Here is a 288358-nt window from a genome sequence, read left to right on the forward strand (position 1 = left end):
GCCCTGGGGATGCTGCTGCGCCAGGTAAGGAAGTCATCTACTGAGGCATCTGCTGCGACCAGATGCAGAAAAATCCAGAACCAGGTTTCCAAGGTGAGCCCTGAATGCAGAGTCAGAGAAGGCAGCCCCCTCTGAAGGGCTCTTATTTAATTCCTTCTGCCCACCTCCGGTCCTCCAGACAAACCAAACAGGCAGAGGCTAATGTTTGATGGAAAAGAGTTCAAGGGAAAAAAGTTTTTAGTATAACCTGCCCTTTCACTTAGAGAGATTCCCTCTGAGCAATCTCATCCCACCCACATGTGCCCAACTGGCTCCTAGATTGTTCCTATGGAACAAACTCTCCACCTGCCCCAAGGCCAGTTCCTTTACTCCTTTGTGAGCTCCCAAATGCTTTTAGGGCGAAGGCATCTGTTTGATTGAAGGGTTGGTCTTACTGGAGGTGCATCCTCCCAGTCTCTACTTCTCTCCACAAAACCCAGTTTTCTAAAATTTGCCTGACATACATATATATCAACTGGCAGCAGAATTGGATGAAATAACGTAAACCGGAGCGTGACTATTACAGTTTTATCTTTAAAAAAGTAATTTCCTACCAGTAAGTGCTCTTAAACAATTGGATTTAGACCAAAAAAAAGATCGCAGAAGCTCTTTGCTCCTTGGAATTTATCAAAAGTACAATGGACTCCTACCTGTTTCACAGAAGTTTTAAAAAAGCTTGTCAATATAGAGCCTGGTAGCAGAATGCCAAGGTTTTCTATGTGACCACAGTCATCCTTGTTATTTGGGGGTAGAAAATAAAGGACATCTGTAGTTCACTTTCTACAATATGGACAATGGCCATGTTATAAAAGCTCAATGAGTGGCTATTTTTATTTAGATTCAGAAAACCAAAATTAATTGATCCCAGAGTTATTGACCCCGTAATTACTGACCCCAGCTAATTGGGGTTAATTAAGTGATCCCAGAGTTATTTACCCCAAAATTATTGACCCCAGAGTTAAGAGTTATTTCCCAAGAGTGTGATTCTTGTGCTCTAAAAATCATTTCTGTGGGGGTGTCTTATTTCATTTTGCGTTGCTATAAAGGAATACCTGAAGCTGGATAATTCATAAAGAGGTTTATTTGGTTTTGCAGAGTATACAAGAAGCATGGAACCTGCATCTGCATGTGAGGCCCTTAGGCTGCTTCTACTCACTGCAGAAGGCAAAGGGAAGCTGGTGTATGTAGAGATCACACGGCAAGGGAGGAAGCAAGAGACAGAGAGTACGGAGGTGCCAGGCTCTTTATAACAACCAGCTCTTACAAGAACCAACAGAGTAAGAATTCATTCATGTCCCCCACCATGGGAGGGTTTTAATCTATTCATGTATCCAGCCCCATGACACGAACACCTGCCATTAGGTCTCACCTCTAACACTGGAATCAAATTTCAACATGTGATTTGGGGAGACAAACATCCAAACTATAGCATTCCTCCTCTGGCCCCCCAAAACTCATGTCTTCCTCATGTTGCAAAATATAATCATCCCTTCTCAACAGTTCCAAAACTCTTAACTTGTTCCAGCATCAACTTGAAAATCCAAAGACCCATCTGAGACTCAAGGGAAATTCCTTCCAAGTATGAAACTCTAAAATCAAAAACAAGTTGTTTCTTTCTAAGATGTAATGTTGGTACATGTATTGGATAAACAGTCCCATCCCAAAAGGAAGAAATTATCCATAAAAAAGGAGCAATAGTACCCATGCAAGTCCAAAACCCAGGAGGACAGATATTAAATCTTAAAGCTCCAAAATAATCCTTGACTCCACGTCCTGCATCCTGGGTACACTGGTATGAGGAGTGGGCTCCCACGATCTCAAGGAGCCCTACTCCCAAAGCCACTGGCTGCTCTCACAGGTTCGAGTTGATGTCTATAGCTTTTTCAGACTGAGGCTGCACACTGCTGATGACTATACTTCTTGGGTCCTTGTAGCATCAGCCCCAATCCCATGGCTCCACTAGGCATTGCCCCAGGGGGACTCTCTGTGGTGGCTCTGCCCCTGCAGCAGACTTCCACCTGAGCATCCAGGATTTCCTATACATCCTCCGAAATCTAGGTGGAAGCTGCCAAGCCTCCATGACTTTTGCATTTTGGGCACCTGCAGACTTAATACCATGTAGACACCAGCAAGGCTTATGGCTTATGCCCTCCAGAGCTGCGACATGAGTCCTACATGGGGCCACCGAGGTCATGTGAGCCATGGCTGTGCCATCTGGAGTGGTGGAGATATGGGGAGCAGCAGACTGGTCACAGGGCAGCAGTCTCCAGGCCTGTTCTCCCCCCAAACCATTCTGTCATCCTAGGATTCTGGGCCTGTGATGGGAGGGTCAGCCTCAAAGGCATTTGAGAAAAAGGCATTCTGAAATGCCTTCAGGGCCTTTTTCTCATTTTCTTAACTAGGAACACCTGGCTCTGGTTTAGTCACAATAATCTCTTTAGCAATGGTTGCTCTGTAGCACCCTCAGATTCCTCACACCCTTGGATCCTTGCCTAAAAATGCTCTTTCCTTCTCTATCACATGGCTAGTCCATGACATTTCCAAATTTGTGTATTTTGCTTCCCTTTTAATTACAAATTATACTTTTCAGTCATTCCTTAGCTCCCACAATTTAGCATAGGCTTTTAAAAGTAGCCACACCACTTCTTGAGTACTCTGCTACTGAAATTTCTTCTGCCAGATACCCTAGGTCATTATTCTTAAGTTTAGCCTTCTACAAAGTCATAGGGCCTGAACACAATGCAGCCAAATTCTTTATTACCGTTTAACAAGGTGACCTTTGCTCCAGTTTTCGGTAAGTTCCTCCATTTCCATCTGAGACTTCGTCAACATGACCTTTAGATTTCTATCAGCATTTTGGCCACAACCACTCAATCAATCTCTAAGAAGTTCCAAACTTCTTCTGAGTCCTCCAAACTCTTCCAAACCTCTGCCTGTTACTCAGTTTCAAGCCACTTTCACATTCACAAGTATCTTTATCACAACCTCCCGTCCTAAGTGCCAATTTTCTGTCTTAGTCTGTGCTGTGTTGCTCAAAAGGAATATTCGAGGCTTGGTAATTTATAAACAATAGAGCTTTATTTTGCTCATGGTTCTGCAGACTACAAGAAGCATGACACTGGTGCCTGCATCTGATGAAGGCTTTAGGCTGCTTCGGGTTATGGAGGAAGGGGAAGGGAACCTGGAATATGCAGAGATCACATGGTGAGAGAGGAAGCAAGAGGGAGTGGGGAAGGCATCTGACTTTCTTTAGCAACTAGCACTGTCAGAAACTAACAGAGTAAGTAAGAACTTACCTTTCCCACATCCAGAGGGTGCTAATCTTAATTCATGAGAGATCTGCCTCCATGACCCAAACACCCCACATTAGGTCCCACCTCCAAAATTGGGATCAAATTTCAACCTGAGCTTTGAGGAAACAAACATCCAAACCATAGCAGAGGGCAATGAGGTTTTGTCAGGGGAGTCCTGGGGAGATCTGTTTAGTTAAAGATAAGGTGTGCTACATGAGCAGGAGATGCAATAGGAAGGGAATTTGGACCATGTTTGACCAAATTCTACCCCAGAATATTTTTTTCTGCCTACTGTGACTTAGTCAATTCAGGCTGCTATAACAAAGTACCATAGACTGGGTGGCTTATAAAAAAACAGATTATTTCTCACAGTTCTCAGGGCTGGGAGTCTAAAATCAGGGTGTCAGTCTGGTCTAGTTCTATTGAGAGCCCTCTTCCAGGTTGCAGACTGTGAATTTCTCATTGTATCACAGGATAGAAAGAAAGCTAGAGAGCTCTCCGAAGTCTCTTAGAAGGGCACTAATCCAATTCTTGAGGCTCAGCCTCATGATCTAATCACCTCCCCAAAGCTCCACCTCCTACTACCATCACTCTGGGGACTAGCAATTCAACATACAAATTTTCAGAGGGGAACACACACACACAACATTCAGTCGGTAACAAACTAGTGGCAAATAATCAGTATTTAATGAAATTGAAACAAAACATAGATTTAGTTTCACTTCTCCTTTCACCCATCCCAGATCAATCACAGATATACATTTTGCTAATGACTTTTCAAATTTAAAAAATCACTTTAACCAATTGTACTATCAATGCCTTCATCTGTAATAAATGCTGAAAGAAGGCCAATGAATTTCATCAAAAACTAAGGTAGCAAGAACCCTACCCCACCAAAGCATCATAAAAAATGAATATACCTCTGGCAAATTCAAAGGACTTTTCTTTACCGCCACAGTTTGGGAAGCCCATGCAACTCCCCACAGTAAAAGAAAAAGAATTAAAGGTCAAGCCATCTGAATACTCTGCTCTAGCAGTAGAGAGAGAGCCCACACATAGCATTTGGCCTCCGTGTGCACATGTGCCAATATCTGACACGGAGTAAAGGTATCTTTTTTTCCAAATTGAACTGGAACATCTATTGATTTTATTGATGTACTTTTGAGCCTGCGGCCTTGGGCAGTTGAGAACCAAGCGCTCACCAACTGAGCTAACTGGCCGCCCGACTATTGATGTACTTTTGAAAGTCTGGCTTATTGACATATAATTTACATACAGTAAAATACACCATTTTGTGTGTATCAGCCTATGAATTCTGACAAACTCATATAGTTATGTAACCACCACTATAAAGACAGAAGATTTCTACCAGAGTACTCACGAAGGGGATGCCATAAAAACATGGGGAAGGACATTCTCTGTTTCCTTACAGCAAAGAAACAATTTTATGTAGCTTCATGTGTACACAGAGGGCTCTACTAAAATTGGATAATTTCACTCCCTAATTAAAATTTTTGAATGGTTCACAATGCTCTGCATTAGCAGTTCTTGTCTGCGGCGTGTGGACAGAATTCAAGGGGCTCGTGAATTTAGATGGCAAAGTCATGGTTTTATTTCCACTAACTTCTAACTACAGTTAATTTCCTTCAGTTATAAGGGCAGCAACCATAACTCATACCACATTTATAGCACAATTATTAAAGTTATCTCAAAATATTGTTTATGCTAAGCACAATTTTGAAATTGCATTAATTGGACCCACTGCTAGATCCTATTATTTAATGTCATTAGTAAATAAGCACTTGGCCAGGTGAAGTGGCTCACGCCTGTAATTCCAACATTGTAGGAGACTGAGATGGGAGGATCACTTGAGCCTCAGAGTTCAAGACCAGTCTGGGCAACACAGTGAGACCCCATCTCTACTCAAAATATTTTCTTTTTTAAATTAGCCAGGTGTGGTGGTATGCACCTATGGTCCCAGCTACTCTGGAGGCTAAATGGGAAGTCCACCCAGGAGGTCGAGGCTGCAGTGAACCGTGCTGCCACTTCATTCCAACCTGGGTGACAGAGTGAGACCCTGTCTCAAAAAAAGAGAAAAAAAACTCATTTACTATATCACAAATTTGGTTTTAATATATCACAAAGTTGGCTTGATACCAGCATCTCAATATAATTGGTTTTCTTTTGAATCTTATGCATCTTATCTATTCAACTAAAAACATTATTTTTTGAAAAACGTGTGGGTTTCATTGGACTGCTAAAGGGGTCCGTGGCACAAAAACTAGGTTAAGAATCCCAGGCTTGGATAAAGACCACAATTCTCAACAGATCTTTCCAAAGTCATGTATTATTTAGTCTCCTCTTAGTCTTCAGCGCGTCTCTCATCACTCCTCCCCAACAGCTTCTTATCCACCCAAACATCTGCACACAAGACTGACTGAACTACTTTCAGTTTCTATGATAATGTTCTCTCCACTTCGCCTGCCGCATCCTCTCAATTCTCCAACCCCATCCCATCTACCCCTGCACCTGGATAATGTTCATGCATTCTTCAGGCTCTGGAAAGCCTTTCTGCCAGACACACACACACACACACACACGTATGTGCATGCCTCAGGTCATGCCATGCTTCCTCCATAGCAGCCTCTAGATCCCCAGCACAGTACACCTTTGGTGTAAATGATATCATCTATTTTCCTCAATAGACTCCAAGCAAGCTCTGTTAGGCTTGAGACCAAGACAGCCCTTCTCACAGTTATATTCCTGGAATCTAGTACAATCTGGCCCTGAATAATTATTTATTAATGATTTGGTGTTTGAACACATTTGAGGATGGTGATTCATTCCTTCCTTTCCTTTGCTCCTTGGGCTGCCTGCAGAACTAAGCTAGAACTCTCTTCAGCTCCAAACTCTAAAATCATGAAACAGTTCTGTGTTATGCTTCATCCTGATTAACCAAAACACACTTGCCTTTGATCACACAGAGGGGACTTCCTCTCTATCTCACCCTTAACCTCCAAAGAATTACACTGTTTATCAGCTCACTATAACTTCCCTTTGATTTAGGTATTATCTCAGGCATGCCTAACATCCTAGACATCTACCTACTCACAGATGAACCAAGTGTTCCTGAAATCTCCCCTAAACTCTCCATTAAACTCAAGGCCATTACTATTTCTGCCCCCAGTAAAAGTCCTCCGCAACACTCTTAGGTTAGGCTTGACAGTCATCCTCTTAGATGTCTCACAGACTGCTGCAGATGGAAAGAACAATGCCATCCAGAGAGGGCAGAGAGAGGGGAGAGGCTGGAAGGGGTGTAGAGGAGTAGAGTTCTCATTAAAAATCCTTTAGGGAAGTTTTTTTTGGACTATGCCTGCTCATTATTCTCTCCCCTGCTCAACTGTGGCTCGATAGGTCTTAGAGCCAGTGCTGAGATCTGAATGTCTGAATTAACCTGTGATTCCTGATCCCAGTGCTGGTCAGTGATGTTCATTTATTCATTGGTTCAAAAAATATTTTTGAAATATTTAAAAATGACTATATCAGGCCTTGCCTTGCTTAACCAGGGTTTCTGAACCACAACACACAAAAAGCAATTTGCTTGACGATTTTCTCAGTTCTCCCAGGGATGGTATACAGTGCCATTCTAGATATACAGGAGAGCAGGGAATTCATTACGCACATAGATGCCCTGGGATATTAGACTGAATTGTCTCATGAACTCCTGGATAGAAAAGGCTGTAACACAGAACAAAGTCCCTTCTGTTGTGAACTTATACATTGGCAAGGAGAGATGAAAATAGACAAATAATAAACAGGGACAGATTTTACAAGTGTTAAGAGGATTGCAAATGTGACGCAGTCACTGGAAGAAGCAATCAATGAGGGTGTCTTTTAGGAGATGATGACTGAGCTGAGACCTAGAGAATAGGAAGGAGGCAGTCCATGAACACAGCCAGGAAAAGAGCATCCCAAAAGAGCAGTGTATGTATGCACAGGACTCAGGCAGGTAAAAACCTGGGGCATCTGAGGAACAGAAAGAGGCCAAGGGAATGAAGGAGAGCCCAGTGAAGTATGGGGAGAGTGAAATAAGATGAGTGAGAGGGGTAGGGGAGACTAAATTGTCAGGTCCTATAGGGAACACTAAGGGTCGTGGCTTTTATTGCAAATGCAACAGGAAGCCAGCAGAGGCTTTTACACAGGTGAGTGGTGTTACAAAATTTGTTTCTTCATTGAAGTGATCATCAAACCAGGTTCCTATAGAAGAAATACCCCCCAATTCCCCACCTAGGTCTGGCTTGCACAGGGCAGGCCACTAAGAAGGGCTCCATGCTTGGCTTCATGCTCTCCTGTTGCTTTCTCGAAATTCTTAATTCGTTTTGAATAAAGGATCCCACATTTTCATTTTGCAACAGGCCCTGCAAATTATCTAGCTGGTCCTGTGTTCTAACGGGAAAATAAACGTCTATTTGCATAGCAGAACTCTGGACCTTAGGGTCTTGTTTGTGTGCAGCCAAGGGGGCTGGTCCTCACTCTCACAAAAGGCTGGAAGTTGGGAGCCAATGCAGTCGTCCCTTTCACACACTGGAGGTTCTAGGTGGGTGCCGGGTTCACCCTAAGAAGGCAGAGCCCCTTAAGAGTAGGCGAACAGAGCCCAAAGAAATCCAGTCTCATGCCTCCTAGAAGCATTGGGTAAGTCACAGACATTACACAAAAGTATGTTTCCTGGGCCAGTCGAACTTTCGAAATCATTGCCCAGTAACTAAGCATTCTCCATTATACTTCTCCCACTTTCTTTTTGGTATAGTCACCACAACTGAGAAGGCACGGGGTCGAGAAGACCCTAGAAGAAAGAGGCAAGCCCCACGCAGACCGGGCCTAAGGACGCCTATATAAACTGCCAGCCTACCACCTCTTGTTCAAGGGCAGACACACAGGCTAGCTTGAGGGTAAGAGCTTACCAGACAGGAAAAGATCTGAGTTAGTGCGAGTGCAAACTGTGTAGATAGCGAAGTGAAGCGGGTAAAAAGACCTTTTCAGGACAAGGAAAGAAATAAACGTTAGAAGTGGATGAGTAAGGTTTCCAGCACCTTAGGTGCGGAAATCAGCAGACGTTCTCCTCCCTCTCTAAGGTGAAATGGCAGCCACCCGCGCCTCTGCCTTCCGTCGTGTGCAGGGCTAACACCCGCGCGTGCGGGTCCGCGTGGACCGGCCTCTCTGGGACCCCGTCCCGCAAGCCAAGATGCAGCCCCAGGGCTAGCGTGCGGGCAAGAAGCCCGCCGCCCGGGGGGAAACCACTGTGAGGAAGTGGGGCGGGCTGCCGGAAAGCCCCGCAGCGCCTGCGTACTGCTCCCTCCGGCTCTGACTTTCGCTTTTCGGTTTCCTCTCAATCCCTCTCCTTCTCGCTCCCGGGCAGTTTCCCCGAAAGCACGTGGGGCGGCTCTTCCGAACAGTGGCGTCCCTCCCTCCGCACGGGCCCGGCCAGCTGTTTCCTAAAACCATTCAAACTGCCCCACGCAAAGCCAGCAGCCGGGCCTGGGCGGGCTTGGGCTGCTTTCCCTGGGTTCTGAAAGCAAAGGCTCTTCCTGAGCGGGTTTTAACCACGTATGTAATAGTGCTCATGGTAAACATTAAAAATAAATTATATAGAAGTAATATACTACCCAGAAACATTAGCATTTTAGACTATTTTTCCTCCCTCTTTCTGTTTCCATTTATTTACATTTCTATATATTATTACAATAATAGGATAATACTATGTTTTCTTTCCATCATTTTCATTTAATTTTATACGTGGATATTTTCCAGTGTGAAATTAAACAGTCTTTGAAAAGCCTATCTTTGATATTCTACTATATGAATGTGCTTAACTATCAGTTGGAAAATTAGGTTGTTTCTGATTTTTCACTATTATAAATGAAGCTGCTATGAACACCATTCTGCATAAATCTTTCATCTATATCTGATCACTTCCTTATAGCAGATTTCTGTAAGTTCAAGAATATTATAAAAACTTCTAAAAAAATGATTATGTTCCCTACATTAAAATCGTTAATAGAATTCTGGTCCATGTGTTATTTTTCCTTAATGTGAAGAACACAGCTTGCTTGCATATGGCCATTTTCCTAAAAGTAGTCATAGCTTTCCTCTATGTTGGGATGAAATATGTTATGTACATACTGCGATTTTGTTGAAACCATAATATGCATCCCTGCATTTTAATCAGCTGCTACGTAGGAGGTCTCCTGTACTTATTAACTGGGAAAAAAATACACACAGCAAGACAAGTAAGTGATGGTACAAAACCCAAATCCAGAGAACTACAAGGAATGATAGAAATCCTTTATTTCAATTCTATTATATTACAGATGAAGAAATACAGTTTACACTGATGAAGTGACATTCACAGTATAATAGCAAGCCTTACAAAAGGAGGAGAGGTGAAGTGGCATTGACTGGAAGTTTTAGAAATTCCTACTATCAAATACTTAGCTTATAACATGATTACAAACATTGGGAAAATATAGATGAAATGCTAAATAGTAGCTGGAAGGAAAATCTTAACATTACTGTAGATTGGTTCATCAGATTTGTAGCTGTCATTTTGCAATAGATCAAGGCTATAAAGAATGAGCACAGAGCCAGTAGTTTTTTATTTTTTTGTTTTTTAAATAGGAATATGGTAAGGACACAGATAAAGTATTCCTTGACGATGAGAGATTCCAGGGGAAATTCCCATGGTTGAGAAGAACAATGGACCTGTCCCACTTGTAAGTTCCACTTACTTGTTTTAGAATTCAGTTGTAAGGTGTTTTGCTTCATCTCATAAATTATAAGTGATCTATTGCTATATAACAGATGAAACTACTCCCCAACTTCGGTAAAACATCAACCATTTATCAATGCTTGTGAGTCTAGGGTATGCCGGGGAGTTCAGTTCATCTGGGTCAGGCCCACTTGATCTTGCTTGGGTTCTCTCACAAATCTGAGGTCTAAACTTGAAAAACTGCTCTGACTCAACTGTGATATGTGCAGTCTCTCATGCTCCTGCAGGCCAGCTGGACTTCTCATGGAGGCTGGGCAGAGTTCTGAGAGTGGAGTATATAGGGTGTCTTGAGGCCTAGACTCCAAATGTCACAAAGTCACATCTGCTGCAGGGTGAGTAAATAACAGAGCAGGGAATAATGTGGTCATTATTGAAAATAATTTATCAGGAGAGCCTTCTTTCTTTCAATTTCATTTAATGAGAACTACATAACTGATATCTTTTTGCCTTGGTTTGCAGGCTCCACTGTATTCTTTATTTATCTAGTTAGTGTAGATATTTCTGTCATAAGTTGCTTTAAATGCTTTGTGCCCCAAGGCAGGTATAACTAAGTAAATACAACTGGATGATTTGGGAATGAAAGAAACTGTGAGTGAAGAATAGGAATGGTACTGTCTTTTCTCCAAGCAAAAATAAATTTCCTCCTAATGGGAAGTGTGGAGTAGTTCTTAAGTCTTTCTATTGTAACATCATGTGAATTAAGAGTTGCTCCAGTGACTTCAGTTACTCATCATATGATATAGTTTCTGGATTCCTCACTGTCCTTGATTCTTCTTTGTCTGTACACCTGTTCAGGGGTGGCAAATAGTAAATTTCACCTTACCTGTTGTTTCTGATTGATTGTTGGTGACAAAGTGTACCCTGTCATTTGTTGCTCTTTTAAATCCAATACAAGTCATTGCATTTATTGTTTTAATGTTATCCAGTTGATGGGGGGCTGAGACAGGAGAATCCTTTGAATCCAGGAGAGGGAGGTTGCAGTGAGCCAAGGTCTCGCCACTGCACTTAAGCTTGGGCAACAGAAGGAGACTTGGTCTCAAAAAAAATAAAAGTTATCCAGTTGAGAGTGGGCACAGTGGTCCACACCAGTAATCCCAGCGCTTTGGGAGGTTGAGGCAGACGGATCACTGGATGCCAGGAGTGTGCGACCAGCCTGGCCAACATGGCAAAATTCTGTCTGTACTAAAAACAAAAAATTAGCTGGGCTTGGTTCCGTAGGTCTGTAATCCCAGCTGCTTGGGAGGCTAAGGGACGAGAATTGCTTGAACTCACGAGGTGGTAGTTGCAGTGAGCCTAGATTGCACCAATGCACAGCCAGGGTGACAGAGCAACACTCTGTCATAAATAAATAAATAATATCCAGTTGGTTTCGGACTAGCAGCAGCAGCCTGTTATAATATTTAGGTAATTTAGAGTTTTGATTTAGCGTGGGTACCCGAGGTATGCTGTCTCCTAGCACAGGGAAGGAGAATAGAAGAACAAGTTATCACAAAGAACATGCAGTTTCAGGTCAGATGGTGTATACATCACATGTCCATATTCCTTTATCCCGAACAAGTCACATGGCCAGTGTCAGAGTTACAGCATACAGAGAGGTATACTCTACCCTTAGTGAACCATCCATGGCAAGGGGTGGGAAGGGACAGAAGAGATTCAAAAAAATTACAATCTACAGACATAGTGTTAGCTGTTTTTTCAAGTTTTGTGTCTTTTGCAAGTTTGGCATTGACAGAGATATAGCTTCCCAAGTTGACTGTTAGAAGGTGACTGTCACGTATTTGTATCTGTCCAATTCTGGATTTCTAGGTTTTTGTTTGGTTTTAGTTTGATTGCTTTTTGAAGCAGTCAATATGTTATGTAGTAACAAATAAAATATAAATAGTTTATCCTCCAGGAAGTTTCAATCTTGGAGGCATAAGGATTGGACACTTCAAAAACTGTAATGTTAGGGAGTGTATAGTTATTGTCAAAATAAATAGAGACACATGTATTATTTTGTCATTCAGAGACTCCAGATTGATTGCTACAGGTTGAGGTGGTTCTAGAAAGAGAATATAGTATTTGGGCTGGGCTTTAAACGGTGGTAAGAATTTGGTAAGCAAAGAGAGTAAGGGTCAAGATTTGCCATTTAGTATGTGCAAAGAGGCAGAAGTCAGGAAATTAAAAGCATAGGTGGAGGGTTGGAGATAGACAAGGTTAGTTGGGAAATGGGAAAATGACAGAAAAGTCTGGAAAGAAGAAAGGGACATTTTGTGGAGGATCCAGACTAGCAGACATTTGTGTTTATCATACATGCAAGGAGAGTTGTTAAGGCTTTTGAGCAGGGAATGACTATATCAAGGCAGTATTTTAAGGAATTTAATTTGGCAAATATAGTGAAGGAGAAAGAGATGAGAAAAAAGTAATATACCTAGAGGTTAGCATACCATTCCAATTCTCAACTAATGAAGGCCTACGGTAGGATATTGTCAGGAATGCTAAAATAAAGGGGGTTAAGAAAGGAAGCATCCATAGATCTTGACGATCCAAATAGGGATTTGGAGTGCCTAATGATCCTATTTGCAGATGTTAAGATTATTTAATTCCTTCATCAATATTGAAGCTAGTATCTGTGCAAGTTTTATAGTAAAATAAAAAAATATTTTTAACATGTAATCTACCCTTTCTAGAGTTAGCTTTTGATATGGGTTGGTTGTGTCCCCACCCAAATCTCATCTTGAATTGTAACTCCCACAGTTCCCACCTGTTATGGGAAGAAACTGGTAGGAGGTGATTACATTATGGGGGAGCGTCTTTCCTGTGCTGTTTTTGTGATAGTGAATGAGTCTCACGGATCTGATCATTTTAAAAATGGGAGTTTCCCTGCACAGGCTTTCTCTTTGCTTGCCACCATCCATGTAAGATGTGACTTGTTCCTCCTTGCCTTCTGCCATGATTGTGAGGCCTCTCCAGCCATGTGGAACTATAAGTCCATTAACCCTCTTTCTTTTGTAAATTGCCCAGTCTCGGGTATGTCTTTGTTAGCATCGTTTAGACGATTAATATAGCTTTTTTCAGAGAAGAATAAGTCATTGTCTTGGTCCTTAGGTGAGTAAGAGGAGAGGGGACCCTTTTGGTGCCCTGGCATCTCTTTGCAGAGAAGGCTGGTTTCACTGCTAACTTGCTTTGTGAGGATGTATGTGTGACAAGAAGAGCAAATAGATGTGCAGAGAATAAAAAACTGTAATACACAACACATATAGGCATATCCATGGGAAATTATTCAGAGCCTTCTCCTACCCCAAAGTCCCTAATTATTTAAGGCTTGACTCAAATCCCATCTACTTGAACGAACCAACTGATTTCTTTTTCAAGACAGAGTCTGGCTCTGTGGAGTGCAGTGGCATGATCTTGGCTCACTGCAACCTCCACTTCGTGGCTTCAAGCAATTCTCCTGCCTCAGCCACCCAAGTAGCTGGGACTACAGGTGCACGCCACCATGCCCAGCTAATTTTTTTGTATTTTTAGTAGAGACAGGGTTTCACCAAGTTGGCCAGGATGGTTTCGATTTTCTGACCTCATGATCCACCCACCGCGGCCTCCCAAAGTGCTGGGATTACAGGTGTAAGCAACCATGTGCAGCCAGAACCAATTGAGTCTATGAGCATATATTTGAAGAAGGTTTAATTTGTCTGGCTTCAGCAATGCCTACCTGGGGAAGTGACATTTAAGCTGAGATTTTAAACTAAGATCTCAGAGATGAATTAGCCAGCAAAGAAGTTGGGTAAAGCAGATGTTGACTCAAGGGGTTTTCCAAATAGAGAGCCGCTGGTAAGAAGGCCCTGAATTTGGGGAGTTTGGTTTATTTGAAGAACTAAATGCTGAAGTAAGCAAAAGAGTGGTACATTATGGGGTTAGAGAAAGAGATCAAGAAACCAGGGCTTTATAATATGTATTAAGAAACTAAATTTTATAAGAGCCAAGAAAAGCCATGGTAGGATTTTCAGGTTGGCAAATAACATGACCTGCTTTTCAATTAAAAAAAAAAAACCAAACAGCTGTATGGAGAATGGATTAAAAGGGAGCTAAGGGCTGAAGTGAGGCAGCCATTTGGGAATCTACTGCAGTAATGGGAATGAAAGAAAAGGGAGGCGGCCAAAGAGATGGAGCAGAGTAAATGAGACTTGGGAACTAGGAGGAAGAATCAACAAGGTTTAGGATCAGGTGTGGCAAGGTGAGGGTGAAGGCAATGTCAACCATGAATCCTAGGTATCTGACATCTGCCATTTCTAGAAAAAAAGCATGTTTCAAGAGAAAGGTGAGCTTGGTTCTGAACATAGTTTGTAGAGCTCACTGCACATACAAGTGGCGAGGCAAGTGGGGGGTGTAGGTGTGAAGCTCAGAGGAGAGGTGTGGACAGGATAAGCATGTAGGAGCCCTCCATCTAGAAGGAAATTGAAGCTGTGGGTGAGGTCTTCACAACACAATGTTGAGGAGAAGCCTAGGTGAGGAAGCTGACCAAGGTCTGGACCCTGACAACCCTTACCATATAGTTTGGTAGTGGAGGTGGAGGTAGAAAGAATGCCAGAGAGGCAGGAAGAAGCAAGGACGATGTGTTGTCATCATGACCAAGGAAGAAACGTGTTTCAAGAATAAAGGCGTCAACTGTACCCAATGCTTACGAGCGGTCAAGTAAAGTGAGGACAACGGAAAAGCCTCCCCTGGGTTTAGCAACATGGAGGTCAGTTGCTAAAGGGAGCTTCTAGAATGATGACGTCGCCAAATCTGTTCTCTGCCTGGATTCTCGGTGATGAAGCTCAATACAGAGACCTCCAAGTTTGGGCTTCTGCAAACATAGCACGTCCTTTTAGTCGTTCTCTAAGATATGTAAACAGAACTCCAGTCCCCTGCGTGGCAATGCCAGACTGGGTTGCAGCGCGCCCACGCAACGGCCCCGCCCAAAACCGGAGGAAACTCGAGGCGCGCTGGAGGAGCAGCGGCCTGCAGAGGGGGGCGGTAGCGCCCGCGGAACAGCCGCGTCCAATTGGCTGAGCGCGGATCCGCGTGGTGATTGGTGCGGGCGGAAGGGGGCCGGGTGCCGGCGCTGCCTTTTCTCTTGCAGCGTTGTTTCGCTTTCCAGCGCAAAGTCTGCGGAGGGGCTTGGCTGCACCGGGGGACTGCGCCTGGCCTTCCCCAGACCCAGCAGAGGCGACCCGGCGCGCCCGGAGAGGCTGCACCGCCGCGTCCCCGCCTAGCCCTTCCGGATCCTGCGCGCAAAGTGAGTGGCCGTGAGGTTCCGGGTGCCGGGGTGGGACGCGCCGGGACCGAGTCCTCGGGCCGTGCATTTAGACGCCGGGCGAGGACGGGCTGTCTGTGCTGAGCGGCGAATCCGTGATCCCAGAGAAAGAACACGTCCCAGTATTCCAAGTGCGAGCAGTGCCATCTCTTTTCGGAGATGGCACTGCTCAGCACGATTGTCCTTGCTAGTCGTGCTCTGGCAGTAAAGAGGACTTGTGAAATAGAATTTTCCTCTAGAAGTCACCGTACATTCCCGTTTACCCTCACTTTCTCCCGTTTCCGCCCCTTTCCGTCAGTCACATTTTCTTTTCGCAGGAAGTATCATTTGCTGTATGCCATCCTCGAGAGCTGTCTAGGTTAACGCTCGCACTCTGTGCATGCAACCTCAACAGTCTTGGCACCTAACGTGCTGTACGTAGCTGATCCTTTGGTTGAATCCCCAGGCCCTTGTTGGGGCACAAGGTGGCAGGTCAGTGAATGTTCATGGGATCCAATGAATGAGTACATGACTTCGGAATCTTAATTATGTATCTATGTTTAAAGATGAAGGAGCTTAATGTCTTCCTGTAGTTTAAAAGTTATGTTTAGTTTTTGCAGACCCCACCCCCACTCCAAATAATATAATTACTCTTAAAGAATATTCTGACCAGTACTGAAGAGTTCTGGGATAGGCATGCAGATGTGTGATCAATTGTGCTTTGAATGTTGTTGTATAGATAGGGCGTTGTTTTTATAGAACAGAAATAGGACTTGAGCCTCCAGCACAATCCATTGTGCAACTGTTGCTTAATGAGGATGTTGGACTCACACTTGCGAGATCAAAATATGGTTTGCTTTTTACTTTCTTATTCCATCTGAAATATACAAGATTTCAATTCAACAAACTGTTTTGAGCGTATAGTATATGCAGGGCACCGTCCAAGGTCCAGAAGAGGTTAAAAGGAAAATACCCCCACTACTCCACCCCCACTCCACGCCACCCACCTTCCCCGCCGCAGGCTCTGGAGGCATCATAGAACTTTGCAAGAAAAACTGGAACCAATGCTCTAATAGAGGTACAGAATTCAGTGAGGCACAAGTCAAAGAAAGCTTAATTGTGAGTAAGTCTCAGACAATTTTATGAAAGAAGGGGCTTTTGTACACAGCTTTGAATGCTGTAGGATTTAGAGATACAACAATTTGTAGAAAGGAAGTTTGCAAGGACGAGTAGCAGCTGGAGAAAAGCAGAAATGTTGGGCACACTTGAAAAACAGTAAATGATTTGGTGACTGGGTTGCTTTGTTGATGGATGAAGATGGGTTGGGGTGGAAATTAGCCAGGAATGGACAAATCATAGGATTTTTGCACAGGAGAGTGATGTGGTCCAATCTGTATGCAGCACAGGCTGGATTGGGAAGGTAGAGTGTTGGAGACAGGGAGGCAGCAGGTTTTGGAACTGGAGAGGAAAGAATCACCCCTTAATTTTGGATTTGAACTAGGTGTTTGGGAGTTGGCTATGCACCTCCCTGATTTGGTAACAGGTTTTGTGAGAAGGTGAGATTGACTCCAGATTTGTGAACATGAGCTTATAAATTCACCTGTTCTGTGCCAGGTGCTCCATATGTACTAGCTCATCCAGCCTTAACAACCAACTGCGGCAGGGTGCAGTGGCTCACACCTGTAATCCCAGCACTTCGGGAGGCTGAGGTGGAAAGATTGCCTGAGGTCAGGTGTTTGAAATCAGGCTCAGAAACAGACTCTATAGAGAATGTGTCTCCACAGAAAATTTAAAAATTAGGGAGACTGGGCACAGTGGCTCACGCCTGTAATCCCAGCACTTTGGGAGGCCAGGGTGGGTGGATCACCTGAGGTCAGGAGTTCTAGACCAACCTGATCAACATGGAGAAATCCCGTTTTTTTTTGTTTTTTTTTTTTTTTTTTTAAGCCGGGTGCGGTGGCGTATGCCTATAATCCCAGCTACTTAGGAGGCTGAGGCAGGAGAATCTTTTGAACCTGGGAGGCAGAGGTTGCAGTGAGCCAAGATCACACTATTGCACTCCAGCCTGGGCAACAAGAGTGAAACTCCATCTCAAAAAAAAAGTTATCCAAGCATCTTGTTTATTGTATGTCTCTTCTTATCCTGCTACAAAAAACTGCCCAACCCTGGGTAATTTATAAAGAAAAGAAGTTTCATTGACTCACAGTTCTGCGTGGCAGAAGGAACCTCTTCATGGGGCAGGAGGAGAGAGAATGAATGCAAGCAGGGGAAATGCAGACACTTATAAGTCCATTGGATGTCATGAGACTCACTCATTATCATGAGAACTGCATGGGGGAAACTACCCCCGTGATTCGGTTACCTCCACTGGTCCTGCCCTTGACATGTGGGAATTATATTACAATTCGAGATTTGAGTGGGGGCATAGAGACAAGCCATATCACTTATAGTCTGAGCTCCTTGGGAGGCTGAGGTGGAAGGATTGCTCAAGTCCAGGGATTAGAGGCTGCAGTGAACTATAATCATGTCACTGCACTCCAGCCTGGATGACAGAGCAAGGTCCCATCTACTAAACACACACACACACACACACACGCACGTGACCACCTTGTTTATAGGGGACTAAGTTACCTGGGTTCACTTGGCTAATAGGAGGTGTTGCAGCTCCCCTTGGCTGACAGTCCAGCATATATACTTTATGCATATCCTTATTAGTTACCAAGCAGGGAGGGAAAGAGCCACAAATTTTTCCACTCAGGTAAAATAAAATTGAAGTGAAAAATCAGATTGCTACAGCTGGAGTGCCAAGGGGCTGGGCTTGGGTCTATATCTTCTGGCACACATGATGATAAGTAGCTTTATAGTCCAGACATTTCCTCACACTCCTTTGGAAGGACATTTGTGGAACAGGCATGACTTCATGCCTCCATACGTGTGCTTGGCTACAAGTATGTGCACACACTCTTCCATGCCCTACTCGAAAATCCAGACCCCCTTCCCCAGAGGTCTGGCAGGACAAGATTTACTTGTGTCTACTCTGCATATTGCCAGCTGTGTGCTGACATAAATCCTGTTACATGATGGTCATGGAGACTCTTCGTTTTCCTAATGAATTTTAGGACTTCCTTATATCAAGTTTTTATTGTGATTTTTAATCACAATATAAAAATGTGATTTGATCACTATATAAAAAAAATTTGATCACTATATAAAAATGGACTTAACAGTTACTCAAAGAGATGTGTTACTTTATCCTTTTAAAATACGTTTAGTGATGTTTTAATGTTTAAAAATCATTACTGCTTTATGCCAGATTTATTGTTTGTAGTGGGCAAAGAAGAAAATACATCTTTTTAAATGTGTGTAACAAAAATAATGAATTTTACCGCATGCATCATAAATATAAAATAGTTTAAAAATACTTAAATTAGAAATGTACTGTTATTTGTAGGAGAGCAATTTTGGGAGAGTCTTATGATTTAAAGCAAATCTAATTAAAATAATGTTTTTCATGTATTTATTTGATAAAATAGCAAATTCATTTTAAAAGTGTATTTATTGGATACCTACTACGTGCTTAACATTGTTCTGGGGATACACCAGTGCACAAAATCCTCCAACATCCATCCTTCAGGTGGTGAAAATAGACAATGATCAAAATTTAAAATGTGGTAGGTCAGATGGTGGTGTAAGTACTATGATGAAAAATAAAAATACACCAGGGAAGGGAGATAGCATGTTTAAGAGTAGGTATTGCAATTTAAATAAGGAGGCCAGAGAAGGCTGCCCTGATATATTGACAACAAGCAAAGGCCTGAAGATGTGTTTCATGGAAGAGAAAAAAGGTTGATCCCCAAACTCAATTAAAAACAGGCTTTAGACTATAAATGCCATTTAAATAAAATATTCCTAGAACAAACTATTTTGTTCTAGGATTTTTGTTTTGGATTAAGCAAGATATTTAAGAGTACAACCTGATGCTAGGAAGGCTTTCTTTGAAGCTAGGGTCTTCCATATACATACAAAGAATGTATATTCTTTTTCTCTGTAGGATGTCTCAGTGGTATGAACTTCAGCAGCTTGACTCAAAATTCCTGGAGCAGGTTCACCAGCTTTATGATGACAGCTTTCCCATGGAAATCCGACAATACTTGGCACAGTGGTTAGAAAAGCAAGACTGGTAAGGAACTAAACCTTGTTGATTAAAGTGACTTGGAAACATGTTTACTGGAAGGTGAATTTCATCGATGGCCACTGGGATTATTTGTTGTAGAAAAGTTTGTTGATTTAAAAAATGACATGTGTCTCAACAAAGCTAAGTATATAAGTCATTAAGCACTTTTATGTAGTTTTGTCAAATTTAATTTATGATAGGTATTCCTAAATGCTTTGAACAAGTTAGATAATACTGACACCAATTATTTTCCAACTTAGGATCCAGACTATAGACAGAAGTAATTTAAAAGAAATAAAGCCAAATTAATGGTTAAATATTGATTAGAAATATGAAGAAGGTAGTACAATTAAGGGGATTTTTTTTTAACTGATAGGTGTCCTACTTTAAAGTGTATTATTTGCTAATTGCAAATATTTTAAACAGCCTGAAAGTATTTGACATAGAAAGTGAAGGGTCTCCTGTTGATTTTTCCCCGACGAGAGATAGTCACCATGAACAGTGTCATGTACAATCTCTTAGCATTCTAGAATTTTTCATGCTAATTGCGTATAAGAGAAATACCACATATACTGCTGCTAAAAGCAATATCAGTTTCAAAAGAAGAAAATAAACCTAAGAAAATGCTTAAATTATTTTGAATAATTTCAATAAGGAAAGCAACGTTTGTTTTGTCTGTTTCGTGTAGACATTTATTTCGAGAATGAAATGTGTAAATGTTAAATCTCCTAGGGAGCATGCTGCCAATGATGTTTCATTTGCCACCGTTTGTTTTCATGACCTCCTGTCGCAGCTGGATGACCAATATAGTCGCTTTTCTTTGGAGAATAACTTTTTGTTACAGCATAACATAAGGAAAAGCAAGCGTAATCTTCAGGTATGACCTGGTTTTTGTATTTTAGTTGAGAAGTTCTCATGTTTATGTAAGGCAGTTTTCTTCTTTCAGCATATACAATTAATCACACGCTTACTGGTATTTAGAGAAGTAACAGAGACTGTAAGTAACTCCCTTTGTTATTTACAGCATCAGTATGTATTTATAGCATAAGTAAAATAAGATACTAATTTATTTCATAAACACCGAAGGAATTTTCAGGGTTAAATGTATCACCTCTTAGGTGTCAGTAATTCTGAGAAAAATGTGATGCTATAATCTTGTTTTACTAAAAATTGTCAATATTTAAACCAATGAAAAGGAGCTACAGTTTAGGAGCAGTGATCTATAGCAATACATTAAAGCTGCAAGGAACGTTAGTGGTTAGGTTCAGGTCCTTGCCATACAAATGAGGAATAAGTCCGGAAAGGTTTGACCTTCACCTGAGGAAGTCAGGTGACTTCAGGAACTAGACTCCATCTTGCCTTGCCTCTGGTGGAGTTGCCCTCTCCTGGAAGTGGAAGTCAAAGATCCAGACATGAGAGGACATGCTATGAAGTTTTAGGGGTTCTTCAGATGTGCTTCCAGCATGCCCTTAGCCTGGCTACCATATTTGCGTCCTGTAATAACAGAACTTTTCTGCTTTAGTGGAGGTAAAAGCTATCATTTTCTTCTTTTATACAATACAACTGAACTTTTCAGCTTATGTAATTGGAAGTTTTTTTTCCTTTGTGAATGTATTTATGATTTTATATACCAGTGAGTGGGGAAATCAAATTAATTTTACAGAAATTTGCTGTCGTACAGACCTTGCTTGAATGTACCTGTAGAAAGAGCCATTATTGCCAGTGTTTTGCAAACTAGCTTTGACCATGGCAACGGAAAACCCTAGATGAATATCTTTGGTGTAGTTCAAAGCTTAGACCAACAGATGCATTCATTGAGGAATGTCATGTATAGTTTATATATCATTTGCATTGTCTCGGAATCCTAACAAAAGATAATTGGCCTCAAGAAATATGGAAAGATATTAAAGTAAAAATATTTTATGAACCATACGTGAAAATACTTGTTTGTTTGTTTGTTTGTTTTGAAACGGAGTTTCGCTCTTGTTACCCAGGCTGGAGTGCAATGGCGCGATCTCGGCTCACCGCAACCTCCGCCTCCTGGGTTCAGGCAATTCTCCTGTCTCAGCCTCCTGGGTAGCTGGGATTACAGGCATGCGCCACCATGCCCAGCTAATTTTTTGTATTTTTAGTAGAGACGGGGTTTTCACCATGTTGACCAGGATGATCTCGATCTCTTGACCTCGTGATCCACCCGCCTCGGCCTCCCAAAGTGCTGGGATTACAGGCTTGAGCCACCATGCCTGGCCCGAAAATACTTGTTTTTTAATCAAAAAGTACTTTAGGTACCTGCCCCTTATTAGAAAGTTAAAGCAATTTTTATCATAATTTGTGAAAGAAATGTTTTGATTTTAACAAATATAGCTTATATAGAATTTAATAGATGAGAGATGAGGTTTCTCAGAGAATATAAACAAATTCATATCAACTTATAACAAAATAATTTAAACATTCTGAATTTTAATTTATTTTTGTTCTAACCACTTAAATCTAGGATAATTTTCAGGAAGACCCAATCCAGATGTCTATGATCATTTGTAACTGTCTGAAGGAGGAAAGGAAAATTTTGGAAAATGCCCAGAGATTTAATCAGGTACTTTTTTCTCATTGAACACTAAAAATTGTAATAAAATAAAAATATATTCATTCACCAAATATTACTGGGGTCCATATCACAGCAATGGTGAATATCTCTCTAATTTTCTAGCCCCAAGAAGTGGGGAGAATCAGATTTAGAGATTTTATAGAACCAGGCTTTAAGAAAGATCCTGATTTAATGGAATTCAGTTATAACAAGGAGAGAGACAAATAAGCAAGATACTTCCAGGTAGCATAAAGTGCTGAGAAGATACCATGCTGAGTTCATGGAGTGGCTGGGAGTGGGATTGTTCCTTTAGACTAGGGCCAGGAAAGGCCTCTGAGTTGCTGGAACAGGAATGAAAAGTCAGATAGAGGGTTCTTGGAGCTGTCCAAGGAAGAGGCAGTGGAATCTCGCACTCAGTAGAACCAGTGGAGGTAGGAAGGAATGGGTAGATTCAGGTTGTGCTTTGGATGCGGTGCCAATATAGAAGGATCCTTATATTAAAGAATTAGATGTGGGAGTGAGAGAAAGCAAAAAGCCAGGGATGGCTCTATAGCGGCTATTAGAGGCCCTCGAAAACTGGAATGCTGTTCACGGAGCTGGGAAGGCAAGGAGGGGGCAGGGCCAGGAGTTTTGCAGGACACCATAGATTTGTAGAGAGAAGAGGAGGCTGATGGGGAAATCAAGGGCTTTGTTTTGAGCAAGATCATACCTATTAAATATTCAAGACATTAAACAGTAAATGAGTCAGAGTTGTACTAGTATCAAGATTTTTGGGCCGGGCGCGGTGGCTCAAGCCTGTAATCCCAGCACTTTGGGAGGCCGAGGCGGGTGGATCACGAGGTCAAGAGATCGAGACCATCCTGGTCAACATGGTGAAACCCCGTCTCTACTAACACAAAAAATTAGCTGGGCACGGTGGCGCGTGCCTGTAATCCCAGCTACTCAGGAGGCTGAGGCAGGAGAATTGCCTGAACCCAGGAGGCGGAGGTTGCGGTGAGCCGAGATCGCGCCATTGCACTCCAGCCCGGGTAACGAGCAAAACTCCGTCTCAAAAAAAAAAAAAAAAAAAAAGATTTTTGATCATTGTATTATTAATCCTAATAAAAACCTTCCTAGCTGTCAGGTTCTGCAGTGTTTTGAAGTTGCTATGGCATTTACTATTCCTTTCTTGAGCAGTGGGGTGGTGGCAACAAGTCAGCAGGCAGTCAGTGTGAAGCCATCATGTTATGGGTTGTTCTGGAGGAGCCCATTCCAATATGGATGCCAGAAGACACAGTATGTGTCCCGTGTGCGTTTCACCAACAAATAACTACCAAAGTGAATTGTGGGACAGTGAAGAGGGAGAGAATTGAAATGTAGTGGAGGATGCTGTTCTCCACACACTGCCTGAGCATTTGTCCCAGTCCTTGTGATCCTGTCACTTCCTTAGGCGTGTAGTTCCCATATTCCTGTCATACTGACAGCACCTTGCTGAACTGAGCATGTAAAGATACATATTGCTTATGCTAAATTCAAGATGGCTAGCTCATCTGGTACCTAGCCTAGGGACAAAGGTGGAGGAGAAGCAGTGTTGGAGAAGAAGCTGGCCAGGTGGTCTCCTCTGAAAGAGGTGTGCCTATCTCTAACCTGGCACATAACTGGGAGATTTTCAGCAGGCAGTTTTGATTATATGGGGCTTCCATCCTAAAAGCAGTATGCATAGGCCTCCTCTGTATTTCTAATAGCCTTGAAAGGACAGACAGCCAGGAGAAAAGATGGGCAGAAGGACAACCTGTTTCCCCCAGGTGCAAGTGTGTCCTCCTCACATTTGGCCCCTTGGCCCAGAGTTGGCACTGGCAGCAGAGTAAGTGGCCTCTGCTCTCCCACATGAACCTTGTCCCCTGACTTTGGATCTTGAAGGTTAACCAGCTTTTGAGTTCCCTCCCCATTAAAAATGTAGGTAACCTGGGGATTGTTTGAGCCTCTCAGAGGACACCTGACTCCGTGAACACCTTTGCAAGGCCTTCTTAGCATATGAGGGAAGTTTCTGGGTGTCTGGGGATGTCAGGGAAAGGGAAGAGGCACAATAGGTGCCAATTTTCCAGTTATCCAGCCAACTCTTGGCTAGGTAAGTCAGAAACATTTCTTTGCCATTTCCTCCCTTGTTAAAGTAACTGCATTTTATTGATACAGTCATACATCACTTAATGATGCAGATACATTCTGAGAAATGCATCGCTAGGTGATTGCATTTTTTGCGAGAACATTATAGAGTGCACTTACACAAACCTAGGCAGTATAACCTACTACACACCTACGCTGTATGGTAAAGCCTGTTGCTTCTAGGCTACAAACCTGTACACTATGAAGTTGTACTGAACACTATGAGCAATTGTAACATAATGTTATACAAATAACATTATCTCAACATAGAAAAGGTACAGTAAAAATAGTGTATAAAAGATAAAATTGGGTACCCCCACATGGGGCAGCTCCATTCTAATCTTATGGGGCCACTGTCATATATGCAGTCTATTATTGACTGAACCATTATTATGTGGAACATGACTGTGTATGTTCTGTTCATGCTTAAGTATCCGTGTATGGAATGATTTCATGTCTGGTATTTGCTTCAAATAATCCAGTTTGGGGACTAGAAGAGTAGGGAGAATATGGATGAAACAAGGGTGTCCATGAATGCTAATTGTTGAAACTGTGTGATAGGTACATGGGGATTCAACAGATTCAACAAGTTAAAAACGTGCAAAATTCCAAGTCAGTTCAGAGCATTTAGAGAGCACAGAATTCTGCAGACATGCCAAGATGGGAAATTATTGTTCCCATTATTTTTTGTTTTAATATAAGAGGTTTTTAGAAAACACATTTAAGAGAATATTATGTAATACACACTCTAGTAGACTATAAATGTTTTCTGGGCTATCTTATAGCACACTAAATTTTTCTCTTTTTTTTCTTTGTGGTGAAAAAGCTAATTCCATGTCTGGACAAAATTTAGGTCCATAGGGTCTGCAGGGATGGGAGAATTTCTTTCAGGTGGGAGGAGAAGACGTGAGGTGGATTCTAAGCTTCCCTTTGCTGTTCCATCTTTGTGCTCTTAAGGACTAATAGTTACCATATGCTGAGTGCTTATCATGTTTCAGTCCCTGTGCTAAGCACTTTATAAACATTATTTCATTTAAGTAAATACTTTAAAAACTAACATGAAGGTAGGTATTTTTATCCCCATTTTAAAGATCAGAAAACTAAGGTTTAGAAGTTAGGTACTTTGCTCAAGACCACAGAGCTAATAAGAAGTGGGTTTGGAATTTAAACCCAGTGTTGTCCAACTCTAAAACTAGTTCACTGGAGAAGTCACTCTTCAGTTTTCTAATCTGTGGAATGGGATGTGAGGGTATTCTGGCTGGAACTTCTCACACCCATGGAGTGCCTATTCCCTTACTTGGACAACTGCTCATTCCATTGAAAAGGACCTCCTTTCTGAGCAGAAGACTTTTCTGTGGTCTGGGGTCTGTGAGTAACCAAATTCCCATCCAAACAAGGTCTCTAGAAGTACAGTAGTGAAATGAGAAAGTAAGAGTCAGTGACGGCTAAAGTCCCTTCCAACTTCAGTGTTTGACGTTCTTGTGGTTTCAGTGCTCCTGGTTTCTTAAAAAGTTAAGGACTCACTGTGAAAGTCGTATCAGTACTAGAGTGTACTGGAGCAGCCAAGGCAGCTACTTAGCAGGAGGTGGGGCAGGGTGCAGGGAAGCAGGGAGGGATGAAAGGAAGGGGTAAGAGAACACCAAGGGTTTGAGTGACTTGGAGCGACTACTGCCCAAGTTGGAAGCAGAAGGTTTTTTAGGCTCTGCCACAGTCACCAGGTATTTCCACCAAGCCTCTCCCAGCAAGTCAGTAGAAAGCAGATATAGAAGCTGGGGATGTAGTTGCACTCTTACAGCCATTGTTTATATCCCTGTTCTCTAAACCAAGCCTTGGTCATTTGGGAGGAGGCCTGGGAAGTTAGAATTCTCCATCGACCTGGTCCCTCTCTCTAGGTCTAGTGTCCTAGCTGTTACAAAGCCCACAGGACGCAGTGCCCACATCCTGCTGGCTTAGAAGTTGTATTAGTCGGTTCCTGGCTGGCTATAAAGAAATATCTGAGACTGGGAAATTTATAAGAAAAGAGGTTTCATTAGCTTGTGGTTCTGCAGGCTGTACAGGAAGGATGGTGCTGCATCTGCTCAGTTTCTGGAGAGGCCTCAGGAAACTTAAAAGTCATAGCAGAAGGTGAAGGGTTAGCACACACATCACATGGCCAGAGCAGGAGGAAGCTGGGCAGAGGTGCTCCACACTTAACCAGATCTCGTGAGAACTCATGATCATGAGGACAGTACCAAGAGGATGGTGCTAAACTATTCATGAGAAACCATCCCCATGACCCAATTGCCTTCCACCAGGCCCCACCTCCAACGTTGGGGATTACAATTCACGAGATTTGGGTGGGGACACAGATCAAACCATATCAGAATTAGACAACAGCAAAGATTTCCCTGCACAGGCATAAAGCTATATGGAACTGCTCAAAGTGACAGCTCATTCCGACTGCCCAGAGAAACCCCTTTTGTCAGTTAGTGATATGTGGCACCTTGGACTTCCAGAGGATACCAATAACATTCATGTATTTCTAATACACACTTTACAGCTGATACAATTCACATGCTTTGAACTTCTGCTATTGGAGGATATATAAAATGAAGGAAAACTTCCTATGAAGAGAGAATAACTTTGATGGCATATACCTGATAAACATAGAACAAAAAAATTGTGGACCAATTGTATTTATGAGTATCAATTTAAAAGTCCTCAATAAGATATTAAAGATCAGATTTTTACTATATCAAGAAAGTCATATACCATGACCAAATAGGATTTATTCTAGATTACAAGGGTAGACCATGACTGGGCAATCCATTAATGCAATTCACTGGATTAATAGCTACAAGGAGAAAAAAGCATTTACTTCCCTCTGCAGACGCTGAAAGGGTCTGACAGAATTTAATATTCATTCCTGATAAAAACATTCAATAAGGTAGGAATTGATGGATACCTCTTTAACATACAAATAGATATCTCTCCATTCTAGAGACGGTACCTTTCTTAACTGGGAAAACTCCAGCAAGTCAGAAACAGCAAGGATGCTCACTGTGCTGCCACTGCTCTTTAACATCACATTCGTGGTATTGGCCAGTGCAGTAGGAGAAAACCATTAGAAGCATAAGAATTAAAAACAACAACATAAAGATATTAGCTCTCCCCGAGTTAATTTGTAGTTTTAATGTGATCCTAATAAAAATACTAAGTTGTTTTCTGGAGCTATGCAAATTGATTCTGAAATTTATAAAAATAAACATGCAAAAATAGAAAGGAAACTTGTAAAAACGTAGAGCAATGAAATGGGACTGGCCCTATTAGATAGACTATAAATCCTCTGTAATCAAACATCCTTCAAGGGTTCAGGCTTATGAATAAACAGGCCAATGGGAAAGAAGAGAAAAATCTAGGAGGAAACTCAGATGTGCATATGGAAATTTATTTGATAAAGTTGGCAGCTCAGAGCACTGGGGAAAATAATGAACTTTACACTGAATGTTGTTAAGACAAATGGAAAGCGAATTGGAAAAAAGTGAAAGCCAAAAGTGGACCCGCACTTCACACTGATCATAGGAATGAGCAACAAATATATCAGCGATCTAAAAGTTAAAAAGAAAAGAAGGAAACCTTGCAAGTGCTAGGGAAAAAAATGAGTGAATGCCATAATGTCAATAGGGAAAGGCTTTCTAATATAAGGAAAAGCCTAGACATAAAGAAGAAAAGATTGATACAATTAAATATGTAAAAAACACCCCTGTAGAATCTGTGTTGTATAGGGCACTATATAAGCAGGGTTGACAAGCACAGTTTTTGCTGTGTGGGGGATTTAACTCTAAAAACTCTAAAAAAAAAATCATAGCTTCTAGAATTTATGAGAACAGGAACCATCGGTTACCACTCTAATACCTGGGCCTAGAACATTGTCTCGCATTTACTTAGTACCTAGTAGGTATGTGCAGGGCACATCTGGTGTTCTGTCACATCTGAGTGTTCTGATTATCAGAAATAGGACTGAATACTCCCAGGCAAGTCTGGGGTTATATTCATTATTGACTTTATAGTAGCAGATTTTCATTAATGCCCTTAATGGAATGCGTTTATATTTCAGTACACCTCTGAATCACCCGAGATTGCGTTAAAGTAGGGTTTTCTGATTCCATAATCGAATTAGTCCTTCAGATTTTGCATTTCCAACAAGATCTTAGGTAGTGAGATGCTGCTGGTATGAGGACACACTTTGAATCAGAAAGCTTTAAGATAAATAAGGACAGGGTTAATAAGAGTAATCTTGTGTACAGTATTTGAGAAACTCTGAACTAAATTCTAGTGTGATACTGTGCAATTGTGTGAATTAATGGAAACTCCCAGAAATAATTATAGACGTGAATTGAGCCTAGTTATTTTGCAGCCTTGTTAATGGTTTGCCAGCATTTTCCAGGACCTTGGGAAAAAGTTCTTATTGACACATAAATGGGAAGCCTGTAGTATGTGTCAGAAGATCTGGGAGGCAGGTGGGGACTTTGGAGTGTAACCAGCAAGTACACACCCTGGAGAAAATGATGTCTGTCATCATGCCCTTCCCATTACAGGCTCAGTTGGGGAGTATTCAGAGCACAGTGATGTTAGACAAACAGAAAGAGCTTGACAGCAAAGTCAGAAACGTGAAGGACAAGGTTATGGTAAGTACGGAGTAAACACGTGCGTTTCTTCTGAAACTTTCTGTAGGGAAAAAAAGGTTTCAGTCCCTTTGGGTGTAAACCTAGTAACTGAGTTCAGTCTTTTAAGTGGTCGGGAAGAAAAATGTTGCAGAAGTCTCAAGCTATAAGTAAACAAATTGGTAGAATCAATGACCAGATAGACTTTAAATGCCCCCTTATTATAACTGCCAAACATTGAGCTTATCTTTTTCTTCCCTGAAAGATCATGCAGTAAATGTTGACTTTGCCCCGGTACCCAGTAAATGAGATGTTGCTGCTATAAATAGACCTTTAAGTCCACACCTTTCAAATCACAGTGCCCAGGGTAAACATGGCCCATCTTTCTCAATCACCTGTTTTATCCTAAGACTTGGAAGAGGAACAAAAATACATTTTATTGAAATAAATTTGGATGCATTTCTGATTAAGACATCCACAGCAATTTTAGGATAAAACTTCCAAGTCAATTTATGGAAGCAAAGGGCTGCTCTGGCGCCCTCGGTGGTGCACATTTATTCCTTTCCACTGTTAAGGCTGGTGCGGGGAGAGGTTGAGGAGTTCTTCACAAAAGCGTGTATTTGTGGAAAAGGCCTTCCAACTAAGGGGTATGGTCCTCTGCGGATCTCTGGGTAACACCAGTATGGCCTTGACTTACATGTTTCAGACAGCATCTTTCCAAACTCCACATTCTTTGGAGCAACTTTATCCATTCTTTGGAGCATATTCTCCTAGGGAAACATTTCATTAAAGTAAAAACTAAGAGAGCCCAGTCCAGAAATAGCCATGGAAATCCAGAGAAGAATATATGGAAATGTGACCAAATCACAAACAAATGAGGCTTATTTGTAGAGTGAACATACAGTTCATTGTCCAGATGGAGATGCATTTGAGCCACCAGGAGGCCACTGTTTATAGCAAGTATGAAACTGGGTCTGTCCCCGTAAAGCAGGGATGTATGGTCACTTTCCTTGTTTGAAAGGAATGAGAAGATTTTCCATGAGCTTTTTACCCCTGTTCTGTGCTTCACAGTGGAGTTCTTAAATCGTGTCTCAGAGGTACTTAAATCGAGTTACTTAAGTATTTAAGTAACTCAGTTTACTGAGTTAAGTACTCAGAGGTACTTAACTCAGAGTTCTTAAATCATATCTCTCAAAAATGATGAGGAAGAATCAAAATTTAGACCCTGGAACCAGGTTAAGGACATACAAATCAATTTGAGAATTATTATACATTTGCTTTTTTAAAAATGTTATTACATACTTGTTAATGAAATAGAAGTTATTTCATATATGTGATTAGACTTCTCCAAGTCAGATCTCTTTGTGAGGGAACTGGAACTGTTTTCACATTTCTCTGGGTTCCATAGGAGCAAAACTCTGTTCTCTAAAGTCTTTGGAAGTTGCTGATCAGTAGAAAACATGTTTACGTCTTTATTTGTAGTGTATAGAACATGAAATCAAGAACCTGGAAGATTTACAAGATGAATATGACTTTAAATGCAAAACCTTACAGAACAGAGGTAAGGGTTCACAACTGAAGTGGTGCCCATTGGTTGTAATTTTTTCTGTTCACACCAGATAACGAATATGATTACTGCTTTTTATTTGCCAAGTATTTTATGACTCTGAATTGTTCCTTGATAACCCAAGCCAAGGTTCCTTAACATCCAGTACTATTGATGTTTTAGGCTAGATAATTTGTTGTGGGGGCTGTCCTGGCATTGTAGAGTGTTCAACAGCATTCCTGACTTCTACCCACCAGATGCCAGTGGCACTACCCAGGAACCCTCACTAGTGACAACCAAAACTGTCTTCAGACAATGCCAGAAGTCCCCTAGGGGTCAGTGACCCATACCTGATAACCACTGGTTATGTGTTACTCACCTTATGAATTGCGCTTAGCCCACTGATTGATACAGAGTGATAGAATGTGGAGTTCCCCTGCCCTAATATCTGAAGTTTCTTCAAACATTGCAGGTCCATTGTATACACGGCAGATAAGCTCAGTATTTTTCTCACGTTTTAAAGCAGTATTACTCTGTTTTGTTACTGTTGCTTGTTTTTAATGAGAGTAGCAACCAAAAATAGCTCAAGATTGTGTATTGTACAGAATATGTAGGGTACTGCTGTTACTGTATTCATCATCTGGCATATACCATGGTTCATAGGCAGAGATTATCGGTATGATTTGGGTAAAAAGTATGAGAGACAGCGACTTCAACTACCACTTTATAATCATCTACTTCTCTTCAAAAGCTATAGATATGGTTTGCATACATTTTTTTAACTGAAGTTTTGAATTTTGTTATGTATGTTTATTTAGGAAATTATCTGCCAGTGACTTCAGTGGCAGATGTCTGATTTAATGGGTCACTGAAAACAAGTGTTTTGTTTCAGTGTGTCTAGTTGTTATCCTTAGGATTTTTTTTCATGTTTAATAATGATGGAAGAAAGCCAAACTTTGACCTGTCGCTAGGTGGCGTTTGTATCTATTTATCCTAAGTTTATATTAATCTTGGCTTTTGTTGGTTTTGTCTTGTTTATGTAAATATATTTACTGGCTGTCTCTCAATTTATAGAACACGAGACCAATGGTGTGGCAAAGAGTGATCAGAAACAAGAACAGCTGTTACTCAAGAAGATGTATTTAATGCTTGACAATAAAAGAAAGGTAGTTATTTACTTTCCAGAATAGCATGCTCCTTTTGTTATAGACTGTGAATAATGGACTCAATGTTCAGAAGAGAGGAAACATTATTTTTATAACCCCCTTGCTTAGAGCCCCAGTTGAGAATGAAATGATACTTGCTTTTCTTTTAAAAATGTTTTAAGATTCGATGATTAAAAATGAATTTATTTCACTTTATTTCTTCTTTTATAACCACCTGGCTTAGAGCCCCAGTTGAGAATGAAATGATACTTGCTTTTCTTTTAAAAAATATTTTAAAATTCAGTGATTAAAAATGAATTTATTTCACTGTTTCTTCCACTGCCTTTAGGAAGTAGTTCACAAAATAATAGAGTTGTTGAATGTCACTGAACTTACCCAGAATGCCCTGATTAACGATGAACTAGTGGAGTGGAAGCAGAGACAGCAGAGCGCCTGTATTGGGGGGCCACCCAATGCCTGCCTGGATCAACTGCAGAACTGGTAAGATTCTCCAAAGTGGAAAACCAGCAGCTGACTGGCTAACCACATAAGCTCATCAGTGCACCTTTGAGCTGTGTTGAATGGACCTTGTCAAAATGTTGGTATAGAGTTTGATGTAGTCCATCTTCTGCTTACCCTGGAAACAGTCCCTTGGAAAGCACAGTGTTGTTCATGACTCTTGCCACATTCAGCCACATCTGCTTGGTTTGGAGCATCCTGTGCCATGGGATGTGTCGTTTGACTGTACAACACATCAGTGACATGGTCGTTATAGAACACACTTAGCAACTTGACTCCTAATGTTTCATTCAAAACAAGATAGCTTGAGGCATTTTTATAGGCTTACGTGAATAGACTGTCGGGAGCCATTCATTCAGTCATCCATCCAGTAATACTTACTGAATGCCTACTATGTGCCAGGCACTGTACTAGGACCTGGCCACACAAGGATGAATGATTCTTGGCCCTTGGCAACAAGGACTTGTCAGTGTGGAGGAGGGATGTAGACGTGGTAATAATTCTGTGCAGTAGAAGTTTCCAGGTGCTCTAACAAAAGGACATCCAAGTTCTGAGGAGAACAAAGAAAAGCATCTCCAGGGAAGGTTTCATAGAGGAAATGGCCTTGCACTGACTCAAGAGTGACTAGGCTTATTCCACATAGAGGAGAAGTGCTTTCTGGCACAGAGAACAGCATGTGCAAAGTCACACATGTGGGAGCCTGAAGGGGTTGTCTGTATTGGGTGGCTGGAGAGTGATGTCAGGTGAGACGGAAAGGAAAGTGGACCTGGCAGGAGATGCTGGAACCTAATGATGGAGGTTCTCACACCATGCTAGGAACGGAACGGGGGCCGCGTGTACCCATACTGCTGAGCAAAGATGGCTTTTTTCTTAAGCAGGAGGTATATTTCTCTGATCTTTGATTTAGAAAGGGCACTCTAGCCACAGCCTGTAGGATAGGACAGAGACAGAAAGAGCAGTTGGAATACTATTCGCATATTAGTGTGGTCCAGGTAAGAGGCAACAGCAGTTGCACTTGGGATAACAGAGTGAATATGAGGGAATGGTGGCCTGGGACCATTGCAAAGGGTCCAAGGATCAGAGACCTCACGAGGTTATTTTCTGTATTGTTGATTTTTTTAAAAAAATCACAATTAATATTCAGCAATTTATTTTTATTCTGTGAATTGCCTGTAGGTGCCCCAGATTTCTTGTGGGTTAGAGCAGAGCTTCTGAGCCCAGTGCACCCCATGTGTCTTGAGGAATGCTGACACCCCTAAGCCTTCCAGGTGACCAGAGAGGCCCTGGGGTGTGTAGAGCCCCCTAGTGGTCCTCTTAGACCACAGGAGCCTCTTCTAGGGGACACACATGCCCTCTAGTTTTCCCACTGTGCTGTGTAAGGATTGTTGTTTTCTCTGTGTGCAGAGTTGGGGACACTGGTTTAGCATTTCCTCTGGAACTCAGGCAACCGTTATCCTTCCTTCTCCTTTCCTGACGAATGGCTGCTGTCCCAGGGCTTTGAACTGGAATCGAGTAAAACCAGAAAGTGAAGTAGATACTTTTCCCAGCGAAGAAGACACTTGTAAAAAGTTTTCTTCTGTCATTACTGCAAGCGAATAAAACCGTGTTTCCCCTGCCTGTTTTACTGTTAACAGTTGACTGAAAGGAAGGAAGACTAAGAGCAATCACTAGGTGTACTCACTGGCTTTATATTTTTAGGGTCGAGGCTGAGCATATTGCCTTCTCCTTCAGTCGAGTGAAACCAGAATCGTTGTTCCTTGCTCTCCTCCTGTCCTCGGCCTTGCCTCCCCTCTCTCCCACTCTGTTCCGCATCTCTGACTGGTCCTGCCGAGACACTGCTTGCCGCTGCTAGTCTCTTGACAGAACCTGCAGTGGCTCCTCGCTGCCTCTTGCATCACCTGGAAGCATCTGCTTTGCTGTTTTCCCTGCCTCTGGCTTCTTCTTTCCCCTGCCTCAGTCACACGTCACCCAGAAGCCCAGCCCACACTCATCTCTCCTTACTTAGACCTCAGTGGTGTGCAGAAGTTTTTGATCTAGGCTGTAGTCATTCAATCATGTTAGTTTTTCTCCTCAAATAACAAAGCTTCTAGCACTGGCACAAGCCTCGTTCCCCTTGTTTCTCCCTAGAGCACAGAGCACAGAGCACAATATCCTGGTAACATTTTGTGTTGCACATAACAACTTGTTGGTTTCAAGGGGATATGGTTTGGCCGTGTCCCCACCCAAATCTCACCTTAAATTGTAATAATCCCCATGTGTCAAGGGCAGGGCCAGGTAGAGATAATTGAATCGAGGGGGGTGGTTTCCTTCATACTGTTCTCGTGGGAGTGAGTAAGCCTCATGATGGTTTTATAAAAGGGAGTTTTCCTGCACAAGCCCTCTTGTCTGCCTCCATATAAGATGTGACTTTGCTCCTTATTTGCCTTCCGACATGATTTGGGGGCCTCCCCAGCCATGTGGAACTATGCGTCAGTTACACCGCTTCCTTATAAATGTCCCAGTCTCGGGCATGTCTTTATTAGCAGCGTAAGAACAGACTAATACACCATGATTCTCTTTAATCCAGGCTGCTTCTGGACTGTTTCTCATAAAGACATCTGTGTCTTGTACCTTCCCAGGTTCACCATAGTTGCGGAGAGTCTGCAGCAAGTTCGGCAGCAGCTTAAAAAGCTGGAGGAATTGGAACAGAAATACACCTATGAACATGACCCTATCACAAAAAACAAACAAGTGTTATGGGACCGCACCTTCAGTCTTTTCCAGCAACTCATTCAGAGGTAACTCGAGGGATATTTATTTGTACCTTCTTTAATCACTTTATACAGAGGAACATTTTACTGTAATTCGGATGATTTAGAAAGGTTTAGTAGGTTATATAAAATTTTTTTAATGACAGTGACTCTTCCTGAATTCTTTGGTTATGCCAGTGATCCTTCATTCTTGTGGCCACCTAGGCGGGAATCTGTAGACATCTTTCACTCCTCCTTCCCCTGTGACCAGGTCTCTGCCATAACCCTAGCATGCCTCACCTCCTCCCCTCCCCTCCTCGTGTCTCAGGCTCTTAAATCCTCTTTTCTGGACTCTTCCCCAGCCTCCCTACCAGTCCCCCATCCCTGTGACCAGTGCTGTCCCTGAGCAGAGTTCCATTCTGGTTCCTCATCACCCTCTGATCCAAGTGAAGCCCCTCAGCTGGGCATTCATGGCCCCCCTTCTGCCGCGTGGACCTGGCTGACCACTCCAACGTTCATGTCCACACACGCCCCTTTCTAGGCAAAGTTGACCTCTTGCTAATTCCTATAGGGACCATGCTGCACACTTGCTTCTCAGTGCCTCTCCTGAGGATATATCATCCTCCTCAGAGCCTTCTTTTCTTGTACCTACTTCCAAATTTGTATCATCCTGCAAGCTTCCACTTGTATCTCATCATGAAATCTTTCCAAATTTCCCAAACAGATGTTATCTCACTTCCTGGCCTACAGTCATCCTTCATTCCTCTCCTACTCTGCATTTTGTTATATAGTTGTTATATATTTCTTTATATTTGTTGAATATCATAAGGTTCTGGATGGCAGAGACATGCCTTTGTCAACCTTTCCCCCCTGCAGGACCTAGTACAGTGCCTTGTGAACAGTAGATGCTCTAGACACGCTTAGTACAATTTGTCACTGAGTGGAAAAGAAGGCTTCATATTGCAAACTTGACATAATAAAAATGTAATTTTTTTTAATGCAAACTTGAAGTAATAAAAATGTACTTGATTTTGGGTGGAAGCGATAGCTGAGTGACGGCGGCTGTTGATTGTATTCTAGGGGACGGAGTTGGGGAAGACGTTTGCTGTCCTGGAACAGCCTATCTCATTCCTTTCCTTCAATTGCCCGTGGTGTAGAGAGTCAGGGCAGCTGTAGCAGCAAGGTGGCTGTGGCAGTGGCAGTGGTGGCAGCTACAGTGACATGTCCACCATGAATCCCGAATGTGATTATTTATTCAGGTTACTTCTGCTTGGCAACTCTGGGGCTGGAAAGCCTTGCCTCCTTCTTAGGTTTGCGGTTGATACATATACAGAAAGCTACATCAGCACAATTGGTATGGATTTCAAAATAAGAACTATAGAGTTTCACGGAAATCAATCTTCAAATATGGGAGACAGCAGCCCAGGGAAGATTTTGAACAGTCATCTCCAGTTATTACAAAGGAGCCAGTGGCATCCTAGTTGTGTGTAATGTGACAGATCAGGAGTCCTTCAATAATGTTAAACAGTGGCTGCAGAAAATAGATTGTTATGCCAGTGAAAACGTCTACAAATTGTTAGTAGAGAACAAGTGTGACCTGCCCTCAAAGAAAGTAGTAGACTACACAACAGCAAAGGAATTTGCTGATTCCCTTGGAATTTCGTTTTTGGAAACCAGTGCTAAGAATGTAACGAATATAGAACAGTCTTTCATGACGATTGCAGCTGAGATTGAAAAGCTAATGAGCCCTGGAAAAGCAGCTGGTGGTGCTGTGACCAGTGTTAAAATTCAGAGCCCTCTGGTCAAGCAGTCAGGTGGAGGTTGCTGCTAAAATTTGCCTCCATCCTTTTCTCACAGCAATGAATTTGCAATCTGAACCCCAGTGAAAAAACAAAATTGCCTGAATTGTACTGTATGTAGCTGCACTACAACAGACTCTTACCATCTCCACAAAGGTCAGAGATTGTAAATGGTCAATACTGACTTTTTCTTTTTACTCCCTTGACTCAAGACAGCTAACTTCATTTTCAAAACTGTTTTAAACCTTTGTGTGCTGGTTTATAAAATAATGTATTTTCCTGATACCAGACTGTTTCTCATGGTTGGTTAGAGTATATTTTGTTTTGATGTTTATATTGACGTGTTTAGAAGTCAGGTTTAGTCTTCTGAAGGTGAAGTTCAGCCGTTTTGTGTGAAACAGCACAAGCAGTGTCTGTCACTTTCCATGCATAAAGTTTAGTAAGATGTTATATGTAAGATCTGATTTGTTAATTCTTCCTTATAGAGTTATAAATGGAAAGATTACACTATTTTATCAATAGTTTCTTCGTACTCTGCGTGTAATTTGTGGCTGCAGAACATTGTAATTTGTTACACACTATGTAACAAAACTGAAGATATGTTTAATAAATATCGTACTTATCGGAAGTAATATTCAAAAACAACGTGGCTAGTGTTCAAACAAGAAGACCTGTATGTTGGGTTTTTTAAAAATTAAAAACATTACTTATACTTTGAGTGCACATTTTATTCTTAATGCTGACTTGTAAATGAACATAATTAAATACAGGGTTTTTATTTATTTATTTTTGAGACAGGGCCTCACTCTGTCATCCAGGCTGGAGTGCAGCTGTGTGATCATGGCTCACATCAGCCTCTATCTCCTGGGCACAAGTGATCTTCCTGCTTCAGCCCTCCAGTAGCTGGGACTAATTAGCCATGCCTGGCTAATTTTTTTGAGACGGAGTTTTTTGCTCTTGTTGCCCTGGCTGGAGTGCAATGGCATGATCTCGGCTTACCGCAACCTCCACCTCCTGGGTTCAAGTGATTCTCCTGCCTCAGCCTCCTGAGTAACTGAGATTACAGGCATGCGCCACGATGCCTGGCTAATTTTGTACTTTTAGTAGAGACGGGGTTTCTCCATGTTGGTCAGGCTGGTCTCGAACTCCCAACCTCAGGTGATCCACCCGCCTCAGCCTCCCAAAGTGCTGGGATTACAGGTGTGAGCCACCATGCCTGTACCTGGCTAATTAAAAAAAAAAAAATTTGTAAAGATAGGGTCTCACTATGTTGCCTAGGCTGGTCTTGAAGTCCTGGGCTCAAGCAGTCCTCCTGCCTCAGCTTCTTAAAGTGATAGGCTTACAGACATGAGCCACTGTGCCTAGCCTTCATTGTTGAATGGTTTCACAGATCATTACAATTATTCTGTTTCTGTTAAGTGCCTATTAGGTTTTGGGATTTCTTTACTGATTAGAAAATATCACTTTATTCATCCAACTTGTCAGACTCTTTCAAACTATTTTTTACGTTGTACTCTCTAACTCCCTTTTTTCTTTAGGGAAAGTCATTGTGACTGCCTCAGCCTTAATGGAAATGCTAACGTATCTATCTTTTGTGGGTATTTGCAGCTCGTTTGTGGTGGAAAGACAGCCCTGCATGCCTACGCACCCTCAGAGGCCGCTGGTCTTGAAGACTGGGGTCCAGTTCACTGTGAAGTTGAGGTAACCAGGGAAACGTCATCCCATACCTCGCCTGTCACGTAGTTTGTGGTTTGTCCCCCTAGCTTTCTTTTATAAAAACTGTTATATAGGGTGGTTTTGAAGAAATAATTTTTCAGGGTGCATTCTAATATGAACTCTTACTAAGAATATCTGAGAGTCTTTTGTTAATATATTCATAGTAGAAATGTAACTGATACACATATATGTACACACTCCTGATTTTTTTCCAATCATAGATGTAATGCATGTTCACAGTAAAACAGAATTCCAAATTGCAGAAATGTGTGTAATAGAGAGTAAAAGTTCCTGGCTCCCTCACTTCTCTTGGGCATAGGCTTATGACCTGAGCCTTATGGACAGAAACTATGTGAATGTGGATTTATAACGTGTACATTTTTCTGATGAATGAATGGTTTTATACTTTTCATCAGATTCTCAGTGTAGTTCATGATATAAATATCTGTGGACTGCCACAGTAAACAGCCTAGTGTCTGTCCTCCCAGGATTCTGTCCATGTCTACTCAAAAATATATTTCATACAGAAACACACACAAATATGACATATTGGCTTTTTAAAAACTAGGATTCCATGTCTACACAAATAGGTATTTCATGCAGAAACACACACACACACACACATAAGATGTATTTCCTTTTTAAAAAACTAGGATTATGCTACATATATTGTTTTGTAGGCTTTCTCCTCAATAATAATTGTAGAAGTGTTTCCAGGAACATGTGGCTCTTCTGTTGAATGACCACATTGCTTTAAGTGTTCTTATGATGAGTAGCTAGACTCTGAAGAACTGGACTGGCCTTTGGAGTTGGCCCTGGTTCTTTTTCTTGGATGCTGCTGAGTTAAGTCTGGGTATCCCTCCCTGGCTGGTAGTGTACAATGCCACACTCAAGCCCTCGTGGAATTCTGGAACTCACAGCTGGAAGGGACAGTAGAAATCTGATCCCATCTACCTGCTCCACTGAATGGAGTAGACAGAGCCCTGGGGTCTCCTTCCCAAGGCCTCCGGCTCTGTGGAGCAGAGGCACACACCCTCTCACCTGCCTTCCATCTTTCCACGCTACCCTGGTGTGACTAATATATGTGACACTAATTTTTCTGATTATAGGCAGTAGTTTTTATTGTCTCCCAACAGGACAAAGATTAGATACAAGTTTTAGTAGAAAGTAATGTTTACTATTTTTCACCCATATACATTGGCCAAAGGTAGAAATTTTGATGAAACCCAATATTGGCAAGGTTATAGAGGAAAACAGCTACCCTCATTAACTTTTGGTAGGAATGAAAATCCGGGCTGCATCCTGTCAGAATTTAGTGTTAGAATTTTGCCTAAGCAATTCTATAGCTAGGAGTTTATTCTTCCAAATACACTTAAAAAAACTGAAGTACATCTACAAAACTGCCAGTTTTGTTGTTGGTAACACTCTAAAACTGGAGGGGGAGTGGTTTATCTAAACGTTAATAGGGAATTGGCATAATAAATAAATTGTAACAGGTAATTTTTTTAAGTAATGGCTTTTATTTTTCTTTCCAGACTGTTGGTGAAATTGCAAGAGCTGAATTATAATTTGAAAGTCAAAGTCTTATTTGATAAGTAAGATATCTTTAATATTATGTAACATACATGTACTATTGAAATGTTGATTTTGTTACTCAAGTACAGACTCCTCCACTGAATAAGCAGATTCACCAGCTGTGGAAGGGTCTACACTGGGTGGAAATTTCCCTCCCTGGGGCCAGGGCTGAACCCAGAGTCCTGATGATGCTGCGCATGAGCAGAGGCTCCTAGGTAGACCTACCAGATTTAAATGATCCCAGCAGATTTAAATCAGGAGCTCCCTTGCTCGATGTTGGGAGCTTCCCCTAGAGCTGATATCAACATTCCTGTGCCTTTTTAGACTATAAATGAACAAGAAAGTGAGTGTCTCTTTATGCATATGAGATTGTAATCAGCAAGTCTAAAGTGGCTGGACTTGGCATGCCACCCCTTCCTTCAAGGTCAGCCCCAGAGGAGAGGCCCCTGATCAAACCCAAGGCTGAACATTCAGACTGCCCTGATTCCGTGGTCATTTGGGGGTTGTTTGTAGAGTGAGGTCAGCAGCATCTTGAAGAGACTGTGTGGAGCCTGTGGGATTCACCCTTGTCTTTTCTGGGTAGTGGGGACTCAGGAATGGGCATCTCTCATGGGGGTCCAAGTGGAGCAGCCACATTCTGTTTTGTCCTGAGACCCTAGACCTAGACTGGCACTGACCTGGCCACTCACATTTAGGAACAAGATGGCTCCTCCCCCCTGCCATATTTAATGTTTTTGTTAGCTTGTGTCACATACTGGTATGGCAAGTTTCAAAAACAATTTATGATCATTCAAATCGTTTTCCTCTGGCTTTTTGCTTCTTCCCACTCCTATAAGTACATTCTTCCTTATAGCCTGGTCTGTGCCTTGTCTTCCCTGCCATCATCTTTGGTGTATCAGTTAGCTTTTGCTCCCTAACAAACCATTCCCAAACCTTAGTGGCTAGGCCAGACGCAGTGGCTCACACCTGTAATCCCAGCACTTTGGGAGGCCGAGGCAGGCAGATCACGTGAAGCTGGGAGTTTGAAAACAGCCTGGCCAACATGGCAAAACCCTGTCTCTACAAAAAATACAAAAAAATGAGCTGGGCATGGTGGTGCACACCTGTAATCCCAGCTATTTGGGAGACTAAAGCATGAGAATCACTTGAACTCGGGAGGTGGAGGTTGCAGTGAGCTGAGATCATGCCACTGCACTCCAGCCTGGGTGACGGAGTGAGACTTTGTCTTAAAAAAAAGTAGTGGCTAAAAACCCAAAAACATTATTTCTCACATTCTGCGAGCTGTAGGTCGTCCTGGTCTGGGCTGGCATGGTTGGAGCCAGGTGGTCTAGCAAGACCTCATCACGTCTGGGACTCAGCTGGGATAACCAGGACCTAGTATGGGTAGATGGAGGCAGGGAGTGAATGGAAGGCCACAAACCCACAGGGGTAGTTCATTTTTTATTTATCATTCACTTACGCTCTTATATTCTTATACTCTTATAATTTTGTTAAAGCTTATTTCAAATTTTAAATATACATATGTAATTATATATATTTCTCTTTTGCAGAGATGTGAATGAGAGAAATACAGTAAAAGGGTACGTGATGTACTTTGCACTATACTGTACTGTAGTTTTGCTTATTTGTTTAGTAGTTGGAAGCCTTTTCAGTATTTCTTTCCTGTATCGTATAGATTTAGGAAGTTCAACATTTTGGGCACACACACAAAAGTGATGAACATGGAGGAGTCCACCAACGGCAGTCTGGCAGCTGAATTTCGGCACCTGGTAGGGACATCAGTTTCCTCTCTTTATGTTGTCTCTGTTTTATTTAGGGCTTTTGACAACAGAGTGGCCCTTTTTGGCACTTTGCCGTGTGGATGACCCCCACCCCCCCGCACCCAGGCTTTTCAGACTTTGTGGCTGGTGACTTCCTGTCACCAGCACTTGAGGCATTTTGGTTTCTCCTCCTTATCCAAGGACTGTTCACCTTGTTTCTTGGGCTGTATCATTCTCAGTAAAAATATTTGATAAGCCCGTGTTCACGTGAATGATTTGCACTTGCTGCCTGCATGATCCTCACGGTCACTCACCATAGATGCTTGCAGTTTTCTCAAACGTTATGACTCCTGCGTCCTGACTCTGACTTCTCCCGCCCTCCAGGTGTGGTTCTGTACTCCAGGGTTCACTCCTTAGGCCCTGTATTCTCCTTCCTGGTGGCCTTGCCCACAGTCCCTGCCTCCATGGGAAGCTGACTCTACCACCTTCTCTCCAGAGCAGTAGTGCTCATTCCCCAGGCAGTAGAGACCCAGCAGGGTGCTCTGTGTGGGCTGTCCCTTCTTTCCTCCTCTGTGATCACAGGGGCTGCCAATGGGAGGCTCTGTGGGTGCTGAGTCCAAAGCTCTCTCTGGGCCCAGAACCTGTAGGAGGTGAAAGCCATCCTTTTTCGCTAGAGACCACTTTGCGATCCAGCAAGCCTCATAGCTAGGAGGCGCTACATGACTCAGAAGCCCAGCCCAACTCGGGTGCCTGAGGGTATTCAGATCCCCCACTGTCAGGGCCCCAGCCTGCTCCCTTGACAGCTTCGGGATTGATGTCCACTTGAGGGCCATTGGGCCTGGAGTCACTGGGCCCAGCCTGGGGGACTCTGCTGAGGGAAGGGGAAGGGAGAAGCTGTCCTCTGAGCCTTGGGACATGAAACAGCTAATGAAGGTGCGTAGGGAATCATTCAGGGAAAGTTTGAACGCAGGAGAGGAGCCGGTCGTGATTCTAAGAGATCCCTCCAGACTGGTGTCCGCACCATCAGGCTGCTGGGGACATGTGCTTCTGCTCATGGAGCCAGAACGAGGGCCATTTTGTCTCTCGTTCCGCATTCTAAAGATAATGTCATGTCTGCCATTCTTCTTAGTCCTAACTTTATTCTAATTTGTAAATGAAGATAGCAACTTTGACCATTACCATGGTGTTTACTAAGATGATTATTTGTTTTATAGCAATTGAAAGAACAGAAAAATGCTGGCACCAGAACGAATGAGGTAAGAGTCTCTTTATGTGTTGAATGGGCCCAAATCAGGCAGGTCCATCCAGCAAGGGTGGGTCAGTTGGTGTCTGGGGACACCTGACAGAGGAGTTCAGACCCAGCAGGGAAGAGTAGCAAAGGAGCTGGGTCTATCTGTGACAACAGCGAAAACACCGTGTTTGTGCTTTACTGTTGTCAAACGATTTTTTACATAAATTCATTAGACACTCATGGACAACTCAGTCAAGCAGATATGTTGGGTTTTTGTATTCTGCGCATCTGACAGGTTAAGAAATTGAGTCATAGGAAGTTTGCAGGATTTAGCTAAGAGTGCACAGAGTACTGTCACAGTTGGAATGAGAGGCCGCTTTTATGACTGCTTTGCTGTGTGCCAAGAGGGCTTTTCGGCTATGGCATCCCCTACTGGAAGCATTGGCTTTGCATCTGTTTCCTTCTTACAACGTGATCCTTAGGAGTTGGGTTTGTGATATATTCAGAGATGAACTACTGACAAAGGATAAAATATCTGGAGTTGTTTCGGTTTCGAACATTTTCATTCTTTATGCACACACAGCATGCATTCCTTCCACACCAGGACAGTGGAGGTCACGTGGAGCAGTGGGACAAACATAGGCCTAGGTGGTGCAAAGACGCCTTCTAGCCCTGGTTTGCGCCTGAACTGTTTTGACCTCCCTGGGTCTAGCAGTTGCACCTCAAGTTGTGAGGTTCACATGAGGTAACGTCTATGAAGGCACTTTGAAATCTATACATTTCCACCAAAAACAAGACACTTTGTGACCTGCCAAGTTTATGCGAGTCAGCCCTTCCTGTAGGCAGTAGACAATCACAAGTGTGCACTTACTCCCGGTGCTCTCACCTCCTCCCCACCCACCTTCACTGAGATGTGCAGCCACACTGGGCAGGCAGGCAGAGCTGAGGATCGAGAAACCTTAGGTCACAAAGCCATTAGTCGCTATTTTCCCATTGACATTTATTGCTCTGAATCTATAACCCTTGCCGTAACTTCAGACACTTATCTTTCAGAGCACAGTGAGATATTCAGAATCATTAAATCTGGGAGAGATTGAATATTGAGTCTTTGGACTTGCCGCTGGTTGCGTCCAGGATCTCTGTGGCCTGTTGCAATGTTAATTGGGCTTTGGAAAGTTTCAGGATCTGTGAATAAGTGGTTATATTCTTTTCTTCTTTCCTTTTCTCTTCCAAGGGTCCTCTCATCGTTACTGAAGAGCTTCACTCCCTTAGTTTTGAAACCCAATTGTGCCAACCTGGTTTGGTGATTGACCTCGAGGTAAGACTTTTATGGTCCCGAGTTGGAAAACTTCATTATTTTTACTTTTAATTGTTACATGTATTTTTATTTCTCAGCTTTTGTTTTAGAGGTATTTACCTAATTGTTTTGAAAATGATCTTTTTCAGCTGATACTATCTTAAACTTAATTTATGGTCCAGAGAGTTAGAGAATTGAATTAACCTTCAGATTCTGTAACTTAAACATTCCAGTTGAGATAGCTGATTTTAATTTTATAACATTAAGCACTGGGACTTATTTATTTACTCTGCCCTCCCCTTACATTTTGTGTTTTCAATATGACAACTTTTATCTTCTTATATTGCATATCCCTTAAGGAATTATTATAGCTATTATTATTTTGGGGGATTTATTTCTTAACTGAAAGGTACATCAAAGGCAAATTAAACTAGACAAAAAAACAGAACTTAACATTTCTCATTTTCAAGTATTAAATATGTGCAAATTTACAAATAATCCGCTGCTTTTAGTTGAGGCTAAGCAGTTACCTGAAGGTAGTCTTTCTGTGATTCGGATGATTTCAAGGTCTCTGTCATCCTTTAGACGACCTCGCTGCCTGTTGTGGTGATCTCCAACGTCAGCCAGCTCCCGAGCGGTTGGGCCTCCATCCTTTGGTACAACATGCTGGTGACGGAACCCAGGGTATGGAAAACACATTTGCTTTGGTCCTAGGGTTAAGCAGAGATCCCCGTGCTCTCACTGCTGCATCTTTGAAATGGCCCCAATGGCCAGATGTTGAAAGAAGTGTCAAAGCTCCTGTGGTGTTTCTAAGGCTCTCGAGTAAAGCATGGGAATGTGTTTGAAATGAGAATTAGGATTTTTCTCCCATGTGAGTAAGCTAGGGCAGTCAGGGATTCCATATCACTTTATTGTGGTTCTTTAAAAATGTATACATCTACTAAACAAGAATGCTCCATTCTTAGAGTGTGGGTACTCACTGTTAATTAGTTATAGTCAATTATCATTATTCGAAGTACTTACATTTTTTAAGGTCACCAGGAACACTCAATCAGCAAGTAATGAATTGTTGCTCCAAAGGGAACTACAAGGCTAGGTTCCTTCAAGCCTCTGGTCACAATATTTATGTCAACCCGTCAGTACATAACCTTGTTTATGTGTGTCTCTGTTTAAAGGCACCTTATCTAATATACTTGCTGATGCATTAATATTACACCTATAGTCAGATCACTATAACTCATGCCTGAGTGAAGCTTACCTCACACATGTATTTTCTCCATAAGGTACAACCCAGCCTTCCCATGCTTAGGAACAGCAGACCACCCTGGGACACTATGCTTGGGCACCATTTTAAACAGTGATCACCAACAGCAGTCACAAAGTGCAAAGAACATGGCACTAAATAGACTTCAAAAAGGACACATTTTTGTATGAGAGCTGACAGAGGAAGCCAGCATGTCATTTTGTTTGACTTCAGTTGGAAACATAAGTGTCAAAACACTTGAATTCTTTGCTGCTGTGTGCATGGGTGTGTCTTCACATGACCGCAAAGACACCATGTGTTTAGATTTTGGAGTTACAAGTGAATTTTAGTGAGTAAACAAGTTCACAAATGTGCATCTGTGAATAATGAAAATTGACTGTATTTCTCTTCCCCTACTGTGAAAGCATCTATGTGTCATATAAACTAGAACTGAACGTTAGGATGGACATATGTTTTAGTGTCTCACTTGTGACTGGTGTCTCTGTAGTAACCCTTAGATTTTGGATGTTTTCTCTCTAGAATCTATCCTTCTTCCTGAATCCACCATGTGCACGATGGGCTCAGCTTTCAGAGGTGCTGAGTTGGCAGTTTTCTTCTGTCACCAAAAGAGGTCTCAATGTGGACCAGCTGAACATGTTGGGAGAGAAGCTTCTTGGTATATGCATATTAACTTGTTATTAACATTTTTAAAAATTGAAATTCAAAAAAATCTCTAATTGCTGTTTTCTCCTTTTTGCTGTCACTTTTGTTCAAGGTAAAAAAGTATTAAAATCTGTCAGCTTTTCAAGCTACAGTTTATTGTAGCTAAGTGAGAATCATATATCACCTTAGAAGGAAATACAGACCTGATAACATTTAAATGAATCCTTTCCTCATTGTCTCATACTAAGATTTCTGAGATGGATTCCTAAGGGAAAGGTTTTTTGTTTTTGTTGTTATTGTTGTTGTTTGAGATGGAGTCTCCTTCTGTCACACAGGCTGGAGTGCAGTAGCATGATCTTGGCTCATTGCAACCTCCGCCTCCCGGGTTTAAGCAATTCTCCACCTCAGCCTCCCGAGTAGCTGGGATTACAGGCATGTGCCACCATATCTGGCTAATTTTTTGTATTTTTAGTAGAGATGGGGTTTCGCCATCTTGACCAGGCTTGTCTTGAACTCCTGACCTTGTGATCCACCCACCTCGGCCTCCCAAAGTGCTGGAATTATAGGCATGAGCCAGTGTGCCCGGCCCCTACGGGAAAGTTGTATGAATTATGTAAAATAGATGATTTGTGGCTGAAATAATTTCCTGGATGAGAAAGATGAAGGCCTATTAACCTTGGGGAGCAAAAAAGGAAGTCCCTGACATGATAAGAATAAAGTTTTGGGGCCTGCCCACTGCAGCATAAATCCAGGGCACTTGCCTCAGGTGGGCCCAGGTGGCAGGGGATGCCGTCCCCACAAGAGGATGCCTCTTTTGATCTGCAGTTTTGCCTGACTGGGCAGAGTCTAGACGGTGGTAGATAATTTCCTTTTGGTGGTTAATGTCAGTGCATTTATTAGTCTTCCTTACTAAGCAAATCAAAGATCCACTAGTCTCAAGGTCAGATCTTTCGGTGAATGGGGCTATCTGAACCATTTCTTTAAAAATCCGTGGACAACTTGTTTCCAGATTTGCTTTCTGTAGAGCAGCACTGCATTTACTACAAACAGCAGTAGGCTCTTCCTAACCCGGTGGCTTTCAACAATGTCTCCCCTTGGCCATGCAGCTGTCACAATGGTGGTCTTGTACTGTTTAATAAAAAGTATAAAATCACCTTATTCCATTTTCTTATTTGGTGAGCGTTAAGAAGGATATCTTTCCTGCCTGTAGTGGCTTATTTGTAGTTCTCTTTGAAGACAGATAATGGGCTTATCACCTCTTCTCACCCGGGCTGCTTTAATTTGTGTAGCTAATAAGCTCTGGGCTTCTTTCATTTCTCTCACTTGGCTTTTGATTCGCATCAAACTCTGAGCCCACGTCCTCTTTGGAGGAGAGCTGAGGGAAATGCATAAATAATGTCTAAAATAAACTTGTAAAGTCAAGTATCAGTTACACTGAAGATCTAAGAGTGATCTTGGGCACAGGCTGAACTTTGAAAAAAATTCTTTAGGGTCCTTGGAAGAGGGGGCTCTGCTGAACAGTAGGGGAAGGCAGTGGGGAGAGGCATTGGATAGGGAGGCTTCTCTAGGAGGCCCAGCAGAGCACCTTTAGTTTCGTGCAAGAGACAAAGTCAGCTGATGGTCTTGGAAGGAAGTATAACATGAACAGGGCATTAAACGGACTCTCCTCTCAGAGAAGAAGGAGGGGAAAGGGGCTGCTAGGAGGGAGAGAGCAGATGGTAAGGCTTTTCGATGTTTCTGCTTTCCCTAAAAACTCTCATATCATAGTGCCCAGGAATCTGGCATGGATTCCTCCCTGCCATTAAACTCAAACCAATATACACATATTTTAGACTATTTAAATTCTGTCCTTTTCCAGCACATGCGATAATTGCTCAGTTAATTTGGCGTTAAGGTCTCCAAAAATGCCAACTGTGTACATAGAATCTTTGTTGCGTGTTTGGCTCTGTTCGTTGAGAGCAAATACAAGAGCCATCGTCCAACCAAAGCTTCAGAATCAGTTTCTGTTTGCTGAAAAATCTGGTTTTTATTTGTTTAGGTCCTAACGCCAGCCCCGACGGTCTCATTCCGTGGACGAGGTTTTGTAAGGTGAGGACCGTCTGGGTTTTGTGCTCTCTGAGTCCTTTTTGCTGTCGGTTGAGGTTCTCATGTTTCTTACTGTGATAGTTACCTGTTTGCTTATTTTGGCGTGTTCTTCTCTGACCAAGGAGGCTCTCGGGCAAGTTGTTTACTTTTCTTCAGTGCAAGAGGTTGGTCTCTGAGTGGGAGTCTGACAGGAAGCACCTGCCTGAGTGATAACATTCTTTTATATCTGAAATGAGTCTTCTCACACTGGCTGGACCCCTGCCCGGTGGCGTTTCAGCCATTTCTGTGTGAAATGTATGTTCTACGCCAGGTGGCACAGCCTGATCAGCCAGACGAGCTTCATGGCCTGCTCGAGCAGAGAGGCCCACTGCGAAGAACGTTTAGACCCTGCCAGGGTCACCAGATAGTGCAGACCAGCTTGCACTGCTGGATTTTGTTAGTGTGGGGCAGCTGTGTTTCCGTGATTCACACTGGAGGTCATCCCCGGGCTGGCTTGCTACTGTTTGGAAAGGGAAGCAGAGCCCGGCCCAGGGAAATGGAAAGCTCCTGGTCTGAACGGTGATAAGAGGAGGGAGGGATCTTGATATTCCCCACCAAGGAAGGGATCCCACTGCTGCGCTGATTGGGACAGTTCCATCCTAGCACCTGGGGAGTCTTTACAAATTAAAACCTGATGGCGGGAGGGGCCGTGGTAAGTCACTTTTAGATTTTTGTTCATAATGTCTGCATTTGTATACTTTCAGGAGAATATAAATGATAAAAACTTTCCCTTCTGGCTTTGGATTGAAAGCATCCTAGAACTCATTAAAAAACACCTGCTCCCTCTCTGGAATGATGGGTAAGGGCCACCGATGGATGTATTTTGAAACATATTTTTAGTGCTTCAAGATTGAGACAAGGCCTGAGTCCAGCTGCAGTATTTGACTAGGTGTGTGTGAATCTCACAGAGGTGCACATTTGCAGGAGAGCGGAGCCTCATAACATTAATAACCTTACACTTTCTTAGTACATGTATAAGTATTGGCAAAGCTAAATAAAAAACAAAAGCCAACAAAAAACAAAAAACTCTGAGTGCCATGCATGCATTCATTCACTCAACAAAAATTTTTTGAGCACCTACTATGTGGCCCCTAGGAAGGAAGAAAAACCCTTTAAACTGGGCAGATCATTTCTATCTGACTTATTGCCAGGATCAGCTGATATTTCAACAAAAGCTTTAACTCGATCAGAAGGGCTAGAATATGAACATATTCCTCTCCAGTAAAAAAGGTGTAAATTCAGACATTTTCATGGCCTTTAAAATAATCAAGGAACAATAAAAGGCTCATTAATCTAACACATATTTATTGAGCATCTGTAGCATCCTACTGACACCATGTTCATATTGGTTTTTTTTAAACCTTAGTGTGTACATGTAGAAGTGAAAAGCTTCCCTAAGTGTCAATTGAATAGATTTTAAAATGATGTACGTTTTTTACCGTAGGTTCTTTTGTCATATTCCAGCCATTTTCTTGGTTTGTAAGTTAGCATGAAAATGGAAATCACGATTGAACTAAAAGCCCCTCTGTCCATCTCTTCAATATCCAGGTGCATCATGGGCTTCATCAGCAAGGAACGAGAGCGCGCCCTGCTGAAGGACCAGCAGCCGGGGACCTTCCTGCTGCGGTTCAGTGAGAGCTCCCGGGAAGGGGCCATCACATTCACATGGGTGGAGCGGTCCCAGAACGGAGGTGGTGAGTGGGAGATTGAACACACGTTCACACCATTCCAGCGGTGTGAAGTCCCTCTTCATCACCGCCAGTGAGCTCACACAGATGATGTTTTTGGGACGTGAAATTGCAGATCTCATACTTACCCTGAATGAGCCCCCGATAGGGATTTCATAAAGCACCATAAATGTTTGTGATTCACTTTCTGGAACATATTGTGGAAATGGTGATTTTTGAAAAGACAAGGCCAGATTCTTTTCCTTTGCGTCAGGTTCGTTATCTGCAGATCAAGGATGTGAGTCAGTATAATCTGCAACCCATTCTTGGAAGGAATCACATTTCCCACAGGTGTAAGCGTCCAGACTCTCTTAGGGTAATCCCAGAGTAGAATGTGTGGATGGGGACAGGCTTTGGGAGAAGACTTCATACACATCGTTAGCCAGGGAGTGGGTGCAGGGCCTGTTGGGACAAGTGGCAGCCTCTACATTGCCTTCAAACAGAGCAACTGCAAGTTTATCTTTGTCATATATTGGGTTTCTATTTAATCAAATGAGTCCATGGCTGAAAGACTCTGGAAACCTTGGCGTTATGAAGCAGGTTTCTGAGGATGAAGCTCAACAGCATACATGAAAAAATCATAAAGACAAACATTACTTTTTGCTGTTGTTTAGAGTTTGGTCTATATGAAGGGCAGGAGGAAAAACTGATTTGTTTTAGTAATTTTTACACTTTCTGTGGGTAGACACAAAGTGGAATACTCTTCTTGTTCTGTTTATTTTTCTGGAATACTCTTGTGCTATTTTTCTGGATTCCTCTTATTCTGTTTTTCTGGCATACTCTTCTTGTTTCATTTTTCTAGAATACTGTTCTTGTTCTATTTATTTTTCTGGAATACTTTTGTTCTATTTTTCTGGAATGTTCTTGTTTATTTTTCTGGAATACGCTTGTTCTATTTTTCTGGAATAGTCTTCTATTTATTTTTCTGGAATAGTCTTTCTTGTTCTATTTATTTTTTCTGGAATACTCTTGTTCTATTTGCTTTTCTGGAATACTCTTTTTCTATTTTTCTTCTGAAGAAAACGCAGCAGGGCTGAGATGAGAGTCTGGCGTGGGCAGTAGTCACTGGAACCTGCCCTTTTCCTCATCCCTTTCCCTTCCTGACCCAGCTGAGGGACAGAGCTACCAGACCAAGCAGAGATGAAGAAAACCCTTGGCAATCAGGAAAGGTCAAGCAGGGCAGTACCAGCCAAGAAGGGTTACAATGGCAGCATAGTCTCATGTTCCAGAGCAGGCTCCCCGCAGCACCTGAACCATGGCCTCTGGAAAGCGGACACCGGAAGATTCTGTATCAGCTAGGAAAGAGGATCTGAATTCAGTCTGGGAATAAGAACAGGAGTGAATTAAACCATGGTTTATTGCATTAAGGGTTAGAGGGAAATGTAGCAAGTAGGATCTTTTTTTATTTCAAAAGTTGTTTTCTATATATCATCATCGTCATTTATTTTAATACAAAATTAGATTTTTCAATATGAAAAGAAAAACAAATAGAAAGTGAATTTAGCTTTAGTACTTTAAATCTATGGCTTGAGCCAAGATGACCCACTTAGTAGTGAGTTATTTATCTGCCTCTTGGCAGCATATAATTAAAGACGCAAGCTTTTAGAGGTTTTTAATAAATCTTTTTTGGCCAGATTTATAAATCTAAGCAAATAATGTCAAATGCAGTGTTACTGAGAATAATGCCTCCTTTTATTTTTCTTAAGACAGGATTATAATTTACTTAGAAATAAAGCAGTCTACTACGTATGTTATAACTCTTAGATTGTGGTTAGTTCTTATGAGGTTCACTCAAATCTGTCAACTCTGCAGTGTTTTATTTCTCTGTCCTCTTTCATTTTGGGATATCCCTTGTGATTCACTTTTCTTTTCTTTTTTTTAGAACCTTACTTCCATGCGGTTGAACCCTACACAAAGAAAGAACTTTCTGCTGTTACTTTCCCTGACATCATTCGCAATTACAAAGTCATGGCTGCTGAGAATATTCCTGAGAATCCCCTGAAGTATCTGTATCCAAATATTGACAAAGACCATGCCTTTGGAAAGTATTACTCCAGGCCAAAGGAAGGTAAGTAGGGTGAGCAGGTGGTAATCACATGGCACGGTCCTTCCTGTTGAGGGGGTGATTGTTCTCAAACTCTCCACCTATGCAGTGTCATTAACCCACCACTTGCTTTTGAATTGGTAAGAGCAGGCTTTCAAAAGATGGTATAAACTCAGCGCAGTTGAAACATAATGCATTATTTGACCTGATATAGCTATAAAAAATGAATGGATAATTTCCTATTTTAGGAGAGTGTTGAAAAATCCATTGCTGGTCTTCTGTATTTGTTACTATCACTGTTTCCACATGAAAAGGGGTAAAGAATAAGGAACTGTGGCCAACCAACAGAAGGCATCTTGCTCATGTTAAAGTTGAGGAAACTGAGGCGTGGAAGCAGTCAAGTGGTTCATTTAGGGTGGCCCAATTACTTTCTAGATCCTATTTTTATTAGATAATTATTAAGAGGAGGCCTCATCTGAGAACACAGGTCTCTTGCTTCTCAGTTGTCAATGAATTGCATTTGAGAAAGTTCAAATTAGACCTGTTTTGTTTGGAACACAACAACAAAGCTGTTTTTCATAATCAGAAATCTCAATATTAGGAAAATTACTTTGGAATGAAAATGCCTCCAGCTTACCCTGAGAGCTGTGAATATTTATTTAGCCAGGCTTATGCCAATAAACCAGATAGAACTTCACATATTTTGGGTTCCAACTTCCTGTAAGATTTCAAATTGTGTAAAGAGAAAGCTCCTAGCTAGAGTCCTGCCGAAATCTCCTCCTCCTTCTAGTTGCTTCTGCATTCCCATTAGAATTTTAGGTAACTCAGGGAGGGAGGTTATGGCCCCTTAAAGTTTTAGGACACTAAGCTGTCTAGAAACACAGTATAACTTTAATCCCCCCGAAAAGTTGATGTTCTATTCTTAAGTAATTTCTGTTGATTGAAAGTGTGCATGATGTGTTTATTTCTAGCACCAGAACCAATGGAACTTGATGGCCCTAAAGGAACTGGATATATCAAGACTGAATTGATTTCTGTGTCTGAAGTGTAAGTGAACACAGAAGAGTGACATGTTTGCAAACCTCAGGCCAGCCTTGTTCCTGGCTGGGACCTGTTGAAGATGCTTCTATCTTACTTTTCCATTGTAATTGCTATCGCCATCACAGTTGAACTTGTTGAGATCCCGTGTTACCCCCATCAGTATTTCACTACTTTAAAAAAAAAAAAAAAAAAGCCAAAAACCAAATTTGTATTTAAAGTATATACATTTTCCCAAAACTGATACTTTGAAAAAGTATAAATAAAATGAGCAAAAATTGATCAGAGTGGGAAAGTAGTTCTTTTCAATCTAGAAAAGGCCAAAGTAATGATTGAGATACATTGTCTCCACTTGCTTTGATTTTGTTGTTTCATTTTATAAAAGGTAGAAAAAATTTTGGAAATGTCTTTGTCAGTTATTTGGCCTGCAGCACTGTCTTGGGGTGAATGGATGTAGCCTTCATGTAAAAACACTCTGTGGAGCAGCTTTATCTGCATTCAAACCTCAAGGTAGGGATGAGGGACTCCCCAGACTTTTCTCTGGTGCTTTTCTGTCCAGGGTAAGCCATGAGGCATCGTCATCTCAGGTAGTGCACTGCACACGCTCACATCTAGGCTTACCCAGACAGAAGCGGCGCAGATTCCAGTCTGGCTATTGCTCATCACATCCCTGGAGTGTGAAACGTTTCGCAAGGGGCTGGGCAGGGGACATGAGCCTCCCATGAGCTGTACTTTTGCAAATGTATTTTACAAGTGTATGCGCTTACCCAAAATAAAAATATAATATGATTATTGATACAGACAAAAGATAAAGTGTGTAAGTATGCACCAGTGCTTTCATCACTCAGATGTTGACTTCCCTTTTCTTTTTCCCCATTTTAGTCACCCTTCTAGACTTCAGTCCACAGACAACCTGCTCCCTATGTCTCCTGAGGAGTTCGATGAGGTGTCACGGATAGTGGGCTCCGTAGAATTCGACAGTATGGTAAGTACCACGGCTGGCACATGTGTAGCTCTCAGTAAATACGTGTGCTCAGAGACAGGGAGGGCACCATGGCAGATCCTGGGCCTGTCTGCAGGAGAGAACCCTGGCAGAGCCAAGGGGAGTGCAGTGCTCAGATGAGCCGTGATATATTGGAGCTGCTGTATTTAAACCACCTACATCATCAGCGGGATTTTTATTCCTGGTATTCAGCACCTTCCAAAAAACAAGTGACATTTCAAATATTCAAGTTTCCTCCTCTGCCCTTTGAAGTTGTCCATGTAGAAATTTCATATATTAAGGAACTAAGATTTCTTTGATAAGCAAATGTTTTTCTTCGGTATGCTGTTCCGTCACTGTGTCTAGGGGAGGGAGTGTTATTTTTAGAAAGGGAGGGACTAATGCTTGGTAGTTACAATAGTTAGAATTATACTTTAGCTAGCAGCAATGAAATTACTTCATCTGCTTTATATTTGAGAGCTAATTTGTAAACTAGCTCCTGGGGCTGTGAAGGGCTTGCCAAGAGTAAAAGGTTCAAGGAATGAAATAGTTAATGAGATTCGTGGTAGAAATAGGAAGATGATTGTCCACAAAAGAGAGCATCCTTTGGGAGGGTGTTTTTTAGTGTATCAACTAGTATTGTTTGCCTTTCAGCCTGAAATCTTTCCTCTTAAAGATTGTGCTTGCTTGGCTGGATTTTTGCTGATGCTGTTTAATTTTAAGCTCTTTTCCACATGGAGCTATTCCACCTCATTCTTAAAAATTTGTTTAATGCTTCTAAAAAAGATCCTCAGTCATTACTGACCTTTCTTCCTTACTGTGTACCTGGTGCCTGGCAAAAAGTATGTGCTCAACAAAGAGAAGAAGGCAGGGAGGGGAAAGGTGAGCGAGAATGAGAGGGCATCACTCTTCAGACCTTTGGGGAATGCGTTGATAAGGCCTCAGTAAGATCTTCCTGGATTCAAGTTTCTCATGCCTAACTTTTTGACTTTTTTCCCTCACCTTACGCACAGGCTGCAATCATTAGAGATTGTACCTTCTTACACCTTCCTGATCTTCAATGATGAAATAGGCCATTTAGAAAAAAACTTAGCTAGTGTGGCAGCAAAATAGCTCCATTCCTATTGGCAAGTGTAAAATGAGCCTTTTCTGGGTGTAAGGGAGATCCTGTTAGAATGTAGCTCCCAACACTGCTATAAAGATATAAAGGGCTTCATAGGCCTGGGACAAGAATGGAACAGATATAAACCCCTATTCAGAAAATATGTTATATCACAGGAACTGTAAAATGGGGGGATCTTCTTTTATATACCTCCTTTGTCGTTCCTGAGCAAATTACAACATCATCACCACCACCATTAATAGGTGACATTAAGCACCTACTGTATACCATGTACTTCACAGGTAGTAACTCATTCAGTTCTCACAGCCACCTTCTGAGTTAGGTATTATTGTTACTGCTCTTTTGACAGATGTGAGAACAGAGCCCCTCATCCCCCTGCAGCCCCTTTTATGTAACTTGACTAAGATCAAGCAGTTAGTAAATGGTAGAAAGAATATTTGAATCTACCTAGTGAGTCCCTAGTTCATGCTTTTGTCCAGTATCCTGGAAAGCCTTCCACAAAAAGCTAATCTTTGCCCCGTTCAAAACATGCACCCTGAAGAAACTGTTTGTACAGGATTGGGTTTATTCTGTTATTAAGACAAAGGCAGCATGGCCTTTGGGTGAGAGGCCTGTGTGTGTTTGGGATTTGGCAATCAGTATTCCGTCTCTGTCGTCACCGTTATTTCCCGTGACATTGAGAAAATAGATGGATTGGTTCCCTCTCTGCAGTCCTGTGCAAGCAGTTGGACTGCTTTCTCTGTGATCTCAGGAGGATACTGTGAGAGCAATTTAAATATGCTAAACACATGTCAGGAAACAGTTTTGTGGTCTTTGGATGCCTACTGTAGCCATTCCATTCCATTTCAGATGATTTCATTCATTTCATTTGTAGAATAAAATAAATCCATTTTACACACACACACCCTCTACACACCACTGAAGTCTCTCATTAAACCCATAGAAGACATAAAGAGCTAAAGAGTCTATAATTAAAAAAAGAAAAAAGAGAAAAAGAGGCTATAATATAGGCAGTGGCTAGACAAAAGTTGAATCAGTCTCTAAATTGGGTTGACTCCACAATGGTTTGCTATTCTGCCCCTTGGCCATGACTTCCATCCAGCATCCACTCTTAGAATCAGGGTGTACACTCTGAAACAGAAGCAGCTCTCCGCAAGCTGGCTGTCTTCTGCCAAGTCTGGAGGTTGCAGTTCTGGAAGAGGGTGGCACCAGGGACCTACGCCTGGTGTAGCCTCAGGAGCAACAGGACCATAGGCTCCAGAGGAAATTGTCCAAGAGAGCCAGAGCTCCAGTGTTTTCTGCAGCGTGACTTGGGTATTTGTTTAGTCTGGATTTCCTATGTAATCAGTGTTTTCCTCCGGGACTATAATAGAACCAGTCTACTCTGCTAGAGGCCTTTAGCCAAAGTTCATAATGATAGGACTGTCAATAGACAGTCTACTACTTTTCATGTACTATAGTGAACACTTTACATATGCCATCTACTTTAACAAGCCTATCTGCTAGGTACTATTAATCCTCTTTTGATAGATAAAGACTTTGAGGTTTAGAGAGGTTAAGTCATATGCCTTGGTCACACAGTGACAGGATCTGAATCCAGGCTTTCTCTCTTCCTCTATCTATCTTTCCCTCCCTCCCTCTCTTTACCCCCATAGTCCACCATATTAACCACACATTTGAAACATCAGCCAGACTGAAACATAGGGGCAACACTTTCACTGTGCTTTGCAATCCAGAATAATTTTCCCAAGAGCCCACTATTTACCACACACTATTGAGCACTTGGGATTTAAAAAATGTTCTCATGAGGCTTTCCAGTCTAGTGCTGTGTGTCTCAGTCTCGGTGCTACTGGTATTTGGGGCTGCAGAATTATTTTTTGGGGATGGAGGGTCTTTACTGTGCTTCATGGGAGGTTCAGCAGCACCTCTGGCCTCTACCAAATAGATGCTAGAAAGCACATGCACCCTCACAGCCAGATGAGACAATCAGAAATGTCTTCAGACGTTGCCAGGGGACAGAATCATCCTCGATTAAAAGTATCTGGTCTAAGGGGAAAGACCAGTGTGGAAGTCAGACAGGAAGTGACTGACAGGCTAGTATTCTTTGGATGAACAATTTACTTACTATAAGTTATCCTGGTCAAGGCAGCTGGGCAGAAGGTACTGATGGGCAGGGTGAAAGGGTCCTTGGTAATTCTGCTTCTATAGCCTGTACCTGAAACAGTCATTGATTTTACCCACTGAGTGGCCTTTAGGGGAAATGTATCATTTCCCTATCCTTCCTCTCTCCCTCTGGCATATGGCTCAGCATTTCCTCACTCTTGTTTCACATGAGCAGATCTGCCACGTTGCTCTGTCCCCAGACCTGCATAACGGCAAAAAGCTTTATGTAGTCTGGATGGATTCACAAAATTAAGCCAGTGGGCTGCAGAGTAATAATCCATCAGCTTAGGTAATATAAAAGGTCTTGGTTAGCCCAGGATAATAGACAGTACATGCTGAAGGCCCTCTCATTCCATGGTAGTTATTTCCCATTGGAAGTATCTTCCTACTACTACATTCTAGAATAGACAAGTAATGTTTAATGTATGAATCTGCATTTCACAACATCAGTGTAATAAACTTAACCACATTTTGTCTTTTTACAGATGAACGCAGTATAGAACACGAATTTTTTTCGTCTTCTCTGGCGACAGTTTTCCTTCTCGTCTGTGATTCCCTCCTGCTACTCTGTTCCTTCCCATCCTGTGTTTCTAGGGAAATGAAAGAAAGGCCAACAAATTTGCTGCAACCTGTTGATAGCAAGCAAATTTTTCTCTAACTCAGAAACATCAGTTACTCTGAAGGGCATCATGCATCTTACTGAAGGTAAAATTGAAAGGCATTTTCTGAAGAGTGGGTCTCACAAACGAAAAACATCCAGATACATCCAAAGTATCGGACTAGAATGAGGGTCCTCTGGGAAAGGAGAAGTTTAGCAACGTCTGGCAAATGCTGTGCATAACGTTAGTGCCCAACTGTTATAGGTTGTTGGGTAAATCAATGGTTATTTAGAAAACTGCTTGATATAGGAATGGCAAATTTCTATTGGAGAATTCTTAGGTGTTCTCTCTGCTTTAAGTATGGCTGGCAGTTTTCCTTTGCTTTACCTGTGAGATAGTTCAAAGCCAAGTTTATATACAATTATATAAGTCCTCTTTCAAAGGTACCCATCATGCATCTGGTGGGGGAAAGATGTATATTTTATTACATCTTTCACATTGGCCATTTAAAGACAAAGATAAATTCAAATTCTATCTCTTGAGAGAATATTAGCTTTACTGTTTGTTATGGCTTAAGGATACTGGCTAATATCAATAGAAGGATGTACATTTTCCAAATTCACAAGTAGTATTCTGTGTTTAATATCCAAAGCCGAAGACATTCTGCTTTCATCTTGGTCACATACAGTTATTTTTGCAGTTCTACCAAGGGAGTTAGGCTACGCACAGCCGTTCATTTGAGGCAAGTCATCTTATTTTTTTTCAAGTTGAAATTAATCATAGATGTACATAAACTCAGAAACTGAATTCATGTTTCTTAAATGGGCTACTTTGTCTTTTTTGTTATTAGGGGATATTTAGTCTATTAGCCACAAAATTGGGAAAGGAGTAGAAAAAGTAGTAACTGACAACTTGAATCATTAACCAGAGATAATATGAAAATCAGATCATTTCAAAATTCATTTCCTATGTAACTGCATTGAGAACTGCGTATGTTTCGTTGATATATGTGTTTTTCTGACAATTACATTTGTGAATGGTTCTGTTCTCTCTCTTGTGCGTTTTCTAGACACTTTTTTGAGTGGATGATGTTTCATGAAGTATACTGTATTTTTGTACTTTTTTCCTTCCTTAGCACTGACACAAAAGTAGATGAGGAGATGGGTTTGACAAGGTTCTTCCCTTTCACATACTGCTGTCTATGTGGCTGTATCTTGTTTTTTCACTATTGCTACCACAACTATATTATCGTGCAAATGCTGTATTTTTCTTTGGTGGAGATAAAGTTGTCTCGAGTTTTGTTTTAAAATTAAAGCGAACTTACGTGTATTGCATTAAATATAATATGCACTCAGTGCTTTCCGTGGCACTACACACAATCCAAGGCCTCCTCTCTCAGTTTTTATATAGATGGTGAGAACCTAAGCTTCAGTTGACTTTTCCAACTGAAATGACCAAAAGACAAAGAAGACAACATTAAAAAAAATATGGTTTTTAATTGCTGAGGTTTAGCTATCAGTTACCTTTTTGCCCTTTGGGGATCTGGCATGGTTTCATTTTACTGCACTAGACAAGAAACTTTACTTTTAAGAAGTATTAAAATTCTAACTTTCTTATTAATAGTATTTAATATAAAGATTTTTTAAATTACTGACATTATGAATTGGTTTGATGCTTTTCTCATGTACATCAATCCTTATTTTAAAATAAGATCAGTAACGCTACTTTCCTAAGTGTTGTCCTTACCTGCCCTACTCGTACTCAAAATTGCTATGGCAGATTAAGATGTGTCAATAGAAGAGGTCAGAGGACTAATATTATTGGAAAGAGCTAGAGTAGGTACCATAAAAAGCAAACAAGAAGTACTTTGGTTCTTTGCAACCACAGCTGTCTCCAAATATACAAATAATTCAGCACTTATTTTAAAATGAATCTGGGTATTGCTAATACCCCAAATTAGCAGTTTTTAATTTTAAAATATATGAAAAATGGGACTTTGTCTTGTCCCCAAAGCAGTCATCTAAAATCCACACCCCCATGATTAGATGAGTTATTACTGAGAAGTTATTGCACCCACATAAAAAGCTGCCATTTTTTTCCAAAGATGTCTAAGGCTAGAAAGCCAGGCCTTCTCAAAGTAAAATATACTGTGTACTGGGGAAAAAAAAGTATGAGAAGAGGCATAATCACCAAATTAAACATAGTCTGGCAAGTTGTATTTAACTATTATCGTGGAATAGTGTTATTCCCTGATAACGAACGCTGGCATCAGAACCAGAAGGATTATTCTCATCTCCATATCTGTCGTATTTGCACCTAGGAAATATAAAGTTTATTTATAATGAACACTGAGAGTGATATCATCTCTCCAGGGAGTAAAGTAAATATGCCCTGGCTAATAGTGTAAGTTTGTATTCTTACATAATTAACCATTGTAAGAAGTCAATGAGTAGATCCTAACTTAAGGGGTATTTGTGTGTGTTTGAGTATTTCTAGTATGGTGTTAGTAAGTTTGAAAAGTGTTGTATAAGCATAGAGCTTATGGGTGTTACTGGGGACAAATGTCTCATTTTAAAGGAAAGAGGGTTTTCTTTTCTGAGATGGCATTTCATGAGTAAAATCTATTTATTGCCTAAAGCTAAAGTGGAATATGAAGGCAAGTCTTACGGAACAAAGCGGTTCTCTGTCACATCTGACTAACCCAGGGGAAGGACAGGGAAAAGCTAGAGAGTGTTTTGAAAACTCTTCTGCCTACCTTTTGAATTCGGACATTAACAAAGTAAGGACGATTTATGTGAATGGCTTCCTTTGGTTAGTTATAATTCATTCATTCATCAGATTTATACAGAGCACCTGTCATGAGCCAGACATTATTCTAGATGTTAGGGAAACACTGGTAAACAAAAGCTAAGATCCCTGCTTTTACAGAACTTAAGATGTTCTGAGACACTAGATCATACATTCTAGCGCAGTCACCTTATTAAAACTTAAGATTTTGTGATGTAAACAGCCAGAAGCTACAGATAATGTAAATGTTGTATTTAAAAAATACAATTTCAAATAAATGACATTTAAACCAGTTTTAGGAAAGCTGAAGAGAAATTTGTTTTTAGTTGTTTTGATTGTTTTTAGTGCTTTTAAAGATGAGCTTATATTGCTCTTAAATGATACTGACTCAATAATCCTCAGCTTCCCAGTTTTTGTGAACTCACTTTGGGTTATGCATTTGCTATACTAACTGAGGAATTAAGCACCTTGCTTGATTTATTGTAAAAAGGAAAAAACAACAACAAAGCCATATTTAAGCAGTCTTAAACTTGTTTATTAATGTTATCTTGAGTCTACAGAGAACATAAAGCTATCTAAGAGGTAGAAAGCTGTCAAATACCTAATATGAAACTCTGAACTCTCCTGTATCTCACAAAGCTATTATAACACTTCAATACCTTACTGTCAGTGTCTGTTTGCAGCCTTTCCACATTTCTTGTACATAACTGAAACAGTCTTGATATTCTGTTGCCATTGGGACTGCTTGTCTGACACACTTCATAGCCGTCTTTCTATTGGCTATTTGGAGAGGAAGCGAGGGGGTACAGCAGGGGCGCACACAGTCCTGGAGTCTGGTTCATTCTCCAGAATAGAAATAAAACCCCCCAGTCTCCACCTTTAACACATTCCATCCAGTTGTTGTACAATATCTCACACCTCCTTTTTAAAAAAACTGCCTTAATTTTCTAATCTTTCCCACCCCCAAACACATATAATCTAGTGAATCACATCCTTTCCTTGCATAACTATAAAATTATCCTTTCACAAAAAGCCTTTTTATAAGTGCCATCTAACACATTCATGGGCTGCTTCCCTGGGCCATCTGGTATATGATTTATGAATTTACTCATTTTTACTATGAGGATTAGCAAGTAAAATTAGGAAGGTTCCTCCGACTCCTAAAAAAAGTCCTATAAAAATAAAATGATCTTGTATCAAGATCAAAAATAGCTATTCACTATTGAGGATTATTCATACATTTGTTGCACCTGCACTGATGTCCTGCTCCTATCTATGGATGTATATATGTATAGCTGAAGTTGACTATATGTTGCAGGACTTACTATTGTAGGTAGCACTTCAGCCTCCCTAAAACTCAGCAGAGAGAGAGGCCTTAGCTAATAGGAGATAGTGCATATGAATAAGCTAATATGCATATTCTTTTTTTCCCACCCTTACCCCCCCAATATGCATATTCTATCAATACTGGGCATAATCAGTGTTGAAGGTCGTAGACAACAGCACAAGGCTAAGAGTTCTGTATCATAGCCCACTCTTGGGTCTCAGCTTCATCTATGAGTGAGTTAGATTAGAGAATTTCTGATATCTCTTCTAATCACTGTGGTAACCCCCCTTGACACCATGCATAGTACCTGGCTCATTGCAGGTCTAAAATGCCAGTAATGCAGTGACTCATCTAGCAAAAACTTAATTTATGACAGATAACTTTGATAAATGAAAATATAACAATCATGGTGTTGATGCCATGTACTTTCTCTGTGGTTGGAAAACTGTACACTAACCCCCAGCCTGAAGGGAAAGAGTGCTCTAAAGACCTGGGATTTCTGGCATTGGAAGCGAATGCTGTTCCCACACCACAGAGTAAATTAGGAGCTGAGGTTTGCTGGCTGGTCACACTCAGATTCTAGTGTGGCAGTACTAGGTTCAACTCTCTAAATAAATTTCAAGGCTTTGTGAAAATAACCTCTCCTCTCATTCAAGGGTATGTTTAATGGTTCCATTCAACAGATATTTACTGAGCACTTTCTAACTGTGAAAGGATAGTGTTTGCTTCTAGGGGACTAGAGACATGTCTACACGTCCCTCATCTTCAAAGATGAACTCTATCCAGGATTCTTGTCCTAATCATTGTGGTAACGCCATCTGACACCTTGCATAGTACTTAGCTTTACAGCAGGCATTAGAAATGGATTGGAACCAAACCAGACACGGTCTGTATGCTCAATAGTGTTCCTGGCTCTTGTTTTAAGAAAGTTCATTTTTCACACAGTTTTTTTTTTTTTGATACATATATTTATTATGCTGTAAAAAGCAACACTACCTGATTGCATTTAAAATAAATGTTTCCCAATTTCAGAATACTTACAACTTGTAGTTTTAAGATTAGATTCACTTTGGGAGGTTTTAGAAGCAAATACATTCATAGCTGTGTAATCCCCAGGAAGAATCTAAATCTGACATCAGGTCATTCAGTCCCTGCCAGACAGACAACAGCATCAAATGGTCAATAGCTATAGCTAATCCAGCTCTGCAGCTAAAGGGCAGTGTCGGGCAGCAGTGGGGTATAGCATATTACCAAAGATGAGACCAGCAAAAACAACAATGTATATAAAGCTTTAAATTAACATGACCATATAGAGCTCTCATGATACAGAAAAAGCACATATGATACTAAAGCCAAAACAAAAAGATCTTTGGAGTTTACTGACGGCAGCAGTTAATAGCACAGTCAACAGCATTTAAAACAAATGTATTATTACCAGCCAACAGCAAACAGCCCAAGCAGGAATTGGCACATAGTCATAAATAACATCAGGAGTAAATAAGGGCACATTTAATTAAACAACAAAGATTTTACAGACAGTTTTGATCTGAAAAAGGATGAAAACTCTCTTTGTTCCCAAATAATGGTTAGAACCTCTTTTTATTATAGAAAAACCTCAAAATCATTGGTAATCTTCAAGTCACACAATTGAACTGTCTTAATGTTTCATTTTAATCACACAAAGCAGGCTCCTATTGGAGCAAAGTTATCTCAGTTGATTTCAATTAAAACATGTCTACCCTGTAATATCTTTGGGGATAATGCTGCTCCTGTGCAGCATCTTACAAATGCTACCTGTCTTCACGGCTTGCTAGATCCATGGGGTAGGCAACTGCTTACCCACCATCCTCCCCACGAAAGCTCAAGCATGAGAACAGCTTCGTGCCTGGTGCAGCTAAGGAACGCTGGCCGTGGTTTCACCCAACGAGGTGCCATCTAGGTAATGGGAGGGCAGTGGCTATAGCCACTGGCTTAGACTGGAATTAAAATGAAGGCACCTGGAGGCTGCTGGAGTAAGGTGCCATCAATCTTGGTAAAGCTTGGAAGCAGCAGTGTGTGCTCACAGAAAAAAAAAAAAAAAGCAAAGTGCTGTATGTGGTAACGACTAGCATTCACTAGCATTCATGTACTTGAGAATTTTGCTCATTGCACTAAACACAGCTTCAAAGAAGTCCATTTGTGTGCACGTGTGTGTGCTTAATATCAGAAGTCCTCACTAACATGCCACTTTATCATCTCCTTGAAGTATGACAGGATAAAATGTATGTGCAATTCCTAGAAAATCCTGTTCTTTCAGTTTTCTGAAGCCCATTTTACTTACTTTCTAAATGAATCCTGAATTACCAACCCAAGACAAAGAAACTGTAGGTCACAATTTAAAAGGAAATGGCCCTTTTTCTTATTAAACTACAGAGCCCACCAAGAATTACACAATAGAGAATCACAAGAAATCTGGAATGATCCAGTAGTCCCCCAAGGAGGACAAATCTCTTGATGCAGACTCTTAATAGGCTTGGAAACAAACATTAGTTGTAGCAGTTCCCATACTATCAGAATAACTTTGGTAGCTTAGAATATTTCTGAATTTATATTTACCCTAGAAGCTAAAAAAAAAAAAAAAAAAAAACCTAAAGATCTGCAGTTGCACATCCCTTCATTTTTTAAACTGATAAATTTGACTAATTTATACTTAGTAATTTTGTCTCTGGTTCATCTTTTGTAGACAAATGGCAAAGTTCTGATGCCAGAAATAGGAGGCATTTTCTGATTACTATGGAAAACATGAAAACTGCATAGTATGCCAGCACTCACTTTCCCAGCTAAAGGAAAGAGGCATATAGCTAAATGTCTGAGAAGAGAGGCTGGACTAAGGGGATATAGAAAAAGGAAATTTTTTTTAAAGTATTATAACTACATTCACACATATGTTTTGGTCACCAAACATCTTAAACAGATTCCCTGATAAAGTCTAATCAGAATTGGTATCTTACTAACAGTTGTTAACTATTATAGTTTTTAAGAGTCACATTGTGAAGCTAGGGTGAGAGAGAGACACTTTAAACACACAACCATAAGTGCATATAGTTGTTCAAACACTCAAACTAAATCTGTATTTGAAGTCTTGAAAATCACACTATTTGCTTCTAAAGGCAACCTTGACCCATTTGAACGACTGTACAACAGAGCTTAATTTATAAATGCATATCAGCAGATCATCACCATAAACTGAAAATTCACAAAACACAAATAAATCATGGAAGACCACACAATTAAGCTAGCATTGGTAACTATTTCTTTTACATCAAATACAATGCACGAGGTAATATTGCTCACATTATGGAGGGAGATTGTTTTATTTCTGTTTTTTCCCAAAGAGATCAGATTTGTCCTGTGCGCACAATGAAGAAAACTCCAGTAACACTGAAATGACAAATGTAAAATATACATCACTACCAGATAGAAATACACACGTTCTTCATAATCATTTTCCACAATTAAATAGGTAAGTGATTTAAATCTTGGGATTTAAGACCATTACAACAATCCATCAAGATTCTTATGGACGGTTTGATTCTCCTTCCCGTTGTCAGAATCTCCTTGAGGTGTGTACTGGACTTGGTATTCTTGGAGAATTTTAAATACATCATGGTGTCCAAAGTGCAGTGCTTCATCCATGGGAGTGTTGTTCCACCTAAGCAAGTAGCACAGCATGGGCAGGGTCATTAGGTAACTTCTGTACAAAAATGACCACCCCACATTGCTAGATTTTAAATGCGGGTTAAATAGCCAATCAAATTTAGCCATTTTAGCAATTTTACAAATAAAAATTAAAAATTAAAATGCAGAAAGGGACTTATAATTCAAAAAGCAGTCTCCAAGACAAGCTGGGCTACGGAGAGGAAGAGAAGATCTGTGAAAGGATGTTGGCACATTCAAGTGCTTACGGACGGAGCTTTTTAAGGAAAGTCCTTGTGTTAAAAGATACAATAGCTCTAGGGTTCCAGAATTTTAGCTTCATGAAAGCCGAAGATACCTCTTTTTAAATAAAATGCTCAAAGAAAATTCAGGTATATAACATCCATCACTCTAGCCTTTGACCGAAGATTTGTGTTTGTGTCAATTCAAAGCCACAGTAAGTCTCCGAAGTCTAGAAATAACCATGACCTTATTAGGGCTAAAACACACATTGGCAGAGCAAGGTTGGCCCCAGAGGAAGTGGCATTTTCATCACCTCTGGTAAGGATGGGAAGCCATGGACTCAGTTGGACCACTACACCACCTCTCCATGAGAGAATAACTCCTCTCTCCATGCTTCTGGGGCTGTACTATTTAGAGTGATGGAGATGAAGATTTAAGGACAAGAAGAAATGAAGAGTTGCCAGAAGTGGTTAATCACTTGTCAGAAGGGGTAAATCTTTTGCAAGAGGAGACAGAACTACATAACCCACAGCCCTAGTCAATGACAGGACCTGATAGGTAGTTCACCTGACAAACTGTGAAGCCTGTCTTCCTACCCCATCTCTCTACTTATGTTACAAAATTCTCCATGGCTGCTGATCTTTCTTTCTCCCTCTATCCATGTGCCACTGTCACCACCTTCCTAGTTTCACTTCCTGTTTCCTTCTTTCCTTTCCATCTCTGTCCTGAACCTTCTGCCCTCTTAATCGGGTCACAATATGGAAACAAAAGGTTTTTATAACAGTCTCGTTTTTAAAATATTTTTTGGTAAATTTTGGTAGCCTGTTTTTAAAATCAGGTAAGTAAAACTTTACATGCATCTTTGTGTTTCTCAAACAGCTGAATCAGTGACTTTGAATAGGACTTCATTAGTTTAGGGAGTCAGCAGTTTCAAACAGACTTTTGAGTCATCCTCTACAGTATGTAATTATTTGTCTTTTTAGAAAAATGGAACTTCAACTGTGTGTTACCCTTTTTACAACTCTTCTTCCATGAATTAATGAAAAATATAAACTTAAAAGAATACACTAATCCCAGCACTTTGGGAGGCCAAGGCGGGAGGATCACCTGAGGCCAGGAGTTCAAGACCAGAATGGCCAACATGGTGAAACCCCTCTCTACTAAAAATACAAAAATTAGCATAGCATGGTGGCACATGCCTATAGTCCAGGTACTCAGGTGGCCGAGGCAGAAGAAGTGCTTGAACCTAGGAGGTGGAGGGGTTACCATGAGTGAGCTCAAGCCACTGCACTCCAGAGCAAGACTGCCTCAAAAAAAAAAAAAAAAAATACAAATTTTGCTCAAACCAATTTTATAATTTAAGGCAACACTGTTTCTATGAAATAGAGAAGACTTGTTGAATATCTAGTTATCAAGTTAGTTACTTAGCTCACTTTTTCTTATCAGGTACATCTACTTCTACATTTCTAGATGCCAATTTAGGGCAAAAAAAAATTAACACATATACAAAGCACAGTAATATTTCCAACATGTATACATAGTGTTACAGTATTTTAGTTGGGATTATAAACGCAGAAAGAAAACACTCTTCAATTTCATACTCTAGAAAGCTGGGATGGGTATTAAAATTGGGAGGAAGGGAGGACTGTCATCCTACATGAGGTTTTAGAATACTGCCAATAAAGGTCGTTTTAATCATGGTTGGTTTTTTTTTTTTTACTATAGAAATAAAGTTAGGTAATCAAAGTGTTAGCACACTTACAAAACTGCTAACATTTGTCAGACATTGACATAACTTTTCTGCATTTCTTGCAAGCTGAGAGCTTAACCAACAAAACCTAAGCCCTAATTTTAAAAAAGATAGTTGGCCAGGCTCAATGGCTCACACCTGTAATCCCTACCTCTTTGGAGACTGAGGTGGGAGGACTGTTTGAGCCCAGGATTTGGAGGCCAGCCTGGGCAACATAGTAAGACTCTATCTCTACAAAAAATTAAAAAATTAGCCAGGTGTGGTGTGTGCCTGTGATTGCAGCCACTCAGGAGGTTGAGGTGGGAGAATCTCTTGAACCTGGGAAGTTAAGGCTGCAGTGATCTGTGATCATGCCACTTGCACTTCAGCCTGAGTGGCAAGGCAAGACCCAGTCTCAAAAAACAAAAAAAACAAAAAGCTTAATAAACAGAAAGACAACATAGCTAAAGAGTAATCAACTTGCTCCAAACTGGATTATGGCTCCGGGTTCTCAAATGAATCCAAACTCCTTATACATATCAAACCACCATCAAGTATGTTTTCCCCATTCTTCTAAACTTTTCTTCTCATTGCTCATCGATTTATCCACTCTACTCCAGTACATAATGTCCAAGGATATGAATATAGAGTTTACTGTACCATGTATGTGCGTAAGCTGTGTTCTTATTTCCCTGACCACTTTGTTGAAGCATTTGCTGAAGGATGAGTAGCAGTCTGCTATGTAGACCAGGAGAGAGAGGAGAAGAGCAGAATATATTCTAGGCATATTTCTCCCACTATAGATAGAGTGGCCCTTCTTTTCATTCTGTGCCTTCAATGTCATCTCTTCCCTAAGCACTGATTAAAATTTAACTTCCATGAAGCCTTCTAAAACTGATCCCAACCAAATCCAGAAATTTCAACACATTATTTCACATTATTATTTCACATTATTATTAAAAACTAAATCATGCTATATAAATGTTGAGTGTCTGCCAACAATCACTGGCTTCTTTGCAAATTTTGAGAGAGAACATTCAGTGTTAATTATCATCTTAAAATTTATGCTTCTCTAAAGGTTTATCTTGTCTACGCTGTGTAATTAAAAACCCCATGAGGACAAAATTCCAATTTTCATTTCCAAAATGCCAAAAAAAAATTGTTTTCTTCATACAGTGTATTGACTGATAGTCAAACTAACCTGAAAATTTCTAAAAATTCTTAGATAAGAAACAGGATATGGGAGACAGAATTACCCATCTAGCAGTAACAAGGTGTATTGACTTTATAAGCTATCACAGCAGGTTCAAGAATGTCTTCATGGGTTTAAATATTATAATCACTTGACTATTATAGTCCTACATAATAAAATACTGACATATTTAGAAGGTAACATAAGTGCTCACCTGTCCTTGGGGAAAGGGTTTACTTTGCAGGCTTCCAGCAAAAATTTAACAACTTCAACATGACCTATACCATCCCACCCCAGAAAAAGAAAAGCAGATTTTAGTACAAAGTAGAAATTAAATCTGGAAAGAAAATAGATAGGAGTAGTTTCTGTGTTACCCTCTGCAGCAGCTACATGGAGTGCTGTTCTGGAATCATAGTCCCGCTGTTCCATGTCCATAGCCGACAGAGCAAATCTGAAAATTGTAAAAACAGCTATTCATTGTATATAAAACAAATTTCATTCACACTGGATTTATAAAACAAATTAATTTAAACATTCACTGCATCAGTTCATCTAAGGCCCTGTCAGACAGGTGCCCCATCTTTCATCAGGCTCATTGATAGGAACTACAGACCTTACGACCAGTACGCAGGTGTTTTGGGTAAATGCCACTTCACCTCTCTGCCTCAGCTTTGCTTTTTTTAGGTAAGATTAAATGTTAACCACCTCTCACAGAATTGAGCTTTATTACGTTATTGTTCAAAAATCAAGAATTATGCCACAACTGGACCAAGGTTTATATCTCAGAATGGCAAGAAACTAATTACTATAATAAAGTTGTATGTTTTTACTAAGACTCCCATTCTTGAACATTTCACAGTCTACAAGTATAATATTAGTCAGACTTTAAAACAAGGAGGGGATGCATAGACAGTTTTCCACTTTGAAAATCAGCTGTTTGAGGCCTTAATGGGAGCAAAAAGAAAAGGAAAGAGAAAATCAGTTACAGCTCTACACAAAAGGCCTTAAGTATACAGCAGTATATGGCCTTGCTAATCCTGGTGATCTGCAGGACACCAAACGCCCCAGTTGCTTCCCCCCGCACACACACACACACACACACACATCAAAGATGAGGAATGCAGGGTAGACAGGGAGAAGGCATCCTCCAATTCCAGTAAGCCACTGACACTAATTAGCCAGATTAGCTGAACAGTCACTACTTGAGGAAACAGAGATACTGTCTTTTTTTCAGGAGGCAGAAAAGGACAAGATTGGACAGCAGGCCTGAGGCACTGGAAGTCCTGATTTAATAAAAATTTTGTTGGGGTCATTTTTATTAAAGGGAAAAAGAAGTGAGGCTTTAACCTTAAAATGGCTGCTGGCCGGGAAGCAACTTCATAAAATATCTGGAAAGTGCATGCTAATCCATCCTGTAAACATACCTTCGAAGTGCAGACACATCTCCAGTATACGCAGCAAACAAAAGATTTATCACTGACTTTACCTGTGAAGAAAAGAAAGTTTAGGTGTCCATAGGGCAAAACACATACAACGTCCACCTGTCACTGGTAAGTGATTTTCATGTGCTTTGAACACTTCAGCTGAGTCATGTGCAAAAAGTTATCATCTCAAGTACACTTCTATAGCCAAAGAACGCACATGTGTTGTATTTTCTTCTTTCAACAGTGGATTGCGAGGGAAAATTCAATAATAAAGATACACGAGGGAAGGAATGGAATATTAATTGGCACAAAAGTGGAATTTTGTGAAACATATCATTGGAGCAACTGAAAACTGTTTAGAAGCCTTCCCGTTCTGTATATCTCAATATTGTGAGCAAGTTTGTATGCTGATAAAATTCACATTATTAAAAACTAAATCATGCTGTATAAATGTCTAATCCCTGCCAACAATCTCTGTCCTCACCAATTACTGGCTTCTTTGCAAATCTTAAGAGAGAACATTCAGTGTTAATTATCATCTTAAACTTTACTTCACTGGAAAGATAGCCTTTAGTTCAATGCCCAGGTGGTACAAATTGGGTTATTCACAGAACTTACGACACTGATCTATTTAAAAGGTTTCTAAACTCCGAAAATATTAAGTCACCTCTATTACCTGCTCCAAGATTTCAAAGTGTATCTACTTTTGATAGTTATCAACTTTCCTTTTCTTATAGGTAAGAGGAAAAGGCTAATTATCTGAAAAACCATTGGATTTTGGTCTGCTTTCATAAAGACTTTATCCATCCCTATCTATGAGAAATTAAACTATTGGTCATAGAATATTTGTAAATACTTCATAAATTCCCCATTTTCTCTTATACTTTGCAACTTTGACATTCATATTGATGACTCAGCTGATACTGGACTCAATGGTAGAAAACAGAAGTTTAACTAGAGGAATGGAAAGTAATCCAGCTCTCCATCAACAAAACCACAGCCCTGAACTGCGCTTCATTAGCCTGGACGCTCTCCCTTTCCACCATGGCCTCCCTCTTCCACAACCCATGAACTTTCCAAATTAACTGGAACTGACCATTGCTGCAGTTCTCTCATTCAGCATTTTCAAAGTGTAATCTGCAGAAACTAGTCCACAAAATAGTCCACAAAAATAAGGGTCCTGTGGTTGGATATGATCTTAAAATGTTAAATCCCTCTCTTGGAGATTCATGAGCATATGAAAGGCTCTGTCAAGGTCTACAGTAAAGGAACCTAACTAGCTGAGCATAGCCCCAAAATACTACTATTACTATTTGTGTTGATATCAAAAAACCTTAACCCCTTACTCCTTCAGTCCTTCTGCTTCCCTCCCAGCCATCCTTTCCTACTCCTGCCCAGCCTGTACCTATAGTTAGTCCCTACAGTCCAGAACAGTTTTCTCAATGGGGAATAGGGGTGGAGCAAAGAACTAAAAAGCATCACCCAGAATGTTCTAAAAGCATACATAAACATCTCTCCCATTTCTTGTTGTCCTACTCCTATACCTCAATTTGATACATTTTAGGGAAAGGGAGTAAATGCATAGAGTTTCTTTTTTATAGAGATGGGGTCTCACTCTGTTGGCCAGGCTGGTCTTGAACTCCTGGCCTTAAGCAGTCCTTCTGCCTTGGCCTCCCAAAGTGTTGGGATTATAGGCGTGATAATGCCCAGCCAAAATTTTGTTTAAAGTCTCCTGGTGACTTTGATATGCACACTTTTCTGGGTTATGACCCATTGTTTCCCTTAATATCTTTCTTTTTTAATGGGGTCAACTCTGAATTCTCAATTCCCTTTTTTCTCTTGGGTCACAGAATACTGACTGGCTATTAGAGATTATCCTCCATATTTCCACCTGGTCTCTCATTGCTGTTTGACAATTTTTCTTCTTGGTTCCCGCCATACTTTCTTCAGTCCTTTAATATCAGTGGAGACCCCTAAAAACAGAAGATCCTAACTACATCTTTGCTGAAAAGATAAAAAGCTGTTTTCATCTCTCAAAGCAAAAAGCTTCCTCATTTCTGAGACCATTTTTTATCTATTCCTTCAAACACTTACTCTCTAGATCCCCTGCTCTCGTTCCCTTACCGATCCCCTTTGTTGCTAGCAGCTTTAACTTTTCCTCTTCACTGATTCCCTTAGTTTACCTTAAAACAGACACAACTTCATCTTATTTTGAAAAACCAACACTTGACCTTACTGTTCTCCCTTCAGTGCATATTTCCTGAAAGTATATTTTTAATTCCCTGAAAATTACCTACACACTCATTGTTACCTCTAAATAGTGCTCTCCGAAGCTCCAGCAGCTTCCTAAGCCCCGATTCCTTCAGATCTCCCCAGCACCCTCCACCCTTTCACGACTTGCCTTCCATGCTGCTGCATCAACCTGATCTTCCTCCTGTTTGCTGCTTTGCAGATTCATTACCCACTTTCCACTGTCTAATAATACTCCTAAGCCAGTTCCAATCTTCTTGTTTTTCAATATAATGTCCCTCAAAGGATTTCTATTCCTCTGGACAGATTGACTTCCCCACTTTAATCTAAATCTTTGCTCCTAAGCTCCAGTCCTACAGCTCCACTTAATAGTCATTTCAAACTCAAAAACAGCAACAGCCCTGCTGGCTTCCCACCTGGCTCCAGTTCAGAACTGTCTGCCTACTTGCCATTGCTTCCAGGACTTCTAACGGGCATCTCAGACTTATACTCAAAATAGAATTTGCTTTGTTCTGTCACCACTCACAGTCAGTAACTCTTCTACTCTCCCCAGTTTGGGGATGACACTACAATTCATCCACTTGCTCAGGCCACAAACTCAGGGGTCATCTAGTACTACTGCATTTGCTTGTACAGGTTGAGCCCTTCACAGAGATGACTGGCCACAGAGCCAACATAGGTTACCACCCATGCTCTTTCCTCCAAGGTGTCCTAGCACCCAGGTACATCTGCTAGGAGGAAGAGTTTCTTTACCCAGTCGTACCGAGAAGTGCTTCTGCCTAGAGACAAGAGTTAGCTTTTTCTAATTCACACAAATTCACCATACAGACCCTGGGGGTATTCCTTGATTCTGTTCTTTCTTTCACAACCCACATCTAGTTCATCAATAAATCCTCTTTGCTTTACCTGCAAAATATGTTTGGAATCATATCACTACCTCTATCACTACTGCCTTAGGCCTCATCTGAGCCACCACCTCTGCTGCCACAGGGATCTTTTAAAAACATCAAGGAACTCCCGTGCCTTTCCATTGTACCTAAAGTAAAATCAAACTCTACCATGGCTTTCGGGACCCTAAAGGCTCTACTCCTGGTTACATTGCACATATCATTTCTACCCCTGTTCCCTTTCCAGCTCTACTCCAGCTAGAATGTCTGGCTGGTCTCAGGCACTCAAGGCCTTCAGCTGGCTGCTAGAGATGCTCTTTCCCCAGGTAGTCAGGAGGCTCCCTCTCTCCCTCCCTTTGGGTAGGTCTCCACTCAAATGTTCTCTCAAGACTCTAAAATACTCCCCTCTTTTCATCACTCCTTATCCCTCACCTTGCTTTTCCTCTACACACACACACACACAAACTATATAATTTTTAACCACATTTATATATAGTCGTATATAAATACATATAACATATAATAAAGTATATGTTTTTATATATACTTTTTTTGTCTCTCTCATTAAATGTAGGCTTCATGTGGGCAGAGACCACTTGTCTTTTTGTTCCCCACCATAACCTCAGTGTCTATCACACATAATAGGTGCTCATTAAATATCTATTGACTAAGTGAATATTCTCCCCAAAGCATCAAATATTTAACTTTGGATATTAAATTGTAAAATTAATTCCTCTATCTGCCCCCCCCTTTCTTTTGTGACAGGGTCTCACTCTGTCTCCCAGGCTGGAGTGCAGTGGCAGGATCTTGGCTCACTGCAACCTTCACCTCTGGGTTCAAGCCCACACTGGCTTCTAGACTAGCTGGGATTACAGGCACGTGCTACCACACCTGTCTAATTTTTGTAGTTTTTGGTAGAGATGGGGTTTCACCAGGTTGTCCAGGCTGGTCCAGAACTCCTGACCTTAAGCAATCCGCCTACCTTGGCCTCTCAAAGTGTTGGGATTACAGGTGTGAGCCCCTGTGCCCAGCCCATCTCTCTTAACTTTTACATATTTGAAAATCATTACAAGATTTATTCAATTGTTACTGGTGCCTCTGCTTCTGGTCCTTCTTCCACCCTCCAAAACCTCTCCACATACTTCTAATCATATTCTCAAAACATTGCTCTGATCACTAAAGGCTTTTAACCAGGGGAGTATCAAGAAACTCAAAATCATTCCTGTTAACATTTAAGTTCTTTAGCCTTGTATTCAAGGTTCTTCAGTCCAGCTAACTTAATTTTTGTCTCAACCTCGATAGAGCAAAATTGGTCTGCCTTACTGCCCTTGTTTTTGTCTTGGTATCTATGCTCTTCTAAGAACACCCAGATTCCTAATCAAATCTTTCCCTTCCTTCAAAGACTAATAGCTTCCCCAGGCCATCCCAGCCCAGCATTCATTATCTATGTAGCTTACTGCCAGCTGCCCACACAGTGCCCTGTGACAGCATGTGCCAGGGACAGAGTCAATCAGATACCTCCACTCCCACCACAACCCTGGATTTACCTCCTGCTCCCTCTAAGCCACCATGCATACTATTCTCCTGAAATCATTTTCCCCACCCATTTCTCACTGAAATGTTATTCTTAACCCATTCCTGTGAACTCTGCTCCAATCTCTTAATAGTAATCTCTGTCTACATTTGCTTCACTATGGCACTATGTCACATGACCACATGGAGCATTTGTGTGTCTTCCCCCACCACTGAGGAAAAATCCAGATTCCCTGAACATACCATTAATATATTAATTACCCATGGTTCTTATTTTTAAAAATATGTTAGTCCTTCTAAGCAATAAAGCCTCATCTGTTTCAGTGACTGAATATATGGTCTACACATTTCCTTTTAAAATTCTGAATTTAGACCATACTAGTTTGAAGAGAGTCTATTATAGTATGTGTGTAGCACTCAGGCAAGTATTCAATATTTCAAAAGTTCTTAAAGTCAATTTCTTACTAATAAAGCCCAAAAAATGCAGATTTAGAATATACTTGGTTTATTCGTAGTATACTGTTATTCACAAGCATGAGAAAAAAATCAGGAAACTTTAATGTATAAAGGCTTTGTAACTAATCAGATGGGAAAAACATTAGCTTGCCTTAAAAATTATTAAAGCCTAACATGGAAGTCTGGTCTTCTTCCCATAAAAACAAAAGGCTAGCTGTGGAGCTGAATTTGGTCCAAACCAGAAGATAAGTATTTGAACACAAAGTGACTGTAATTCTCTCCAAGACAGAAAAGCACTAGGAGATAGCCCATGCATGGGCACTGTTTAAAGCAAAACCACAAATACCTCTTCTTTACAGCATAAACAGCCCCCTATACTTTTAAGTTTGCTTAAGTTATGAAATGAGCAAATGAAACTAGTTTAACACTTTTGTGACAACAGATGGAGCATTTCATTTAGGGACAGTCTACTTCCTGCTCTGTTAAAAGAGTTCCACAGGTGTTTCCAATTAAGCTATCACACCCTCTGGAATGCCTATCACGGCAAACTGAAGGAGAGGGGCTCTCTAGAAGATCACTCATCCACCTCCACACCAATTTTTGCAAAGGACGTAGGTGTGCTAACCATTGATCGAAGCTCATTCCCCTATTCCCCTACTGGATGCTTGAGTTACACTGATTTTAATAATACCTGTCCAGAAAATAATGGGTTAACAGTAAACGCCAGAGGCATGGAAGCTGTATTTTGATAAATAATTCCTTAATATGAGGAAACAGACTGTATACAGAAGCAACAGTAGCTATTAAATGAAGGGCTCTGATGTTGAATGTATGCCTCCTCATAACAAAGAGACACTGCACCTGGGTAGATAGCCATTCAAATTTATAAATTAAATTTTAACAGTTTCCCCTTCATCTTGTAGATTTTCCAGCACTACTGCACTTTCCTTATCAAACCTCTTTGTCAGAACCTGCTTGAACCAGACAATCTTATCTTAGTTTATTTATACAAAGTCATGACAACAGTGGGAAAAAATGTTACAGTTCACATGAGTTCATTTAACACTGGCATGTTTGGCATAGCAAATCTCACTTTTTTCCAAAACATCTAGAAGTAGGTGAGGAGTGAATCAATTTTAAATATCTGAAACAGGGCATTCCTAAATCTTTAATCCTATCATTCTCCTATTCAATTTGAGCTTGTTTAAAGGTTATGGGACTTTTGCAAATGCCCTGATAATTCTGTACTTAGGAGTAAATAGCAATTATTAGAATTATATACTCCCATTACTCTGTGTTTATATAGTGGATGACCCTAAAACATTCAACATTTGAAACAGTTATAGTTGTTTTTTAAAATCGCTGACAGGCTGATTATAAAATATGTTGATATATTTTTATTTATTACTACCACTGAGATGAAGGGCCTTGGTTCAAGGTAACATAACACATGAATTAGTGATGGAGCTCGAGTAGAACTCAGGTATCTGGATTCCCGATTCTGTACAACTAGACCATAATGATGTGAGTCCTTAATAGATCTCTGATTGTTATCCAAAGCACAGAAGGAAACCAAGAGATTAAATATCAGTTTAGCTCTAATCCATAAAGATTCTTTACTAAATATTGGAAGGAAGCCTGGATGGGACCAAAGCAGGAGGGGAGAAAAAGGAAGAAAGGGAAAAGATGGAGGGAGGGAGAGAGGGAAGAAAGATTGACTCACTGGTTTTACACTTTACTCCAACTATTTAATTTCCAACTCTATTACCAACTGCCAAACCAAAATTTCCTTTGTTTTTTTTTTTTTATCTTTAGTTTCTGTCTTCACACAAACAGTAATTCAGCCTATTTGGAACTGCTTTAATGAAAAAAAAAAAAAAAAAGATAACTGAAAAAATATCCTTCCGTTTCTACTACCTCTAGTTTGACAGAAGCTGCTCTCATTTCCAGCTCACTGCAGTATCTGTTGTCATGGAATAGATACTTTTCTTCATCTGTTAAATAAACCATCATGACTCCAGATCCAATTCTGTTTTAAAGGTTTCACTCCAAGTTGGCTGTTTATAGTCTTTACGTGAAAATAAGCTTTCAGCCTGCTTTTATAAATATTTTTCTTAAGGTCAAATTGAAACATACTACCTATTATCCTGTAGCTAAATAAAAATTTTAAGTTGCCATCATATGTAAATTAATCACCTTGCCCAAGGGTAAAAATAAACCTGTGGAATGTGTCTGAGATCAAAGATATTTCCTTTCCTTTACTACTGAGCTTATTTAATTTTGTAAGGATGTGTAAAATAAAATTTTATAGTACTTTTATAATTAGACAGTCTGAGTATGAGCCACATACTCCTAAGCTTTCCAATGATTTATTGAGGCACAGTTATTAATATACTACATATAGACAAAACTAATCCAAACTGATATGATTCAGAGGATTGAGGAAAAAAATACTTTATAGGAACAGCAATTTAATAAATCATGCCCATATTTCCAAACTTACACAAATGTAGGAGGTTCTCATATAGTAATTTCAAGAGAAGAATAAATCAAATAGTAAATTTTATTGTAAAGGAGGGAAGCTCTGTTTTACAGAAATTTCACTTTAAAAATACAACCTCAAAATGGTAGTTCCAAGAACTAAGAACTGCATTCTGCTCTCGACTTTGCTAATAAAAGTCCCTTAAGCATACAATTCTCAAATTTTTTTTTCTTTTTCTTTTCTTTCCTTTGTTTTTTGAGACAGGCTCTCACTCTGTTGCCTATGCTAGAGTGCAGTGGCACAATCATGGCTCACTGCAGCCTTTACCTCCCAAGCTCAAGTGATCCTCCCAACTCGGCCTCCCAAATAGCCGGGACCACAAGCACGTGTCACTAAACCCATATGATTTCTTTGTTATTTTTTTGTAGAGACAGGGTCTCACTATGTTGTCCAGGCTGGTTTCAAACTACTGGACTCAAGTGATCCTCCTGAGTCAGCCTCCCAAAGTGCTGGGATTACATGTGTAAGCCACCATGACTTGCCTCAAAATTTTTCAATGACTAGTTTAATCTGAAATAATTTCATTTATTTGTAAACTAAAAAGTCATAATCATGTCAAAAAATCTGACAACCTATGAAGACAAAAAAATTAAAGATTATATATTGCTTACAACAAAATAGTTAATATCAAGCACCTACTCTCTCTTGACTCAACTAAGTGCTCCAAATATTATTATTTCTGTTATTAAAGGATAGGAAACATTTAAATAACTTAAGCAAGGTATCAGAGCTGGTAAGTGGAAGAACGAGGGCTCAAACCCAGTCTGCCAGATGCCAGGGCCAGTGCTTGCAATCACTACCTATCTACTGGGCCAAGCAATTTCCTAACAAAACCTGGGACTTCCTCAATAATAAAATAAAAAGACAGAAATATGTTGTGATAGCAAATCAGAAAATAGCAACAAAGAAACAATTTATAGAAAATCAGAGATAATAATTTTATATGGAGGTGCTACCCAAAGGTGTTTTTTCAAATGAAGAGAAAATAAAATAACAAAATAATTCAATTTGATATGTCAATATCACAAATGACAAATAGAAAACGTTAAGATATTACCTTTATTCTTTGCATTTAAATTTCTAAAAATGAAATGTGAGTTTTGAGTGAATGTGAATAAAAGGAAATATGACTGCTATGCCACTGGCAGCAAATAAATAACTTCTTATCTTAGTGGCATATTATTCCAGTAAACAAACACCAATGAATGGTCTAAATAGACACCGATGAGGTCATAAGCATCCCTCTTTATATATCCAATTATAACAGTAGCTAACAACATATCTTTGTGTGGTATGAAAAACAGCACTCAATCAATAAGCAAGAAAGCAGAATAGAAGAAAAACAGCAATGAGCAAAGACAAAGACAGCTAGCTATTCCTCTACAGAACAAAACTGCAGACCTTAAGCATATTTGCATTGTACAGACAACTATCAAAAAGTTTCTCATTCACTATCTTTCTGGTCTTCTCCTACTATTATACAAGCAAGTATTTGTAAAACTTCATGAATACTAGAGAATATTACATTAGTGTGTTAGGATAGAGGAGAAAGTGCTATATTTCTGGAATGATAAAAGTGCACATTTAAAAAACAAGTACATAAAACCCAATAGCCAAAGAACCTAAAAGTGAAGATAAGACAGGAAGAGAAATTGGTCACCAAATATTTACACATATTAAAAAAAAAACAGGGCCATTGGATTAAAAATATTCTTACAAAGACACCATCTTGTGCAAATTAAAAATAAATAAATACAAACAAGTTCCCTGAAAAGAGATGGGGTTCTCTTCCTGCTGTGAAACAAAGTTTAACAGTCATATAGGAAGAATTATGGCTTCAAATCAGTTTAAGGTCCTATTTCTCTTAGTGTGCCTCAAATCCTGCTACTATAACAAAGCCAGGCACATTGACTTGAGTTTTCTAGTTGTTCCAACCCACAATACTAACATAATCTTTACTAATTGCGTTAATGTTAGAAGAGAAATCCCTCATTTTCATTGGTCTCCAGAGAGCCTTACTTAACTTTCTGTATTCTTCAACGTTTACTTCACAGTTCTATCGTGAAACATTCAACATGTGTGCTTTACGGACCATACACACAGAAAAGGTGTATTGACAGTATTCTTCTCTAATGCTGTAACTTTCAAAGCACTTTCATAGCCATTTAAATTTGATTATTATTCAAGTTACATAGCAAGCTCCTCCAACATATAAGACACAAAATTGCTGGAGAAAAGGATATTTTTAAGACATTAAAAAATAAAGCAATTGTTCTAAAAAAATTTTAGTAAAAACATCATGTAAATGGAAAGCCCTCATCTTACTAAATTCTCTATACTTTCATACAGTTCAATGCTCCAAACTCCTTAAGATACGCTTTCCTTGACTCCTGATATTGCACTATGCTGTATTTTCTCTTCTCTGGCCACCTTTCCCTAGTGGAAGCCTCTTCTACTCTATCCTACTTTTAAAATGAGGGTTTCTTGGGGTTCTGTCTTCGATCCACTTTCTTTATCACTTTATACTATCGCCTTAAGCAGTCTCACACACCACTCCAACTTTAAATACTACTTTTCATACTGACCACTCACAAAATTATAGCTCCAACTTACACTGCCCTCCTAAGTTTTAGGCCTAAATCTGACTGCTTACTCAACATCACTACTTAGATAACTTACAAATATCTCAAACACTACCTAGCCTCTGCACACTGATAGTTGGCTATCCATTATCCACTACCCACCCCTTCCATACTAACAGAATCTCTATTTGTTAAAAGGTAGCAATGTGTCCAATTAAAAGCACTTTCCCAGAGTCCCTTGCAGTTAGTCTGGTCAATGAGTGTTAGCTGAGTTTCTTGTAAAGTTTCTTTCTTCAGATTTAGTTATCACTCTTTTCTCTTTTCTTCTCCCACTTTGCGCATACAGGTGAGGCTAAAGATGGAGCAGCCACCTTGCAACTGTAAGTTGACAGGCATGACTTCTAGACCAACACACTAAGGCTTGTGTAACAGAAGTTTACCTTACTGATGGCACTAGTCCTGGTTGGTTTTCCCTGAGACTTCTTGTTATATTAGAAAAATGACCCCCATATGTTCAAAGCACTGTTAATAAACCTCCTGACACTCACAATCAAACAGATCCTTGTTACAATAGCCAAAATTAAACTAATTTCTTCCCATACTCTCAAGGTTTGCTTTTCTAATGTTCTCCATCTTAGTTAATGCAGCAGCTTTGGCCCTGTTTATACTAAAAACCTTGTAATCAATAAGGTATCTCATTCTTTTTCACCCACCAAAAACTATCACCAATCCTTTCTCTTAAACACATCTTTTATCCACCTACTTTTCTAGTCCAAGCCACCACACATCTCGAGTCCACAACCTCAACTTTGTCTCTCTCTAATCCATTCTCCACAGAGCAGTATTTAAAAACCAAATCATTCTCTTACCTTCTTAAAAGCCTTCAAAGTTTCACATTGAACTTTTAATAAAGTCCAAAATTCTTACTATGATATATAAGATCTTTCACACATATCTCCCAAACTGCGTCCTGAGGACAACCTATAGCAGAAGCACCTGGGGTGTACATTGAAAATTTGGATTTTTGAATCAAACTGTAGGATCAGGCCCCAGGAAGTTAGCTGCATTTTAAAATTAAGACACTAACAATTCTGATGTACACTGAAATATGAGAAAGCCCAGTCTACCTAATATGGTCCCATCTGTAAGAGTCATCCGTGGCCAGTCTCCATCCACCTCACCTCACTCTTCTTTCAGCGCATTTGCCACCTTTCCCCTTCTCAAATGTGATGAACTCCTTTCTGTTCTGAAGTCTTCAAGTCAGATTAGCCTATCAACCCTATTCCATACTCCCCCTGACTCCTTTGAAACTTACATACTGTATTACCTTCCAGTGAAAACCAACCATATTTAACCACCCGGACAAAATAAGATCTTCTTATTGTACCCTCTCCTAGCATTCTTTACTTTTCTACCATTTGTTATCCTTATATTTGCTTAAATATTTGTTAAAGAAATGAAACATTAAAGATACAGCTAGCCATGCTCTCTGCATCCATTCCCTTCCCTCCCAGCAGTAAGCTTTATCTAAAGACTGGTGTTCATGTTCTTAAAGTTTTATTAGTAACTACATTGTGTATTTGTGTCTCATAACGTCTGTTATAGATGTACAAAAATGGCAGCATATGGCATATACCATTTTGCAACTCATTTTATAACATTTAAAATGAATTAGATCTACATGCATCAGTATTAACAAATCACTTATTACCATTTTAATTTTTAGTATTTATTCAGTATTTTTATCCCCTTTTAATTGCAAACACAAGTTGGTTCATACTTGTCTCATTAACCACTGCATATCCTAAACACTTCACAGTTTCTGTCACATATTAGGCAAGAAATAAACATTAGTTGAATAAGAACCTATCAGTGAATAATAAAGCACAGGAATAATGCTAAGGTTAATTTATATAGATCTGAACTGCTCGATCAAATTTAATTAGCTAAATAACTTGAACTAATTCTGTTTGTGTGCTGTTTGAACAAAAACTAGTGAAATGCCCTTTTTGGTTCTTACTTGGTAGAGAAAAAGACCTAAAGAAAAGAATTTTAAAGGTTGTACACTTTCATTTATATAGTGGCATCTCATCTTGGACATTGGTTGGGTACCAGAAATGAAGAGAAGAAAATAACACAAGAAGAGAACAAAATTCCTGCTATATAGAAGGTATTAAAAAAAAGTTTACTAAGTAAAACAAGGATTGAAAATATTGAGATGAAAACCTGGAAACCAGGAAGCCAGAAGAGTCCTGGACTCAGCCACTTTCTTACAGTCACACAAATGGGAAAGCAACTTCATAGAAGGAATGAGTTATCTGGTTACAATTTTACACTTACTACAAAAGCAATTCTAGAAGAAAAGAAGAGCAACTTAATTAAATGTAAAGTGGGTACGTTTACAATAAAACTGCTAACTTGCCAGAATAAGGGCGTTCAGATAGGTGGAAGTAATTTTTTTGGTTATCCTTTAACCGCTGAATTGTTTCTTCATAGTCCAGTAAAAAGAGACATTAAGGCAGAAATATTTTATTGGTATGATTAAAGAGGATTAATAGTATTCATCACCATGGAATGTTAACAAAATCACTTGTCCTGTAATTTCATCAGATGTCAATGAAGTTTCACTGTGCAGAAGATGCAACATTTATTCATCTCAATTCGAATACTTAAACAGTATTATTTAGTTCATTCTTTATTTACATTATAAATCTTGTGCATAGGCCTGGATCAAAGATGCATATAATACTTCAAGGATCTATGTAAAATAATAAATAAAGAATAAGCTATATTATACTGAAGAAGAAAAGTTTGGACTTTTACATTTCATATGTGATTTTCTTTTTAACTTTTTTAAAAAAATAAAACTACAGTGGCAAATGTCAACATCAAAAGATTTGGAAATGAACATATCAAGCAATATAAAGATGCAGAATTGGAAACCCATTTCCTGAGTAACTTTGATATAATTTTTTTAATTACCTCATTTTGGCCCAAAATAAATTATATGAAAGGATAAAAAATAGAATAGTTGAAATTTAGATAATGTATTCTAAGTTTTCCAACTAAAATTTAATTTGGAATGTCTGTGAGAATGAACAAAACAACAGAACTTGGGTGGAATTCAATTAATAATTTATGCCATGTTTTAATATCATTAATCTCATTTAATAGAAGAAAGTCAAGCCTTAAGGATTAAGTTTGAAGCTGTCCCCTCAAAAGAATCTTTATAAATTGCCCCTTTGTGATGATTTGCAAAAGGCACACATAAAATAATGAAAATTATAACTCTAATCTAGATCTAAAAAAAGTTCAACAGACTATCATAATTAAAATTTGAATTTTACAATGAAGTGGTTCAAATGTGAGTAGTTGTATTTGCATAATTGACACTAATATTTAATCATCATTTTTATTTTGGAATACATAATACGAAAGCAAGCAGACTTTATATTGAATGGGTTTATATTGAAACTGTGGGGAAAAGAGCTACTCAGGCAGTTTAAATTTTCAAAATTAAGAAACCAATACTATAATATTTTGAGAGCAACAATATCTAAGTTTTAACATTTTGTAAGTCAACAGTCTTTTAAAAAATCAACTTATTTTAAGAACTCAATATACATAGTCTTTCATAAATATTAAAACTCCAGAACTATGAAATGGAGATTGACACTGAAGACCATATGTACTATAGACAAAGTAAATAAACAGACAAACTTAGGAACCTTGTTTGGGGCCCACTCACAGATCCAAATGTCTAAAAGAAACAAGGGAAGTAGCTAGATATTTTGAATGTGTTTCAAAAAACACATGCAAAGAAACTTTTTCTTAAGAAACAATTTGTTTGGAACTTGAATAGTTTATTTATTTAAAATCTTTTTACTTATATATTTAATCTAACCTCAAAGGAATTTATTTTAAAAAGCCAGTGGTGTAACATTTATTTTTAGAGTTACATTTCTGCTACACTTTCTTTCAAAGGTTTCAGGGTAATGTTTTATTTTTAGAACTACTATATAATTTAAACATTCACTTCTAACTTTACTAGTTTTTAAATAACTGGGACATAAGACTGCTTACTAGAAAAACACAATTAGTAAATAACTGGGACATAAGACTGCTTACTAGAAAAACACAATTAGTTTTAATCAATGCTGATGGTATCATCTGCTAAATAACTTATAGTCACATTAACTACTACCAATTACGCTTCTCTCATTAAAATAACCACAGACAGAAAGTCCATCCAAACAAAACACACAACAGACCAACCCTATCAAAAGAGAAAAAAAATCTAAACATGCTAATAGAGAAAGCGAAGGGCTAGGAAACCCGGAAAAGGGGCTGAATGGAGTGAGTCTGTATCCGATAACCTTTAAGATTACTTTCAAATTCAAATCTGTGATTCTAAAAAATATATAAGATTATGGTAAATAAAAGTACATCAAAAATCTAGAAAGTTTGAACTATGTTTTAAAAATAAAAGAAAGCCTTCAACTGTTTACAAAATATAAATTTAATTATAGCTCAGGATTCCAAATATGGGCAGAGGAGATTTTCATTATATAAACAAAAATCACCAGAAATGTAGTATGACAACAGAAATTTTAAAACTATTTCAGATAAGAATGTTTTCTTTCAGAGGAGATCGGGCGCGTTCAGGGTGGTATGGCCATAGATAAGAATTTTTTCTTTCAAAAGCTAAGCCTTCCAATAGATAATTTTAATCATCTGTGGTTTTAAGGATTGGAAGTATTTCAGCAAGGTAAATACCTAATGAAAAAAAATACCATTATTTTTCATCATACTATGTATAAAAAAATCATATCCTCACATATTGAAATATGGCTTAAAAATAAATAAAATAAATTGTTCTTTGCCATTGAGATGTGGTCAATAATTTTTCTAAAAAATTTCATAATTGGTAAATGGGATTTAGAGTTAAAAGTATAGTAACAATGTTACAAATTAACTGACAGAAGCAGTTAGCACCAGCTTACCTGTTCTAATAACTTGTCTTTTGAGGACAAGATCATAACTTTTTTTTTAAGCAATGCATGATGGTTTTCAGTAAGTTTTTTGTAATTTATTGTTGAATGAAATTCACAAAAAATACCACAGATTCTGCCAAAAAAGTAATGCAATGCAAGTGCTAATTAGTATCCTATTCATTTTGATTAAGGATTAATGGATCAAGAAGCCATTATAAAAGTTTTTATAAAAATAGGTTTTAAATACATGGCATATTTTTAAAATCTCTATTAGCTACAATTTACAAAAATTACTAAAGTAGATGTACAATCTATAAAATGGAAATGGTAAACAAAGTCAACTTAAATTATCTTCCTTTCCTATGTTAAAAAAATAGAAATAGAAAACATTTTAAGACCACAGTAACAGAATTACTTTGTTAAATAAGTATTTATGATCAGTCTACTTAATATAGTATTTTTAAAAATGTACTTTTTCTATTACTATTTAAAAAGTTAACAATGCTAAGAAACATCACGTTTTCCCCACTCTGTTTCATGTTGGATAAATTTTGCCTCAGACATTCTTATAGTAGTTTTCTAAATTTCTCAAAGTCATATGCATTTTATGGTATTCAGATTAATAAACTACTGGCTGGAGTTTGGGGTGTGACATAAAAGAACTTCCCCTAACCCAATTAAATTCCTTCCATTTCTAAGTAAATTCCTTCCATTTCTAAGCAATGTAAAAAACAAAGGTTTTCACTTAATTACAATTTGAAAAAAAGAAAAATAGTTGAACTTGGATATACTTGAGTGTATATTCATATATAATTTTGCCCTTGAACTACATGTCAGAGAAAAGACTGATGAAGGTAAAGTCCATTCTTAATCAATCTATGTGAAAGTCTGAGTGTATGATACATGGTAAGAATTTTCCATTTATGCTGCATCTCCAAATCTGGTTTTGGTTTTATTACAGAATGCAAATATAACATTTAATATAAAATGGTAAAGAAGGAATAGAGAAGAAATCACACGTTAAGTACACTGATCACATATCTTTAAAAAATGCTTTGTAGCATTTTCAAGACCATCTAGGAGATAAACCAAAATTTTTACAAATGAATAGTAAATTGTACACAGTGAACTAAATAAAACTATTCCGTAAACTGCTCAATATGAGAAGTGCATTACTTCTTTTAAGTCAAATACAATTTTAAAAATATAATTCGTCTTTATAATAAATTTTGGAAAGTGCTTTAAAGTCAAATTCCACATAAAACCTAATATTCTTGGTTTCACTTTTCCAGAGTTCCCCCAATACTGTTAGTCACTCTCTTACCCTGGTAGTGCTGGTAGTGAATGGGAGTGGTAACAGAAACCACAAATCTTTAAAGTCAAACTGAAGAAGTATGTTATTCTTTTCAAATTCCAGGGAAGCAAAAATTTCAGGAGTTCTTTTGTGTCAAAACTTGGAATAGGAATAGATCAATGAATAATTTATACATAATACACAATGTGAAAACAACTGCTCATCATTTTCAGAATATGAATGGGTAGATTAAGATACATAGATAAGAAAATGATATATATATGTGTGTGCAAACATTCATATGCAACACATTATATATAAGTAATCAGGATATAGGCTGACATATCAGTATATTTCAGCAGTTCTTTCCACATAAATATAGCCTATTAAATAAATATATACTGTCAGATCAAGATCACCAGGCGTTTTAAGTCTCCTCTCTAAGTCTCCTCTCTCTTTGCTTCAAATGCAATTTAAAAAAAATCTTTAAAAGCAACTGATCACAAACTGTTACATCTATTGAATATGTCATTATACTGACCTTATTAACTAATTCTGAAAGAAATTCATTTAAAAATCCCATAGATTAATACAAAGCAACATAAATAACAGTATTTTTCCTTTCAAATAATTTTAAAACTTCTACAATATATTCAGGAAATCTCCAGAATATGAATGGCAGATTTAATTAAACAGAAAAATTTTAAGTACTATATTTGACTTACAATACATGGAGTCTCTATAATTTGTACTATAATTTGGACCATGACGTGGAAATATACAAAATTCCTTCTCAAAATGTAATGCCCTCAGAAAGCAGTTAAGGTGAATTTATGTATCACTGTCATTCTGTTTAATATAAATTCTGCTGAGATTAAGTTTTATTCTAAAGCAATATTATGATACTCTTCACTGGTTTAGCAATGTTTTTCCTATTCTTTAGGCAACAACAGACAAAATGAGAGTTTCATGGTGAATAACAATATTCCTCCTCAGAAAGTAGAAATAACCTACAAATAGGGTTGCATTTTTTTTAAGTTGGAAAAACAACCAAAAAAATTGAGGGAAAGTTTTCATTCAAATACTTCTAGTATAACCAATAGGAAAAGTCCTCCTCCCACAAAAACCACTAATGCTACATTGCACTAAAAAAAAAAAAATCAAATAAAGCCCTTTTGAGTATTTCTAGTTTACACTGAGGCAGCTTCAGAATAGCAAACACCTTAATAGTATCTTCATAAAGGATATTTTTTTTCTAAGTTAAAATCCCAACTGTTTTTGTACTTAAAATGTAGAAGTTGCTTTTATAAAACAAAACAAAAAAAAAAACAATAAAATCAGCTTAAAATAAATTTATTGTACAATACAAAATGCAGGCATACTGGAAAATAAAGGTACATTATTAAATATACAAAGCAAATGAAAGAAAGCTAAACAACACAAATGTTTTAATCCAAACACTAAGATAAAATGCACAACATTTATGCTAAAAACAAAGTACTTCAGGAATAATATGCATTTCAAATGAAATGTTAACGATGCCAAAAAATAAAAAGTAAGAAAAAAGAAAATCAAATATGCTATATTGTAAATGCTTGAATATCAAGAATCAATAATGGCATAAAACATTAAACCCAATAATACTGGGTACTTTTAAGAACTTTGTTTCAAAAGGTGTTAAGAATACTGAAAGAATCAAAATATGTCCTTAAAACTGGCAGTTTTTTTCTTTTTTAAGTTTGAGGGCCTATTCACAATATCTTATCTCTTCTTCCACTTATAATTTTCTATAAAAATTTCTGGATGCTCATTCTTAACATTTTCTAGACAGTGTAGCTTAGATAACAGTACTTCATTTTTAAGTATGCATTTAAACATTACCAACACAATAATAGTAAGTGCCACAAATTAACCTAATTTTGAAATCTATACAAATACGTACATGATATGAAAACTAAATCTTCATTTTATAAAATAAAACCAACTTCTAAACGGAATGGTAAAATGTAACAATTCAGAACATAGGGGAAACCATAATGCCTTTTTTCCAATTAAAGCATTCGATTGCCTAAACTACAAATGACCCTGGTGCAACTAACACAAATATACAACACAAATATGCAGTAAGGCCTTGAGAAGCATCCAGTTAGGATATGCATCTGAACATTCAAAGAACATTTAAGTAAGCATAAAACCCTCGGGAAAATTCTCTACAACTAATAATATAATTATTTAAATATATAAATTTAATACTTAAGTTAGCCCAAAAGGCTTTTGGCCAGCACCTCTGGGAGGGAACTTCTTTTCTTAATATCATAGTTCCCAAATTCAAGACATTATGATCAAGATTTTCTATATTTGCACTAGTATCTAAAATACCCAGTGAAATCTTTTTTGCTACACTATATTCACTTTTACAGACTTTCTGTTACCACATACATACACCATCATGCTAAGAAACCACCAAGTTTTTCTTCTAATCCCCCACAAAAAAAGTTTAAAAATGAATTGAAAAAATAAACAGGTTTTAACAAACTTGAAACTGTAGGCGAACTGTGGGGAAAACCAGAGAGGTATTCCCCTACGGAAGAAGGAAGAAGTGTGAATAGGTCCTACACAATTTTACAATCACTTTGCCAAGACAACTTTAAACATGATGAATAATTATTTGAAATCAGGTTGTATAAAATCTATAGTTCTCTTAAAAACAAGTTTTGATTCTCAATATTGCATTTTTATTACCAAACAAAAGGATTCAGATCTAACATATTTTAGTAGCATACTTACTACCTGCAGACTAAACTCATTTCCCAAGTACTCTAAGAGTTCAAATAGAACAAACTTCATGAGATGCTATAATTTATCACAAAAGAAATATTAGCAATTATAAAATTATTAGGATAATAAAATTTTTAAAGCTAAAAAACAAAATTTGCCGTTCATATTTAAATATAACATAGAAAATGTTATGTGGATAATATGAAAATAAAATTGTTTAGGTGAACAATTCACTTGAAGACACTCACTGTTTCTCCTTCTGAGTAACTAACCATTATAGCTTTTTATCATTATCTCACATCTGAAATTCTTTGGCTGGAATGTTTTAGTAACATAAGACACTCCTGTATATAACAATTCTGACAGAAACAGAGGAGTTGCAAAATAAAAAAGGTAGGAGACATATTTTAAAGCATTTGATAAAATTTTAAATAAATTTTTAAAAATGTAAAACCAATCTATCACTAAAAGTAGCATAAATGTAAATGTAAGCTAATTTTATAATCCACTGCTATTTTAAATAAAGTAATTTGGGGTTCATTATTTTGTCTTTTTAGTTTTGCATTTAGCATGGAAGTACTTTCTATCGCCACTATAGAAATCATGTCAAAGTTTCAAAAATGGAAAAGAAAAAACAAAATGCAACAAAACTTATGAGTTTAATGTGTGAATTTTAGAACTAAGTATTACAATTTTCTGTTACTATTGTAAAATGGGATTATCTGACTACATAGTTAAAATTTTAATTACATCAAGAAAAATTTAAGAGAATTTTTCCTTTTTGTATTTTTAAAATTAAAGCAAATTTATTTACTTGTAAATACTTTTTTAAAGACCAACAAATTCACTTTTTAATGTATTATCTTTATACAAAGATTAAAAGGAAAAAAAAGCTTTATGGCTCCAGCACCGAAGGTTGAGAACAAAAAATACCTCGAATAAATATTTATAATTTGCAAAAAAAAAAAAAAAAAAAAAGCTAAAGATGTTTGAAAGATTGAATGAAGAAACATTCTGAAACTAGAACCCATTTCTTTAGCTTTTCTCTCCCAGACTTTCCATTCTATATACTACAGTTGTAGAGATGTCCTCATTTGACTCAGGTGACACTTTTTTCCATACTGTCTCTTTTAAAGCAAGTTCTTGTTGGAGACTTTCATAGTCCAATGGTCCAAAGGAATGCTAGTTGTTCAAGCAACATACATAATTTATTAGTGCACTTGAGTGAAGAAAGGTCCAAGCTATAAAATGGTATTTTTCAATGAACATTATTAAAATCTGTTAACATTTTAAACCACCACCTCTGACATTTTGCTCCATCTTACTCAGGTCGACTCATAGTATTCTGTTGGTTTTGCATAATTCTTACATAGTAACAGAAGTTAATTTAGTTTAGCGCTACAGAAAATGTACTTAAGAGGTATTAAAAATATTTTCTATTTACAAGTGCTTCATATTATCTTGAAGTCTAATTAGGTAATTTTGCTACAAACATTTTCAATATGGTACGCAAAGAAACTGAATCAAAATTCTCAACACAAGTCCCTTGGTACAGTGAAAAACTATATAGACCAAAAAAGTTAAGTTCTGTCTCTTAGTAATACTTCTAAAAAAGTAATATATCTGTAGAACAGTATGAAGCCAAATACACTGGCAACAAAACAGGACTGTAAGATTATTAGGAATATTGCATTAAACACTCTGGAAAAAAAATTTAATCTCAGTGGCTTATAAAACTTATTATGAGGCTTCACATGGTCTCTCACTAATATGATCATCCTTTTACATATCCATCTACACAGTAAGCAAGAAGTTAAAATGAACTTCAGTTTAGAACTCTGACAAATACTAAGAGTAAAGCAATGCTTTCTTTTAAATTAGATTTATAGCATGTTCCAATGTCCTTTTTTTTTTTTTTTTTTTTTTTTTAGCAGAATCAATTTTAAAAATCTTGCTTAAGATAGTGAAAAACAGGAGGGGAAAACCCTGACACTAGGCTAACCAGTTTTGATTTAAATAATGAAACAGCAATATTTAAATATCTATATCTATTAAGCAATATTTAAGTATTTAATACTGGTGATTAAATACTGGATTAAAATGTCAACAATTTGATTTCACTCATTTATGATTAGCAAAGACCTGAAGTCACTAACAAACTAAGATTTCACTTATACAAGCAAATCTCACTTTTTCTCTCTTAAAAATCTTACTTAATCATCTAAATAAAAATTTTGCTTACCCTTTGATCACCACCTTCTCTTCGAGGATCAAGTTTTTTTGCAAAGTGTCTCAAATTATCATAGTTATGGAAATTACACAGAGAAACAAGGTCCTGTAAACAGTTACACATAACAGGTATAAGCAACTGGCTATTCACTGGTTATGTATATTCATATTTTAACAAACTGTGCTTATATCATCCAGCTTAGAAATCATCACTGCATGCTAATAAAGCAATATAATGCATCAAGATGATAACTAAAATCAGAGTAAGATATGGATACAAGCTTTAAAAACATTATTTACTAACATGATCCTAGGGCTCAGACAATCAAATTGTCTAACTTTCATCTTCTACAAAATAGGGTTTATAGTCAGCCACATGAAAGAATTCTTCTATCAAATAAGTGTAAAGCAACATTAAAATATAAATAAGTACTCTGGTACAATCTACTATACTTTATATATAATCCAATGTCATACTCCAGTTTTTGTAAAAGACTGGAAAATAAAACAATTTTAATTGAGTATGGTACTTAATATGAACTCTAGCCAGAAGTTGAAACATTAGCAGGAACTGGGTAACAACAAAATACAGAACTATCAAGAGCAGTAACACTTTAAAAATTTTTAAATTTTTTTTAAATTTTCAGTGTTTATTTCCTCAAAAAAATGTTTAAAGGTAGTCAATGGATAAAGGGATAAAGATATTCAACCATGCAGATTAAAGATACAATAAAACAAAACAATTCTTAAGATACATTGTCTTTTAAATTACTTCTCTAAGTTTAACATCTTTTGTTGAGCTTTTAAAAATTGATACTAATTATAACCAGGAAAATTAAAATATTACCATCAAACAAATATAATTTTCTGTAGGAATAATTAAATGGTAGCTGTCTGACAGAGGCAACTTGAAGCTCCTCTGTATTTCCATGGCTACCTAGTAACTGGCACTCTATATGTAGGCAGAGGGCCAAGAGTTAATGACTATGGAAAATGGGTTAAAAAAAGAATCAGTGGATGGCTCAACTTATATCATTATTTTCATCAAGAAAATATGCTTACGTGACAAAAGTGAATTCCCTTAACACTGTTGCCCATCTTATCCAGAGGAGGAGACCAGCACATCATACCCATAACATTGGGGACAACTAAAAGAATGCCCCCAGCAACTCCAGATTTTGCAGGAAGACCGACCTAAAAATAATTCAGTAAAATAAGTATTCAGGTAAACATTTTAAAATAAGAAATGTTTTGTTCAACAACAGGGAAATTGGGGCTGAGTATCATGGCTCACTCCTGTAATTTCAGCACTTTGGGAGGCCAAGGCAGGCAGATCACAATTCCAACTCCAGGAGTTAGAGACTAGGCCAAGTAACATGGGGAGATCTCATCTCTACAAAAATACAAAAAATAACTAGACATGGAGGTGCACACCAGTAGTCACAGCTACTCTGGAGGCTGAGGTGGAAGGATCACATAACCTCAGGAGGTCAAGGCTACAGTGAGCCATGACTGCACCACTACACTCCAGTCTGGGTGACAGAGTAAGATCCTGTCTCAAAAACAAAACAAAAAACAAACTGGGAAAATTGGTTTAAAAATTAAAATTTTAAATATATATCCATACAGTAGACATTAAAAATATAGATACATTTTTATCAACATGTTTATAAATAAAGTTATAAGTCTGGGCCTGATGGTGCACACCTGTAATCCCAGCACTTTGGAAGGCTGAGGTGGGCAGATTACCCAAGGTTAGGAGTTTGAGATCACCCTGGTTAACATGGCGAAACTTCGTCTCCACAAAAAATACAAAAATTAGCCAAGTGTGGTGGCAGGTGCCTGTAATCTCAGCTACTTGGAAGGCTGAGGCAGGAGAATCACCTGAACCCAGGAGGTAGAGGTTGCAGTGAGCCAAAATCGCACTACTGCACTCCAGGCTGGGCAACAGAGTGAGACTCACCTCAATTAAAAAAAAAAAAAAGTTATAAAACAGTGTGGGATAGATTTGAATATAGAAAACTTGTTTAAAGATACACTCTAAGGAATTATAGCAGTTACATCTAAATTGTGGGGCTATGGATGCTTTTACTCTTCCTGATTATATTTTCTAATTGTTCTAAAATAAACATATTGTTTTTAAATATAACCAATTATTTTTAAAAAGTACTTTACAAATAGAAAATAAAAAGTTATATATTCTTAAAAGATTTTCTAAAATGGTAATTTAAATTAATTCTCCTCAAAAAATTTAAGTTACATTAGCAAAACTTGACAAATGATAAAAAACAAAATTAATGTCATTAGGGCAGTGTTCATTAATTGCTTACTAACATTCAGTCAGTAAGCACCTCTAGATAGAAATATACCAATAAAGTACTCTTATATAAAACTAAACAAAACAAGCAGACAAAAAAACACCCGAATTGGATCTTCAAATTTATAGGAAATACAAGAGACAATGGAACAAAGGTAATCAGCAACGTACAGACTGTGGAAAACTGTATAGACTAAATGACCCAGTTTTTTCAACCAAAAATAAGAAAAAAAAGAGACAGGAGAAAAGAAGACCAATAGATTTAAAAAAAAAAAAAAAAGGGAGACACAACCCAATCACAATGTATGCTTATTTGTATCCCAAGTCAAACAAATTATAAAATAATATCATAATTTACAAGGATATATAATATATAATATAATAATTTACAAGGATATATAATAATATAATAATTTACAATCCAGGAAATCTGAACAGACTAAATATTTTGATGATATTAAATTTAATGGTGATGGTAATAATAATATTAAAGTTTTCATATGTAATATTTAAGTTTTTTTATATGTAAAGATGGTATTATGTTTTGTTAAGGGTCCTTATTTAGAATTATATACTGAACTATGACAAGGATAGGGGAAACATGCACATTCAGATGAAACAAGATTGGTAATGTTTTCATAGTTACTGAAGCTGAGTGATGGATAACATTAAATGTATCTCTCTCTCTCTCTCTCTCTCATTTTACATGTTTGAAAATTTCCAAAATAAAAAAAAAAAACTTTTAGAAGGCTATTATGACTTGACATGAGCATAATTAAATAAGAAAAGTCTATACACTTTACAAGTGGCAAATGCACAACAGAACTTAAAGCAGTATGCTTTTGTTAAGTTTTAACTTTAGTATACTTTTAGTCCTTAAGACATCTATGGCTAGGCCAGGTGCGGTGGCTCAGGCCCGTAATCCCAGCACTTTGGGAGGCTGCGGTAGGAGGATCACGAGGTCAGGAGTTCAAGACAAACCTGGCCAACATGGTGAAACCCCACCTCTACTAAAAATACAAAAATTATCCGGGCACAGTGGTGAGTGCTTATAATGCCAGCTACTTAGGAGGCTGAGGCAAGAGAATTGCTTGAACCAGGACCTGGGAAGCAGAGGTTGCAGTGAGCTGAGATTGCGCCACTGCACTCCAGCCTGGGCTACAGAGCGAGACTCCATCTCAGAAAACAGAAAAAAAAAAAAAAAAAAGTCTCAAAACATAGAAAAAAAAAAAAAAAACTACAGCTGTAACCAAAGATGTGAAACATCACATCTTTGCAATCTTTCTGAACTTAAAGCATTCTTAAGATATATACTCATCATAATGCTAGACATTAACAACTAAAAGTAAAGAAAGACTATACTAACCTTGTACACTGGAATGCCTTAAAAGCAGAAGGGATGAGGTTCTATAAATTAAACTTCCAAGTTCTTAAAAACATTTGGTAGACTTTAGCTCTTAGTCCTTACTAACCTTGTAACAAATTAACCTTGAAAACAATCCTCTCTCTCAAAAATTAATATATAGCTTTAGAAGCAAAGTTCAAACTGCATTTTTAAAAGAACCAGTTCACACTAGTTTCTTGCCAGAGAAAATTAAGATTAAACAATTACTTACATGGAAAGCAAACTGCCCTGAGAAGTCATACATGCCACAAGAATGCATCAAACTCAATGTATTTCGAACTGCTTCAGGGCTCAGTACTCTTTCACCAGTAATTGGGCAGAAACCACCATTAGCCAGTGTTGCAGCCATCACACTGGCTGATTCACAAGTCACTTCAATGGAGCACAGCTAACAAAAAGAAAAAGCAGAATTCTAAAAAATTAAGGTTCATATTTTTAATACTACTGTTTGCTTCTAAGATATTCTATTTTATTTGGTATTTCATATAGATCTGAAATATTTCTTCCAAAGAGATTATTTTAATATAAACTTGATGACATTGTAAAGATTTTAATTGACCAAAGTTCTACCTCCTTTTAAAGTTTACCCTGATTTGGCCAAAGATATTCAGTCTTTTAATGGCAGAACTAGGCTAGGAATAGCCAGACCCTAAACACTAAGATTTGTTATTATTCCATGTGATAATCAAATTTGCTTAAATATTAATACTTTCTGTGGAATACACAAGCATAATTATTTTTAACACAACAGAAAAAAAGAGCCATGAAATATTTTTAAGACAAAGCACCATACATGATGATTATGATAGTGTCTACATGAGAAATCACCATTTTAGAAGAAAATGCTAAAGTGCCTGACATTTCACCCATAACAAAGCTCAGCATCGCCATTTATATGGTAACAGGCAAAGGACAAAGGAGAAGAAAAATATAAAGCGGATCTGTCTCAGATGCTCTGTAAGCCTAAACCAAAATGTTATCTTTTGGACCACTTATTAATATTTATATGATATTTACTATGGGTGCTAAATATACCCTTTAGAATAAAATGTGTGTATTTAAATACAATCAAAATAATGGAAATAGTTCCCCATACCAAACCCAAATTTCCCATAAAATGAAAATAACAAATTTTTCCAAATGGGATGAGATGGGGTCAAAAAAGAAAAGTGGAAAGGAGAAGAATGGGTTTTCAACTTGTAAATTTTCCTCAGCCATACTCCAAGATCTACAAGAGGCACAGGGGTTTGGAAATAGCAAGGAGGAAAACTATAGTGAATTAGAACACTGTGTGTTTAACTTGACTAGATTGCTTATTTATACAAAAAATCTCTTCCCTATTTCTCAAAAATAACATAATAGACTTAGAATACTGCCCCAGATATCAAAGACTTATGATAAGGTCGATTTAATCATGCAAGGCTTTCTGAATTCCAATAATCATTTTCTAATTTATACTTAATATTAATTGGAATTGTGTTTGTCATAGGGCAGCACACTCTTAATCTGCCAAAATATCGACTTGAGTACTCTGCTGCTAACCTCAATGGCGGTTCAATTTGATGCAGTTCTTCTCCAAAACAGTCAGTACCACTTCTACAGCTGTCTCTTGATTTTTGCCATCAAGTATAGAAATCTTACGATACAGTAGATTAGCAGCATCTAAGCTATAACAGCCAAATTTAAATATGTATTCTAAAGAAAAAGAAACTTATGGAAAAAATTCATACAAACTAGGGAAAAAATAAAGGCTATTGGAGTTAAATGATATGACATAGTTTCAAAGGAATTTCACATGTCATCTCATGTTATCTTCAACATAATACAGCAAGGTAGGTTAGGCATATGCTACAGATTAGGAAACTAGGGATCAGTAGCTAAAATTAGGTCACATAGCTAATAAGTGGCTGGGCTAGAACTTACATTTTATATTGATGATCGGATTCCCAATTTACAGTTTTTCACACTGGACAGATGACTAGCTGCAACCTGGATATCTATTAAAATCTAACTTATTATCAACCTCCCTTGTATATTCTCTAAGATTACTGAAAGGTTAAAATTAAAGAACCTTTAAAAGTAAAAACAGGGAAATGTAATGTGAACTATAAATTGGCAATAATGTAGCCTACTATGTAGCTTCACGTTACAGTCCCATCAATAGCACCAACTGTGTTAAGTATGTAAGAATAAATTGAACTGAAAGTGTGGGTGAGAGAAGAGATCTCCAGGAAGGCTAGTCTAAATTGAGTTCTATAGCACAGCCCATTGTGTGCAGCCTGTTCCCTCTTGCCCAACCTCACCCCCTGAATATTGAGGGCTACTCTAACTTAGAAGAAAGCCCAACATCAGACACTGCAGAAATGAACTGGGACCAGATAAGCCAGAATAGAGTAGTAACAAAGAAATTACAAAAGATACCAAGGCAGCTGAGACATTCACACTTTTAAATGCTGATTAAAAAATTAATAATAATAGCTTTTCCTAAATAAAATGTAAAAGCTAAGAAAAATTTCAAGCTCAGTTTTTAACTAGGATTGCCAATTTCTGGGAGCGTACATTATTTTTGACAATTCTTAAAATATGTTTTCAGAAAAAAATTTCCCTATTACATTTTGCGGCATGAATTTTTAGGCAACATAGACATGAGACTGCCTTTTATGAAGACATTTTTGAAAGTCAATGGAAAATGTATTTTCTCACGGCCTAGAACCAAGATTTCTGAGACATCTGTATTTTGCATAATGTGACACATCCATTTATTTTATTATTTTTATTTCAGGAGTCTCACTCTGTTGCCAGGTTGGAATGCAGTGGCGCAATCTCGGCTCACTGCAACCTCCGCCTCCCGGGTTCAGGAGATTCTCCTGCCTCAGCCTCCTGAGCAGCTGGGATTACAGGTGTGCACCACCACACCCAGCTTATTTTTGCATTTTTACAAAAACAGGGTGGTGTATTTTTACAAAGACAGGGTTTCACCATGTTGGCCAGGATGGTCTCAATCTACTGACCTCATGATCTGTCCACCTCAGCCTCCCAAAGTGCTGGGATTACAGGCATGAGCCACCAAGCCCAGCTGACACATCCATTTATATATACAATTTATATAATTAAATTACCTGGAAGTAGAAGTCTAATATACCAACCATGTCAGTGCCTTCTGGAAAACACTAAAAAAATAGAAAGGATATTAAAAATTCAGGCACACAGGAATGCACATAAGAAGAGAAATACAGGAAAATTAAATTTCAAATGTATACAAGTGTTTCATTTTAATTAATAAAATAGCATGTAACTTTTAAAAGAGTATAAACACAAAATAAAGAATAATAAAGCAAAATTAGATGGCATCATGTAAGTTTCTAGATACTAGTTTAACTGACAATGATAAAATGATTCATGATTTATAAATCAAGTTACTGGACCAGCCACTTAAAAAAGAAAAAAATCGAGGGTAGTTAACACTAATCAGACATTATGCTTTTGAAAAAATGGATGAAACCTCAAACAAAATTTACATTAATAAATAAAATTAGTCAAATATTTAAATACTGCCAGATACAAATCCATTTAATAACATTAACAATTTGTTATCACTGACCAAAAAGCACTCTGCAAAAACTTCTGCACCTTAAATAGTAATAGGTAGTTGCTTAAAGGCTATTGTTGAATTCTTAGTATATATCTTCATGTATTCAATTAAATAAAAGAATAATTTGAAATAGAAACAAAAATTTAAAAACCTTCTTTTCTTTTAAGTAATATCCTATTGCAAAATTTCGATCTCCACTTTCTCTTTCAGACTGAAACCTGGAAGAAGAAAAAACAACATTTGCTCTATGTACTTTCTGTAAAAGTCTGATTGCTCATAATTTCATTCGTATAGTAATGTACAGCATATAGAACAATGAACTCAGTACTATAGAGTTCCAATCAATTCTGTCAGTAGGCTATTTGAGTAGCTTTGGACAAGTTGTTTAAGTGATAATTCTTTCAATCTTCATTTTCTTGACTGTAAAATGACTAAAATGAACTCAGGCCCTTTCTAGTCTTTATGCTTTGTAAACAAAAATTCTAACTTTAAAATTCTCAAATATTCTACCATTAAAATGTACTGAAAAATTGCAGGATCCTCTAGCTACCCAAAAGTACAATAAGAGTCCATTTTAACTGACATAATCAGGGAACTTGACATAATCACGGAACTTTCACTGAGAGTGGGAAACACAAAATGGAACTTGCAGGACTCAATGGACTAACAGATTTCAGGGGGAAGCCTAGGCACTGGCAAATTCTATGCAGTATGAACAGTTATAAAAGTATAAAGACAGTGATCCACTGAAGAATGGCAAATATTCTGATATAACTGGGAAAAGCACATGGAGAACAGTGGCAAAACATCAAACCGACAAAGGAGACTGGGACCAAATTATCAAAACCAACAGATGTCAAATAATGTAATAGCTCCTGACCATCCACAAAACAAAAGCCTGAGGGCTTTCAAACAAGTTATCTAATCAGATCTACATTTTAGAAAGATAACTCTGACATCGGTTTGGGAAAGGGGAAAAAGAAGTGATGACTGATCTATTAAGAGAATACTGTAATGAGAGCAACAAAAGCCTGAATTTAGGCAGCTGTGATAGGAACAAAAGGAGGATGATCAAACATGCAAGCAGTTGGATAATTTTCCAACCTGATGAGAAAAAGGAGAAACAGGGAGGGTAAAGACTGATATAAAGCCTCAATTTCTAACATACCCTGAGAGGATAATAATATTAGCTGACACAGGGATCGCTAGAGCAAAAAGCAGTTTGGAAAGAAAGAGAACTGAGTTTTGATTTAGACAGACGTAACCTGCAGTATATTTGAGAATTACCCTACAAGTCTAAAAGGGCTGCTGATATTAGAGGAACTGTGGGTAAAGTTGTATCACTGAGGTGGACAGCCCCTTCTAATGGTACATTTTAACATTTTGAATTCTTATCAATTTGCTATACTTTTAAAAAAAAAAAATCAACATAGTTTAGATAAAGGACTAAGTAGTCAGCAATTATCACAGTGCCTGACACATAGTTCTTCAACACTATCTCAGGTGCCTATTATCTGCCAGATAACAGGGATATAGAAATGAACTGGAAGATACAACATTCTATCTAGGTCTTAAGGAAGTCAGAGTCTAATGGTGGTTATGGAGGAAAGAGAGACATGTAGTAAGTTGATAAAATATAGTAATAGAAGAGCACAGGAAAGAGGCAAGTTGAGATTCATGGAATACTTCCTGGAAAAGATATTTAAACTGATGAATTAATGTTGGGAAGGTAGGCAACCTGAAAATGTGTACTCCTGAAATGTGAAGCAGGAAGTGCAAAATAAGAATAAAATAGTAGTTAGTATACATGCTAAAACTGCTTAATAATGTTACAATAATGCTTAAGATAATAATGTTTCTAATTACAAGGAAGCAATCAGACAAATACAAAATGGGAAACATCCATTCAATGGCCTGCTACCTGTTTTTATACAGTTTTTTTAGAACACAGCCTCATATTGTCTATGGCTGCTTTCTACTAAACAGCAGAACTCAGAAGTTACAACACAGACTATATGGCCCACAGCTTAAAATATTTACTGTCTGGTCCTTCAAAAAAAAAGTCAGCAAGCCCTAGTCTATGAAACAAGCAGCCAGCACTCTTTAAAAATAAAAGCCATTTAATAAAATTTTTAAAACCAAGGATCTAGAGCTGGGGAATTGTTCTAAGTAAAGAGACAAAACAGACATCGTAATAAATACAATATGAGAAACTTGACTTGTTCCTGAATCAAAAATAAATAATAATTAAAGTTGTAAAAGACACCTGGGGAAGAGTTGGGGACATTCATATATTGATTAATGTCCTGATATTTTAAAATCAACGTTAATATTCATACAAGTGTTAATGGTATTGTGGTTATGTAAGAGAATGTCCTTATTCTTAGATTATATATGCTTTCTTATTTAAGGGTGAAGTATCACGATGTCTACAACTTAATTTGAAATGGTTTCAGGAAAAAAGAGAGAGAGGTTGAGAAAAAGCAAGTATGACAAAAATATTAGAAAACATAAGTAAAAGATTCCAGATATTTATTTCTTCGACTTTTCTGTAGACTTGGAAATTTTAAAATACAAAATTGGGGTAAAAATCAAATTGGCCTGGAACAGAAATAGAAGAGAGGTAAGACAGGTGCTATAAGCAAAGATAAAATTGAACAAGCACCGGTAATTTGAGATAAACTTGGGATCTCTTCTGATTGTAAAATTACCTATAAGAAATTTGCAAAACTATTTAAAGCATTTTTAAGTGTTTCTGTCATGTAATTTAGAAATCATTCATTTCCCTATAATAAAAGGAGAGCAGATCAATTCTAAATATACTGTGTGATTTGTATCTTTATGTAACAAAACAGTATTTAAAATACTCACGTTGCATTACTGAATCCAACATATTCATTACCCGCCATCTTATTCAAAAACTGCATGACCTATAAACCAAAATTAGGAAATATTAGTAATCAAACAAATATATAGAGAATGTGGCATGAAAACTGAATGACATATTGCACTTACATAGTCAAATTTCTCAGCATTATTTACTCCTTGCTGCAAAAAAATAAGAGACATAAATACGTTAATATAGGTACCACCAGAGTTAAGTTTCAAGCTAATATCAAAATTTCAAACAGCTACTATTAAAATTAATATACTGCATTAGTAATTTTAAATTTAGGAAATAGTTCTAAAGTAATTTAATATTTATATAAACTTTTTTTACATGTTCTTTAATACCTATATGTTGAGAATGCATCAGAATTACAAAGGGAATGCTTTATTTTAAGTATATCTTAACCCAACCCAAAGTTACAGAATTTTAAATACAAGTTATCATGAATTCCCTTATCTTTCTTGACAGCACATATTTGCTAAAATGTGTTATTTATCTTATATTTTAAAAAACTTAAAATAAAGTTTCACCCTTTGAAAAGAATTAAGTATATATAAAATATGATTTCAATTAAGAACAAGCTACTTGTATTTTATTAAATCCTTAAACTAATATTAGAGTTACAAAAATGAGTTATGCTGCAAAACTAACTAATCTTTTATAATTCCAGTATATGCAAACATTCTGGTTACATTTTACTACCACAGAGAAAGCTCTACTCTTAGTAGCTCTTACTTGTTATGATAATACTTGAACTAAAAAAAATTATATTTCACAGTCTCTAAAAAATTAGCTTCTATTGTATTTAGTATGATGCCAATTCAGAGTATGGAAGATGTATTGTTTCATCACTTTCATTTCTGACATGTTATCTATTGCAAATGTCAATAGGAAAAACCTATGTAACGTAGATCAGTTCAAGTAGCCAAATGGTTTCATTTTACCTCGGCGAAGTTTACAAAGCAGTAAGTTGTAGATCTGAAATCAAACGTATTAATTGGTGATATGCACCCAAAAGAAACAATACATCTCTAATTTCTAAAAGAGGCTTAAATTAAAATAATTTGACAACTAAAGTTTTTAAAACATTTTTCTTTTTTACTTTACCCTCAAAAAAATCCAAAATATTATAGTTTAAAATATTATGGAAGGAAAACCTGTACCAGTGAATTATTTAATTGAATAAAGCCAGGTTCATTCTTTACAAGAGGATTAGAGTGTGGCTGACAATATGTGAAAACCTACAAATCAACTTATTTAAGAAAGATGTGCAATCACATATATACAATCAGTAGCTGGAAGGAACACCATACTATTTGATCAAAATTAGGCATTAACAAACTTCAACAAGATTAAGCATAATTTAGTTACAGCCATATTGTAATCACTATCTACGTATTTTCTCTAAAGTAACCTTTGACATAATTTTTTCTTTCCTTATAATATACCAGAAATCAAAATGTAGAAATGTAACTCCAAAGCTGTTCAATGAAAAATAATTAAAAGAAGAAATTACCAACTTCATTGAACTGTTGCAGTTGTCAAAATATTCCATAGATCCTAATGCTGTAAAATATGTAACAACATTTAAACCACAAAAACCTTTGTAACCTTAGAAAAAGCACAAAAAAACAACTCTTTTGGAAACGGATGTCAGCATTTGCATTGGGAAGTCATATGGACAATTACTGGTTAAATAATCAATGTAAAATAAACAAGTTACACTGAACTTTCATTCTGTGACCTAAACTGTACCCTATAAAACTTATACAAGTTTTCTTCATTGGGCTGTCATGTTTAATATACAAAAATAAAAACCATTCAACTCTAGACTGTGGTCACATAACTGGTCTATTTTGTGACTTACTAAATTAAAGCACGATTAAATTTTGTTTTTACATTGTTTTTAAGAAACAACTGGTATTTACCAATGTCTATCATTTACAATATAACATTTTGGGTAAAGTACTCAAAATGCTCTAGGAAGATTATATAAATAGAGCAAAACAAAATACAGACATACCTCATTTTATTGAGCTTCACTTTATTGTTTTACAGATACGCATTTTTTTAAAAATTGAAGGTTTGTGGTAGCCCTGCATCAAGTAAGTCTACTGGTACCATTTTTCCAACAGTATGTGCTAATTGTGTGTCTGTGTGTCAAATTTTGGTAATTATTATTATATGTCAGATGATATAAGACATCTGTGATCAGTCATTTTTGCTCTTACTATTACACTTGTTTTGGGGTGCCACAAGCCATGTCCATGTAAGATGGCAAACTTAACCTATAAATGTTGTGTATGTTCTGACTGCTTCACTAATCGTCCACTCCTATCTCTCTCCCTCTCCTTGAGCCTCCCTATTCCCTGAGACACAACAATACTGAATGAAAACAGGCCAATTAATAACCCTACAATGGCCTCTAAATGTTCAAGTGAAAAGAAGAGTTGCACATCTCTCACTTTTAAAAAGTTAGAAATGATTATTATTAAGCTTAGTAAGAAAGGCATGCTGAAAGCCGAAACAGACAAGTTGAGCCTGTTGCACCAAACAGTTAGCCAAGTTGTAAATGCAAAGTTTCCTCTGCATTTCTTGAAGTTCTTGAAGGAAATTTAAAAAGCTACTTCAGTGAACACATGAATGATGGAAAGCAAAACAGCCTAACTGCTAATATGGAGAAAGTTTGTGTGGTCTGGATAAAAAATAAATAAGTAAAACTAGCTACAACATTCCCTTAAGCCGAAGCCTAATTCAAAACAAGACCCTAAATCTCTTCAATTCTATAAAGGCTGAGGGAGATGAGGAAGCTGCAGAAAAGGGTTTGCAGCTAGCACAGGTTGATTCATGAGGTTTAAGGAAAGAAGCCATCTCTGTAACACAAAAGTACAAGGTGAAACAACAGCAAGGGCTGATGCAGAAGGTGCAGCAAGTTATCCAGATCTACCTAACTTCAGTGATGAAGGTGATTACACTAACAACAGATTTTAAATGTAGACAAAACAGCCTTTTATTGAAAGATGACATCTAGGACTTTCATAGTCAAAGAGGAAAAGTTAATGTCTGGTTTCAGAGGACAGCCTGACTTGTTAGGGGCTAAGGCAGCTGAACCTTAAGTTGAAGCTAATGCTCATTCATCATTCCAAAAATCCTAGAGTCCTTAAGAATTATGCTAAATCTACCCTGCCTGTGCTTATAATAAAACCTAGATGAGACCACATCTGTTTACCACATTGTTTATGAATATTTTAAGCCCACTGTTGAAACCTAGGGCTCAAAGTTTGTTTTTGTTTTTGTTTTTTTTAATAGAGATGGAAGTATCACTATATTCCGCAGGCTGGTCTTGAACTCCTGGGCTCAAGCAATCCTCTTACCTCAACCTCCCAAAGTGCTGAGATTACAGGTGTGAGTCACCATGACCAGCTAGAAAATAAAATATTTCTTTCAAAACATTACTGTTCACTAACAGTACACCTGGTCACCCAAGACCTCTAATGGAGACATACAAGGAGCATAATGTTTTCATGCCTGCTAACACAACATCATTCTGCAGCCCATGGATCAAGGAGTAATTTCAAGTTTCAAGTCTTACTATTTAAGAAACACATTTCAGGCCGGGCGCGGTGGCTCACGTCTATAATCCCAGCACTTTGGGAGGCCGAGGCTGGTGGATCACAAGGTCAAGAGATCGAGACTGTCCTGGTCAACAAGGTGAAACCCCGTCTCTACTAAAAATACAAAAATTAGCTGAGCATGGTGGCGCGCGCCTGTAGTCCCAGCTACTCGGGAGGCTGAGGCAGGAGAATTGCTTGAACCCAGGAGGCGGAGGTTGCGGTGAGCCGAGATCGCGCCATTGCACTCCAGCCTGGGTAACAAGAGTGAAACTCCGTCTCGGAAAAAAAAAAAAAGAAACACAGTTCATAAGGCTATAGCTGCAATAATAGTGATTTAACTGATGGCTCTGGATAAAGTAAACTGAAAATCTTCTGGAAAAGATTCACCATTCTAAATGTCATTAAGAACATTCGTTATCATGGAAGGAGGTCGAAATATCAACATTAATGGGAGTTTAAATGAAGTTGATTCCAATCCTCATGGATGACTGAGGCGGATCCAAGAGGAATAAGTAACTGCACATGTAATGGAAATATCAAGAGAACCAGAAATAAAAGTAGAGCCTGAAGATATGACTGAGTTGCTGCAATCTCATGATAAAACTTGAACGGATGAGGAGTTGCTTCTCATGGGTGAACAAAGAAAGTGGTTTCTTGAGATGAAAACTACTTCTGTTAAAGATGCTCTGATTATCATTGAAATACAACAAAGGATTTAGAATATTCCATAAACTTAGTTCATAAATCATCAGCAGGGTTTGGGAGGATTTAATCCAATTTTGAAAGAAGTTCTACTTTGAGTAAAATGCTGTCAAATAGTATTGCATGCTACAGAGAAGTCTTTCATAAAGGAAGAGTCAATTGATGTGGCAAACTTCACTGTTGTCTTATTTTAAGAAATTGCCATAGCAACTTTCAGCAACCACCACCTTCAGCAACCACCACCTTTAGCAACCACCACCATGATCAGTCAGTAGTCATCAACATCAAGACAAGACCTTCCACCAGCAAAAAGATTAGGACTCACTGAAGGCTTGGATGATCCTTAGCATTTCTTAGCTATAAAATATTTTTTACTTAAGGTATTTACACTGTATTTTTTTAGATGTAATATACTGCACGCTTAATATAGTATAAACACAACTTTTGTATGCATTGGTTAACAAAAAAATTTGCATGACTTTCTTTTTTGCAATCTTCACTTTAGTTAGGTGATCTACAATATCTCTGAGGTATGCCTGTATTGAATAATTGCATTGACTGAAGAATGTTTCTCCCCAAAACTTCCCCATTTAAATGTAAAGGCATTTCATTATTGTTTGTTCATATTATCTATCCTGGAAATGGCATTTAACTAAAGTCAATAAAATATATCTGCCTGCGTATCTCTTGGAAAGACTTCATGTACCCCAAAGATAGATGAGATCTAATAATCATTAACATGTCATATTAATTCTGAAAAAGTTACAGTAAAAAGCTTATTAGCAAAGCTCTTAGGAAAAGCACACACATACATATACAAAATAGAGTAAACCACCCCCCCTACACAAAGGCAAAACTAAAAATGATTTTTAAAAAATCATTATGGAGTAGTAGGGTAGGTCGGGTGGAGAAACAGATGTTAACAAAAGTAAAAGCTGGGCATGCGTATGTGAGAGCTGGCCATACTAGTCTGTCTATTTTATGTATGTTTGAACTTTTTCACAATAAAAAGTTTAAAGAAAAAATATTTATTTGCTAATAATTCCCATACTAATTTGAAAGATTTTCCTTTTGAGTAGTTTTCTTTCCCATTTGAAACAGTAATTGATTTTTAGTTCATCTATCAGTGGGTATTTTCTATTGCTAGAATGAACTCAGGACTAATTCTCTTCCTATTTTTAATTTTTACAGATGTGTGAATTGAAAAATTTTGCTTATAATGGATAAGAAGACTAAAATTTAAAAAGTTTTGTTATAGCAATGTTACTCAGTTCTTTACATGCCTCCAGCTCATGACATGCCAAAAGTCACACAGTACTCTATCCTCAAAAATTATGCTAGTGCTCTTACTAACTGGCAACTTATTAGATCCTCTGTAGATTTTGTTGAAACCAAAGAACTGGAAACAACCTAGTAGTATACAACAGGACCTATTAACAGTCATTACAATGGTTCACATCCTTTACTGACTCTAATATTTCAAAATGTCCTCTTTTGCTGGTGGGCTAAGAGGTTTTTACAACCTGAAGCAGTGCACTATACTAAAATTTGAAAGACATGAGACCTATGTCTTCCTTTTGGAAAATAAGAGGACACCTGGACTAAAGGCAGATTAATTTTTTAAAAGGCGCATAAAGAAACAGATTTTGAAATTGACTTATCTTAAAACTATCAACGCCCCTTTATTCCTTGGAAAGAATTCCAAGTATGGAATCAAAATATGTTTATTCCAGTTTGAAGATTACTGTACAAACATTATTAGATATTGTATTATTTTAATTTTGAAAAAGTTTGTAGTAAATACAAATAATAATTTGTAGTAAATACAGTGGAAACATTTTTAAAATAAACTAAATTGGAAGAAATATACTAATCAAAATTTCTAATCCACTCACCAAATGATTTTTAAAAACAAACCCATATGGGTTGTTTGAAAAGGGTAACCAGATCCTGATACCAGAAAATTATACAAATTTTTCTATAAATATGCCTATCAAGTTACAAAATTTGCAGTCCTTTGAAGAATACTGTATGAATGAAAATTTGATAAAGAGGCAGAGTTTTAACATTGTCTATTAAATAATTAATGTAACTATACTGCAGTGTTTTTATACTGTTTTTACAGTGTTATTTATGAATTGATTTATGTATTATACTTTATAACACAGGTGAAAAACACTATTAACAAGGATATCTGCCAATAAATTCAATACTAAAATGGCTCACTTAAAGTCAATGCATTAATCAGGGTTATTTTAGAAGTATCTCACTTGATTCCATTCATAAAATATGGAGGTACAAGCCAATTAAAAATTAAAGATCCTAGAGGAAAAATGCAAATAGAGGTAACTAAAAATGATTTTATGAAATACTCTTAATTTAGTCTTATGACAGAAAGTGCTTTGAAGCCAAAGAGTATTAGGTAAATAAAAAATAAGATACTCCAGGTATAAAAGAATGTTGTTCTAGATCTAGTATTTTCACAGATTAACCCTAAAAATAAAATAATAGAACAATTTTCAGTTGACAATAAATGCTCTACCTTTCATTAAAAAAAAAAAGGAAAGCATAAACTGATATAAACATGAAGTAAATTAACCAATATAATCCTATCTTCTGAATGCTGCCGGTCCAAGACATCATTCATTACTCTCAGAGTCACGAACCACTTAAAAAACCTGCCTTATAAGCAGACCTAGCAGTTTATTGCTAACATGACCAAATTGAACACTGCATATACATTAACTAAGCTTGTCTTGATTTTCCATGAGTACACTTAAATTGTTTAAAGAGGAAAAAAACCCTAATTTTTACAATTCAAGAATACTTTTGACTAAAGAAAAAACAGAGCTTCTTTAAATGACAAAAACTGGAAACTACCACTAGAATGAGGCATGCCAAGTAGAGTGGCTCACGCCTGTCATCCCAGAGTTTTGGGAGACCAAACTGGGAGGATCACTTTAGGCCAGGAGGTGGGGACCAGCCTGGGAAACATGGCAAGACCCTATCTTTACAAAAAGTTAGCCCTGCATGGTGGCATGTGCCTGTGGTCCCAGCTACTCTGGAGCCTGAGGTGGCAGGATCATTTGAGCACAGGAGTTTGAGGGTGCAGTGGGCTTTGACTGTACCACTTCACTTAGACTGGGCAACAGAGAGAGACTTTGTCTCTAAAAAACAAAAACAAAACTCTGAGAGATAAAAACACATAAGACAATGAAAAAGCATTAAATGTGGCAATTATTTTGCAGTATGTTGTCCTCATTTTCCTACCTTACTTAACCCTTAAGTTATCACCAGATCTTAACTCTTAAACTAAAACTCAGTGAAATTTTTGCCACTGAAAAGAAAAAAAAGTATATAAGTATACTGCTATGTCATAAAAAAAAACTGTTCCTTTCAAATTTATTTTTATTCTTTCCTTTTAATCAAGCAATCACACTTTATCACCATCCCAAATAAAACAGATTATAACAAAAAGTATTCCTTTAAAGTAAGTAGCTACCACAGAGAAAAAGAGAGGAAGTATAGTATCCTTATGATTTTAAAAATTATGTGCATTTTAAGTATAAAATTACATTTGTTTTTAAAAAGGTATTTACCTATATAGCTTTGTTTAAAATTTTAAATATTGGAGTTTTCCTATAAGCTTAGTAGTTAAGAATTTATGCAACAGGCTCCTTCTGTCCAAATCCTCCTTTTTTCCACAATCTGCTAATCCTTTTGAATATTTGCTCTGCCTCTTCCCCCATTTCCTGAGGATCACCACCAATCCTACAAGGAAAAAATATCAACACTACAAAATTATGAAATCAAGAGTCTTACTAAAGACTCTACTTAATTTTGGGGTGAGGGGAGTAAATGAAGAAATGATTTTAATGGCACCATGATAAATTCCTGAACTTTGAAAGAAAAAAAAAATCACAAATAGCCTTAAGGTCATCAATTAAAAGAGCTAAAAAACAGAATTCACCTCTACTAGCCATGGTGAAATGTCCATGGCTTTGGGTACTCAGATGCAAGCACCTTGGAAAAGGGCCTGTTTCTTTACTGACTAATGTCCAAAGAATGACTAGAGACATTTGGTACCAAATGAGATACAACTTTTAAACCAATTAATTATTATCGTTTGAACCAGTTCAAATCAAGAAAATAGTACTTCTGCATTTTGGGCAATATAACTATGCCAATTAAAGTTAAAGATGTCATCAAGAGAAATGGCAAACACCTACATTAAAATGGCAGAGTGAATTGTAACGAACAGCAAACAGAGTATCAGGAGATTTAGTTAATGCCCAACTCTACTGCTGTTAACAACCCTGCCAGGCTCTCAGTTTCCCCATGTATGTAAAATAAGAGAGCTTGACAATGTTTAAGCCCTTTTGGCTATGGTTTTATTACCTAAATTTCAAACCAATACCAATTTATAAATATTATGTCATTATACAATTTGCAGAGATCACACATATGAATTGATTCTTTCCTTAAAAGATCCTAAGAAAAATATTACATATTCTGGAGTATTCAATTTTACATAGGGTTATAGCAGGCTTTCTTCTCCAAGATTTGTATGAACTTCATTAAAAAAAAAAAAAAAGCACTTGTGAAACACGTGCTAAAAAACAAAAACTCGGAAGAAAGTGACCTTAAATATAAACCATACCCTAAAGCCTCATTTCCAACTTTACCAGTAAATTTAAGTTTTTATAAAACTCAGTGATCAAATTTGTAGGTCCAAGATGATTCAAATTTTTACACTGTTGAACTCTATATATGTTGTGTTTATGTTTTAACTGTTTCTATTCACTCATTCTAAAATGTAGCTCAATGTATAGTTTATGGCTCATGACTAAACATGGCAAGTGAAACTAGTAAATGATGGTGTGATATGACCAGACATGCAATTCCCACATGCAGCATTTCAGTGTAATCTGTTAAGCCCATGAATCATTTAATGAAAGATTTTTAACTGTGTGCAGTTAAGGAAGTCTTCTGTTAATTATTTACATAAGCCCTTTTTTGAAACTATGCTTAGTGTACCATGTCAATCTCTCTCCAGTTTAAGAATTCTTAAACTGGGATCCATGGATCAGCCTCGAAGGGTGGTGAACACCCGGAAATTTATGTAAAATTATGGTATGTGGATATTTTTCTGGGAAGAAACAATTTTGGTGTTTGTCTCATCAAGCATTAACATATACATTACAGTAACTTTCCTTATTTCTAATTTTAAGTTACTTGTTCAAATCTGAGCAATTATTAATGAAGCTGTTCTCTCATCACAGTATTTATTGAATTTTATTATAAGGACCCATTTACTTGTGCATTTCTCATACTACAAAGTAAGCTATCTAAAGGCAGGACTGTGCCTTGCAAATAATCACATTTTTCAACTTTCTTTCACCTCAAACTGACAATTTTCTCCATAGCCTATTACAATTAGTTACATTTTAAAAACACTTGGCTATAATATCTACTTCATTAGAGTTATAAGAATTAAATGGGCCAAAGTAAACATATAGATTCTTAAGATACTAGCCTTCTATTAAAAAGCTTTTAGGCCTGGGCACGGTGGCTCACATCTGTAATCCCAGCACTTTGGGAGGCTGAGGCGGGTAGATCACAAGCTCAGGAGTTCAAGACCAGCCTGGCCAAGATGGTGAAACCCCATCTCTACTAAAATACAAAAAATTATCTGGGTGTGGTGGCAGGTGCCTGTAATCCCAGCTACTCGAGAGGCTGTGACAGAGAATTGCTTGAACCTGGGTAGTACAGGTTGCAGCGAGTCGAGATTGTACCACTGCACTCCAGCCTGGGTGACAGAACAAGATTCTGCCTCAAAAATAATAATAATTGGCCGGGCGCGGTGGCTCAAGCCTGTAATCCCAGCACTTTGGGAGGCCGAGGCGGGTGGATCACGAGGTCGAGAGATCGAGACCATCCCGGTCAACATTGTGAAACCCCGTCTCTATTAATACAAAAAAATTAGCTGGGCACGGTGGTGCGTGCCTGTAATCCCAGCTACTCAGGAGGCTGAGGCAGGAGAATTGCCTGAACCCAGGAGGCGGAGGTTGCGGTGAGCCGAGATCGCGCCATTGCACTCCAGCCTGGGTAACAAGAGCGAGACTCCGTCTCAAAAAAAAAAAAATAATAATAATAATAATAATAATTTAAAAATCTTTTTCTCATAGATATAAAACCCTTGAAAGTTAAAGGATTTATAGTATACAAATTAGATGAAGTTTTTTGAACTGGGGCACGGGTTTCATTTATACTCGAACATACTTCATGTAACCAGGGTACCTCATCCACAGTAATGTATTTACAAAGCCATGTAGTGATGCTTTACTCCAACTTGGAATAAACAGGCACAGATTTACCAAAGAAGTATACAAATGTTTCCAAACACAAAATTTATTTAAATAAATAAAATTTATAATTAGAAATTAAAAATCTGAAAAATCTAAAATTGTGTGATAGATTTAAAAATCTGTTACAAGAGAACCATTTTCAAATACTTATGTCAAAACACTAGATCTTCCAATTATTAAGGCAAATCAAACAATTTAAAAAAATGAAAAAACTCCTTATAATGCAAACTTCAAAGCATAAGAAAATATAACTTAATAATTGGAATGAGCCTTATTTAATTTTAATTATGGCATGATTTAAGTAAAACAAATGAAACAAGTTCAAATAAAAATTGGGATTTCAGCTCATCAGAGCATCAAAGACCTAAGACTATTTGAGGGTAAATGTACTTTGACTTAAACAAGTTCTAGAACATTTGTTCCTACATATACTAATAACAAATATACAGTAAAATGCCTTTAATTCTATTTATAACTGTTCATTCTAGAAGAGCCAAAAGGAAAAGAAAGGAAAATATCAAAACTTTAAAAAGAAAAGCCTCTATGCCTTTCTTCAGCAGACTTTAAATATTTTCCAGATCTTCAAGCCAAGAGTAAATAACTGTTGGAATTTACAGTGAGTAATCTGTTTTTAATTTTGGCCTTGAAATGACTACATCATTTATTTTGAAATAAAGATTCTAACTCTATACCATAAGACAAATTTTTTAACACCAAGAGAAAATTTTTCATAATTCTACATAAATAATCCCAGATTCATCTTTATGCCTTAGCTATTAAAAAAAAAGTTTACTAGGTTAAAATGAAACATCAACATTTTACCTTTATTAATGAAGTCACAACAATTGCTCCAGCATTTACCATAGGATTATGTGGTTTATCTGCAAAATATAAAAGCAATACCATTATTTCAAATACTTAAAAACTTGACTAATATTACTACATTAAAATAACCTTGGAAAAAAGCACAGCTAACGTAAACTCAATTTTGCTTTTTTCTAAGTGCTTTATTTTTATCTTTATGTACAAGCATTTACACAGAAGGATTTCAAAACACAAATAAGTGTTTTACATAGAATAAAATTATAAGAGTTTTTTTTTAAAAGAGACAGAGTTTCACACTGTCACCCATGCTGAAGTGCTGTGGCAAAATCATGGCTCACTGCAGCCTTGACCTCTCAAGCTCAAGTGATCCTCTGGCCTCAGACTCCCAAGAAGCTGGGACCACAGGCACATACCACACCTGGCTAATGTTTTATAGGGGATATTTTTAGGCTTTCTATATTTCCTGACAGTAAAGATGTATCCTTATATAATTTTAAAGTTACTTAAAACTTTACATTCATCCGAACTCCTTAATTCTTACAATAAATAAGAATTTCAAAACTCAACTGATTATATTCTCATTCATTGCATGACACAAACGCTAAAAACAAAACTCTTGGGGAGAGTGAAAACATCTATTTACAAGCAAACTTCAACGTTTTAATTTATCTACCTAGTGGTTACCAGAAGTGGGGGAGGGGAAAGAAGGGATTGTCATATGTTGGTCAAAGGAGACATAATTTCAGTTACATAGGAGGAGTAAGTTCAAGAGATCTATTTTATAACATGATATAGTTAATAACAAGTATTATATGTACTTGTAAATTGTTAAGAAAGCCTTTGTTTTCTAATTATAAATAAATATATGAAGTAATGTATATTACTTTGATTTAGCCATTCCACAATGCATATATATTTCAAAACACTATGTTGTGCACCATATGTTGTACACTATGTTGTACACAATTTTTATCTGTCAATTAAAAATAAATAAATAAATAATTTATACATTTTGGGTTATTCATAATGCCTAGTTCCAAAAGTAAAAATATTTGTTTTATATCTGATTATTACAAGGAAGATTTGCCTATTCCAAATTATACTAAGAGAAGTTTGCTTTCTCTGAGACCACACAAAATAAGAACACTTGCTGTCTCAGAAGAATACTATGTGGCAAGAGGGGACCAAAACCTAAAAATTTTCCAAATATTATCCACCTGAAAGAAAATCCCATGCAGAGAGGAAGCAGAATTCAGAAATTAGATTGTGCCAAATTACTTTACACCTATATTTGTCTGGATGTTCATTAACTGCCATTTCAGAGTTTTGACCTTATCAGGTTTAAAATCTACAGTCCTAGAAGGCTGCTAATGTTTGTATTCCAAATGGTATCACAAAAATGTGAGTATTAAATATTTTCCAAATAATACATACTCTGCAAATGCTACATAATCTATACTCAAGATGTCTTAAAGAACACTAAATCATTTCACGTCATGACAGCCCAATTTTGAGAAGTATGTAATTGCTCACTCTGCCTCTGGCTCAAAATCCAGACATCTGAACATCTGGAAATCTGCCAGAGAGAATGTAACACAACACCAGCCTAACTGCAGTATAAAACCTTGATCTAAGACCTATGACTGTGAAATTTTCTTTTTTCCTGCTGTCATAAGACAGAATTGATGGGTTTAGAATTTTTAATTTAAAAATATTTGTGAATGGCAGAAATAACATACGAAATACTAATAAAGGCTAACATTTGAAGTAATGACATATCAGAGCAGGTACTGACAAAATGGACATGGGTGACATCTGAAATTTATGGACATATTTTAAACTATAAAGCAAAAAACTGATCAATTTTAACAAGTATTTATTTTCCCCCAAGACAATAAAATGCACAGCCTTCTTTCATATTATATCAAAAGAAGCTTTTAAGCTGCTTAGCATATGAACCTTACAAGGGTTTTTGTTCACAGGTAAGGCTGAGTCAAACTTTTGTTAACTTGTCTTCTGTAACCTGCAGTCAGAAAAGTTATTCCAAGAACCAAGGCCCACGTACCCTCCAGAGCTGTTAACACTACAGAAAAGGAAAGCTATATAAATAATTTGTTGGTTACACTGATCACTATAAGGTAGAAAAAGAAGACTTCCCTGGGAGATGATAGTCTGCAAAACTGACATCTCCATAAAGTAACTTGTTTGCTCACTTATATGATAAAAAATGTCAGCCACCTCCTACCACAGGACCAACACTTTCTATGCTGCAAACAATTTTAAACTGCTGTTATTAAAAACTACTACAATTTCTCTATCTAGTCACTATTTCCGTATTAGTCTTAATAAATCATCACAATCTTATAAAGCTAGCATAACATTAATATATTTTTTTAATTTTATAATTCTAGATGTACATATATACATACACACCAAAAAAGTATATGGTTTCACCAAAAATCTACCCTTGCAATTTTAAATATGAAGGAGATCCTCAAATTGTTTTTGCTGGGGCTAAACTAAACTGGGCTCAAGAGCACAGACTCTAATCAGAACTCAGGAAGGTGTAATATAGTAAAGCCTTTATTTACCATTACTTTCAAGACTCGTGGTGTTGGCTCAGGCTTAGAAAAATGTCTTTAAATATGAAGGCAAAACCTCTTGTTAAACTTTATATTTCATTCTTATTATAAGCAATTCTAAACTCCTGATTTCTTATTTTTTCTTATGTAGAATACAGTATCAATAATTCATGATTTCTAAAACCATAAATGTACATGACAAAAATTCATTACTTACACTGTTAAGTTCATTTGCTCCAAGTCCATTTTATTTTTTTGTTTCTGAAATCTTTTATAAATTACTATATTTGTTTTCTTTTCCTTAAATATCTCCCTCGAAATCAATCAATTTACTAGACACATCTATTCTCCTTTGCTTTTCATGGAAAAGTATTAAATTTTTCTTTTAAAATATTTATTTTTAGAATAACAGTATTAATTCTTTCAATATTAAATCTAGATGTCAATGAGCTTAGTAAATAGAGTGCTTCTACACATGATGTCCTTATTGAAGTTGTTAATTTATGGTAATATCTATAAAATCAAATGTAACATCAGAATAAAAAGGTTATGGTAAAATAGAAAATAAAATATAATTGCTTTCAAAATAAATAGAATGAGAAGCATAAGAAAATACCAGTCTTATGACTTTATCTTACAAACTAATAAAACAATAATGAGTATAAGGCACATTTCATTTTTTTATACAGCAGAAAGAAAAAAAGGTATAAAAGTATATCTCTCACAGCCCTTACTACAACCTTCACTTTCACTCTTCAATTCTGTATCTTAACTCATCAATCAGAAACACAGCAGATGCTTAAAAGATCAAAAAACAGAAACCAAACCACAGGAATAGTTTAGCCTAGTTTGCACTCAGCTAAATGATGTTTAGACTTAAAACCTCTATCAGATCAAATTAACTACTTTCGTCCTTCCCTTTTCTTTTGAATTCCTGTAATGACTTGTTATCTAAGCATTAAACACAATACGTTTCTTTCAAATTTTTTAATGTTATAATGAGAAAAAGTAAAAACACTCACTTAAAAAATAAAAATCCTCAGGGGCCAGGCACAGTGGTTCACGCTTGTAATCCCAGCACTATGGGAGTTCGAGGCGGGTGGATCACCTGAGGTTGGAAGTTCGAGACAAGCCAGACCAACATGGAAAAACCCCGTCTCTACTAAAAATACTAAATTAGCCAGGTGTGGTGGCACATGCCTGTAATCCCAGGGAAGTTCACGTTCTCCCTAGCCCACTTCCCAGTGGTATGAGATGCCCAAAATAACTATTTCTAAAAGTAGGTGATGAAATTCTCTCTATGGATTGCATAGAAATCATATGACAAATAAACATTTTTAATTTTAATCAAAAAATCCTTAAAATGATTTAGATTTACATAGGAAAATGTGACATTTTTCAACCAATGTTTATGTACTTCTTACCATCTTCATTCAAAAATAGTTTGTTGAATCTTAGTCCACTAGGCTCTTTTCCAACATATCGATGCACATACTCAGTTCCAAGATCATTAACAGAAATGGCATATTTCAAAGGTTTCACACAGGACTGCAGACAGAAGGGAACTTTGGTATCTCCAATAGAATGCCTATTTAAAAGGAGATTTTAAAAAATAACATCAACTGGGAAAAAAGTGTAATTGCATAGTTGGAATTATACTTTTTACATGTTAATTCCAATTTACAAAAATTTCCCATAATTCAACCACAAGTTTATGTCAAAATTAAAGAACAAATATAAGTACAGTCATTCTTTGACATCCGTGAGAGGTTAGCTCCAGGAGTCCCTGTGATACCAAACTCCACAGATGCTCAAGTCCCTTATATAAAATGGTATAGCATTTGCATATAACCTACACACATCTTCCCATGTGTTTTAAATCATCTCCATATTACGTGTAATACCAAATGCAATGTAAATGCCATATAAATAGTTGTACTGTGTTATTTAGGGAATAATGACAAGAAAAAATATGTCTGTACATGTTCACTACAGACACAACTAATCTATCTTTTTTTGCTCAAATATTTTCGATCTGTGATTGCTTGAATCCACAGGTGCAGACTCCATGGATACAGAATTGACCATATGTTTATTTTAAGAGGAATACTGTGGGGGGAAAAAAAAGCAAAAGCATAAAAGTATTCACGTAACAGAACTGTGGTTTTAAAGTAGATAATAAATATGTAATGTGCAAAGTTTGCTCTGTGGGCAAGAATGTAAGAGCATGCTCCTCCTTACTCCCACCTGTATTCAATCACGTAAAATAAACTAGCCCTTTCAGAAATTATTCACCTTTTTTTACTCATAGCTGTAACCTGTAACTAAACCACGGTTAAGGAGTTAAACAAAGCTCAGTTTAGATTCAATACTATTCTCTGAGACCCTGTTTATAAATGCTTCATCTTATGAACCACATCCACTCACAATCCTGGCCCTATTAAAAGAAAAAACATCCAGTTTTATAAACCTGACAGAGCTGGCACTAAGATCCAGTAGGCAATCATTATTACCATGGAGATAAATTAAAGAACAAAAAGAAAGCTTTATATTACCACCAAACTGAGAAGTACATGAAGTAGAGAAAAGATTTGGGAATGAAAAAGTTCTGGCCAACCAAATTATAATGTAAGCTTCACAAAGGCAAAGATCTTTGATATACTTACTGGAATATCCCAAGTTCCCTGAACAATGTCCCAACACATCACAGGTATTCAGTCATAGTGAAAGTCATTCATAGTGAAACTGGGCACTATTAACCACCCCAAGCAGAGGGTGACAGAGACATCAAAGGTCAAACAAGAATGCTTACCCAACTCACTTCTGAGTGTATTATAGAATATAAATACATACGTATAAATACCAAAAGCATATTTTTCCTAAAACTTCATTCATGATGTATAACTATAACCTTACACTATATAGTTATACTATATAAGATTATAACTTCGAAAAAAACTTCAAACTTGACAATCATTCTAAAAAATGATTAAAAGCTTGTCTTATTACCTTTGGATTTAAAAATACATATGCTTTAGTTCTAAAGTCAACTTTCTGAATTCTCTAGATAAGAAAACTAAGAGACATAGAGAATATTTAAGAAGAGAAAAATCATACCCAAGTATTACAATGATAATAATTTCCTTCAAATTCGAAGACTTCCATTACTTGATAAACCATTTCCTAAAATGCAAAAACAGGAATACCATTCCCTACTGGGATTTGCTTCATGGGATAAAGTCACCACGTCTTTTCATTTCATTGTGTCCCTTCATAGCACACAACATTTAATGCAACATATGGTGACTGTTCAGTACATTTTACAGGCCCAAATGAGAAAAAAGGCATATAATAATGAAAGAAAAAAATGGACTAGAAGAGATCTAGGTATTCATTTCACCTTTGCCAGTATCAGGTCAACTATTGGCCTCAGATTCCTTATCTTCAAAATGAACAGGATAACCCATATATTTTTTATTGTAAGTACTTGAGATTTTTTTAGTAAAAAAATTAAAATCACCAAGCACAGTAGCTCACACCTGTAATCCCAGCACTTTAGGAGGTTGAGGCAGGCAAATCACAAGGTCAAGAGATCAAGACCATCCTGGCCAACATGGTGATACCCCGTCTCTACTAAGAATACAAAAATTAGCTGGGTGTGGTGGCACACACCTGCAGTCCCAGCTACTGGGGAGGTTGAGGCAGGAGAATAGCTTTTAACCCACAAAGCAGAGGTTGCAGTTAGCCGAGATCACGCCACTGCACTCTAGCCTGGGCAACAAAGCGAAATTCTATCTCAAAAAAAAAAAAAAATTAAAAAATTAAAATCACCTAAAATGAAGGTCCTTAAGAGTCACAAATTTTTGGCTGGGGGCAGTGGCTCATGCCTATAATCCCAGCACTTTGGGAGGCCAAGGCAGGAAGATTGCTTGAGGCCAGGAGTTCAAAACCAGCCTGGGTAACATAAAAGATCGACTTTTCATAAAAGAAAAAAAAAAGTTTCGTTTTTTTTTTTTTTTTGAGACGGAGTTTCGCTCTTGTTACCCAGGCTGGAGTGCAATGGCGCGATCTCGGCTCACCGCAACCTCCGCCTCCTGGGTTCAGGCAATTCTCCTGTCTCAGCCTCCTGAGTAGCTGGGATTACAGGCACGCGCCACTATGCCCAGCTAATTTTTTGTATTTTTAGTAGAGACGGGGTTTCACCGTGTTGGCCAGGATGGTCTCGATCTGTTGACCTCGTGATCCACCTGCCTCAGCCTCCCAAAGTGCTGGGATTACAGGCTTGAGCCACTGCGCCCGGCCGAAAAAAAAGTTTTTAATTGCAACATTATCTTGAAAAGTAAAACCTAAAACTACTAAGTTAAATTACATTTAGTAGTTTTAACAAAATTTAGGTAAAATTACAACTGTCATATAAACTTTTCAAGCTGTATTCACTTACTGCTGTACATCTTATATGTTATATTTTAATAAAAAAGAAATACTTTAATAAAAAAAAAAAACCAAAAGAATACATCTCTGAGCTAAGTCTTGAAATGAGTGAAAAAAGCACAATTTTCTGATAAACCAGTTACAAGATGATAATAATCTTTATGCCTAATTCCCAGCACAATGAAAAGAATCATTCTTGAAAAAATATTCTAGAACTTTACCATTTTCCAAGGGCCTCTTAATTCTTTGATTTTTAAATCAAATCATTCTCTTTAAAGTGCCCTCACATCACTATCCTTTTTATAATTCTGCAAGTTCCTCATCTGTCAGCAGCTGTGCCTGCAATGTAAGCAATTCCCAAATACTGCTTTCATGGACTTCATGAAATCCTACATGTTTTGCAACTGACTTTTCACTTTGCAAATGAACTGATGAATAATGGGATATGTTATGTTGCACTATCTTAATTCTCATGCTAATTATAACAGGAACACGAGGAACAAAGACGATAGATGGGTTGCCAATGTTAAATTGAGAAATGGGACTAATTTTATTAGTGGTCAGTTCATTAGAGAATAGTGTCATGTTTTGACAAGTCTGCTTTTCCTAAACAAATTGGTAACTGCAGGTATTTGAATAATACTCAAAAAACAAGACTACAACAGTGAATAAAATAGATGTCTCATAAAACTTAATATAATGTAACTTTCAGTTGAGTTTTTAAAAATCACATTAAAATCTAAATTTATTTACCTTTTGAAATTATGTCCTGTTAGGACTAATTTCCATTATAAAAGATGATCTTCTCCATGTCATTCTAACCATTATACAAAATTTAAGGCTTAGAGTTGGTGTTCATGAATTTGAAATAAACTTACCTCTGTCCATCTACTGTACAAACAGACACACCCCACAAATCAGGACTGAATTTGGCCAGTTGAGGAATATAATCTGCAACCTATCCAAAAGATTGGAAAGAAATGAATAAATACAATATCGGCAAATAATATATTTTCTTCCAATAAATTTCTTATCTCATTTTGCCTTCTCCTAATGACGGTTATTTTACAACACTCAGTGGTTTTGTAGTCTATCTTCTATAACAATGTTCATGAAAACTAAAGACAAAACAGACTTGAGAATTACGGGTGAGATCTGAAGTGACTTCTTTCAGTCTCTATTAATTCCTTGTTTTCCAGTGCATTCTTTCTTTCCTATGTTTAGTAGAAGAGTCTAGCAGAGGAACTTGGACTTGATTTTTTTAAGCAGGAAAAAAGTAAAAAATTTTTTTTTTTTTTTTTTTTTTTTTTTGAGACGGAGTTTCGCTCTTGTTACCCAGGCTGGAGTGCAATGGCGCGATCTCGGCTCACCGCAACCTCCGCCTCCTGGGTTCAGGTAATTCTCCTGCCTCAGCCTCCTGAGTAGCTAGGATTATAGGCACGCGCCACCATGCCCAGCTAATTTTTTGTATTAGTAAAGACGGGGTTTCACCATGTTGACCAGGATGGTCTCGATCTCTTGACCTCGTGATCCACCCGCCTCGGCCTCCCAAAGTGCTGGGATTACAGGCTTGAGCCACCGCGCCCGGCCAAAAGTAAAAAATTTATTTAATCAGGGTCATGGGTGCTATAGGATTTCACTAAGAAATTAGGAATCAAGCATCTAAAAATAAGTAATAAGTATTTACACTGAAGTTGTTAGACAGTTGAATCTTGAACAACATGGATTTAAGCCTCAAAGAGTACACTTATATACAGATTTTTTCTTCCTCTGCCACCCCCAAGACACAAGACCAATCCCTCCTCTTCTTCTTCAGTTTAAACATGAAGCTGATGACAATGAAAGCTTTCATGGTGATCCACTTCCACTTCATAGTAAATATATTTTCCTTATGATCTTCTCAATACCATTTTCTATCCTCTTACTTTATTATAAGAATACAGTATATAATAAATATACAAAATATGTGTTAATAGACTTTCTGTTATTGGTAAGGCTTATAACAGTAGTTATAAGTAGCTAAGTTTTAAGGCAGTCAAAAGTTATACTCAGATTTTTGTGTGGGCCATAACCCCTGCTTTGTTCAAAGGCCAATTGTATTATACTAAAGCTACCCAAAGTTAAAACAAAAGAAAATGAAACTTTCTGTATGAAAATCAAATAGTCCCTAGCATTATTATAGAATTTTAAAAACTAGAAACATTTCATTAATATTGAAGTATATCAGATCTGCAGAAATTCTGAATAAGGTTTTTTAAATTAAAAATTTTAAATACACCATCATCTGAAAATGAAAATATTCTTATCTTTAGATTTCTCTTTAGCCAGAATAACAAACTTAAATATTTAAAATATTTTAAAAACACTAAATCCAGGGGCTTCACTTAACTTAAATTTCTTAAACAAAGCTAAAGTATTTTCTTTACCAAAACGCAACTACACAATTTACTCTCTAGATCTCAAAGTGAGCTGAATCTATTAAGTGATTGGGATATGAAAATATGTACATCAAAAGCATTACCTTTCCTCCAGACTGCTTTTTAGCACTTTCATATAACTCATCAATGTGTGAGGTAAAAGACATAAAGTCAGGAATGACAAACTTTCTTCTAAAGGCTTGTGTCAACAAAACAATGTTGCTCTGAACACATCTGTGGAATGTAAGAAAAATAATTAATTAACTGGGTATCTTTCAAATATTAGAACTTGGTAATAATAGTAATAATTCAGACACTATTTAAATAATAGACATATTTATCATTTTATACAACTAAATTCCACAAATTATACTTTCTATATTATTTTCTTTCCTTCTAGCAATCTTTCAAATAGTTGCTTATAAGCTGTTGAACATGTAAGAGAAATAATCTGGATGTGCCTAAAATTGTGTCAAAAATTAAAATGGGAATGCATTCCACCAGGTTTAAGTATTAAGACCATCTGAAACAAGTTTCTTACTCGGAGTTGGTAAACATTCAGTATGATGACAATAAAAATTCAAACTGCCTGCCATGGTTGAGATCTTGCTTATTTATCAAGTAATCTCAGAAATATATCTCTTAGTTCTTATATAGCTATTACTAGCATTTTGTTTTAAAATTACACATTTTGCATTTTAACATGTTTTTCCTAAATTATATCAACTTTGTTTAGTCAGATTAATTTACCTCTTAAATGAAATGTGTGCTAAAATGCTTGTAATAATGTATAATTTGAAATAAAATTTCATTTAAAGTAGTGTAATAAATAATTTTAGTCACCAAAAATGTTATATTACAATATTCCATTTAATATAAAATATGTAAATACAATGCAGAATAAAAAGGTTTCACTGTGAAAAAGTACTTTAAAAACATAGTAAACCAAGTGGATGAGAGGGCATGACCTTCTCTAATAAATTGAACCGGTATTCTGCTTTTTACTAAAAGGAATTTAAGCCAGAAAATCAGTATATTAATGTAGCCTTTAAAAAGTTTTGCAAATCGATTACAACCAGTCATATATTCTGAGCTTCTTAAGCCTCTATAACTCAGTAATAGAATATTTAACTAATAAAGGAAGACTTGCTAAACACAGGTATTAAGCCATAATATCAACTATAACAAATCTCAAGAGTAAACCTTCAACAGACAAAAAAATCAAATGCTGATAACTGAAGTATTAAAGTCAAACCAGGCTGGGTGTGGTGGCTCATGCCTATACTCTCAGCGTTTTGGGAGGCCGAGGAGGATAGATCACCTGAGGTCAGGAGTTCAAGACCAGCCTGGCCAACATGGTGAAACCTTGTCTCTGCTACTTGGGAGGCTGAGGCAGGAGAATTGCTTGAACCTGGGAGGCAGAGGTTGCAGTGAGCCAAGATAGCACCACTGTACTCCAGACTGGATGACAGTGTGAGACTCCCTCTCAAAAAAAAAAAAAGTCAAACCATTACTATAGGAATTTACTGATGAAGTATCTGGATTCCTCACCAGTAAGTGATGTGATACTATATTAGCAGCTTCTTTGTAGAAGAGAAAAAAACTCACATTGGCATTTTTTTTTTAAGTCACTACTAAGTTTCAGGTAATAGCTATCTTGTTTAATCCTCAAAACATCAACTCTATAAAGATTTCCCCACTTTACAGGTAAGAAAATGAGACTCTAAGAGGCTTAGTAACTTGCACTAATCATAAATGAAGATATAAAAAAGTAGATACTCTCAGTATTTCTTGTTTAGTCTGTGGTAAATGAGAAATTTTTAAATCTCAATATTTTTATTCAAGTTGTTCTCGATAAAACCAAATTAAAGTTAAAAACCAAATTTCACATTTTAACTATTAACAAAAATTCAGAATAATATATACTCCCTTGTTCAATATAAAATTAACATATAGTTTAAAAATAAAATTCTAATAGAAATGACTACTGTTTCACTCATAAGGATCCTCCTATTACAACATTAAAAAAGTATAGCCCCAATTTCCATAACTTATACAGTATTGACATCCTAGAGCTAAGAAATATTTACTCAGTAAACTTTAATCATTTTGATAGTTTCAACGTTAATCTCAAAATATTACCATTGTTTTAATATTTTTAATGTTTAACATAGCTTCTAAAACAACTTGCAAGTATCAGAGTTATTTTAATATAGATGCCATGAGTCTAACAGGAAATGAGAAGTCATATAAAAAATGAACTCTGAAAAGGAGGTGTTTACGCTTTTCAGTAAGTTATATCTTTCTCTGTCCTTTGTTCAGTTTTCTTATCTGTAAGCTGAAATAATCATTTTCTTTCCTTAAGTGTTTATAACTAAAAAACAATGCGTGGCTGGGCACAGTAGCTCACACCAGTTATCCCAGTACTTTGGGAGGCCAAGGTGGGCAGATCACGAGGTCAGGAGTTCAAGACCAGCCTGGCCAACATGGTGAAACCCCATCTCTACTAAAAATACAAAAATTAGTTGGAGGTGGTGGTGGCCACCTGTAATCCCAGCTACTCAGGAGGCTGAGGCAGGAGAATCATTTGAACCCAGGAGGTGGAGGTTGCAGTGAGCCAAGATCATACCATTGCATTCCAGCATGGGTGAAAGGGCGAGACTCCATCTCAAAAACAAACAAACAAAAAAAGAATGCATAATGGTTTACAAAACATTTCTCACAAATAATTTTTCATTAGTAAAATAACATAATGAATATGAAAATTTTAAGAAAATCAAACATACAAATGAAAGGCTACCATCCACTTTCTTCCAAAACAAAAAGGTCATAAAAAATATGGTCATACAAAGAAACAGTTCTAATACCTACAAGGTTAAAAATGCATGAATAAATAAAGGATTAGTTTTCAACACAAATACTTTTACTTCTATTCATTTTAAGAATTACTAGCATTAAAAACAATTGACTATCAAGCTGGGTACAGGCAGTCTCCAACTTTCAAATAGGTTATACTCCAAAGAGTATGCTTAGAACATATTTTCCCAAGTTTAAAAAAAAAGTCACACATAATAGTTGTTTCTCAGATTACCATTAAAGTCTAGAAATATTAATCTACAATGTATTTTAGGTAAAATACTAACACATTGCTTCAACCAAACCTACCCACCTTTATAAATTATTTCTCTAGAGAAAAATGAATCCCATGTTATACCATCTCCTCCCCAGCCTCATGGAAGGGAGAAGTTTATTTCTGGCAACACTAATTAGATAACTTATGAAAACAGAGAAAAGAACATCTGTGAAGCAATTACCTTTCCAGGTGATTGAAAACTATTAAAAGGTTAATAGTTGGAGGTTTTGAACCACCTCATTCTAAAGCTAAAAAGAGAAATAATTATGCCTATAGACTTGTACTTTTCTACTGGTTGCTCATATAGACCATAAAACATTTGTCAAGTTTGAAACTGCCTGTATTACAAGCATAGATTTTTTAAAAATTGGATTAGTGTTTAAAACAGTGGTAATTACTATCTCTTAATATAACTGTAGGTAGAAAATGTAACACTTATGGTTCCCTGCCTTAATAATCAGAGGATTTAAATTGTTTTAAATTTCATATTTAAACATAGCAACATGTTTATAAAGCACAAATATTTTTTCAAGTATTAAAGGTGTATAAAATAATGCTTCCACTTAAAATTCCAAAACAGTTCCCCTACTGATTATCAACAGATCTACCTACCATTACTCTAACTTCATTCACAGATACAATAAAATGCCCGCAGAGAGCACTTCAATTAGAATATTTTGCAGATAGTTCATGAACATGAAAAATAATCCTTATGGCAAAGACACAAATAAATTTAGAAATGATGTTTTTCTGTCTCCTAAAAAAAACAGGTTCTGGAGAGTCAAAATTCCTAACACCAATTGCAACATGGACCTAAAGTCTACACTTCAAGGTCAGCTAAGTTAACAGAACTAATAATCTCCTGGTGAAAAGGTACGAATCCCAAGCTGTCAGCAGTGCTTCACAGCATGCCAGGAAACTTCAGAGAACCTCAGTTAAATACTTATACCTTCAGATGACTTAATAGCCCGGACGATATCTAGAACAAATCACAACCCCCAAAATAAAATAAAATAAAAGTAAATACATCCACACATAACAAACTTTCAAAGTAGATGGCAGAAATTTTATGGATCCACGTCTGGAAAAAGCCAATGTCTTATAGTAGTATTTACAGTTTTATACTAGTTTCCACTTAAATAGTAGTAGTTTAAAATACTATTTGATTCTTTGGGATCCATTACACACATGTCCATTACATCTTTAAGTAATCAAACTAATAGAAACACATTAATAAAGATAAATAATAAATATATGCAAATATAGGAACATCAAAGTAAAAATTCTCATTCAACCAAATCAAGGCTTTAATCTCCAGAGTTGCCTTTAGTTCTTTACTGTTTTGAGGAAAATGAAAATAGCCAAAGGCCTATGTATTAATATGTCTGAAGAGAGGAGAGGAGCAGACAATGCAGATATGTAATGTGAGGAACACAGGTTTGTCTGAAGCCCTCTCAATTTTATGATGTCACCTAAATCACCTTGTGGAAAAGAACTAGAGACCATGCTGACAAAGCCTGCAAGTCATGCAGATGAATTGGGGATCAATATAAGCAATGACAGGACGAAAGATGTACTCTACTCAAACTGAATGCAATCTCCAGAGACTGTAAACTGGAAACACTAGTGTCTAAATTTATTTAGAACAGATTTAAAGAAAGTATACTCTTAGCCTGGTGTATTATAGAACCTAATGTGTACCAAGTTCTTCAAACAAATGATGTTTATAAATCTCATTTTTCCATTACACAGGAAGCAGTGGCCTTCAAAGATACGATTATTTTTTTAAAACAGAATCACCGTATAGCATAGCAAATCACCATTAAAGGTTTGGCAGAAACTTTTACTTTTTAAAAAGATCTTTGTCTAGCATGACACCATCTGATGTTGTTTGAAGAGTTAATCTTAACATATCCATACACTCTTTCAACCTGGGATCAGACGTTCGCAATCCTGTAGATTTGAGTGCCTGTTTTTAAAAAAATAAGAGTTTGTAAATATATGGTGCAAATAATGTATATGCTTATTCCAACTACAAGATTTTATTCCTGTATATAAAAACTTCTACCCAACACCTGAACATGAATATGGCATCTTAGTGTCACTATTACCCACTTTCTGGACAAGTTTCTCACTGTTTCTTTCTTTTTCTTTCATTGATTACCTTGAAATAAGCATGATAAAAATTTGAAAACATAATAAGAGAAATAGTGTCAGTCAGAATCTACATGTCAGATGACCTTTAAGACTGTATTTCAATAATACTGTATATATTTATTAAGTATTACTATTTTTTTAATTTAAGATATAAAAATATAAAAACTTACTGTAATAAATTTATGAACAGGTATTTTCTCTTGTCCTTCCGCAATTGTATAGAACAGCAAATCTTCCAAGCTAGGTAACAGACCTTGTTTTATTTTACTAAAGAGGTAGAAAGAATACAAAATTAATCCTTGTATGAACATTATAATGGATTTTAGCTAAATCCATTATTAAATAACCACTGCACCAGGCTACAGCTGAGCTTATATACTCAAGACTACAGTCATAATAAATGCTGATTTGCCAAAATCAAATCAGTAACACTACAAACCACACTGAAAAACAAGTTAAAAAAAATCACTAACACATAGATATTTTTTAATCCCAGGTTTTGAATCCCTCATCAACTCTAGCTGTGCTAATGCCTAGCTATCTGTTATGGTGATGCCTTCCTATATAGTACAGTACAATCACCCAATACAAATTATAGAGCTCAGCACATGTTCCAATAAGACTCAATATTCTGACCAGGTGCAGTGGCTCACACCTGTAATCCCGGCACTTTGTGAGGCCGAGGCGGGAGGATCACGAGGTCAGGAGATCGAGACCATATCAGCCAACATGGTGAAACTCCGTCTCTACTAAAAATATAAAAAAATTAGCTGGGCGTGGTGGCACATGCCTGTAATCCCAGCTACTGGGTAGGCTGAGGCAGGAGAATCACTTGAACCAGGGAGTCAGAGTCTGTAGTGAGCCGAGAATGTGCCACTGCACTCCAGCCTGGATGACAGAGCAAGACTCCGTCTCAAATTTTTAAAAAAAGCGCTAAGACTCAATATTCTGTTCAGTTGTTTTGGGAGTTTTCTAAATATGATGACTATATTTACCTTTTATTCAAATAGTTAACCTGATTTTGAAATCTGGGAGAGACAGCAGTTAACTACTGGACAGTAGTTAAGAGCAAGTGCACAAGTTCTTGAATCCTGGCTGTAATACTATAGTTGTGTAACCTTGGGTAAATTAATTAACCTTTCTGTGATCCAGTTTCCTCATTTGAGAAAGGGGCTAATAGTGTCTCCCTCATAGGGTTGTTGTGAGGATCAGTTGACTCAATACATTCAATATCTTTAGAATATGCCTGCCAGAGAGTACAACTGACAGTAGTTGTAGTTATCATTTCTAAAGTGATCTAGGTTTTACCTAACGTAGTCAGTCCTTTGCAACCACAGATTCAAATAAACAGATAAAAAATTTCAGAAAAAAAATAAAAAACATACAATAAAAGGACAGTATAAGAACTATTTACATAGCATTTACATTATATTAGGTATTGTAAGTAATCTAGAGATGATTTAAAACATATGAGAGGATGTAAGTAGGTTATAGACAAATGCTAAGCCATTTTACATAAAAGACTTGAGCTGTGGGTGTCCTGGAACCAATTTCTTAACACACACAGAGGGACAAGGCAAGACTGTATACATCTAACTCTACAAATCATAGCTCCATCACCCAGGCTGGAGTACAGTGGCGCAATCTCAGCTCACTGCAACCTCTGCTTCCTGGGTTCAAGCGATTCTCCTGCCTCAGCCTCCCAAGTAGCTGGGACTACAGGCACGTGCCTCCACACCCAGCTAATTTTTATATTTTTAGTAGAAACAGGGTTTCACCATGTTAGCCAGGATGGTCTCTATCTTCTGACCTAGTGATTTGCCAACCTCGGCCTCCCAAAGTGCTGGGATTACAGGTGTGAGCCACTGTGCTCGGCGATTAACCAATTAACCAAACTTTTAAACAATGAATGTCACGCAATTTTTTTAAAAACTAACACAATAGCTTTATCATTAAAATATTTAATGACATATCCTGGATATATAATTATTCCCTGCAACTATTTTTACTCTAACATAACTTTTAAAAATGCATTTGGAGCTGGCATGGTGGCTCACACCTGTAATTCCAGCACTTTGGGAGGCTGAGGCAAGCAGATCACTTGAGGTCAGGAGCACGAGACCAGCCTGGCCAACATAGTGAAACCCTGTCTCTACTAAAAATACAAAAATTAGACAGGTGTTGTGGCGGGTGCCTGAATCCCAGCTACTCAGGAGGCTGAGGTAGGAGAACGGCTTGAACACTGGAGGCGGAGGCTGCAGTGAGCCGAGATCGCACTACTGAACTCCAGCCTAGGTGACAGAGCAAGACTCTGTCTCCCAAAAAAAAAAAAAATTGCATTTGAGATGTTTTAGTAACAATAGCTAAAATATATTGATCACTTACTTATGTTCTACACACTGTGCTAAGTGTTTTACATGCATTCTAACTTAATCCTCCAAGGATCTTATGACGGAGGTACTATTGTTATCCAAAATATATTATGATTTCTGGTACATAGTAGAAGATCAACAAATTTTTTATTTGTTGAAAAAAATGAGTACTTCTATCCCCTTTCACAGATTAGGAAACAGAGGCTCAGCAGTTAAGAAGCTTTCCAAGGTTGCACAGTGGCAAAGATAAATTTAGATCTCTGTTTTTCTAAATCCAAACTACTACTATATTATACTGGCTCTCTAACTTGCTAGCTTATTACCTTTATAAGGTACAAACAAGTTTTCTAGGTCTTATCCTGATCTAATACCATTAAACACAGTTTAACAATACTCACCACCTAATATTTAAAGAAAAACTGAATCAGCTGTCAAAAAATCAGTGGATAATAACATACCAATTATTTACAGCAAATGGTTGGTCCAGATAATGGTAGTTTGTCACTTTAAAAAACTGCAGAATAAGCTTTCTATGTATTTATCACACCAGTAAATGGTATTTGCTTTGCCTAAAAGCTATGTAAATAATGTAAAATATACACTTTTTTAGCTTATGGCACATAGAGCAAAAAAATTAAAATGGCCACGTTATTGCCATAGCTAGCAAAAAAAGTAAATGTTTACTTGCTTTTAAACAAGAAACTAATTTTTATCTACAGGAGAAAGAATTTAAGCCAGCCCTAATGAATAAACTCGCAAAATAAGCTGTCAAAACTGATAAAAACAAATTACTACCTATCTCAGCATTTGAAAGCTCAGACTTTGATCTGAGAATGAATTAGCTTCAACAGTCTGGTGAACAAACATACTCAAATATTCTCCTCAAACTTTCTACAAGGCAGAAACTACTCTAAAGATCTTCATGACTTAATCCCCTTTTTCTCTCCCTAAATTAATTCTTTCTGGTAATTCTTCACAATAATGTACTTCGATTAAAATTCAAAAGCTAAAAACTATAGCTTTCAGTAACTATATAGTAACTAGGAAATCCTTGAGAAAAGTACTTAAGTTTTAATGACAGATAGGATTATAGTAGGCTTTCAAATCTTATCATCAACAATTTTAATAACCCAAGTGAGTCCTCCAGAGTCCCTGGAGAGAAAAACATAAAATGGCTATGATATTCAGCAATTCAAATAGGATATAACAGAAGATAATCTGAATAAGAAATTCCTTATTTCTCACCTTTTTATTTCTCCAACTTATACTCTCTCTCACTTCCTTTCTAAATTCTGCCTTTAAGATCATTTTACTATCATATTGTTCCTTCTTCTACCCATTCCTTCCCCTACTTTAGCCTCACAAAATAACGGGTCTTAAAAATAATTTTGTATTGAAAAAGAAGAAAAATCCATGTACTTAACTATGCCATATTCAAATCAGGTTAGACATCATTTACAGTCTACAAGACACAGAAGACATGTATATAAAATGAGGAATTACGAGAATAGATCTATGACATCCAGACGTTGGAAAACTACTTCACTGTGGTCTGATAAGGTCAAGTTTTTTTTAGATGAGGTGGAATTTGGTCAAGTTTTTTTTAGATGAGGTGGAATTTGAGCTAAACCTGAAAGATGGATAGGAGCTGGAAGCATGGCAACAGAAAAGGATTTCTGACAAACAGACCAAAGGGATGAAAGTAAGCATTCACTTAGTGTTTACAAAGAACAGTTAGAGCACAGGATGTGTGAATTAAGGTGGCTGATTCTACCTATAAGCTATTATATAGATACTTTCCAGTGTTGAGAGAGATATATACAAATCAACTGCTAAATGAGGAAACTACCCTCCAAAAAATACATTGAGTTTAAATGCAGGGCCAACTTCCACAACATGAAAAGAGGAACTGTCTTTGCTTACCCCACTGACCAAATTAGTTTACCCATACCAAAGGGGGAATTCATACTCCTCAGTCTGGTATGCATTTCTCTATAAATTAGTTTTAGACTATTTATTCCTAACTTATTCCTTAAAATTCCCCAATGTAATTGACTAGATTCAATGACCTGTAAATAAGTACTTCTATCTCACCTTTATTATTTTTTTTTACCTATCTTGCCTTCTGTTTATAACCTTCCTCTCCCTAAACCTTTAAGCTTATCAATTTCAATTGTTTCATAGGACTTTGCCCACCAGATTCTCTATACTCTTCAGCATTCTCTAGCATCACTAAGTTTTGTCCTTTTCTTGTACAGATTATTACATGCCAAGCAATAGAGATAAAGATCCCTAAAGTAAGGTTGTAGTCTAGGAGAAATAAGACTAAAGCCATGTGGCAAATACTGTGGTAGAAATGTTTTTCAAGAATTATTATATTAGCAAGTACAGATGAAGTATTTAATTTTGCCTTAAGGGGTAGGGGAAATCAAGATGGTTTCTAATGTGTAATTAGGACCAACAATGCAAACTCACCTTCATCAGTTCAAAAATCTTATAAATAAAAAACTATCAAATGAAAGGAAGAAAATTCAAGAATCCATTAAGTGAATGGAGGAAAATAATGGAAACTAACTGTACTGTCTTATTTTGTTAAACAGCATTTCATACCACCCAACCTCCCCAAACTATAAAGCTTCAAGGCTGGGATCAAGTATTTTTAAATTTTTTTTCACAACCCTGCCTAACTCTTAAAACACATAGTATAGTATTATACGCCTATGAGATAATGAAAAACTATCATTTTTTTTTCAAGTGGGATTAGAAAAAAAAAATGAAGCCTAATAACAATACAAAAGGATTTGCTAGTCTTTACTTATGCCTTCATTTAAGAATAATGATCCTTAAGATGATATTCACGGTTGTTTTAAAATCAGTGTATCATTTTGAATTTATAGTGAGCTGATTGGTAACAACTGTCTATCAATACCAGCAAGTTAGCAGATTAATAAACCTGTTAAATTGAAAGTTGAATTGATGGTGGCTGACTGTATAACAAAATAGCTCATCAGAATGAATGTAAGTCTAACAAAGTGACAAATTCTACTTATCATCCAAGTGATTTTGTCCCAAGGCTAATCATTGGTGGAATTTAAAAATAAAAACTTGCATCTTTTAAGGCTTTACTGCTAAAAAAAAAAAAAAGGACTCTCACTTTCTATCATATTAAAACCCTATGAGGTAAATTAAGGGAGTTGATTGTCCCCAATGTACAGATAAAGAGAGTCTTAGAAGAGTGTGGTAGCATGCACCTATAGTCCCAGCTACTTGAGAGACTGAGACAAGAGGACTGCTCGGGCCCAGGAGTTCAAGGCTACAGTGAACTATAATGGTACCAATGCACTCCAGCCTGGGTGACACAGAAAGATTCTAATTCTAAAAAAAAAATTTTACTTTTAAATTTAAAAAAAATTTTTTGTTTTAAGAGTATCAAAGTCAAACAGCATGCCCAATGTCACATAAATCTTAAGTGGCTGGACCAGAATCAGTCCTTTGTTCCTCGCTCCCGACTCTTCCTGCTCTGCCACCTCATGCTCTCAGTGGTTAGCACTCTATTTTAGGATGAATATCTGTAATTCTTGAAGGATAATAAAAGACGAAGCTCCTTACCAATTGAAAAATTTCTAACCAAAATGCAAATAAGAAAACTAAATTGTTCTGCCTTGACAAAACTGCATTTTGTCAAAGCAAAGATGAGATTATATCAAATTAGAGCTGTTATTTTGATTGGACTTTATAGAAGAAATTCATTTAAAAGCAGACCAAAGTAAAAAGCACAAAAGCCAGCTTTATATGAGGAAATGGTCAGGCTGTCCCTGTCAGCTGATGGCAATTTGTCCATGAGTTTGCACAACTTCAGAAGTTTAATCCAAAAGGCAGTCTGGCTGTCTCAGGTGGGAAGACTAGGATCTGGGGAGATCAAGTCTATAATGTCCAACTCTGTTAGTTTTTCCAATAATCCATTTCTTCAGCCAAGTATCCTTTAATACATAAGTCTAGATGGAATAATACAGATATTATATGAATTCTGTCACCGGAATCACTTTGATACCAGTATAGATGACTTGTTCAGAATAACTAAAATATATAGGTAGAAGGTAATGGAAGATTTCAGTCACACATAAAGAAAAATGAAACAGCTATGAAAATGGAATGGGCTGCCTTCTAAGGGAGTGAACTCCCATGCAAAGGAAGTATTCAAGTAGAGATGAGTAACAACCTAGAGGAAGTATATAACAGAAGAGGAAAGCAGCAGCTGGGGAGAAGGGTTTGTAAGATCTCTTATAATCCTGAACCTAAAAAAAACTTAATTCTATAAATTGAATTGATTTGCTGCTAATAGATGAAAAAAGAAAAAGCAAAACAAACCCTAAAACTGTCTGAACTTGTTTAGGTCATTTAGTATCTGTGGGCAGCTTATATAATATGTAAAGTGAGCTGGAACTAAATGTTTTTTAAAGCCACTTCCATGCCTAATTCTCAGTTTTTGAGTTGCTAAAAATAGACGTCCTCTAAATCTCTACACTCAAGTGAGATCATAAACTTTATTCACTCAGGACTTATGTACTTTTATTTACAAATAAGCAAATTCATCTGGGTTCTTAACACAAAAACTAAGGGAAGTACTTAATTCACTCAGGACTTATGTACTTTTATTTACAAATAAGCAGATTCATCTGGGTTCTTAACACAAAAACTAAGGGAAGTACTTAAGGGAACTTAAAAATTGTTAAAATGGTAAATTTTATGTTATGTATGTTTTACCACAATTTTTTGAAAGCTGCTAAGCAGAACTGGATACAGAAAGTGAGAGTGAAGGAGAATTGCTAAAGTGGAGACATGAATAACAGGAACATGTAGAGGAAAAGATACAAAAATTCACCTAAGAACAAACTCATCCTTAAGAGTACTGGTTAAAGCAGAACCAATCAAGGCATAAGAGAACTTACCAATAAATATATTTTAGTGCAGGGGTAGGCAGACCATAGCAGGGGCCTCTTCTTTTTGTAAATAAAGTTTTATCAGAAGACTGCCACATCCATTTACCTATTGTTTGTGGCTATTTTGCTACCATCACTGAACTGAGTAGTTGTAAGAGACTAGAGAACCCCAAAAGCTGAAAATATTTATCATCTGACCTGTCAGGGAAAGTGTGCCAGCACTTGTCTTACAGCATCACTGTATTACAGTGCAATCTAATAATGCTTCCTTAAAAATAAATAAATAAAAAATAATGCTTCCTTAAAATACACATAAATTGAACAAGAAACATTAACCTCTATTCATTGCAATGTTTTAATATGGTAGAGAAATATGTAACATTTACCAAGAATAGTTTAAAATTTTTAAAGTTTGATGTTTGAGGGTACCAGTGAATATGAATAATACTAATGAACAGGAGCTGTACAAATTCATACACAATCTATTTTCATACTTTTCTTTCAACGTAATGGTGTTTACTATTCTTATACAACCAGAATCAAGATATTAGGGTAGAAGACTAGGCAGTAGAGATTTACAAGTTCAAAATTTAACAGACACGCTTCCTTTGATTTTCAAAATTGTGTAATGTTTTTTACTGTTTTAGAAGTTTCCCACTCATAATAGGAAATCTTAAAAGTACCAAAAGGAGGCAGGAAAAACAATGCCTATTCTCATAAAACACAACCGGTAATATCATTTTGGCTTACTTCCTTCTATTACTTTTTCTGAGCTTTTTAAAATAGCTTAAGATCACTTGAGATTATACTGCATAGAAAATTCTGTATTCTAACTTTTGGTCTAACATTACATTTTCTTATGTCCCAAAACGTATCTACAAACATTTTAAATGATTAAATAAGAGACTCTCATATGAATGTACCATAATTTACTTAACTAGCCCACTAATGTTGAACATGAGTTTTTCTCAATTTTTCTCTAGTATGCATAACACTGTACCAAAAATATTAGGGAATAGATCTAACACTTCAGTTTATTTTGTAAGCTTAGATTCCTAAAAAGGTATGAATAATTTATAAGTTCCTCCTAGAGGTTAAAAATTGCTCTTCAGAAAGTTTACAATCCCATCAAAAATAGAAGGAAGTATCTATGTCACTCAAAATATCCTCATCAAGAGGACAATTTTAAAAATCTTTTTTAGAAGCCTATACTAGAAATTAATAGACAAAAATATATTTCTTAATCCTGAAAGTTATCAATGTTTTGTTCATTATGCAACATGTACAGTTCCATGTTTTGAAAGTAATGCTTTCACTATCAACATGTCTTTATAATGAATGTTACATACCAAGCAGAGGACATTTCCAAATGGAAGTCAAGGTACAGTAACATTTTGCTTCTACTATGTTGTAGGGGGTCAGAAAATCACTAAGTGCAGTGATCAATCATAAGTAACGTGTTTCATAACCTAAGCAATTTTACACCTGAGTAGATTACAGGGTAAAACTGTAGTTAACAGTATCTCTATGTGAAAGCTGTGTACCTCACTTAGAGATATCAGTAATTAGTAACATTTTTATAAATACATATGTTCACTTAGCTGTCTTAAGCATTTCTCTTACTAGCAAATGACTTAAAGGTGAAAAGGCACAGACAGGCAGCTATATAATATAATCTTGATTTACATAGGATTTAACATGATTGAGCTCCCTAACACAAATTCTATAATTAGGCTTTCAGTTTCTATAGTCATAATTTTTCTTCATTTCAAACATCACAAGAAAGAAGTAGTACAGCCTTTTACTGATTTCTTTCTTTCTTTCTTTCTTTTGAAAGTGTCTCGCTTTGTCTTCCAGGCTGGAGTGTAGTAGCACAATCTAGGCTCACTGCAACCTCCACCTCCTGGGTTCAAGAGATTCTCCTGCCTCAGCCTCCCAAGTAGCTGGGATTACAGGCAACCGCCACCATGACTGGCTAATTTTTGTATTTTTAGTAGAAATGGGGTTTCACCAGGTTGGCTAAGCTGGTCTCAAGCTCCTGACCTCAAATGATCCACCTGCCTCAGCCTCCCAAAGTGCTGGTATTCCAAGCATGAGCCACCACGCCCGGCCTGATTTCTTTTAAGTAACTTTTTAAAACTCAAAGAAACCCACAAATATCTTCAGCAAATTTCTTTCAAGGTGACATTTATCTTTGGACTAAAATAGTGCCCTCCTCCCTTTTAGCTGGCCTACCTATTGCCTCATAAAAAAGGTTGAATTCTATTTGGTAGTCATTTCATCAATTAGCTGACTTTGAGGTAGGCAGACTTCTGTATAAAAGAGTAAGATCTGGAAACATGCAGCTAAAACTCAAGGAGACTAAACCCCTCAGAATCTAATTCTTGCCCTTTCAGTGAACTTCACCCAAATATTAATAAAATTAAAATTAACAGCATGCAGTTTGTTAATTACAAATCATGGACAAATTTGTCAATGACTAATTAATGCACATTTTACACTTAATCTTAGCCGAGAAGCGATTAATGCACATTTTAATATAAATATTAGGCCACAAAAATGTTATGACATATAGTTATTGTTACTTTTTTCACGTGCTTTTAAAAAAACAGAAATCTAAAACTCACTGATAATCATCACCTAGAAAAAACTGTTAATATTGAAGAAATCAAAAATAAGGGGCTGCTTGAGAAGCCCAAACAAAAAAATTAAACATACTTTCCACCATGATTTCAGTCTTAGTGAATTGTAAATATGTTAACTTTTAAAATTAAGAACAAATGCAATATTGAAGGATCATAAAAACATGTACTACCTATTTTAAAAGGCGTTCTGTCATTCAATTCTAAAACATAATATTTATATCTGCCAAATACTGACTCAACTTTCTTACTAGTATAGTTCAATCTACCCAATTGAATGTTTGCTGAAATGCATAACCATGTAATTTTACTTTGATATTCAGTTTTCAGAGTATACACCAAGACAATTTTCTTTCCCCTTCATTTTCCATTTACTAAGTATATGAACTATCAAAACATAAAGCTGAACTATCAAAATATAAATCCATACTATCTAAAACTAGCTGAAATCATTTTTTCTTGAACTTTTACTTTTAAATATAAATATACTTTAAATTATGCTTATTTGTGTAATTACAAATATTTTTGAATGCCAGGACTTCATGTAGATGTGCAAACATCCAACTACTACCTCACAGTATGCAGTTTTTAACAGAAACTACCAAACTGCCCTCCAAAGTAACTGAACTAATTTATACTTCTACTAGCAATGCAAGAGTTCCTATTTCCCAATCACTTGATTTAACATCTGCCAATCTGACAAGGAGAAACTGATCTCATTGTTACCTTAAGAGAATACTTTCAATATTGCATCCTGCATGAATTATCTATTTTCTAAACAACATACATTTGCTGGTATTTTTTCAGCTCAATTTCTGTTATCTCTTTTCCTTTCTTATTAAAAAATAAATGTCCAAATAAAAAAACTTAATAATGCCTTTGTACCTCTATCCCTTTGACTCTTCCAAGGGACCCTTCACTAAGATAGGATATACATTAGCCGGGTGTGGTGGTGTGCGCCTGTAATCCCGGCTACTCAGGAGGCTGAGGCAGGAGAATTGATGTTGGTAGTGAGCCAACATCGTGCCACTGCAACTCCAGCCTGTGCAACAAGGTAAGACTCCATCTTAAAAAAAAAAAAAAATACACACACACACACACACACACACACACATATATATATAAAATGCTCATTCCAGTTCCTGTTGGTTTTCTGGAAGGAGACTGATATTTTCAAATTAAAACTCTAAAATTAATCTCATAACAGTATGCAAAATAGATTGAATTAGAGAAAATAATGAATATTGGGGTATAGATTTTAAATTTGAAGTCATCGGATATGTGGAGATAAATGTAAGAATGGAGCTTAGATTAAGAGATGAAGTATTACTCATACAAAGATGAAAGTCAAAGCTGAAAGAAAGGATACGCTGTTGAGAAGGTAGACAAGTGGGAAAGGAGCAAAGGCCTCAGCCTCAGGGTTTACCCAGTGAGGAAACCCAAAAAGAATTAGGAAAGAAGAGAGAACAATTTTGAAAATGAAGAGAGGCAAGCAAAGTTGGTTTTCAAGATAACAGAATGAACCATAACAAAATTAAATAAGATCACTATGGGGAAAACTGAGCAAAGATAATTACATTTTTCTGTATGATATTAAGATGTTCGTATCCTAAATAACCACACTAAAATTGTGTAATGGAGACAGTATAGTCTAGGGTAACATTAGTTCAAAGAGTTTGTGGAAAAAAGGTAAGGTAATTTGCTTATATGCTGCCTCTTTCCAGAACATAAAGTAAATAAGATATAAAGTTAGGACCAAGGAAAGAAGAAAAAGCAAATACTCCAGCCATGTGAACTAATGAAATTGGTGTAGTTAAGCATTAAATTTACTTTAAACTTATTTATCAGCAGAGCAAAAGGTAAACAGTGCAAATCACATAGTTTCATGTAAGACAGATGTATAGCAATTTCTCAAGATAAACATATTTGTGGAAACTAAAAAAACTTAAAACCTTTATGTGCAAGCCCGAAATTCAAAGGCCAATCTCCTTAACAGACTTTAAAATAAAGAAGAAGCAATTTTTTTTCTCATGTATCTAATAAACAGTTATGTGGCATTTAACACATGCCAAATATTGTGCTAAGCCTTTTACAAAATGTTAATTAATTTAATTTTCAGATGGTTATTTATTTTAATAATACTACATAAAATCTAGCACAGTCCTGAGTGAGTGCTAGCATATCAAGTGGACTGCTGATTGAGGGATACCTATGCTTTGGAGGCTAAGCATTAGAAAGGATAACAGGATCAACTGGGAGCTTATCTCCCAGGTTAAGAGAAATGTTTATCACAAAAAGGCAAAATGGAAGGAGCCAAAGGAGGAAAGCTACATTTGGAAAGAGATCATTCAGGAAATAGAAACTTCAACGAAATTAACATACTTTCTTCACAACCTTGAGGCCATTGCTAAAAGGTGACTTCTTATTAAGAAGGCAATGAAACCAGAAACTTCTGGACAAGTGAATCACAAAAGAAGCTCAATTTCCTATCTGACAAAAGAGGAAAAAAAGAGAGGCACTAGAGCCACTGCAGAGACACAGACTTTAAGACATAATTTTACTAGAAAGCAGTTGCCATCCTATAGCCTTTAACGTTAACTTTTAAACGGTAGTGACCGCATTTTGCAATTCTGTAACTTGGGCAGTTGTATGTAAACTCTTGTCACTTGCTTGGTAAACCGGATAATGTTAAAGTAAAAGTGAGTCCCAGATGAGACTAAATATCATTCTAGTCCCTAAAACATGAGAAAAGTACATATTTAACAAGAGTTTAGCTTTTTAGAACTTGAAAGGATTTAAGTTATCTAACCTAAGATATTAAATAACCTGCCCATGGTTAGGACGTTATTTTGTGGCACGACCAATATCACACAATACCACAAATTTTGCCCATCATCAAGTGATTTTTTTCAAATAATCTTCTTCAGTCTGGGAGAAGAACTTAGTAAAGTTTTTGGAAGGTCCCAACTTCAGTTACAGGAAAATATCAAGCAGACGTGAGATTGAAATTGTAAGAACGTTCTCACTTTCGCTTTGACTTAAGGAACTCTAGAGCTGGACATACCAGCAGAAATAAAAGGGAAGCAGAACAGGTTACAGAGTGTCAGCATACAAAGCCAGAAAAATAGTAAGGTATAATGAAAGCAAACAGGTAAATTTTACCCATTTTGGGAAAACAAAGTTGTCCATTTGTATTACACAAGACAAAAATATTTAGGAGACTGTTTTGCATATTGTTTAAGAAAAGCCAATTTTGCTTTAAGACTAAACTACTGTGCTGTACACATACAGGATGAGTCAACATCCTATCACAATGAAGTCACAAAACCTACTTAACTCAAATTTTTCACTGAGCTAATGTATTATGTCACATTTCATCTTGGCTCTTTAACTTTTATTTCTAAAAATCTGTCCATCTCATGGAAGACATGAGAGGCCAAAGCTGGACCTCAATGCAAACAGGTGGTCTATATACTGCGTGCCCCATCTCGGCCACATGACCCTATTCCTCCTAATCTCACTTCTGAAACACTGTTTCCGGTGCCCCAGATGGCTCTACACGTGCCTGAGGTAGCCACTCCAGAAATATAAAGATCTCTCTGTCACATCTGGCTTCCAACAGGATGATGGCAGAGACCAGGGGAGGGCAGGCAGAGCGGAAAAGAGCCAGGAAAGGCGACAAGTCAGGAAGGTAAAGGCTCTGGTGAACGCCAGACTCCTAAATGCCACACGGTGGAGACGTTCGTGCGGCATCGCCCACGAATGGCTGGGGCAGGCAGCCAGGCGTTGCAGCCGCGAGTCAGGGAGCAGAGCACGCGGCGCAGGCAAGGCAGCGGCCTCTCCTGCGCTGGGGACGCCAGGCGAGCCCCTCAGGCCCCACCACTGCTCCACCCGAGCAACCCCCGCCGGGGGCGGAGAAGGGAAGCGGGGGCCTGGCAGAGGGGCGCAGGCGGGGAAGGCGCGGGCGGGGCCGGGCCTAATCACATGGCGCAGGCCGCCCGGCACCTCTTTCTTTCTCTTTTCTAAAACCTCGGCTCCCATCCCGCCCCACAGGAGGCGCCCCCACTCCCCCGAGCCCAGGCCCAGAGCGGAACGAGGCCTCCTGCGCCTCGCGGAAACACTCACTTTTCACCTGAGGCCACCAGCTCTTTGCTCTCGCTGTTGCCAAACGCGTCAGTCTCCCCGGGGCCGTCCTTGGGGCCGGGCGCCGCCGGGGCAGCGGGTGGCGACACCCCGGGCTGCGGCTGCGTGCTTCCCTTGCCCAGCTCCTGCAAGATCTCCGAGGGAGAGCTGGACAGGCCCCGCGCGAGGGGCCCCTCCGGCCAGCCGCCCCCGCCCCACCACGGGTGGAGTCGCGCGGCGGCCGCCGGGCCCGCGGTCGGCCGTCCCCCGCCCCGGGGACGCCGGCACAGGGTGACCAGGGGCTGTGCCCGCCTCAGAGTCCCGCAAACGCCTGCGGGCGACCGCAGGAGCAAGTCCCGCAGCATCGCCGAGCCTCGCAGCCGCATCATGCCGCCGAGTCAGTCAGCGCCCCCTGGACAGGGGAGGATGCTCCTGGCGTGGGCGGCCGCTTTCCTCCGGGAACGCGGTCTGTGGCGGGGCGGTGAGAAGACAGAAGAGGAAAGGGCAGCGACGTGGGTGTGTTTCCAGCTCCGACTCCCGCAGCGGATGCAGGTACTGGTGCTGGTGCTGCTGGTGCTGCTGCTGCTGCTGCTGCTGCTGCCGCTACTGCTACTGCTGCTCCCTAGGATCCTCACGATCGATCCTCCTCACACCGCCTAGGGCTCCGCACTGAGGCTAAAGCGCAGGGGAGGGCTCGAGACCTTCGGCGCTCACACACCCGGGGGCGGGGGACGCCGGCGGCACGCCCCCTTCGCCGCTTCGATTGGCTCAAATCCTCGACCTCTCTTTTGATTGGCGATTGGAGCAGTCAAATTTCTGTCGGCTCTGGGTGCGCGGAGAGGAGGGTGGGGGACTGGTCGGGGGCGGGGAGGGGAGTCAAACTGACGTGCGAAGCGCATGAGCCAGGCCCGGCTCCTCAGTAGCACTTTCTTCACGTCGCGTAAACCCCTAGTCTAGCCTAGTTGGGTACTGGGGGCTCAGGGTTCTCGCATTTGTGAAGCGGTGGGCTCCTCAACTCCGGGCCTTCGAGCTGTTTGGGAGACTCATGGGCGAGAGAGCCCCCGCAGCCGAGGGCTGTGAGGTCAGCCGGGTTGGCGGGGCTGAGTGTGGCCGGGCTGTCGGAGCTCGGCGGGTCCTAGCTCGCATCTGGCCCCCAGGTCAGGTCGTCTGGCGACTCCTCTGAGAGCAGCCCCGGACGAGCTTCATCCCTCTCCCAAATGTAGCATTTGCTTGAAACTTTCCATGACTGGCTACTATCCAGACGTGAAGTGTTTTGGAAAAAATGAGCAAAATCCTTTCAGCTATGCGACTTAAGCCGTCGGAGGGAGGAGATGGGGGGAGGGCGAAGAATGGCGGGGCGGGGGAATGGGGGAGTGGCGGAATCCAGAATACGACAGCTTTCCTTTTTAAAAATTATTTTTTAAATATACACCGATACTTCAAAAATAGTTTTGAATAGCAATGATTCCGTTAACGCTAGTTTGCTTGAAAGCAAAATTGAGGATACTTTTCTATTTTAAAAACTGCTTTACTGTTTTAAAATAGACGCATTGGAATACTGGTTCTCTAAGTTATTTCAGCATCACTTTATCCATTTATCCTTTTGGACCTGTGGAAAAAGAGCCAAGAACCTGATAAACGGAGTTATTCCCTGAGCCTACATACACATTCCATTCCAGGACAAAAAAAAAAAAAAAAAAATGTTTTTAGACGATTACCTGAAACAATTAGGTTTAAATGGCATAGATCCACAGAGTTTAATAAGATATCTTGGGGGTGTTGATGTGTTCTTATTGTGTTATTGTTGTTGTGTGTGTGGGTGTGTGTTTTGAGAAGGGGTCTCACTCTGCCTCACTCTGCTGGAGTGCGGTAACGCCATCACGGCTCACTGCAGCCTCGAACTCAGGGGCTCCTGTGATCCTCCCACCTCAGCCACTGCCTGCTAATTTTTTTTTTTTTTTTTTTTTTTTTCGGTAGAGACGGGATTTCACCAGGTTGCCCAGGCTCGTCTGGATCTCCTGAGCTTGAGGGATCCGCACCCCCTGGGCCTCCCAAATTGCTGGAATTACAGGTGTGAGCCACCACGCCCAGCCTAATGAGATGATTTTTATGAAACTAGAAGGGTGTGTGTCAGGTGTGTCATTAATTGATCACTGGATTTAGTGATGTAATGAACTGTGAAATATTTCAGTAGATTAATAATCAGGAAATCTGTCTGTACCTACAGGTTATGTGACCTTTGGCATGTTACAGGCTTGCTGTGTTTTAAGTTTTTTTCTATCTGCTCTTTAACCAGAAGAACATAGAAAAAACTATCATGTGTAACACCTACAGTCAACTTTTTTATTAAAAAAAAAAAAAAGGTGGTTAAGACAATGGCAAATTACTTAGATGACTTTTATTGTTAATGTTACTTGTCCAAAAATATTGATGAGTCAAAGTAATGATATATTCAGGGAAAGAAACATCACATTTTGGAGGAAAGGTAACCCTTGGAAAACTACCCCTGCCTAACCCTGACTTGTTAATAACTTGCAAACTTTAATATTGTCCAATATCTTAGCTACAATTAGTTATCAATTTTAGCTGCCTCTTTTTCTCAACACAAGGCAACTGACAATCCAGTTACTGTTTTCCTCCTAGTTTTTCCCTTAACTTCTCTGAGTTTCTTATGAAAAGTATTTCAGATATTTAAAAGTTTAAAAGCTTTATAGTACAGTTAACAAATATGGAAAGCTAACCTAGTAATAGATTATTTTCTAGAATTTCTAGTTTCTACAGTTTTCTGGTAGTTTCTACTTTAGTTTCTAGACTTTCTACTTTTGGAGAGAATGGACAGATATTCCTCCTAACATTTGGAAGAATTGAGTCCACTGAAATTTAACCCCTTGTTTGAGAAGGCTAATGAAAAGGTTATAGAAAACAAACTGAAACTATCATAAATAGAATTAAAATGGGACTCAATGCTTTCATATGATTCTTTTCATCTTATATAATTTTTTAATCTTTAAAGATATTTTTATTCTACAACTTTGGAACCATTATACAACTTTGGAGTTTCAATTATGTTAAATTGAATCATATCATCACATAAACTCATATAATCATCATATAAAACATATAAAAGCATTTATATACATACAATAAATAGTCCACCAAAATATCTACAAATAGAAAAAGGCTCTCCAGATCAACATATGGTTGGGTTGTCAGATCTACTTTTAGACGTCTACTTGCTCCTGGCTAAGTGCAGCTACTCTACAAAGAGTTGCTGTCCCATAGCCATCATGAGATAATCAATCATCAAAAGGAATAATTGGAATTTGTGCACTTTGTTTCTATTCTAACTTGAAGAAGGGTTCCTGTACTTGTATGTTCCTGAGCTTCTCTGTTCTTTTGAAGATTACAAAAGGCTAATGTTTCAAGATCATAATAAAATCCATATATAAATTCCAGATCGTGACTTCACAAAAACTAGTAAATTATTTGTTGACCTAGGGCTAAAAAGAAAGTAATTCTCCTTTGACTAACAGCTTAAAAGAATTGCCTAAGCCTTTTTTGTTTGAAATCCTGTTTGGAGAATAGAGTAAGGTTCAGGAAACCTCTAAACAAGCTTCTACTACTACTTCCCTTTCTTCTATTGGTTTCCTGCTTTAACTGGCCAACTTCCTAGCTTCACTGATAAGCCCTGCCAAACATGGTTTATTTTTCCAATACTGAATATAGATCTGTACTAAAGCAAGTATGGTAAATCTCTCATTTATAAAAGGGATAGTAAGGCCAGGCTCAGTCTCAGCACTTTGCTAAGCCAGGCAAATCACCTGAGGTCAGGCGTTCAAGACCAGCCTAGCCCACAAGGCAAAACCCTATCTCTACTAAAAATACAAAAAATTAGCCTGGCATGGTGGTGCAAGCTTGTAATCCCAGCTACTCAGGAGGATGAGGCAGGAGAATCCCAGGAGGCAGAGGTTGCAGTAAGCTGAGATTGAGCCATTGCACTCCAGCCTGTGTGATAAAAGCAAGACTCCATCTCAAAAAATAAAAAAAGGGATAATATTGGTACTTGTAGGGTTGTTGTGTGGAATAAATGAACAATACATATAAAACACCTAGAATAGTGACAGTAGCACTCTGTAAGTGTTGTAGCTATTATTATCAAACCATGGGTGAATAAATTTTGACATGCAATGTGATCAGTTTTCACATATATTATTGAAAAGCCAAACAGTATTGCTTTAAGCCATCTAATAATAAAATATTGTTTAAGGGGAATGTAGAATAATTTACTTCATTTTTAGAAAATAAACCACTAATTTTCAAAGTATCTTAAAACAGAAAAAGACAAAGACAGTGAGATTAAGGAAAGCTGGGCTCAGTGCCCAAAGTAACAGCTATTTGCAAACAACTAAAAAAAAAAAAAAAAAAATTCTAGAGAAGGAAGAATCACTAAGGTGAAAAAGGTGGGCCTTGAATATACATGTCATATACAAATACCTTAACATATAGCAATTAAATCTAAAAATATATCATTTGCCATCCATGTAAATGAAAGTATACCTCTGTTCATTGTGACATCATATAAAATAACAAGAGATTTTCATCAAACTTGAGCAGCATATCTGAATGGTCTCCCTTAAAATACTAACTATACGAAGTTATTTTTGAGAGTTTCTTGATGACTAGAGTGGGGGTTGAGTAGCAATCAGTTATTTTTCTCCACTTAGAGTAATATCGTAAAGATTTCAATTAGTTGAGTTTGTAAGGTAATATTGTTTATATTTATACCGCCATTATATTTATAGGGCCTCCAAACACTCATTAATTTTTCAAAGTGATTTTAATCCTTATTTTTCTGTGGATTCATAGAAAAAATAAATCAGGCAAACCCTAGCCCAGAGACAAGAAAGTCTTACTTGCATATTAGCAAAACCTAAAAGAAACCCTGATTTTGTATATAGTCCAAAAGTAGTCAAAAGGATACCTGCTTGAGGATGAAAACAACCTCTGTGATAGATTATATTACTACTCCCAAATATTTTTGTCCCTCCCACTGGGCAGACTTTACCTCCTCACCTTGGATGGCAGTCTTGGCCTTGATTTGTTCAATGATATGTGACAGGAAGTGATATGCCACTGCCGAGCATAAACTTTAAAAGTCATCACTTGATTCTGTCATCTCTCTTTTCCTTTTTAAACAAGAATGGCAGGGATGCTTCTTTCCCCCCCGCCCTTGCAGTTAATTGGTTCTAGTCCAGTCCATGAGCGGATGCTTCTTTACCTGGGTCCCAGAATTATGGAACAAAGCTGACAATGACTTTGGCTGACAAATAATATCAAGAGAAATAAGCCTTATTTTAAGTCATTTAGACTATTACCATAGAACGACTTAGTTTAAGCTGACTGATATATCATCCAATTTGATGAAGAGATGGTAGCCAGGATACCAATCTGGATTATAAAGAAGAACATGTGAGAACTATAAAAGATAGTCAGTTGCCGGGCACAGAGGCTCACACCTGTAATCCCAGCACTTTGGGAGGCTGAGGCGGGCAGATCACAAGGTCAGGAGTTTGAGACCAGCCTGACCAACATGATGAAACCCTGTCTCTACTAAAAACACAAAAATTAGCTGGACGTGGTAGCATGTGCCTGTAGTCCTATCTACTCAGGAGGCTGAGGCAAGAAAATTGCTTGAACTCGGGAGGCGGAGGTTGCAGTGAGCTGAGATCGCACAATTGTACTCCAGCCTAGGGGACAGAGCAAGACTATCCCCAAAAAAAGAAAAAAAAAAAAAGATAGTCAACCTACAGAGCAGTTGAAACAGTACCACTGAGTGGAACTGCCTGTCATAATAGGCATTCTTTTTCAGGTACAATTAAAACCAGAGTTCAGGTAGGAGACATTTAATTGATAGTTCAATTAGTTCAATATGTCATATGCATTTGGACATGTTAAGTGGAGAAAATTAGCAGTGATTTGAAGTGTGAGCCCTATATCAATTATGCTATGGTTGGTTTTATGCTATAAAATCTAAGGGTGGTTCAGCATCTAACATTTGTCACATTTTACAAGCCCTGAAAAAGAAAAATGAGCCAGGGCTTTTATCTATTTATGCTCATCCAACAGTAAAATCATATTACCAATTCAGAAACCCATTACTGAACTCCACTGAAATCATTATTTATGGAGTTAAATATAAAATTCAGAGTCTACAATAATGTATTTTGATGTACCAGGGTAAAGAGGACTCAGTATTCATCCTCTGGAAAGCACGGGTTCCTTCAAACTATATCTTCACTTTTTAAGCATCTGACATTTACAGTAAGCATCTGGTTCCCTCTATTTAGAAGGTATTAAAAACAATGCTGTAAATCCAAGGGTTGGTTTGTGACCAAGCTGTTTCTTATAGAGATAATACCAATGTGTGTTCTGAGGCAGACCTTTATTCACATGTACCCTAGATAGTACAACAAACAATACAATATATTTTAAAAACTCTGTAGAAAAAACGTAAATGTTTATCAGTAGGAGAATGAATTAAAATAACATGGCACACATTATTTAATGCACATTATTTAAAACTAATGATCCCTAGTTTCCTATATTAAGTGAATAAGTCTCAAAAACAATGTTGAAGGGGTAAAAGTTACATATGGGTATATACATTATAATACCATGATTTTAAAACATGCAAAACAATATATTATTTATAGATTTATATAGATTTGGTTTAAATGCTTAAAATATGCACAGGAATGACAAACATCAAATTCAATATAGTGATTATTGTCTCTAAATGTGAATGGAGAATGGGATTGAAGAGTTGTACACAGAGAGTGAAAACTGTATCTGTAATGATTAATTTCTTAAAATAATTTTAAAAATCTGAAGCAAACAGGCAAATATTGTCTGTCATATTCCCTTTTTTCTATGTTTGAAATATTTTGTGATAAAAGAAAATAAGCTTTATTTCAATGTTGAAACCCATTACAGCCCTCTAACAATTATTATATGTGTAGAAAATATTACAAATTCTATGATAAACTTTAATGGCTCCTTTTAAACTTAATTTAGGCTAACCAATGCTGAGTGATATAACTAGTAAGCAATACAGCTACTCTGTAAATTATTTTTCAAAAGGACAATCAATAGTTACTATTCTTGAAATAAAGATTTTATTTTATTTTTTTATTTATTTATTTATTTTTTTTTTTTTTGAGACGGAGTTTCGCTCGTTACCCAGACTGGAGTGCAATGGCGCAATCTCGGCTCACCGCAACCTCCACCTCCTGGGTTCAGGCAATTCTCCTGCCTCAGCCTCCTGAGTAGCTGGGATTATTACAGGCACGCGCCACCATGCCCAGCTAATTTTTGTATTTTTAGTAGAGACGGGGTTTCACTATGTTGACCAGGATGGTCTCGATCTCTTGACCTCGTGATCCACCCGCCTTGGCCTCCCAAAGTGCTGGGATTACAGGCTTGAGCCACCGCGCCCGGCCGAAATAAAGATTTTATTAAAGAATGACATATTTAACAGAAAAACATTAAAAATATTTTTTTCTTTGTTTTTTTGAAATGGAGTCTCGCTCTGTTACCAGGCTGGAGTGCAGTGGCGAGATCTCAGCTCACTGCAACTGCCTCTTGGGTTCAAGTGATTCTCCTGCCTCAGCCTCCTGAGTAGCTGGGATTACAGGTGCATGCCACCACACCCAGCTAATTTTTGTATTTTTAGTAGAGACAGGGTGTCTCTGTGTTGGTCAGGCTGGTCTCAATCTCCTGACCTCATGATCTACCCACCTCGACCTCCCAAAGTGCTGGAATTCAAGGCGTGAGCCACCGCACCTGGCCAAAACAGACTTTTTGTAGCAATAAGATACCAACTCCAAACTGACTCTGATATAACATCATATGACAGATAACAGGCCCTAAAGGAAACCAAAGTATTTTACCCAAAATCTATTTCTTTGACATATTTTGGAATGATCCTACAAAGCTGTCTCTTGTAGGGAAAATTCACACTCTGTAGAGAATCCCCTTTGCTTTGCTGATTCAGAAGCCATTTAACTAAGAGTCTGACACCTCTAAAGATCTCATAAGAGACATTTATCATCTATTCTCTCTGAAGCTTGCTACCTGGGGCTTTATCTACATAACAAGAACCTTGGCTTCCACAACCCCCACTATCTTAACTCCAAGAAACTGCTAATTTATTCCTGCTGACTTCACTTTAGGCAAAGCTTAACATTTTTAACCAATTGCCAATCAGAAAATCTTCACATCCACCTATGACTTGGAAGCCCCCACTTCAAGATGTCCCACCTTTCTGGTCCAAACTAATGTATACCTTACATGTTTGATTTATGTCTTTGTCTGTAACTTATATCTCCCTAAAAATGTGTAAAATGAACTGTAACCTAACCACCACGAACATTTGTTCTCAGGACCTCCTGAGGCTGTGTAATGCATGGGTCATGGTCCTCATATTTGGCTCAAAATAAACTTCTTCAAATATTTTACAGAGTTTGGCCTTTTCTTGTCAACATTAAAATTAAAAGAAAGACTAAATAAGATTTGAAAAATTTGCAGCCTGGCCATATAAAGAGTGAAAAGTCATGTTTAGGAGAACAAAGTGGTCATATGCTACAGATATTAGTATAGATAAAAGAGAGCCAGATGCTTTTCATCAAGACAGTGAAAGATTCTAAAGGCATTTCAGAGGTCTTCTGAGGCTGCCCCTCCCATCAAAGGCCCCAGAGCTCTAAGGGGAAAGAATGGTTTCAGAGGATGGGCTCAGGGTGCCCTTCACAGGCTTATTGCCCAGGACCACCTTGGGACTCTGTTTCCTGCATTCTGATGCAGTGCTCCTCAGCTATCCTAGCCGTGGCTCAAGCTGGCTCAGGTGTGGCTCAACCTGCCAGTCGAGATGGTTCAAGCCATAAACTTGGTAGTGTCTATGTGGTGCTAATTCTGCAGGTATACAGAATGCAAAGAGCTGTGTTGGTGTGGCTTCCTCCACCTAGATTTTGAAGGATGTCACAGACAGCCTGAGTACCCAGGCAGAGATTTAATCATGGGGGTGGAGCCACTGCAGAGAACTTCTGCTAGGGCAATGCCAAGCAGAAATGTGGGGCCAGAACCACCACAGAGAGTCCCCACGAGGGCAATGCCTGGTAGAGCCATGGGAACAGGGCTAATCCCAAAACCCAAGAACTGTAGGGCCACCAGCTTGCAACTTCAGCCTAGGAGAGCTACAGGCATGTGATCCCAACTTGTGAGAGCTTCTGAGTAGATTGTCTCCAGCAGAGCCATAGGGCGAGGGCTGCCTGGGTTTTTAGGAGCCCAACTTCCATCCCATTGTGCCCAAAATGGGGGACATAGAGTCAAAGGAGATTATTCTTCAGCTTTAAAGTTGCTGCCCAACCTTATGGGCAGCAGACGGATGAAGGGGGTATCTGGCCCTGGTGACCCAGGGCTCGAGCCGCCCCAGCAGGGCCCTGGGCCAGGAAGATATGTGCGGGTCTTCTGGCCTGGGCAGGGAGGTTGCCCTGCAGCCGGGCCTGGGGATCAGATGGCTGTGGGGCAGCTCACTGCCCTCCCTGAGGCTCAGGGTGGCTCCAAGCACAAGCTCTGCTTCCTGGGTGCTCAGGGGAGACCCAGCAGTGGTCTCCACACCCAGCTCCCTGCGCACCCAGGCCAGCCCCCCTCCTGCCCTTGTGCACATGCACACACATGCTCTCACGTTCACACACACATGCTTATGCACAGTCACTTGCACATGCTCATACACACACATGCTCCCACATTCACGCACACATGCTCAGGCACATTTGCACACTCATATGCATACACACATGCTCCCACACACATGCACACACATATACACACGCATATGCTCCCATGTGTGTGCACTCGGCCCGGGCATCTCCCCACGCGCCTCGCCCCAACACACCTCCCCACAACCCCACCTCTCCTCCTGCTCCACCAAGGCCCCAGCCTCTGCCATCTGTCCTGGTGCCAGGGCTCTGCGTGAAGTTCGGGCTGCAGAATGGCCCGCTGGGACTCCTACATGCTGCCATTTGGTGTGCTTAGATACGCCCGTTTGTTTTTACTGTATATTTATAGTAATAAAATCACACAGCAAAATAAATAAATAAATAAATAAATAAAAATAAAAATAAAAAATAAAAATTCCCTCTCCCTTAATCTTCCTGACATTTTGGAAGCCCTATCCCCAGGTGGATAGTTGTAGGGAATTTGCCTCAGGATCAATCATGCCTTCAGTCTCATCCATATCTGATTCAGATGAGACTCTGGACTTTAGGCTTTTGAGTTGATGCTGGAACAAGTTAAGACTTTTGGAGCTATTGTAATGGAATGAATGTATGTTTTATGTGAGAAGAGTTTAAGTTTTGGGGGGCCAGGGGCAGAATGCTATGGTTTGAGTGTCCCCACCAAAACTCATGTTGAAATTTAATTGCCACTGTAACAGTATTAACAGGTGGGGCATTTAAGAGGTGATTAGATCATGAGTACTCTGGCTTCATAAATGGATTAATACCATTATCACAGGAATGGGTTAGTTATCACAAGAGTGGGTTTCTGATAAAAAGATAAATTCAGCCCCCATTTGTTCACTCTGTCTTGCACTCATTTTCCATGTGATGCCTTCAACCATGAGTTGACCACCACCAGATGCCAGTGCCATGCTTTTGGACTTCCCAGCCTCCAAAACCATAAGCCAAATAAATCTCTTTTCTTTATTAATTACCCTGTCTGTGGTATTCTGTTATAGCAGCAGAAAACTGCTAACACAGGCTCTTTAAAATTATTCTTTCAAGCCAAGTGCGGTGGCTCACACCTGTAATCCCAGCACTTTGGGAAGCTAAGGCGAGTGGATCACGAGGTCAGGAGTTCAAGACCAGCCTGGCCAACATGGTGAAACTCCGTCTCTATTTAGAATACAAAAAATTAGCCAGGCATAGTGGTGCGTGTCTGTGATCCCAGTTACTCTGGAGGCTGAGGCAGGAGAATCGCTTGAAGCTAGGAGGTGGAGGTTGTGGTGAGCAGAGATTATGCCATTGCACTACAGCCTGGGTGACAGAGCAAGACTCCGTCTCAAAAACAAAAAAAAAATATTATTTTAGAGTAATTTCCTCAAATGTGGGACTAGGTAGATAACCTGAGTAAAACAGACCAGGTGTAATACATGAAGGAATTCTGAGACTCTAGCACATTAGAATTGGAATGCACCAGCTAAAGGAGCAGTAACTAATCCATTTCAGCCAATTTTAGCTAAGTGAGAATGCAGGCAGTTTGCTAGACTTTTGAATTCTTCAAGATGACTCAGAAATGTGATTTTTAAAAATAAATTAAACTTTATGACCTTTCAATGTAAGCATCTCATTCAATTTTTTAAAAATACTATACCAGTCAAAACATCTGCAAGGACAATTACATTTTCTACTCTCCCCTGAACAATCAGATGATGAGAGCAATGTAATGTTATCTGAAACTTATTCCCCAGAGCTGATTCTACTCCAGATAAATAGTCCTAGCCAGCTATGAAAAGCTCATTATTCTTGAAACTGCTTCAACCCTCTTGCTGCTAGGAGGGGAGCCAGCCTTAAGGCAAACCTATCACACCAAGGCCAACAGAGTGGAGAGAGAAACAAACAAACAAAAAAACCCTGGATACTCCATGACTTTTTTTTTTTTTTTTTTTTTTTTTTTTTCCATGTCGTTCTTGAACTACTGACTCAATCAATTCTTATGCCTGCCCTCCTATGGGGCTCCTTGTTACATATTAGACTTTCCCTATTATTTAAATCATTTCAAGTTTTGGGTTCCATTAAGACATCCTAACTGATTCAAAGTCACACTATAGAAGTTTCTTTCTGTGTCTGTATCTTTTTATTTGTCCTGAGTATGAATTATTATATCCTTTTTCTCATTTTTTAAGCATCACTAAATTAGATATCTATGTTTTAACCTATTTATGCATTATATGACTTCTCAATTGTAAAGCCATGTATAATAGCTTTGTATCATTTAAAAATAAAAGGATGGAGTTGGAGTTAGAGTTGGAGACAGTAAGCACTAAGAAGCCTACCTCTAACCTTCAGTTTGGACTCTGAATGATTTCTATAACTCCATATTGCTTCCTTTCTCTCCTATTGGCCATGCACAGTGACTCATACCTGTCATCCTAGAACTTTAGGAGGGTGAGGCAGGATAATAGCTTAAGCCCAGGAGTTTGAGGCTGCAGTGAGCTGTGATTGTGTCATCGCACTCCAATGTGGGCAACAAGGTGAGACCCAGTCTCATAAAATATAGATAGATAGATAGATAGATAGATAATAGATCAATCCATACTGGACAACCAGCTCTGTCCTTCTGCTCTACAGTAGACTTCTATACTTGTGCCTAATAGATTTGTGTTTGAACCTTAATTTGCTGTCGTTCGTAATGATCAATTTTCCTTCACCTAACCAACATTCCTTCTTTCCAACTTTCTTCTTTGCTTATGTCATTTTAATCACCTTGTATGACCTAAGCCTCTTTCTCCACCCTTCAAAATTCCACTGATCCCTCAAGATCTCCATCTTATATCCTCATGGTGCTCTCCCATTTCATATCACCTTCATAACAGCCATTTGAGCATGTAGCCATTGAGCATGTAGGCACAATCTCATTTTTCAGATGAGAAAATTGACAGAAACATTTATCTGCTCAATATTTCAGTGACTTGCCTTAAAAGTATCACACATTTCTTGACTCTGGCTTATGCCTTTACCATCACCCTCTTACCATTCTCATCTGGATGTACCTCCTATTTCCGAATCAGTGAACTCAAGTAAACATATTCTATGCTTTTTCTATTGAATGTCACTTCTGACTAGCTGTTTTTATTTCCACAACTAACTCCAAAGTTAAGAAATGTAATTTGAGTCAAGAAAAAGAAGACGTCTTCACAACTCATCCTTTCTTTAATCTGACAGTGGCACAGTCACTGACTCATGTGTTCCAGATGGGAAAAAGAAAAGTGTCCAGAGGCATCTGCAGCCTCAGAAAATATTGGCTACACTTAGTATTGAGCACCAGATACTATGATATTTCTCATGCAAGAGGCATGATACAAACGAAAATACAATTTGGAGTCAGGCAGATTTAGATTTGAATTGCAGCAGAGAGTAGTGCCTTTCTGAATGTTACCTCCCAGCTAATATTGACTGCATTTTAACAGGGTTTTCAAAAAAAAAGTCTTAATCCAAGCAAGTGACTAAAATAGGGAGGACTTGATATCTGGTACTAGACAAAAACAGGAGACATTTGTGTTGATTAGCACCAGAGCTGTGCTAATATTCTCCTGAGAGAAGGACCTAAAGGAATAGTATAGAAAGTGTAGGTAAGTTCACGTAGGCAGAAGAGGAAATGAGGCAGGGGAAGCCTAGACATGAAGGGTTGTCATAAATTATAAGCATGTAAGGTCAAGGGGCCCATGAACAGATTGGGATGCGTATCTTAAGATACCAGAAACCTTTAGAGGAACGCCAAAGGAAGAAGTGAGAATGGTAGCAAAGATGGAGATTCTGAAGAAAATGTGGTTTCCTTTATAACTGTAGTTTTTCCTCAATAATTTGTATGGCAGGCCAAGAGAAGTGCCTTAAATGTGTACACTTGCTAGGATCTGTCCAAATGTCAAGGAGAAAATCAAGTCCTTGTATAAGGAGAAATTCAATAAATAACTTTTAAGTTCAATTCCAAAGAGTAAGCTTATGTTTATTTGTTTAAAAGTTTAATACTGTATGTAGTTCTTTAAAACTTTTCTGAATGGGCTAGGTATAGTGGCTCATGCCTGTAATCCCAGCACTTTGGGAGGCCAAGGTGGGTAGATCATGAGGTCAGGAGATTGAGACCATCCTGGCTAACATGGTGAAGCCCTGTCTCTACTAAAAATACAAAAACATTAGCTGGGCATGTTGGCACCCACCTGTAGTCCCAGCTATTCGGGAGGCTGAGGCAGGAGAATTGAACCCATGAGGTGGAGATTACAGTGAGCTGAGATTGTGCCACTGCACTCCAGCCTGGGCGACCAGAGCAAGACTGTCTCAAAAAAAACTTTTCTGAATAGAGAGTCAAGAGACTGAAGTTCTAGCTCTGGCCTAGCTATTACCTAACTGGTTGATGTGGGCAAATCCTGACTTGTCAATGTCTCTATTTCCACATTTTAAAAATGTAAGTTTGGCTTAAATGGCCTCAAAGGTGCCTCCTGGGTCTCAACTGTGATTCCAAGCACTGACTACATGCAGTTGTGGCTTTTATTTGGAGGTTATTAAACACTTACTGATGAAATCTTGGGTCCATTTTTTTCCAACAGATACCATGGGAATTGCAAGTGACACACTGGAAATACCAAACAAGGTTAAAGAATGTTTCAAATGCAGTGACTAGACAAAAGCTATAAAAAGCTTAGCACATGGCAATTTTGCAAGAGCAATAAAGAATACACATTTTTAGATTAATAATCACAGATAATGTTAAGGGATGTATGTGAAAGGGCAAGGGAATACCCAACCCAAGGACCCAACGCTATCTTGATAACCTGAGGTACTGGGCAGGAATTTGTCCCAGGGTGTGGAACAGCGTCTCTGTAGTCTGGCTGGCAAAACTTTAATCTCAGTGGGTTTTCCCCCAGTGGTAGACATTATCAGACTATAAAGACAACTGTATCCAAGAGTAGTTCATGCACTGTGCAGCCAGTTAGCATTCATGCTAGCTGAGTGCTAGCTGGCTGCACAGTGCATGAATGGCAAGAGACTCTTCAGCCACTGTGAGTGCACGTGCTCACTGTCATTAGAGACAGCTGTTGGCTCTGAAGAGCCCTGGCAGTCAGACTCCTCCAACAGCCTCCAGGATAGTGTTTTGGTACAAACTTGAGTGTGTACTTTCAGAGTCATTAGAGAAAGGAGATAACCACAAGTAAACAGAAAGCAGGTGGACTGTACAAATAGTGTCATAAACATAATTTTCAAGTCAATTACTGTAAGGTTCTCTTTTTATGTTCTTTTTAAGGAGATGGAATATCTAGGCTCCATTTATCTCTAAATAATAAAACTCTTTCACTCCTAGCAACCACTTCCTGGAAAACAACCTGACAAAAAGATGAAAACAGTGAAAACAGGTCTCACACATTTAACAATGATAAGAGAGGTTAAGAGCAAAATCCCATAATAGCTTCAATCATACATGGCTATCTCCAGTATCTCTCTCAGATGAGCAGTCAGGATCATGAACTTCCTTGTTGCAAAATCATGTATTAACCCTTCCCTGATCACTGCATTCTGGATATGACCATCATCTACCTACAAAATTTTACAGCAAAATCATCACTGAGATTTTACTGGGTACATAGTATGCCCAATGTATTAATTTCACAGTAATAGAAGGAATTATACTCATTTTCTTGCTTCTCCTTGTGTTTCTCTGGGCAAGTTATGTAGTCTCAAAAGGTCTTCGTTTCCTTATTTACAAAGTAAAGATAATCGTTCACACTTTTCGCAACTACTGTGAGAATTAAATGAAGTAATGCATGCATATTGTTCAGAGATAGGCACACACAGAAACTCAGCAGATGTTAGCTCCTTGTCCCTTGCAATCCATTTCTATCCAGAAGCTACAGTGATCTTCTTACACATAAATCGGATCATGCTGCTCTCCAGCTTAAAACCCATAATGGCTTCCCATTACACTTAGGATAAAATTAAAAATTTATAACATTCCCTACAATGCCTCTCTGGCTCTGCCTAAATTTTAGCTACATCTTTAGCCAGTCTACCACTAACATTCTATGCTCCAGCTAAAACTGCCTTCTTTGGATCTTTAAACATGCCAGACCTAAATCATGGCCCCTGCATGGTAGCAGCACTAGGGGAGATTTGGGGTCTTTATTTCTTATCTTATAATATGCATCAAGCCCATCCCTTATCTGATAGGCAAAATTGATATTTTATGAATCTTACATAGAACGCTATGTAAAAACAGCTTCTAGCTTACCACTGAGTCAAATTGCTACCTCTAAGGCACTCCTAAATTGTCATGTGGAAATTGTCACTGTTTTTGCACATGCCATTCATTCTGCTTAAAAAAACCCTCATCTTTCCTCTTTGCTACGGTGAAATCTTACTGACTCTTCAAGTCACAGCTTAAATATCATCTCCTCAGATAAATTTCCATATTAAGAACTCTCATAGCACCCTCTCCTTTTCTTTCAAGCAAATGAGTAATCCTGTGTACTATTAAGGTTGAGAAGGGCAAGGATAGTGTGGCTGCTTCTCTTAATGCCATGGTCTAACAAAAAAGGGAAGCAGGAAATACTTGTTGCTGAAGCTCAAGGATTACTAGATTTTTCTTTTACTTTTTTTGAGACAGGGTCAGTGCAGTGGCGTGATCTCAGCTCACTGCAACATCTGCCTGCCAGGTTGAGAGCTCAAAGTTTACTAACTGTATTAGTCTGTTCTCACCCTGCTAATAAAGACATACTCAAGACTGGGTAATTTATAAAGGAAAGAGATTTAATTGACTCACTGTTCAGCATGACTGGTGAGACCTCAGGAAACTTACAATTATGGTGGAAGGGGAAGCAAACATGTCCTTCTTCACATGACAGCAGCAAGGAGAAAGTGCCAAGAGAAGATGAAAAAGCCTCTTATAAAACTGTCAGATCACCCAGGCGCCATGGCTCACGCCTGTAATTCCAGCACTTTGGGAGGCTGGGGCAGGCGGATCACCAGGTCAGGAGTTTGAGACTAGCCTGACCAACATAGTGAAACCCTGTCTCTGCTAAAAATACAAAAAATTAGCCAGGTGTGGTCAAGTATGCTTGTAATCCCATCTATTCGTGATGCTGAGGCAGGAGAATCACTTGAACCCAGGAGGCGGAGGTTGCAGTGAGCTGAGATCATGCCACTGCACTCCAACCTGGGTAACAGTGAGACTCCATCTCAAAAAAAAAACAAAAACAAAACAACAACAACAAAAACAAAAATCAGATCTTGTGGGAACTCACTGTCATGTGAACCACATGAGGGTAACCACTCCTATGACTAGATTACATCCCACTGAGTCTCTCCCACAACACTTGTGGATTATGGGAACTACAATTCAAAATGAGATTTGGATTGAGGACACAGCCAAACCATATCACTAACCAATAAAAGTTTACCTGAATATATATCTATAGTGAAAGATCTGCCCCTGCAGATTTTTAGAATTTAGAATTTTCTAACATTTAGAATGTTACCCTAGCTAAATCTGATGACAAATTTTGAGTCTGTCTTAAGTCAACATTTAGGAATCAAAGAAAAAGAAAACACCTCCATCAAAGACCGTGCCTTTGTATACTGGCTTTTTCCTACCTCTTTAACTTACTCCTTTTTTTCTACCCTGACCACTGCATTTCAACATACACAAATCATTCCGAAGCAGACCTAAATTTTACATAGAGGGGCTTGAGAAAGGGAAAAAGGGATGGCAGGACTATGAACAGAAGAAATAAAATGCAAGTACAGCCTCAAGGCATTCACTTTCCTGGGCTATCAGCAGAGAAGTCCCTGCCAGGCATATCTTCTTATCACACTGCTAGTCTGTCTTACATTCCTTTGGATCATTTACCAGTGGCTAAGCTGCCTGCTTTACTTTCCTGTCTTGAATCATGTTTCTGCACTGATCTCTGATAAAAGATCCTTTTCTGTTTGAATCCTCAGTTTAGTCCCATTTGTCTTTTAGTCATAACAGGACTCACTTTTTAATCACCTTTCAACAATTTAGGAAGTTTTACTAGAAATCCCAGTCCTTCTTCCACATTTATGGAATGTTTGCAAGTACCCCAAACTGTGCTAGGTTCCACCTCTTCTGCATTCTCTGCTTTGGTAGATAAGATCGCCTTGATTGAGAGCTTCTCTTGAATTTTTTTGTCTACTTTGACTCTTCCTTTCTACGTGGCTTTGGTTTTTCTTAAAGGGTCCTCTCCCCAGCTGGGCCTCTCATCCTCCTTTAGTATATCCTTGTTCAGAAATTCACAACTTCTATTTGCATGTGAAATATAACTCACAGGGAGGTTCTCAGAGAAATTTCCATGTGTGTTTAAACATTTATTTGCTATTTGACAGCCAAACAGAAGCTGCCTCTGAGGGGCAGGAGGAGGGATCTGTGGTCCTCCTTCTGAAGTAGGAGAACGAAGTGGCATTTGCTTTGTGCTTTAGGTTTATTCAGAATTTCTATCCTTCCCTTAGTTGAAGTTGCCACATAATCAGGTCTTTTTCTCCAGAATGCTATTGTGTGTGTTGCCTCTTGAATACGGTAAATAGAATAAGACAGTCATGGTGCCAATGATCTATTTTTGTATCCCCTAGTTCATTTGCATTCCCCCCTCCAACTTTCTATGGCAGTTTTTCCCGTCCACGTTTAAAACAGCTTTCTGGAAATTTTTATGGAAATCCTTTATATATGATATTGTGAATTTAAGGAAACATCTTCCAGGCACCTTAAGTGTTTTCTTTACAGAATTTAAGGCTTTATCACTACTCCTCTGTCCCTTAACCTCTGTACAACAGTTTCATACAGAAATGTCTTGTTCACATAAAATCTGCCGACTCCACCCATAGTGAGCCCCACCCTGTTCTGATGTTCCAAATCTTCCCCTTCCGTTTCTAAGGTTCACCTCAATCCTCAGGGCACATTCCTTCTCTTCTATTTTCAAAAACTACCCACTTCAGTCCTGATCTTGTAAAACCAAGCAAACTATGCCCAGAAGGTGACAATACCATACACTAGAGTGTAGGTTTGTTTAGTTAGCGAAGAATAACTCCAGGAAGGTACCAAAGCTGCTATACTCACATTTGCTACATTTTAGCATAAACTTTCATCTTGGAGGATCTTCAGTAGAGATAGAAAAATGCCAAATCTCTCCTAAATTGCATGGATTCAGATATACTATATATAATCTTTAAAAGTGCCAAATCATAAAGTTGCAGAGGTGGAAAGGAATGGACTTGAGAAATCCAGTCTACTTTCTCATCTATTTATTAATCTCCTCTATAATATTCCTCAAAACTGGTCATCCAGCCACTGTATATGTGTGTGTGTGTGTGTGTGTGTGTTGTATATGTGTGTGTGTGTTTAAAAAAAAGACTGTTTAAAGAATAATGAGCCTACTTCTAAAGGTTTAATCAGTGTTTCTCAAAGAATCCTCTGCAGACGGCCAGCATCAGAATTACCTGGGATGCTCACAAAGGGTTACTAGGCTCTACCCTAGACGGACAGAATCATAGAGCCTAGGGGTGCAGTCCAAGACTCTGCACCTCCAGGTAGTGCTTACATATACTCAAGTCTGGGACCCTGTGTTCTAACAGGGATCAGCCACAGCTGTTAAGTGGACAGATTTCCTCCCCATATTTACCGGGGCAGGAGAAGGCCATCCATGCCTTGAGAGGAGCAGTCTATGCTTGCCGGAATTTTTACAGGAATGTGGTAAAACAGCTGCTAAAAACCAACCCCCAACATTTTTTTTTTTGCCATACCGTGCTCAGAGCAGCCAACAGCATTACTGAAGCTGGCAGATGCATAGGTCTCTGCTTCCTGATGAAGATGAGGAAAAGAAGTGCCTCCCTGCATCAGGAGAGGGAAAACGAGCTGAATATTAATATTGCACTTAATACTGGTGAAATCATGACCCAGGCCCTCAGGCAGTATATCTGGGCAACTACACTAAGGGAAAAGGTTTGAACATTAATGAAAATCCAGAGAAACTGATTTATTTGGAAGCATAAGTAAATAATTCTAGGCTATGGGGAGCACATAATAGTCAGTTTGTTCAAAGATAAAAGCATGACAGTGGAAAGATGGACCAGAACATAGGAAGTTGAAAAGGAAAATAATGAAAGGAATTCAAGTACAATTCAAGCTATAATAAAATGAGTCTTAATAATAATTTAACCATGTTAACCAAACAGACAGCATATTTTTAGAATCAGGAGGTCTGTGCAATGTTTAGGCAGCCTGTGTAACTCTCCTTTTAAAAGAGGCTCATATTGAGCGTTCCAGAAAACCACAGAGACACTGAGCTCAGTGTGCAAGAGTCGGCTCTGTTGAAAATGCAAGAGCCAGAAATGACACATACCTAGAAAATGACCAAAAACTAACCAAGGCAGGACAGAGAAATTCATTCTTCTTTCTCCTACAGGGGAAAAAGTATCCAACTACAGTACACCTCTCTCAATCTCCTCCCCTAACTTTCCCTCCAAGAAAGAGCTTTAGACTGGGAAATCAGAAAATCTAGATTCTAACCCCGGCTCTGCTACTCTCTATAAGATTTTAATCACCAAACAAACTTAATATTCTGACTAGGTTTCTTCACCTATATGTAATAGGGTATCTGGGCTGCAGTTGAACTTTAAAACTTGTGAATTTTTTTTCTGTCTTTGGCCTCTATAAGTGGATCTTCATTCATCTTTATTTATTGTTTGTTTGTTTGAGATGGAGTCTCACTCTGTTGCTCAGGCTGGAGTGCAGTTGGCTCACTGCAATCTCCGCTTCCAGGGTTCAAGTGATTCTTATGCCTCAGCCTCCTGAAAGCTGGGATCATAGGCACCTGCCACAGTGCCTGGCTAACTTTTGTATTTTTATTTTATTTTATTTTTGGTAGAGACAAGTTTTCACCATGTTGGCCAGGCTGGTCTTGAACTCCTGACCTCAAGTGATCCACTTGCCTTGGCCTCCCAAGGTGCTGGGATTACAGGCATGAGCCACAGTGCCTGGCCTATTTATCTTTAATGTTAACTGTTTTTTTGTTTTAGAAAAAAAAAACCACCAGATTAATTTCTGTTATTTACACAAATATGAAGTACTATTAATATAAATGGTGCTTCTTTCTGGATTAGCAATGGAAATGAATATCTGTATAGTTTTGGGCCAGACCAACTATCTCCAAGTTCCGTGTGTGTGTGTGTGTGTGTGTGTGTGTGTGTGTGTGTGCTTGCTTGTATTTTAATATTAAAGAAGGAAAACATTTTTTCTTAGATGTATATAACAGGAGGTAGAACATACAGAGAACTGTTGTTTTTATTACTGTTGGGACAAGTTTTTGCTTATAGATGGCAATGAGAAAAGGAAAATCTAGTGAGAGCACTGAGTGGTAGCAGCGGGGGCTTGGAGTGGAGCCAAGGTGGCTGCAGAGAGGGGCTTTCTACCCACCTCCAGAAACTCAGCAAGGTGAAGGCAACTTAGGCAGAATTAGGGGTGGACATTCTTGCCATGAATGAATGAACTGCTTGCCAGACTTAACAGTGGTGGCAGTAGGTTCTTTGAGGGAGCTGCCATTTCAATTGGATTAGACATTGGCAAGAGGGAATCCACATAAGAGAGGAAAAATTTGATTGGTCTCTACATGCAAGACACCCCTCCTGTCACGCTCAGAAATAACAGGATAACAGGGAGAAGCTTTCCAAGCTTATCAGCAGGAATGCTGTGTAAAGTACACTTATCACACAAGAATTGTATTTGGGACAGTCAAGGTAAAAAATGTATAGGCTCAGCAGCACTGCTCAATATACTCTTGCTTACCCCCTAAACAGTCAAGAGCAGTGTGGAGTTGACCAAAAATAACTAGGACCTGGGACATGATTGTTTGACATCCAGATGGGATAGTTTTGCTCACCTTGTATAACTTGTCTGCCTCTGGGAATCCAAAAAAAAAATCAATATATAAATTCTATCATTTTCCTATCATCATAGGATTAACAAGACCTTCAAATTCAGATAATTGTTCCTCCTTCCTTAAGTTCTACTAGTGTCTGCCTTGGTACTTCTCTACTATAGCCCATTTACTAGTGATTGGAATACAGTGTATACACAGCCCTCTCCCTCACTAGAGGGCAGAAGCTTATCTTAGGGAAGTCTCTAACCCTATCTCCTAGCACAGTGTCTCACTCATAATAGGCATTCAACAAACAGACCCAGTTCTTAGAGACCTGGATTTGTATTTTGGTACTGTGTCATCTGTAGCAAATTACTGACCCCTCTAAGTCTCAGTTTCTTCATCTGAAAATGTGCATACTAATACTTGTGAAGTTACAAATAATATTTATGAAGTTGGTTTTTTAATAAGCAAATGAAATAATGGCCATCATGTGCCTTACACAAAATAAATGCATAATAATGAGAGTTATTGTTAATGATCACAGTGTGTTGTGTCAAACACGGTTCAGGGAGAGGATTATTAAGGACTGTGGTTGCTGCATTAGAAGAAAGGATTGAATGCTTTTCAATTTATCTACCCCTTCAAGGACCTTCTACATGCTCAGAAATCAGGGCTAGAGAGAGCCATTTCTATATGGCTCCTGCATTCCTGGAACTCCCAGTAGAGTGAGTATTTTATCTTATTTAACATCTGACCAACTCATAGGTCATTGGGAAGAAATAATTGACTTTCTTACCAACATAATAATTTAACCACCTACAGCATACCCAATCAGCATCATTATGTGCCAAATGTTCAATATTTTAAATGAAAGCAGATCTTAATTCTTACTTCGGGAATAAACCTTTGATATTGCTAAAACATATCGACACTCTCAAAAGCCGTGACTCTACCTTTCATTTACTCAAAGTTTCTACAAATATTGTACATTTTACTTTCTAATTACATTGTTTTAAAAATTATTCTCCATATTATTTTCCTGTTAATCAGGTTCTTTGAGCATTATTTAATAGGCTAGCACTGTTGGCATTCATTCTTCTATACAAATATCTTATCTAAAGGAAAACAAAAGGACTTTACTCCCCCAATGAAACTCTTTATGGTCCCTGAAACTGTGATTTACTCATCATAAACTCATGCTTTCTGTTATGATGACATGTGGTTTTTATTCTCACCAGTATCTTAAACACATTTAACCTCAGGTTCATGAAAAATTAATGAAATTAATGCAAATGGACTAACATTTGTGTCAAGTAAGAAATTAAAAAAATAATAATTTAGCGTGTTACCATGGCATGTGAGGAGACAGGATTGTTTGACGTCCAGATGGGATTGTTTTGCTCACCTTGTGTAATTTGTCTGCCTCTGGGAATCCAGAGAAGGTAACATATAAATTCTATCATCTTCCTGTCATCATAGGATTAACATGATTCCAGATTCAGGTAATTGTTTCTTCCTCTTTAAGTTCTACTAGTGGCTGCCTCGTTACTTCCTCTATTATAGGCTACTTAATAATGAGTGCAATGGAGTGTTTACATGATCCTTTCTCTCACTAGAGGGTAAAATGTTATGAAAATCTCAAATCCTACCTCCTTTATTTATTTACTTGTTTGTTTGTTTGAGACAGAGTCTTTCTCTGTTGCCCAGGCTGGAGTGCAGTGGCACCATCTCGGCTCACTGCAACCTCTGCCTCCAGGATGCAAGTGATTCTTGTGCCTCAGCCTCCCAAGTAGCTGAGATCACAGGCAACTGTGCCTCACTCATAATAGGCACTCAATAAATAACTGGTAGTACTACCATTCCAATTTTTCCTTATGTGTGATTCTTTTAAAATGATCTTTGATCATGCAATAGAATATGACTCTAACTTTAGTTAGATGAAAATCTGAATTTGTGCTAACCCCAAGAGAACAGCTTCTTTAAGGGATGCTGTCACAATATTAGGAAGATCAATGTCAAACCACCAAACTTTCTCACTCAGCTGCCATCTGAAGAAAACCTTTACTTTCAGAAAAATTCCCCATTCTTTTAGTCTGCATTTCTGAATCATGATAAGATTGTAGGCTAGAATTGGTTTATGGATGTTAAGGGGGAGAGTTTATGTCTGCCTTTTTCCATGCATACACTGTATTCCTGAACCTGGTCAGTGAAAGTCCAAGGTCACTCAACCCCTTTCAAGGTGAGGCTGATGGAGCATATTGTGCTTCCTGTAGAGAATGTTCTAACTGGCTCTAAAAGGAATGTCCAATAGTTCTCACCAGGGTTGTTCTACATATTTGGAAATGTGTGGGAGTCATGTTGGTTGTCACAGTGACCAGACAGGCAGTGATGAGGGAAAGGAGATGCTATTGGAATTTAGTGGGTTGCAACTAGGGATGCTAAAATGTCCTGCCATGTATAATACCATTACAAGAAACAAAGAATTGTCCTGCCCAAAATGTCACTTGCACATCTTTTTTGAGAAATGTTTTTTTTTCCCTGATAGGAGATGTGGAAAACTAGGCTGGGCTTGTTGAAGCAAAAGACCCTACAAAGTGTGGACAGACCTACCTACCCCTCATGGGTTTTGGCAAGCATGATATTAGAGATTCCTCCAAGCAATGCAGATTTAGCCCATTTCTTTTCTTCCCCACCCTCAGGACAGGGAGACAACGTTGGCAGCCCTTCAGATGATATATTTGGGGAACACCGAAAGACCCATCATGTATGGAGAAATCCCCATCATTAGACTCCTATGCATTAAGACATTGTCTCTAAAAAGACAGTTAAACTGTAATATGTTACTTCAAGGGGTAAAACTAAGGAATGTACCTTAGCATAGATTAGTTTACCAGAATAGTTAGCTGTCACTTTGGCAACTGGTCTTTAAGAAAATAGATTTTAAGCAAGCAATTTTGATATCAGCATAATAAAAGAAGGAAGTAAAAGGAGGAGGACTTTTGGAAGTGAGTCATGAGAGACTCTGAGAGACCAGGAGAGACTACTGGGTGCCAAAAACAGACGAAAATAGGAGAAAGCAGCTACACAAATTTGCTCATATTCTACCCATTTTGTCATTGCTGTAAGCTTTCTGAAAAGAAATATTTCAATACCAAAATAACCTTATCCTTATGAAGGCAGAAACAGTATCTTATCTTTTATCTGCTTAATTCCATAACATTTTGCACAATGAATACTCAAATTTTGACAGTTAAGGAATCACAAAAATAACGTATCTTAGATTGCCTTGCTGGAAAGCTGTCAAACTCTAGGTTCAATAAAAGACACACCCATACGATGGTTTGTTTTGTGTTCTAGGTTCACGGTACAGTTTTTATGAACATGAACACACAAATTGTTTTATTTCATTTTTTTTTCTCTGCCCCATATGATATGCAGGAACAAGTTGCTTTCTTTTAGTATGAAGGATTCTTCCAGGTGTTTTACAGGAAATTTAACTGGGGTAAAAATGAAGTGGACTTTAAACGCCACATCAGCACTCTGTATTAGAAAAGATTAGGCAGCTTTCTTCTGTTTTATGTAGAACCATAAATTTTAAGACTTGAAACCAAATAAATGAGAATAATCTTGTTCAAATAATAAATGACCCTGGATCACACTGAAACTTGATGTTTTTCTTGCATTATATGATACTAGTATAATGAGATGATTCTTAAAATGTTATAATACAAAAGTCAATAAGACCTGAGTGTTTTATTTAACATATTATATCTCAAATATTGAACACTTAAAGTAGATGAAGAATTTAAGCTCCATATTAGAAACCTATTGCTATATCTTGTAAAACATGAAATATGCACCTGGAAGTCTTGAAAATATACTTGAATTCTGAACATGTGAACATTTGTCAAGAAGATCCTTGATTGAATGCAAAATATAAATGCTATCAACCATCCTTTTCCTTAATTTTTCTGGTTTTAAAGGTGTACTTTTGGATCCAGGGACACAGATATCCTATGCAAAGAAGATGGCCATTTGTAGAGGCAGATAAAGCCTCCCTCCTGCTCCAGGGCATGAGGTTTGAGAAGCAAAGTTGGGTCTGGTCTTCAGCACCTTGTCTGCTGCAGTAGGTGTCTATGTAATGCTCTCACTAATAACCTACCTGTGGCAGCCCCATTGGCATCTCATAGTTGAAATTTTCTCACCTCTAATGTGGACCTGCAATTTCTTTTTCTTTTTCTTTTTTTTTGAGACGGAGTTTCGCTCTTGTTACCCAGGCTGGAGTGCAACGGCGTGATCTCGGCTCACCGCAACCTCTGCCTCCTGGGTTCAGGCAATTCTCCTGAGTAGCTGGGATTACAGGCACGCGCCACCGTGCCCAGCTAATTTTTTGTATTTTTAGTAGAGACGGAGTTTCACCATGTTGACCAGGATGGGCTCGATCTCTTGACCTCGTGATCCACCCGCCTCGGCCTCCCAAAGTGCTGGGATTACAGGCGTGAGCCACTGCGCCCAGCCCCTGGACCTGCAATTTCTACTAATTTTTATATTTGTTAAACTCTTGACTCACTAGTGTTCTTGTTCTGCCCTCTTTTTCTCACTTTCTACACTGTCATCCTCCACCCCATCCTGCTTTCTTAGAGAGAGACCTCCTTAGAGCCAGAGAGGACTGACAGGCACGTGATAGCAGGAATCATGGCATCATGGTGGTCTTCCCAGCATCTAGTCAGTATCCGGCATGTAGAGGAACTATGTAAATGAATGAGTACATTTTAGAACTATGTGTGATTATTTCACTAGCTAAGCCATTCAAGTTTATGTCATTTGATTAGTGGCAAATATGATATCAAAACCTTGGAACAAAATCATTTCTATGCTATTGCTCTGATAGATTACCTGTGCTTAGTGCTTCCCAGCAATGCAACAGAATATGTTTTGCTATGGTTTTATTTTGAAATCTCTAGATTTATGATTACATGTTAAATACAATGCAAGAAAAATTATATTGGGTCTATTTTAGTTGACATTTTAACTAAGAAATATTCTTAATCTGAAAGACTAATTATCCTATTTCTATAATCCTGAACCATTCCCTCTCACTTTATAACACCCAAGTTTTTAGTCTCATTATGGTTGAGCTGATAGAGATTGTATTCAAAAGCAATGTTTCCTAAGTTTCAATTTGCTTATTCAATTACTGAGCAATGAAAGATTCCATATGACAAGGGAGTCCTGTGATCTGGTGCATTTCAGAGTCTCTGTCTTTGTATAACGTTAACACAAGATAATTAACTCCAGACTAAAATTCTTTCACTTATGAGGATGAAGATCTTGTTTATCTGCATCTCAATTATTAAATCCTCAGGATTTAGAAGCCATCTGAGGCCAGTTTGCTTCAGAGGCATTTCTCAAACTATAAGACCTTGTATTACACAATGTTCTATACTTTTTGTTATATGTATTATTTTGTTTACAGTAATATAATTCTTTACATGAGAAGGTACTGAGGGTAAATAACATTATCTCCATTTTGTAGTTAAGAAAATTGAGTAAATTATTTGTCTTAGGAAACTCAGTCAATAATAGAGTAATAAACCAAACTTTTCTGACTCAAAGCTGGAGCTGTCTTCCACCCCAAACTACCTTTACAGAACAACAGTAACTTCTCTATGAAAATAGGAAGTTGTTTGACCTTGAATGGTAAAGACAGTCTAGGAGGCTGGCAAGAGAAATATCCTCACTGCCAAGGCCATCCTTGACCTTGGAGACTATCACTTGCTCTCTGTTTGCTTCTTATTATGAGTAAACTTATAGGAGAGTGAGGAGAAGGCAAAAAGAGGTGTTTTCTTTCTTATCTCCTCCAGCAGTTTCTTCCATATGCTAGAGAGAGAATGAAATAGGTACAAAGTTGAGAAACTGCACCTAAGTAAATTTGTTATGGCAACTGTGCCATTCCTGCTTTTACCTGCAACTAAAACAATGACCAGATGTCTAATTAGTTTGAGGTAACAAAATATATAGCATCTCTAGGAGGGTCTTGATGCCTCCAGAATGTGGATTCAGGATGAATACATGAATTTCTATTTCAGTCAGAGGATAAGAACAGAGAAAGAATAAGTTGATTTAAAGCATTAGTGAAAATATAGGTCAATATCGAAAGTTTGGTCATTTAAAAATACCTTAATCTCATCTTAATGTTTAATGTTGGTATTCCTTGATGGTGCAATGTCATTTTTTAATAACCAAGTTAGCATTTTTAAAGAAGTCTAGAAGTTCAATGCATATAGCCTTTCTTGTAACCATACTTCTCACCATAGCCTGATTGGCTAAGAGCTTCATCAACTCAAAATACCACAGAGGCCAGGTAGCTAACCTGAAGCAGGCTGGATGTAAGCACACATGCATAGATTATATGGCCATGGAGTGCTGGAAAGGGCCTGGCTATCCAAGTGGGGCAGCTGGGTTCAGCTATAGTTAATCGTTATCTTGAAGGAATGAAGAGCCAGTAATTGCTAGATCTTCTGATTTTTCAAGAAAAACTGAAAACCCATATCATTATGTGGGCACTCCTGATTATTAGCTGTTGGCTTAAACTTAAAATGAACAAGCCAACAAATCATTTGAATCAAACCAAATATGGCTGCTGGCCACTCATTTATTTCCAGTCTGACCATGTGATGAGATATTTATTGCCCCCTGGTGGTAGTTTTCCTTAATTCTAGCTTTAATTTTAAGAGACACGACAGCGAATTTTGATGATTGGCTAATTTGTGCATAGTCCTGCTGGGTGGGCAAATTTCCCACTTTCAATATCAGTGCCAATGCTTCCGTAGATTGGCATAAAAGGCCAAAGTGAAAATCGGCTTTCAAGTGATAGTTCATTATTCTAACACCAAAAAAGAAATATTCACTAATACAGATATTGTATGATAATAAGTACAATATGGAGGGTTTTTTTCTTTTTGTTTTTTGTTTTGTTTTGTTTTTTTTGATGAAGTCTCATTCCATCACCAGGCTGGAGTGCAGTACACGATCTTGGCTCACTGCAACTTCCACCTCCCTGGTTCAAGCTATTCTCCTGTTTCATCCTCCAAGGAAGCTGTGATTACAAGCACGTGCCACCATGCCCAGCTAATTTTTGTAGTTTTAGTAGATATGGGATTTCACCATGGTGGCCAGGATGGTCTTGATCTCCTGACCTCGTGGTCTGCTTGCATCAGTCTCCCAAAGTGCTGGGATTACAGGCATGAGCCACAGCACCTGGCCCCAATGTGGAGTTGTAAAAAAGCATATTTTATCATATATTCAGGATGTTTGCTGGGCACAGTTAAAGTGAGGAGTGCCAAAAAACATTGGATCATTGTCTTGGGCTCTGTGGCTGCAGGACTGAGCATCTGGACTGTGACTCATTCAGGCATTTGGCCAATTCCCCAACTGGTGCTAAAAGAGACCTGAAATACACTTTTCTCATCTGTAAAATATGAGGATAATAATCCTACCTGGCTCGTGGGGTTATAAGACTCACTGTCCTCAATATGTGTTGTGGGAAAATTCCTACGGATATATTAATATATGCAGTAAGTGCAACCTGCTACCCTTGGTCATCAGGACAGGCAGGTAGGACTGCTTGTCTTCTATGCACATCCTTGGCCCATACTGGGTGTGGTTCTTTTGGGACTTCCTCATTCTCTCCTGTAAGGTTGATTTCTTTTAAATTGTTGTTCCCATATAAAAATGTTTGAAGCAGAAAATAGGAGACTACAGTATGATTTGGACTGGCTTCCACTCTCACCCCAAGGTCAACCCTGTATTTAGAGCATACAAAAGATGTGTCTGCCTGAAAGTAACTTGAATACTAATTTGCGATGGAAAATTACAGGAGTCCATCAGAAGGGAATTATTATAAATACCACCTTTCACATGGGAGTTGCGAATGCCTTCATATGGACTTAGTTTGCATTTTTAAAAAATTGGAACACTGAAACAGCAGAAAAGCCTCTAAGTTTCCAAACAAATAACTCAAAGCTATGAATTAATGGGCCCAGAAGGTTTTTTTTTAAAAAAAAATATAATACCAGAATGTCCCCTAACTAAAAAAACTCTTTTAGATGTTCACTTTCATATTTTTCATTGTTAAATGTGAGAACGTAATGAAGAAAAAGTTGCTGCTGAAAGTTAAAATATACTTACTTTTGTTATGAGAGTTATTAATATGAATACTAAAGTGAGAAAATTTTATTTCAGAGAAGATGCAGTATAGCATATTAATACCAAGAGTGAAGAAGATGATGAAAAGTGTGCATGATTGTGTAAGTGAATACTACAGCATATATATTCAAGGATTCAGCAGAAAAAGTTATGTGCTTGTTCCAATGCTATTGCCATGGTTCAAAAGGCTTTTGGAGTTTATTTCTTTGAACCATCTTCAAATCCTGTTCATTTTGAAAATTACTCACATTGATTTACAGTCATGCTTCATATTTAAATCATTTGAGTAATGGTTAAGCTTTGGGTCTGATCATTATATAAATTAATGTAAGGATTGAAGGTTTATCAGGGAAGTAGAGAAACCAGATGGAGACTGAGACTTCAAAATCAATGAATCCTAGCGTTTAAGAAATATATAAATATTTATATAGCCATAGAGATGTCAGGAAATCTTTCTTTGTGACAAAATATTTTCTCTATCCTAAAATAGCACTGTAAGCAATAAAGCAGGGAACTTGTCCTTCATATAAATGTGATATTTTAATAAAAGAGGGAAATGAGAAAAATATTTGATCTTATGCAGAAACTCCAAAATCCTGATTGAGAAATATGGAACAAAGTAGAGCAAGTTAAACTATTAGAGAGAACAGATGGAAGCTTCCCCCTGAGATAATCATGAGCAGAATTCTTAGTACCTTCCTGGAAAATTTTGAATCTATCCATCTTCTCAATTTTTTTTTTGAAGAGAGAAATATTTATGAAATGAGTTTGTACAAGACTGGCTGTAGTTCAAGTTTTACAGAAACAAGCTGCTTATCTAATTCCTGTCTGAAGGACATTTATTTTTATTAGCAGAAATTGTACCAGCTATCCAATGCCTCACCTCTTCAATGGAGAAAGAAGATCTTGAGAAAGTCTTTTGAGGACTTTTAATTACACCTCAAGTAATTACATATTTGTATTATCAACTGTACACACACACGCAATTGAGAGAAAATACATGGATAAAGATATACACACATCTTAATAGAAACAAAAAGGAAAATATATTTGCATATTCATACTAAAGACCTTCTAAGTAGTTTTATATGAAGAATAATAAATTTAGGCTTAAAAAACTTATGTTAGCTACAAATAGACATGAAAATATTGGCTAAAGGCAAATTCCTGTTATAAAACATGGTCCTGAAATTTGATTTTGAAATTCACCTACCCTGCCCTTCACTGAAAGACAGAACGACTTTAAGGAAGATAAATAACTTTAGTTCAAACATGCATTAATTTAAAAAATTCCAGTAACATATGAACTGTAAATAGGAACCTTGTTTTGTATGCAAGTTTGTACCTTTCTGAAGCCCATCTTTCCAGAGAATCATGACTGATAACCCGGGAGACCATTTCCCTGAGAACTGCGTTTGGATTATTTGTCCTGAAAGCATCTACTCTCTTGTCCTTGAACACTCATCTGCCACTTCTGCCCACTCACCCAGCCTGGTGCAATCTTCCTACAGTTTATCCTATTGACTTGGCATTTTACTAACTGGAAGTTTCATGTCATATGCCACTTTGGAGATTTCATGCATATGTTCACCTCTGAATCATTTACCAATCTCTTTCATAAGGAAGGTTTAGAGCCAATCGCTGGTGTGCCTCGCTGTTTAAATCTCTTCATTTAGGCATAATGGAATGTTCAAGTGGAAGTTTTGGCTGATGTCCTAATGTGAAAGGCATCAGGTACCCAAGAAAATTGTGAATTTATGAATTTTAGAGGTGCTATTAATAAAAGTTACAATACTCTTGGAGTTTTTACTCACATCAACAGCATCAAAGGATGGTTTCACTGAGCATTTGTAAAAGTGCTATTTTTTTAAAAGGTGATACCCACTTCACAGAATCTTGAACTTGCTGTGAATAGAATATCACCTCCACTTTTATCTCAAGTCAAGGGAGAATCTTAAAGTGAACCAACAGAGTGAACTCTTAGTATATAAGGGTAAGAAGAAAAGTCAAGTTTCTACAGAGAGGAAGGGGAAGGCAAGACCCACCGAATAATTTAAGTTAGCAATGGAAGAGAAAAAAGAAAGTTGTTTTTCTGATTACATTCCACGTATTAGTGCTTGTTCAATGCACTGACTACACATGCAGGTGCCATTTATACTATGATCTTATGTTTAGTGTTTTCAGGGCAGTTTTTATCCATTAAGTATTTTTCATGGTGATTTCTGTATAAGTTGTTTTAGTACAGAATTTTATCAAACACTTCCAAAAACATTATATTTATTGCTATGCTCAGCAAAACATTTAGTTTTTTTTGTTCTCTAAGAAGTCTAAAACATCATTTAGATTGTTTCCCCTGATACAATAAAATATACTTTTCTACCAACATGTTAAAGTGTGTGCAAGCTTTCAATGATATTTTATTCCACAGTAGATGCCATCATTAAAGCTTAGAAAGAGACGAGACTGTGCCGCTCCCCTGCCCTTTAAAAGATCAATAAAAGACAGAATAATAAAGCCGAGAAAGAGAAGTGAGAGAGGTAGAACTCTCCAAAAAGCCAGTGGAAGTTTAAAGAAAGAAGGTCAATAGTCAAATGATGCAGAGATGTCGAGAAGGATAGAAACAGAAATTATCGTGATTTAGTGAGTCAAAGTGACCTTTTTGTGTCTTTGAACCGGAGGTGAGATGTAATACAATAGTGCAGAGAGTGGAGGAGTACATGACAAGTGAGCCAGGGAGGATAAAGAGGAACAGTGCTTTTTCAAGAAGTTTATAGAGAGAAATCTTGTGTGTTTTTTAAGTAAGGAAACTTAGGTCTCCTTGGAGGCTGAGGAAAACAAAACATAGAAAGTGCAGGACTAAAGGGGTGAGCGTGTAAATGAGGTATAGCTGGAACCCGGAGGATAGAAAAGGAGAGGAGGAAGAGGCCAGGAGGATGGGGTATGTCTGAAAAGAATCACACAGCTGAAAACACGCAAAGATAGAGGTCAGTCGGAGGGGGAGAAGACAGAAGTTGAAAAAAAAAAAAAAAAAAGCCTGAATGAGATTGGTAATACCAAAAAAAAAAAAAAAAAGCTATACCAGGAAAGGAGTTCACCACTCTTGGTCTCAGTTTTCTTTGTGATGCAGGTGGTAGTTTTACTTGCTGAGTGCATATGTGAGCGAAATAAAATTTCCCCTTCACAAGGGAGAGTGGAAGCTGAAATTCCCAAGGGAACATCTTTTTCTAATTCTTACAAAGACACCATAAGGAGTAGCTACAGCCTTTGGTAAGAGCTTTAATATTAATTAATGGAAAAATATCTGTTTCTAAGGAGTTATTCTATAAATGGTTAGCTAATTCATTGTAGAAGACCTAAGCATGATCACAATTTGATTGGATTTCTCTAATTTGTTTTTGCAAATGAAAAATGGGGCTTGGGAATCCCCTGATCCTCCTAAAGCAAGATATTAAATTGTGTTTATTATATTTCAACTGGACTCTACCATTTAGTGATTTTACAGTCTTCTAGTATTCATTTTTGAGTCCCTTAAGATACTCAAGTGTACTTCTTGAGTTCTTTTTTGACATGTCTAAATTTTAGTTGATACATTTAACACATGTGCTTCTGTGATATCTTCTTACTTTTTGAAAATTGCCTTTCTTTGTATAGCATTTTTTTTTGTATTACCAGTCTCATTCAGGATTTTTTTTTTTTTTAAACTGATCTGATCTTTCTATTAGCTTTTTTTTTTTCCTCCCCTGTGGTATGGTCTATTCTAATTTTTTTCACTTTCTCATGGACAATGTTCACATTTTATGTCATTTTTTTCTTGAAGTAAATAACCTTGCATTGAAAATTTGGTATTTTTCTTTTCTCACCAGCATGTTGAATCATCCATTTGTCTGGTAGCTTGAGACAGCTAGTAGAGGAGTCACAGGAGTAGGTACCTTTCCATGAGCTCACCTCTGTTCTGCTCCCATCTCACAAAAGGGCATGACAGATACTTCACAGAAGGCAAAGAGAAAACAGGCCAGAAGTATCTTATTGCATGCTTAGCACTGATTTTGGTTCTGACAAGTTGGCTACTTAGAGACAGCAGTAGCTATGCCTGCCTCAGTATGTGGTAGACCATGCTGTTGGGCCCATATATAGCCTCCATATCTGCCCCTGTGGCCACTTCATTCACTTACCCACTGTGTCAGTTCTGGGATGACTAAAATCAACTGGGTGAGTCATTTTGTCTACTTACCTGTTGAGTACTTCTTTCATCATAGTTGCTATTTGCTGAGCATTAATGGACAATACAAAAAATCTTCACATGTCATGCCCCTTCCCAAGTATTTGTCCATATATTCAGCAATTTATCTTTTACTTTGGAGGGAATGGCCAGTGGATTCCGAAATATTTCACTGTAGGGCAAGTCCTGAGTCTTTGTAGGGTTCATCTTCCACCCTTTGGAGCATGTATCTAACCAAGGCCTCCAGCATACTGGCCACCTCTTCCTCTCTTGTCCAGTCATCATGATTTCATTGATGTGTGGTGTTTATTTCATGATTTCAATCAGTGTGGTGTTCTGAGGGACTCGTAGGTGATTCAGACTTTTCAGACAAAATTATTGCAAAGGGTAAGAGTGTCACCAGAGCCCAAGACAAAATTGGAGATCAATATTATTGTCTATTTCATCTGAATTCAAACTGTTTCTGATCTTCTTTTCTAATTAGAATGGAAAATAACACGTTGTCCAAATCAATGGCTGAAAACTAGGTACCTGAAGCCTTATTAATCTGCTTAACACAATATCACGTCTGGCACAGTAACTAAAATCATTAGGTTTACTACTTGATTAAGTCTGTAATAGTACACAGTTATTCTCCAGGACCCATCTGGTTTCTTCAGGGGCCACATTGGTGAGTTAAACAGTAATCCTACATCATTTAGGTTTTTAATTGTAGCAATCATTTCTACCATTTCATGGGATATGATACTGTTTTTTTTGTTTCATTTTGTTTTCATTTTGAGATGGAGTCTCACTCTGTCACCCAGGCTGGAGTGCTGTGGTACAATCTTGACTCACTGCAACCTCCACCTCTTAGGTTCAAGCAGTTGTCCTGCCTCAGCCTCCTGAGTAGCTGGGATTACAGGGGGAATGCCACCAGGCTCAGCTAATTTTTGCATTTTTAGTAGAGATGGGTTTCACAATGTTGGTCAGGCTGGTCTGGAACTCCTGTCCTCGTGATCCACCTGCCTCAGCCTCCCAAAGTGCTGAGATTACAGCCATGAGCCACCAGGCCTGGTGATACTGTTTTTTTAATTTATTAGCTTGGCTGGGGTTTGGGAACAGTTTCAGATATTTCCACTTAGCCCGTTCCCCTATAATAGCTTAAGGCCTAATGTGAGGGTTATTCCAAATGCTAAGCCAATTCCAATGATGCTCTCAGAACTGGGGAAATGATCACTGAGTAGATTCCCAAATCCAGTGGGTGAAATCTAGTGGGGGTTAGGGGGACCATAACCATGCTTTGAATCTCTAGATATCAGTATTATCTCTGCTTCTGACTAATAATCCTAAAAATGTTTATTTGTAGGCACCATCCACCCTCTTCATGCATTTTAAATGCCTGCATCATCATATTTGCTACAGCATTTTACTTCATCAGGATATTTTTCCAGGTCATCATGAGGAAGTCTTGAGCCATTGAGCTGCTACTAACTTGTACCAGATACTGTCTGTGCCCTGCCTGCCAACCAGGATGACAACTCTTCATCTTCCAGGTGGTAAGTGGGCCAGTCCAAACTCCTACTTGGTCACCTGTTTTCTCAGCCCATTTCTCAACATCAGTACCATCGGTATTGATTTGGGTCCTCCAAAAGTCAGGCTTCAAGATGGAATTAGAGAGAAAAAAGGTTTATTAGGGGCAATGCCTGTAGGAGAAAGCTAAGGTAGGTAGGAAGTAGAAAATGAAGGCCAGGAGAACCATCAGACTGCACAACCCAGGTCTGACCTGGGTTGAATGAGGAAAAGGAATAGAGTTGAGAGAATCACCATAGACTTCAGTTTAACTCTAAGAAAGTTTGGCAAGTATTGGGACATCCTAGAGTCAAAGTTGCCTGTCAGAGGAGTTCTGTGACTCTTAGAAGCAGGTCTGCCTTAGTTAGTATCCCTGTCTTGCTCAGTCATTGGCTAAAAGCAGCCCGTAGGAAGCACGACTTTGGCTCAAATACAATGATGATTTCAGAGCACAGCAGCCAAGGGTGCCCACAGGCAGAAATCTGAAAGGTGCCCACAGATCAGAACAGTTGGAGGATCATGAAGAACAGTGATAATTCTTTGTGTAGGTAAATAATAATAGATAATTGGTACACAAGAAGAAAAGATAGTCTTTCATGAAACAAGGTACATTCTTTCCTCCTTTGGTTGACCTGTCAGTTCACTGACATGGATCCATTGGTTGAAAACTGATTAAGCAGCAAAGGTCTACACACAGTATGAATACCCATAAAGAGCAAATGTACATCATTGCAAAGTCCTTGAGTGAGAAGGGGGTGGAGGCCCAGAGAGAAGCTCTGCTCTGCTGATTCAGACCAGTGGGAATTTTCCACCCATCACAAAGGTTTGGCTTATGTTCTAGAATCTAGACAGTGACTGAGCAACATATGCTAGAAAGTTGGTGCTCTGCTGAAATTGGGCCCCAAGATATTTTTGGAAACTTTGATGCCCAGGAAGAGGGAAAACTGCCAATCTGAAGTGAGAAGAGTGTTTTTGTGTCTCTAAATGTAGAGTTTGTGGTTTAGTTTTGGAGAAAATCACTATTTCAAGAAATAATCACTGTGTTAGACACTTAAGAGAAACTGGGCAGGGCCCAATTTGGAATTTAGACAATTAAGACTGAGGAGTTAACTATGAAAATTATGAATATTTGTCTCCATTGAGGATGGAGATACATTTCTGTGGATTGTATCTTTTAGGAGAATGTTTATTTTCTGAACAAGAAGTTAGATTTCATTGTGTCTGAAACTACTCTTGAGTGGTACTTTTGTGTCATCCTGGGTGAGCCTTCTTCAGAAAGAGGAGGTCAGGAGTGCAGAGCTACTCTGGCAGAAGGGATATGGAGGTATGCATTTATCTTATGCTGGAGAAAAGACTCTAAAGGAAGTGGATTGGGTTTGCAAATTCTCATGTTGGACCAAGCTTTTCTGATATTGTTCTGAATTATGTAACTAAACACTTACTGAGTCTTGATTAGTTTGTTTTAGAAAAAAAACCATTTTATTCAATTGCTCAATTATTATTGAAGCCCCTTTCGGCTGAGGTACTATTTTAGTCACTTGGAATATGTCAGTGACAAACACAAAAAGCCCCTGCCCTGTGGAGCTTATTTCTTATCCCTCAGATATTCTATCACTAGAAAAGGTAGTCTCAGAGTTGGAAATGGGGCAAGGAGTAGTTTCTTCTATCTTAGCCTTGGGCATTAGGGCCTCAGTTCTGGGAAAGGACAATGTGCTGAAGAAAGCGCTCAGTGAAGAAGCGAGCCAGCTCTGTAACATGTTGGTTGGCTGGCAGCCAAAGTGAGAGATACCCAACTGAGACTCCCATGGTGGGTCCTTGGCTTGCAGACTCTGAGAACTACTTAATATCTGGCATAAAGTTTTAAGCTATAAGGGAAGTTCCCTTCTCTTACTTACAAACCCTCCAGGGAAGTCTTGTTAAGGAATACAGCCTGGTCTTAGCTACCACTGTTGGGATTTGAATGCCTTTGACCTTCATGATGGTGAAGGCAGCTTCAGTGTCTGGCAGTAATGAAATTTGACCTCAGAACAGAGCAGCAGTCCAGAACCAGCTGGTGGGCTGAGGTGGCAAGTCATGGTGCCTTTGTAAAACAAGGAAGCCCTTCCTGGGAATTTCCTGAGATACTTGGGATGCAGATCTAGGTAAAAATTGGACTTCCTGAAGTTCAGCAAGATACAGGCTTGGATTATTGTTGAAACCCTAAAACCAAGTGTTAAGTCTAGGCTGGAAAAGCTAGGACTTCTGGGTTATATAGCACCTAAGGGCTTCAGGAAGCAAGAAAGATAGGATTTGTGTGCAGGTTCTAAGATCAGAGCCTGAATCATGGAGTAAAATGTGAATCAGAGTTTTCAACATGGATATGGTAAGTAGAGTTTTACATTGAGGCCACTCAAGAATAATTCTGTGTCTAAATGCATCTATACATATTTTTGTTAATAATTGATCTGTGTGTTACTCAGTATTTCTACTGTCTTTTTTTCTGAAACTTTATACTAAAAGCATCTAACATTTCAGATCACATTAAGAATAAGATGGTGTGAAATAATATATCCCCTGAAAAGCTAATTTCTCTAAGGAAATGCATTGACTTAAGAGAAATTTGCAGGTATGAAAAAAGTGATAATTGCTAAGTTATGCAGTCTCTGACCTTCATCCATTCTTTCTTACCTCCCAAGTAAAGGTTTGTGAGAATAGTAACATATCCACATATGTATTACCACAGAAACAAATCTACCAAACATGTGTAGTCACATACATTAAATAAAGTGTATCACCCAGGTGGTAGGAGTAGGAAATTCTCAGAACATTCTAAGGTGTGTTATTTATTATTTAGCATTTTATGTTTATCTCATTGAAGTTTTGTGCTATATTAGAGTCTATACAAATCAAAAAGCACTGCTGAACTGCTGAAGGTGATACAACTATTGAAATGTTTAGCACAGAATTTACAATGCTATAATTTCATATACTATATAGCTGAAATTCTGCAGCAGAGGGAACTGGACTCCTAGATTTCAGCTCTATTTCTATTGTGCTTACTATAATCCTTATTATAATTACTATAATTTCTATTGCTCTTACTATAATTCAAATGTATTGTTTTTGATGTCAGAGTCTTTCCTAAAGGTTACATAAAACTCTGAAATTGGATCAGGCCAGTTGGGCAGTATTATGATAGGCACCAGAATGGTGAAATTTGACCAAAGTTTGGAAAAGAAGGGACTGAAGAGAAGCAGTTGTCTTCTTTCTCCCTTCCTGTGGCTGACTGCAAAAATGACTGCAATACTTTGCAGCTCCTTCCATCAAGAAGTGGAGTCTATTTCCCCACCCCCAATATCAGGTGGCTGCTCTTAAAACTTGCTTGGGCCAAGAATGTGATGGAAGTGACACTTTGTGTGTTTTGAACCCAGGCGTCAAGAGACCTCACAGCTTTCACTCCTTCTGGTCTCAGACTCCTGCCCAGCACATCTTGAGCATCAAGGGAGACCAAGTGAAACAGAAAGCTGTATTAGTTGAACTGTCTTAGACTAACCAGCCCCAGCTAATGCACCAGCTGCCCACAGATACATGAGCAAGTCCAGGAGAAAGATCATCATAGCCTGGACAAAGCCAAACCACCAAGCTGAGCCTAGTCCAAAAGGCCAAACTGCAATTTGTTCTGAGTCACAAAGTTTGGGGGCAACTTTATGAAACAGCAAAAGCCAATAGCTCTAACTATGTCTATGAGTCACACAACCTAGAAATGTTATAAAGTAAGTACTTTCCTTAAGGTAAAATTTTTATAGTCACTTAAAACAGTGCTACTATAAGTGCTGATCCACAGAGAAAGAGCTTGCACCAGAATGTAAATCTGTACACTGCTGCCTTCATTGACAAAGTCTTCCTGCAAAAAGGATGTCAGTTGAATTAAATAATGTGCATAGTTGACATATTTGGTTTATATTCTTGTGCAATCTGAAAATATTCAGATAGTAAACATTTGGGCTTTTCAGGCCATACAGTCTTTGTCACAATTTTAGGCTTTGTGTACCATGTAGTCCCTATCAACTTTGTGATTACAGCACAGAAGCAGCCATAGACAAAAAGTGAATGAATAGGCATGGCTGTATTTCAATAAAACTAAGAAGCAGACAGCAGTCTGGATTTGGTTTGTGGGCCATAGTATGCTGAATCCTGAATCCTAAGTCATTTCAGCAGCTCATCACATCAAAGCTCATTATCATGTCTGCTTTTGTAACAATGTCAAAGAAATGTAGGCAAGAGCAAAAAACAGAATTGGAGGTACCTTTCCTTAAAGGCAGGAAAACCAAATGCCTGAAATAGTTGTTTCAGATGCCCCAACATGGAGCTAGAGGGATAAAATGAAATATGGAAAAATGTGTGTAATTATTTAAAAAGTATATGAGTAATGAAGTGTACAAGTACTGCCAGTCAAGGCCCTGGGCCAAATTTGAAAAAAATAAATATTCTAAGAAGCTTTCATTTCAAAATGTTGATATCTCAAAATACAGAGCTGCTTAGCAGTTAAGGAGTTGGAATATTCCTTCCCTCATTTTTTTCCTTCCTTGTTTTTTATCTTCCTTGCCCTTTCCTTTTTTTTCCTTTCTCAACCCAGAGGAAAAAATTTCCAGGCACCATTGAAAACCAGTATTACATTCTTGAAAAGTAGGCTCATCAGAGTAGCAGTAAAAACTTGTGGTTGCCCCACTTGATTTTCTTTCAGTGTAGTTTGGAGGCAACACATTTCTGTCTCATTAAAGTATGAGACAATAATCTGTCTTCAGATTCACCCTGACAATGGGCAGGGTGTGCCCCTGTGAGGGAGTGTTAGGAAGAGGCACACACAAAAAAGGAAATGTCAACAATCACTATCCATTTCTCAAAAAGCATACTGGGCAGATTTACAAATTCTCATTACATTCCGTTTTTTTTGTTTTTTTTTTTTTTGAAATACAAAGATGATTAGCTGCTTTGACAAATACACTCCTCCCCAAATGACAGCTGCTATCAAAATCATTAGAGTGAAAAAAAAAAATCTCAAGTACTATATGTTCTGTTTATTTTAATGAAATGTGAAACCTATTTCTTAAGAATCTCAAAGCTTCTTAAGGTCAAGACCTCTATTTTAAAAGAAGGCAAAGCTTGGGTTACCTTTTCAAATGGTTTCCTTTTTTTAGTATTTAATATTTTCTCTACCTTTTAACTAAGCCATTGAAAATCCCCGGCAGAATGCAAGTGTAGGAAGAATAACCTACTAGGAATCAAGGCCATTGTCAGTCACTAGCAATTTATCTCAGGCTGGTCAAGAGTATTTTCCAGAGAGAAAAAACATGGTGTCATGGCTACCAGGGAGGGTTAGGAGAGATTAAGACTCAGAGAAGGGAATGCCAGGATGCCTTGATGTGGTGTCACAGCTGAAGAGGTTTTGAGCTGAGTGTTGAGAAATAATTTACAATGATGGGAGAAGCAGGAGGAATAACTAATAAAATTTTCCTTGAGCATCAAGTTCATGTAGAGAATTGGTAGGAGATTTTAGCCCTAGGCAGTGGAGCTAAAAATGCTAGTGGATAAATGTGTGAAATGTTGAGGAGGTAAAATGAGAGTTAGAGTTTAATAATATGAATGAAGAGGGAGACGTTATTTTGCCCCACTTCTGTCCTGATGCAGAAGTCTGGACCTTGCATTCCTGAATGGTGGCTCACCAGCCTCTGTTGGGACTCTTCCAGGAGTAGTAGATGTCTGCCTCACAGGACAGCAGCCTGTTCTAATCCAGAAAGCCTGGATTTTAGAGAGAGCTTCTGTATATTGACCTGATATCTGTCTGCCTTTAAATTCCACTCCATCTTATTTCTTTATTCAACAAAGACTAGATCTGTTTTCATAGATGTAGGTCTGAGAGATCAAGATACTTAGAAATAGTTATTTTGTCTCTCCTTGGTCTTTTCCAGTCATCTTTACTCAAAACATTCGCAAGGATCCAGGAAATTTCTAACAGTATCTATCTATCTATCTATCTATCTATCTATCTATCTATCTATCTATCTATCTATCTATCTATGTATCTATCTATCTATCTCAGCTATTCACATTTCTCCAGAGATTGGATTTGGTATCACAGTTGTTTAGTGTCATTACCTTAAAATATGAAACTCACCAGGCACGGTGGCTCATACCTGTAATCCCAGCACTTTGGGAGGCTGAGACTGGTGGGTCACCTGAGGTTCGGAGTTCAAGGCCAACTTGACCAGCATGGAGAAATTCCGCCTCTAATAAAAATACAAAAATACAAAAAAAATAGCCAGTCATGATGGCTCATTCCTGTAATCCCAGCTACTTGAGAGGCTGAAGCAGGAGAATCACTTGAACCAGGGAAGTGGAGGTTGCAGTGAGCCGAGATTGTGTCATTGCACTCCAGCCTGGGCAACAAGAGCAAAACTCTGTCTCAAAAATAAAAAAAAAAGGAAAAGAAACTCTATGACTGATGTTGTTATCACGTTAGCCTCTTGAGTAGCCACAATAAAATAAAAGGACAAAAGAAATGTGGGAGAGAGAATAGTATGTCTCAGCCAACTCTGGGCACACTGCCTGTGAGTTAGCTCTGCTCCACAGGAGCAGCAGAAAGAAGGAAAGAAAGAAAAAGGAAGAAAGAAAGAAGGAAGGAAGGAAAAAAGGAAGGATTGAGGGAAGGGAGAGGAGGGAAAGGGAGGAAAGGGAAGAGAAGAAAGAAAGAAGGAAGGAAGGAAGGAAAGAAGGAGGGAAAGAAAGAAAGAAAGAAAGAAAGAAAGAAAGAAAGAAAGAAAGAAAGAAAGAAAGAAAGAAAGAAAGAAAGAAAAGAAAAGAAAAGAAAAGAAAAGAAAAGAAAGAGAAAGGAGAGGGGAGGGAAGGGAAGGGAAGGAAAGAAGGAAGGCTCACGCCTATAATCCTAGCACTCTGGGAGGCCAAGGCAGGTGGATCACTAGGTTAGAAGTTCCGGACCAGCCTGGACAAAATGGCAAAACCCCGTCTCTACTAAAAATACCAAAATGAGCTGGGCATGGTGGCAGGTGCCTGTAATCCCAGCTACTCAGGAGGCTAAGGCAGGAGAATTGCTTGAACCCGAGAGGCAGAGGTTGCAGTGAGCCGAGGTTGTGCCATTGCACTCCAGCCCAGGCGACAGTGTGTGAGTACGCCTCAAAGAAAAAAAAAATCATTCACCAAGAGATTTCCACCTCTTCCTAGAGTTAAATGTCGACTCCCTTAGTCATTTGAAGTAACTGTCTCATTTTGTTACTGTAGAAAAAAATATAGGTCAATACAAATAAACCCAACATAGAGACTAATAAAATAACATTAAAGCTAAAAGTGAAGTTTGAGATAATCTTATCTAATCCCTTCATTTTACACAACAAAAACCAGATGATTACTTGATGATGATAACAAGTAGTAAAATTACTTTTTAAAGCCATTAGGAGAATAGTCAATGAATAACTTGACATTCTTTTGGCACCAGATCAACACCACACCACACAGACGACTTTCTAGTCACAAAGGAAAATATCACTGAACAATGGAGGGATCTAATGATCATGGGACTGAATAAACAGCTAAGTTATTTCTAATGGTGGTTCACCAAGGTAGTGTCTTCTGATGGGATTCAAAGTGAAGTGTCTAACATCACCTATGATGTAAACTGGTCAGAAATATCTAATTAGAACACACAGTTTGACAAATAGTGCTGAAACAAATGGATACTTACATGCAGAAAAATGAATTTGAACCTCTTCCTGACACCATATACAAACGTTAACTCAAAGTAGATCAAAGACTTAAATGTAAGAGCCAAAACTATAAAACTCTTAGAAGGAAGTATAGGTGTAAATCTTCCTGACTTTGGACTAGGCAATGGTTTCTTAAATATGACACCACCAGGCCAGGTGTGGTGGCTCACACTTGTAATCCCTGCACTTTGGGAGGCTGAGACAGGTGAATCACAAGGTCAGGAGTTCAAGACCAGCCTGGCCAACATAGCAAAATGATGTCTCTACTAAAAATACAAAAATACAAAAAAATAAATAAATAAATAAAAATAGCCAGGCATGGTGGCTCATGCCTGTAATCCCAGCTACTTGGGAGGCTGAGGCAGTAGAATTGTTTGAACCCGGGAGGTGGAGGTTGCAGTGAGCTGAGATTGTGCCACTGCACTTCAGCCTGGGCAACAGCAAGATTCCATCTCAGGGGAAAAAAAATTATGACACCACCCAAAGCACAAGCAACCAAAGGAAAAAATAGATAAATTGGGCTTCATAAAAAATTTTTTTTCATGAAAGGTCACTATAAATAAAGTGAGAAGATAACCTACAGAATGAGAGGAAATGTTTGCAAATCATATATCTGATAAAGACCTTGCATTCAGAATATATAAAGAAGTGACTCAATTTAAAAATAAGCAAAGAGCTTGAATATACATTCCTCCAAAGATGATATACAAATGGCTAATGAGCACATAAAAAGATGTTCAATATTTTTAATCACTAGGGAAATGGAAATCAAAATCACAATGAGATATCATTTTGTACTTACTAGAATGAATATAATTTTTAAAAAAGAAAAATAACAAGTATGGGCGAGGATATGGAGAAACATAATTTAAGAAAGAAAAATAACAAGTATGGGTCAGGATGTGGAGAAATTGGAGCCCTCATGCCTGGCTGGTGGGAATGTAAAATAGTGCAGCTAATGTGGAGAAAAATTTGGCAGAACTCTCAAAAAGAGAGTTTTCATATGACCTTGCAATTCCACTCCTAGGTATGTATCCTAGAGAAGTGGAAACCTATGTCCAAATAATAAAATGTACAAGAATTGGGAATATTCTTTGCAGCATTATTCATAATAACCAAAGAGTGGAAGCAACCCAATTTCCACTGATTCTTCATTGTAGCTAATATTTAACTGATGAATGAATAAACACGATGTGGTACAATGGAATATTACTCAACCATAAAAAGTAATAAAGTACTGAATAAACCCTGAAAACACTATGCTAAGTGAAAGAAGCCAGATACAAAAGACCACATATGATTTCATTTATATGAAATGTTCATATAAGGTATGGGTCAAGCAAAGAAACCAAGGTACATCCATGCAAACAGAAAGTATATTAGTGTTGCCAAAGGATGAAAGAAGGAAGAATTGGGTGGAGGATCCAAGATGGCCGATTAGGAGGAAGTCGGGATTGCAGCTCCGAGAGAAGGCGCAGAGGGTGAGTGGACGCCGCATTTCCAGACATATTTTTACTGCCCACAGACCAGGAGATTCACAGGAGGAGGAGCCCCATGGGTCGCCAGTGCCGCTGGTCTGACCGGCGTGGCTGCTCGGCCTACGCCCTGGGGCCGGGGGCAGTGGCTGGTTGAGCAGACTGAGAAAGACTGAGTCCCCTCTGAGCCAGCAAGGGGAGCTGAAGCAGGAAGTCAAGCCAGGAGATTCCTGGGCAAGGGCGCACCACGAATCTCAGAGCCACTGCTTCGACTGACACAGTGGCTCACAGGGCAGCAGATTTTTACTGCCCACGGACCAGGAGATTCACAAACAGAGCAGCTCCATGGGTTGCCAGCGCCGCAGGTTGGAACAGAGCGGCCACTCGGCCAACACCTGGGGAAGGGGACAGTGGCTCCTTGTGCAGAGTGAACAAGACTGGGTCCCCTCTGGGCCAGCAAGGGGAGCTGAGGTAGGGAGTCAAGCCAAGAGATTCCCAGGCAAAGAGGGCACCACGGTAAGCACAGCTGAACCCAGGATGGTCCAGCTCAGTGGGGGAGGGGCGTCCCCCACCGGGAAACACCCTGCAGTTCCCAGGGCAATTTGCCGTAACCAAGGTAACCTGCCACTACAGACACTCCGTCATTACAGGGGCGGACCAACATAGCGGAAGCAGTTCTAACTACACCCATATAAACAGGACTGCAGGGAAGTTCACACGGAAGCTGGGCAGAGCCCACAGCAGCTCAGCGAAGCCTCTGCAGGCTGAGTGTGACTAGGCTGCCACCTTGTGGGCAGGGAAAACGACAGCAAGACAGCGGGAAATCATAAAGCCCTAACTCCCTGGGACAGAACGCCTGGGGGGAAGAAAAGGGGGTTTATGAGTTCATCTGCTGCAGACTTAAAATTACCAAAACCAGAAAGACAGCAACTACAAAGTCGATAGGTGGATAAATCCACAAAGATGGGAAGAAACCAGTGCAAAAAGGATGAAAACACCCAAAACCAGAACACCTCTCCTTCTACAAGGGAGCGCAACTCCTCACCAGCAAGGGAACAAGTCTGGATGGAGAATGAGTGTGATGAAATGACAGAATCAGCTTTCAGAAAGTGGATAATAAGAAACTTCCGTGAGCTAAAAGAACATGTTCTAACCCAATGCAAAGAAACCAAGAACCTTGAAAAAAGACTTGACGAAATGCTAACGAGAATGGACAACTTAGAGAGGAATATGAGTGAATTGATGGAGCTGAAAAACACAACACGAGAACTTTGCGAAGCATGCACAAGTTTCAACAGCCAAATTGACCAAGCAGAAGAAAGGATATCAGAGGTGGAAGATCAACTCAATGAAATAAAATGAGAAGTCAAGACTAGAGAAAACAGGGTAAAAAGGAATGAACAAAGTCAACAAGAAATATGGGACTATGTGAAAAGACCTAATCTACGTGTGATAGGTGTACCTGAATGTGACGAAGAGAATGCATCCAAGCTGGAAAATACTCTTCAGGATATTATCCAGGAAAACTTCCCCAACCTAACAAGGCAGGCCAATATTCAAGTCCAGGAAATACAGAGAACACCACAAAGATATTCCTCTAGAAGAGCAACCCCAAGGCACATAATCATTAGATTCACCAGGGTCGAAATGAAGGAGAAAATACTAAGGGCATCCAGAGAGAAAGGTCGGGTTACCCATAAAGGGAAGTCCATCAGACTCACAGCAGATCTCTCAGCAGAAACCCTACAGGCCAGAAGAGAGTGGGGGCCGATACTCAACATCCTTAAAGAAAAGAACTTTCAACTCAGAATTTCATATCCAGCCAAACTAAGCTTCATAAGTGAAGGAAAAATAAAATCCTTTGAGAACAAGCAAGTACTCAGAGATTTCATCACCACCAGACCAGCTTTACAAGAGCTCCTGAAGGAGGCACTACACATAGAAAAGAACAACTAGTACCAGCCATGCCAAAAACACATGAAATGGTAAAGAACATCAACATAATGAAGAATCTGCAGCAACCAATGGGAAAAACAGCCAGCTAGCATCAAAATGACAGTATCAAATTCACACATAACAATATTAACCCTAAATGTAAACAGACTAAATGCCCCAATCAAAAGACACAGACTGGCAAATTGGATAAAAAGCCAAAACCCATCAGTGTGCTGTATCCAGGAAACCCATCTCACATGCAAGGATACACAAAGGCTCAAAATAAAGGGATGGAGGAAGATTCACCAAGCAAATGGAGAGCAAAAAAAAGCAGGAGTTGCAATTCTCATCTCTGATAAAATAGACTTTAAAGCAACAAAGATCAAAAGAGACAAAGAAGGACATTACATAATGGTAAAAGGATCAATGCAACAAGAAGAGCTAACGATCCTAAATATATATGCACCTAATACAGGAGCACCCAGATACATAAGGCAAGTTCTTAAAGACTTACAAAGAGACCTGGACTCCCACACAATAATAGTGGGAGACTTCAACACACCATTGTCAATATTAGACAGATCAACGAGACAGAAAATTAAGAAGGATATCCAGGATTTGAACTCAGACCTGGAACAAGCAAGCCTAATAGACATATACAGAACTCTCCACCCCAAATCCAAGGAATATACATTCTTCTCAGCACCACATCACACCTACTCTAAAATTGACCACATAATTGGAAGTAAATCACTCCTCAGCAAATGTAAAAGAACGGAAACCATAACAAACAGTCTCTCAGACCACAGTGCAATCAAGTTAGAACTCAGAATTCAGAAGCCAACCCAGAACCACACAGCCTCATGGAAAATGAACAACTTTCTCCTGAATGTTGACTGGATAAACAATGAAATGAAGGCAGAAATAAAGATGTTCTTCGAAACCAATGAGAATGAAGACACCACATACCAGAATCTCTGGGACACATTTAAAGCAGTATCTAGAGGAAAATATATAGCAATAAGTGCACACATGAGAAGAAAGGAGAGATCTAAAATTGACACCCTATCGTCAAAATTGAAAGAGCTAGAGGAGCAAGATCAAAAAAACTCAAAACCTAGCAGAAGACAAGAAATAATTAAGATCAAAGCAGAATTCAAGAAGATAGAGACATGAAAAACCCTACAAAAAAATCAATAAATCCAGGAGCTGGTTTTTTGAAAAGATCAACAAAATAAACAGACCACTATCCAGACTAATAAAAAAGAAAAGAGAGAATAACCAAATAGATGCAATAAAAAATGATAAAGGGGATATCACCACAGATTCCACAGAAATTCAAACCATCATCAGAGATTATTACAAACAACTCTATGCACATAAACTAGAAAACCTGAAAGAAATGGATAAATTCCTGGACAGTTGCCTCCTCCCAACCCTAAACCAGGAAGAAGTCGAAACCCTGAATAGACCAATAACAAAGTCTGAAGTCAAGGCAACAATTAAGAGCCTACCACCCAAAAAAAGCCCAGGTCCAGATGGGTTCACAGCCGAATTCTATCAGACATACAAAGAGGAACTGGTACCATTCCTACTGAAACTATTCCAAATAATCCAAAAAGAGGGAATCCTACCCAAATCATTTTATGAGACCAACATCATCCTGATACCAAAACCCGGCAGAGACTCAACAAGAAAAGAAAACTACAGGCCAATATCCATGATGAACATAGATGCAAAAATCTTCAATAAAATACTGGCAAGCCGATTACAACAGCACATCAAAAAGCTTATCCACCATGATCAAGTAGGATTCATCCCGGGGATGCAAGCCTGGTTCAATATACGCAAATCTATAAATGTAATTCAACACATAAACAGAACCAAAGACAAAAACCACATGATTATCTCAATTGATGCAGAGAAGGCCTACAACAAAATTCAACAGCCCTTTATGCTAAAAACTCTCAATAAACTAGGCATAGATGGGACATATCTCAAAATAATAAAAGCTACTTATGACAAACCGACAGCCAATATCATACTGAATGGGCAAAAACTGGAAGTATTCCCTTTGAAATCTGGCACTAGACAAGGATGCCCTCTCTCACCACTCCTATTCAATATAGTACTGGAAGTTCTAGCCAGAGCAATCAGGCAAGAAAAAGAAATAAAGGATATTCAATTAGGAAAGGAGGAAGTCAAATTGTCTCTATTTGCAGATGACATGATTGTATATCTAGAAGACCCCATCATCTCAGCCCAAAATCTCCTGAAACTGATAAGCAACTTCAGCAAAGTCTCAGCATACAAAATCAATGTGCAAAAATCACAAGCATTCCTATACACCAATAACAGACTTAAAGAGAGCCAAAGCAAGAATGAACTGCCATTCACAATTGCTACGAAGAGAATAAAATACCTAGGAATACAACTAACAAGGAACGTAAAGGACCTCTTCAAGGAGAACTACAAATCACTGCTCAACGAAATAAGAGAGGACACAAACAGATGGAAAAACATTCCATGTTCATGGTTAGGAAGAATCAATATCGTGAAAATGGCCATACTGCCCAAAGTAATTTACAGATTCAACGCTATCCCCATCAAGCTACCAATGACCTTCTTCACAGAACTGGAAAAAACCACCTTAAACTTCATATGGAACCAAAAGAGAGCCCGCATAGCCAAGTCAATCCTAAGCAAAAAGAACAAAGCGGGAGGCATCACACTACCGGACATCAAACTCTACTACAAGGCTACAGTAATCAAAACAGCATGGTACTGGTACCAAAACAGAGATATAGACCAATGGAACAGAACAGAGGCCTCGGAGGCAACACATAATATCTACAACCACCTGATCTTTGACAAACCTGACAAAAAGAAGCAATGGGGAAAGGATTCCCTGTTTAAGAAGTGGTGTTGGGAAAACTGGCTAGCCATATGCAGCAAGCAGAAACTGGACCCCTTCCTGACACCTTACACTAAAATTGGCTCCAGATGGATTAAAGACTTAAACATAAGACCTAACACCATAAAAACACCAGAAGGAAAACTAGGCAAAACCATTCAGGACATAGGCGTAGGCAAGGACTTCATGACCAAAACACCAAAAGCATTGGCAACAAAAGCCAAAATAGACAAATGGGACCTAATCAAACTCCACAGATTCTGCACAGCAAAAGAAACAGTCAATAGAGTGAATCAGCAACCAACAGAATGGGAAAAAATTTTTGCAGCCTACCCGTCTGACAAAGGGCTGATATCCAGAATTTACAACGAGCTAAAACAGATTTACAAGAAAAAAACAAACAAGCCCATTCAAAAATGGGTGAAGGATATGAACAGATACTTTACAAAAGAAGACAAACATGAGGCCAACAAGCATATGAAAAAATGCTCATCATCACTGGTCATTAGAGAAATGCAAATCAAAACTACATTGAGATACCATCTCATGTCAGTTAGAATGGCGATCATTAAAAAATCTGGAGACAGATGCTGGAGAGGATGTGGAGAAATAGGAACACTTTTACACTGTTGGTGGGAGTGTAAACTAGTTCAACCATTGTGGAAGACAATGTGGTCATTCCTCAAGGACCTAGAAATAGAAATTCCATTTGACCCAGCAATCCCATTACTGGGCATATATCCAAAGGATTACAAATCGTTCTACTATAAGGACACATGCACACGAATGTTCATTGCAGCACAGTTTACAATAGCAAAGACCTGGAACCAACCCAAATGCCCATCGATGATAGACTGGACAGGAAAAATGTGGCACATATACACCATGGAATATTATGCAGCCATCAAAAACGATGAGTTTGCGTCCTTTTTAGGGACATGGATGAACCTGGAAACCATCATTCTCAGCAAACTGACACAAGAACACAAACTCAAACACCGCATGTTCTCACTCATAGGTGGGTGTTGAACAATGAGAACACATGGACACAGGGAGGGGAGCACTATACACTGGGGTCTGTTGGGGGGAGTGGGGGGAGAGTGGGGGGGTGGGGAGTTGGGGAGGGATAGCATGGGGAGAAATGACAGATATAGGTGACGGGGAGGAAGGCAGCAAATCACACTGCCATGTATGCACCTATGCAACAACCTTGCATGTTTTTCACATGTACCCCAAAACCTAAAATGCAATTAAAAAAATAATAATAAAATAAAATAAAATAAAATAAAGAAGGAAGAATTGGGAGATCCAGGGTTTCTTTTTGCAGTGATGGAAGCATTCTGGAATTAGATAGTGGTGATGGTTACACAGCATTGTGAAAACACTAAAAACCACTGAATTGTGGTTTTAACAATTAAAATAGTGATTTTTTGTTATGTAGATTTTATCTGAATAAAAACGTTTTTTGTGCCGGGTGCGGTGGCTCACGCCTGTAATCCCAGCACTTTGGGAGGCCGAGGCGTGTGGATCACGAGGTCAAGAGATCAAGACCATCCTGGTCAACATGGTGAAACCCCGTCTCTACTAAAAATACAAAAAATTAGCTGGGCATGGTGGCGCGTGCCTGTAATCCCAGCTACTCAGGAGGCTGAGGCAGGAGAATTGCCTGAACCCGGGAGGCGGAGGTTGCGGTGAGCCGAGATCGCGCCATTGCACTCCAGCCTGGGTAACAAGAGCGAAACTCCGTCTCGGAAAAAAAAAAAAAAAAACCGTTTTTGTTTTTTTTTTAAGAAGAATATACAGTTTTAGGCATGACTTCCATTTTATAGTTGATTGAAGCAATAGGGAAACAGGTTAAATGATATCAGGTGAAAGCAACCAGACAAACCCAGAAGGTGGACCAATTTGTAGGACAACTGGACTGCTGTTTTTAAAAACACACTAACATAACATAAAAGGCAGACTGTGATAGCATTTCAAGTGTATGTGAGAATACCCTAAGAGGTATGTAGTCTTAGAAAGAATATAACATTTTAATTGTTTTATTTATTAGTATTTTATTCTTTTCTTCCAAGCACATATGCTGCCTCTCTAATAATACAAAAGTGTATTATAAGTATTTTCTTAAGGCCATTTAGCTAATTTAGAGAACTAGTAAAAACAATTCAGGAAGACTGAAAACCACCACGTAAGACTTATTCCTTAAATAATGGCTACAAGGAGGAAGTTCCAAAGGCTGGGTTTGAAAGTGGAAATAATATGGATGTGTTAGTATGCCATGAAGATTTTCCTGTTTGTCTCTAGATTTTTGTTTCTTTATTTTTTTTACTTCTCTTTTTGGCTCCTTCCTTTCCCCCCTACTCTTCATCCTTCACTTTGTCCCTTTTCTATTTTCAGGTGCCCAACTCATGTTCTTTTTGTTTTACTGTTTTTTTGGCCCCTTTTTAAGAGTCTGTGCCTTCTCTTCCTTGACATGTGTTCTTTACTCAAAAGAAAGCAGTTGTTCTCAGGATCAGATTCTAGTTTGTCTCTGGCACTGTTCGCAGAAGTTACCCTTTTCAAGCACAGGCAGAGGAAGCCAGATTTACCCTCTAAACCTTGAAGCCATCATGTTTGTAAGGGCAGAGGCTGTAGGAAGTAGTGACCAAAACTCCCAGCTCCAAGTATAGTTTGGAAGATGGAAGCTTACACATCCCTGAGAGAGGCAATTGAGCAAAGTGGAGAAAGTGGATCCTCCCTGCTTTTTGTTTATCTCAAAACAAGGAGATTGTGGCCATACAAATAAAATTGGACTGGGCTAACTGTTAGCTCCTGTATTGATCCCAGCATTGTCTAATACCATAATCCCTCTACAAACTGCTCCAGCTTTGAGAGCCTGTGTTCCAGGTCAGGAGTCAGAGATGGAGGTTACATAGACATGGAAGAACTCAGGAAGATTAATAAACTTTGATGATGTCTTGGTATTATAAATAAAAACATATTTTATAATTAATTATAAGATATATGGAAATTCTTATATTAAATTTGTTGACTAATGTGTAAATTTTTAAAAGTCTAATTCTTTAGCTACATAACTTGAGCTTCCCAAGGCCTCACCAACCTATAGTGTAAATAAATGGGTTCAACTCCCCATGTTCACTGCAGCATTATTCACAACAGTCAAGATATGGAAACAACATAAGTGCCCCTTGATGAGTGAATGGATAGAGCAACAACAACTGTGGTGTGTGTGAATGTGTATTTATATATTTTATATATGTATGTATGAATATATATATATATATATAAGCCCCAATAAAGAATGAGATCTTATCATTTGCCACAATGTGAATGAACCTAGAGAAGATTATCCCAAGTAATCAGACACAAAAAAAATATTGCATGGTCTCATTTATATGTGGAATCCAAAGATAAATATATTCAAATATACAAAGACAGAGAACAAAATAGCAGGGGAAGGAACTGGGGAGATGATGCAGGTCAGAGGATAAAGTAGCAGATATGTAGAATGAACAAGTCTAGGGCTCTAATGTACAGCATGAGGACTACAGGTCATACAATTGTGCTATATTTGGGATTCATGCTAAATGAGTAGATTTTATCTGTTCTTGCCACAAAAAATAAAAAAAAAAAGGTGACGATCCAAGATGGCTGATGATTAGCAGCTCGGGCACGTACCTCCCAGTGAAAGCGCAAAGAACGAGAGGACGCCACACTTTCAGACGAATATTAGTTGCTCACGGACCAGGAGATTCCCAGTGGAAGAGCTCCACAGGTCGCCAGGGCGACTCTTGTGGCCGGCGTGGCGGTTTTGCTGGTGCCTTAGCACGCCAGTTCTTGGTGCAGAGTCCGGAGATTCCCGGGCAGAAAAGCACCATCAATCTTAACACCGCTGTTTTGGCCGGCTCAGTGGATTGCTCAGATTTCGGCGCAGGGAATCAACAAGTTGGACGTCAGAGACCCAGTTAGAAAGTCGGTAATTATAAAGACGACAGAGAGACAAATATATAATGAAGGGAAGAAACCAGCGTAAAAAGGTAGAGAATACTCAAAATCAGAATGCCTCTCCCTCTACAGGGGATTGCAATTCCTCATCAGTAACGGAACAAGGCTTAATAGATTACACGTGTGTTCCAATAACAGAAGCAGGTTTCAAAACGTGGGTGATAAGAAACTTCTGTGAATTAAAAGAACTTGTTCTAACCCAATGCAAAGAAACTAAGAACCTTGAAAAAAGGTTTGACGAAATGTTAACGAGAATGGACAATTTAGATAAGAATATAAGTGAATTGATGGAGCTGAAAAACACAACACGAGAACTTCGCGAAGCATGCACAAGTTTAAACAGTCGAATTGATCAAGCAGAAGGAAAGATATCAGAAGTCGAGGACCAGCTCAGTGAAATGAAACGAGAAGACAAGAACGCAGAAAAAAGGATGAAAAGGAATGAGCAAAGTCTCCAGGAAATATGGGACTATGTGAAAAGAGCTAATTTACATTTGATAGGTGTACCTGAATGTGATGAAGAGAATGAATCCAAGTTGGAAAATACTCTTCAGGATATCATTCAGGAAATTTTTCCCAACCTGGCAAGGCAGGGTAATATTCAACTCCAGGTAATACAGAGAACACCACAAAGATATTCTTCAAGAAGACCAACCCCAAGGCACATAATCGCCAGATTTATTAGGGTTGAAATGAAGGAGAAAATACTAAGGGCAGCCAGAGAGAAAGGTCAGGTTACCCATAAAGGGAAACCTATCAGACTTACAGCAGATCTCTCAGCAGAAACCCTACAAGCCAGAAAAGAGTGGGGACCAATATTTAACATCCTTAAAGAAAAGAACTTTTAACCCAGAATTTCCTATCCAGCCAAACTAAGCTTTATGAGTGAAGGAAAAATTAAATCTTTTGCGAACAAACAAGTACTTAGAGAGTTCACCACCACCAGGCCTGCTCTACAAGAGCTTCTGAAAGAAGCACTATACATATAAAGGAACAACCAATATCAGCCTTTCCAAAAATATATCAAAAAGCAAAGAACTTTAACACAATAAAAAATTTACATCAACTAATGGGCAAAACAGCCAGCTAGCATCAAACGCCGGTATTAAACTTATATATATTTTAATTGGATAAAAAGCCAAAACCCATCGGTATGCTGCATCCGGGCCCATCTTACATGCAACAATACACAAAGACTCAGAGAGAAGGAGGAAGATTTACCAATCAAACAGAGAGTAAAAATAAACCAATAAACAAAAAGCAGGAGATGCAATTCTCGCCTCTGATAAAGTAGACTTTAAAGCAACAAAGATCAAAAGAGGCGAGGAATGACATTACATAATGGCAAAAGGATCAATGCAACAAGAAGAGCTAACGATTCTATAGATCAACGAGATAGAAAATTAACAAGGATATTCAGAACTTGAACTCAGACCCGGAACAAGTAAACTTAATAAACATTTATAGAACTCTCCACTTCAAATACACAAAACATACATTACCACCTCACACCTATTCCAAAGGTGACTATATAATTGGAAGTAAATCACTCCTCAGTAATCGCATAGCATTTTATAGGTTTAAATTAAATATTGGTTGGCTGTTTGTTTGTTATCTTCTTCCCTTATTCCTTCCTGACTACATCATTAAGTATAATTATCAGTATAAAAGAGGTTTTCAATACCCATTACTAAATTGCATTCTAGCCTGGGCAAGAAATCAATACTCCCATTCTCTCTCCCTCTTTCTTTTCCTTCTCCCTCCTCCCCATTCTGTCTCTCTCTTTCTCTTCCTTTTTCCTCCTTCCTATTTTCCTCTCTTTCTCTTTAAAAAAAAAAAAAAAAAAAAAAAGGTGACTATGTGAGATGAATATATTCATTTGCTTCACCATAGTATTCTTCTTACTATCTATATGTATACATTATTGATGCCCTTAACATCATATTGTATACCTTAAATGTACATAATACAATTTATCTTCACTTGTAATTACAGCACTTTTTGGGAGGCCCAGGCAGGCTGATCACCTGAGGTCAGGAATTTGAGACCACCCTGGCCAACATGGTGAAATCCTGTCTCTACTAAAAATACAAAAATTAGCTGGGCATGGTAGTGCATACCTGTAATCCCAGGTACTTGGGTGCCTGCAGCAGGAGAACCGCTTGAGCCCAGGCAGCAGAGGTTGCAGTGAGCCGAGATCGTACCACTGCACTCTAGCCTGGGTAAAATAATAAAACTCCGTTTCAAAAAAAAAATTTTTTTTTACTGCATAGATTTGACATAGTTTGGATGTATGTCCCTGTCAAATCTCATATTGAATTGTATAATAATCCCCAATGTTTGTCAAGGGGACTGGTGGGAGGTGTTAGGGTCATGGGGGTGGGTCCTTCATGGTTTGGTGCTGTCCTTGTGACAGTAAGTCACGATTCATGAGATCTGGTTGTTTAAAAGTGTGTGGCACCTCCCCTCACCATCTTGCTCCTGCTCCTACTATGTGACAGGCCTCCTTCCCCTTCACCTTCTGCCATGACTGTAAGCTTCCTGAGGCTTCCCCAGAAGCAGATGCCAGCACCATGCTTCCTGTACAGCCTGCAGAACAATGAGCAAATTAAACAGCTTTCCTTGTAAATTACTCAGTCTCAGGTATTTATAGCCATTTGTCCAGTCTATCATCGATGGGCATTTGGATTGGTTCCAGGTCTTTGCTATTGTAAACTGTGCTGCAATGAACATTCGTGTGCATGTGTCCTTATAGTAGAACGATTTATAATCCTTTGGATATATGCCCAGTAATGGGATTGCTGGGTCAAATGGAATTTCTATTTCTAGATCCTTGAGTAATCGCCACACTGTCTTCCACAATGGTTGAACTAATTTACACTCCCACCAACAGTGTAAAAGTGTTCCTATTTCTCCACATTCTCTCCAGCATCTGTCTCCAGATTTTTTAATGATCGCCATTCTAACTGGCGTGAGATGGTATCTCAATGTAGTTTTGATTTGCATTTCTCTAATGACCAGTGATGATGAGCATTTTTTCATAGGTCTGTCAGCCTCATGTATGTCTTCTTTTGTAAAGTATCTGTTCATATCCTTCGCCCATTTTTGAATGGGCTTGTTTGTTTTTTTCTTGTAAATCTGTTTTAGTTCATTGTAAATTCTGGATATCAGCCCTTTTTCAGATGGGTAAGCTGCACAAATTTTTTCCCATTCTGTTGGTTGCCAATTAATGACTGTTTCTTTTGCCATGCAGAAGCTGTGGAGTTTGATTAGGTCCCATTTGTTTATTTTGGCTTTTGTTGCCAATGCTTTTGGTGTTTTGGTCATGAAGTCCTTGCCTATGCCTATGTCCTGAATGGTTTTGCCCAGGTTTTCTTCTAGGGTTTTTATGGTGTTAGGTCTTATGTTTAAATCTTTAATCCATCTGGAGTTAATTTTAGTGTAAGGTGTCAGGAAGGGGTACAGTTTCTGCTTTCTGCATATGGCTAGCCAGTTTTCCCAACACCACTTCTTAAACAGGGAATCCTTTCCCCATTGCTTCTTTTTGTCAGGTTTGTCAAAGATTGGATGGTTGTAGATATTATGTGTTGCCTCCGAGGCCTCTGTTCTGTTCCATTGGTCTATATCTCTGTTTTGGTACCAGTACCATGCTGTTTTGATTACTGTAGCCTTGTAGTAGAGTTTGATGTCCGGTAGTGTGATGCCTCCCGCTTTGTTCTTTTTGCTTAGGATTGACTTGGCTATGCGGGCTCTCTTTTGGTTCCATATGAAGTTTAAGGTGGTTTTTTCCAGTTCTGTGAAGAAGGTCATTGGTAGCTTGATGGGGATAGCGTTGAATCTGTAAATTACTTTGGGCAGTATGGCCATTTTCACGATATTGATTCTTCCTAACCATGAACATGGAATGTTTCTCCATCTGTTTGTGTCCTCTCTTATTTCATTGAGCAGTGGTTTGTAGTTCTCCTTGAAGAGGTGCTTTACGTTCCTTGTTAGTTGTATTCCTAGGTATTTTATTCTCTTCATAGCAATTGCGAATGGCAGTTCGTTCTTGATTTGGTTCTCTTTAAGTCAGTTATTGGTGTATAGGAATGCTTGTGATTTTTGCACATTGATTTTGTATCCTGAGACTTTGCTGAAGTTGCTTATCAGTTTCAGGAGACTTTGGGCTGAGACGATGGGGTCTTCTAGATATACAATCATGTCATCTGCAAATAGAGACAATTTGACTTCCTTTTTTCCTAATTGAATACCCTTTATTTCTTTTTCTTGCCTGATTGCTCTGGCTAGAACTTCCAGTACTATATTGAATAAGAGTGGTGAGAGAGGGCATCCTTGTCTAGTGCCTGATTTCAAAGGAAATGCTTCCAGTTTTTGCCCATTCAGTATGATATTGGCTGTTGGTTTGTCATAAGTAGCTTTTATTATTTTGAGATATGTTCTGTCAATACCTAGTTAATTGAGGGTTTTTAGCATAAAGGGCTGCTGAATTTTGTCAAAGGCCTTCTGCATCAATTGAGATAATCATGTGGTTTTTGTCTTTGGTTCTGTTTATGTGTTGAATTACATTTATAGATTTGCGTATATTGAACCAGGCTTGCATCCCCGGGATGAATCCTACTTGATCGTGGTGGATAAGCTTTTTGATGTGCTGTTGCATTCAGCTTGCCAGTATTTTATTGAAGATTTTTTCATCTATGTTCATCATGGATATTGGCCTGTAGTTTTCTTTTCTTGTTGAGTCTCTGCCGGGTTTTGGTATTAGGATGATGTTGGTCTCATAAAATGATTTGGGTAGGATTCCCTCTTTTTGGATTATTTGGAATAGTTTCAGAAGGAATGGTACCAGTTCCTCTGTATGTCTGGTAGAATTTGGCTGTGAATCCATCTGGACCTGGGCTTTTTTTGGGTGGTAGGCTCTTAATTGCTGCCTCGACTTCAGACCTTGTTATTGGTCTATTCAGGGTTTCGACTTCTTCCTGGTTTAGGGTTGGGAGGAGGCAACTGTCCAGGAATTTATCCATTTCTTTCAGGTTTTCTAGTTTATGTGCATAGAGTTGTTTGTAATAATCTCTGATGATGGTTTGAATTTCTGTGGAATCTGTGGTGATATCCCCTTTATCATTTTTTATTGCATCTATTTGGTTATTCTCTCTTTTCTTTTTTATTAGTCTGGATAGTGGTCTATTTTGTTGCTCTTTTCAAAAAACCAGCTCCTGGATTTATTGATTGTTTTGAAGGGTTTTTCGTGTCTCTATCTCCTTCAGCTCTGCTCTGATCTTAGTTATTTCTTGTCTTCTGCTAGGTTTTGAGTTTATTTTATCTTGCTCCTCTAGCTCTTTCAATTTTGATAATAGAGTGTCAATTTTAGATCTCTTCTTGCTTCTCATGTGGACACTTATTGCTATATATTTTCCTTTAGAGACTGCTTTAAATGTGTCCCAGAGATTCTGGTATGTGGTGTCTTCGTTCTCGTTGGTTTTGAAGAACATCTTTATTTCTACCTTCATTTCATTGTTTATCTAGTCAACATTCAAGAGAAAGTTGTTCAGTTTCCATGAAGCTGTGCGGTTCTGGGTTGGTTTCTGAATTCTGAGTTCTAACTTGATTGCACTGTGGTCTGAGAGACTGTTTGTTATGGTTTCCGTTCTTTTACATTTGCTGAGGAGTGATTTACTTCCAATTATGTGGTCAATTTTAGAGTAGGTGTGATGTGGTGCTGAGAAGAATGTATATTCTGTGGATTTGGGGTGGAGAGTTCTGCAAATGTCTATTAGGTTTGCTTGTTCCAGGTCTGAGTTCAAGTCCTGGATATCCTTGTTAATTTTCTGTCTTGTTGATCTGTCTAATATTGACAATGGTGTGTTGAAGTCTCCCACTATTATTGTGTGGGAGTATAAGTCTCTTTGTAAGTCTTTAAGAACTTGCCTTATGTATCTGGGTGCTCCTGTATTAGGTGCATATATATTTAGGATCGTTAGCGCTTCTTGTTGTATTGATCCTTTTACCATTATGTAATGTCCTTCTTTGTCTCTTTTGATCTTTGTTGCTTTAAAGTCTATTTTATCAGAGATGAGAATTGCAACTCCTGCTTTTTTTTTTTTTTTTTTTTTTTTGAGGCGGAGTTTCGCTCTTGTTACCCAGGCTGGAGTGCAATGGCGCGATCTCGGCTCACCGCAACCTCCGCCTCCTGGGTTCAGGCAATTCTCCTGCCTCAGCCTCCTGAGTAGCTGGGATTACAGGCACACACCACCATGCCCAGCTAATTTTTTGTATTAGTAGAGACGGGGTTTCACCATGTTGACCAGGATGGTCTCGATCTCTTGACCTCGTGATCCACCCGCCTCGGCCTCCCAAAGTGCTGGGATTACAGGCTTGAGCCACCGCGCCCGGCAACTCCTGCTTTTTTTTGCTCTCCATTTGCTTGGTAAATCTTCCTCCATCCCTTTATTTTGAGCCTTTGTGTATCCTTGCATGTGAGATGGGTTTCCTGGCTACAGCACACTAATGGGTTTTGGCTTTTTATCCAATTTGCCAGTCTGTGTCTTTTGATTGGGGCATTTAGTCCATTTACATTTAGGGTTATTATTGTTATGTGTGAATTTGATCCTGCCATTTTGATGCTAACCAGTTGTTTTGCCTGTTGGTTGATGCAGATTCTTCATTGTGTTGATGCTCTTTACCATTTTGTGTGTTTTTGGAGTGGCTGGTACTGGTTGTTCTTTTCTATGTGTAGTGCCTCTTTCAGGAGCTCTTGTAAAACAGGTCTGGTGGTGATGAAATCTCTGAGTACTTGCTTGTTCTCAGAGGATTTTATTTTTCTTCACTTATGAAGCTTAGTTTGGCTGGATATGAAATTCTGGGTTGCAAGTTCTTTTCTTTAAGGATGTTGAATATTGGCCCCCACTCTCTTCTGGCTTGTAGGGTTTCTGCTGAGAGATCTGCTGTGAGTCTGATGGGCTTCCCTTTGTGGGTAACCTGACCTTTCTGTCTGGCTGCCCTTAGCATTTTCTCCTTCATTTCAACCCTGGTGAATCTGACGATTATGTGCCTTGGGGTTTCCCTTCTTGAGGAATATCTTTGTGGTGTTCTCTGTTTTTCCTGGACTTGAATATTGGTCTTCCTTGCTAGGTTGGGGAAGTTTTCCTGGATAATATCCTGAAGAGTACTTTCCAGCTTGGATTCATTCTCTTTGTCAAATTCAAGTATACCTATCAAACGTAGATTAGGTCTTTTCACATAGTACCATATTTCTTGTTGACTTTGTTCATTCCTTTTTACCCTGTTTTCTCTAATCTTGCCTTCTCATTTTATTTCATTGAGTTGATCTTCCACCTCTGATATCCTTTCTTCTGCTTGGTCAATTCGGCTGTTGAAACTTGTGCATGCTTCGTGAAGTTCTCGTGTTGTGTTTTTCAGCTCCATCAATTCACTCATATTCCTCTCTAAGTTGTCCATTCTTGTTAGCATTTTGTCAAATCTTTTTTCAAGGTTCTTAGTTTCTTTACATTGGGTTAGAACATGTTCTTTTAGCTCATGGAAGTTTCTTATTACCCACTTTCTGAAGGCTGATTCTGTCATTTCATCACATTCATTCTCCATCGAGTCTTGTTCCCTTGCTGGTGAGGAGTTGTGCTCCCTTGTAGGAGGAGAGGTGTTCTGGTTTCAGGTCTTTTCATCCTTTTGCACTGGTTTCTTCCTATCTTTGTGGATTTATCCACCTGTCGACTTTGTAGTTGTTGACTTTCTGATTGGGTCTCTGAGTGGCCATCCTGTTTGTTGATGATGAAGTTATTTCTGTTGCTTAGTTTTCCTTTTAACTGTCTGGCCTCTCTGCTGAGGTCCACTCCAGGCCCTGCTTGCCTGGGGATCACTTGCAGCAGCTGCTGAACAGTAAAGGTTGCTACCGGTTTCTTCTGCTTTGTCCCTGAAGGGTACCTGCCAAATGTCAGTCTGAGCTCTCCTTTATGAGGTGACTCTTTGGATATACGGGGGTCAGGGAGCTGCTTGAGGAAACAGTCTGTTCTTTATAGTAGCTCAAGTGCTGAGCTGTGAGCCCCGTTGTTCATTCAGAGCTGCTCGGCAGATAAGTTTAAGTCTGCAGCAGCAGAACTCATAAACCCCCTTTTTTTCCCAGGTGTTCTGTCCTGGGGAGTTAGGGCTTTATGAGTTTCCACTGTGTTGCTGCCTGTTTTTTTTTTTTTTCAGGGCTGCCCTGCCCACAAGGAGGCAGCCTAGTCACTCTCAGCCTGCAGAGGCTTTGCTGAGCTGCTGTGGGCTCTGCCCAGCTGCCGTGAGAACTTCCCTGTAGTCCTGTTTATATGGGTGTAGTTAGAACTGCCTCAGGAATGGTCGCCCGCCTCTGTAGTGACGGACTCTCTCTGTAATGGCGGGTTGCCTCGGCAACTGCAGGCTGCCCCAGGAATGGCGGACTGTCTCTGTAGTGTTAGAGTGCCTCCGTAATGGTGGATGCCCCTCCCCCACAGAGCTGGACCATCCTGGGTTCAGCTGTGCTTGCTGTGAAAGTCTCAACCTGGAGCATTTCCAATTGCTGTTTTTTTTGTTTTTCTTTTTGTTTTTGTGGGGGTAGGACCAGCCGGGTCTGATCACCTGGCTCCCTTTCCTCAGAGCCTTTTGTTTTTTAGTTGAACGGTCAGCTCTCTACCAGGTGACCTGGTTGCCTGTTGAATAGGTGCTGGGATCTGTGTGATTTCCCATGTGGCGACCCACTGTGCCAGCTGAAACTGCAGCTCTGAGATTCATGGCACTTTTTAGCCAGGGAATCTCCTGGCCTGGCTCACTGTTTCAGCTCTCCTTGCTGGCTAAGAGGGGACACAGTCTCGTTTACTCTGCACTGGGAACCGCTGCACCAGGGCACAGGCAGAACAGCCGCACCAGCCAAAACAGCCACCCTGGCGACCCGTGGGGCTCCCCCGCCTGGGAATTTCCTGGTCTGTGGGCAGTAAAAATCCATCTGGAAATGCAGCGCCCACTCACCCTCTGCACTTTCACTTGGACCTGGAATCCTGAGCTGCTCCTCACCGGCCATCTTGGATCTCTCCTTATTGACCAAATCTTTTCTACTGGATGTCATGTCGTTCATAGTCACCTAATTATCAACTAAGCTCCTTGTATGTAAATATCCTTGTACATAGATCTATTATTCCTTAGGATAAATTCTTAGACAATTTGGTGAATCAATGATGAATAGACTTACAATTTTGATAAATACAAAAGAGAATGCTTTCCAGAGTTTGTACTAGCATGGAGGACAGGTTGGAGGGTCTGAGGCCCTCCTATCAGCTGTGAATAAAGCTAACCATTTTTCCTTACCTTCACTAGACTGCATATTATCAATCCTTTTTATTTATGCCCATCTAAAAGCTTTAAACATTACACTTCATATTTGGATTTAAATTTTTTTAAATTATAGTAAACATTCCATATTCATTCATTCTTCTGTATTTTACCTATACATGAAATATGTATATATAGGCCATTTAAGTGTGGTGCTCAGTTTTTATTTGATTTATAAAGGCTATTTATATATCATACTAACATATATATCAATATTTGATATATAAATCTCTTCCCTTAATTTTCTTGATGCAGATATGATCTCTTCAAGAAGGTCTCATTCCCTCTGAATAAATATTTAGATAATTCTTTTTTTTTTTTTTTGAAAGAAAGAAAGAAAAAGAATAAAGAAGAGGAGGAAAAAGGAAGAGAAAGAGAGAGAGAGAATGGGAGTATTGCTTTCTTGCCCAGGCTAGAATGCAGTTTAGTAATGGGTATTGAAAACCTCTTTTATACCAATAATTATACTTGCTGTAAACAGGAAGGAATAAGGGAAGAAAATAACAAACGAGCAGCCAACCAATATTTCATTTAAACCTATGAAATGCTATGCGATTACTGAGGAGTGATTTACTTCCAATTAAGTAGTCACTTATGGAATAGGTGTGAGGTGGTAATGTATGTTTTATGTATTTGAAATGGAGAGTTCTATAAATGTTTATTAAGTTTACTTGTTCTGGGTCTGAGTTCAAGTCCTGGATGTCCTTGTTAATTTTCTGTCTCGTTGATCTATAAAATCGTTAGCTCTTCTTGTTACATTGATCCTTTTGCCATTATGCAATGTCCTTCTTTGCCTCTTTTGCTCTTTGTTACTTTAAAGTCTACTTTATCAGAGGCGAGAATTGCATCTCCTGCTTTTTATTTGTTTATTTTTACTCTCTGATTGGTTGATATATCTTCCTCCTTCTCTTTGTTTTGAGTCTTTGTGTATCGTTGCATGTGAGATGGGTCTGGATGCAGCATAGCAATGGGTTTTGGCTTTTTATCCAATTAGAATATATATAACTTTAATACTAGATAATTCTTAATGACTTAATAGGGATGCCCATGTATGCCTAAATTTCTGCTGGGATCCCTACTGGGTTTCAAATGAAAATCATGGTGTTAGGAATTATAGACTGTGGTCTAATGGAAAGGTATTACTTAGCGGAGAATGAGATATAAGGTAATAGCAGAAACAATATAGAAGAATGGCACATATGTATAGAAATTTATTAGTCTAAGGCTGGAACTTTGGAGGAGAGTCCTTAGATGAGATTCTTAAAAGTGAAAAACCTTGCACAATCTATAAAGATCTGCCTGGCTCCCAGCCTCTCTAATCTTCCCTTGATCACAGCTAAGGGTCAACATTTGCCTCTAGTAGTGGTTCTTAAAGTGTCTGTACACCGGAATCACCTAGGGAACTTTAAAAACTATGAATGCCTGAGAACTACTTTAGAGGTTCTGAAGTACTAGTGTCTTTTGGTATCTTCCAGGGATTGGTTCCAGGATGTACCTTCCCATTCCCTGTGTGGATACCAAAATTGGAAGATACTCAATTTCCTTATATAAGATGGTATAGTATTTGCATATAATCAGCACACATCCTCTTGTATATTTTAAATCATTTGCAAATTACTTACAATGCCTAATATAAATGCTATATAAAAATTATACCATGCTATTTTAACTTGTATTATTTTTATTGTTGTATTGTTATTTTTTCCAAATATTTTTATTAATAGTGGGTTGAATCTGTGGATACAGAACCAGTAGATACAAAGATACAAAGGGCTGACTGTAATTGGTTTGTTGTTGGCATTTTTTTTTTAAGAGCTCCCCAGGTGATTCTAACATGCAGCCAGTGTTGCAAATTGTGGACAGAGAGACTAAGCACTGTGGCTTTGGGAATAATTTAAACTTAGAATAGAGAGCTGTAGTGACTTCGAATTCAGAGCACATTAATCTTGTTTGTTCTCACTTCAGAGTACTAGAATGACAGAAGAGAAAGAAAGGAGAAGAACTATTGGAAGAAACATTAATCTGCACATCCAATAAACTCAACAAACTCCAATTAGGTTAAGTACAAAGAAGTCCACACCTAGACACATTATAATCAAAATATTGAAAGCCGTAGAGAAACTCTTGAGAGCTGTATGAGAAAACAACTTATCACATGCAAGAGAATCCTAATAATATCAACAGCTGACTTCTCATTATAAACAATGGAGGCCAGAGGCAAGAAATGACATATTTAAAGTGCTAAAAATAAAAAGTAAATAAAAATTCAATGAAGAATCTTATATCCAGCATACCTATCTTTCAAAAATCAAGGCAAAATAAAGATACTCCCAGATTAACAAAAGCGAATTCATTGCTAGCATGCTTGCCTTGTGAGAAAGCTAATTGGGTAATTATAACATACAATATAATTGCATATTTCTTCTCCTTTCTTCTCCTAAATGATTTAAAAATCAATTTTGTAGAACTTAGAAATATAAACATAAAAATCCTCAATGAAATACAAGCAAATAAAATTCAATGACATATAAGAAGGATTATACCCATGACCAAGTGGGATTTATTTCAGAAATGATTAACATCTGTAAATCAATTAATGTAATACACCATATCAACAGAATGAAAGACAAAAATCAAATACCTCAATAGATGCACAAAAACCATTTGGCAAAATCAACATTCTTTAATTGTAAAAGCACTCAACAAACTAGGAATAAAAGGTAATTTTCTCAATCTGATACAAGGCATCTACAAAAACCCATAGCTTATCATACTAAAATTAGAAAAGATACAAGGGTGTCCACTCTTGCCACTTACATATGATATTGTGCTGGAGGTTCTAGCCAAAGGAATTAGGCAAGGAAAAAAAAAGACATCTGGATTGCAAAGGAAGAAGTAAAACCACCTCTATTTCAAATTCTTTGATCTTAAATGTAAAAAATCTTACAGAATCTATTAAAAGAGGATGAAAATTAACAAAGAAGTTTAATAGGTACATCATTCCAATAATTCCTTGTCACAAACTGGGCATCCAACAATTCAATTCAATTCTGACACTAACTACCTGGAATTAGTGCAGACTCCACAAGTTAAGAGCTCAATCTCATAAGACTACCTTCACTTTAGATAGCAACCCCAAGTGTGGTCCTAGGCTACCCACATTCTACCTAGCCAACTACAAATTTGGGGGTTCCTATGACTGATCTCCTGTAATGCTTGATAATTTGCTAGAACTAATCACAAAATTCAGGAGTGCTATACTTATAATTACAGTTTTATTACAAAGGATACAACTCAGGAACAGCCAAATGGAAGAGATGCACAGGACAGGTATATGAATGGGAGTATAGGGCTCTCATGTTCTCTCTAGGAACAATAGTCTCCTGGTACACCAATGCATTCTCAAATCCAGAAGCTCCCCAAACCTCATTTTTCAAGGTTTTATTGGGGCTTCATTTCGTAGATGTGATTGATTAAATCATTGGCCACATGACTGAATTCAATCTCTAGTGCCCCTCCCCTTCCCAGAGCTGGAGGGTGGGGCTGAAAGTCCCAACCCTCTAATCGTGTCCTGACGAGATAACTTTTTGAGCGTCCACTATGAGTTGCCTTTTTAGCATAAACTCAGGTATAATTAGGAATAATGAAAGAACTCCTATAACTCAAGAAATCCCAAGGACTTTTGAATTCTGTACTGGGAACCAGGGACAAAGACCAAAAATATTTTTTATTATACTACAGGTAAGGAATTCATCAAAAAATGACTAGAATTAATAAACAAGTTTAGTAGGGTTGCAGGACACAAGATCAATATACAAAAATAAGTTTTATTTTTATACACTAGCAATGAACAACCTGAAAATTAAGGCAACAATTTCACTATAAAATTTCATCAATAACAATAAAATACGTAGGTATAAATTTAACAAAATTAAGTGTAAGGCTTCTACACAGAAAATTACAAAATATTGTTGAAAGAAACTGAAGAAGATCTAAATAAATGTAAAGACCCACCATTTTCATGGATCAGACTTATTGTTGCTAAAATGGCAAAACTCTCCAAATTTTCTACAGATTCGATGCAATTTTTATTATCCCAACTGGCTTTTTTGCCTACATTGACAAACCAGTTCTAAAATTCAGAAATTCAAGAGAACCAGAATAGCCAAAGCAATCTTAAGAAGAACAAAGTTGGGGTCAGGTACAGTGGCTCACACCTGTAATCGCAGTACTTTAGGAGGCTGAGGCAGGTGGATCACCTTAAGTCAGGAGTTTAAGACCAGACTGACCAACATGGTGAAACCCTGTGTCTACTAAATATAAAACATTAGCATGGCATGATGGCACATGCCTGTAATCCCAGCTACTTGGGAGGCTGAGGCAGGAGAATTGCTTGAACCCTGGAAGTGGAAGGAGGTTGCAGTGAGCCAAGATTGTACCATTGCTCTCCAACCTGGGCAACAAGAGTGAAAACTCCATCAGAAAAAAAAAGAGGAAATAAAAGAAGAACAAAGTCGGAGGCGTCACGCTTTTTGATTTCAAAACATACTACAATGCTTCAGTAATGAAGACAGTGTGGCATAAGGAGAGAAATACAGATCAGTGGAATAGAAGTGAGAGCCCAGAAATAAACCCTTACATGGACAATTCATTTTTGACAAGCATGCCAAGACAATTCAATGAAGGAAAGAACAGACGTTTTGACAAATGGCACTGAAACAACTAGATATCCAAATGCAAAAGAAAGAAATTGGACTCCTACCTCACACCATATTTAAAAATAACAAGGAATTATCTTGCCTTGATATTTTTGAAAATGCTACGTATGTTGGCAAAACAAATAATTTGCTCCTCAAACACATTTTGTGGATGAGCAGTTTTTTAGTCTTTGGCATCCCTGAGAAGTGCTAACATTATCCAATGTGAGTAACACTGGGCCAGCTCTTTGACTTCTGTAGGCTCCTCATCTTGTGTGTGAAGAGAAGTAGGCACCCTAGATAATCTCTATGATCTCCTCTTGTTCCAAATTGTTGCAACTAGCATCTTTGAATGCTGGTCTTCATTCTGAGAAATGAGCCAGTAGGAGAACTAGGGGTGTTAGTATCATCTGAGGGAAGACGTTAGAAACATATACTAGGTCTCAATTCCCCAAATTCTAGTTGGATGGGTAGGCCTTGGAAATTGGCATTTTAGAGGAGTATGCCACACAGTCAAGAAACATTGCCAGACATCCTTGGAAACCAGCCACCCTAGAAATCAGGGACCCCTTTTCTCTTCTGTGCCTAAAAAGTTAAGATAGACCTTCCAGTTGGCATCTATTACTTCCATCTCCAATTCATCTTGGTTAACCTCTTTCTTTTAATCTTTTTAAAAACTAGTTAATATCTCCATCAATTTGCTTCTCTTTATATGCCAAATACATGGAGTACATGGTTGGAATATTAAAAGATCCTGCTAATTCCACTTAAGCCATATGGGCATTACTAATCAAAGAATAGCTGCAATTTCACTTTTCACCTTTGAACGGGAGTCACAGGAGATCAGGGAAGTGATGTGATATGTCACCTAGGTTTACAAATCTGTTTATGACACTGCAGTTCTGTTCCTTCTAGATAGAAATTTGACTCTGAGGAAGCACGGCACTTTGGAAAGAAGTGTCATAAAAAGAGTTAAAAGGAAGTAAGAAAAGATACCAGTGATAATATTTCCGCTGGATAAAATGGCTTTCAGGCCTCAGGCCAGGTAGCCTTGTTCATAGGTAAGAAAAAGGCCTGGGCCTTACCAGAGGTTACCTACCTACCTTAAATGAGGTTGTTTCATCTGAGCATTCCTCAAATGAAGGGATTCAAGTTCTTATTGTCCTATTCTTATACCCTTAACCATAACTCACATGTTTACTATGCCCAAGGCACTGTTCTAAGAGCTTTAGCTACACAAAGATGAGAAAACTGAGACAGAAAAGCTACTAGATTATGAAGAGTACAAAGCTGGAAGGCAGTGGATCAGGATATGAATCCAGGCAACAAGGCACAGAGTCCATGAAATTTAAACACTAACCTTCCCAGCTTTGTTCATCAAAGAGTAAACTATGTAACGGAATACAATACATTTCCCATTTCTGGCTTAGTGAAATCCTTAGCCACAGCAGGATAATATTGTCCACACTGGTCTTTAATGAAAAGAGCTTAAGTACTGGGGAATATCTGAGGAGAACTGGTGAAGCATAATGCTAAATTTGATCTATTAACTAAAATATCATTCTCTGCAAAATACAGAGAAAAATAAAGCTCTGTTAGGAGTGAGTGATTTTAAGGAGCTTCTTGTAATTGAACATTACTATCATCATTTTGTGTTGGGAAGCTTTCTCTACTAAGTATTGATTTCTAGCAAAATGCATATAACACTAGCCTGGACACTCCTGGTTTGAGTTATCTATCCCTGCTCAGGGGCTCAGAGCTTGAGAACTAACCTGATTTCAGAAAGTGAATCCAAAGTGCTAGATATTTGTTTGCATTGAAATTTCTACACACCAAGTGTAGCAGACATTTTTACCTGGTGCCTTTCATTCAAAGACTGTTAAGAATCAGCAAATTGCTGCACTAAAGATAAAGTCTACCAAAAGAATATGTTACCCATCCATGTTTAATATCTGAATGAACTCAATCATTCAGCAGGTATTCTTTAAGCACCTACTATGCAGACAGCATATGGTAGGCAATGTGAGGATGTGAAGATTAATCTCCCCAAACAGCTCACTGTCTGCCAGGGGAAATGAGTTTTAAAAAATAAGACACAGAGTAGGTGATGATACAAGAGTAACACAACTAGTGACCATGGTTCTTCAGAGGAGGAGAACACAGGTGGGAAAGGAAAGTTTCTGGCTGCTGGTCCCATTTGAGATAGCACTGAAGGTAAGATGGGATTTGGACACATGGATGTGGGGGAAGACTAAACACTTTTAACTGAATCCTCAGAGCAGACTGGAATCTCTGCAATAAGTGATTATAAAGCAGGAGTTTTATCTTTTCCATATTTATATATCCCTGTACCTGGTGAAGACTGAAATGAGAGAGAAAGGAAGGATAGGAAAAAAAAAAAAGAGTGAGAAGCAAGTTAGTCTAATTTCTAGTCAAAGAGGACAAAGGTGCCAGCTAACCTGATGGATCACTCTGGTGACCTCACTGGGCCCCATAGACTCCCAAGCTCTGCACTTCACACAAAATGAAATATGGTCACATCTGATGAGTGCCAAAAGAATGCATGCAAATGCAAGAAATCACCTTTTCCAATGGTGAATTGACACCGTCCTCAAGTAGAATAGTGTCAGATATGTGTAAGTGTAAAATTAAACGATAACATTGTCCATTGACAAAGTTACTATTGTCTTAAAAACTGAATAAATTGTTGAATAATGTTCAAATAATAAGGGGTTGAAAAGTAATGAGGAAAATGATAGAAATAGTTTACTTAGATTACCTTTAAGTAAATATAAACCAAAAAAGCTGTGTTCTTATAAAATGTATCTCCCTTTATTCTTTTAAAAAGACCACAAAAGATAGATCGTGTTAACAGATCTATCCTAAGAAGCCATAAAAGTCCAATATCCAAATCCAGTATGGTTGCCCAAAAGGACAAGACTCATGCTGTCCCTTATTCTTCACCCCCAGGCAAAAAGGCAAGAACTCTTCATGGAAAGCACCGAAGGGAATTATAAACTCATTTTTTCTCTTTAGGACACTGCTGTATTTTTTTTTTAAGTTAAAAACACTTTCTTTAAAATTGAATGTCAATTCCCACTAATAATAATTACTATTTTTTTTAGCAAAAGAAAACAATTGCTCCTATATTTTTGTTCTTTTGTTGTTTTCTCTTGACCATGTGTAACAAATGTGTCTGCAACCCTCCATTGAGACATTTTTCACCTTTCTGCAAGCTGAGACAAGCTCAATCCCTTGACTTTCCCCCTTCCTTTAGCATCTCAGGCATCTTTACTTACGACTTTCTGGTCTCAGCATTTCCAGTGTTAACATGGAAGCAAAAGAGGTCAGAAGTTTGCTATGAATTTTTTCATGGTTTGCTATCGATTAAAATACACATTGAGTGCCATCCTGGAGGCATTCAGGCATTTGTCTTTTAATCTTCTACATCTTTCTCTGAGAGGGAAGTTGTTCATTTGCCAGCATGGACAATCCTGAGTAAAAACAGACGGCCATTCAACTGCTGTGTTTGAGGAACAATGTGATATTCACTCCACCTAAGATTATTTTCCTTGCCCACCTCTTGTACTGTCTGGGATTTTATCCTTGTAGACTCATTCCTATGAGTTAACAAACATCCAGGCCAATACACAGAAGAGTTATGATACATTACAATGGTGTCAGTCATTACTCTTGGCTTGACTTAGCTTAGTCAAGATCTTAGCTCATCCCTGAGAACTCTCAGAGGTGCAGGCATTTTGGAAATTAGAGTCTTGATGGGTGGATGCTTCAGACACTGCCCATAACTGCACATCTGAGTGGGGCATCATGGAGGACACTGGGTCCAGGAAAACTGGAGGAGAACCTAGAGGGCATGTATTTGTTTACTAAGGCTGCTATAACAAAATACCACAAACTGGGTGGTTTAGAACAACAAATTTGTCCCACAGTTGTGGAGGCCAGAATCCAAAATCAAGGTGTTACAGGACCACGTACCCTCTGAAGACACTTGCAAAGAATCTATTCCAGGCCTCTCTTCTACCTTCTGATAGTCTCAGGTGTTCCTTGGCTTGGAGACAGCTGCCTTCTCCCTGTGTCTCTGCATGTCATCTTCCCTTAATCCCCAAAGTTCCAGTTTTTGTGACACTAATACCATTGGATTAGGCCCTACTCTAAGGATCTCATTTGAACTTACTTCCATAAGGCTTCTATCTCCAGATAAGATTAAGTTCAGAAGTACTAGGGGTGAGGACTCCAACATATGAATGTAGGCGGGGATGTTGGTATACATTTTATTCCATAACAGAGGTGAGGTAGGTGTGTGTGTGTGTGTGTGTGTGTGTGTGTGTGCTGAGCAATGGTGTTAGGGAGGATGCATATAAAGATATAAAGGCACTTGAATACAGAACTCATCTAATTCTCTTTATGCCTTATGCTGACCATGCCTATTTAGTGACCTTTGCAATAAGAAGCCTTGGCTACTTCAGGTGGATCTTGTAGAATCAAGAAATTTGTCTGATCAGGAGGACGAGTTGAATGTCAGAACTAAGAGATTTAGGCGACAGTAATGTTCAGAGCAAGCAGGAGGCCAAGAATCCAAGCAGGTAAGATAGGTGAAAAACAGAGCTAAAAAACACAAAACTGGAGACATCTCAAATATCTATCAACAGCTGAATGGAGAAGTAAGTTGTGGTGTATCCATACAACGGGATCTACACAGTAATAACCACAATAATAATGAATGAACTATTGATACAACCAACAACATGGATGAATTTCAGGTGAAAGAAATGAGACACAAAGAGCTGTACCATGTATATCAAATTCTAGAGAAGGACAGGACATTTCCTAGAAATCTTTGGAAATCTGAGAAAACAGGGCAGGAAGACAGGGAAGACCCAGTGCCAACAGACTACAACATTGATAAAAGTAAGAAATGGGGGCTGGACATGGTAGCTCATACCTGTAGTCCCAGCACTTTGGGAGGCCGAGGTGGGTGGATGACTTGAGCCCAGGAGTTTGAGACCAATCTGGGCAATATAGTGAGACCCCATCTCTATGAAAAATGGAAAAACACATCAGTCAAGAAGAAGTCAAAGAAGAAAAGAGTTCCTCCTTGAGTACCTGTGACCTTGTGAAAGACAGAGAAACCCCTGGCAGAAGATGCCAGAGAAATAGCTCACCCTTTCACAGTGATATTACAGTAGGTGAGGAAGACTGTTTTTCCCTGGTCACAGATGAGCATAGTTATTTTCAAACCCTATTGATGTGTGAAATGAAAAAGGATTATTAAGGCAAAAGTACTGACTATTTTTTAATTCCAGGAGAGACACAGCAGCAGGCTAACTAGTTGTCTATTAAGAATATCCAGAGCAGGGCCAGGATCTGGGCTAGGAACTGAGAGACATGTTGGGACAGGGGAGCAAATCTACCAGAGTATGGTGGCCAACCTAGTCTTCTATTAAGATCAAGGAAGGATGGGGCCTGAGAGGTCATTACTATGTGACTAGTCTTCATATATTACTTCTACATCTGATTCTTCCTCCAGAAATATTTCAGTAGAAAACTCAGTGAGTTTATGTAGCCAGAGTCTTAGTCAATAACCTACTCTGCAGTGTCTTAGGGCTGACTTTGTACATCTGGAAGTCAGCCAGGTCTCATGGGTGGATCATTAAACTAGAACTATTTTCTTGGCACATGTTACAGTAAGGTAATGTGTGACCTTGGCCTAAGGCAGGCCATCAACCTGTCAAAAGGAATGACCCCAGTCGTAAGGCCCTGATGTCTCCACCTCAAGGATGGGTCTTCAAAGTGGAGCCAATATAATCCCTGTGGTTTCTACATGCTTAATGAGTCTGTTATGTGAATTATAAAGATAATATCTATGGGGACTTTGAACTCCTTCAATAAAAATGTATAAATATAACCCAATAAATTCTGGTAGACAAACATTGTAATGAGGCATATCAGTCTTTGTATCTCCATTTAGTTTTTTTTTAAGCTTGGCTTGTGTCCAGAATTATGCACAGATATACATAGCAAATGCTCAGTACTGAATATTTAGCTAAATCTTGTGCTTCAAAGAGAGGATGAGCAGATTTTCAATAAAGCTCAGGACCTGAATTGTAGGTCTCCTTCACAATGAGAAGCAAAGCTAAGTATAGGTGAATCCTGAGTAATACATATTCTATGAGAGTATTTCTATATAATTTGAATGATTGATATGATGCATGTTTCAGTGAAATGATTGTCAATCAATGTTATTTCAAGTGTTATTTCCATGCTATTTTTAGTTCTGTATGTCTTACATAATTATAAAGGGCTTTACATTTTCATGTAACATTGTATGATATGATTTGGGTTCTAACAGCTTATCCTTGACACCAATATAGAATATCCAGAATTAATTTAGGGCATATTATCAAACCATTAAAATGAGGATGTTCATGAATTTTGAGGGAGAAAATATCATTTAGATTGTGTGTGTGTTTATGTGTGCATGTGTGTGTGTCCTCTAAGTTTCAAACATGAGGTGGTTATATAAAGGGGACTTCTAAATTGGGAAAGGATGAAAATGGGCTAAATATGTCAAACTAAGTTCAATGTGAAATCAGTAGTATATTCAGTAGAGGTGACAGGGAACAAAGTTGTGGAGGAGAAAAGAGAACAATAAAATCAGGAAACAGTAAAAATGACGATTGGGGTCAGGTAGTAATGGTAACATCAAGAAACTTGAATCTGATGGAAAAAAATCATGGGTAGCTATAAAAGGGACATTTGAAATAGGAAATGATGTGAGAGGAGAAGATAATTTTAGTATAGTTAAAGGAGGTATCAGCTATGGGTGTGAAGAGAAAGGATTAATTTTAAATGTGTCCCAGAAGTAAGAGAAATTTTTTTTTGAGGAGTTGGGAGGAACAATGAGATAAATCTGGTCGAATGTTGTATGATTATTTCAAGTAAAAGTCCACCTGGAGTATTATGTCCATTTTTGGATACCGTATTTTTATAGGCATGTTGGTGAACCAGGTCATTCAAGACACCAGGGTAGTGAGAAGTGTGTTAATAGTGCTTCTACCCAGAGAGTTAGGGCGACACGGCAGCTGTCCTCATATCTGTAGATCTGTCATAAGGAAGCAAGATCACACTTGCCTCTGCATTGTTTAGAAGAAAAAAACAGACCCAAAGAAAGTCAGAAGGAGGCAGATTTTGCTCAATTAATGATCTAACAATTAGATGTGCCTCTATGACAGGATACACTATTGTAATGTTCTCCCATCTTCGCAAGTATTCAAGGAGAGAATAGTCAATAATCCAACTAACTACTGGAAGGGTTTCTTTTGTTTTCTAAGGTCCTATCTGCTGAAGGAACATGCAGTTTGTGGTCAGTGACCTCAGGTCTTCACATTCATGGTGCTGCATCCTCACATTCATGGTTTTCACTTGGGGGCTGTTTTCTGGCACTCCTACCTGTCAGGAGGGAAAGCAGCCAGACATGCTTGTTATGACAACCCTTTTATCACAATAAATTGGCTGGTGCATTCAGTGTTATCTATGGCTTTTAAATTCTATTAATTCATTAATTCTGGGCCTCCAAGCAAAATTTTCCAAAGGCCTTTTCTGTTCTTTGTTAATTATAACATGGTATCAGTCAGCGCCCAAGCAGAAACTAGAAGAGTATTCAAACTAGGTAATTTGAGGAGAGTTTAATAACGGAACAGCTTACAAAGGTGTGGACAGTGGTTTAAGGAATCCAGCAAGGGATGGCACAGTCCCCCAGGCTTGTGATCAGGGGGGTCATTACCACCCCCAAGCCTGAAGATCAAGAGGCTGGAGCTATTTCCAGCCCCTGAAGAGGGTGGTTGTATGGAGAGGACTATCTGAAAGAAGAGGCTATAGCCAACACAAGGAAGCCAGGAAATAAATAATCCATCCTCACTGTCTTGCTGTTGCCTCTCAGTGACCAAATCCAAGCATGAGCTGGGCATGAAGGGAACTAGCTGACAGCTATATGGCTTAGCCTCCTGGGGCACAGAGCAGAGTGGAGCTGAGAAGAAAGTGAATCTGGAGGGGTTAATGGAACAAACCACCGAAAGCAAATTCCTCCCTGAGATACAGTTGGTACTTAGGCAATATTTGCACTGATAGGAATGTGGCCACATATTTTGGAAAAGCTGAGGGACTCAATCCTCTGGAAGCTTCCCTGAGGCCATGTCTGCCAAAGACACTGTCCTCTACAGGGTTTTTTCCTGAGGGTCAGTGTTAGTCCTTTCCACCTTCAAGAAAACTATGCCTACTGAATTTGCAGAAAGGAGGACATGCAGAAATTCTTCTTATTATTTGGATATCAGAGTTGCCCCACTTTGGAGCCAAGAAGACCTGAATAAAGCTGAGAAACACCTAAACAGAAAGGCAAGTTTACCATGAAGTAAGAAGCATAATCTTTGGACCTCTTCCTTACTTGGGCTACTATGAGTATTGGGAGTTGGTGAGGGTTGTAGAATGTTGTCAGTAAAGAGAGAAGTGAAATTTGATTTCTATATAAACATTTCTGATAACATTGCTTAGAGACATGTCAGAAGAAAGGGACCTGGACTGTCAGGCTCTGGTAACTTATTGTGGATCCTTTTCTAATCCTTAATAAATATTCTTTTTTGTACCTAGCTTTATATTTGTAATTTTATTGTTTTTCTTGAAAAGAATCAGTCAAATAATATAAGTCTTAGCCCCGACAAAACCTGGACTACTCAAGCTATGTAGAATCTTGATCCTACTCAAACTAGGTTGGGAGTCAGTTTAGAGTGTAGAGGGGTAGGGGAGAGTAAAAGGGACCTTCTATGGAAGCCACGGAAAGTTTGTAAAGGAGAGAGACAGAGCACATGAGCATGTGGTACTAACAGACTCAAACTTTACTCCTGGCCACTGCTCCATTTCTTTCTTGTATATTTGTGTTCCTTGAACATATGCTTTATACAAGACACATCTACTTCTTAACCACATCTAGGACTTTGACTCTCTTTAATCAACTTTGTTCTCCTTCCCCTTGTACTTCTTCTATCCCTAGAAGCTGCTACCCTCAATTAGGATATTATTGGCAACTTCAGGAAAATTTAAAGGAAAATTTCTAGTGCCATCCTCTTTGCAACCTTTGACTGGATACCACCAGTTCACCATTCAACTGTAATTACAATGACTTCCTCAAAGTGTTGCCACTAGCTCTGGCTTCTATGGTCTCATTTGCTTTGGGGATTCTATTTTACCACTTTCTGGTGTCTACTGGCATTCTTGAGTATAATCTAGGAATCAGTGCCCTTCCATTGCAGTAGGTCCTGTCCATACTGAGACAACACACATTTCCCTTCAATCTTTTCCCTTGGTCTGTTTTCACACCGTCAACCTTCTTTTGCTGCTTCTTGCTGCTTTCTTCTCCCTCCAACTCATCTCTCTGTTCAATTCATATGACTGAATCTTCTTTCATCTAGCATATTAAAACCTAAGAAGGTTAGCTCCTCCTGGTAGGGCCCCCTACTCCAGACCTAACTTTCTTTCATCATTGCTCAGAGTGACTGTATCATGGGCAACTCAAATGATCCATCTGACATACCACTCCACTCCTTAAGACTCTGTGGTGGCAACCCTTAGCCCCAGGAAGCACAGGAGTCACATCATTTTCTCATTTAAGATTCACTTGCTCAAATCTTCTTTTGTCCAGTTCCACCCTACTTTTTCTAGAGCTGCATGATGCATCTGTAGGCACTCCTTCAAACTACTTACTGTATATCAGACCTGGTGCTGTATCTTAGTTTGATCTCATTTTACTTACAGCAACCATGTGAAGTGATTTCTGTTGTTAGCTTTATTTCATGGGTGAGGAAATCCAGCATTAGAGAGGATGAATAAGGTACGCAAAGTTATAGATTTAGCAAGTCTTTGGGTTCGTGGTATTTGAACCCAAGTGTCTCTGATCCTGTAATCCATGTTCTTAACCACTGTGCCAGTGCTTCTCAAAGTATAGACCGCTGACTATCAGCAGCAGGGTCACTGGGTGCCTGTTAAAGTGCAAATTCCTGGGTCCCATTTTCTATTTACTTACCTGATAAAAAGGGATCTGGTGAAAGAATATTCAAGGCAGAGAAAACAGTAACTGCTGAGGTGGGGATGAGCAGGGATCAGAGAGGTCACAGAGGCTGGAGCACAATGAGACCAGAAGGGTGGCATGAGGATCCAGAGGCTTTGGATTTTGGATCTCTTTTCTTCTCCTTTCCTTCCCTTCCTTTCCCTTCCCTTTCTCTCTTCTTTTCTCTCTTTTTCTTTCTTTCTTTTTTGACAGGGTTCCACTCTGTCACCCAGGCTGGAATGCAGTGAGGCAATCACAGCTCACTGCAGCCCTGACTTCCTGGGCTCAAGCAGCCCTCCCACTTCAGCCTCCCAAGTAGCTGGGACTACAAATGCATGCCACCACACCTGGCTGACTTTTGTGTTGGGGGTGGTCTCCCTGTGTTGCCAAACTCCTGGGCTCAAGCAATCCTCCTGCCTCAGCCTCCCAAAGTGCTGGGACTTTGATTTTTTTATTTAGTTAGATGGAAAGCTCTCGGACAGTTATAAGCAGGCAAGCAATAAGGACCCACCTTACATTTGAACAGATGGCAGTTGTCACTAAAGAGTTGTAGAGTTGTAGAATGGTGCAGTTGTGACATTGGAGGAGTGCCCTGCAGTTGCAGGGGAGCAGCTGCCCAGCAGGGCACTTCTTTGCATCTACAGAGGCCATAGATGAATTCTGGCCATTAGAGGGAGAGCAGAAGTGAGTTTTGGGTGACTTTTGGGCAGAGGTATTGAAGGAGCAGAGGTGCCTGCTTCGTATTCTCTCCCCTCTTCTACCAGCCAGGTGTTGACTCCATGTATTAAGATGACTGGGCTCTCCCTCTCCCCACCTGGCATTGACAAGGAGCCCTCACATGAGACTACTCCCTGAGCAAGAAAAAAATGGAAGACAAAATGTATATTATTCAAATTTGGGGGTTTCCTTGTTACAGTAGCAACTATTACCTTAATGATACATGACTTGTGCTTTGCCCAGGTCATTTTGGCTGCTATGTGGAGGTGGAAGGGGGTGGCAGTAAGAGTAGGAGCAGAGAGATGAGGGCAGAGGCTACCACAGAAGTTCTAATGGGACCAGGGGCTGGCATAGATTACCTGGGTGGCGCCAGAGTGGTGGCAAGTGGAGATGTTAGATATATTTTGGAAGAATTTTCCCCCAAACCAGCAAGATGTGCCATTAGATTAGGTGTTGGATGTGGCAGGAGAGAGAAACCAAAAGTACAAGGTTTCGGCTTGATCTCACTGAAAATACAGAGATGCCATTTTCTGAAGTGGGGACTGGGCTGTTTGAAATATTCCCTTGCATGCAGTTCACTCACTCTGCAATTTGCCCTGAACAACCTCCTAGTTGTGGACCTTAGAACACATTATTCATCCCCTGAGGCCTCCTCCATTACCCTAGAGACCTCACCTGTATTTCACTGTTCACACTGAAAGAAAAATTTGTCCTATACTCTCTCAGCCTGAACAACTGACTACTTGACAAAACAAAATTTGTAAACATAGAAAAACAGCAATTATAACCTCAAATGGGTTTAAGTTGCTTTCCCATCCTTACCAGGACAAAGCACAAATAGAGAAGGAATGTGTCTTTGCAATTAGGAAGTGAAAGAGATGGTGCTAATCATAGAATTTCTGTGAGTTCTGGGCTGACATTGCTTGAAGTACGGTTGCAATATACTTTATGACCCTAACAGCTCAATGGAATTTCTGTTTATTGCTTCCTCTCTCTCTGTGTTCTCTCACTGTGGGTCTACGCACAGGGTAGGATTCTGTCTGTTTACCTTGTTCTGCACTGGACTTCACTTTCCATGGTGGCTGTGGCAGAGCTGGGTCATTAGGACTCTTTGGAAGATAATGCTCTGTGAAGAGGAATGGGGTATAGGAAAGAAGAGGCAATAGGCACGAAGATGTGAGGATGGCTGGAAAAGAAAAAAGATATAATATAAAATAATATCATTACATGTGAAATAATATAAAAAATAAATGGAGTATTTGTTTTTCAGTTAACCAAAGTAAGAATATGCATTATTTTAAAACCATCACTCTATTCTGATGTCCTAGGAGCCCTGGAGGGAAGCATTAGATATGGTTTTCAGGGGGCTTGCAGTCCAATCAGGAGACCCAAGTCAATGGAAAAATAAATCAAGATGATATCTAATAGGATTAGACCACACCAGTAAGGAAAGTAGCAGGTTAAAGATAAGGTAGCTCTTTGAGGCTGGAGTAGTCAGTTGGTGGTGCTTCTCCCAGGGGCCCCAGGAGGGGTGATTTTTTTGGGGGGGAACATGGTCATGCGAAAATCCCTCATACCTACTTTAAGCTAGTGAAAGAGAATGTCCAGAAAGGCCAGGTATTTGGAATTGGACCTAAGTGACAGGCTTCATATACAAATGTGCATTGGTTTAGGGACAATCATGTAGTTTTTTTCTTCACTGCCCCCTAAACCATCATTATTAGCACTTGAGTCCTCTGTGACCATCACTGCTGTCCATAGGCAGCATGCACAAGTGGAACAAAGTCAACACCCCAACTGTGAGATAGTTTGCCTCTTAGTGTGAGGGAAGATGAGGGCTAAGGGTGGAGGGAGAAGGTACAGCCTGGAGAAGCTCATCATAGATCCCCTGGAACGCTATTCCTACTGGTTTGTCACTCCCTTCTCTCCCTTCAGGCCTTGTCTTTCCCTTTTACACACACACTAACTCTCCATCTGTCCACGGCCCAGTCACTGGAAATTGGATGTAAGTGGCTTCTACAACCAAGTGAGGAAGAGAAATGGGCAGCAGTGTTGACTCTATAAAGACTTTCATTCTTTCATTCATTCAAGGTGGTGTCTAACCCAAAGATGAACACATGACCCTTGTCCTCAAGCAGCTAAATCTGTGAAAACCATAATATGAGTTAATGTAGTAACAGAAGCATGAGCACAAAATATTCTGGAAAAACAAGCAGGGACCAGTTAGACCTGCTGCAGTGTATGTGTCTGTGTTTGCTTATCTATGTATTATATGCAGGCAGATGTGAAAAAAGACAGGTTTCACAGAGGAAATGATATATGATCTCCCTTCCTTCCTTCCTTCCCTCCCTCCCTCCCTCTCTCCCTCCCTCCTTCCTTCCTCTTCTTCTTTCTTCTTTTCTTCCTTTCTTTCTCTTTCTCTCTTTCTTCAGAGACTATCAAAAATTGCCAGTGCTGACTATATTGCAAGTCGTCATGGCGGGGTATTGGGAAAATTTTCAATTAGCAATAATTGTGCCTTGAATAAGCCTCATTGGCTATGATACTGCCACTGTGCAAAGCTGATATATTATCTTCTCTAATTCATTAAAGCATGCAGCTATCAAAGGCCTGAGGACTCTTGAAAGATGAGCAAAATTTCATCATGTGGAGAAGGGAAAGTGTAAAGACAGGAAACGGCATATGAAAGGCATTATATTCTATTTAAATCTAGAAATACTGTCTTTAGAATGTTCTTGGCTGAATAAATCAGATGTGTCATCATGCCATACTATCATGATTTACCAACACTGGTTAGGGCCTAGAATTTATCCATGCCCTCTCCATTGGCATCATTAGTGATGTGAGTTGGAAGCTTGAGCACACCCTGCCATAAAGCTGCTTGTAACAGAAGATACAGTTTGTACTTTGTTTTCTCTGTTTCAGTTTTGGTTTCAACCTCTAATTTGATATGTACCAGTTATTAACCTGGTTGATTTGCTACAAATGAAAAGTTAAAAAAATTAATGACAAATAATCTATACAAAACTCACATAAAACCATTTGAGTCTCCCACTAGATGGCACAGGAAGAATATGGCATAACACCTAATTCCCAGGCTAGGCTAGATAGAAAATGTCTACTCCTGTGATTGCAGGACTATAACTACTTTCTCTTAAAAGTAAATATAAATAACATCTCTGTAATTTTATTTTTTCTTTAACAATAATTTGTTTTAAAGTAGACAGAAAATGCATGTGGTTTAAAATCCATAGTAAATAGGAGAATATGATAAAAGTTTATCAAGGCCAGGCGCAGTGGCTCACACCTGTAATCTCAGCACTTTGGGAGGCCAAGGCAGGCAGATCAGGAGATCAAGAGATCAAGACCATCCTGGTCAACATGGTGAAACCCCATCTCTACTAAAAATACAAAATTAGCTGGGCATGGTGGTGCGTGCCTGTAGTCTCAGCTATTTGGGAGGCTGAGGCAGGAGAATCGCTTGAACCTGGGAGGTTGAGGTTGCAGTGAGCTGAGATGGCACCACTGCACTCCAGCCTGGCAACAGAGCAAGACTCCATCTCAAAAAAAAAAAAAAAATTGCATTCATTCCTAGTTTTTCAGGGCAACATTTTTCCAAAAGGGTTCCTGGGATGTCCAGATCAAGGTTTATTTGAATGGTATCATTCTCACAAATTCCTGACTTGAAAAAGAAAATAAAAGTCAATAATTCTGTTATTGTGACCCTGGAAGTCAAGGCACTATCATCTATCTCCTATAGATTTTAGAGCAATTAAAAGCAAAGCAATTCATATTCATTGATTAAGAGGGAACTAACATGTAACCTGGGTAAGTCAGTCCATATTACTTTAAGAACACTAAACAGTATTGCCCTAGATTAAAGAGAGAGAGAGAGAGAGAGAGAGAGAGAGAGAGAGAGAGAGAGAAATCTAACACATTCTTTAACACCTGGTCATTATGACCATTAATGACAGAACCTGCTTAATCCCCATATAATTATCCAATACATTGAATCCTAATTGTTTTGCTCTTCACCTGAACTTGGCCCAAGTGCTAGTGTAGCCCTATTTTAAGAATGTCAATAGAATGTGATTTTTTACAAGCCGCCATAAGTAAATAGTGGAAAGCCAGAGCTATGTTCTGAAAATGGAGCTCGTTTTTTGGGGGCACATTAGGACCCAAACTTTCCAAAACTCCTACTCCTGAGTTACCTGGAGAAAAGCTATAGCAGATGGTCATCCAGTACTTGGAAGGGCTGCCTGGACTTCAATACAAGGTACAGTAAATATATCTTTAAACTCCAACCTTTGATGTAACTGGTATCACAGTGCCACAGGGATTCTGTTTAATATGTGTTTACTGAATACCTTCTTTGTGCAACATTCTGTGCTGGACCCTGGGCTAGCTTAAACAATCTGATTAGATTCTTGTGGGCAGCAGGTAAGGAGGCAGGATTAGTTCACCCTCATAACGGTCTTTTACTACAGCAATGGCCTGATGAATCACTGAGTTTGCAACACCAGAACCTTAATGGCACACTTACCTTGAATCAGAGTGTCCCCTGGCAATCATAACTCATATTCAATCAGAGTTCCCACTGAGTATAGATGTACTACTTGACTCCATTTCAATAAGCGCAGCAAGCTGGAGCAGAAAAACTAATTCCTCCTGGATCTCTCAATGCATGATTTTTCCTGTATTGTGCAACCCTTGGATGCCTTTCATCATTCACTCCTATCAGAATCTCCTAGAGTGCTTGTTTTAATGCAGATTCCCAGGCCCCACTATAGGTCACTGTATCACATCTCTGTGATACAGGAGACCATAGCAGAAAACACAAATGAACCTGTTCCCAGGCATCCATGAGACCACCACGGATGCCCCACACATCACCAGGGTGATTTGAGGGCCTCAAGATGTGAGTTCCTTAGCATGGTTGAGGTCCAGAGACTCCACAGTTTGAATTTTGGCATTAATGTGCTCTTATTTCCCATTGCTTATCTTAGGCAGGATGCAGTTCAAGTGTTCTCTCCCTACACAACAAGGAATTGACTCTGGGCATTGAGTATAGATTTTACTTTAAAAATTTACAGTTTTACTTACAGAAAGTTACTCAGCTGGGATGCTTCACTTCATCATTAAGGTTTTCTTTTCTCTTTTCTTTTCTTTTCTTTCCTTCCTTCCTTCCTCTCTCTCTCCTTTCTTTCTTTCTTTTTTTTTTTTTTTTTTGAGACAGAGTTTTGCTCTTGTTACCCAGGCTGGAGTACAATGGTGCTTGTTATCTCGGCTCACCGCAACCTCCACCTCCTGGGTTCAGGCAATTCTCCTGCCTCATCCTCCTGAGTAGCTGGGATTACAGGCACGCGCCAACATGCCCAGCTAATTTTTTGTATTTTTAGTAGAGACGGAGTTTCACCATGTTGACCAGGATGGTCTCGATCTCTTGACCTCGTGATCCACCCGCCTCGGCCTCCCAAAGTGCTGGGATTACAGGTGTGAGCCACCGCACTCGGCCCCTCTTTCTTTCTTTCTTGTAGGAAACAGGGGTCTCTCTCTGTTACCCAGGCTGGAGTATAGTGGCACACAATCATAGCTCATTGCGGCCTCAAACTCCTGGGCTCAAGAGATCTTCATGCCTCAGTCTTCCCAGTAACTGGGATTACAGGCACCTGCTACTGCACCCAGCTTTTGCCACATAAGTTAATTTTTAATTTCGTATAAGTTTTAATACCTGCAAAAATTATGTGACTTTCAGCTCCTAGTCTTTTCTAATTCACTGAAGTATACAGCTATCAGAAGTCAACATGCAGAGAAGCACCAACATGGAGTCTCTGCATATCCTGATAAACGTTGCTCTGAAGCAGAATTCAGTTTGGGCAACTTGTGTAGAAGGATGGTCAGAAAGTAATTTTCTGTTTTTTGGTGTGTGTGGGTGAGAGACAGTGGATGTAAATGTGCATGTAAAGAACATAGGTTCTGCAATGAGTCCAGTGTTGTTGTGCTGGGAATTTAAATGTTTTAATTTTCAAAGGAGTTCTGCTAAGTAGAAATTATGATGTTAACCCCATTATGCTGAGTGAAAACCTGAAGCTTGAATAGCTTTCCCAAGGTCACATAGCAAGAAAGATCACAAGGCAAAGGAAGGTTCTGAGCCCTCTAAAGTTCATGATGTTTCCATTAAACTATGGTTATAAAAAACATGAAAAGAAATGTTTACAATGAAAGATATTAAGTGATAAAACTTCCTTAACAATTTTCTCCTTTGCAATATCAGAAACCTCCAGCAGGCTGTACCCCTGAATCAGTTTTCTAACTGAAACTCAAAGTCATTAAACGATGATTTTCTCGGTGCTTCAGTTGTCATTGCTGGGTTTTTTGGCATATTATTTTAAATTAAATCTACAACAATAATTTACAAATTTTGATATGTACACCTGAAAGTCAAAAGAAAATATTGTTTTTGATGCATTGTTTTTAGGTACTTAACTGATTTCTTACATTAAAATACTGCCCTATTACAATTGGTTGTGAAAATTATTGTTGCTTCCACAGCTAGGGACAGAGTTTTATCTTATTCTACTATTGTCAAAATCCATGCTTCTTCATTGCAGTCTGCTACATAGACTTAACCTGATTTGCAGAAGTGTGATTAGTTTATCAATATGCCTTCAAGTGTAGCCAAGGCAAAATTATTTTAGAATCACCTAAGACAGTTGTTCTGAAAGCATGATCCCCAACCAGCATCATCAGCATCATCAGCATCACCAGGGATCTTGTTAGGTAAAGTCTCAGGCCCCACTCCAGACCTACTGTATCAGAAACTCTGGAAATGGGATCCAGGAATCTGTATTTTAACAAGTTCTCAGGGTGAGTCTGATGCACGCCAGTGGATAAGACCCACTGACCCAAGATATTTATTAGAAGTATAAATTTCTGATCCTCACCCATATCAAATCAGAATCTCTGGGGTCTAGGAAACTATATTTACAAATATCAAGGTGATTCTTAGGTACATAGAAGTTTGAGAACCACACTGGTTCATGTGGCATGATTTCAGGGGACAAGGAAGGATCCTTCTCTGAACATTTCTCTCCATTTCTTGATCAAAAGTTAATTAATTTTGTAGAATTAAGAAAGAATGTCTTCATTAACTTTTAAGTTCATTAATTCACAAATACTTTAGGATGAAGTTATTTTATTAAATAGGTATTTCACCCTCAGAAAAGAACAGGAGAGTGGACAATTAAAAGGGAGGGATATTACAAAGAGAGACTATGAAAGCCTAGTTTACATGTTTACCTTACAGTCACCCAAGATCTGATTTGCATATATCTCACCTCTTTCATTAGGGAGGGTGTCATCATTTTAGTATAACACATTAAGTCTAACATCCTTTGGCCAAAGCTTTTCCCCTCCCCAGAGAAGACCTTGTAAGTGTCTACTTGGCAGTAATCAAGCAATAGGCATACTTACAGTGTAGGTAATAATGTATTTAATAGTGTATTGTAGTATTTATTTGTTGTATGTGTGTGTGGTTTTTTTAGTGTAAATAGAATCTAGATATTAAAGGACATAAAAACCAGATGTGAGTCACATGGTATAAATAGTCTCATTACTTTGTAATATCACTTAAACTTTTTTCAAACAGTATATATCCAGCTTATTGACCAGACTCGACTCCATATAACTTCCTAATGCTATTGCTTTAAAATAATACAGATACAACATGGATGATCTTTGAAAATGTTACACTAAGTGAGAGAAACAAGACACGAAAGGACACATGTTATAGATTCCAATTATGAGAAATATCAAAAATAGGCCAATCCAGAGAGGTAGAAAGCAGACTAGTGGTTAGCAGTGGCTGGGAGGGATATTGTGAAGTAACTACTGCTTAATGAGTGAGTATGAGGTTTTCCTTGGGAGTGATGAAAATGTTGAGGAACTAAATTGTGGTGATGGTTGCACAATACTGTGAATGTACTAAATGCCTATGAACTGCTCACTTTAAAATGGTTAAATCAGTACATTTTATGTTGTGTGTATTTTAATCACAATTTTTAAAAAACATATATACACAAAATAGAGAATAATAGAAAAGAAAATTAAATCTCCCCTTAAATAATGAGTTGTCAGGATATAGAAAATAATCTGCCACAGGGGCTGAGGGAATAAAAGATAAACCCCAAAATACTTCAAGAAGTGACACTGAAGTGGGGGATATGTCAGATTACAATTTTGAAAGGCAACACTCACTTTAAATATATGCTTTGTGTTTCCAGAAAAACAAAACAACAGCAAAAACCCACCGCCACACACAAAGACACACACACACCAAAAAACAAAACCAAAGTCAAATATCATTTATAATCAGAAAACCAACCACAGAGCTGCATACATAATTGTGATTGACATATTCACAGTCAGGCCAGTCAGTCCCAAGAGGTCCACTGGGAGGCGGGACTTTCGTAACAGCAGTGCCAGGCTAGGGTCTCACATATCACCACATATCACGTGGATTGGGGTCCTTAACTTACTCATAGCTTGATACCCCCTCAAAGTCACCAAGCCCCTAGAGTAGATATGGGTCTCTCCTATGAAGCAATCTAAGGCTGGGGATTTTTTTTTTTTTTTTTGAGACGGAGTTTCGCTCTTGTTACCCAGGCTGGAGTGCAATGGTGCGATCTCGGCTCACCGCAACCTCCGCCTCCTGGGTTCAGGCAATTCTCCAGCCTCAGCCTCCTGAGTAGCTGGGATTACAGGCACGTGCCACCATGCCCAGCTAATTTTTTCTATTTTTAGTAGAGACGGGGTTTCACCATGTTGACCAGGATGGTCTCGATCTCTTGACCTCATGATCCACCCGCCTTGGCCCCCCAAAGTGCTGGGATTACAGGTGTGAGCCACCACGCCCGGCCCAGGGATTCATTTTTATACTTGCATTAATTTAATGACTCTCGGTGTCATTATATATAAAGGCTATTGTTCTCACTTTACTCCTTCAGAGAAAGAGATATTTACAGCTATGACCTCAATTCTTGCCCTTTTCTATTTTCCTTCCCACTGTCTAGAAATCAAACTGCTGTCCTAAAAATTCATCATATCCCATCGGGTTAGGTAAAAAACTTTGTGTCTGAAAGCTTCCACAGAAAACCTGGAGATGGTTGCTGCTTTAAAATAAGATAAAATGGTGTCTGCTTTGCTTTCCCAAGGGCTGCTCTTTGTGTAGGCGCTTTTGTGAAATTCTGTGTCACCCACGCTATCCATTACAATGCTCACAACATTCACATATTTGATCCAGAGGAAATGTAGCTGGCGCTGTTTTTATTCCTGTTACCTCCTGTCTTGAAGCAAAATGCCAGTGCTTCATGCAGCATGGAGTGGTAAACATCAACTAGGGAGAAGCCTTTATTTAGGGAATTTATCACAAAATGGTTTTTGGAAGGCTAATATTGAGAAAGTAGAAGCACTGTTTAGAAAGTATAGCACTGGTGCAAGTAGATATTTCCAATAGGTAGTTTCCAGTGCATACATGAACATCGCCTCTTCCATGGTCTCCTGTCTTTGTCTATGACACACAGGTTATTCCACTTTGTATGCCCACCAGTGTGTGCACTCACAAGACAGATCTTTATGCTATTAAGGAGACACAATATAGGCTGAGGATTTAATATAGTACTCAACAAAATTTAATTTTTTTGAAATCTGCCAAATGGATAAGATGTTTGCCCTATATTAGTGACTATCATTTTGATGTGAAACCTACTTTAATGAATACCTGACAAAGAAACCTTTTAAAGAAATGATTATCTTTGACATGAATATATTCAGCTCCTGTTTATACAGTGAAATCTTAACTAGCTAGTAAAAATGGCACAATATTACGACGAGTATGGAAAATACTACATAAAGAAAATATAAAGGCTGCCTGAAGAGTTAATGACTACTTCTGTTATCTGAATTGGTGCTTCAGTGATGATTGCTCTGGGAAAATCTTATGTTTATGGTACTGTGGGTGCGATCTGTACATCTGAATTATACCCAGGGCCTTATTAATGCTATGTGTGAAATTATGGAAATTACCAAAGCAAGAAAGCTTTATGTTTGCATTCTGCTTTTGGATATAAGGCAAGGTAATTATATTTAATAACCCAGTGACTACCTTTTTTATCTTAAAATTACAAAGTAAGAAAAAATAGAAAGTGCTTGCATGTGAATGTAATGATACTTAAAAATGATGACCTCAATCATAAACAATGCACTTTTTATCTTTAGATAACATGTTAAAGCAAAGGCAAATAACTATTGTATTATATAGTGGTCTAATTGTGTTCAGAGAAGAAGAATGACAAATATACAGCCAATGGTTATGAGACATAGGCCATAATGACAAACTATTTATTATTAGCCTGATGAAAAGAAGGCTTAATTGTGAATTTGTGAGTCTTCACTACTAAACAGAAGATCAGTAAGCAAGCAATTCATGCATTGTTCTCCATTTCCAATGCAGACAGCAGCTTAAATTGGTTAAACAAAACAACATTCTTAAGAATAATAAGAGTATGAAACAATTCCTGGAGATTTTGACCATAGAGGACATGAATCTATAGGTAAAGATTTTTCAGGTAGCTGAAGAATGAATTATATGCTTCTTGCTGATCATGTGATTCTATGAAAATCTACTGTCTAAATTAATGCAATAGTGTTTTGTTCCCAGTGAGGGATAATGTCTTTTGTATTTAATGTGAATTCAGTGTTGTCAGCATTGAACTTCACTAATTTAGAAAGTTCCCACTGGTCGAGTGTAAACTAGTTCAACCATTGTGGAAGACAGTGTGGCAATTCCTCAAGGATCTAGAACTAGAAATACTATTTGACCCAGCAATCCCATTGCTGGGTATATACCCAAAGGATTATAAATCATTCTACTATAAAGACACATGCACACATATGTTTATTGTGACACAGTTCACAATAACAAAGAGTTGGAACCAACCCAGATGCCCATCGGATAAAGAAAATGTGGCACATATACGCCATAGAATACTATGCAGCCACAAAAAAGGATGAGTTCATGTCCTTTGCAGGGTCATGGATGAAGTTGGAAACCATCATTCTTAGCAAACTAACACAAGAACAGAAAACCAAACACCATATGTTCTCATTCATTAGTGGGAGTTGAGCAATGAGAACACATGGGCACAGGGAGGGGAACATCACACACTGGGGCCTGTCAGGGGTGTCAGGGGCTAGGGGAGGGATAGCATTAGGAGAAATACCTAATGTAGATGATGGGTTGATGGGTGTAGCAAAACCACCATGGCACGTGTATACCTACATAACAAACCTGCACATTCTGCATATGTACCCCAGGACTTAAAGTATAATAATAATAAAAAAAGAAAGTTCCCACTGGTCATTAAGAAAACCCAAATGAGGAAATGTATATTCTTTGTGACTTCTAGTCAATCACAGAATGGGGTGTGGAGGAGAAATTGGGGGATGTGGACAAAAGGGTTCTAAAATGGATAAGAATTAGTGAACAAAATTAAAATAATTTTAATTTTTAAAAGCTAATTAATTAAAAAAAATTAAGGGCAGTGATTCTCAATCCTGGCTGCAATTAGAATCATTTAGGGAATTTTTAAAAAATATGCCAATCCCTGATTTTAAGATCCCAGTACTGGCCTGGAGTGGATCCCTGGCATAGGTCTTTTTCCAGCCAGGTTGAGAACTGCTATTCTAGGACTTTTAAGGATCTGCAGTATGCATAAAATCAAGCACAGTAGGATGGTTAAAACAGCAACAACTCTACCCAAACTATTGCTTCCGAGTATTTTTTTTAACATAAGACCCAAATAAATATTATAAACTGCCCATCAGTCCATGGGTCTGGGAGTGGTGTGATTTAGTAGAAGCATATGTTGTCGTAACAGAAGAGCAATAGATCAGAAGCAGTGACGTGTCAACTGGGCACTGCCATTGGTGAGGTGTGTGATGCTGGACAAGTTACTTTATCACTTGGGGCCTCAGTTTCCTCATGCATAAAGGGAGGGAGCTACATGGCCTTCAAGGTCTCTTCCATTTCCTGCTCCTCCATCACTAAGAAATGATTGTGGAACTTTTTGGGTGTACCTGTGCTTGAAACATAATTTCCAATTTAAAAGTTACAGCAACTGCCTTACAATAAAGAGGATCATCTTACTAGTTCTATTTCAGTAATTTTCTCATAAAAAAATTTTAAATAAGACTATTTACTTACTTAAGTCAAGTCATCAAGTTAAAGATAATATCGTGAAAGACTTTCAGATGAGTCACAAGCTACTTCTGCATTGATCTTGGCTGTGCTATAGAGAGTTAAAGGAGAACTTTGTACATAAATCTCATATGAAGCAGCAACAGCAGCATGGAAAAGGCATTTGTGGGACATCAAGAAATAAATTGTGAGGCCTGGAGCTATAACATCTATAATGTATAATGTCTCTGAGGATCATCCATGTTGTATCTGTATTTATTTTAAAGCTATAGGAAGTCATGTGGAGCCTGGTCTAGCATGTGTAACTCAGCAAACATTTTTTGAGCACCTATTGTATTTCAGGCAGTGTGTGAGAAACAGTCATGATGCAAGAAAAAGGAAGACACAGACCTTATTATCATGAAGGTTATGATTCTGTAGAAAAAAAAAGTGAATTTGAGGGAGGGGATCCAAGTTATCTTAGCCCTATAAGCCTCAAAATGTATTATTTCTCTCTGCAAGGACATATTTCTGCTACAGATACCAGATTTTACATTGGTCAATAACTAATTTAACATCTCTGTCTGAAGCACTAGCTTTCAGGTTAATGGTGACGAGATTTTCTTCAAGGCATCTTTTAAAGGCTAAGATAACGTTTCCAAAACAATAAGAGCATCAGCACTCAGGGAAAAACTGGGAGAAATCTGTTCTTTTTTTTTTTTTTTTTTTTTTTTTGAGATGGAGTTTTGCTCTTGTTGCCCAGGCTGGAGTGCAATGGAGCAATCTTGGCTCACTGCAACCTCCACCTCCTGGGTTCAAACAATTCTCCTGACTCAGCCTCCAGAGTAGCTGGGATTACAGGCATGCACCACCATGCCCGGCTTATTTTTGTATTTTTAGTAGAGAAGGAGTTTCTTCATGTTGGTCAGGCTGGTCTTGAACTCCCAACCTCAGGTGATCCACCCACCTGTCTCCCAAAGCGCTAGGATTACAGGAGTGAGTCACTGCACCTGGCTGAGAAATCTGTTCCTTTACTAGATTTGCTTTACAAATACTATTTCTGAAAATTCCCAAGAAACACTATATTTTATAACCTGTCCAGATGGACACTGATCAATTGAATAGACAAGTTTATCTAGATGCCACTACAAGTGGCTTGCTATTTTTAGGATCTCACATCAGTATTAACTATATATAAATTGATAATTTATTCAATAACTATTCATTGAGCACCTACGGCATGCTGGAGACTATTCCATGGGGTGGGTCTCCCCTGGCGTCTTTACATTGTGGAGTTATTACCCTCATGTCTCTTTTGGCTATAGCTAGGAAAAGGGAAGTCCTCCTTCCTGTCCATTCCCAGGCCAGCCTCGCGTCCCACCCTAGGATGATTGACAGTGGAAACATCCAATTCCTTCATCCTTACCCACCAGATAACATTTTAGCTTCAGAGACATAGACAAGGCAATGTTTGCAGTTTAAAAGATACACTTCCAAGTCTTGGTTATTCAATTTCAAAAAGGAGAAACTAAAAGCCATGGATAGGTTGTTGACAGTCCAGACCATTCCAGGTCTTTACTCCAGCACAACGTAAAAGGAAGGCCAACCCCAGATCCTGATATGAACTGTTCTAAACTAGACTGTGAGAAAATTCTTGCATACAAGACGTACATAAATATCTCCAAGTGGGAGTGGGTGGGGGGTGGGGACAATTTTCAGGGACAAGACTGTTCCATATTTAGGTCAAAATATATTATTTCTCTCTGCAAGGAAATATTTCTGCTAAAAACAGCAAATTTTACGTTGGCCAATGACTAATTTAACACCTCTGTCTGAAGCAATAGCTTTCAGGTTAGTGGTGACTTAAGATTTTCTTCAAGAACAATAGGTGGTTATTATGCTTATAAAAGTATTCTGGGTGATTTTCCTAAAGCAAAAGAGGTGCTCCAATGGTGAATTAAAGTTTCCCCTACTAATGCATTTTAAATTATGTCTTTCTAGTTAAGAAAAAAAAATTGATTTCATTTGACACCTTGCTAAAGGAATGAGAACTGGGTGTTATGGGAACAAAGAGAAAGGCCCCCATCCAGACTGGGGGCAAGTGAGAGTAAGGACAGTGAAGCCATTCAGGACAGAAGTGACTGAAGGTTGGCTAGAAGCCAGATGAACTGGACTGGGAGAAAGTGATCCAGACAGATGGAGCCACAAGGAACAAATCTTAGAGAAGGAGTCTGATTTCAAGAGGAGCTGACATTTTGGCTGACAGGTCATAGGGGTGACATTTTGATGGGTAGTTTTGACATTTGCACCTATTTTGTGACCCTAAAAACCAAACTATTGGCCTTTCACTTTTAAAAATTACTAGATTAAAATAAATTACTAGATAATTTATAAAGCAGATACTCTCAACCTCTCTCCTATTTTCAATCAAAAATGGAGAGGACACTGGAGAGAGGGATAATTAGGTTAAAAGTTTAATAAATTGCTATATATCACAACAAATACTATTCAGTTTGTACATTATGTCAAAATGGACATAAAACATTTTATTTCCTAAGGCTTTATCATGAAGCCTTCTCTGTACCCAATATAGTGCCCATTATACAATAGGTTTTCGATGTACATTTGATGAATAAATGAATGAATGACTGTAGGGAGGTTGTGAAGAATTTTAATAAACTCCTTCAAATAAATGTCTCATTTCTAATCCTCCTAACATCCAAACAAGGGATTCAATCACTTTAATGAGATAATCTCACATTATCTAATAATCACAACAACTCTTAAAGTTTATCATATAATTTCCATTTTATACATACAGAAACCTAAGTTCAAGGTAAGTAATTCAAGCTAGCAGATTAGAAATGAAAAAAAAAAAAAAAAAAAAAAAAACTGGATTTGAATTCAGGTATATTGCTTCCAGTCCATTCGTTCAGTGAACATCCACTGAAGTGTTAGCTTACAATTTCTCCTATTAAAACTAAAGTCTATACAACCCATTGTTGACATACTGAGTCATGGGAGGACAATTACTTGGAAAACAGGCCCTATTATTGACTAAAACCATTTTATAAACTGAATTAAAAGTTTTCAGTATCCAAATAAAGGCTTGTTTAGGGATTGTGGTTAATTGAGCACTATGTCAACTTGCTCTATTCTGAGATAAAAAGAAGGGTTGATTGCCTTTAGAAGCCTCAACCACAGAAAAGGTTATGATGCTTTCCCAAAAACCTCTCATAAGTATTTAAAAACAACTTTTGTAATCTGAATTATAAGGCTGGGTGTGGTGGCTCATGCCTGTAATCCCAACACGTTGGGAGGCCAAGGCAAGGAGGATTTGCTTGAGCCCAGGAGTTCGATACCAGCCTGGGCAACATAAAGAGACCCCTATTTCTACCAACAACAACAAAAAATTAGCCAAGCATGGGGCTCAATCCTGTAGCCCCAGCACTTTGGGAGGCCGAAGTGGGAGGATTGCTTGAGCCCATGAGGTCAAGCCTGTTGCACACTGCACTACAGCCTGGGCAACAGAGAGAGACCCTGTCTCAGAAAACAAAGCAAAACAAAACCCTGAACTATAAAACAAGTGCAATATTGTCCATTAAAGTCTGCTTTTCCCTCTTATAAATACTCAGGTGGTTTTTGGCTTTTTGTGGTGCCCTAAGCACATAGTTTGCTCTTTGCTTAATCTGGTCTGCAGTACCAAATGTCCATCTGTCAATTTTCTTTGGCATTGTACCCTACCTGTATACTTGTCAATTGATTTGAAAACTGGTGATCGGTTGATACACTAACCTTCTAGATGACAATTTTGATTCTATTCTCAAGTGGAGAGAGGTTATATTCTCCTGACCTTGAAAGGGAATAATACAAGCTACAGAAGGTTTTCTGCTCCTACCCAGGTGGGTAGAACAGTTGGGATGGAATGGGATATAATTCATTGTGCTACTAGGCTGCATAGAAATCTTGTTCAAAAACGGTGATCTGTGTATTTTGGTGGAGGAAATTTTGATGCTTTTGAAGAGAAAATATTTGAAAGGATTCTTGCTGCCCCTAAAGCTTGAGCTTAACATTTTTGAAAGAGTATTCTTGCCATTCTGAAACTTAAGCTTTCATTAATTATCTTTAAATTAGTGGTGGAAACCATATAATCTTATAATTGTAACCTACCAATAAAGCTCGCTACCCTTTTTAAAGAAACATATTACAAGCAACTTGAAATATATAATTAATTAGCAATTAACTAGAAAGGCTACTAGACATCTAATACTCTGTTGTATAGAAAAAGGCAGATAAATCTTGAGTTACAAATGAAGTCTTGGGTTAAATTTCTTTTCTTCCTTGAGGGTTTGGGGAAATCAGAACACAGAAACATTTTTAAACATCAGAATTATATATTGCAGAGGCAAGGAACATAGATATAATTCCTGACATTGGACATGCAAAATTCGATTTGAAATACTTTGAACTTTGTGGACACCTTCTGTGAAGATAATGTTCTAGGGTATGGGTTGAGTTTTCTTTTTCTTTTTTTTTTCTTTTTGGTCTTTTTACTTTCTTTGTCAAAAATCCTAATGATAGGGAAGTAGAGAAGTCATTTAACTTTTGTCTATACCATTTTCTTTACCTATAAAGTAGAATCCAGACACACGCGCACACACACACACACACACACACACACACAGAGAGAGAGAGAGAGAGAGAGAGAGAGAGAGAGATGCATATTTCATAGTGATTAAATCTTGAGCTCTGGAGTTAGACGGGGTGGGCTGCTGTCCTGGCTTTGCCATTTTCTTTCTTAGGTAAGTCACTTCTCTAAACTTCAGTTTCTTTTTCTCTAAAACAAGAATAATAATCGGGAGGCTGAGGCAGAGAATTGCTTGAACTCGGGAGGCAAAGGTTGCAGTGAGCCAAGATCGAGCCATTGCACTCCAGACTGGGTGACAGAGTAAGACTCAATCTCAAAAAAAAGAAGAAGAAGAAGAAGAAGGGGAAGGGGAAGGGGAAGGCTGGGAGAGGAGGGGAGGAGAGAGGGAGAAGGAGAAGGAGAAAGAGAAGAAGAAGAACTACTTCTAGAGTTAAGAATAAAATGAGATAATGCAGTTTAGGACATAGCATATCACCAGCACCTTGGACATTGTATATATTCAATAAATACAATTATTTATTTTACAAATTCAGAGTGCTAGTTGTTTTCACCAGAACCATCTGTCAAAAGTGAGATTCAAGTGAGATCTGTCTCTTCCTCCACAAAATCAGAAGTCATTGTCCCCCCTCCTCAGACTTCCCACTCACCACTTGATTCACACTTAGAGATTACTGTCTGACTTCAATAGTCAGAAATGACTCTGGATACAAATGTCTGTACCTATCTTTCCCACTGGATTATACATTCTGGGGGGTAGGATCCATATTATTTTATGTAGTTGAATCCACAGCTGTGATTACAGTGTCTGTGGACATTATCAGCAAAGATAAAATTTTTAGTCAATAGTTCATCCTTGCAATCCAGACATGTCACTGAGTTGTACAACTGAAAAACAGGGAGGGAAGCTCTGTTTGACCTGTCTCTAGTTGGGGCTGTAGCCATTTTAGGGTGAATGCTAGTGTGCGAGCTCTATGGAGCTGCAGTGGCTTCAGGGTGACTGCCTTCAAGGGGTGGGATGTAGACTTTGGTTATGTTGGTCTCTGGGAGAAAAGGGACTCCTAGAACTCCTTTATCAATGTGGTTACTGAGATCTTATGTCTTAGAGCTGGGCCATTATATTCCACTTTCCCTAATCCCCATCTGCTCTTTCCAAAGGATATTTGTTTATGATGGGATTTTGGGCCCTGAAGTTTTGGTTATGAGTACTGCTTCTGGGGGTAAATCTTCCCTTCTAAACAGGCTCACACACACATATGCACACATAACCACACACACAATCTTCTTCCTTCAGTGTTAGATCTGACCTGAACTGTAATTGGACTCTTTATAATACCACTTTAGTAGTGTGAAACTGAATGGAAATAAAACTAGAAAAGCCTGTCATGTGGTGTGTTTATTGTAATGCATAGGTATATCCATTTTAGAAGTGGGTGTTTTGTAGGTGACGTCTTTGTATTACTTAAGGATAATGATTACTTGAGTTTCTGATTTCTCAGTAGTGTTCTGGAGAGAAATTTTAGACATAAGATTAAGTCATTTAAAGATCTGATCACAATTTGTTCAATTCAACTCAATTCACCAAATCTTTTATGAGCTTCTATTACATACAAAGCACAGAGCTAGGCCACATTGGGGGTACACAAACGAGTAATAGGGCATGGCTCCTGGTCTTTAAGGAGGTGATAATTTAGCATTATTACTATTGTCAAAGTGTATTTCTTAATGCTTTCATGATATGTGATATGCTTTATGGGATAGAAAGCTCATTAAAGAAACATCAGAGCATCAAATCCTGTTTTCAAAAAGACAAAGTATATACATGAATAATAATATGCTAGGTCCCAACACTTCCTTTTGACAACACAAAAATTAGTAATTATGAAATATATTCAATTAAAAAATTATAGTGAAGCCTAATTTATCCTGTATAACTGAAGAACAAAAATGTTAATGTCTTTTCATTTTCCTGGTTATGGAAACTTGTATTCCTTTTAAAGTGACTAAGCAATTTAAATATTAAACAGTTTGAAGTTTATATTTCTAAAATGTATAATCTATTTTCCCTGCCTATCATTTTGCTTAATGATACTAGAACATCATTATGAGCATCAAATAGTATGCTGTATTATAAATACAAGACTTTTCAGGAATAATACTGAGGTGTGCAGGGCTATTTTTCTATACCAAATAACCTAGACTATATTTTTGTATTTTTGGCTCATCTGCTTATTTATTGTAAGTATTTTCAAAATCTTGTTTCCTTAATAGTTTAACTGTCTGAGTCATTTACTATTGCTGTATAACAAATCACCCTAAACTTAGTGGAATTTTAAAAATCGTATTATGCTCTCACGTTCTGAGCATCAGGAAAAGGCACATGGGGACAGCTCTTCTCTGCTCCGTGATATGTAGTGCTTCCGCTAGGAAGACAGATGGCTGGGAGCAACTTTAATGGCTGGGGTCTGGAACATCTGGGACAGGACGAGCCCCTTCCAGAATGTGTTTCACTTGCCTGTCTGGTGCCTGGGCTGAAATTGCTAAAGGCTGGGCTCAGCTGGGACTATCAATCAGAATACCTACACGTGGCCTCTTCATGTGGCTTCAGATTTTCACAGCATGATGACTAAGATCCAAGATGGAAATCCCCAAGAGGGGCTTTCCAAGTGTTCCAAGAGTAATAGATGGAAGCTTTGAGGCATTTTCTTGTGGCATCAGAAATCATACGGCACCATTCTGTTAGTAACGAGCAAATCATAAGGTCAGTCATAGATTCAAGAGGACAAGATTTACTCCACTTCTTGCCAAGGAAGTGGCAAGGGTACACTAGAGAAGAGCATGTGGGGTGGGAGACATTATTGTGACCATTTTTGGGAAACACAAAATGTAAGCAACCATTTCCTATTGCTATTGACCTGTCTGCCTCCTCTAAGCTTCCCATACACTTAAGGTACATTTTCTGTTTTAATATAGCAACACAAGTAAACCAGCCTCCAAAAATTGAATGTAACACCAGAATATGCAGTCATTTAGGTGAAGCCTAAGGATGTTCTTGTGAAGGAGGTGATTGAGTTTAAAGGCATAGAGCTTTTACTCTTTTCCAAATAAAACAGGTGACTGGATGTTAAGGACTGAATTGTGTTCCCCAGAATTTATATATTGAAGCCCTAACTCTCAACTTCACTGTATTTGGAGATAGAGCCTTTAAGGTGTAATTAAGCTTAAATGAGGCTGTGCAGTTGAGGTCTTAATCCAAAAGGACTAGTGTCCTTATTAGAGGAGGAAGAGACACCAGGAGTCAGAGTGCACAGAGGAAAGGCTTTGTGGGGGCATGGAAAGAAGGCAGACACTTAAAAGTCAAAAAGAGAGGCTTTCAGAGAAATCAAACCTGCTGACACCTTGATCTTGGGCTTCTAGCATTCAGAACTGTGAGAAAATTAATTTCTATTAGTTAAGCCCCCCCAGTCTAAGATGTTTTGTTATGCAGCCCTAGCTGACTAATACACTGGACAAATGACTTCTCAGAGGATATGGACTCAGTCCTAATTATCCACCACTACTCTTATCCATGCTCACTTTGCAGACAGTCACATGTTTTCATGCTGTTGCTGATCCTGTTCATTCTATCTAGAAAATTATTTTTCTCCTTGTCTAGGCCTATTAACTCATCCCTCAAGTTTCAGTTCAAATGTCATCTTCTCTGTGTGCTACTTAACCGACCACCCAGGCAGAATTAATCACTCCAACCCTGCACACGAACCTTCATCTTTTCATTTTTCATATTGAATGATAATTAGCCATCTCTGAGACTTATAGAATGAGGTGGTAGAGGGCAGGCCTGCATCCTGGTCCCCCCAGTTTCTGGCCCAGAACCTCACACTTAGTAGGTGCTCAATATATGCTTGCAGATTTAATACATGATACTTAGAAACTCATAAAATTTAATACCTGGAAACCACCTTAATGATGATCTAATTCAGACTTTCATTTTACCAAGTGAACAAAATGCAGCCTGAAAAGGTAGTTCAGCAGATATTCCAAAGGAAATCACCACTGTTCTCCTAGTTAGAACAAAAAGGCATCTTGAAAGGTAGTAATTTTAGAGGATGATTGAACAATTGAAAAGGCATGAGCTCATAGGACTGAGAGGGGGAACATGCTGCAGACTCTGGGCGGGGCATCCGAGGTTTGGAGACCGGTGGAAGGCTGAGTAGAGCACTGAGCTGGCGCGTGCATGTTAAAAAAAGTCTGTTCACAATTCTTCAAAATAACTATCCAATAAATTTTATCATTTTAATTTTATGCCTCTTTCCATTTACCCTGCCTAACTATAAAAAAAATTTTATTTTAGTTTGGGGTACCTGTGAAGGCTTGTTACATAGATAAACACATGTCACAGGGGTTTGTCTTCTATATTATTACATCACCCAGGTATTTATTCCAGTACCCAATAGTTTTCTTTTCTGCTCCTCCCTCTTCTCCCACCCTCTCCTGTCAAGTAGACCCACCAGTGTCTGTTGTTTCCTTCTTTGTGTTCATAAGTTTTTATCATTTTGCTCTCACTTATAAGTGAGAACATGCGGTATTTTGTTTTCTGCAGCTTTATTTGGTAGATTTCTTTATTTTCTGAGTAAGGCAATTAGAATTATGCTGCATGTGTATCTGGGTCTATGGTAACTGCAGATACGTTAAAATAGTAGAAGCAAATTTCCCCTCTTATCTCAGCAGTTCCACCCAACAAGCCTTGAGTCAGAGCAAAGATGTCAAACATCCCCTTACTATTAATTTTTCCTGACAAACTTCCAAAGATAGGTGGAGTTGCTGTCTTTCTCCCCTTATCCATCTTCCCTCGGATATGCTTTTCCTCCACTCTATAATGGAAACATGCTAAGTGTTGTAAGAGTATGATATTACTGTCTTGTTTCCTGATACCTATTGAGAATTTGGACTCCAGAAAACAATATGCAAAAGGGCCTATTGGATGAGTTTTCTGGCTGGCCTTTGCATCTATAGGGACAAACAAAACAGTAGAAAAGGCACAAAAGAAACCTAAAATCTCATGCTTCTCATAATGAATAAAGTTATGGTAATATTATTAACAAAAACTTAGCAACATAAGGCTGGGCACAGTGGCCCACTCCTGTAATCCCAGCACTGTGAGAGGCTGAGGCAGGAGGATTGCTTGAACAGGGAAGTTTGAGACCAGTCTGGACAACAGCGAGACCCCATCTCTAAAATAAAAAAAATTAAAATATTAGCCAGGCATGGCAACATGAGCCTGTAATCCCAGCTACTTGGGAGGCTGAGATGGGAGGATTGCTAGAGTCTGGCAGGTTCGAGACTGTAGTAAGCTGTGATCGCACCACTGCCCTCCAGCATAGGCAACAGAGGGAGACCCTGTCTCTCTTTATTTTAAAGCAACACATGGGGTTGCTGTGAAACTTTAGTCAGATGATATACTAAAGAGATTACTTAAATGCCCAGCACTTTGTGAATGTTTACCAAACTGTGAGATGTTAGCTACAAACATTGGCAAGTAATTCCACTTGGTAGTATCAATTTCCAGGAACAGGAACTTGGGATAATTTCTTACCCTTTATGAACCTTAGTTTTCCTATCTGCCAGACTGGCATAATAATTCCTTTTTGTGCAGTTGTAAGGATTTGGTGAAATGGTAAGAGGGAAGGGCAGGGTGCTGGGCACTTGATAAAGACAGGCTTCCTTTCCTTTAGTGGAAACACCTGGATTCTACTCATATTTTTTTTTTTAACTAATTTTCTAATGTCCATATCAGGACTTTAGAGCTCATCTTTCTCACATAAAATGAAGTGTCAAGGCAAGTGTATCTCTCTCTCTCTCTCTCTTTTTTTTTTTTTTTTTGAGACAGAGTCCAGCTCTGTTGCCCAGGCTGGAGTACAGTGGTACAATCTTGCTCACTGCAATCTCCACCTCCCAGGTTCAAGCTATTCTCCTGCCTCAGCCTTGAAAGTAGCTGGGATTACAGATGGGCACCAACACACTCAGATAACTTGTGTATTTTTAGTAGAGACAGGGTTTTCCCATGTTGGCCAGGTTGGTCTCAAACTCCTGGCCTCAAACAATCCACCTGTCTCAGCCTCCCAAAGTGCTAGGACTAGAGGCATGAGCCACTGCGCCTATCCCAAGGGTATCTCTTTTAACTCTTAAGCTTCATAACAAAAGGAAACCCCATCAGTGATCATTTGAACTTGATGTCTTCTTTTCTCTATTTGCATGTTGGGGGTAGCTGTGAGACCTGTGTGCAGAATCTTCATGAGATAATAAGGAATGACTTTGTCCTGAACATAGGGAGAAATTTATCTTCTTACGTGGATACCTCCTGACAATATTAGACTACTTTAAGTAAAAACCACATGGGGTGGAATGTTTAATGGTGTCTTCATGGCCTGGGTGGATATCAGTACAACATATCTGTAGGTGGATCAGAGCTAGGATACATGCAGGTGTTGAATTCTAGAGTCCTCTGCTTCCCATATTTTGTGGGAGACTTTGGTAAGCAGGTATGCCTAAGAAAAAACAGAGGCTCTTCAGTTAACAATTTGAAAGGACTTAATTATAGCATTAAAAAAAATCCAGGAGAGTGGAATGTTAAAAGCAGCAATATGAAACTATAATTTGATTGTTTACATTGCCCAGATCCGGGACTTCCTTTGTCTCTGCCATGGTGGAAACTTCCAAAAGTGACTCAGTTTCATCTTATGTATGTTTTAGTGAAAGTGATAGATTTCCAGCTTCTCAAATTCTACTTTCTCCAAAGTACAAAGAATTAATGGGTAACTAATGAACGCAGATTCTATGGTGCATCAAGCACAAATTGTCCTCAGTGATGAGAAGAAAATTAAATTCCATAAGAATTCTGGCTTTCTAAAATTTAAAGGGGATATAATATGGGATGAGGAAAAAGCTTTGGAAAAGCAAGAATGTCCCTCTATAAAGGGCACTGAAGCGAAAAAGGAAATGGCAGTGGGAGAGGAAGGACGGGGGTGGGAGCTGATGATTCAGCCTGAGGGGGCTGGGGTGAGTGCTGTGGGCAGGACTGCCTAAGTGTGAAGTGGGCGGGTGGTTATGACTAGCATTGAATAGGAGATAATTAAGAGCAAGTCGGTACCAGTAACTGCCAGGGAAAGGAAGGGAATATGTCCAGAAAAAGCAGCTCTTTATTTCCATCCTGAATTAAAACACCTACCCATTTGGGGCTTGAGAATTTCACTCTGAAATGAAAAAATATTTGCTGTAAACAGAATGCAGCTGATTGTGAAATTTTCCATGCTTTCTTCTAATGGTGTGGGGGAAAAACAGATTCAAAATGGAAAACTGTGCAGGATGTGTTTTCTTAGAAAGAAATACTTATTTTAAAATAATCAGTTATTCTGTAAATGAAAAATTATCGCTGTTAAAAGTCATGCACAAGTTATCAAGTGTCATTTTGGGGTCAGCTACAGGTACAAATACCTAAATCATTTGTGAGAGAAAGAACTGAAAATGCACAGCTTCCATCATCCTTTAAATAGCTTTCTGGATTGAAGAGCATTATAATTAAACTGCATCAAGTGTCACTGCAGAGAAGCATCTAAATTATGGGTCTGAGTGTGGGCAAGAAATGTTATTTGATTGCTTGACAATCAAAACCAGAAGATGTTCACATATGCATAACCCAGATTTATTGTAATTATATCAGATGCAGAAGAAGTGGGAGGAATAGGTGTAGCTTTGAATTTAGTAATCACTTGTTTATCTCTCTTTCAAATAAAAAACTATACTATAGGAATACATATTCACCAAGTGGTTTTGTATAAGAAAAGATCTATTAGCGAGCAATCAGTCCTTTCAGTGTGTGTCCCAGAAATAGGTTGTGAAAAAAAAAATGGCCACGGATATCCTACAAAGACTCTCAAAATGTAGAAACTAGTTCATTTAACTGTCTGTCAAGTACTTTGCTTCAAACATCATGTCAGAAGCGATGTTCACAAGGGCTCTGAAATCTACTTGTTCCAGTATTTTGTACCCAAGTCTCGGCTCTCCTGAAACTCCCCTTTCTCTCAAGATGGAAAGGAGTAAGGTAGGAGATGCTCTCGGAATACTTCTCAGACAATTGAGAACTTTTCTTGCCTCTTAAAGAGGCCCAGAGGATGCCTCTTGGAAAGAAGCTGAGAATTCAATACCATCCTAGCACCTCTACAAAGCATCTGATACCCTGTTAGGTAGCACATACAAGAACAAGCATCAACACTTGACTAGGAAACACAAAAGCCTCAAAACTGTCAGGTTGAAAATGAAGACAGCACATTTTTCACAATCCTTCCCCATGTGAAAACTAGGACCCATAAATGATATATAGTGATACATGGATTATCTATGTACATAAAATGACCCCATCTTCTGCAGCCCTCTTGCTTGACCTTTCCCTTAGCCTTTAACTTAAAACAGGTCTAATAGTAATAGTAAATATACTTAATAGATTTACTTAGAATAATACATCTCACTTAATGAGAAAAGTCCAGTGTTTTCCTCCAATCCCCCCTGGAGGTTTTCCTTCCCCTGGGCATGTTTCATTCTGGATTCTTACTCCTGGCTTTGTGTAACAATTAACTCTTTTTTTCATAGATCAGCATATAAAATGTAGACTATATTTAAGAAAATGTAAGTGATTTAAGAATGGGTTTGAGTGACTTTTTTCTAAAGAGGTAGATTTCTAGACAAACTTAAAGTACATCATCCCATAAAGAGGACCTCTAGATGCCAGTTGTAGAAAGACACTTTTCATTGCAGTAAGGGGAAGATATTTCCATAGGTCAGAGATATCTAAGGGTGCTGGGATGCAATACATCCCTCATTTCTGGGGGGCGTTCATAGTTACATGAATTTGAGATCTCCCAGAAGCAGCCCCTGAGATGAAGATTCACATGCAAGTAGATTGTCTGGCAGCTGATTTCAGGAAAGGCTGCAGGAAATGGGGAAGTGAGATAAGGAAAAGATCCCAGAAATACAAGATACATTGTCAAAAGAGAGTCCACTGTGGTAACAGAAACCCTAATCCCACTTGAGAATTCTGGGGGGCAGTGTAAAATACAGTCCTCTCCCTATGGGTGAAGGGAGATGGAATATTTATACACAAATTTCCATCAGTCGAGGAAAGCTGCTCTAGGAGGGCTGTTTTAATCCCCTGAGACTTCCTGCCTGCCCAGTGAGAGTGCACCAAAGCAGGAGCTGAGTGTTCAAGAAATCCTCTAGCAAACAGATGCTGTGCTGCTGGCAGTTAGAAGCCAGGTTGGTACCCACTGAATTGGAGAGAGTGGAAAGACATGGGCCAGGGTCTCAGGAGCACCTGTTATACTAGTGTAGCTGAGCCTTTATTATAAAGGTGTTCGTTTTATTTATTTCCTATCTCCCTTTTCCTTTTCTTCCTCCATGAATGCTTGCTTGTATATAGTCGCTTTGGTAGAGGATAGTCACTAGTAATTGATTAACTTCCTACGTTAACCCCAGGGCTGCCCATGAGATTAATGAGTTTCTTTTTCTTTTTTTCTTTGTTTTTTTTTTGAGACAGCTTTGCCCCGTTGCCCAGGCTGGAGTGCAGTGGAGCAATCATAGCTCACCACAGACTCAACCTCCGAGGCTCCAGTGATTCTCCCACCTCAGCCTCCTGAGTAGCTGGGACAACAGCTGTGCATCACCATGCCTGGCTAATTTTTGTATTTTTTTGTAGAGATGGTGGGGGGGGGCATCTCATCATGTTGCCCAGGTTGGTCTCAAACTCCCAGACTCACGTGATTCTCCTGCATTGGCCTCCTATAGTGCTGGGAATACAAGTGTGAGCCACTGTGCCCAGTCTGTTTTTCTTTTAGAGAAAAATGATCCTTAGGTCATGCGGACCTCCTTGATGGTGTCCTTGGTCCAATCAAATGCAAACAGCTTTGATCATCAGAGATCCCACCTCCCACATACCAACCTTATTCATAAAACTCTTCAATTATGTTCAAAGGCAGGTTGGATTTGAGAGACTGCCTCTCCTGCCCTCTCACTGTGACTAAATCGAGTAAACCTTTCTATCTGCTCCTGAATGCTGATGTGTCAATGTTAGGCTTACACAAACCTAGATTCTGGGGTTCAATGACACTAGCTCAAAACCTGGGAGGACTAACATAGAAAGAGATTTGGGTGTGATGACTTAAGGATTGAATCGAGCCCAAATATATGTGTTTATTGATTTCTCACAGTGTGTGTTTGTTTGTTTGTTTTGAGACAGAGTCTTGCTCTGTCACCCAGGCTGGAGTGCAATGGCACCGTCTCAGCTCACTGCAATCTCTGCTGCCCTAGTTCAAGTGATTCTCCTGCCTCAGCCTTCTGAGTAGCTGGGATTACAGGCATGAGCCACCACGCCCGGCCCTGTTTGTTTTTAAATTGAATTTGAATGATCATAGGCACTGTTATACGTCTCTAGTTTGCCCCTCTACAAAGCGTTTGATATCCTGTTAGGTAGCACATAGAAGAACAAGCATAAACACTTAACTAGGAAACACACATGCCTCTGAAAACTGTGTGTTTTCCCTTAATCATATTCTCAAAATAGCTTGGAGTAAACAACAGAGACATCTCTTGCCTAAAGTTATTCTAGGGCTAGTTCATCTTGTCAGAAATGTAATCCATCACTTTCCACTGGCCAGGTTTTCACATTTATCTATCATGTCTGCTCTGGAGTTTGACACCACCAGGGAAATTCAAATCTAAGATGTTGAGCAGGTCTGGATAATTTTGAAGGCCATTGCCAACTGTGAAATCCTATGATGTGGTGACTAAATCATCACTAAAACCCCTTTCAGCAATAAAATGCTATGATTCAATTATATGCTGTGTCTGTAATTATGTTTGCAAGTTCCTTAAGAACAATAGTATAGGCCTATTAATATGCTTGAGCTATTAAAATGAAATTATGTATTTCTAAATGTTAATAGGTAGAACAATATTCATTTATACATTTACTGCGACTTCTATTATCATTTACACTGTACAAGTGTAGCTTGAGCCAACATATCAGAATAGATTATGAAGAGAAACTGCGCAGTATTTCACAGGTTTGATTTAGGGTCCATAGTCACACTTCAGTGAATTTGTCAAGACAAGCATGAACATTGGTGCTCAACCACTTAGCCTTAGATTTGAAGGAAAGATGACCTTGGCAGAGAACATTTATAGTGAAGCTTTTAAAAATTGGCCTTGCATTATGCAAAGTGCAAGAAGCCAGACACAAAAGGCAATCTAAAATATGATTCCATTCATGTGACATTCTGGAAAAGGCAAAACTATAGGGACAGAAATCAAATCAGATGTTTGCAGGAGGTGGGCAGAGGAGTTGACTACAAAAGGGCACAAGGGAGCTTTTTCGGGTGGTAGGAATATTCTATGCCTTCCTTGTGGTGGGGGTTATACGACTGTATGCATAGGTCAAATCTTATCAAACTGTAGACTGAAAAGGGCCCAATTTGCTATATGTATGTATGTATGTGTGTATGTGTGTATGTGTGTGTGTGTGTGTGTGTGTGTACCCTCTGTAAATCTGACTTTTTTTAAAAAGTTTTTTTGAGACAGTCTCTCTCCATCTTCCATACTGGAGTGCAGTGGTGTGATCTTGGCTCACTGAAACCTCGGCCTCCCGGGTTCAAGCGATTCTCCTGCCTCAGTCTCCCAAGTAGCTGAGATTACCGACATGCGCCACCATGCCCAGCTAATTTTTGTATTTTTAGTAGAGATGGGGTTTCACCATGTTGGCCAGGCTGGTCTTGAACTCCTGACCTCAGGTGATCCACCTGCCTCAGCCTCCCAAAGTGCTGGAAATACAGGTGTGAGCCACTGTGCCTGGCCTATGACTTTTTTTTTTTTTAATGAAAACAAAACAAAATAAAAATGCTCAGCCCTTGAGCAAGCTTCTGAACTGCTGCCACAAGGGAAGTTTCCCCCAGCATGCTGGGAAAGAAAATCAGGTGAGGCTGAGTAAGATGCCCTCTGAGATAAGAAGGGCATCTGGTTCTTCCTGCCTTTCAGTTACTTCTTTTTACCATTATAAACCCTTCCTGTTCCTCAAATATGGTTAAACAAGTCAGTTGGGTGAAATAAGATTCATTTTGTTGTTGCTTCTAACTTCCTGCAATAATACCTGCCTTAGTCTTTTTACCTCCAGTATTTTTCCCTAGGCCCTATTTCAGAATTCACATTTTATTATTTCAACATATTTGTTCCTTTACTTGCTCAAAGGATATTTACAGTGGCTTTCTATAATTTCCAAGCAAATTCCTAGGCTGTAAGAATGATAATCTGATAAGAGAGAAGGCATAGTTTGACCGAGCCTGCAGGGCTCCAAGATCCTACTTCAAAAGCTGCAGGGCTTGTCTTCCCTGTCAAATCCATTTCTCTTTTCTTGAATTGCCTGTGCACAGCACATTCCTGAAGGACCTTGACCTAGATTCTCCCACCCTAGTTGGTAAGCCGCTTTCTGGAAGCAGTCACATCTGAGGCAGCTGTCAATAGCATGATCTGGGGATCTAGGCATCATGATGGGGTGGCATGTGCCTTTTGCAATGTCCCTAGTTGACAAAAGAGAGGACTCAGGCTGCTCCGTCCCTTGAGGGGGGGTGGGGGTTGGTGTGGAGGAGGGGAAGCATCCACTGCATAATGATTATAAAACTACAGGGCAGGGACAAAGTTCTTTATGTCTCCATCTCCCTGTAGCATCTGGCATGTACCCCTGCCTCACACCAGGTGCTTGATGGTTGTTGGTTATTTTATTACTGATTGGCCTCTCCTCTTCTCTGTGCCTAGAATCCCCTTCCTCTGCTTCTTCCAAGTAACTCATACTCCTCCCTCATAATTCTGCTCCATATCCTAAACCTCCCAATTCAGCCCTTCCCTCCTTACCACCCTGAATGTCTGTGCTAGGCATGCCTGCTTTGAGCTTCCCTGAGACCTTGTGTTAATCACAGCCTAACCACTCTATATTTTAGTTGTATCTTAATTTTTCTACCTTTTCCCTCTCCCATCCTCCCTGCAATGCTAGGCTATGAGCCTACTGAAAGCAATAATTTTTTTTTATTTTTGGGAGATTTTTCCCCCTATCTGGAACATTATGTATTCTTTATAAATGTTTACCAATGAATAAATAAGAATTTGCTCATGCTGCTTTTGGAAGTCTGCTTTATCAGTTGGAAATCATTTTAACTGCAGTAAAAGAAACGTTTGCTAACTTCATATTGGCTCATACAGGCAGACATTTCTTTTCCTGGCCTAAAAAAAAAAATTGTGGCACTCGACTGTTCAACCTAGGCCAATGACTTTACAGATGAGATTCAGGGAGGTCGCATGATGACTTACACCTTAGTTTTAAAGGTGCAAGAGGTCAGGGCCAGTAGCTTTATGAGTCACTTGGCCTTTATGGTTATAAGATAGTGTATACATATATATATACTCTATCTTATAACCATATATAAGTACATTCTTTACATGTACCCCAGAACCTAAAATGCAATATAAAAAAATACAATTTTTTTATATTGCATTTTAGGTTCTGGGGTACATGTAAAGAATGTACTTATATGTCCCTCCCCTAGTCCCCACTCCACAGACCACAGTCTGTGATGTTCCCCTCCCTGTGTCCATGTATTCTCAGTGTTCAACACCCACCTATGAGTGAGAACATGCGGTGTTTGATTTTCTGTTCTTGTGTCAGTTTGCTGAGAATGATGGTTTACAGGTTCATCCATGTCCCTACAAAGGACACAAACTCATCATTTTTTATGGCTGCATAGTATTCCATGGTGTATATGTGCCATATTTTCCCGGTCCAGTCTATCATTGATGGGCATTTGGGTTGGTTCCAAGTCTTTGCTATTGTAAAGAGTGCTGGAGAGAGATCCAAGATGGCTGATGATTAGCAGCTCGGGCACGTACCTCCCAGTGAAAGCGCAAAGAACGAGAGGACGCCACACTTTCAGACGAATATTAGTTGCTCACGGACCAGGAGATTCCCAGTGGAAGAGCGCCACGGGTCGCCAGGGCGACTCTTGTGGCCGGCGTGGCGGTTTTGCTGGTGCCTTAGCACACCAGTTCTTGGTGCAGAGTCCGGAGATTCCCGGGCAGAAAAGCACCATCAATCTTAACACCGCTGTTTTGGCCGGCTCAGTGGATTGCTCAGATTTCGGCGCAGGGAATCAACAAGTTGGACGTCAGAGACCCAGTTAGAAAGTCGGTAATTATAAAGACGACAGACGGACAAATATATAATGAAGGGAAGAAACCAGCGTAAAAAGGTAGAGAATACTCAAAATCAGAATGCCTCTCCCTCTACAGGGGATTGCAATTCCTCATCAGTAACGGAACAAGGCTTAATAGATTACACGTGTGTTCCAATAACAGAAGCAGGTTTCAAAACGTGGGTGATAAGAAACTTCTGTGAATTAAAAGAACTTGTTCTAACCCAATGCAAAGAAACTAAGAACCTTGAAAAAAGGTTTGACGAAATGTTAACGAGAATGGACAATTTAGAGAAGAATATAAGTGAATTGATGGAGCTGAAAAACACAACACGAGAACTTCGCGAAGCATGCACAAGTTTAAACAGTCGAATTGATCAAGCAGAAGGAAAGATATCAGAAGTCGAGGACCAGCTCAGTGAAATGAAACAAGAAGACAAGAATGCAGAAAAAAGGATGAAAAGGAATGAGCAAAGTCTCCAGGAAATATGGGACTATGTGAAAAGACCTAATTTACGTTTGATAGGTGTACCTGAATGTGATGAAGAGAATGAATCCAAGTTGGAAAATACTCTTCAGGATATCATTCAGGAAAATTTCCCCAACCTGGCAAGGCAGGGTAATATTCAACTCCAGGTAATACAGAGAACACCACAAAGATATTCTTCAAGAAGACCAACCCCAAGGCACATAATCGCCAGATTTATTAGGGTTGAAATGAAGGAGAAAATACTAAGGGCAGCCAGAGAGAAAGGTCAGGTTACCCATAAAGGGAAACCTATCAGACTTACAGCAGATCTCTCAGCAGAAACCCTACAAGCCAGAAAAGAGTGGGGACCAATATTTAACATCCTTAAAGAAAAGAACTTTCAACCCAGAATTTCCTATCCAGCCAAACTAAGCTTTATGAGCGAAAGAAAAATTAAATCTTTTGCGAAAAAACAAATACTTAGAGAGTTCACCACCACCAGGCCTGCTTTACAAGAGCTTCTGAAAGAAGCACTATACATATAAAGGAACAACCAATATCAGCCTTTCCAAAAATATATCAAAAAGCAAAGAACTTTAACACAATAAAAAATTTACATCAACTAATGGGCAAAACAGCCAGCTAGCATCAAACGCCGGTATTAAACTTATATATATTTTAATTGGATAAAAAGCCAAAACCCATCGGTATGCTGCATCTGGGCCCATCTTACATGCAACAATACACAAAGACTCAGAGAGAAGGAGGAAGATTTACCAATCAAACAGAGAGTAAAAATAAACCAATAAACAAAAAGCAGGAGATGCAATTCTCGCCTCTGATAAAGTAGACTTTAAAGCAACAAAGATCAAAAGAGGCGAGGAATGACATTACATCATGGCAAAAGGATCAATGCAACAAGAAGAGCTAACAATTCTATAGATCAACGAGATAGAAAATTAACAAGGATATTCAGAACTTGAACTCAGACCCGGAACAAGGAAACTTAATAAACATTTATAGAACTCTCCACTTCAAATACACAAAACATACATTACCACCTCACACCTATTCCAAAGGTGACTATATAATTGGAAGTAAATCACTCCTCAGTAATCGCAGAGCATTTCATAGGTTTAAATTAAATATTGGTTGGCTGTTTGTTTGTTATCTTCTTCCCTTATTCCTTCCTGACTATATCATTAAGTATAATTATCAGTATAAAAGAGGTTTTCAATACCCATTACTAATTGCATTCTAGCCTGGGCAAGAAATCAATACTCCCATTCTCTCTCCCTCTTTCTTTTCCTTCTCCCTCCTCCCCATTCTGTCTCTCTCTTTCTCTTCCTTTTTCCTCCTTCCTATTTTCCTCTCTTTGAAAAAAAAAAAAAAAAAAAGAACCTGAAAAAAATAAAAAATAAATAAAAAATAAATAAAATAAAATAAAACCACAAAGCCCTTGTTTTAGGACAGATTACAAAAAAAAAAAAAAAAAAAAAAAAAAAAGAGTGCTGCAATGAACATACATGTGCATGTGTCCTTACAATAGAACAATTTATAATCCTTTGGATATATAACTAGTAATGGGATTGCTGAGTCAAGTGGTATTTCTATTTCTAGGTCCTTGAAGTGCCACACTGTCTTCCACAATGGTTGAACTAATTTACACTCCCACCAACAGTGTAAAAGTGTTCCTATTTCTCCACATCCTCTCCAGCATCTGTTGTCTCCAGATTTTTTAATGATCACCATTCTAACTGGCATGAGATGGTATCTCAATGTAGTTTTGATTTGCATTTCTCTAATGACCAGTGATGAGAGCACTTTTCCATATGTTTGTTGGCCTCATATATGTCTTCTTTTGAAAAGTGTCTGTTCATATCCTTTACCCACTTTTGAATGGGTTTGTTTGTTTTTTTCTTGTAAATCTGTTTTAGTTCTTTGTAGATTTTGGATATCTTTGTCAGATGGGTAGATTGCAAAAATTTTTTCCCATTCTGTTGGTTGCCAGTTCACTTTAATGATTGTTTCTTTTGCTATGCAGAAGCACTGGAGTTTAATTAGATCCCATTTGTCTATTTTGACTTTTGTGGCCAATGCTTTAGGTGTTTTAGCCATGAAGTCCTTGCCTATGCCTATATCCTGAATGGTTTTGCCTAGGTTTTCTTCTAAGGTTTTTATGGTGTTAGGTCTTATGTTTAAGTCTTTAATCCATCTGGAGTTAATTTTAATGTAAGGTGTCAGGAAGGAGTCCAGTTTCTGCCTTCTGCACATGGCTAGCCAGTTTTCCCAACACCATTTATTAAACAGGGAATCCCTTCCCCATTGCTTGTTTTTGTCAGGTTTGTCAAAGATCAGATGGTTGTAGATGTGTGGCATTGCCTTTGAGGCCTCTGTTCTGTTCCATTGGTCTATATCTCTGTTTTGGTACCATTACCATGCTGTTTTGGTTACTGTAGCCTTGTAGTATAATTTGAAGTCAGGTAGCGTGATGCCTCCAGCTTTGTTCTTTTTGCTTATAATTGACTTGGCTATGCAGGCTCTCTTTTGGTTCCATATGAAGTTTAAGGTGGTTTTTTTTTTCCAATTCTGTGAAGAAGGTCATTGGTAGCTTGATGGGGATAGCGTTGAATCTGTAAATTACTTTGGGCAGTATGGCCATTTTCATGATATTGATTCTTCCTAACCATGAACATGGAATGTTTCTCCGTCTGTTTTTGTCCTCTATTATTTCCTTGAGCAGTGATTTGTAGTTCTCCTTGAAGAGGTCCTTTACATCCTTTGTTAGTTGTATTCCTAGGTATTTTATTCTCTTTGTAGCAATTGTGAATGGCAGTTTGTTCTTGATTTGGCTCTCTTTAAGTCTGTTATTGGTGTATAGGAATGCTTGTGATTTTTGCATATTGATTTTGTATCCTGCGACTTTGCTAAAGTTGCTTATCAGTTTCAGCAGATTTTGGGCTGAGGTGATAGGGTCTTCTAAATATACAATCATGTTGTCTGCAAATAGACACAATTTGACTTCCTCCTTTCCTAACTGAGTACCCTTTATTTCTTTTTCTTGCCTGATTGCTCTGGCTAGAACTTCCAATACTATATTGAATAGGAGTGGTGAGAGAGGACGTCCTTGTCTAGTGTCAGATTTCAAAGGGAATGCTTCCAGTTTTTGCTCATTCAGTATGATATTAGCTGTGGGTTTGTTGTAAATAGCTTTTACTATTTTGAGATACATTCCATCAATACCTAGTTTATTGAGAGATTTTTAGCATAAAGTGCTGTTGAATTTTGTTGAAGGCCTTCTCTGCATCTATTGAGATAATCATGTGGTTTTTGTCTTTGATTCTGTTTATGTGGTGAATTACGTTTATAAACTTGTGTATGTTGAACCAGCCTTGCATCTCTGGGATGAATCCTACTTGATCATGGTGGATAAGCTTTTTGATGTGCTGTTGCAATTGGTTTACCAGTATCTTACTGAAGATTTTTGCATCTGTGTTCATCATGGATATTGGCCTGAAGTTTTCTTTTCTTGTTGAGTCTCTGCCAGGTTTGGTATCAGGATGGTGTTGGTCTCATAAAATAATTTGGGGAGGATTACCTCTCTTTGGATTGTTTGGAATAGTTTCGGAAGGAGTGGTATTAGCTCCTCTTCGTATGTCTGGTAGAAGTCGGCTGTGAACCCATCTGGACCTGGGCTTTTTTTTGGTTGGTAAGCTATTAATTGCTGCCTCAACTTCAGCCCTTGTTATTGGTCTATTCAGGGTTTCAACTTCTTCCTGGTTTAGGCTTGGGAAGGTGTAAGTGTCCAGGAATTTATCCATTTCTTCCAGGTTTACTGGTTTATGTGCATAGAGTTGTTTGTAGTAATCTCTGACGGTGGTTTGTATTTCTGTGGAATCTGTGGTGATATCCCCTTTATCATTGTTTATTGCATCTATTTGATTATTCTCTCTTTTTCTTTTTTTTTTTTTTTAACTAATCTGTCTAGTGGTCTGTTTATTTTGTTGATCTTTTCAAAAAACCAGCTCCTGGATTTATTGATTTTCTATAAGATAGTTTTTTAAGCACCTGACTTTTGAGACTAGGTGGAAAGGAGTTGTATTCATTGCATTGATTCTCTATTACTGCATAGCAGATTGCCAGAAAATATAGCAGTGTAAAACAACATGAATTTACTATCTCACAGTCCTATGAGTCAGGAGTCTGGTCACTGGTTGGCTGAGTTCTCTGCCTAAGAAATCACCAGGTTGCAATCATGGTGTCAGCAGGAGCTGCATGTGATGTGAGGCTCAGGGTCCTCTTTCAAGCTCACTGGTGGTTGGTAGATAGAATTCAGTTCCTAGGGCTAAGGCCCTGAGCTCCTAGAGGCTGCTGCAAGGCAATTGGAAAGATGGCTGCTTTCTTTCTTTCTGGAGGCCAATAGAAAATCATCTCTCTTTTGAAAGGCTCACCTGATTCTGCCAGACCCACCCAGGATAATCTCCCTTTCAACTGACTGGAAGTCAACTGATTAGTAACCTAATGATGGGGGTGATATTCCATGGTTCTGCCACATTCAAGGGAAGGGGATTATACAGGACACACATACCCAGGGGCCATCTTAGAATTCTGCCAATTACAGGAGTGATGACAGCTTCCTAGAATTCTCCTTTATAGATTTCTGCTTATATCTCACTGGCCAGAACTATGTTACATAGCCACCACTAGCTGCAAAGAAGGCTGGTAAAGTGAATATTCAGCTTTCTCAACTTTTGTAGTGAAGCTACATAAGAGGAGCTGGGAATGGGTGTTAAATTAGTCTATCAACAGAGTATGCCACACAGTCAAATCCTTGAGACACCTTAATTTTAGAATGTTAGATCTGAAAGAGGATGTGAAGATCATTTAGTTCAACTTTTCTGTTTTCTAGATAACAAAGCTGAAAGGAGGTCATGTGAAGTTCTTGTAAACACATTATTTTCACTAAGCAAAATCTAGTAACGCTAGCATATTCAGTTTCTCTGATAGTTTAGTTTATCAAATCTCCAAGAGAAAAGGTATAAAAAGGTTTAACACAAATAATAAGCTAATGAACAAATAATTTCTCTTGAAGTTGATCATGGATCTTTTTTTAAAAAATCATATAAGACTGGTTTTTACATTCTAATCCTAATTGATGGGGCCATGAGCTTGAACAAGAGGGACAGCTGGTAAAGCATAGGTGCAGAAGACAAGTTTGCATGAGTTTTGAGAAAGAAGACACAACTCCAAGCTCAGGAAACCAGGCAAAACATCAAAGCAGGCCTGGAATTTGAGATGGGCATTAAAGGACAAATAAGATGTAGCAAGAGAAGATCAGTGAAGGATATTCCAAGTAGATGGAAAAATAGAAACAGAAGTAGATGTATTAAACTACAAAATGCAAAAGACCAGAGATCAGTTCCATTCAAGCAGGCTGGTTCCAGAGAAATCTCCTACAGGGCTGCTTTATCAGTCTAGGACAGAGGTAATGCTGATTTGCTCTAGGAAGGTAACAGTGGGAAAGAAAATAATGACAGTGAAGATGGAAGGTAAGTTGTATGTATTGACTAGACAGGACTTGCCACTGAGTCTATAAGGACAAGTCTTACTCATCTCATGTCCCCAGGCCCATATCCAGAGCTAGCGCATATTAGATAATAACTGCTTTCAGTAGAATTTATGGGTGATTTGGTACAGAACACAAAATGATGGATCAATGACTCTGAGTTGGAGGTCAAGAGCGGGTACAGATTGAATAGAGGATGTGGAGTTCAGTTTTAGACACACTAAGCTTAAGGTAGCCTCCTGGATCCCAGGGATGATGTCTAGAAGACAATAAAGGAAACATATCCAGGAAACAGATAGGTATGGAAATATATATTTGCAGTTTGCAGCTGTGCAGTCAGAAAGAAAAGGCAGTGGTGAGCTCTTGGGAATGCCTACATTTAAGAGGGAGGAAGTAAATGAGTAGATGTGGAATTTATCTAAAATCTTATAGGTAATGCTTATAATGTTTTTTTCCATTCTTTCTTCTATTTCTTTCCTGAGTTCAATCAACTTTTTTTTTCTTCTACTAGGGCACTGTGGATTTCCTTTTTTGTTGTTTCTTTAAATTTTTTTTTTTTTTTTTTTTTGAGACAGAGTTTCGCTCTTGTTACCCAGGCTGGAGTGCAATGGCGTGATCTCGGCTCACCGCAACCTCCACCTCCTGGGTTCAGGCAATTCTCCAGCCTCAGCCTCCTGAGTAGCTGGGATTACAGGCACGTGCCACCATGCCCAGCTAATTTTTTTGTATTTTTAGTAGAGACGGGGTTTCACCATTACAACTTTTATTTCTTTTTTTTTTTTCTATTTCTGTACCTAGTTTCTGAATTTGTAATTTGAAGTGTTTTTCCATGTTCTCACGTGCTTGTTTGAGGACATTGAATTCAGTTCTGAGTGTTGTGTTACAGTTTTCCTCCACTTCGCCATTATTTAGGGGAGGATTTTTTCTCAGTTGAATTGTTTAGATTCTTTCTATTTTGGTGATTTTGCTCAGATGAAGACTTTGATCTGCCTTTCTGTGGACAGGCTGGAGGGTTGAGGTGGTTGCAAAATTCCTAGGTCAAGAGCGCCCTCTTCTGTTGGTGTAGCAAAGTGTAATTTCTTTTTCTTTCTTTTTAAAAATTGAACTTTACTTACTATTATTGTTATTATTATTATTATTTAGAAGGGGACTGATGGGAGAAGGGGCTGGATTACCTTAAATTCTGCAAGGAAAGAGAGTCTTGCAGGTTCTTCAATTTCCCCCTCACTGCAAGAATTCCAGAGCTCTCCTCTAAAAGTTGGTCCCTTTGATCCTTTTTACCAGGACGCCTTATCCTTCCAAGACCATCTCCTCCTCTCACCAAAAGAGGAACAAGGCCATCTCCTTGCATGCGGCACTCATGGTTAAGTCCCTTCCCAGTAGTAAGTACCCTGATTTACCAGTGTGTTTTTCAGCATTTTCAAACTCAGCGCCAACGTTCTCTCTCTTGTGGTGGTTTCACATCAGTCTAAGGTTCACCACTAGCTTCCCTCTTGTCTACTCTATAAAGATGTTCCCCAGCTGCCTTTGTTGGTTCCCTGAAGGGCTTGCATTAGGAGTGGAGGAGGCAACTTGCTGGGGTTTGTTAATTTTTCTCTTTACAGTTAATTTGAAATTTGGACATTTTATGTCTTCTAGTTATGTAGAATACATGGGTTTTACATAGTTTCATTTGGCCTTCCTTATTGTTTTGGGAGAGGTTGTGTTCAAACTCAGATTTATACCACCACCATTTTCTTGGCTTCTCAGAATTCCTCCATAACATTTACTCTATAAATTTGTCTAATTTGCCAATAAGATAGATAGGAGTTCATTGACTCAAATTATCTCAGGGAGCTCTTTAAATTCTTATATTAGTTAGGCATTCAATTGAGCTGCTGGTGAAGGAGATTCCCCTAAACAAATGTGGGGCTTTTCTTATGTAACAAGCATTTCAGAGGTAGATGGTAGTGGGCATTGGTTCAGCAGCAAAAAGAGACCATGTTGATGTCTCCGTGATGTCGTAACCTCTCCCTCCCAGGTGCCTGTGGTTATAGGAGGGCTGCTCTACCTCCATGGGTCACGGCTATAATCCAGTCAGGAAGAAGGGCAGAGTGCAAAGGGAAGAAGGTACCTGTTAACTGTCAGCTCACTTTTAAAGGTCTTTCCTCAAAGCCCCATTCAAAAACTTTTGCTTACATCTGGGTTCAGTGACAACTTCTAGTTGCAAAGGAGAATTAGAAATGTAGTTTTTGTTTGTTTCATTTGTAGCAGTTGATTTGTTTTTTCCTGAGCACATTATTGCCCACACAGACACACAAAAATGGGGAGCTATCATTATTAAGGACAGGAGAAAAAAGAATATTGGATAGGCAACTAGAAATTCTCCTCTGCAGCTTTCCAAGTCTAGGAACAGAGAGTTACAGGTCTCACATCACTGGCTCAGAGACAATATCCAGACCAATGGTTACCAGCCACCTTTGGGAGTTTCTGAGAGAAGCCTGTGTTACAACAGGTGAGAGAATTACTGGAGACTGACCAGCTGTGTGGAAAAGGAATGAAATAAAGAAAGGCTAAACACTGTCCCAGGTTGATTTACCCTTACCTTGAGAGACAACCAAAAAGCTAATAAATATGTTTTTCTAAAGCAGCAGTTTAGGAATTCCCCAGTTTGTAAACAGGAACACAGTTCTTCTCTTTTCTTTCTCTAAATTGAAATAATTCTATAATGAAACAAGTTCTTTAGGAGTTAAAGCCTAGTGGAAGATCATCTGCTCTCTCCATGGAAAACTCTAGTAGGTTAATTCATTTCCAAAATTACACAGCCATCTTACCTGCTGCTGCTACTACCACTACTACACACACACACACACACACACACACACACACACACCCCTATAGAGACTTCTACATATGATACCCTCATTGATATATATCTCCAGATAATTGTTAACTCAGCTACGTGTCTAACTGGGTAAGCTCATTTGCTGAAATATGTACAGGATGCTTTGTTTTTGTTTCTTTGTTTGTTTGTTCGTTTGTTTGTTTTTTTAGATGGAGTTTCGCTCTTGTTACCCAGGCTGGAGTGCAATGGCGCGATCTCCGCTCACCGCAACCTCCGCCTCCTGGGTTCAGGCAATTCTCCTGCCTCATCCTCCTGAGTAGCTGGGATTACAGGCACGCGCCACCATGCCCAGCTAATTTTTTGTATTTTTAGTAGAGACGGGGTTTCACCATGTTGACCACGATGATCTCCATCTTTTGACCTCGTGATCCACCCGCCTCGGCGTCCCAAAGTGCTGGGATTACAGGCGTGAGCCACCGCGCCCGACCGATGCTTTGTTTTTAATGCAAGCTAGTTTTGTAGTTTTGTAGGTACACCAATCCTTTAAGATTCATTTCAGAAAAGAGAAAAACAGACACTTAAAAATCTTCATCCTCAAAGACAAGCACTCAAGTTATAAACACACCCGTTTATTTACTCCAGCAGACAGACTCGTGGCATATAATGATTACATTTTGATCCACAGAAAACTCTCAGGAGATGTGAACATCTGGCTCTACCCCTAGCTAGCAGTGCTATTCAGGGAAGCAACTTAAGTTCTCCAAACATCATTTCCTTGTCTATAGAAGAATGGAATTTGTATGACTTTTTTTTTTTTTGTAAAGTTCTAAGATCCTATCATTTTGGAGATTCTTATGTTCAATTAGCCTTTGTTCAGTGTCTGCTATGTGCTAGGCACTATTCTATGCACTATGGACTCTTTATAGTGTCGTAAAGCACAATGGGGAGGATTTCAAGCCGACTCAAAGGAGAAGGTAAATAAAATACCTAGGAAGAAATTTAACCAAGGAGATGCGCAACATGAAAACTATAGTTATTAACAATGTATTGTTTACTTGAAAATCACGAGAGTAGATTTTAAGATTTCTCATTACAAAACAAATTATAAATAGGTGATGTAATACGTATGTTAATTAGCTGTGTTTAGTTATTCTACAAGGTCGACATATTTCAAAATAATATGTTGTACACTGTAAATATATAGAATTTTTATTTGTCAATTAAAAACAAGACAAAAAAGTGCTATAAAGCAAAACAAAACAAAAATTTAATCAAGGAGGTAAAAGACTTGTACACTGAAAACTACAAAACATTGCTGAAAGAAATTAAAGAAGACCTAAATGAATGGAAAGGCATTCCATGTTCCTGGGTAGGACAACTTAACATTGTTAGATGCCAATACCACCAAAGCCATCTACTGATTCAGCACAATCTCTGTCAAAATTCTCATAGCTGCCTTTGCAAATACAGAAAAGCTGATGCATAAGGAATTATGAGGAACCCTAGATAGGCAAAACAACCTTGAAAATAAATAACAAAGTCAGGGGATCACACTTCCCGATTTCAAAAGTTACTATAAAGGCTACAGTAATCAAAACAGTGTGATACTGGTATAAAGATAGACACAAATAGACCAATGGACTAGAAGTCAGTGTCTAAATGCAAACCTATATATCTATGGCCAAACAATTTTTGACAAGGGTGCCAAGTCCAGTCAATGGAAAAAGAGCAGTCTTTTCAGCAAATGGTGCTGGGACAGCTGGATTTTCACATGAAAAAGAATGAAGTTTGACCCCAACCTCACATCTTATATAAACATTAACTCAAAATGGATCAATGATCTACATATAAAACTGAAACCAAAAAAGTCTTAGAAGACAACATGGGGTAAATCTTCATGACTTTTGATTTGGATATAACACTGAAAATATGAGCAACAAAAGAAAAAGTAGATAAGTTGGACATCCTCAAAACTAAAATGTTTCTTGTATTAAAGGATGATATCAAGAAAGTTAAAAGACGACTTAAAGAAAGTATTTATAAATCAAAACATCTGACAATGGGTAAATATCCAGCACATATAAAGAACTTAATAACAAAAAGACAAGCCACCCAATTTTAAAATGGGCAAAGGATTTGAATAGATATTTCTCCAACAAAAATATAAAAATAGCTAATAAGCACATTAAAATGTTCTACAACAATAATTCTTGGGGAATTGTGAATCCAAATCACAATGAGATACCCCTTTGCACTTACTAAAGTGGCTATAATAAAATAAAAAGAAAATAAAAGGAGTATTGTGAGAAAGTAGAGAAATTGGAACCCTCATACATTACTAATGGCAATATAAAATGGTACAACCACTGTTGAAACAGCGTTGTGGTTTCTTAAAAAGCTAAACCTAGAATTACTCCCTTTCCCAGCAATTCCATTCTTAGGTATAGACCCAAAAGAATTAAAAACAGGGATTGAACAGATACTTGAATGACAATGTTCATAGCAGCATTATTTACAATAGGCAAAAGATGAAAACAACCCGTCTGTGAACAGATGAATGAAAAAATCAAATATGATATATACACACACACACACACACACACACACACACACACACACAATGGAATGTTATTCGGCCAAAGAAATAAAGTTCTGTACATGCTACAACATGAATGAAACTTGAAATATTATGCTAAATGAAATAAGCCAGAAACAAAAGGATAAATATTGCATGATTCCACTCACATATCTAGAATGGGTAAATTCATAGAGATGGATAGTAGATTAGAGGTTATCAGGGACTGCGGAGAGGGAAGGATAGGGATTTATTGCTTAACGGTTTCAGAACTTCTGTATGGATGTTGAAAAATGTGGGGAACAGTGATTGTTTGCCCAACACTGTGAATGTAATTAATGCTACTAAGTTGTACACTTAAAATGTGTTAAAATAGCCATGCATGGCAGTTCATGCCTGTAATCCCAGCACTTGGGAAGCTGAGGTAGGAGGATCATTTTAGTCCAGGAGTTGGAGACCAGCCTGGGCAACATAGCAATGTCTTATCTCCATGAGAAAAAAAAATTAAAGAAAAAAATTAGTTAAATGGTAAACTTTATGTTATACAAATTTTACCACAATAAAATTATTCAGAAAGAAAAAAAGAGTAACATTAATTAGTGGAGCGATTTGGAAGCATACAGTCAAACCTTGTAGGAAGTGATCAGCAGGGCCTTGAGACACACATCCAAGTGTACACATATGCAGACTCACACACAAACACCACCCAGGTCCCTAAACAGAGATACCCAGATCAACACACCTCTTGGCATGTTCATGCCTACATACACGCAATCTGCAGTGTGTATATAAAGTGATTGAGCTAAAGCATCATCAGGATTCAACCGTTTACAAAGTAGAGGTGCACACACCTACATGTTCCATAATGTAACAGTACAGCCACACAGGTTAACTGAAGAACCTGCTTACCTATAGAAAAGCGTGTTCCAGAGGTGAAAGGAAACCAATGCCTGCATGCTCGAGGGACATCCCATAGATAAGCATCATGCACATCAGGCATCATGCTTATCTGTGGGATAATAGTGAAGATTTCAAAAGCATGGAAATGGGTTCACTGATTGGCAGGTGGGAGAACCAGGGTAGTGAGCCAAAATATACGTGCTGGAGGCAGAGTTGTATGAAAAGGCAGGGACTAGAAAATGGAGGGCTAGTGAGACCATGAGTGCCTGTATAAGAAAACATCCAACAGCTTCTTTGTCAAAAAGATTCAAAACGAAGTAAGTTGGAGTTGCTAAGTTTTACTCTTTTCTCTTGCCTGTTACTGTTTGATCTCTGGTTATCAAAGAGCAAATTGTACACTCAGGTATCTTTATACTTGTGCGAGCCCCTCCCACTGGTCCCTACGTGATTGTAGGGTCATTCTCAGGTGACATCAGCAAGCTGCTTTCTCTTTCTCTCCCTTCCTTCTGCTGGTTACAGTGAACCTGCCCTGTACATCTATTTTCAGCCATGGAAAAGCACCATGTCCACTGGGCAGCCAGCCCCAGACAGTGTTTGAGGATGAAAGTCCCAGATAATCAAGGTTTTTTACTGATTGTTGACGATGGAGCTGGGAAGTGAGATGCTGGGAAAGGTGAGTTGAGAGCAGAGGATGAGCATTTAGAGCTGGCACTCAAGGGGAGTAGCCAATGACGAAGAGACATAAAGTCTCAGAGAGGAGAAGTAACGTTAAGGACTGAGCTCAAGGCTATCCCCAGAAGACACCTTTAATTGATCCCAGCATCCCTCATAGTGGCAAAGGCATCTTAGCAAGATGGTAGCTTACGGAAACATACAGCCAGAGCCTACCAGGGAAATGAAGGAGTCAATGGGTCCACCACTAGTCTCTTTCCTAGACCTTTCACCCCAACACTAGCACTTTATTTTCCCTCCCCTCAGGGACTAATTCTCTCCTACCCCCTCTTAAAATTCTGAGTGAGTCAGGTGTAGTCACCAGCACCTGTAGTCCCAGCTACTTGGGTGGCTGAGGTGGGAGGATTCCTTTAGCCCAGGGGTTTGAGGCCATCCTGGGTAACATAGAGAGCTCATCTCTAAAACAAAATAAAAAATAAAAAAAATCCTGAGTGATTATGAGAGTTCACATCTTATCTTCCTCTGTTAGAAAAGAGAATTCTCAACTTACTGCTAATCAATAAAATCAGCAAGAGTTGCATATAATTATCAGCATTTCCTCTTTTTCATTCTGTTTGAAAAACCAGAAGGCAACCTAGAGAAGTATAGGGTATTGAAATACAGCAAACAAAGTGACATTTTGGTATGTTCTGTTTCGCCTGAGTTTTATAATTTTTTGAAGAGTATACTCATTTAATAAAAGTTGATTTTTAAATAGTGAACCAAGATTGGCTTTGATTTTTTTATTGTAGATAATGTCTTTCAAAAAGTACACTTCTTTTGCCAGTCATGGTGGTATGCACCCTTTAGGCCCGGCTACTCAAGAGGCTGAGGCAAGAAGATGACATGAACCCGAGAGGTCGAGGCTGCAGTGAGCCGTGATCACCCTGCTGCCCTCCAGCCTGGGGGGTAGCGCAAGATCCTGTCTCTAAATAAATAAATAGTACACTTCTTTGAATTAATTTGTGAATGAATATAATTTTAACAGGTGTGAACTTTAGAAAGTGTGTTTGTTTACTGTAGCCTTGTAGTATAGTTTGAAGTCAGGTAGCGTGATGCCTCCAACTTTGTTCTTTTTGCTTAGGATTGTGTTGGCTATGTGGGCTCTTTTCTGGTTCCATGTGAAGTTTAAGGTGGTTTTTTCCAGTTCTGTGAAGAAGGTCAATGGTAGCTTCCTGGGGATAGCATTGAATCTATAAATTACTTTGGGCAGTATGGCCATTTTCACGATATTGATTCTTCACCCTCTAACCATGAGCATGGAATGTTTTTCCATTTGTTTGTGTCCTCTCTTACTTCCTTGAGCAGTGGTTTGTAGTTCTTGAAGAGGTCCTTCACATCCTTTGTTAGTTGTATTCCTAGGTATTTGATTTTCTATGTAGCAACTGTGAATGGGAGTTCGCTCATGATTTGGCTCACTGTTTGTCTTGTGATTTTTGCACATTGATTTTGTATCCTGAGACTTTGCTGAAGTTGCTTATCATCTTAAGGAGATTTTGGGCTGAGACAATGGGGTCTTCTAAATATACAATCATGTCATCTGCAAATAGAAACAATTTGACTTCCTCTTTTCCTAACTGAATACCCTTTATTTCTTTTTCTTGCCTGATTGCTCTAGCTAGAAAACTGACTAGCCATGTGCAGAAAGCAGAAAGTGGACCCCTTCCTGACACCTTACACTAAAATTAACTCCAGATGGCTTAAAGATTTAAACATAAGACCTAACACTATAAAAACCCTAGAAGAAAACCTAGGCAATACCATTCAGGACATAGGCAAAGGCAAGGACTTCATAACTAAAACACCAAAAGCAATGGCAATGAAAGCCAAAATAGACAATGGGATCTAATTAAACTTAAGAGCTTCTGAACAGCACAAGAAACAATCATTAGAGTGAACCAGCAACCAACAGAATGGGAAAAAATTTTTGCAATCTACCCATCTGACAAAGGGCTAATATCCAGAATCTATGAAGAACTAAAGCAGATTTACAAGAAAAAAGCAAACAACCCCATCAAAAAGTGGGCAAAGGATATGAACAGACACTTTTCAAAAGAAGACATTTATGTGGCCAACAAACATACGAAAAAAATGCTCATCATCACTGGTCATTAAAGAAATGCAAATCAAAACTACATTGAGATACCATCTCATGTCAGTTAGAATGGCAATCATTAAACAACCTGGAGACAACAGATGCTGGAGAGGATGTGGAAAAACAGGAACACTTTTACACTGTTGGTGGAGTGTAAGTTAGTTCAACCATTGTGGAAGACAGTGTGGTGCTTCAAGGACCTAGAAATAGAAATACCACTTGACTCAGCAATCCCATTACTGTGTATATACCCAAAGGATTATAAATCATTCTATTATAAAGACGCATGCACACATATGTTCATTGCAGCACTGTTTGCAATAGCAAAGACCTGGAACCAACCCAAATGCTCATCAATGATAGACTGGATAAAGAAAATGTGGCACATATACACCATGGAATACTATTCAGCCATAAAAAATGATGAGTTCATGTCCTTTGCAGGGACATGGATGAATCTGGAAACCATCATTCTCAGCAAACTGACATAAGAACAGAAAACCAAACATGGCATGTTCTCACTCATAGGTGAGTGTTGAACAATGAGAACACATGGACACAGGAAGGGGAACATCACACACTGGGGTCTGTTGGGGGTTGGGGGCTAGGGGACGGATAGCAGGGAATGGGGAGGTTGGGGAGGGATAACACTGGGAGAAATGCCTGATGTAGATGATGGGGGGGATGGAGGCAGCAAACCACCATGGCATGTGTGTACCTATGCAACAATCCTACAAGTTCTACAAATGTACCCCAGAACTTAACGTATAATTAAGAAAAAAAAGAAAAAAGAAAGTGTGTTTGTATGTGTAGGTGACAAAGATGTGTGATTTTGCTGAGTGAAGTCTACAGTTCATAAAATCACTATTGTTAATACTGAAAGTGATTAAAATTTTGTCCCATCTTTCAGATATTATGAAGCCATATTGCAAGTAATTTCAACTATAAAAAAATGTCGATTCTTAGAGGAAATTATCATGTTCTAGCTCTTCATTTACTTTGAGTTTAACTGTGGTGGAAAAATTATTCTGTGTTTGAAAAAATTTAATTTTTGTAAGCATGCATGCATGAATAACTCCAAAATGAATAGTGAACTTAAAAGCTGAAACCTCTTCTTACAGCCATTTGACTTATTCTGGAAGAAATTAAGTAAGATAAATATCATAAGTACATGCCCATTTTTAGTTGTAATACTACAGACTCAAGACAAATATTCTTGACTTGGATCATCTGAGAAAGGATTCTGAGTGACTCTGCATGTGATTTGCATGTAACTCACATGCCTACACAAAGTATCACAAGCCAGCTGCCTCTGCAGGTTTCCTACTCAGAGAAAAGAAAGCAGACCATTGTCAGAGTGAGGGAGGTGAGGAATGAACAGCAACTATGCATGGACCCTACAGTTTGCTTAAGCCCGGTACAGAGACAAGGGCCCAGTCAAGAATATGGCATGTACCCCACCCACCACCCACCCCAACCTAGACTCCTCCAGGTGCTCAGGCAAGGCCCATCTGGAAGAGACATTTGTTGCCCTTTATCCAAGTCAGTGTGGGTAACCAGGTGGTATTTTGTTTTGTTTTTTCTTTGAGATGCCTATGAGTTAAAACTGTGTTTTTGTTTTAAATATTAAGGGTTTGGGTTTTTTGCTTTAAAATAAGAAAGATTTCCTTTTTAGACAAATATCACCTGTTTATATGGAAAACACAAGTGAGCAAAAAAGGAAAAAGAGAAACCCAGATTCAGAATGCCCAGAGAAAAAAACACACTCACCACACCATGCACTGTGTGTGTGTGTGTGTGTGTCTGTGTGTGTGTGTATAATCATCCTTTGAAAAACCAGAATGGGAATATTCCAGACACAGAGATTGTGAACTGGTATTTTCTCTTAATTTATAAGGTATATAATTCAATTTCACTAAATAGACATCTATGGTATTCATGGCCACATGACATTTGTTAAAAGTAGCATATTATTTTACTTGCAAATGTTGGACATTTATGTCATGGAAGTGTTTCACCATTATAAGCAATGCTATGATAAATATACATACATCTGTTTATATTACCTGCTTAATTCCCCAGGATAAAATTCTGGAAGTAGAATTGGTAACTATAGTCATTTAAAGGTTTTTGATTCATATACGCAAATTTCCCTTCAGTTAGATTATATCAGTTTACATGCCAACCAGCTAAGTGTTCATCTTTGTATACTCTCAACAAAGCTGGATATTAACATTTTTTAAAGCTGGTTTTAAAAGAAAATGAAATAAACATGTGAGAAACAATATCTAAGTATAAATGAGGGAAATAAGAACAATGCAATAGAAATAATGTTCTTTTCCTCTGACATATCTAACTGCAGTCAGATTCCTTAGTTCCTCTGAGACTATCACCAGACCTCTTCTTTTTCCTCATGTGCACACAGACGACTACAGCTCCCAGGCTCCCTCGAGGTTAAGTGTGATTATGAATTCCTGCCAACAGAATGTGGGTGGAAATGATATATGCTGCCTCCAAGCCTGGCCCCTGATTCTTTTCCTCTTGTGTCTGTCTGCCTCATAGAGAGGAACCAGTAAAGGACTCTGAAGGCCTGGGGGATGGCAGAGGAAGGAGGAGCCCAGGTCCCTGAATCACCTCATGCAAGGCAGCTCCTCAAATATCCACACTGAACTATTACATGTGCAATTAATAAAGTCTATTGTCTTTTTTTGTTTGTTTGTTTGTTTTTTGATACAGGGTCTCACTCTGTCACCCAGGCTGGAGTGCAGTGGCATCAACATAGTTTATTGCAACTTCTGCCTCCCATGCTCAAGTGATCCTCCCACCACAGCCTCCCGAGTAGCTGGGACTGCAGGCCACTGCACCCAGCTAATTTTTGTATTTTTTTTTTGTAGAAAGGGGGTTTCACTGTGTTGCCCAGGCTGGTCTCAAACTCCTGAGCTTCAGCAATCCTCCTGCCTCAGCCTCTCAAAGTGCTGGAATTACAGATATGAGCCACCACACCCGGCTTAAATTCTATTGTCTTAAACCCCTGAGATTATAGATAAACTATAACATTCAGAGAAACAAAAGAAAAATTACCCAGAATTCTAAAAACCAGAGATAACTAACTCATTTTTACAGAAATTGGCCTACCCTGACAAAACCAGGCATGTTGCTATTTTCAGTCAAGTCCAATTGGAATTAATGGTAAAAAAAAAAATAAAATAAAAGGAGGGCCTGGTAATAGGGAGCAGGTGCAGCTGCACGATGGCAGAGCCTCCATCATCCTGAGTCCTAGAGCGAGGGCCCCTCTCATTCATGACGAATGTGTAGCATGAGCAAGAAACAAACCTTTCCTGAGATAAACCACTGTGGTTTCAGATTAATTGGGTAACTGCAACATAAGCCTATCCTGCTCTGAGTAACACAAGGCTCTCACATTCTCTGTATCTTATTCATATTCTACATCAAGAGCCCAAACCTAGTGAAGGTTCATGGTTACCATTAATCATCCACACACTGGTTAAGTGGGATTTGACTTCCTAACTGTGACAGGGAAGGAGCGATAAAGAATCAGGACTTCAGAATAGAGGTGAGAACTTCCTTCTTATGAGTGCAGGAGTGATCTTACTAATGCACAAGAAGCAGATGCAATTGTTTTGGATTTTTCCAAGCCTAAAGTAGCTCATGAAATAAATTTATATTGTGCTGACAGTATGTGAAAACTAATAATAGTGCATAGCCATAAAGGGTAGTAGCAACAAAGAGTGAGTCAGGTCTCTGGCCCACTAAGCAAGTACATTGTGTCACCTTTTCTCCTCCACTTTATGAAAAGTGATGTATGGCAAGGAGCAGAGAGTTTCGTTTACAAAAGAGGAATATGTAAGGATTCCCAGATTCTTTTCTCTTTTTAGTGTCTAATGGCTTTAAGTGAATTCTCCTTATATAAGCAAATGATACTTTTCTATCATAACTGAATGTTTATAATGAGCACGCATTCTTTTTATAATTAGAAAAAATAGTTCTGCTTTGGAAAAAAATCACTGTTGGTAGGTGAAGAATTAGAAATTGTATCCTCCACTGTCACCTGTGTAATAGCACTTAGCACCAACAGTGTCTATCAGCTTCTTTAACTGTGAATTCAAGGGTTGCGTTCCCTGAGGACAGGTGCAGGGCTGGAATTCTAGAAACAAACATGAGGAGGAGGCACACCAGAGTGGCTCAAAAGAGCATATTGAATGATCCCACCTGTGCATATTGATCCATCACCTCTTTCTTTCTGGGATTATTTGCTTTAGTTTCAGGTGATATTCTGTGTAGCTTTGTAAGCTCTCAGCTTACACATAAATTCAAACTTGCCAGGGTCAAGGAATACAATCATGAAATTGTCAAAAATAATGAGGATGTGGAAATATCTCGTTTAATAGAATTTATATGCATAGACTCCATGTCATCCACATTATTCTCCCAAGTAAAACCAGGCATGTAATTATATAGGCAATTCCCTCTTTTTACATTTTTATGTTGCCAATTACTAGATGCTGGTAAGTGCATCAGAAACCATCTTGTTATCGCTGTAGATAAGATTCTGCTTCTCCTATTACCCATTTTAGCTCTTTTTTCTTTGGCAAGTTATTTGCTGTCATGTCTTGACCTATGAACAGCTGAAGGTCATTTTCCAGATGAGCAATATAGCCAATTTATCTCAATTTTCTCATTAAAAAAAAATTTGACTACTAGGAATGTAAGATAGGGTTGCATTTGTGATAACTACCAAATTTCAAGTAAGTGGTAAATGAAAATTGCCTGGTATTGTATAAGAAGGGGTAATTTAAATTCTCTGTGGGAAGCAATTGGTATTTCAAATAATTCTCTCTGTAGACATTGTTTATCTAAAACTATTTTAAAGGGCTCCATAAAGCTCTATGCCTTTAAATTTATTTTACTATTATAGTCATTTTACTAGCTAGGAACTGCAGCCATCTCTCTCTGGCTGTCTCTTTCTGACACCCACAGATGTATACACCCACATACTCACCCACGCAAACCTACACTCTGACTCATATTCAGAAGGATTGTCAAAAAATCCCCACTCCCTGTCTAACTAAAGTGTTCCTTTCAAACACGTGCTATGTATTTGATCTATTTCCATGTATCTGTGAATCAGTTGCTCTTGTCTGATCTACCTAGTAGACTAGAGCCTATATGTATTTTTTTTAATATGGACTTGGTAAACATGATACATATTCAAGTGTACTGAGAGCATAAAAGCCTGAAAACATTTACTATAAATGAATCATTGGTTATCCAAATGCTGGCAATTACTACTAATTTAAATATTATTCTAGAACCGGCTGTACATCCAGGGCTATCATCTCCATTAGCCTCGAGAATGAGAAAAACTCCAATTTAACATCGCATGCATCTACCTGGACCACCACTGAACATTTTCACAAAGGAGGGAAGAAATGACGGAAGTCATTTTATTAAATGACAGCAGAACATCACTTCCTTTATCTACAACTCTTTTATCCAGTGACATATAATATCTAAAACATAGATGAGATCCAGATAGAAAGAATAAGATAGAGCCCTCCAAATAAATGCATGAAAGCTATATTCTTGGTACATTGCTCAGAAGAGTGACCCTTTGGTATTCACTATGTGCCCATTTAATTTTATTTTATGGTTACTTCTAACAAGTTAGTTTATGTGACTTACCAACCACTTAGCTAATTAGCAGCATTAAGTTAAAACAAAAAAATTCTGGCCAGGCCCTGAGGCGCATGCATATAGTCCCAGCTACTTGAGAGGCTGAGGCAGGAGGATCACTCAAACCCAGGAGTTTGAAGCTGTAGTGAGCTATGCTGATACTGCTGAACTATGTACAACCTGGGTGACAAAGCCAGACCCTGTCTCTAAAGCAAAATTTTTCTTAAGGGAGGCTGCTAAACACAGGTCAAATTCTGTCCATGTGGAATGACAACTGACAATCTCATAGCAAAGCAAACAGCAGAAAATTTATGAAAAACAAATAAAAATTCTGAGGAAAGTATATGGAATAAACCATTCAATATACTTTGGGACTGCTTGAGGGTGCCATTGCTTTATGGCATAGGAAGGAATTGACTTTTATAATGATGATGGTGAATCATCAAAATAAATCTCATTGTGGCTCTGTTTAGAAAAGTAAAAGGGCGTAACCCACTTACTTATACAAAAATGGTTTCAGGTAAACTTTTAAAATAATAAAAGTAAAACATATTAGTTAATTTAAAATATATTCAAACAGAAGAGCATAGAGAAGTTAAAGCTTCCACTCATTTCCCCCACCCCCTTTGACCATACTCCACAGAGATTCTTCCATTTTATATGGTTATTTTATTTTTATTATTTTACATTTTGGTGCTTAATAGGCAAAGCTTCAGAAATCTAGGAAATTCAGTTTTCCAGGGAACCCATTTTCTCATGATCCTGACTGAAGGAAGCAGGGTTGTATCTGTAACCATGGTCTGCATAGACTCATCATGTTTTTACAACAGAAATAGACAACACAAGCCCCAACTATGGAGATCCAAGATGACATTACCTCTCCTTGGTCCTGGCCTTTTTACTTGCATCTCTTACAGCCACCATCCTAAGTACTTTCCATTGGTTTCTTGTATACAAGCTAAATTCTGAAAGAGTACTGCTTGCTACTTCAATGATGAATTCAATCATAGATACCTACGTGACTCAACGCTGTTTTTAAAATGTGCCAACAAACTGAAGATCCCCAGCAGAAGCCACAGAAAAAGGACAGAAAGCATGGTTTAGCAGGAGGGCTTGCCCCTTGGCCTAATTACCTCCTGAGTTTCTGGTGCTTTTTCAAATGTAGACCAGATAGAGAAACACTAGACTTCCACTACCTCCATTATAACCTACTATTTGAAGGCAGGTTCTAACAGGAGCTGACTTACCATAGGCCCTAGATCAGTCTGGGTAACGCACTCTAGGGTTTCAAATGAAGACCTGAGCAAGAACATGGTATGTGCCAAAAGTATCTGTTAGAATTAAATCAAACAGCCATTCTATATTTACTTGGGGGATGAAGAAATCATTTAAAATAATAGGCAACATCTTGTGCAGAATTTAAATATATACTTATATTACTTGAGGTAAAGATTTCCTCATCAAGAAACAAATTTCCATTTTTAATCATCCTTTTCTTGTGTCCTCTGTGAAGATTGCAATTAAGAGGAATATCTACAGAAAACAAAATTGTCATAAGTGACATATGTATTTTTGATGCATTCAAAATACAGATAGGCCAGGTGCAGTGGCTCACATCTGTAATCCCAGCCCTGGGGAGGCTGACTCAGGAGGATTGCTTGAGACCAGGAATTGGAGGCTGCAGTGAGCTATGATCGCACCACTGAACCACAGCCTGGGCAACAATGCAAGACCTTGACTTCAAAAGCTAAAAGAAAAATAGGCCCGGCGTGGTGGCAAGCACCTATAATCCCAGTTACTTGGGAAGCTGAGACAGGAGAATCGCTTGAATCTGGGAGGCAGAAATTGAAGCGAGCTGAGATCACGCCACTGCACTCCAGCCTGGGTGACAGAGGGAGACTCCATCTCAAAAAAAAAAAAAAAAGTAACGTCAGGTACAATTATCCAGGTTTTTTTTTAAGGCCTAACACAAATCCATCACAATTCTGGCATCTACTTTAAATGATAGAATATTGGGGCATACTTGTCAATCTCTTGTAAGGAAACCAGGGTATTTTATATTTACCTGAATATATCCTTCTCCCTCCACAACCCTTTCAATCTTCATTCAAGTCAATTATAAAAGTAAGGCAGTCATTGAGCCCAATATTCATTGATAACCAAGCAGGAAGCTTACGGGTATGAATCAGAGTGGGGATGAGTCATCAAAAGCCAAATGTTTGTATGGAAAGCTCCCCTAAAATGGCACAAAAGCAAATATTTATAAACATGTTAAGAAAGCATTGTGGAACTCTTGGGAGGAGAGGTTAAAATACTGCCACCCATTCCTAATTACACTATTAAAATAAAACACTGTTTTGCTACCATGAAGTCTGACCCCGGATCTAAACTCTTTAGAAATAGGGTTGCTATAATTGGTAGGCTTGATCCTGACTCACAGGACTTCTTATTTTGAGATATCACTCTATTTTGATAACTTCAGCCTATCTCTTTTCTCTCTCTCTCTCTTTTTTTTTTTTCTTTTTTGAGACAGAGTCACACTCTGTCACCCAGGTTGGAGTGCAGTGGTGTGATCTTGGCTCACTGCAACCTGACTGCAACCTTTGCCTCCTGAGTTCAAGCAATTCTCCTGCCTCGGCCTCCTGAGTAGCTGGAATTACAGGCATGTGCCACCACACTTGGCTAATTTTTGTATTTTTAGTAGAGACGGGGTTTCATCATGTTGGCCAGGCTGGTCTCAAACTCCCAGCCTCAGGTGATATGCCCACCTTGGCCTCTCAAACTGCTGGAATTACAGACATGAGCCACTGCGCCCAGCCTGATGTTCCATTTTTCTAATCATCAAATGCATTTATTAGCTAAGGGCATCCCAGAAATAAAATTACCAACATAAAATTTTACTTGTACTATTATAATTTAGTTATTAAATCCTAAAATTATCAACTGAAAGCAACTGGAAGAATAAATACTTCTCTTTCTTTTCTCCATATTGAAAGTAAAGAGTATGAGGTTCCTTAGTTAAGATTTTAATTAAATCTTTTCGGAGCCAGCTTTTCTTTGTATAAATAAGGACTCAACAGTTATAAAGCGTATGAACTAGCAACAAGTCTTAGTCCATTTTGGTTGCTATAAAGGAATATCTAAGGCTGGGTAATTTATAAAGACCATATGTTTATTTGACTCGTGATTCTGCAGGATGTACAAGAAGGATGGCACCAGCATCTACTTCTGATGAAAACTTCAGGTGGCTTTGACTCCTGGTGGAAGAAGAAGGGGATCCTAGCTTGTGCAGAGCTCACATGACTAGAGAAAGAAGAAGGGTTTGGGGAGGTGCCAGGCTTTTTGACTAGAGTGAGAACTCACTCATTACCAAGAGAAGGCACCAAGCCATTCATGAGGGACCCACCCCTATGGCCTAAACTGCTCCCATAGGCCCCCTGTCCAACATTGGGGATCAAATTTCAATGCAATGTTCAGGGGTACAAACATCCATACCATAACAGAGTTCTGTATTTCTATTCCCAAAGAGCAAAATTTGGGAGGTGAATGGGTCTATATGTGTGCTGGGGGGGAAGAAGTTAATATGAAGAAAATAAACTCAAATGTGTTACATAATAATGAGGATTACAGATTTTTTTTTTTTTTTTTTTTTTTTTTGAGACGGAGTTTCGCTCTTGATACCCAGGCTGGAGTGCAATGGCGCGATCTCGGCTCACCGCAACCTCCGCCTCCTGGGTTCAGGCAATTCTCCTGCCTCAGCCTCCTGAGTAGCTGGGATTACAGGCACGCGCCACCGTGCCTAGCTAATTTTTTGTATTAGTAGAGACGGGGTTTCACCATGTTGACCAGGATGGTCTCGATCTCTTGACCTCGTGATCCACCCGCCTCGGCCTCCCAAAGTGCTGGGATTACAGGCTTGAGCCACCGCGCCCGGCAAGGATTACAGATTTTTTAAGGGAAAGAAGTGCTGTGCAAATTAGGAGGTAAGTAGACTACATGATTTATTAATTTTTATTGGATTAGAGCAAGGATTGAAAACTCAAAGTCTGACACCTTGAATTGCACTCTGCGGACCCAGCCATACTTCATTTGCATATTATGTATTAAATGCTTAGGCATGATCTTTGCTCCCCCAACATCCTCAAAACACCCTCTTTCCATTTTTCTTGAAATGTATATTCCTCTTTGTCTATATTTTATTTTTATAACTTTTGAAAGGACTTAGATATAAAAATGATATCACTTTCTTCTTAACTGTAAGAAAAATGGTCTCACTCATACATTGATGAATGGCGGCTATCACTCAGACTCAGAGTGAAGGAGACAATAATGAGTGGTGAGGACTGTAATAAAATGGAAAGCACATGCTCACCCAAAAATGAGCATTTACTTCTAGGAACTAGTGAAAACGGTAATAGCCAGATCTTTCTATTTTTCAAGAGAAGCTTGAAAGTATTTAAATATTTTATGACTAATTCAAATGCTTTAAAAATAAGCAATTTGATTCTAGGAGACCAAACTAGTTGCTATCTATCTATCTATGATTTAAACCATAGTGTCTTTCATAGTTAATGTTTGTCCTTGGGAGGGGTGTGTGTGTGTGTGTGTGTGTGTGTGTGTGTGTGTGTTTGATCCCAAAATACCAAGAATTATCAGTGGAAAATGTGGGAGATTAAATATGTATACTTTAAACCACATTGGGGGAAGAGAAAGCTATAAAAGGTGCTGAGAACCCTGAAGTGGTGTCCCTCATGGTCTACCCTCTATCTCTCCAACACATGTGCTATGCACCAGGAGAGACTTGAAGTGCAATGGCAATCTGTGGTCAAATTAGGCCTTTCCCTAATTTGCTCCAGAATGAATGATTCACATTTGGATTCACATTTGTTGAGAGAGGTGGAAAAATCTTAGGGACAATTAGAATAATAATAACAACATTGATATTATTATTTAATAATAACATTCATATTCATTCTTTCATTCAGTAAATATTTATTGCACACCTGCTATGTGTTACAACTATAAAATGGCTATGATGTGTTAGGCACTTCGTAGTCATCTGGAAAAGTCAGTTAGGGAAGACAAAACTGCCTTCCCTTATAGAGATTATATTCATTGAGGAGACAAATAATAAATAAAATGAATAGTGTAACATAAGTTAGATAGTGACAGGTGCTATGGAGAAAAATGAAGTAAGAAAAGGTCATTTCTCTAGTTTCCTGATGTATAATTGGAATAGATATTCTTGATAGCTGGCAGAAGCTCTGCAGTGATTCCTTGTACTATGGGTTAAAAGCTATGTTAATAGGGGAGACCAAGAGGAATATCTGAAACAAAATTCACTTTCTCACTAAGACAGTAAAGAAGAAAGCGATATTGCATCCTGGGAAGAATGGCACAGATTAGTGCTTCTCTTTAAGACCTAAAGGATGCAGGGCCATGGCTCTCTCATTCTCATTTAATTCACCTGTCTGGCCCTTTCAAAAATTGGTCTGATCCTGGGGGATAATAAACTCAACTAAATAGTTGCCCCAATTGCTTTTGCTATGTCAGATATATCTTTGCTAGAACAAGATTAACCTGGCCTCAGGTACCTTGCATTGATTGGCAAATGCATTCATTTCTATTCCCGTAAAGAGAAAGAAACAGAAGCATGGGAATGACATAGACCTTTACAGCGTTGAGCAGGGCTAATTCTTGTGCCCTCTGTCATAATATAACCCAAAGGGACTTGGACTGTCTGGCTACTCTGCGTATCAGCACCATAATCCACTATACTGATGATATCATGTGTGATGGTTTTCAAATATGCACACAAATTTCTATTCTTCTTTCTTCAAGAGGTGGAGCTTAATTCCCCTCCAATTGAGGGTGGGTTGGGCATAGTGACTTGTTTCTAATTAATAAAATATTGCAGAAGTGATGATATGGTTTTTCTAAGACATTGCAACTGCCTTTCCTTGCTCTCTCTCAAATCACATGCTCTGAAGGAAATCATGTATTATGTGATGAGGACATTCAAGCAACCCTAGGGAGAGATTCATGTAGAAAAGAACTAAGGCCTCCTGCCAAAAGCCATTTGAGTCAGCCCTCTTGGAAGTAGACCCTTTAGCCCTAATAAAGCCTTCAAATGACTGCAGCTCTAGGCAGCATCTTAACTGCAAACTCATGAGAGACCCCGAGCCAAAATCACCCAGCTAAGCCATTCTTAAATTCCTGTCCTATACTGTGAGATAATAAATGTTTACTGTTCTCAGCTGAAAGGTGACAGAGTGGGAGTCATGTCACCATCTCTGGCTGGACACGGAGGAATTACAGTGAGTGACCTTCAAGACAAACCCTTAGTGCTCCTTCAGTACCCAGTAAATGAGGGTTATTATACAACTATGATTACAGAGTGATAGAGCTGGCTTATTCATGAGACACTAATGAACAGTCATAAATTAAAGCATGCATGTATAAGCCCAAGATATGCAGCTAACAACACTGGAACCAGACCTCAGTTTTTCATTTTATTATCTGTTCTCCTCTTCTTTGGTTTCTTTTCATTTTGGCTTTTTCCATCATTGAATGATGGTGAAGTTAACAGTGGAAAAGAGGGAGGGAAGAAGAGAAGAAAGGAAGTTGAATACATGAAAAACCAACGAGAATATTACCTTACTCTTTCTCAGGTGTGCTTCGACACAAAACCTGACATCCAGATAAACCAAGGTGTCATTTGGTTCTCTAACAAAGACTCCCAAGAGTTCTCTATAAGACAGATTCCTATTAAAGTCTCAGAACATGCTCTGTGCAAGATCATCTCTGGAGAGCATACATGTTGGGTAACTCTTTTTCCCTCTGCCTTCCCTAAATTTGGTCTGGGACACTGTTTTGGGGTTCACACATATCCTTCAGCCCAACACAATCTCCTGTCTCCATATCCAAGAAGAGACCAGGGTAAATGGGGATCAGGAAAGAATATGTATCCTTCTTCCAGTCACGAATGAACTTAGATATCAGGGTGGACAAATTTCTGAGTGTTATTTCTCTATGGCTTCCCCTGATGTGGCCTAAGGTGGGTGAGGAGGCATTTCTCCCAGCCCTTATCACTCAAGTCCTTCTATCCTGGACCCTCAGATAGAGACTTGGTACTACATCACCTTTGTTTTGGCTGCCCCGCCTGACCCCCCCTCCTCTTTCTAACAGAAAATTGCTGCTGCCCCACTCCTGTGCCAAAATCTGCTCCAAGGGATCCTATCCTAGTCAGAGGGCTGTACTCTGAGCACTGATATTAGCTACAACACCAAGATTTCCCATTACACAAACTGGATCCTCAAAGTCATCCACACCAAATGAATCTCTATGCTTTCTCCCAGTAGCCTGAGAACTAGATTTACCAGCCTTTGCCCTTCCTTTTTTTCTAGTTTCAGGACAGGATGGGAACAGAGTCTTTGGCTGTGAGAATGGGATCAATAACAAAATAAAGATGACAGAAGAGTCAGTGACTTCAAAGACAGAGCGTTAGAAATTACCAGTATGAACAACAAAGAGAAAAGAGATTTTTAAAAAATGAACAAATCCCTAGGGACCTGTGAGACAATAACTGTGTTAAGTTTTCCAAACTTATAAGTATTTATGTTTGTATATGGTAACAACTATGCAGTTTTTTGTCAGAGTTGTTTTTTGTATATATTTAAGGTATACAACATGATGTTTAAACATACTTAAATATAGTGAAATGATTACTACAGTAACCACATTATTGTCTCACAGATTATTGTCTTCAGAAAAAGAGTAAAAATAATACTGGGAAGAAGAAATAATGGCCTAAATTTCTCAAATTTGGTGAAAGACATAAACTTACAGATTCAAGAAACTGAGTGTTTCCCAAACAGATTAAACTTTAAAGAATCCACACTCAAACACATCATAATCAAACATCTGAAAACTAATGACAAACTTTTAAAATCAGCCAGAGATAAACCACACATTACCAATTGATGAAAAATGATTCAAGTGACAGCAGATTTATAATCAGAAACTTGAAGGACAGAGGAAGAGGCAAATATTTTGTAAGTCCTAAAAGGAAAGAACTGTCAACCCAGAATTCTACATCCAGTAAAAATATCCTTCAAGAATGAATATGAAGGAAAGCTAAGAATAAAGATATCTTTAATTTCTTTGCCAAATTTTTCTATTTTCTCATTTGATGTTAGAGTGTTTATAAGTGATTATTAGAGCATTTTTATGATAGTTGGTTTACAATCCTTGTCTGAGAGTAGCTATGTGAGATGACATATATACTAAATAGTGACTGTAGAAACCATTTCACTACAAATAAGTATGTCAAAATAATCATGTTGCACACCTTAAATATATACAAAAAATCACTCTGAATCAAAAAAATGCATAGTTGTTACCATGTATAAACAAAAATGCTTGTAAATTTAGAAGACAAAATCATTGATTATCATCTAAATGATAAAGTTCACCTGTGTCATCTTGGTGTTGGCATCTATTGATCATTTTTCATTTGAGTTGAGGTTTTCCTGATATGGTGAGTAATTTTTGACTGTATCCTGGACTTTTGGATATTATCAGACTCTAGCTCCTATTTGGTTCTTATATTTTATAAAGTAGTTAACTCTGTTCAGAATGCATATCCTAGCTATGTGGACTGTGACTCAAATGTTAACATGGTTTATAAAACCTCTTCTATATGGGTTCTGTAGGGGTTTATAAGAGACAAAATAATTTTCCTCAGCCTAGAGTTGTATACATCTTAATCTCCAGAACCTGAGAATCTGTTACCTTACTGGTAGAAGGGACTTTGCACATGTGATTAAGATACGGATCTTCATATGGGAAGAGTATCCAGGTGGGCCCAATAAAGGAATGCCTGTGATTCCTGCACATTGATTTTGCATCCTGAGACTTTGCTGAAGTTGCTTATCAGCTTAAGGAGATTTTGGGCTGAGATGATGGGGTTTTCTAAATATACAATCATGCCATCTGCAAATAGAGACAATTTGACTTCTTATCTTCCTATTTGAATACACTTTATTTATTTTTCTTGCCTGATTGCCCTGTCCAGAACTTCCAATACTATGTTGAATAGGAGTGGTGACAGAGGGCATCCTTGTCTTGTGCTGGTTTTCAAAGGGAATGATTCCAACACATGCCCATTCAGTAGGATATTGGCTGTGGGTTTGTCATAAACAGCTCTTATTATTTTGAGATATATTCCATCAATATCTAGTTTATTGAAAGTTTTTAGCATTAAGGGGTGTTGCATTCTATAGAAGGCCTTTTCTGCATCTATTGAGATAATCATGTGGTTTTTGTCATTGGTTCTGTTTATGTGATGGATTACGTTTATTGATTTGTGTATGTTGAACCAGCCTTGCATCCCAGGGAAGAAGCTGACTTGATCGTGGTGGATAAGCTTTTTGATGTGCTGCTGGATGTGGTTTGCTAGTATTTTATTGAGGGTTTTCACATCGATGTTCATCAGGAATATTGGCCTGAAATTTTCTTTTTTTGTTGCCTGACACTGAATTCTTAAAAATCCTTATAATTTCCTAAGCAACAGGGGTGCTAGAAGCATCTTTTGTTTTATTGTTTGGTCTTCAACCCTGTTTCCTGATACAGAGCTTCTAAATCCCTTGGAATTTCCTGGGTGATAGGAACATCTTTTGTTCTAATGAGGCAACTCGATGGGGGCTGGTCACCAGAAAAGCCAAGCAGTGGCTTGAAACTTCCCAGCCTCATTCTCCATCCTCTAGGATGGGAGGAACTGAAAATTAAGTTAATCCACCATGCCCTATTTCATGAAGCTACCATAACAATCCCTGAATTATGGGGTTTGGGGAGATTCTGGGTTGGTGAGCACATCCACACGAGGGGAGGACGGCACAGTCTAATTCCAGGGACAGAAGCTCCTGCTCCTCCGTCCTTACCCTATGTATCTCTTCATCTGGCTGTTCATCTGTCATCTGTGTCCTTTGTAATGTCCCTTATAATAAACTAGTAAGTGTTTTGCTGAGTTCCGTGATCCATTTTACCAAATGATTGAACACAAATAGGCTGTTGTGAGAGCCTGATTTATAGCTGGTTGGTCAGTACAGGTCACAACCTGGACTTGTAACTGGTGTCTGAAGTGGGGGCAGGCAGTCTTGTGGGAACTGAGCCCTTACCCTGTGGGGTCTGCACTGACTCCAGGTAATAGCGTCAGATTGAATTGAATTATAAGATACCCAGAAGTGTCAGAGAATTGGTTGGTGTGAGAAAAAAACCCACTATGCATTTTGATAACCAGAAGTGTTAACAGTATAGAGAAAAACAGTTTGTACTCAATAGAGTTTATTTTACCCACCTTTCAGAATCTTCTGGTAAATGAGTTATGTATTTTGTCAAGGACTGTTGTTGATGTTAACAGGAAAATTTAAATGAGATGCATTTACTCCATCTTATTTGGAACTGGAATATGCCCTATACTTTAAAATGAGATATTAGAAAGATGAATGGAAAGATTAAGGTTAAGATGAAAGACCAGTGAACTAGAAGTCAGGAGACCTAGGTTCTGGTTCAGATTCTATAATTAACTAGTACAGTGGTTTTCTTTTTTTTTTTTTTTATTTTTTTTATTTTTTTTTTTATTTTTATTTTTTTTTTTATTTTTTTTTTTATTGCATTTTAGGTTTTGGGGTACATGTGAAAAACATGCAAGGTTGTTGCATAGGTGCATACGTGGCAGTGTGATCTGCTGCCCTCCTCCCCTTCACCTATATCTGGCATTTCTCCCCATGCTATCCCTCCCCAATTCCCCACCCCCCCGCTGTCCCCCCCAACTCCCCTCTAACAGACCCCAGTGTATAATGCTCCCCTCCCTGTGTCCATGTGTTCTCCTTGTTCAACACCCGCCTATGAGTGAGAACATGCGGTGTTTGATTTTGTGTTCTTGTGTCAGTTTGCTGAGAATGATGTTTTCCAGGTTCATCCATGTCCCTACAAAGGACGCGAACTCCTCGTTTTTAATGGCTGCATAATATTCCATGGTGTATATGTGCCACATTTTTCCTGTCCAGTCTATCATCGATGGGCATTTGGGTTGGTTCCAGGTCTTTGCTATTGTAAACTGTGCTGCTATGAACATTCGTGTGCATGTGTCCTTATAGTAGAACGATTTATAATCCTTTGGATATATGCCCAGTAATGGGATTGCTGGGTCAAATGGAATTTCTATTTCTAGGTCCTTGAGGAATCGCCACACTGTTTTCCACAATGGTTGAACTAGTTTACACTCCCACCAACAGTGTAAAAGTGTTCCTATTTCTCCACATCCTCTCCAGCATCTGTTGTCTCCAGATTTTTTAATGATTGCCATTCTGACTGGTGTGAGATGGTATCTCAATGTAGTTTTGATTTGCATTTCTCTAATGGCCAGTGATGATGAGCATTTTTTCATATGCTTGTTGGCCTCATGTATGTCTTCTTTTGTAAAGTATCTGTTCATATCCTTCGCCCACTTTTGAATGGGCTTGTTTGTTTTTTTCTTGTAAATCTTTTTTAGCTCGTTGTAAATTCTGGATATCAGCCCTTTGTCAGATGGGTAGGCTGCAAAAATTTTTTCCCATTCTGTTGGTTGCCGATTCACTCTATTGACTGTTTCTTTTGCTGTGCAGAAGCTGTGGAGTTTGATTAGGTCCCATTTGTCTATTTTGGCTTTTGTTGCCAATGCTTTTGGTGTTTTGGTCATGAAGTCCTTGCCTACGCCTATGTCCTGAATGGTTTTGCCTAGGTTTCCTTCTAGTGATTTTATGGTGTTAGGTCTTATGTTTAAGTCTTTAATCCATCTGGAGTCAATTTTAGTGTAAGGTGTCAGGAAGGGGTCCAGTTTCTGCTTTCTGCATATGGCTAGCCAGTTTTCCCAACACCACTTATTGAACAGGGAATCCTTTCCCCATTGCTTGTTTTTATCAGGTTTGTCAAAGATCGGGTGGTTGTAGATATGTTGTGTCGCCTCCGACGCCTCTGTTCTGTTCCATTGGTCTATATCTCTGTTTTGGTACCAGTACCATGCTGTTTTGATTACTGTAGCCTTGTAGTAGAGTTTGATGTCTGGTAGTGTGATGCCTCCCGCTTTGTTCTTTTTGCTTAGAACTGACTTGGCTATGCGGGCTCTCTTTTGGTTCCATATGAAGTTTAAGGTGGTTTTTTCCAGTTCTGTGAAGAAGGTCATTGGTAGCTTGATGGGGATAGCATTGAATCTGTATATTACTTTGGGCAGTATGGCCATTTTCACGATATTAATTCTTCCTAACCATGAACATGGAATGTTTCTCCATCTGTTTGTGTCCTCTCTTATTTCGTTGAGCAGTGATTTGTAGTTCTCCTTGAAGAGGTCCTTTACATTCCTTGTTAGTTGTATTCCTAGGTATTTTATTCTCTTTGTAGCGATTGTGAATGGCAGTTTGTTCTTGATTTGGCTCTCTTTAAGTCTGTTATTGGTGTATAGGAATGCTTGTGATTTTTGCACATTGATTTTGTATCCTGAGACTTTGCTGAAGTTGCTTATCAGTTTCAGGAGCTTTTGGGCTGAGATGAGGGGGTCTTCTAGATATACAATCATGTCGTCTGCAAATAGAGACAATTTGACTTCCTCCTTTCCTAATTGAATACCCTTTATTTCTTTTTCTTGCCTGATTGCTCTGGCTAGAACTTCCAGTACTATATTGAATAGGAGTGGTGAGAGAGGGCATCCTTGTCTAGTGCCAGATTTCAAAGGGAATGCTTCCAGTTTTTGCCCGTTCAGTATGATATTGGCTGCCGGTTTGTCGTAAATAGCTTTTATTATTTTGAGATACGTTCCATCGATACCTAGTTTATTGAGAGTTTTTAGCATAAAGGGCTGTTGAATTTTGTCGAAGGCCTTCTCTGCATCGATTGAGATAATCATGTGGTTTTTGTCTTTGGTTCTGTTTATGTGGTGAATTACATTTATAGACTTGCGTATATTGAACCAGCCTTGCATCCCCGGGATGAATCCTACTTGATCATGGTGGATAAGCTTTTTGATGTGCTGTTGTAATCGGCTTGCCAGTATTTTATTGAAGATTTTTGCATCTATGTTCATCATGGATATTGGCCTGTAGTTTTCTTTTCTTGTTGAGTCTCTGCCAGGTTTTGGTATTAGGATGATGTTGGTCTCATAAAATGATTTGGGAAGGATTCCCTCTTTTTGGATTGTTTGGAATAGTTTCAGTAGGAATGGTATCAGTTCCTCTTTGTATGTCTGGTAGAATTCGGCTGTGAACCCATCTGGACCTGGGCTTTTTTTGGGTGGTAGGCTCTTAATTGCTGCCTCGACTTCAGACCTTGTTATTGGTCTATTCAGGGTTTCGACTTCTTCCTGGTTTAGGCATGGGAGGAGGCTACTGTCCAGGAATTTATCCATTTCCTCCAGGTTTTCTAATTTATGTGCATAGAGTTGTTTGTAATAATCTCTGATGATGGTTTTAATTTCTGTGGAATCTGTGGTGATATCCCCTTTGTCATTTTTTATTGCATCTATTTGATTATTCTCTCTTTTCTTTTTTATTAGTCTGGCTAGTGGTCTGTCTATTTTGTTGATCTTTTCAAAAAACCAGCTCCTGGATTTATTGATTTTTTGAAGGGTTTTTCGTGTCTCTATCTCCTTCAATTCTGCTTTGATCTTAGTTATTTCTTGTCTTCTGCTAGGTTTTGAGTTTTTTTGATCTTGCTCCTCTAGCTCTTTCAATTTTGACGATAGGGTGTCAATTTTAGATCTCTCCTTTCTTCTCATGTGGGCACTTATTGCTATATATTTTCCTCTAGAGACTGCTTTAAATGTGTCCCAGAGATTTTGGTATGTGGTGTCTTCATTCTCGTTGGTTTCGAAGAACGTCTTTATTTCTGCCTTCATTTCATTGTTTATCCAGTCAACATTCAGGAGAAAGTTGTTCATTTTCCATGAGGCTGTGCGGTTCTGGGTTGGTTTCTGAATTCTGAGTTCTAACTTGATTGCACTGTGGTCTGAGAGACTGTTTGTTATGGTTTCCGTTCTTTTGCATTTGCTGAGGAGTGATTTACTTCCAATTATGTGGTCAATTTTAGAGTAGGTGTGATGTGGTGCTGAGAAGAATGTATATTCTGTGGATTTGGGCTGGAGAGTTCTGTAAATGTCTATTAGGTTTGCTTGTTCCAGGTCTGAGTTCAAGTCCTGGATATCCTTGTTAATTTTCTGTCTCGTTGATCTGTCTAATATTGAAAATGGTGTGTTGAAGTCTCCCACTATTATTGTGTGGGAGTCTATGTCTCTTTGTAAGTCTTTAAGAACTTGCCTTATGTATCTGGGTGCTCCTGTATTAGGTGCATATATATTTAGGATCGTTAGCTCTTCTTGCTGCATTGATCCTTTTACCATTATGTAATGTCCTTCTTTGTCTCTTTTGATCTTTGTTGCTTTAAAGTCTATTTTATCAGAGATGAGAATTGCAACTCCTGCTTTTTTTTGCTCTCCATTTGCTTGGTAAATCTTCCTCCATCCCTTTATTTTGAGCCTTTGTGTATCCTTGCATGCGAGATGGGTTTCCTGGATACAGCACACTGATGGGTTTTGGCTTTTTATCCAATTTGCCAGTCTGTGTCTTTTGATTGGGGCATTTAGTCCGTTTACATTTAGGGTTAATATTGTTATGTGTGAATTCGATCCTGTCATTTTGGTGCTAGGTGGCTGTTTTGCCTGTGGTTGATGCAGATTCTTCATTGTGTTGCTGCTCTTTACCATTTCGTGCGTTTTTGGAGTGGCTGGTACTGGTTGTTCTTTTCTATGTGTAGTGCCTCCTTCAGGAGCTCTTGTAGAGCTGGTCTGGTGGTGATGAACTCTCTGAGTTCTTGCTTGTTCACAAAGGATTTTATTTTTCCTTCACTTATGAAGCTTAGTTTGGCTGGATACGAAATTCTGGGTTGAAAGTTCTTTTCCTTAAGGATGTTGAATATCGGCCCCCACTCTCTTCTGGCTTGTAGGGTTTCTGCTGAGAGATCTGCAGTGAGTCTGATGGGCTTCCCTTTGTGGGTAACCTGACCTTTTTCTCTGGCTGCCCTTAGTATTTTCTCCTTCATTTCAACCCTGGTGAATCTGATGATTATGTGTCTTGGGGTTGCTCTTCTAGAGGAGTATCTTTGTGATGTTCTCTGTATTTCCTGGACTTGAATCTTGGCCTGCCTTGATATGTTGGGGAAGTTTTCCTGGATAATATCCTGAAGAGTATTTTCCAGCTTGGATGCATTCTCTTCATCACATTCAGGT

The 288358-nt window shown here is 38.5% G+C and overlaps 2 protein-coding genes, 1 non-coding gene and 1 pseudogene across 9 annotated transcripts; 2 read left to right on the forward strand and 2 right to left on the reverse strand.

Moving 5' to 3' along the window:
• The first annotated feature begins 15263 nt into the window (after positions 1-15263).
• STAT1 (signal transducer and activator of transcription 1) lies at positions 15264-71527 on the forward strand. 5 transcript variants are annotated; one of them, XR_010341439.1, is made up of 27 exons: positions 15264-15415; positions 15751-15904; positions 19464-19592; positions 20319-20463; positions 22081-22179; positions 28890-28979; positions 30438-30516; positions 31576-31667; positions 31996-32147; positions 34784-34942; positions 38302-38394; positions 39945-40004; positions 41535-41564; positions 41660-41753; positions 42959-43000; positions 44210-44293; positions 44858-44956; positions 46056-46191; positions 48217-48266; positions 49007-49101; positions 49851-49996; positions 51912-52097; positions 53045-53120; positions 53994-54096; positions 57865-58084; positions 65467-65594; positions 70600-71527. XR_010341439.1 is itself a non-coding variant. In XM_012442412.2 (25 exons), exons 3-25 carry the CDS (start codon positions 19465-19467, stop codon positions 57877-57879), a joined length of 2253 nt encoding a protein of 750 aa, XP_012297835.1. In that variant the 5' UTR covers positions 15264-15415; positions 15751-15904; position 19464; the 3' UTR covers positions 57880-59019. The 5 variants fall into 5 exon arrangements, 2 of the variants coding, with proteins under 2 accessions (XP_012297835.1, XP_012297836.1); XR_010341440.1 differs by lacking the exon at positions 65467-65594; XR_010341438.1 differs by lacking the exon at positions 70600-71527 and having other exon boundaries at positions 65467-67344.
• LOC105710134 (ras-related protein Rab-1A-like) lies at positions 34955-38294 on the forward strand (annotated as a pseudogene).
• Positions 61709-143089, reverse strand: GLS (glutaminase). 3 transcript variants are annotated; one of them, XM_012442414.3, is made up of 18 exons: positions 142413-143089; positions 128504-128600; positions 128024-128145; positions 123148-123277; positions 121505-121584; positions 117620-117783; positions 113611-113669; positions 102230-102262; positions 102086-102144; positions 99366-99432; positions 98742-98792; positions 95834-96010; positions 92963-93094; positions 91914-92006; positions 70356-70417; positions 69306-69382; positions 69146-69209; positions 61709-65783 (listed from the first exon to the last, which is right to left on the reverse strand). In XM_012442414.3, exons 1-18 carry the CDS (start codon positions 142796-142798, stop codon positions 65627-65629), a joined length of 2010 nt encoding a protein of 669 aa, XP_012297837.2. In that variant the 5' UTR covers positions 142799-143089; the 3' UTR covers positions 61709-65626. The 3 variants fall into 3 exon arrangements, with proteins under 3 accessions (XP_012297837.2, XP_012297840.1, XP_012297838.2); XM_012442415.3 differs by lacking the exons at positions 61709-65783; positions 69146-69209; positions 69306-69382; positions 70356-70417 and adding an exon at positions 88231-90853; XM_012442417.3 differs by lacking the exons at positions 113611-113669; positions 117620-117783; positions 121505-121584; ... (2 more) ...; positions 128504-128600; positions 142413-143089 and adding an exon at positions 103049-105857.
• Positions 143090-223475: 80386 nt separating this feature from the next.
• LOC135273787 (U4 spliceosomal RNA) lies at positions 223476-223615 on the reverse strand. Its single transcript, XR_010341590.1, has one exon. It is a non-coding gene; the product is annotated as a U4 spliceosomal RNA (small nuclear RNA).
• Positions 223616-288358: the final 64743 nt, after the last annotated feature.

This window comes from Aotus nancymaae, unplaced genomic scaffold, assembly GCF_030222135.1.
Source record: "Aotus nancymaae isolate 86718 unplaced genomic scaffold, 86718_ANA_hifiasm-v0.15.2.pri h1tg000008l, whole genome shotgun sequence".
NCBI classification, from domain to species: Eukaryota; Metazoa; Chordata; class Mammalia; order Primates; family Aotidae; genus Aotus; species Aotus nancymaae.

Coding starts and splice junctions, on each gene's coding strand:
- GLS (XM_012442414.3), bottom strand. CDS start 142,798: ATGATGCGGCTGCGAGGCTCGGCGATGCTGCGGGACTTGCTCCTGCGG. Junction 99,433..102,085: donor GTTGGATTCAGTAATGCAAC/GTGAGTATTTTA, acceptor TTCTTCTTCCAG/GTTTCAGTCTGAAAGAGAAA. Junction 69,210..69,305: donor CCATGTAGCTGCTGCAGAGG/GTAACACAGAAA, acceptor GGGATGGTATAG/GTCATGTTGAAGTTGTTAAA.
- STAT1 (XM_012442412.2), top strand. CDS start 19,465: ATGTCTCAGTGGTATGAACTTCAGCAGCTTGACTCAAAATTCCTGGAG. Junction 19,593..20,318: donor TGGTTAGAAAAGCAAGACTG/GTAAGGAACTAA, acceptor TAAATCTCCTAG/GGAGCATGCTGCCAATGATG. Junction 49,997..51,911: donor GCGGTCCCAGAACGGAGGTG/GTGAGTGGGAGA, acceptor TCTTTTTTTTAG/AACCTTACTTCCATGCGGTT.